This window comes from Leuciscus leuciscus, assembly GCF_965113295.1.
Source record: "Leuciscus leuciscus genome assembly, chromosome: 3".
Lineage (NCBI taxonomy): Eukaryota > Metazoa > Chordata > Actinopteri > Cypriniformes > Leuciscidae > Leuciscus > Leuciscus leuciscus.
Genome location: NC_138727.1, coordinates 3,375,457 through 3,663,814, shown reverse-complemented (window position 1 = coordinate 3,663,814; position 288,358 = coordinate 3,375,457). Strand labels below are relative to the sequence as shown.

At 37.8% G+C, this 288,358-nt stretch overlaps 5 protein-coding genes and 3 long non-coding RNA genes across 12 annotated transcripts; 6 read left to right on the top strand and 2 right to left on the bottom strand.

Annotated features, from left to right (window-relative positions):
* The first annotated feature begins 130,600 nt into the window (after window positions 1–130,600).
* Window positions 130,601–135,580, top strand: LOC309494530 (gamma-glutamylaminecyclotransferase C-like). Its single transcript, XM_082163968.1, has 2 exons — window positions 130,601–130,836; window positions 134,205–135,580. The coding sequence occupies exons 1-2, from the start codon at window positions 130,813–130,815 to the stop codon at window positions 134,685–134,687; spliced, it is 507 nt and encodes a 168-aa protein (XP_082020094.1). The 5' UTR covers window positions 130,601–130,812; the 3' UTR covers window positions 134,688–135,580.
* Window positions 135,581–137,636: 2,056 nt separating this feature from the next.
* On the top strand, window positions 137,637–142,030 carry LOC309494532 (gamma-glutamylaminecyclotransferase C-like). The gene is made up of 2 exons (XM_082163971.1): window positions 137,637–137,755; window positions 141,492–142,030. The coding sequence occupies exon 2, from the start codon at window positions 141,522–141,524 to the stop codon at window positions 142,011–142,013; it is 492 nt and encodes a 163-aa protein (XP_082020097.1). The 5' UTR covers window positions 137,637–137,755; window positions 141,492–141,521; the 3' UTR covers window positions 142,014–142,030.
* Window positions 142,031–143,797: 1,767 nt separating this feature from the next.
* Window positions 143,798–155,445, top strand: LOC309494528 (gamma-glutamylaminecyclotransferase C-like). Its single transcript, XM_082163962.1, has 2 exons — window positions 143,798–143,941; window positions 152,179–155,445. Exons 1-2 carry the CDS (start codon window positions 143,918–143,920, stop codon window positions 152,683–152,685), a joined length of 531 nt encoding a protein of 176 aa, XP_082020088.1. The 5' UTR covers window positions 143,798–143,917; the 3' UTR covers window positions 152,686–155,445.
* Window positions 155,446–156,873: 1,428 nt separating this feature from the next.
* farp1 (FERM, RhoGEF (ARHGEF) and pleckstrin domain protein 1 (chondrocyte-derived)) lies at window positions 156,874–245,619 on the bottom strand. Of its 4 annotated transcripts, none has more exons than XM_082163767.1 (27): window positions 245,412–245,619; window positions 232,025–232,202; window positions 194,172–194,276; window positions 194,004–194,046; window positions 193,835–193,913; window positions 190,756–190,853; window positions 188,942–189,056; window positions 188,346–188,493; window positions 188,073–188,168; window positions 186,395–186,561; window positions 186,062–186,130; window positions 185,278–185,353; window positions 184,109–184,331; window positions 179,524–179,711; window positions 177,552–177,641; window positions 175,382–175,515; window positions 172,802–172,883; window positions 171,613–171,850; window positions 170,058–170,188; window positions 169,694–169,762; window positions 168,623–168,712; window positions 166,292–166,374; window positions 165,978–166,090; window positions 163,339–163,502; window positions 158,449–158,556; window positions 158,217–158,368; window positions 156,874–157,139 (listed from the first exon to the last, which is right to left on the bottom strand). In XM_082163767.1, exons 2-27 carry the CDS (start codon window positions 232,196–232,198, stop codon window positions 157,058–157,060), a joined length of 3,117 nt encoding a protein of 1,038 aa, XP_082019893.1. In that variant the 5' UTR covers window positions 232,199–232,202; window positions 245,412–245,619; the 3' UTR covers window positions 156,874–157,057. The 4 variants fall into 4 exon arrangements, with proteins under 4 accessions (XP_082019893.1, XP_082019895.1, XP_082019896.1 ...); XM_082163769.1 differs by having other exon boundaries at window positions 179,536–179,711; XM_082163770.1 differs by having other exon boundaries at window positions 184,133–184,331.
* LOC309494567 lies at window positions 195,211–244,696 on the top strand. Its single transcript, XR_014204369.1, has 2 exons — window positions 195,211–195,842; window positions 243,057–244,696. It is a non-coding gene; the product is annotated as an uncharacterized lncRNA (long non-coding RNA).
* Window positions 199,207–207,154, top strand: LOC309495183. Of its 2 annotated transcripts, none has more exons than XR_014204581.1 (2): window positions 199,207–203,343; window positions 204,402–207,154. It is a non-coding gene; the product is annotated as an uncharacterized lncRNA (long non-coding RNA). The 2 variants fall into 2 exon arrangements; XR_014204582.1 differs by lacking the exon at window positions 199,207–203,343 and adding an exon at window positions 203,356–204,152.
* A 955-nt stretch (window positions 245,620–246,574) lies between the features above and the next one.
* Window positions 246,575–248,329, top strand: LOC309494597. The gene is made up of 2 exons (XR_014204397.1): window positions 246,575–247,397; window positions 247,441–248,329. It is a non-coding gene; the product is annotated as an uncharacterized lncRNA (long non-coding RNA).
* Window positions 247,987–275,108, bottom strand: kpnb3 (karyopherin (importin) beta 3). Its single transcript, XM_082163765.1, has 26 exons — window positions 274,951–275,108; window positions 272,912–272,992; window positions 270,231–270,423; window positions 269,265–269,367; window positions 269,059–269,155; window positions 268,233–268,337; window positions 266,907–267,029; window positions 266,514–266,634; window positions 265,278–265,365; window positions 264,962–265,068; window positions 264,757–264,881; window positions 264,572–264,661; window positions 262,398–262,571; window positions 261,756–261,974; window positions 260,649–260,732; window positions 260,425–260,557; window positions 260,199–260,320; window positions 257,760–257,856; window positions 256,987–257,159; window positions 256,751–256,862; window positions 255,740–255,795; window positions 255,308–255,430; window positions 251,590–251,809; window positions 249,987–250,215; window positions 249,766–249,907; window positions 247,987–248,966 (listed from the first exon to the last, which is right to left on the bottom strand). Exons 1-26 carry the CDS (start codon window positions 275,026–275,028, stop codon window positions 248,880–248,882), a joined length of 3,282 nt encoding a protein of 1,093 aa, XP_082019891.1. The 5' UTR covers window positions 275,029–275,108; the 3' UTR covers window positions 247,987–248,879.
* Between the last annotated feature and the right edge of the window lie 13,250 nt (window positions 275,109–288,358).

Below are 288,358 nucleotides of genomic sequence, written 5' to 3'. Positions count from 1 at the left end.
GGGCCTGATCCTCCTAATGCTGTTTAAGGCAGATCTGCAAGACTGGCCCGTTACAGCAATATGGTCTGTGAAGTTAAACTGATCATCAATCACAACTCCATGGTTTCTGGCTGTCCTTGATGGAGTTATGGTTGATGAACCTAGCTGAATGGAGAAGTTGTGATGAAGTGTTGGATTGGCTGAGACCAAAAGCAGTTCTGTCTTCGCAAGGTTGAGTTGAAGGAACAGCAATAAAAGTTTGTCAGGCAGGCTGAGATGTGAGCAGCTGCCTTCGGATCATCTGGCTGGAATGAGAGGTAGAGTTGTGTGTCATCAGCATAACAGTGAGAGGAAAAAACATGTTTCTGAATGACCGATCCTAGTGATGACATAGAGATAAAGAAGAGAAGTGGTCCCAGTACTGAGCCCTGAGGCACCCCAGTAGCTAGATGTTGCAACTTAGACACCTTACCCCTCCATGACACCCTGAGAGGTAAAACTTGAACTATTGGTGTGAGGTTCCTAAGATACCCGTAGCCATGAGGTTTGACAGGAGGATCAGATCAGTCAAAAGCAGCAGAGAGATCCAGCAAAATGAGTACTGAGGATCTGGAAGCTGCTCTTGCCAGACTCAGAGCTTCAATAACAGTCTCAGTTGAGTGGCCGCTTTTGAAACCAGACTGGTTGTTGTCCAGGTGGTTGTTTTGTGCAAGACAGGTAGAGACTTGGTTGAACATGACTCATTCAAGTGTTTTAGCAATGAATGGAAGAAGGACTACTGGTCTGTAATTTTCTAAAAGTGCTGGATATAGAGTGTGTTCCACAATGATGAGTGGGGATAGGATCAAGCGGATAGCTAGTAGGGTGATTGGAAAGGATGAGTTTGTAGACTTGTGCCTCTGAGAGCGGGGAGAAGGAGGGGGGAATGTGTGTGTCAGCGGCTAAGATGTGAGTGTCAATTTGTGGTGTGGAAAATTGTGCGCTGATGATTGTTGTTTCATTTATGAAGAATCTGCCAAAGTCGTAAGCTGTTAGGATTGATGAAGGAGGGAGAGGAGGAGGATTAAGAAGAGAGGAGAAGGTTTTGAAAAGCATGTGAGAGTCAGAAGAATTGTTCATTTTGTCGTGGTATATGTCATTTTAGCAGAAGAGACATTAGCAGAGAAGGAAGAGAGGAGTGATTGATACAAACCAAGGTCAGTGGGATCTTTTGATTTGCGCCACTTCCTCTCTGCAACCCTGAGTTTATAGCAGTGCTCGTGGAGAACATCAGATAGCCAGAAGGCAGATATTAATATATTGTTTCACACTATATCAGGTTCTTAATTGTTGGTGCTTCTTATTTCAACTAAATTCCCCCTAACTAGTGGGGTTTTTTTTTTCAAACTCAGAAAGTTCTTAAGTCCCCACGGCCCACATCAAAAACTCAAATCAAAAATGTAAAATGGATTGCACGATTCTCTGAGGATTCTCTTCTGAAAGTTAACCACTTTTTAGTCTCGTCTGTATGTAATTAGTTGCTAAATTCAAAGGCAGAGGGGCTCCTCTTATGTTTAAATTCACTGCTGGACACAGGGATAAAGACTGATTAACTCTGAAGTCAGATTTATATAAACATGCAATTAGAGTTAATTAAACCTGTGTCTCTCTGTGATGTATGAAGATATAACCTCCTCTTACTCTTGTTAAGGACCCAGTCTATCAGTTTTAGTGAAATAGTTAACTACTATTTTATTGTTATTTTTTTATATATATATTTTTTTTGTCACAGTTCGAATTTGCAGGCAATAATGAGACCCTGATACCTAAGAGTGTAGTTTCATAATATATTGTGATGTGCTCGGTTAAAAAATATGATAAAATCTGATAAACAGGGGAAATCAAATGATTAATTTGCAGTGCATTAGTGGATTTGCAAATCAGTTTTTATCACTAATCATCATCACTAATTTCCATGCATGGCCATTTTTTTCACTAATAAACTTGTTAAGAGCTTAAAAAAGTATTACAAGCCAGACAGTTGGCACATGATGTACTTTATTCTGCAGAAAGGTAGAAGCTTATTATGTTGCAGCATTCTGAAGACAATGGCAAAGAAATTGGCAGAAAGTGAAATTATCTTTTGAACTTTCCCTTTATACAGATGGAATAAACATCTAAGACAGAAGAGTTTTGCAAAAAACACAAATGATTGTTAAAGTACAATGCCACGAATCGCGCAAACTGTGGCAAATTAGCAGCCGTTTGTTTTTGTCAGCGGCACTGCTAACTTCTAAACAACTCTTAAAAACACTCAGCGAACCAATGACATAAAAGTGTCATCTGTGTACAGTGTGTTTTTAACAGCTAACTGATAACGAGCTCAGACGTGTCTGAGGCTGACATGTTTTAGTAGTCGCTCCAATAATACTGAAAGATAAACTAGAAGTCATTTTTATGTAGGCGTGCCTGTGATGTTCCCTATAGACTACAATGGCAGCTCACTTGAACAAAGCCATAGAGTAGAATGAATCATTGTGTGTGAAAATACAGAGACTTTTTTTTTCTTTTTTTTCTTTTCTTTTTTCAGTATGGGTATTGTGTATGTTTGAGCATGTTCTCTATATCCACAATAACAATGATTGTCATTATTAGCAGCGGTTTGGGACCAGGGGCAAAAGGTCGGCATGAGAATAAAGCCAATATGAAATTTAATCAAGGTAGAAAAATGAAATTCAACGAAAGGTTAAAGGGGGTACACAAATGCCATCAAAATGCCATTTAAACAAGCCTTGCCCTTTCATGGGTTTCATCACATGACACTCTGGAGAACATTGGTGATGTTTGTGTAAAAGGTCTTACTAAACAAAGCCTTTCATTTGAATGAGGCCGACAGTCATTGGCACTTGATTGTTGGGTAATACTTAGATATTCTATTGACTATACACTGTAAAAAATTTCTAACCTCTCCAAGTCAAAATTTTCTAGTTACTGATCACATCTAAATTTTTAAATTGGCCCAAGTGTAATTCTTGTTGCAATAGTCTGTTAACATTGGCTCAATGAGAAATAATCATCACACTAATTGAAAAATGTAGATGTGACCAGTCACTAGAAATTTTTGACTTGGGGATGTCATTTTTTTTTTACAGTGTAAGTAACGTTGTTGCACCTACATGTCACTCTCATTAGAGTGTTAGTAGTCCGTCTGATTACTGTAATATCTGCAACTTTATTTTGATGCTCCCCAACAGACATGCTACTGACTATAAGTAACTTTGCAGGTACAACTTATTCGCCTTAACCCTTCATTTCTACTAACCCTACCCCTAACAGTCCAGTAATACACAACTAAAGGCTGATTTATACTTCTGCGTCGGACCTACGCCGGAGCCTCTACGCTGTAGGCAACGCGTTGGTTTTCATTTATACTTCTGCGTCGTTGTCCGCGTTCACGCGCGCAGAGGGAGCATGTGAAACCCGAGGGAGCGGTCCTAGCAGACCAATCACAGAGCTTGCGTCCGCGTAGAGTTGACGCGTTGTTACATTTTTGGAGAGGTGGACTTCAGGGTACGCCGAAGGGTACGCGCGCTACACACAGCCTACGACGTAGCTACGGCATAAGTTCGACGCAGAAGTATAAATTGGGCTTAATACTCTAATGAGAGTAGGTGTAGGTTCATGTGGCTGCAACATTACTTATAGTCCAAAGAATGTCTAAAGGGGACCAAAATAAAGTGAAAACGATTGTTGTGATGAACGAAGTGAAGAAGACTCGTAATGCACATGTAAAGGCCTGTTCACACCAAGAACAAAACAAAAACGTATTGCATGCTATTGTACAACACACCTTGTAGTCTTAAGGTCACATCTAACTTTTACAACCCTTTTTTTTTTTTGTCCACTGGAAGATTTTCATCAGCTGAACGATTGACACAAGTTACATTAACTCTAAATCCTAACCCCAACTGTACATCTGTCCCACACAGCCAAGTCTTGTTTGAGGGAATATTCAACGCTATCTCACGACCAATTCGTACGAATTCGTACGAATGATAAAAAGTTGGCTAATTCGTACTAATTCGTACGACTTGTCTAAACCCACGTGATGGGTAGGTTTAGGGGCGGGGTCAGGGGTAGGTCATTCGTATGAATTCATACGAATTGGCCAATTCGTCAAATATGTACGATTTTGCAAAAATCGTACTAATTCGTACGAGTCAGGTCGTATGATTTCGTACGAATAAGCCACTTTGTAGAATTTGTACGTTTTCCCGTGAGATCGGGCTGGAATATTTGTTCTTGGTGTCAGCTTGAATATGCAGAAAGCTTCTAAAATTGAATGAACCAAATGTACGGGATTTAGATTTAGAAGTGCTTATAAAATACCTCAGACTGAGAGAATTTTTACATATAATGCAGATTTTTCTTTAAAAGTCAATTCTATCTCCTTAAATCGTTTCTCACTAAAGTTCAATGATAAACGCTTGGTTGGAAATGTAATTATCATCACGTTTTGAGAGGTGAAACAGGTTATACATCACCCACTTCTTTCACATTCCTTTCCATTCCAATATTTCTTCCAGCACAGTGATTAAGTATACGTGTGTAACATGCATATTTCTCATCTTTGGCTATGACACTGTCTCAACTCACCTTATTGAAATTACATTGAAATGGATATTCTGCTGTCAAACAGAACGTCGTCTGAAAAGACATTTCCAGTTCCAGTTTTATGAACTTTTCAACCTAGACTATACTGCACATCTTTGTGTATGCAACACATGTTACTCGAACTGTCATCAGCACTTCTTTGGCAGTCTATAAGTGCGGAGAAAGGTAGAAAAACTGGTTTTTATTATAATTTCCTGTTAGAATCTGTCAAGGTTTCATGTCATTAATACTACTAATAATAGACTGCCAAAAAAGGTTGAAAATGTTATTTACAAATATCAGAATTTCAGTTACTAATAATGGAATAATGCCTTCTATTTTATAAAAAATATATATAGTATGTGGAAAACCTTTCAACCGTAGTTAAGGCTTTTTGACAATTTTTTTTGTTTGTTTGATTGATTTTATTTTTTTTTTACAAGATTAGAGGAACCTAGAACAAATCTTGTGCATCAATGTCTGTAGTGTGTGTTTTAGGTGCAAAGTGTGTTGCATTGTGGGATACAGTATGCTTTTGTATAAATAGTAAGAGTAGTAAGGTAGTATGCTGTTCTGAATATAGCAAGTCAATTGTTTCAGGCCTAAATGAATCAGTCTGTTTAAACAAATCGGTTGAATGAATGATTCAATGAATCGCGCATAAAGACTGTGACTGAATTCGGAACTATGTAGAACATACTTTTTTAGCGGTTGCGAAGTAATTACTTGTTCAAAATAAGTCTCTACTCAAGAGAGTTGCCGATTTCGGAAGTGTGACTTCTTTCCGCTGTTGAAACACTGATTTGAGCGATTACATGAAATGTGATATATTTCAATAAATTGTATTGCGTCTTCCAACATACAGTACCTTCTGGTGTTCATTCATGTTTGTTTCATGCTTTAATCTATTGTAAAGATGAAGAGATTATCAGTCCACGTGCGCTCTGTGCCGTTTGAACTGAGACGGCTACAGAGAGCGAGCTGTCACTCAAAAAAGAGCGCTAAATATTAAAGAGTGCCAAAAATGCTGTATAAATTAAATGTCATTTTTAAAAGGTGATACATTAAGAAAGAGAAAGGTCGACATAGAATATAATGTCACAACTTCACACATTTACCTGTTGGTGTACCTACAAGTAAACTTTATAACAACAAACTTGGACAGGTATATGTTGGGTGTTATGATGCATTATTTATTGCACACACAAAAATAATCAGAGTACGCGTTTGATGATGCACCCTCATAGGCATCTGCTCTTATTTGTTATGTCTAGCTGGGTGCATCTCAGAGTTAGTAGAGTAGTTCTTGACTGACAGGCCGTGTTTGTCATGTGGGACTTCACACAGAGACTGGAATGATGGGAAGGCCAGCGAGGGTCCGCAGACTCCCAGGCCTGAATCCTGCTGCACTGATAAGCTGAACCTCGGTGAGCCGAGCCGAGCGCTCAGGTGCCATGATCAGCAGGACTCAAACAGCATCCATGGGAGAGATGCTGGCTGCATTTCACTGTTCATTATCAGCGACACACAGAAAGTGAAACCCATCAAAGACTAATATACAGGAACATGCAGAAGCAGTGAGAGAGTTTCTGACCTTAGTTAAAATTCTCAAATGCAGACATTTGCATGTTCTTGCTGTTTGGTTTAAAGGATAGCAAAGGCAAGTAGATTTCCGACTTCCGACGTGTTTTAATCAGTTAAACTTAGACCATTACCCTCGCCAGCTTGTTTGAGGTCTTTGTAACTTGATGGAGTTTTTCGGTTCCTTGCCACTGTTGCCTTTGGCTTGCTCAGTTGGGGATATTTTGGGGATATTTAATTTAATTTTATCAATCAATAAATTCCTCTTGAAAAAAAACTTTGTTGTATTATTTTAATTTAATACTGTGAAGCTGCTTTGATACAATCTGTATTGTGAAAAGCGCTATACAAATAAACTTGACTTGACTTGACTTGACTTGACTTGACTTGACTTGTTTCAATGCATGGAATATCCACTTATAGCTTTTGTTTTTGTGGTCAGACTCATTTCTTTGCCTTATATATTCAGAGCACATTGAGTCTTGATCTGATCTTATATGTTGTTTGACACACTCCAGTTGCGTATCTATATTCATTGAGTCTGACCTTGCATCTTGGGCAAAGTTATGAAGTCTCTTTTGGATGGTTGATTCATGCAATTTGACATTAACTGAGGCAAGACTTGCTTATAAATCCCTTTTTATATTATCCTGGGGTTCTTTAAGACCTTGATCATGTTCGGAATGGAACACTGCCTCCTATTCAGAACGGATTGCTGCCTGTTATGTTTAAAAAAATAGTGAAACGGTGTGTAAAATGCTGCATGTGTAATTCAGTGAGTGGCGTCCAGCTGTCATTTCAGTTATTTTGCATTTATCAAAATGCAATGTGTAAATATCTTAGCACTGGTCAAGTTGAGTGCATTGCATTGTGGGATAAAGTACCAAATACATGCACGGGTTCCGTCAATAAATTAAGATTCGGTGGACGAACTCTTGCCTTGTTTGGATGCATTTATTAAATAGCTGTGATGCCTTTCTGTTTATGGATGTCACCATTTTTGCTCTGCATGCTGTTGTATGAACAGAATGACTGAAGATTCTTGAATAGTTGGAGTAGTGTAGTAATATGCCATTGTGTGCACAGTCCTCCTGCTGCTATTTTTCCTCTCTCTGGCTGAAATGGTGGGACGGCTTGTCTAAATTGCTAATGGTTGAAAATCTGGAGTTGAGTGGACTAACTACAAAATGACTTGGAAACAAAACCCTTCCCAGACTCATGGGCAATCTTTTTGTAAGGGCCTCTAAGAGCTCTTTTAATCTCAGCATGATGTACCACACTGAGTCCAAACCAGACCGCCTGATGTTCAACTCGCAAATTATGTTAGAATCCTTTTAATCCTTAATAGATGTAACATCTGCAATGATTTTGCTGGAGATATGAAATTATGATGATATTGCAGGATGTTTTTTTTTTTTTTTTTTTTTGCCTTCAAGTTTGATGAAGACCGAAATCAGTTTTGCAATCTTAAAATTGTATCTAAACGGATGCAAAAAATGCAGCTAAAATTGGTAACTGATACATTTATGCAACCCGGTCACACTAAATGCGCCTCTATAGCACGCATTGTGTTTATCGTGCAATTTATACGCGAAAATGAGTTTTTACGTGCATATGATACGCATGTAGGTTTAGGGTAGGTTTAGTAGTTGTGTGGGGTACGTGTGTATTATACGATTGGTTAGGATTAGTGTTGTGGGGGTGCGTGTGTATTACACGCAATAAAGTGCGTATCTTATGCACGCGAAAACTCATTTTCGCGTTTAAATTGCACGATAAACACAAAGCGTGCTATAGAGACGCATTTTCATGAGATCAGGCTGATTTATGGGAATCAAATGAAACTGTCCAGTCAATTCAAAACACAGATGTCAAAGTCTTGCAAGTATGGAAATATTTATGCAAAAGTATATGGGTAAATAGCATTAGCACGTCACTCAAGATCTGCCTCTATACTCTGTGATGTGATGTTTGTGGGTCAATTTGACCCACATATTTTATTGTTAAAAACAGCTACACAGACTTTATATCAGTTTCTCAATATCCTCTGAGGGTATTTACATTTATGCATTTGGCAGACACTTTTATCCGAAGAAACTTATAATGCATTGAAGGTGTACATTTTCATCAGGTTTTATGCATTGTTTTGCATTACTGTACACAATCGTAACAAACACGCCTCCCATTTTTAGGCTGCAACCCACCAGTTAAAACTCTGAACTATTCAACTTTTCCTGGTGTTTTTTGCTCTGCATCCTTCACAAAGGCGATCACCACAAGTGCATTGCAATATGGCGCCTCAGATAATTTAAATCAATATAGTTGTTGCACTCCACAAAACGGCATAAACATCATTAATACAAATTAGGACAAAAGGTGAGCGTGTCCTTTCCATTTCCATTGACGACGCAATTAGGGGCGTTAAAATATTAATCTGTGTTTGTATGGAGGCCTCAATGGATCGCATGACCTGTTTGTCATAATCCTGCGTTCCGAGACTCCGGAGAGAAAGTCAGGCGTGCGCTGATAAAGGAAAGAACCACCGCTAATTAAAATGAAGGAGAGGAGAACAGATGGCTTCTTCACAGCTGGAAACTTCACTGTGTCTGGGACAACACAGCCTGGAATACCACAGGGATAAATATGCTGCCCCTTTTGTTTTGCTTTCTGGATGCAGTCACTTTGAGCTAATGCCCTTTGAATTTCCCTACAAACCACGACCAACTCGGAATACTTGATCAGGCGTTTAAACGTGTCTGCGGTGCAAATGAATGAGGTGATTATGTTTTAAAAATCAGCATTCCCAAAGAAACGGCGCAAGACTGCACCGGCTACTGCTAATGAACGCCAACCATTCGTTTTCCATTCCGCATCACTTTTCCTGGGAAATTATTAGAGCGATATCTTCCTTACTGACTAATGCATGCACACATTATGCACTTGAGAGAATGGCAATAAACACTTTCAGAAAAGAAACGTGATTTCCGTTCGCCTTGCGTGGTTGTTTTGGCTGTAGGCGTTTTTTCACTCCTCTCAAAAGGCCTTTCCAACTTCATTCAACGTGACACTTTTCTTGATAAGGCACCAAAAAGTGAATTTTTCGTCGAGTTGCCCTTCTCTGCTGTTGTTTTTAGCTTGTGATGATTTCATTTGAATCAAAATTCAGGTCTAGTGTGTTAGAGTGTTTTCTTTCTGTAACTTCCAACAGTTTTGCAGGTGAGTAATGCTGTGCTGGTCTCATAGCCATGGTTTTATTACATGCTGGTCTAAAGGTCTGTTCACACCAAGCATGAATATTTGTAATTTTAATATTAATAGAAAAAAAAAAAAGGTTTCCTATGGGCCTGTTCACACAGATGCAAAAAAAAAAAAAAAAGGAGGGAATTGCTGAAAAAATGGGAATTATCCAAAGTTTAATCCATTAATTATTGTCCAAAAAGGTATCTGTATCTGTGCATATGATTAAAATCACACAAAAAAATTAAAATAAAACAATCAAAATAATTAAACACTAACCCCAAAAAATACATAATATTGTATTTATTTACAAGCATGTGTTGACCATTAACCAACGTTGAACATGAGAATGTGTCGTTACATTTATTGAAATATTAACTTAAAATCTCCGGGTTCGACTGACAAAAATGCTTGGGAAGCATTAATTTAACATTTTTGCACAAACTTAACTACTGTAGTACCATCCGATTGAAACAATCAGTCCTTTGAAGGCGCGTTTACAGATGTGCAGTTTATTAACATAAGCAAAATACACAATAAACAAAGATATGAACCATGCTTGGTTACACAAACATAGTTAGACAAGAGACAAGTAACATGAGGGCTATATATACACAAATACAGTATATCGTCGCTGTCCGATGAAAACCGCGTATGTCCATTTTGCCGATTTTGAGATTTTTCGACGGATAGAATGTCCGGGTTCATTTCCGGATACAGTATGCTTCACATATCTAAATGACCGATGAAAAGTTGTGAAATCATGTCATCTGATTTTCATGTATATCCATTTGGTGTCAAAGCTGTCAATCACGCCGCGTATCTCCCACCATGTGGAGGCATCTCGCCGGTCTCGTGAAGTTTCATCTTAAGCGTCTCTGGAAGCTCAGCATTGGATAGCCAAAAAACACTGTGAGGTAAAGTATCAGCAAACGTTTGTCTTTGACAACTGTTCTCAACAGTTCTCAACGGTAGGACTGTGCAAACAAAGTATCTGTCTAGCATTGCCATGTATTGATTCATTGTCCCTTCATAGTTTGCCAGAGACATTTAATAAACTGAGACGTAGGCTATTTAATAAACTGAGCGTAGCCTATTCATCTGTCAATATGAAACGCGACTTGGCCATTCTAATTAATGATCGGAAGAATGCGTATCGACCACCGTTACTGTAAAATATGCACGTATGTCCATTTAAACTCGATTTTGGTCAAATGTGGATTATATCATTACACTGGCAAGAATATGGTTACATTTAAAGATGCCGTACCAAGTATGACTTAAGTTCAACTGCTTTTAAATTACGGTGTTTTTTTCACTTCCTGAAAAGTAACCGTTTTGGACATACGTGAGTTTCATCGGGCAGCGACGATATGCACAAACACTAATAAACCAATAAGAGCGGAACACATGAACCAAGGGAACCAATCAGGGCACATGAGCATATGTCACATGACTAAGCACGACCATGACAATGGGAAAACTTTATAATTAAATTACATAAATCTGTATTGTAAATGAGATTTTTGATCTTTTTTTATGGGTGTGAATTTGGTGTTCAATCCTCACTCAAATGCAGCAACAGATCCCATCAGATAAACAGTTGTTTATTATTGGATAGCACTTGCTCATTAGCGTTTTTGCCAGACAGCTACACAAACAAAATAAATGAGCTATATCATTTCAGAACAATCCTCTTCTCCTCAGCCCGCTGGTTTTAATAGCTTCATATACAGTATATGAAGATGTCCCTGAGGGACCTTCCAGAACCATCTGCTCTCGCTCCGCTCTTCGCTAAGAGAAGGTCAGACGCTGACAGTGAGGAAGCCGCTTGCCAACAGAGGCCAAGTGAGAACAGCATCTGACAACACTTGAAAGCCCTTATTGTCTTGGGTTTTCCCTTCAGTCCGGGCTTCAGGAATAGCCCTGCTTTTTCTCAGGTTGCGTCAGATTCAGATTTCAACAGCTAGCTATGGAGAAAAATGTGGAATTCTTTCTTTATGTTTTTTAGGTCACACATGATGATATAAAAGCGTGCTTTAAAGTGTTCACACAAAGAGCTAGAGGCTAAATCATATAATTTAATCAGTGAAGCTGGGTGGATTATTTGAACATCGCCGCCTGATGTAATTACGTATTTACCAGTCTCCTAATGACTTCATATAGAACATATGCCTGTCATAGTTGACATTATCTGCCATTTTTGACAATTAGTGTGAGCTGTGTGAATTAGTTTTCTTTTTCATTGTAATTTTATTTGAGTTTTAGTAGTGCAACTAGCTGAAATAAAAGTTTAAATGTTTATATATATATATATATATATACAGTATATATTTATAGTATTTAGTAATATTCAAAATAGTTTTCATTTTCTGTTTAATTGTAATTTTAGTTAATTTAATATTTTTGTTGTGTGTGTTTATTGTTTTTATTTAGTTGTTAATTTTTATTTCATTTTTATTTTTGTAATTTTAGTACTTCAAATTAAACTAAACGAACTGTTGCATTGGCAAATGGCTGAAATACAATATTTTTTATATTATATTTATATATATTTATAATACTTTTTTTTATGTGTTATTTTATTCCAGTTAAAATTTTCATTGTAATTTTAGTTCAAGTTTTAGTAATTTTGTTCTCACTTTTATAATGTTTTTAATATGTCTATTTAGATTGTATTAATTTTATTTCTTTTTTAGTAATGCAACTACACTGTAAAAAATATATATATTATTGGTTTAACTTAAAAAAGTAAGTTACCTCTTTGCCTTAAAATATTGAGTTCTTTGAAATTAAAATGAGTTAATGCAATGAAGGAGATTGATTTAATCAACAGAAACTCAAAATATAATGTTATCTGAACTACATTAATTATCTAAGTTGATTTGACAAAAGAAAAAAAAATTGTGATAACAAATCATGAAAATATTTTTTTACAGTGTGGCTGAAATAAAGGTTTAAGGGTTTTTATATATTTTAATTAATGATTAATTTCAATTAATGTTAGTTACCTTTCTAAGTGATCTGAAATATGATTTTCACATGATAACACAGGCAAATCCCACAGACTTGCATTGAAAGTGGGACATGATGAGCCATATATCTAGAGACCAGAATATTACAAAGACTTGATGGTGGGATTTTTTACTTTTTGAACAGCCACCCAACATGTTTCTTCAGAACATGCAAAAACTGAGTCTGATTACAGAAAACATCAACGTTTTAGCACCAGCCTATTGTTCAAACTGTATTCATGCCGTTCACATGTAATCACACTTCTCAAAAGATTTCCTGCTGAAGAAAAGGAACGGTTATTATTAGCTTTTCCTGGAAACGCTTCGCTGGCCAGAGATGCTCTTTCATAGGACAGATCCATTCTGATCAAGCATCTTCTTATCTTCAACAGCATGTGTTCTGCCGTGGGCATCTCTTTAATACTGGAAAATGAATCGCATTTCCTAAGTGCGGCAAAGGTGTGATTTATAACAGCGTTTCCCCTTCCTTCTAGGTTAACCGTGTTTCATTGTTGGGTTACGAGGTTAACATTATAATAAGTTGTTTGATTCTTATCAAAGCCGCAGCTAATGAGCTGGTTTCATCGTCACACTGGCAAGTGATATCAAACGCCTTCTTTGAAGTCCACTGACTTCATTACGAATAAAAATCGAGAGGGGAACGCTTCGGCCAGAACTGCTGAATGCTAAGCAGAAACTGTAGGTGTTTTCCTACTGGGAAATAAGGAACGAGTCTGTGAACATTTCCCGTGGACGTGTTTCCTCGGCTATATAGGCCTTGGGTTGATCATGTTGGTGTTGAATGGGCAACATTGTAAGAAATTGAGATTTAACTTTGCTCTATTAAAACTATTTGTATACTTAATCCAGAGTTCTAATGGTCATGAAAACCCTGAGAATTTCACACAAAAAAAAAGAAAAAAAAAAAGATGTATCTAGTATACATATCAATATACACTACTGTGCAAAAGTTTGGAGACCGTAAGATAATTTTGAAAGAAGTCTCTTCTGCTCACCAAGGCTGCATTTATTTGATTAAAAATACAGTAAAAACAATAATATTGTAAATTATTGCTACAATTTAAAATAACTGTTTTCTAGGCGAATATATAGTAAAATATAATTTATTCCTCTGATCAAAGCTGAATTTTCAGCATCATTACTCCAGTCTTCAGTGTCACATGATCCTTCAGATATCATTCTAATATGATGATTTGCTGCTCAAGAAATTTTTAATGCATTCTTTTTTGGATAAAAGTATGAATTATTTTCAAATCATCTTACTGTCTTCAGACTTATGATCAGCGGTGTATATTTACTAGAATATAGTTTTTTTCTGGTTATAATTCATTGGCTAGATTTTGCTATTGAGGAGTTTGTGTTTAGAAAAACCTGTTCACAATTCATAGTGATGTCTGATTTGTGAATCCATGGTTGCTCTTTATTTTACAGTAAGTGTACTTACAGTGTACTTACCTAGGAAAAGACTGGGTAATATAAGGTAACTATACATGGGTTAAGGTTAGGTTTAGTGGTAGGATCAAGGTTAGTGAGTTATTACCAGTTATTGTTATTACTATAAGAACATAATATGTGACCCTGGACCACAAAACCAGTCACATGGGTAAATTCTTTGAAATTGAGATTTATACATCATCTGAAAGTTGAATAAATAAGCTTTCCATTGACGTATGGTTTGTTAGGATAGGACAATATTTGGCCGAGATACAACTATTCTGGAATCTGAGGGTGCAAAAAAATCTAAACATTGAAAAAATCATCTTTAAAGTTGTTCATTTATGTTCGTGATTGTGCTGCATTCACTCACAAAAATAAATGTTTTATATATTTACGGTAGGAAATATTCTAAATATCTTCATGGAACATGATCTTTACTTAATACCCTAATGATTTTTGCCATAAAAGACATATCGATAATTTTGACCCATACAATGTATTTGTTGGCTATCACCATAAATATACTCGTGCGACTTATGACTGGTTTTGTGATCCAGGGTCATATATTGATATGCGTTACAGGACTGTAAAAAAAAGTGCTACCGAATCCATTATTTTAAATGAATCAGAATGATTCGATCAGTCTGAATTAAACTGCTTTTTCAAACTCTTTCACTGTTTTTGGTGCACCTTGACTAACATTTACTTGACTTGACTGTCTTCTTTAAAGTTAAGTTAGATGGTGAGCGGGAGGTACGTGAAGGATACAGCGAAAGGTCAGGCGCTGGAGGAGAGTCTGTGCCCAAAGCAAGGTCAGTCCAGAGGTGGGAAGTCAGACTGCTGTTGGGAAAGAGGTGGTCAGGCAATGTTTCTCCATGCATCACCTCATGCATGTCCCTAAAGTAGAGGTCAGCAGCCTTTTTCACCTGACGTGCCCTTTTTTATCTCCTGGCTCAATATTAAAGACCATGTATGCTGGCTTAATATTATTATCTGTGAGATGCAACATCATGATATTATTCTGAGAAAAATAAAAAAAACAGACCAAACTTGATCTTTCTTGCTTTTGTGCAATCGAATCCTCTTACTGTCTTGCCGACCCGTGTCCTAAAGGAAAGATTTATGAAAACATTGACTGAGTGCAACGAAGAACAGAAGTGCGTTTCATTTCTCTTTATATATTGAAATGACATGAATCCGTATATCATAAAAAAAAATAAAAAAATTGGGACACTGAAGACCTGGGATTTGATTATGAGGTCAACATTAGATTTCTATATTTCTAGACCAGATTTGGTGCTTTTCCTCCATTTCTGAAGACAAGATGCTATTTTAGGTTGAGTGAATATAAGCAGCCGATATTTATTCTAGAATGATGCTTTAAGTTAATGCTTTACTTTTTGCAATTAATTATGTCAATGTTATATTTAACAGTTAACGTAGCTATGGCAAGCCGTTTTAGCTTAAATTCTACCCAGCGTTACTCGTCGTAATTGCATTTTTAGTAAGAATTACAGTTAGAGAGCTCTACAATTCAATTATTACTAGTAGGAATTACAATTAGAGAGCTCTACAATTCAATTCTTACTAGTAGGAATTACAATTAGAGAGCTCTACAATTCAATTCTTACTAGTAGGAATTACAATTAGAGAGCTCTACAATTCAATTCTTACTAGTAGGAATTACAATTAGAGAGCTCTACAATTCAATTCTTACTAGTAGGAATTACAATTAGAGAGCTCTACAATTCAATTATTACTAGTAGGAATTACAATTAGAGAGCTCTACAATTCAATTCTTACTAGTAGGAATTACAATTAGAGAGCTCTACAATTCAATTCTTACTAGTAGGAATTACAATTAGAGAGCTCTACAATTCAATTCTTACTAGTAGGAATTACAATTAGAGAGCTCTACAATTCAATTATTACTAGTAGGAATTACAATTAGAGAGCTCTACAATTCAATTATTACTAGTAGGAATTACAATTAGAGAGCTCTACAATTCAATTATTACTAGTAGGAATGCAATTACAGAGCTCTACAATTAAATTATTATTAGTAGCAATTACAATTAGAGAGCTCTACAATTCAATTATTACTAGTAGGAATGCAATTAAAGAGCTCTACAATTAAATTATTATTAGTAGCAATTACAATTAGAGAGCTCTACAATTCAATTCTTACTAGTAGCAATTACAAATAGAGAGCTCTACAATTCAATTCTTACTAGTTGCAATTACAATTAGAGAGCTCTACAATTAAATTATTATTAGTAGCAATTACAATTAGAGAGCTCTACAATTCAATTCTTACTAGTAGCAATTACAATTACAGAGCTCTACAATTAAATTATTATTAGTAGCAATTACAATTAGAGAGCTCTACAATTCAATTCTTACTAGTTGCAATTACAATTAGAGAGCTCTACAATTAAATTATTATTAGTAGCAATTACAATTAGAGAGCTCTACAATTCAATTCTTACTAGTAGCAATTACAATTACAGAGCTCTACAATTAAATTATTATTAGTAGCAATTACAATTAGAGAGCTCTACAATTCAATTATTATTAGTAGCAATTACAATTAAAGAGCTCTACAATTAAATTATTATTAGTAGCAATTACAATTAGAGAGCTCTACAATTCAATTATTATTAGTAGCAATTACAATTACAGAGCTCTACAATTAAATTATTATTAGTAGCAATTACAATTAGAGAGCTCTACAATTCAATTATTACTAGTAGGAATGCAATTAAAGAGCTCTACAATTAAATTATTATTAGTAGCAATTACAATTAGAGAGCTCTACAATTCAATTCTTACTAGTAGCAATTACAAATAGAGAGCTCTACAATTCAATTCTTACTAGTTGCAATTACAATTAGAGAGCTCTACAATTAAATTATTATTAGTAGCAATTACAATTAGAGAGCTCTACAATTCAATTCTTACTAGTAGCAATTACAATTACAGAGCTCTACAATTAAATTATTATTAGTAGCAATTACAATTAGAGAGCTCTACAATTCAATTCTTACTAGTTGCAATTACAATTAGAGAGCTCTACAATTAAATTATTATTAGTAGCAATTACAATTAGAGAGCTCTACAATTCAATTCTTACTAGTAGCAATTACAATTACAGAGCTCTACAATTCAATTATTATTAGTAGCAATTACAATTAGAGAGCTCTACAATTAAATTATTATTAGTAGCAATTACAATTAGAGAGCTCTACAATTCAATTCTTACTAGTTGCAATTACAATTAGAGAGCTCTACAATTAAATTATTATTAGTAGCAATTACAATTAGAGAGCTCTACAATTCAATTATTATTAGTAGCAATTACAATTAAAGAGCTCTACAATTCAATTATTATTAGTAGCAATTACAATTAGAGAGCTCTACAATTCAATTCTTACTAGTACCAATTACAATTAGAGAGCTCTACAATTAAATTATTATTAGTAGCAATTACAATTAGAGAGCTCTACAATTCAATTCTTACTAGTTGCAATTACAATTAGAGAGCTCTACAATTAAATTATTATTAGTAGCAATTACAATTAAAGAGCTCTACAATTCAATTATTATTAGTAGCAATTACAATTTGAGAGCTCTACAATTCAATTATTATTAGTAGCAATTACAATTAGAGAGCTCTACAATTCAATTATTACTAGTAGCAATTACAATTAAAGAGCTCTCTAATTCAATTATTATTAGTAGCAATTACAATTAGAGAGCTCTACAATTCAGTTATTACTAGTAGGAATGCAATTACAGAGCTCTCTAATTGAATTTTTACTAGTAAAAAAAAAAACGAATTAAAGATATGTATAATTGTAGAGCTCTGTAATTGAATTCTTAGTAACAATTGAAATAGAGAGCTCTCTAAGTGGAATTCTTACTAGTAACAATTCAATTGTAGAGCTCCGTAATTAAAAATGAATGGAAGTCAATGGAGACATATGAGTAGTAAAAATGTATTTGTAGAGCTCTCTAATTGGAATTGTTACTAGTAAGAATGCAATTACGACGAGTAACGCTGGGTACAATTTAAGCTAAAACGGCTTGCCATACGTGGCTGACTTTACTGTGACTGACTTTACTGTGACTGACTTTAGGTAGAAATAGTCATGACTGATGATTTATTTGACAGCTGCATTATAAAATAATACAAACAAAGATTTTTTTTAATGATCATGAATGAGAAGCTATCCACGTCGTGATATTCCGTGAACAAATCACTCCGTCGAGTAAAGTCGAGCCCACGGGGCGCTATCTAACAGGACCGTTCCTCATTTATGACAGCGCGGCATGGCTTCATTTCATCCTGCTCTTTTAATGTGCCGAAAGACGCATCGCTCCCCTCAGCATCACATCAGTGCGGAGACGTCGCCGTTGTGTAAGTGACACTCAGATGAAACATTAGAGAGATCAGCATGCAGCTTTCAGCTTCTCTTCTGTCGTAGAGTGATGATTTAACGATGCATATCAACAGGACGTCTTCGATACTTGTTAGTAAACCATCGAGTCGTTGACTAAATGATGTGTTCTTTGTAGTTACTGTTACATGCCTCACCTGGAACCACTCAAAGCATGCTTTCCTGTCAGTGCAACCCGTCGAGATCTCCTTAATATCTCAATCCTTTCTCCTAGACTGCAATGATGGAGTGCAAAACTTCTCAGATGTTAGACTTTCTGTGCTTAGATTTACCAAAATCTGCAATGACAAGTCAGAAGTCTCATTATGAACTCATCAACTTTTCTCATCAAACTTTTTTAAATGATCTGAGCGGCTTTAAAAATAAAGGTTCACAGCGATGCCATAGAAGGACCATTTTTTGGTTCCCCAAAGAACCTTTCAGTGATCAGTTCTTAAAGTGCCCCTATTATGCTATTTTAAAAGTTCCTCTTTTCTTTATTTTTTTTATTTTTTGAGGGCTCTTACAACAGGTTTACATGCATCCAAGGTTAAAAAACTATTTTCTCATAATATACATTGCAGCATCACCTCGTTTCTCAAAGAGACTAAAAACGGATTGTTCGAATATTCAGTCTCTAAACCCCTCCTTTCCGTGAGCTGCTCTGCTCTGATTGGTCAGATGGCTCAGTCTGTTGTGATTGGTCGACCGCTTAGAGCACGTGTCAGAAACATAACATCTATTACCATATATGAATTTCAGCTCTGGATCTTCCTCAGCTCTTGATACACAGTGATACGAACAATATAAATGATGGCATCAGTTTTTTCCATATCAATTCCAGCATGAGTCCTCATCCTTTGGGAAGTGCATCAAAGTAAATTTGCGGAGCTAGACAAGCATCTTCTGGAACACAAACCAAACTCTTCCAGTCTCAGCTACAAAACTGTATTTGAGGGCGGGGCAAAGAAGACGTTGTTCACGGGCAGCCAATGAAGACTGTGGGCGGGCATTATGCAAATTTGTTACATATAACAGGAATTGTTGACGACTGTCTCTGCAGTTCATTATCTATTCTTTCTTTTAAGAGACCATAACCTTATGTGTCATGCACTATAAATCTTTGCAGACCTTTTACATTCACAAACAGCTGTATTACACACTACATGGAAGATAATATATGAAAAAGCATAATAGCTGCACTTTAAAAGAACCATTTATATATACAGTATACAAGCTCTTAGACCTTCATTTCATGCAACCACACACATTTGAGTGTCTCACAAGTTTCCTTTTTATTTTTCCTCTACTATTCTCATCCACCATGTAGACTGACACAAACATATTAATGCATGACGGGGATTGGGGGAATTAGGAAGATAACAGCAACAACTTTTGGAGCCTTTCATGTAAAAACTTTATAAACAGCGTCTTGTCACTTTCTTATAAATTATGCAGTCTATACTGCTGCGTGCTTGTCAAAGTAATCGTCACAGTGCAGTTGGTGTTAAAGACGTGTTTTTTTAACCTTTCATCTAGAATATTACACAACTACAACTTTCCCAAAGTAAACTAATTACCATCCAATACCGAAATTAAAACAATATTCCCCACCAAACTCTTGTAAAATTGCATGCTGCCCCCTGCTTGTCCAGCGGACAACCTTGTGAATTATTTCTAACCTTATCAAGATTGAAAGCAGGATCTAGTGACGGATGAAGACAAGCACGGGTTAAAAGCTGTCTGTCAGACTGACTGTAAGCCGAGCTACATGGAGTCATATCTGAATGAGATGTCGTAAGACAAAACTGCACAACACCCACAACAACAGCGACTGAAGACTGTTTGTTCTGGGTTTGTTTTTTAGTTTTGTTTTTTTCCTGCCTGGAATGTGCAACATCTCAATACCGTTGCATTCTATTCATATGCCAGTGGCCTTCTGTTTTTTTATATAAATAATAACTGACAGATCACTTTAAACTAAATATTTCTCCAATGTCTTCATTTCTACATGCACATTGTTCCAATTACTAGACCCAGGGCCGATTCTAGGCATAGGCAAACTAGGTATTTGCACTAATAAGTCAAGTCAAGTCAAGTCAAGTATATTTGTATAGCGCTTTTCACAATACAGATTGTATCAAAGCAGCTTCACAGTATTAAATTAAAATAATACAACAAGGTTTGTTTCAAGTGGAATTTATTGATTGATAAAATTAAAATAAATATCCCCAAAATATCCCCAACTGAGCAAGCCAAAGGCAACATGGCAAGGAACCGAAAAACTCCATCAAGTGACCTAATGGTGTCCTAAAACTCCATCAGGTGACCTAATGGAGAAAAAAAAACCTTGGGAGAACCCAGGCTCAGTCGGGGGCCAGTTCTCCTCTGGCATTTATGAGCTAGAGGCCGGATTGTAGTTTGAACTGTAGGATTATATGAATGCCTGGCTGAAGAGATGCGACTTTAATCTAGTTTTAAACTGGGAGAGCGAGTCTGAGCAACGAACAGTATCAGGAAGACTATTCCAGAGTTTTGGAGCCAAATGTGAAAATGCTCTCCCTCCTTTGGTGGTTCTGGATATCCTAGGTATGACCAAAAGCCTTGAATTTAGTGATCTTAAAGAGCGCGATGGATTATAGGGCGATAGAAGATCCGTTAAATAGACTGGAGCTAAGCCGTTTAGGGCTTTATAAGTCAGTAGCAATACCTTGTAATTAATACGGAGCTTTATAGGTAACCAATGCAGTGATGATAAAATCGGTGTTATATGATCATATTTTCTTGATCTCGTAAGAACTCTAGCGGCGGCATTTTGGACTAACTGTAGCTTGTTTATTGAGGATGCAGGACAACCAGCTAATAAAGCATTACAGTAATCTAGTCTCGAGGTCATGAATGCAATAAGTGTCTGTCTTTTTGACAAAAAGACGCCCGCCACTAAATATCTACAGTGGCCTATGTCGTAGGGCGTGAGGTGCTTGAAAGTAGCTTTTGACACCATTCGACCCGAGTTCGAATCAGCCTTTTGAAGAACTTGCTCTTCTCTCTTCTCCCAACACATGAGATGTAAAACTTAGAGCCTAACATAAAGGTCTCTAGCGTTATATTTTGCCAACGAGCTAAAATAGAAACCATGATATGGCTTTGCCTTTGTGCCTTTATTAAACAGCACAAGACTTTAATCAAGTAGCCTATATACACTGATAAAAATGATTTTGTGGTAAAGTAAATACTACAGAAAAAAACAATGTAATTTACATGTAAAAGTTAGTTCAGGCAAGAGTTAAAAAAAAAAATTAAGTAAATTCTATATTAGTATTCAATTCAAGCGTCTAGAAATGAAAGCGTAAATATCAACGTTATAAAATTAAGTAAAATTACTCAACTTTTCTTATACTGGTGTTCCCATCATGCACTGGGCCTTGAATAATTAATGAGGTTGATTTTTCACTGTTTTCAAACTGTATTTACACTGTTTCATCATTGCTTTTGTTGTTAGGATTAGTAACCTGCCATTTTGTGCCATTTAGAGTTCATTTTCTACTCAAAATGACACATTCAAACACAAAAAACGATCCATCAAATGTTACTGTCATTGTGTATTGTCTACCAAGTATTGAGCTCTCTGCGTTCACATTAGTGATGGGATTGATGGCTCTTTAAAGGGGATCCGGATCTTGGCGATCCGTTCCTTTCAAAGAGCCGTTCAAAAGAACGGCTCTTTTGGCTCTTTTTAAATATTTAGTCAGTTTTAAGAAGCCAGCTTGGGGGCATCTCAGTTTATCCTGGAAATAATCACTGGGAGGAATGATGAGGTGATATTTGTAGTCAAATAATTAAAACTCAGATATCACACACCAATATCTGAGTTTGAATTATTCTGAAATATTGATTATTACCTCATTTGTCATGTGTGGACTATATTCCATTAGCCTGACTACGTCAGACTTCCTACTTCCGCACAATTTCATTTCGCTCCTGTAGTCAGTCTGAGATATCAGCGTATCTTTCAGTTTTCCACCGGCCTGAAAACAGCCGGGCCAATCAACAAACAGAGGGCGGGCTGAGAGCCGTGACGTAGACGCTGATTGTACCGTGGATGCGTAGATTTTTACTTCACATAATCTGCAAAAGTCGTTCACAGCCATGTTCACTCCGGTATTTCGCTCGATGGTTTTGTTTTCGCATCATACATGTGTTTACAGTGGAAGTTAGATGCTGCTGAGCATGCGCATAACACACGCCATAACCAAACGTTATGTGATTGGCTTACGGGTAACCAATGATTTTAAACTTCAGACAAGCGCCCCCCGCGAGAGAGAAAACACTTCTCTATTATGCCATTCCAGACTCTGTCTACGAAGCAAAGTGAAGTAGCAGAGTCTGGTATTACCAGGCTAATATTCCATAGGGTTGCACAACATCCCTCTGCTTAGACAGTGACATCACTATTTTGGATTTACCTTTAGTACAAAGTGTGTGTATGTGTAAAGCTACGTTGACTTATGTTATTCATACAATACTCACAAATAAACATCAAAAACAAAGCCGGCTGCAATGAATTTCTGTGCAAAACAGCTTTTACTACAAACACTTCCACACAAGAACATTGTTATCACACAAGAACATTTTGATAGAAAACAAAAAATATTTAAAGTTTTAAATATATACTGTAGATAAAATTAGAATAAATAAAATGGAAATGTCTACATCGCTGGGTGCACCCCTCCCCCTATAACTGTTCTGTCTCGCGGAGGAGCTAATTTGTGTGCATCTGTGTGAAACACGCATAGGAAAAAAAGAACGACAGAAAGAATGGCTCCCCTCCAGCCGCGACTCGGCTCCCATCGTTCATGTTTATGAGCCGTTCAAAAGAATCGGTTCGTTCGCGAACGTCACAACTCTAGTTCACATGTCGTTTAACAACTGATATATAAATATGCTGTCTTACACAATATCTATTGTATTAATCACTTAAGTATTTTTTAAGTAAAGCTTATACTTAATTCAATATTATATTGTTTGAGTGAAATGTATTGCAAAGGAAACTTTAACTAAATAAATATTACTCAACCTTTTACTAGCCAAGTTAAAATGACTTATTTTCTTGTTACTTTCACTTAACTTAGTTAAGTAGAGTTTACTTAATTCCATTTGTGAAATTTACATTAAAAATATGCGTGTGAAATTTACTTTAAAAATATTCGTGCAAAAACTTGCCAAAGAAAATTTGAGTAAATTTTACTTATTGTTTTTTTCAGTGTAGGCATTCTGATTGTGCTTCGTGATTTAAAGAGAAGTGCGCACTTTGCTCACGCGATCAGCATGGTGATCTGGTGTTTTCTCCCAAATAAAACCTCAATGGTTTATTTCTTGCAAGTGAAGAAATTAGGACAAAAGTATTGTAATTTACCTATACTTTGAAATATTCATTTTCATATATACAGTACATTTAGCCTATATGAATTTTACGTCATGAATACTTGTATAAATAAATCATAAACACCAGTGATAATGTAATGTAGACTGAGATTCAATATCATAACTAAAAAGATGTCTTTTTTAATGTCCAGGTACAAGTCAATGCATTTTCTTTGTTCAGTGTGCACAGTTCATGGGTTGAAACTCTTAATTTTAAGCTCAATAGGAATCTTGCCCAGGGTGCCAAAAAGGCTAGAAACAGCCCTGACTAGACCTACAACATTTACCAAATGTACAGTATTTAACAGAACAAAACTGTATCCCAGAATGCACCAGGATATCAGAATATTATTTACATTATTCATTATTATTTATTTTTGCTAACACTTTACTAAAAGGTTCATTCTTTTTAACATTATTATGCATTATGTCTCTGTTGGCCCAGTGTCTGGTTTACACAAATTATACGTAAGTATGCTAGTTATTCCATTGCAAACAGCAACATGACGGCTAGTGAGTTCTAGTATTCCCAGTGTCCAACATATGGCATCCCGTATCCCAGAATAACCTGAGCAACTCCTGCATTTCATCCTGAGCTCCTTTACACGCACCACTAGGCAACACTGCCAGTCCTGATCTCCAGTTTATCTGACCTTTGTTTGCGTGTGTGTTTACAGACCATTGCCTTTATGGGTGGTGTTAATTTTAGCTCACCGTTCTGAGAAGCCTTCAGGTAGCCAAGGACAAACCTGAGCACTCAAAGCGATCTGCACATAATGTTCCCCGACGTCAAGACGTGAGTAAATTATATATAGCATGTCAACACGCAGACTTGGATGCCCTTTTTCTTCATCACTGGACTCACGACGTCATTTACAGGGTCATTATCGTAAACTAAAATTAAAACTAATATTAAAAACATTTAGTAGAAGTTGGCATTAAACTGAAGTCTTTTATGCGCTATTGTGATGTATATTTGAGTGAAACGGCTTCTGGAACAAGAACAAATGTGGGCGGGGCTTAATTTGGTCTGTGGGGAATTGATTGAATGGTTGTGGTTTGCTATTGGTGGATCTCAGGTGAGTGACAGGTTGCCACTGGTAACACTGGTCACATATGAGATCTCCTTAAAGGGATATTTCGCCGCTGGAAAGATGAATGTGTATTTAAATTGGGTCATTTATGTAGTAGAAATGTGAAATTATTTTAGAAGTTGGTGCCTTCTAGACTGAGAAAAGCCAGAAAATGTTTTTTTTTTTGGCTCATGTGGATGAAAGACAACAACTCCCAGAATGCACTTGCTTCGCTGCTCTAGGAGGACACTCCCAAGCCACGCCTACCGGTTACAGAGGACAGCTACTAGTAGCTACGAAACTGAAAAGACGCTGTTTTATCGTGACGAGTTTTCCCGGGATTTCGAGATCGCCCAAAATGTCCGAGATTCGGCTTTTGCGTTCTACAGTCGCCATTCATCATGTTTACTGTGGCGAGCAGGACGAGGCTGAGGGGCGCGGGAGAACGGCGCGAGGCCGGTGGCGTCATCACTGATGAGCGCACCGGTCTCGTATCTCTCACGGAGGAGCGGGAATTTTCTTAGCAATGCTTTAACGCACATCAACCGATCACTTGTTTAGCGTTCATGTAAACACTACATTCAGATTCACCAATCGGAATGAATTCAGTTAGATTGAAACAAAAGGTGTGCATGTAAACAATGAACGGCGACTGTAGAAAGCAAAAGCCGAATCCCGGACATTTTGGATGATCTCGACGACCGAACATGTCCGGGAAAAAGGGATGGTAACCCCTAATACTCAGCTTTCTCCACAGAACAAGAGCCTGTTGGCTTACCTTCCAAAAAAAGATGGCTGACACTATGTGTACATTCTGTGAGTGAGATCCCACCCTCTATGGGCGGGTTGAACACATGCGGAACGAGCTCCTCCTACTGGCTGTAGTTTCTAGCCTCTGGCCAAAAAAATCCTCCGATGACGCAAAAATCGCCATTTTGTCCAGACAAAAAATACCTAAATCTCTCTTCTCAGGGGGATATGAGGGAGGAAAGCACGGTAATTCGAAAATACTACAGGTTTTCTACTGATACAAACCTTAATGCTAAATCCTGAAGTATCCCTTTAACTAATGTTAACAAATTTTAACTTATTGTAACATGCAAAAATAATATAGTGAAAGAATAGGCTATAAAATTAAAAAATATCATGATATAAAATAAGAAAATTCTAGTGGTTCAACAATCTCTGGCAATGGAAAGCAGAGCTGCTTGACTTTTTGTAGTTACAGATACACGTTTCTCTGAAGTTCATAAAGTCCTAGTGAGCTGCATATATTAGGGCAGTTCAAAAGACAAGATGTGATGAGCTCAATGAAAAAAAAAAAATTTAATCAAGAGCAATACAAAATGATTATTTAATACTGAAAAATATCATTAAATCAAACTAAAAATGGGCTCATAAAAGCGCTGCAGTGCTTAAATCCAATGCAAATCACATTTTTAGATTGCAACATGTTAAACTCAAACTAACTCTACTGGAAAATGAGCTTATACAGTAACGTACAGTGCAAATACGGATTGTCAAGGAAGCGAGTGATAAGACCGGTGTTGACGTGCTGTTGTAGTTCATATCAGACACTGCCAGGGAAAACGTGACAACATGTGAAACAGCACAATTCTGTTTTGGAGAACAAATACTTATTTGTCTGATCCTTTCTGTTCTCTTTCACAGGTTTTTGAACACTTAATGTAGCATTCTGGGTTTAAACAAGACGTGACCATAAATAAAGAGGATGAAACGTTTAATTCTCACAGACACGGCTGTGAAAGTTCACACTTGGAAGAACTGGAGAATGAAACAGCTGTCTTATAACACACTATAATACACAACAGCTGTTATAACATTGTTTCTGCAGATAAAGCACAAATTTATGATGTGAATATCTCACCTTGAATGAGGCGTGCGAATTGATTGAAAAAGCTTTATCAGTACAATGAGTACAACAACGAATAGTTTCACCTTATCATGATCAAGACAGATGAAAATATATTTTAAATGTTCGTATATTGTTCAGATGTTTCCATAGCTCATAGTTATTAGGAGAAATATAAATAAATATCCATAGAATAACTTGGGAAAATCTACTCTTGGGAGAATTTGATGAAAAATGACTTTGGTATTTTGGAAAATCCGAGCACATTGTTGAGATCTCGTATGAAACTGAAACATATGAGATCACTGGGGTCTTTTTCTCAGATTTCAGAGAACATCTGCATTTTCTCTCCTTGCTGTGTAGAAGACACAACTGAGACATTAATGCAGTCGGTATCATGAACTAACAATAAAAAATACTAGGTAACATTTTCATTTCTATACAAATTCTTCCATTTCAAGGTGTGTAAATTAACACTAGTTGCTGTATTATAAAAAGGTTTTTTGGGGTTTTTTTTATCACATTTTCTGGACTCATTTTAATCAGTCCACCAAAACATTTTAACACACATTGAATAAAATTGCAAAACAGCCAAATGAATGATAGCTTCCATTTTTCCCATTTTGATTTCTAAACACCACTCCATGCTGAATTAAAATGCTTCTTGCATTGAGCTTGCAAGGACAGAGTTTATGAACTTCAGAGAAACATGTGTCTATAATTGCATGAGTCATTGAAATATATGAGCAAAGGTCAGTGAAGGATATTCATTATGGTGCATGCAAACCAAGTATGGATATTCATGTATATATATATATATATATGAAGAGTTCAGATGCAAAAGCCTCTAAGTGCCATCTGAAATTTTCTTCTAGAATGATCATTTTTATAAAGCTTGTATTAAGTTCAGTAATTTCACTTAAATGACAATTAATAGGTAATTTTCATTGCCATTTAAGTGAAATTATTGAACCTAAATATACAAGCTTTATAAAAATGATCATTCTAGAAGAAAATTTCAGATGGCACTAAGAGGCTTTTGCATCTGAACTCTTCATATATATATAAATTATTATTATTTTTATTTATTGAGTTATTATTATTATTATTATTATTATATATTATTATTTGTTATGACACTGCAACATTGCTCACATGCTCTTTTGACCCTGCAGGAAAAATGTTTTGTTGAACTGTTTCGTCTAGCTGGTCTCCCAGCCTGACCATTTGACAAGTACCTAAAACCATCAAAACCCATTAAGCTGACCAGTTTAACCACTGTGAGCCAGTTTAAGCTGTGTATGTTCCCCGTCAGGATGAACGAGCTCTGCTGTTTATGACCGTCACGTCATTATCATTTGTCTTGTCAGCATGTCGATCTGTTGAAGACTGATTGTTCTGGGTTTGTTTTTTAGTTTGCCTTGACATTCTGCAACATCTCAATATTGGATCAGGAGCTGCATGAAGAGATCATCGCTGGTTATTTCTTCTAAAGGTGGAACGGCTCACGTCAACACGCTTTGAAGAATCAGCCTCGGCTAGTTGGCATCATCATCATCATGTTCTCTCGCCTTCGGTGATTTGGTTCAAGTGTTTTGTCCTTTTAATTGGCAGTGTGTTTAAGCATTATCAGAAATATAGACAGAGATGCTGAAGTCCTCGTACGCTGTTAGTTTTCTTCTCTCTGAGGAGCGTAGTGTTGTTCCGACGTGTTTATCGTTCCTCTGAGAGGATTCGCTTCTAGAGACTTTTCTCTTTTAATTGGATTGGATTCTGCATTGGCCTCATTATTTCGGCTAATTAAGATTTAGCTCTGTGGCATCTTTTGTCACCATGGTGTAAGTGATCCACATTGATTTTATTCGCTCATCTCTATTCAGATTGTTTTTTGCAGAGGAACAAAATCCCAAACCGGCTTCTAAAATTCTGATAGATTAAAATTAATGAGATTTTCTTTGAGAAAATGTAAATCATGTAAATATATGCATTGTATTCACACCCACTGTCACATAAGCATCACAAAAATATGATAACACAATATCATACATATTTTATGAGCAGTCACACAGCATTAGCATGTTCAACTTTACCTCAGTATAGAAAGTCTCAACTTAGTGTCACATTTTATGAACTGAACTTTGTCTGGGTCAAACTAAACTGAATAAACAATGAAGCCGCAATCTTAGCCTGAGTTAATCTGATTCACCTTTGACTAATGAATAGAACAGTAAAGTTATCTATCATCTATCTATCTATCTATCTATCTATCATCTTTCCATCTATCCGTCTATCCATCCATCCATCCATCCATCCATCCATACATCTATCTGTCTATCTGTCTATCTGTCTATCTATTTATCTATCTATCTGTCTATCAATCTATCTATTTATTTATCTATCTGTCTATCTATCTATCTATCTGTCTATCTATCTATCTATCTATTTATCTATATATCTGTCTATCTATCTATCTATCTGTCTATCTGTCTATCTGTTTATCTATCTGTCTATCTATTTATCTATCTGTCTATCTATCTGTCTATCTATCTATCTATCTATCTATCTATCTATCTATTTATCTATCTGTCTATCTATCTGTCTATCTATCTATCTATCTATCTATCTATTTATCTATCTGTCTATCTATCTATCTATCTATATATCTGTCTATATATCTGTCTATCTATCTATTTATCTGTATCTATCTATCTATCTATCTGTCGTTTTATCTATCTGTCTATCTATCTATCTATCTATCTATATATCTGTCTATCTATCTATCTATCTATCTATCTATTTATCTGTATCTATCTATCTATCTATCTATCTGTCGTTTTATCTATCTATCATCTTTCCATCTATCTGTCTATCTATCTATCTATCTATTTATCTATCTGTCTATCTATCTATCTATCTATCTATCTATCTATCTATCTATATATCTGTCTATCTATCTATTTATCTATCTATCTATTTATCTGTCTCTATCTATCTATCTATCTATCTATTTATCAATCTATCTATCTATCTATCTATCTATCTATCTATTTATCTGTATCTATCTATCTATCTATCTGTCGTTTTATCTATCTATCATCTTTCCATCTATCTATCTATCTATCTATCTATCTATCTATCTATCTATCTATCTATTTATCTGTATCTATCTATCTATCTGTCGTTTTATCTATCTATCATCTTTCCATCTATCTATCTATCTATCTATCTATCTATCTATCTATCTATCTATCTATCTATCATCTATCTATCTATCTATCTATCTATCTATCTATCTATCTGTCTATCTGTCTATCTATCTGTCTATCTGTCTATCAATCTGTCTATCTATCTGTCTATCAATCTATCTATCTATCTATCTATCTATCTATCTATCTATCATCTTTCCATCTATCTGTCTATCTATCTATCTATCTATCTATCTATCTATCTATCTATCTATCTATCTATCTATCTGTTGTTTTGTTGTTCTTTCCATCCATCCATCCATCCATCTCTATCATCTATCTGTCTGTCCGTCATTTTGACGTTCTAACCATCCATCTATTTACCTGTCTGTCTATCAATCAATCTATCTATCTGATGTTCTATCATTCTGTCTGTTTATTAGTTTGTTTGTTTTTTAGTTGTAGAAGACCTATTCATTTGTAAAAAAAAAAAAAAGAAAAAAAAAAAAAAGAAAAAAGATTTTTTTTTTTTGATTTTTGACTTTAAAATTGTTCAGTATCCTGTGAATAATATCCGTGGTTAGTCGTGCAGTACACAAACATCTCCGTTCCCTCATAATATCCTCTTCTGTCTTCCAGCTGTTGATTTGAGTCCAGCTGATTGCATAACTTCCCACCGGACAGCCAAAGCGTGGTGAAGACATCACTGCACATTGACTGCAGTTGCATCATGCCGGTGTGTGCCGTTGCAGAGAAGCCTCTACATGCGCTTGAGTGTCTAGCTGGAAGAGTGCCATTCAGTGATTCATACGCTTGTTCAAATGGATGGAAAATAGGGCCTGCTTGACCCAACATGTTATTTCTCCCTTAACACGTCGGCATGTTGTCAGGAATGTATTGTTAGTCTATTATTGCATACAATATGAATCAATCTAGTGACAACACACTTATTTCCCCACCCTGAATAGGAAAACGGTGTAGTCGCAATACGAGCGGCGTCATTCTTCATTTGCGCACAAGAACGACAGGTCGTATATCTGCGATAGTGGGACGCATCTCCGCGGATCTGCTTCCAAGGGCGTCTTCATTCAATTCCTGTGCTTTTATATTCTCCCCCTCCTCTCCCAGCACGGAGTCATTGATGATCGCTGTGACAGAGGTTGACAGGTGAGCGTTGCAGCCTGACAGACGTCGCGAAGGGGGATGATTGAGTTTTGACGCTCTCTGGAAATCATGCTAGTGTTGCAAACACGCTGCTAACTGTGGCATGCGTAATCTCCCCTGGCAGGCGGCGAGACGCTTGAGAGCGCTTATCTTCAGGAGTGTGTGGCCTGACTCGTGCCGTCTCCACATGAGAAATGGACAAAGCTCTGAAAAAGTCGTCCGAGGATGCGGAGTTGGTTTGTGGGTCATGGAAAAGCTTGGCTCTGAAGCACGACACGGGCCAGCGAGTTTGGCTTTTTCCGCTACTGTTTCTCTTCCTTTTATCCTGTCCAGATGAGCATCAGGTTCTCTCGGAAAGGAGGCTCGCGCTGGCAGAATTCCCAGGGATAGTCAACAAAGGTAGTTGATGCTGTTTTGTGCAGCAACAAAGCCTCAAACAAACACAACTTGACGTTTGTTGTGCCTGTTCTGGGGCAGCCTGTCCCAGATATCCAATCCTGTCCTGTGGAGAAACTCTTTCTTTTTGACTATGTTGTCTTGTCCTATAATCTTTTATTTTCTGGGAAGCTCGTGTGCTTTTTGCATCCCTCGGGCATGTTGATGTTTCAAACCTTCCGGAGGACTGGCAAACGTGTCTGCTACCTTTTCACAGAGGAAGATGTGCAGAGATAAACATGCCTTGCAAATGCATTTAGGACAAGATATTTGAAACGAAATCATCCACATTGGGAATAGTTTATAGTGGAAATCACACAAATAAATCCAACTGCTACCAGGACCAATAGTTAGTGCAAGTACGTGACTTTGAATATTTCCAAGCAATGCAAGAACATTTGCATAAATTTGAACTCAGAGCATCGCCATCCATTTCTCATTTTCACCTTCAAAGTCTTGATGTTGTTTTTAGGCTCTACTAGAACAGGTGTTCCTGCTTGAATGTTGATTATTTCCCCCTTATTCTCCAATGTTGCAGCTCCTCTTTTCCCAGTCTGTCATTAACGCTCTGGGATGTGTTTCCCGAAAGCATCATTAGCCAACTATGTTCGCAAGTTCCGTCGTTATCAGCAACGAGTTCGAGTCGGTGTTTCCCGAAACCGTAGTTCCAACGAACATTCGCAAACAGCATCACAAAGTTGTGTGTTTGGAGTAAAAGCTCTCGACCTGTGGTTAGAAGCAGAGTTTCTTGTTTGCATAACATGTGGACTTAATAAAGGGGTGGTTAATTATGATTTCACTTTTCTAACTTTAGTTAGTGTGTAATGTTGCTGTTTGAGCATAAACAACATCTGCAAAGTTACAACGCTCAAAATTCAAAGCAAAGGAAGAGATTTGCTTTTATAGAAATTGCTTTTTAAGAACTACAACAAACGGCTGGTAGAGACTACACCACATTCCTCCCGGGTTAGTGACATCACAAACCCTAGAATTTACATAAACCCCGCCCCCTGAACACGATTTTTAGATTATCAAGACAGAATATGCTAATCAATGACTAGAAGATAACTACACATCAGCTACATAAAACTAACCATTCAGAAACGTCCTGTTGCTTCTACATGTTGTCACTTCTTCTTGAGTCTCTCCATCATTGTCTGACTCCGGTTTGAACATAAAAGGCTAAAAGTGTTTGAAATTTTCAGTGCATGTGTGTGTGAGGTAAAAGGACACGAGCTCGTGAAGCTCCGCCCCCTGTGCCGGGAGCAGCAGCTCATTTGCATTTAAAGGAACACACACACAACAGTGTGTTTTTACTTAACCTCAAAAAGTGACAACTTTAACATGCTATATAAAAATATCTGTGGGGTATTTTGAGCTAAAACTTCACATACACACTCTGGAGACATCAGAGCCAAAATTTTACATCTTGTGAAAAGGGCATTATACCACCCCTTTCATAAATCATTTCTTGAGCAAAATAAGCAAGCTGACATTCAGTACAAACCAATATTGAATATATACACATTTTATTTACGTCTTTTAGTTTGTCAAGAGATTTCAAGCACCACTGAAAAGTGAACATGTGCGTAAGAACGAGCCTATGATTGAATCTGGAAATAAAGCAAAATAACTGAGAAAAAATAAGAATTAGTCCTCAGATTACATGTCCGTAATTTATAGCAAAAATATGGCTTTAATACAATCTCAAATGAATTAAATAAAAAAAAAAGTTATTACTCCACCACCTGCATGACATCATTAACCAATGAGGTTAAACAACAAATTTGTGACAATACGGTTTCGGGAAACAGGCGTGACTAGCTAGTTGATTTCTTCAACGCCGCCATTGTACGGGAAACACAACTCTGTTTAATTCCTGTCTCTATGAAGCCCCTCCTTCTGAAAAGCACACTGTGCTCTGATTGGTCGGCTGGATCAGTGTGTTGTGATTGGTCGAGCGCTTCAAGTGTGTTTGGGAAATGTCCCGCCCCTTACCATAACCACCAGTTTCAACACACTACTAACTAACTCAACCAGGCCCCGCCCCTTTATTCTGCGTATTAATTATTTAAATGAGGAATATTGTGACGTGTTCGTTCCGGGAAGAAAACTCAAGACTACAATGGAGGCGTTTCAGAGCGTTTCAACACTGATATAGAGAATAACTTTGTAACTGCAGAGCTTTTTCATGCTCAAACAGCAACATTACACACTAAAGAACATTGAACATGGAAAAAAGCATATTGGAACACCTTTAAAGTGCTTTATAGCTGCACATTTCTGTCATTGTAAACTTTAGGTCGTGATGCATGTGAAAACAAAGTCCCACGTGAAACTTTACAAGACATTTCACTAATAATTTAACTAATACATGTAATGAGCATTGATTCTTCAATGTCGGGTTGTGTGGCTTGTGACCTTTCCTCTTAAATTAAAAGTCATCCATCAAAATCACTCCTGTGCCGCTTGCTCCATCCGATTCTCTGCTGTATGCTTGATGAGAAACACATTATCAATAGATATTAAAGAACTATCATTTGTATTTTTATGCTATTTTGATAGTTAAAGATTTGTTGCTCCGAATTTCGTTCAATTGTGATTTATTTATTTTAATGATCACCTTTGTCTTAAGTTTCTTATGAGAAATAATAATACAAATAAAGTAAACTATTGACCATGAGCTATAAAATGCTAAAACCATATAAGTCATTTGATCTTGGAAGAATTTAATTGTTTTGAATTTGTTGATGCTATTTTGCAGGTAACAAAGATTTATTGCTCAAAATGTAGTTAATAAGCAGAAGTGTATTTAGAAAAGTCTCAATTTGCTCTGTTTAATCTCATTGCTGTATAGGAGAAACAATTCAGAATCTCATTTTTAAATGATAAAATCATATAAAACCATTTGATCTTGGACCAGTTTGAGCTTAAATTGAAATGTCATGTTTTAATGCACATAGTCTTATGTCTTAAAGGAGTGTTAGTGTAAATATACTGTATAAGCAGAAGACTTAAGTCTCGATTTGATCTTTTTAAGCTCATTGCTGTCTAAAAGAAACCATTAAGAATCTAATTTATGATTTTTCATATGCAACCATTATTCCAAAAGTGACTAGATAACCAGCAGATTCGTCCAGCAGACGGTGAAGTGTTGCTTGAGGCTGAGCGCTTGCACACAACCTGCGTTTACGACCATAGAAGATGGAGACTTTCATTGAAAGTGACAAGGGAAGGTCCAGACGGATAGCTTTGCTTGAGATATGTGACGCTGTGGGGTTTGACTCAGATGGGGAATAGCTTGAACTATTTATGTGAGAGATGCTCACAACAGGAGTCGGACCATACATGAAATGTTCGGCAATGTCAACAAAGCCGAATGTAGGGCAGCCGAGAATCCCCAGTGACAGCGAAAGTAAGTCTACGTGTGCTTTTGACAACACAAAGATGTTGAGGTTTGTGCTGTTTGTTTGCCCCACAAAACTTGCTGTCTCACTGCAAAATGCCATGTTAGAAAATTCAATAGTACAGCAATGCAATTGGAAATACAGATGTCCAGATGGATTATAACTGAGCTTCATTAGAAATTGCAACAGTTGGTTAATATTGGGGATACCAAAATCAACATGCACAATCGAAATGAACTTAAAGGATTAGTTCACGTTCAAAAAAATGTTTGCTGATAATTTACTCACCCCGATGTCATCCAAGATATCCATGAATTTCTTTCTTCAGTCGAAAAGAAATTAAGGTTTTTGAGGAAAACATTCCAGGATTTTTCTACACACAATGGACTTCAATGGCAACCAACTATTCCAATGTTCAAAGAAGGTTCAAATGTCCGTCTCAATGCAGCTTCAATGTCTCGACACGATCCCAGTCGAGAAACAACGGTCTTATCTCGCGAAACGATCGTTCATTTTCAAAAAAAATTTTTTTTTAAATATATACTTTTTAACCACAAATGCTCATCTTGTACCATCTCTGAGATGCGGCACGTATTACGTCATCATGTTGGAAAGGTAAAAAAAAAAAAAAGGTATTATAAAAATTAATTAAAACAAAGATGTCGGATGATTTTGAAGTTGGAGGAGAAAATGAGATTAAATTTTTCGCCCTCCCCAACCTTTTTGAACTGGAGTACACAGACATATAATTTAGATAGATGACGTGACGCGTGACCTTTCCAATGTGATGACGCAAGGCGTGGCACATCTCAGAGATGGTACAAGATGAGCATTTGTGGTTAAAAAGTATATATTTTTTTATTATTTTTTTGAAAATGACCAATCGTTTCGCTAGATAAGACCCTTATTTCTCGACTGGGATCGTGTCGAGACTTTGAAGCTGCATTGAGACGGACATTTGAACCTTCTTTGAACATTGGTATAGTTGGTTGCCATTGAAGTCCATTCTGTGTAGAAAAATCCTGGAATGTTTTCCTCAAAAACCTTAATTTCTTTTCGACTGAAGAAAGAAAGACATGGATATCTTGGATGACATCGGGGTGAGTAAATTATCAGCAAAACAATTTTTTGGAAGGTGAACTAATCCTTTAATGTATGTAAACGATTCATTGATGCACATTATTGCAAAGAAACAGAATTTCCTTCATAATCTCCCAACTCTTATTTTTTTAACCTCATGTCACTTTTCACCACCCAATTAATTCCCAATGGGAACAACATTTACCTTTTTCACCCTACTTTCTGCTGATTTCAGTGTGACAACTGAGAAAGTGAACGTTCTGAAGCTCGGCTTGGCTTGTGTGAATTCACAAACTCAAAATGCTTACACGAGATGTGTGAACGTCAGGGCTTGAAATCGGCATGTTCACGGACTCTTTATTCGGGTCACTTATGTTTTGAGCAACAAATTAAACAAAACATGAGCTATTGTTGATGCAGCTCGCTTTGCACAAGTGAAATTGATGTTTTTGCCATTTTCAAGGTAATAAGGCTCTAAATATTGTTTAAGCGATATACTTACAGTATGTGACATTTACAAATTACCGTTTTAAATGCATGATTACTGAGGAATCATTTTATTTATCATTACTGGTGTTTACTAATTCAGGTATAACTTATATGATTTGAGCAATCCCCTATAGCATCAAGTATTAAACTTCAGAGCGTAAATCGCACTCAATTATTTGGCCTTCTAATGCGAGATGTTTTCTTTTCTCAGACTTATGATTTTCTCTTGGTAGATAAGCTGCTTTATGATTAATTTTACTCATCTACCATGTGTCTCTGATGAAGGCCACATGCATTCACGATTAAAAGCTTTAAGACTGCACTAGATGAACTGTATAAAAATGAATGATGTATAATTAACACACCTCCACAGTCACAGAGCATATAGAATGACTTTGACTGAAGTAAATTAACTCTGTGCAATAGTGTTCAACCAATTAACATCACGTTAACCCTCAATGTGTCGTTTCATTTGCACTAAATTTAACTACTGTTTGACATTTGATTTGATTGCCGACCAATAAGGACATGCAGGGAACGTTCTCAGAACTTCAGCTAAAGATATGAATAAACATTCTTCCAGTAACATTAACAGAATATTCATTTAAAGTTATCTGGAGGCATGTTACAGAAAGTGTCTATTTAGTAACAGTGGAAAATTTAATTAGGACCTCATTTAGGACAAAAGCTATTACAGAATAACATTTCTTATGTGCATTATCTAATCTTAACTACAGATAGGAAAGGGGTATTACAGAAGCATCCCAACTCAAGAGAGAGAAAATAAAATCCTAAAAACTTGGTGTCTTGTGTCCTAACTTCAAAATTATCTAAAAGCCAGCCGTAAAAATCACATTACAATATCCCTGTCTGAGAACGGCACCACATTTATCAATGATACAAGATGCGACAAGACGACAGCGATGTTTGATGGCAGGAAGACTTTTTGAACACCCTAATGATGTGCTGCACAAAACACTGATCATTAGAGACTCCCACAAAACAGTGATAGTCTTTGCCTCGTCTACCAAGCTTGTCAAAACTTCTCTACAGCACTTCATTAAAAGCACACCTAGAGTTTACTTCACAGCAGCTGCATGCTTGCTTAGACCGAAGAGTTGATTACCGAACGCTGATTAAGTTGATTACCAAACAACAGATAAGGATAAGGTTTTGTAAGATAGGATAATAATCCTAAATCAAGTTAAGATTTGCTTCTGTAATACGAATTCGTGAAAAATCCTACATTAACTTGTCAGATCTTAACTTAAAGGGTAACTAAACCCCTGGTCAGAGCCTGACTCCACCCACAATAGCGCACGCTCTCTATAGGTTAATTTTGCAACCAGCAACACTACACCTACGTACCCTCCTGACCACTGTACTAAATACTAGGGGTGTTCGGTTCCGGTTTTTTTGGAGTCGACTCCGACTCCCGACTCCTAATTTTGGAGTCGGTGGAATCGACTCCTCGACTCCATTTACTTTGAATTAAAATAGGGTCAGGATTCAGAAGGTGCGTCTCAATATGCTTCCTCGTTTCTCGCTCGTATGTCCTACGACCCTGAAACCGATCGAGCTCCGCTCTCATGTAGGACATCTAAATTCTTTAATTCCACCGGGAGGAGGGCGAGGAACGAGGAGGCTTCCTGAGGAGTCAAGAGCGAGGATACAAATGTTTCCTATACTAAAATGTTTAATCAACTAAACCTTATAAATCCCCCTCCTTTTCACATCGCAGCTTCTTCAAATCATATTTAAGTGTGCAATATGTTGTATTAATCATTAAACTTGTAAAAGCAGACTTGTTTTAGACAGTGTATTTATCTATTTATTTTGTACATTATTTTATATAATTTTAATGTAGTGAAGCTATGAACTTTAACTTAAGCATGTTTAACTTTATTTTTTTACTTTTTTTGTTTAACATTGAAAAATATTAGTTATATTATTACCAGTGGAGGAAGTACTGAATCTCAGTACTTAAGTAAAAGTACAAATAACCAGAGACATATTTACTTTAGTAGAAGTAGAAGTACCACAATGAAAACCCTACTTAAGTAAAAAGTAAAAAGTACCTGATTTTAAATGTACTTTAAGTATTAAAAGTAAAAGTACTTGCATAACAATTTATTCTCTTAATGTCTATATTCTAATAATTAGGGCTGTAACAATATGCAATGTGAATCCGAAATCGCTACACTCAGATCTACGAACCTGTGTCGCGGTGTGAGAAGGGAGAAGGCAGAATCGCGACACACACCATTTTTGAAGTTAACATTATACAATACGTAGACCTACACCACAAAACTAGTTGAGAGTAAATTATTTAATATTGGGCAATTCCATCGTTGTAAACGGGACATTTGCAGTAAAAACTTGAAATATAAATTCTCAGAAAATGCATTTAATACATATTGAAAAATATCAGTATGCGTTTTATATTTAATGGGAAATAGCCTAGGCTACACATGCGTTACGGGACACAAAAAATATTTCACTTTTAGGTAGCAAAATATTTTTTTGTACCTAATTCTGTGAATTACACTGCGCAAACCAAAAGTAATACCCACTGGATGAAGAAGGGTCTCCACAGAACATAAAATATTGATTTTATTTTATTTTTCGTGTTCCCATTTATGAGGAAAAAACAAAAGACGTGATAGTTCTCTGTTACGGACATGACCGCTCTGAAAGCGACTTTAAAACTTTCACTGAGACCTCAAACAGAAAGCACAAAGCCTTTTTTTTAAGTGAATTTCGTTTTGTATTAACTGTATCTTAATTTTAATCAATGTTTCATCCAGGATTTAATAAATAAGTAAATATAGTAGAAAATAGATAATCACGACACGTAGGCGCCGGCGAGTGAACTGAAGCGCGTCTCATAAATGAACCACTCAGCGTATAAGGTATCCTACTTGCCTCACACAGACCTGATAAATATATCTTGAGAGAGCTTTAAATGTGTACTTCTAAACAGAACAATTCAGAACGAAAGAAAACCGACTGCTCTCTGCTTATAATCCGTATGAAATGCGCATTTCTCTCTGGCGCGTTCACTACTGCGAAGATCGCGTATCATTATCGTCAACCTCATCTTTGCAGCCGACACAGAAAACACTTGTTTATTAATAAACAATTAAAATGTCTCCTTGCTATATTTGACATATTCATTGCTTTTGCCGGTTCTTTGTGACAGCTTTTAGGTGCTTTATTGGCAGCGCCACCAACTCGTCAGCACCGAAAACATGGAGATTTTTTTCAATCCCTGTTTTGGCAGGGGGGAAAACTGATCCGAAAATGTAACGAAACGTTGTAGAAATGTAGTAGAGTAGAAAGTATAATAATTGCTGCAAAAAGTAACGAAGTAAAAGTCAAAAGTATGCACTATTGATTCTACTTAAGTAAAGTAGCCTACAGACGTGAAAAATGTACTTAAGTAAAGTAACGAAGTTTGTACTTCGTTACATTCCACCACTTATTACCAATAATAACTGTTGTTTAATAATAGTTTTTAATGCACTTGTCATTTAATAATAGAAAATGAACTTCATATAGAGTGAGTACATGCCATTTCACTAATGTTAATGTTCCATCCTCGCATCCTAAGGGGATGGAGGTAAGAGGAAAGGAAACAAGGATGCATATATAAGAATTGACAAGCACACAAAGCATTACATAGTTTTTGTTATACACTTAATTTACTCCCTTCAGTTTTCAGAAGTACAACACTAAACACTATACTCTTATTTACACAGCACTTGTCTTTTAATGTCTTATTTAGGGATAACCTACATGATTAGGCTACATACATTACCTGGAAATTATAGATATCAAAGCTCTTCTGTAGAAAACGTCAAATTTTTCTAAAAAACAGTCATCACTCAACAGTATCACTCAATCAACCACCACTTACCAATTATGGGCATGTCCCACTCTCACCCTGAGGACTGGTACATGATTGGTTCGTAAAACCTACTTCAGTGTGTTGTGCCAATCACAACCAATTGACTGTATTGAACCACATCATGATTGATTGAGCCGCAAAACAGACCCAACAGAAAAAAACTATCTATACATTATTGTTCTTTGTTTTCCTGGTACTTATTTTTTCCTCTCATTTCTTTATCTTTTTGTTTTAATTTCCGTATCTTTACATTCATTATAATCTTTTCGTTATAATGAACTGTTGCTGTGTTGAACTTGAAAAAAACACTCGACACTGGGAGTCGATTCCTGACCTGGAGTCGATTCCGACACTAGGGCTAGTGAGAGTCGAGGAATCGACTCTTTTGGAGTCGACTCCCCATCTCTACTAAATACAGATAGATCTACGCTAGCTCATGGTGAGCTGGAACCTGCTTACGTCATGTAGTACCGCAAACATCCAATAGGAAAATTCAACTGCAGTAGCCACCATTCAACCTGAAGAGGGCAGCACGCAGACGTTTTTACACCATATATTGTAGAATTAAAACACTTTATACCCAAATGTCAAAAAATATGCCCCATGGTCTTTAATGAAGTTCTCAAAACACGTTTTAATTGTTACAACTTGCTTTAGAATGTTCACAGAACATTCAAAAGTAACGCTCGCATAATGTTTGAAAAACGATAAAATGGAATGCTCCACATTCGCATATCCCAAAAAATTAATATTAATATAAAATAAAAAAAGGGGAACATAGATTAAGATTTACGTGGCTGTATGTATGTCGAGCAAACAAAGTCAGTGATTTTGTTTTCTGTTTTTAATATATTGCTCTTTTTAGGTCCATGCCATCTGCCGCAGCCGTAAAGAGAAGACACGGGCGAGCGAGACGGTGCGTGACAGACGGTTTTATTTGACTTGGAGGGGCTAATTTGGATTAGGGAGGATTTGTGTCCCTGCTGTGAGCCCGGGCCTGTTTGCGAAGCGACTTGCGGAAAGTAGATCTGATGCAGTAGGTCCGCTGTTTGCCTCTCCATGAGATAAAACTGTAAGCCAGGGGGAAAATCAGGGGGAAAATCACATTTAAGCCAGTCCATTGAACTGTGGAGGTAAACAATGAGGATTTACACCCAGACAGAGAAAAGATGAAACACCTCAAAGAAATATTTGCAGATTATCGGTATCGCCAACACATATTGCACAAACGTTTTCCAAGCAGAACATTTTTGCTGCCAGATGTTTGTCTAATTTACTGAACATAGAGGGTTTTTTGGATATAGTATGATATCTTTAGTGAAGGGAGACTTTTATATAAATTTTATTAGACTGTGTGTTTTTGAACTTTTTCAGCATAGCCTAGCATAGACATATTAAAGTCCCCCTGCAGACAATAATTTGATCCCTTAAAACTCATAATGTAACTCTACACCCTTGCCTCGTTTAGTAAACCTGGATTAATGAATATTCAAATGAGCCCCGCCTCCACTCACTCACTCACACCAGCTCAAAGATCCACTCACACTCGGTCAACTAACCTTACTGTAGTAAACACTGCACAATGGCAAGTGGAAATACTGGTTTAATTTATTAATATATTGTTTAATTAGTGAATCAAACAGGCAGGCTCGGTTCTACGAGGGTGACAAGTATGTAAAAAATAATAATATTTTGAATATGCACAAAAAGGGGATACATATATATATTTTAATATCAGTGAAAACCATATTTAATATGCTTTTATTTGTATTATTACTATTATTATTATTATTATGATTGCATTAACTAACATTAACTAACAAAGAGAAATACATTTGTTGCAGTATTTGTAACAAATCTTTGTTAATGTTAGTTAATAAAACTAAAACTATTCATTATTATTTAAGTCCATTAAATAATATTAACAGATATAGCTTTTTTTTTTTTTTATAAAATATTAGTACATTTTTATAATGTAACTAGTATTATTTATAACTATACATTATACTATACATTTTTAGTTCATGGTAAGTAATGCAGTTAACTGTATGTTAACAAATGAATCCTTAATGAAAAGTGTTACCATTATTATTATTATTATTATTATTATTATTTTCACAGAAATAATCACAATTAATATATTTAATAAAAACGAATTTAATAATATTTAAATATTGTTAAAATATGCCTCCACTTTTATATATATTTTATAAATGATCATGGTAGAGTTTTTCTTTTTTATCAAGACAGTAATTCCTACCTTTAATCTTTCCTGGACTGAGACTTGACTGTCATCAGCATCAGTCATGGACAGTGTAAAAAAAAAAAGATCTGTCTTTCTTGTTAATCCTCGTTCTTTGGGATACGGTCCTGTCTCATCTTACACGTGTGTGTCAGCCGGGTCCCCGCCAGTCAGCCTCAAAGGGATTTTGAGCCAAACATGGGCGAGAAGTCAGGTGACATCCTCACTGATGTCTTCTGCTAGTAATAGCTTCCTGTCATGGCTTTTTCCCGACAAACGTTTGCTCTGAGTATTGGAAAGCTTTATCATCAAAGCATAAAGTTTCATTCTTCATCCAGGGCGAGATCCAATGTCTTAGTGATGGTCGGGCCTTTACAAGAGCAGGGACCGGCAAAAACTAAATCAAACCAAACTGGCAAACACTTGTTTTTCACAAATCCCAAATAACAAATGGAGGACTGGAGTGATAATTACTCTGCTGTGAGGAAGGGAAGCTGCTCGGAAAATAACCAAATCTAAAGTCTTGGGTGTTTTGTTAATCCAGTGCCTTCTTGATGTAGGACAGTTTTCCGATTCACTAAAATACACTTTTACCAGGATGAGATAAGTTTTATGATGCCCAATCATTTAAGGAGTCATGACCTGTAATTTTCACTTTTCCACGAGAATCAATGTATGTTATGATTGCCTAACGATTATACACTGGCCGGGAAGCCGATATTTAAAAGTGAAGCGTTTGTTTACCCCTGGGTTCGTAAACCAGCCCACGTGCACGCGCACTCAAATACGAGATTTTAATTTCTGCCCCGACTTGACGTCATGACGGGGCAGGATATACCATATATGGACACCGCAGACCTATGCTGCTGGAAGCCCGCCCGAGCCCGCCCTGCCCCTCTCCCCCTCATATTCAGTCGCGAAAGATGCAGAAGCGTAGTGCACACGTGAGTTGCTCTGTTGTTGACTGCCAGAATCAACATGTAACTTAAATGTGTTTTCTCTCCCAAGAACGGACCAAGCTGTCAGGGACCAGTGGATTAAATTCATTTTTAATGACGCGGTTCCTACAACCCTTCCCACTGGCTTAACGTTAGGTGTCTGTGCTAATCATTTTACGCCGGAATTGTTCACAAATTTGAATGTCTAAAAAACCACAACGTGAAACAAGGTAAAAACAACACATGATAGCAAACGTTGATCTCAATAACCACTGTAAGCGGATAAAAAAAAGTAGACTACATCTCCGTTAATGTAATCTACATAAAATAAAAGGTATAATGTATGTCTCAGTCAAAATGATTGTCTTTACCATTCAGAGACATCTTGATGTAGACGTCCTTCCATCGACTCTACATCTTCCCTTTCCAGCTCAGGTTCAGAGTCTGGCTCGTGCATACAGGCTGCGTACAGACAGGAGGTGGAGCAGCTGGCTCTTTGGTGCAGTTATAACAACCTGGAGCTGAACACGCTCAAAACAGTGGAGATGATCGTGGACTTCAGGAGAAACCCCCCTGCACTCCCTTCACTCACCATCATGGACAGCACTGTGACTGCAGTAGAGTCATTCAGGTTCCTGGGCACCACCATCTCTCAGGATCTGAAGTGGGACACTCACATAGACTCTATTGTGAAGAAAGCCCAACAGAGACTGTACTCCCTGCGTCAGCTGAGGAAATTCAACCTGCCACAGGAGCTGCTCGTACAGTTCTACTCAGCTGTCATCCAGTCCATCCTCTGCACTTCCATCACCGTCTGGTTCGGCTCTGCTACCAAAACCGACCTCCGTAGACTACAGCGGATAGTTCGGACTGCTGAGCGAATCACTGGCACTACCCTTCCCACACTCAAAGTACTGCACTCATCCAGAGTGAGTAAAAGGGCTCGCAAAATCACTCTGGACCCGTCACACCCAGCACACTTTCTGTTTGAACTGTTACCGTCTGGTCGACGCTACAGAGCACCGAGCACAAAAACAACCAGACACAGGAAAAGTTTCTTTCCCCAGGCCATCTACCTCATGAACACTTAAATGTTCCCCTACTGTGGAACAAACATGTGCAATACTTCCCTCAGACATTTCATTATAGCACCTTATAACTTTATATATATTTATAATTTATAATCTTTTTATTTTTATTTTATTTTTATTTTTTTCTATTTTTTTATTTATACCTATGTTACTTGTCACTTGTCTTGTCACTTTTTATTGTATGTGTACTGGAAGCTACTGTCACCAAGACAAATTCCTCGTATGCGCAAGCATACTTGGCAATAAAGCTCTTTCTGATTCTGATTCTGATTCTGATCAATTTATGAAGTCAGCTTATGCGATGTTCTCTCAAATTTTTCAGTTGTATTAAAATTTCAACATTCAAGATGACTTTGGGAAATGAGTGAATGCAAACAGAGAAAAATAACTGCAGAAGTGGAGGAAATGACTGAATTCCCCGCCTCAAAAACCACACTCAAACCAATCAATTAATCTTAACTTGGGTTTTCTTAGTAAACAAAGCATAGTATGTGAATAGTACAGATTACTAGATGTTTACAATTAAGTTAAGACATTAAGTAAAGTTAACTAAAAAGTGTTAGTTAGAATCACTGTTGGATTTTACAGTGCACGACTGGTATCCGATATCTGTGTTTGCATTCATTCCCGCCCAAAGCGATTGTCGGTGATCTTTTTATATGCACGTACAGTATATGTCCCTCTGGTTTTGAATGGCCGTGCTAATAAAATGATTTATATAATTCATGTCGTGTGGCCATGATTATTTGCCAGTATGGACAGGATAACAGCTGTCATGGAGGTTTTGCAGCGCAAAATCTGACCGAATGGATATAGACCGGAAAATAACGGTAATTTTTGTTTTTTATTTTGAGAATCAAAGGCGAATCGGTCAGATAATCGTGTTTAGACGTAGGTCGGATGTCCAGATATCGAATATGTATCTGATTTAAAACAAGTGGCTCAGATCGGATGCAAAAAAAACGTATCTCGTGCGGGTTATTGTGTTTACACGTGCAACAAATTCAGATGTGTGTCAGATATGAGTAAAAAATCAGATTTTTGGTGCCAGTGTAAGCACCAAACGTCTGACATGTTTGTGTTTTACGTGGCGTGAGAAAGTACATAAACCATGCAAAATCCGATTAGAGCAATGAGACCGATTTCATGTGAAATTATTATTATTATTTTTTTTGTATTTTTTTTTTACACTTACTAAATATGATCGGATTCCAATAGGATATGCAGAGAAATCAGATTTTTAACTTTTTTAAGATGAGGACGCTGGAATTGATACGATAAAACGAATGCCATTCGTTACTGTTCTGTAAGTGGTCGGCCAATCACAACAGACTGGGCCGTCTGACCAATCAGAGTAGAGCAGGCTTTTGTAAAGGCGGGGTTTAGAGAGACTGAATCCTTTATCAAACCATTTTAAACAGAAAAGAGCGGATGCTGCAGCGTATATTATAAGGAAATAAAGTGTTTTTTGACCTTGGATGCATGTAAAACTATTGAAGGAGACTCCAAAACAAAATTAGGAACCTTTAAAATAACATTACAGGGGCACTTTAATAATTGTGAAGGAAAACGTCAGGAGATGCAAACGCTGCTGTCACCCATTGGTTTATAGTGACAGGACATTTGCATGCATTCAAACTCATTTAGCAGCAAAGATGTGAACGGACGATTGAACACAAATAGACTGATGATTGTGCATTCGCCACACTTATCCTAAAACACTGAATCCAATTACTGTGAGACAGACTTGTCCGTGACTTTACAGACTGTGCAAATTATTACGTTTCCTGCATATTTTCGTACTATTCTTAATATAATTTATTTAAGATTGGCATGTTAAGTACATAGAGTAGTTGAGAGCACTAGCAGTATTTTTAATTTGTTCTGAAAAGCAATAAGGTGACAAAAAAACCAAAACTGTTAAAAAAAATTGTCAATTAAAAGCTGAAATAAAATTATATATATATTACATGAAAAACTTTTATGTTTCTTTGGGAGCTAATTGAAATAAACTGAAGTTGAGACATTAAAAAAAGTGGAAATAAAAACTAAAACTACTTTTAATAGTGATATTTAAAGAAATTAATAATAAAAAAATCACAATACAACAAACACAACACAATTACAAAAAAAATATGGAAATATAGAAATATAAGCTAATTCAACATAATAATAAAAAACTATAATGTTACATAAATAATACTAAATTAGCCTGATTGTCATATTCATTTACCATGTTTATTAAAACTATGTCATTTTTATCTGTATTTATTTATTTTACTTGGTGGATTAAAATGATTTGTTTTGGTGCTTTAGATTACATAATTTCTTTAGGAGATGAAGTAACCAAACATGATATACTCCATATAAAACAATATTTTCCATTATCATTTGTAGTCTCATGGTATCCTGGGACCTTTAGTTTTTACTCTGGTAAAGATGCTGCATAATATATGTCAGAACGTGAGCAGCGAGTTTGTTATCAGATTGCATAATCAATATTAAACAGCATTGATGTAAATACAATCCCAAATGATCTGAGATGGTGTTTTAGTCTCTACAGTATGTGCTATTATAAAGATTGCTGATCCAGGATCAGATTTCCTCAGCCGATATTGTGAATTGTGTGTGTATGAAGCGACTGCTTGGCGGACCCAAGGTCAGGCCTCGGCTCTGACCTCCAGCGAGCTCCTGATGGAAATCTAACCAAGCATCACGAGCAATCTGAGTCCTCAGAGTAAACAAACAGAAGTGCTCTTCAAAAGCCGAGGTCCAGAGCGAGTGTGTCAGATCCACGGCTGGTCCACTCAGGCGACGGAGACCTCACACTGCTCAACTGTGGAGCACCACAAAGGCTTTTAGATTACGTCTTGCTAATGCATGTTATTTTTACATTCTCTCGGACTAATATTGGATAGTCTTGCATTGGCAGACTTTTGACTGGCACAAAACTATTCTGGTCAATAAATGCCCACTTAGACTGGAAGAATCCATCTGACCGACATTGCCTTTTTAAACCACCACTTATAGTTTATATTGAAGGATTACAGCCTAAAAATATGTGATATGATATGTGAAATATATCTTGATATTAAATGAATGCCTTTTACTTCTATGCAACACAGAAGCACTTCACAATAAGATCCTATTAGTTTATATTATAATGCATTTACTATCAAACGAGCAGTGCATTTGTTACTGTATTTCTTCATCTTTGTCAACTGTTCATTGTTACTTCATGTTAGTTTAGATGTATTAAATAATATCAACTGATACAAGTTTTGATTTTGATAATGTATAAGTAAATGCTGAAATTAATGTTAGCTGAGATTAATAAATTGCATACACTTATTTTATTTAGTTAAACTAATAACTAATGTTAAATGCAACCTTGTTACCGGAAACACAAAACCACTTTACAACAAGGTTCCTTTAGTTAACGTTGGTTAATGCATTAACTAACAATGAGAAATGCATGTTATAATTAATAAAAATACAACAGTTCATTGTTAGTTCATGTTAGCTCCATTAAATAATACGAACAGATGCAACTAGTCATTAGTAAATGTTGAAACTAACACTAGGATTACTAAGATTAATAAATGCTTTAGAAGTATTTCATGTTAACAAATGGAACCTTATTGCAAAGTGTTAGTTAGCGTAAACTAGTTTAAATGTTTTCCAAAAGCGTTCAGTAAATAGCCATGAATTTGATGCAGATGTTCTCAGATTCTCTAATAAAAAGAAAAAAGCGGAGACTTAAGCAAATTTAATCTAATTGCCACTTATGAGTAACAGTTGAGATATTAAGAGATTTAATTTTCTTTCTTAGAGGAAGTCATTATGTAAGTGCTTAAAAGTAAGTAAAAACTCATGACAAAGACATCAAATATTTATGTGTTGTTGTTGTTGTTTCCTTTTGAAATGCACAACAACAAAAAAACTACAGAAAATTATTACCAATTTAGAAAAAAATGTTTTTACTTGAACAAAGAAAAGAACAGATGTACATCGAAATGTCATGCCGCGGTCTCTAACGCAACGTAATGCGTTCACAGCCAACTGTCTTTCTGTCTCTCTGTGTGGTTAAACTGTTGTACTGAGCCGTCCTGCTGTTTTATTTCATTTTGAGTGGATATGACAAAGTGTCCTGTGTTGGAAGCTGAATGTAGTCGCTGTGTGTCACCGCTGATTGTCATCTCACAAAGCGAAACGGGCGGCCGGCGCTCTTGTTTGCCTTTGTTATCCGTCCGGCCCTCAATCGCACACTGCGTTCTCATTGTTTAGAAAGTACCTCCGCGAAAAAACTCACTGAGACTCCTTTTTCTTGGCCATCAGTGATTAAATCAGACACGTTCTTTTTTCCCTGTAATCGCTGCAGTTAAAAAAAAAAAACGTTCATTTTAAGAGTGGTGTTGCTATACGTAAGCTTTACTATTACTGTTGCTCATAGTTATGGGAAGTGGTTTTATAGAAGCACATTTACACCACATGAGAAAAAAAGGCTTTGTTGAATCATATTGAAGTCGGAATTATGATATACTAAGTTGAAACTATGACATACTGTACAGTAAGTCATAATTATGACTATTAATTATAACTATGATTAAGTTGGCATTGCCAAAAAGACATAATCATTTAAATAAAATTATATCATAGTTATGGCTCTGTATTATCTCATACATATGATTTTGAATGTCATAATTTCAACTTTTTATCTCATAATTGTGACTTTGTATAAAAAATTTGACATTTTATCTACCTGATAATTCAATTTTGGGTTCTCATACAATAATTGATGTTTGACCTCATAATTGTGACTTTATCTCATAATTGACTTAGCATCTCAATTGCAACATTGTATCTCATAATTTATGATTTTGTATGTCATAATTTCAACTTTTTATCTCATAATTGTGACTTTGTATAAAAAAATTGACATTTTATCTACCTGATAATTCAATTTTGAGTTCTCACAATAATTATGATTTTGTATGCCATAATTTTGTTTGTCTCATACAATAATTGATGTTTGACCTCATAATTGTGACTTTTATCTCATAATTGACTTAGCATCTCAATTGCAACATTGTATCTCATAATTTATGATTTTGTATGTCATAATTTCAACTTTTCATCTCATAATTGACTTTGTATCTACATTTTGACATTTTATCTACCTGATAATTCAATTTTGAGTTCTCACAATAATTATGATTTTGTATGCCATAATTTTGTTTGTCTCATACAATAATTGATGTTTGACCTCATAATTGTGACTTTATCTCATAATTGACTTAGCATCTCAATTGCAACATTGTATCTCATAATTTATGATTTTGTATGTCATAATTTCAACTTTTCATCTCATAATTGTGACTTTGTATCTACATTTTGACATTTTATCTACCTGATAATTCAATTTTGAGTTATCATAATTATGATTATGCTTATAACGTAATATGCTTATAACGTAAAGTCATAATTTTAACTTATAACGATTATCTCAATTATGATGTTCTCAATTTTGACATTTTATCTCATAATTTACTTCGCATTTCAATTTCAACAGTTCATCTCATAATTTCATCTCATTTCATACAGTAATCATAACTGTCAACATTTTTTGTTTATCTCATCTTTTTATCTAATAATTCTCTTTTTATCTCATAATTACGACTGAATATGTCATAATTTCGAGTTTTTACTTTTTGTTATAATTATGATTTACCAAAGCAAGATTTTTTTTTTTTTTTTTTTTTTTGGTAGAAATAGGCATCCATACTCTCCTCTCACCTAGCAACCACTCAGAACACCATGGCAACTGCATAGCAACACCCTGACAACCTCCCTCAACACCCTAGCAGGATGGCAGCAGGCACGTAACACTCACAGTTCTTGAGAAAATGTAAAATCTAGTTTCCTCTATTAAGTGTGCCAGACTGATTGATGATGTGAACCGATCAACATGGCATCCCGTCCTCAAAATGCGTCCTGCGACTTTCCATTTTAGCAGAGCGGAAGACCAGAATTCAATTTGTCCGGTGCAAAAAAAAAAAAAAAAGAGTCTAAAACCCCTAAAAATGTGTCTCTCAGATTCAAGCAACGGGCCTGAAATTGTAGTCTCATGTCATCTTCTGAAAAACATCCCTGATGAACATTACATTTCCTCCAGCACAATCTACAGCTTCACCCTTGGATAGAAAAATGGCTTTTATATGAACACAAATTAATAAGTGATTGCTTAAAATGAAAATATGAAACTTGTGAAGCATCTGTCTTGGTATTGATTTGTGTCAGCGGATTCTGGCTAACGTGGCCCATGAGAAGCCGCTGCCTCTGAAACGTATTACCTGCCGTAAAGTTCAACCCCTTGACAACTGCACAATCCACCATCACTTACGCCGGCAGGGAAAACAAGACTGGTTAGAAACATGATTGTTTTGTACAACTGTCAGATATTACTTTATTACAATCATGTCACATGCAACAATTTTTACTTGCTGTTATAATTCACTACTGTATGACATTTTGATCACAGTTCAGTGAAGGCATGTACACTAGATGACTGAAGCTTGTCGCCATTTAAGTGTGTTAACAAAAGACTTGTTTATATATGCATGCTATTGTGTTGTGATTGGCTGGATTTGATCATCATGCTCCACCTAAACTCTTTGTACTCTATTTGACTAAACATTTAAAAAAACACCTATTATGCTTTTCTGAACTCCCTGAAACTCCTCCATTGTAGTCTTGAGTTTTCCTCCGGGAACAAACACGTCACAATATTCCTCATATAAATAATTAATATGCAGAATAAAGGGGCGGGGCCTGGTTGAGTTAGAAGTGTGTTAAACTGGTGGTTATGGTAAGGGGCGGGACATTTCCCAAACACACTGGAAGCACTTGACCAATCATAACACACTGATCCAGCTGACCAATCAGAGCACAGTGTGCTTTTCAGAAGGAGGGGCTTCATAGAGACAGGAAGTAAACAGAGCGTTACTGACAGACTGGGAAGAGAGGAGCCGCAACAATGGAGAATATGGGGAAAATAATCAACATTCAAGCAGGAAAATGTTACGTCAACGGGTGGATGAAGAAGACGAAGGTAGGCGAAGATACAAAACACTCTAAATTTATTTCCATAGGCAGAATCCAAACTCGAAACAGTGTGCGTGCACAAAGTGCTAACTACACAAACAATAACCGGCAGTGAACAGAGAAACAAGGGGAGCTTAAATACACAGAGATAATGACAAGACAACAGGTGAAGGAGATGATGAGTGAACAATGTGCAGGTGAAGATGATGATGATGGAGGATTCTGGGAAGTGTAGGGCAGACACAGACGAAGACAGATGGTGAATGTGACAGAAAACATGTTCTAGTAGAGGCTAAAAACAAATCAAAGCATAATATGGCTTCTTTAATAATCCATTATAATCTATTGCATATAGTATTATCACCACAAATGTTCTTTATAATCTGTTAAACATTATAAACAAGATTTTTTTAAAACTTATTTTCTGTAATGATATGTTCAAAACCATGGTAATATTTTTACACTCATCCCAAGTCAAACTAGCAACCTTTTCATCCCAAATCCCATATAACGTTTGGCACTTTAATTGTTAACAAAGTCTTCAAGCCTAGACGTAATTGGATTTTTTCTGGGGGTTTTAATGTACTGCCATTTGCAGAGCTTCATTTGAGTAATTGCACATGACCTCACTGTCCTCTTTCCAGTAATCCTGCATTGAGCCGCGGGATCAGACGTCAGTGGGTAATGTAGACATCCTTGGCTCCGGATTCACCCCTCCATGATGCCGAGGCTTAGACTGTAAGCAGCTCGAGTACAGCGGGTTTAACCATCAACACTCATTAGCATAGATAATGTAGCCGCATAAACCGGTATATTTTACGCTGTGCACTAAAGACCAATAATTGAATGGACTAAAACTCCATGGTGCCTTATGTACAGTCAGTGTGTGTGTGTGTTGAATTAGCTATATATATATATATATATATATATATATATATATCTTTACATTTTCATGTTAATTTTTTGTATTATTTTGTTATATGTTTTTGTCATTTTATTTCATTTTTTATATTGCTAATTTGCTATTTAGTTTTAATTTATTTTTATTTCAGTTTCAGCTTTAGTGCTGCATCTTAAACTTATTACAGTTTATTGCCAAGGAAACATTTCAAATTTTTTCACAATTAATATATATATATATATATATATATATATATATATATATATATTTTTTTTTTTTTTTTTTAGCTGTATTTCAATTAACAGAAATGTTTTTAATAGTTTTAGTTAGCAATTTTCTACATAAATGTGTGCATCGATTTTTTTATATATTTGGACAATATATACTGTGTGCATCATATTATTGCACATTTCAATATTTTGTTTAAAATATTTAAATGTCTAAATGTATTATTTTCTCTTTCTCTTTCTCTTGTCAGTTCAGATAAGACCTTGACATGTTTTCATGCAGTTCACCCAGTAACTAGTTGTCAGACATCTGAAGACAAAGAGGACCAATTATACCCTTCTTCAAAGTCTTGATGTTGTTTTTGGCTCTACTATTATGTTTTCATGCTTGAATGTTCAACAAAAACACATTATTTTCCTCATATTCTCCATTGTTGCGGCTCCTCTCTTCCCAGTCTGTCAGTAACGCTCTGTTTACTTCCTGTCTCTATGAAGCCCCTCCTTCTGAAAAGCACACTGTGCTCTGATTGGTCGGCTGGATCAGTGTGTTGTGATTGGTCAAGCGTTTCGAGCGTGTTTGGGAAATGTCCCGCCCCTTACCATAACCACCAGTTTCAACACACTACTAACTAACTCAACCAGGCCCCGCCCCTTTAATAGGTCCTTTTTAATATGACCGAATTAAACCTGATTAGGTTTCAGCAATGAAAGTAAAGGTCAGGTCAAGTTGAATCAAGAGTTATGTTACAGGTGACAACTGCACATGTTGAAGATTTACAGTGCTTGCAGGCATCAAGTTTAACTACTCGTGTCTTTACTATCATTGTATAAAAAGCATGAGGAATGAGCTAGTGTGATTTTAGCACCAAATGGAGGAGAGACAGTGTTTCACACATCAAATCATTATGAAACACCAACTGTATTAAAGGTGCAGTGTGTGATTTTTAGCGGCATCTAGTGGTGAGGTTGTGAATTGCAACCAACAGAAGTTACGGTGGCCATCAGGAAATTATTTCTTTACAAAGATAAAGTAAGAAATGATGTTTCCCTTTTTATTCAGTAAAACGATGTTAATGCGAATATTATTGTTACTTCTTGTGTCAGTGTTTTATTCACTAGCTTCTTTAAATGAAGAACAACATAGTGACGAAACGCGTTTGTCCGTTTAGGGCCACTGTAGAAAAATGACGGCGCAAAATGGCGACTTAACATGTAAGCGGACCCGCGGTGTGTGTAGAGAGAAATGGCTAATTCGAAGCTAATAAAAACATAACGGTTCATTATAATGTCTTTATACATCACTGAAAACATAGTAATGTATATGATATTGCATTTCTGTCAACAGATCCTCCCAAATATTACACAGTGCACCTTTAAGTGATGTTTACTATTGTAGTTGGTTGGTTGCAATGATACTTAACTAGAGTTTTCAGTAGCATGACATTACCTTGCCAATAGAAATAGTGTTAATGCCACCCTGCCATTTTTCTTCCCGTTACTTTTTGCTTGCACCTTGTCATGCAACTAACACCGGAGTGAATTAACCGGAGATTAACTACATTTTGAGTTAGCTGTAGTTCAGAATAGCTTCGCCAGCATTGCTCCCCGTGTTTTTACACTAAAAATCCTGCTTTCTATTAGCTGCAGGGATGAGGAAAGGAATTAAATCGAGGCCTTTTCATGCCATTAAATATAAAACTCTCTGTATCTTTGGACCAGCTCACTGTCTTGCAAACCTGAATGAATATCATTTCATTACAAATCCAATAGTGTTATATTTCAGCGAATGTACTTTTAATTCCCGTCTCGTTTGCATGGATAAAATAGATGTTGACTAAGGGAGTTGAATTCTAAAATAAGCCTGCGCTAATCTTTTTTTTTCAGAGAGGTGATGGAGGAAGAGGATTAGATATCCCAGCAGAGTCATTCATCAAATGTAAAAGTGCATATTGCTTTCCTCTCTAATGCATACATAGTGCGAGCGCCCCTACAATACCTTCAATTTTTCTCCTCTTTCTCATCTCTCCTTTCAGCGGGAGCTCGGATGCTGGGGAATGAAAGATGCTCCGGGTAACTCCTAACCTCTGTCATTTGTCTCGGCCGTCCGAACCCTGATCTCCTGTCTTGTGTTTTTGCGGTTTCTCCCTGACAGTGCCATTAGATACAGGGCCGAGAGTTGGGGAAGTCCTGTGATGAGACATACGTTTTCATCAGCGTTACTTCCAGATCCGAGCCTCCGTTCGTCACGGTCCTCCTGTTCCTGTCACCGTTTTCACCAGGAGTCGAGATGCATCTAATTGCACATCGCTTTGTCCGTATGTTATGAATGTTAAAATCTCATATGTTAGTGCTGTTTCAGATCTCCTGATCTGTCTAATAACGTTCCGCCGTGTCTCTCCGCATATGTTTGCACAGACATGTTTGATTGTTGAAAAACCAACAGTTCCTGGAAGTTCATTTTTAGATGTTGACTGAGCTGCTGTGTCTGTTCTTAGCTTGTCGGATTAATTATCTGACGAGGCATTTTGTACCATCACAGATGGGCTTTTGAACTAAAGAAATGACGAACTCTTGGAAAATCTCATTCAGCTCGGAAGGAAAAGGTAATGCATGGATGTTCAGCAGCATCTCTGAGACATATACTGCCATGTGCCGTCTGGGACGAAGCTTACTCACTGTTGTTAATTATTAGTTATATATACTATTGAGCAGTGGGTCTTAACTGGTGTGTCACTCACGACCCAAAACTGTAGAAGACAGTTTCAGACAACTTCACAAGAAGTTTCATTTGTTCGCATTAACTAAAACTTTACAATAGTTTACAAATTTATTAAAGGTGTTCTAAGCGATGCTGGGTGACGTCACTTCTTGTTGACGTTCGAAGTATTGTCAAACAAAACGGAGGCTAGCTCGATCCTCCCTCCTCCTCCTCCTCATCCCGTCCCCTCCCCCTCCCTTCCGTGCTTCCTGAAACAGTCATGAACCATTTAGAAAAAACAAACTGGATTTACCCTTCTGTTCAGCAAAAACACCTGAATGTGGGATTGGAAGCCCTTCTGCCGGCGGAGTTCTCGCCACCTTTTGAACGCTTTTCCGATGTAAATTTGGGATTTCGCGTTTCTTTACCTTTTCCCTATTCTTTGTTATATGTTCATCAGAACGTCGTCTCTTTGGTCGTGTGTTGGCCATATCAAAAATCTCAAGAATATATCATTTTAACGTTAGTCGTTGTTAGGACATCTCTCCTCTAACCTCCCACAGCCCCTTCATGTGCACGTGCACTAACCCCCCTCCCCCAAATCATTATTGTTGGTTATTGGCTGGAACACTGTTTGTTATGTTTCGTGGTCCAGGCTGGGCCAGTTTGTTTTTGTTGCTGTTTGTGGAGCCTGGGCTGTCTACAGAGACCGGGTTTTTCTACAGTGTGTTCAGGGGACAGGTAGCTAGCGGATAGTGAGGAGATGTTTGCTGGATGTGACAAAAAATGTTTTGGCCTAAAAAACGCATCACATCGCTTAGAGCACCTTTAATCTCAACGATTTCAACATTTACCAATAAAATTGTTAAACATTAGTTAATGCACTATAAAATAACAAATGAATAATGGATCATAAAAAATAAAAATAAAAAAGTTGCAATTATGGCATCCTAAATGGAAATTATAACATAAAAAGTCATAATTATGAGTCATAATTACGACTTTTTATTTCATAACTTAGTCATAATTTATGATATGACTGCTTTCTATCACATAATTATGACCTAATTTCAAATTTTTACTCATTGAATTTTTTCCCAAATGAATGTCATAATTTCAAATGTTATGATTAACAAAAGCATGATTTTTTATGTTTTTTTTTTTTACATTAGCGTAACATTATTAAACAAATTATATTGATCATAATGTTAGCTAATGTTTCTGTTGGAAGAATCATGTTATGAATATCTTATAGTTGACTGCAATTTAAGCTGGATATAGCGGAGAAAAACATTTTAACATTGGACAAAATTATGCACTTCGCAAGAAACACCTTTTCTTCTGTGTTTGGTCAAATGTAAATATGGGTCCTGAAGCAAAACCAGTCGAGAACCACTGAAGTAGATAATAATGAACTTCACAAAAGCCTCTCAATACTTACTAATGAGAAACTCAGCCCTGATTATTGATGTCTTAAAAACAATGTTTCAAAAACCAGGGATCTTAACTTTTTTTTTTTTTTTTTTTTTTTACTTTTTTTTTTAGGCAGTCTTCGATCCCATCATGACCAAACTCTTTTAAGTATTTCATTATTTTTTATAGTCTGGCATAAAATCACTCTTGACTTTTACCAAAGCTCATATTGTACAACTACAGTATGAAAGCCAACAATCACTAAAGTCAGAAACTAAATCAATGCATTCAGTTTATCCACCCAATATTAGTCTTTTATTATGAGATTTGAGTGCTTTGGACCAGTGGCCTGGATGATTATTTCACTTTTCAGCAATTTTCAGAGTTAAAATTGCTAACAAAAAAAAAAAAAGGCCCTTTCAAGTCCTCTTTCATTTTGTACCAATTTGTGAACCTGCATACTTTATGAAATTGTAAAAAAAAAAAAGTAAAAAAAAAGGTCTGCGGCCATAATTGTCTTGCAATTTCATGGGGTCGGACCGTACGTTCTGATAACACTTTATTAAACGAATTATTCGGATAGTCACCTTATTAAAAATTATCCTCAGTTCTTCCACTTTCTCCATTATCATATTCTTCTTTGTGCGTCGCATCTCGGCCCTAATTCACTTGTGTAGGGGGAATTAAATGTGCTTCTGGCTGATTACTTTTCGGTGGCGAAATTCCCTCAAGCTCTGTGCAAAGGCGGCACCTTGAGGAATCCGATCCGTAACGACACCGTCGACATATTCCTTTAGATAAAGCACTGGGGACTGAATTGTCATTCTTTCATGGCACCTATTCAGATTAATTTAATTGAGATTTGCTTCGGCTGAATAGGACAACAGCCGGCGCTCTGTTGGAGAACTTTCTATAATAAAATACCTTCATGCTGTGCATGTGTGACAGTGATTGAAGTGTTGTGAAATGCAGGTATAGAACGATTCATTATCTTGTCTCTTTAAATACTTTCAGGTTTACCAGAGCTATATTTGTAGATTGGTTTGGACTGGAGTGGAGGGTTCCACTGAATCTCTGGCGAACGCTTCAACGGTCTCTCCTGATGGACAACGGGCCATTAAAAGCGTACTTGTTGATTTGTGTTTGGCATGCATACACACAGCTGCAGCGACTCAAGTGCTTTTGAAATAATAATATGTTTTGCCAATCAGTGGCGGATTTAGCAAATCGGGGGCCCAAGGCGAAGGTAGGCTATGGGCCCCTCCACATCCAATCTTTAAAAGAGAATGAAAAAATATGTAGGCCTACCGACTGAATGGTGGATAGGCAGGTAAAGCTAATCTACGGGGAAGTAAAGGTTAGAGAGGAGAAAAAAAACATCCCCTTTAAACCCTGCATAGGCTACACTTCTTTACTCCTAAACAGAAACATGTTACAATGTTTACATGGTACAATTTCTGGTAAGCTATGTTTTCTTTTCTTTTTTTTTCTTTCTTTTTTTTTTTTTGCTTGACAAATTTCACCATTTCGATTCAATTCTTGTGATTTGATTCAATATTGACTCATTTGGATAAATATTAGGTAAAGTTTCACAAGATATGCATTACTTTTTCTCAAGAAAAATAGCCCTATCAGATGGTATAATTTAAGGTTAAAATAAGTAATATAGTAGCCTACACATATTTAGCCAAATACTCTCTATAGCTCTTTTTTTTTCTAGCCAATTAAATGGCTTTCCTGAGGTAAATGTTATGTGACGATTGTTCTCCAGCTGTTTTACCTCTTTCCGCGGTTAAAAAACACTTATTGATCGATATTATGAATGAGGAATATACATTTCGGTAAGTTATACTGTATCTTTACTGTATCGCTATAGGAATGTCACATTAAAACGACAAAACGGTATTTATTGTTTGAATTTCGTAATAGAATTGACAGAATCTGAGAGAGCTGAGATTTTTTTCAATATCATGATTCATAAGTAACTGCTCAGTTTTGTCTGTCGATCTCCGTGTCCTCAGCACGATTTTTCTGTGCGTTGGACGCGGGGTTGGACGTTGTTGTTCCTGATCTGTATCTAACAGAAGCCGTAAAAAAGTTTGTCATCTTTGGCAGCGTTCCCAAATACTTATCAGCGTCTTTTCACTTATTTCTTTTATTTGAGCCGCTTGGGTAACTTCGAAACTTTACATTTTCGCGTTTAGACTCGTCTTGCTCTGTTTGTGTATTTCCCAGTCCTCCTGTTACTGCGTGTTGTTTATCTTTTGCGCCGCGCACCTTTACAGACTTTTTGCTTTCCTCTCGATTCCTCCTTTTTTCAGCACCGCTTGGGTAGCTAGCTTCGCATCATTTTTACTCTGTCACTCACTTCTTTTTCTCCGTCAGTTTTTTGGCACAGCCTTGTCACTTTCGCAGATGCGCAGAGATAATGGAATAGTCCAATGTAGTGAGCCGGGGGGCCCCCTCCTGCGACACTAATGATTTGATAACATTTTTCGCAAATGGTGTTTTAGAAATATATAATTTTTTTTTTTTTTTTTTTAATTAAGCATTTAATAGGGCATTTTGGGGGCCCCAAGGTAGCTCGGGGCCCAAGGCAATTGCCGACCTTTGCCTAATGGTAAAGTCCGCCCCTGCCAATCCTCAAAAGCCAAAGATGGATCTGAAGGAATTTCACTTTGTAAAAATGTCATGTCCTTCAGATCTGATGTGCTTGATTTATTTCCAGTTTTGCATTTTGTTGTCTAGAAGTCGTCCTGACAATAACAAGGTGGTGTTTTGTAGGGGTTGAAGTTCAGATCTCGAAGGTTGCTAGTTGAAACATTGCAAGAAATGATCCGATATAGCATCTTTCACATCATGCACATTAGGTTTTTGAATCAGATCAGTTTTGATCAATCCTTCCACACTGTGATTTTGTAAGTGAAATTAGGACCGTTTATTCAGACAGTATGTAGTTGATATCATAAATGCATCATTTGTTAAAGGGGTGATATGATGCCCTTTTCACAAGATGTAAAATAAGTCTCTGATGTCCCCAGAGTGTGTGTGTGTGTGAAGTTTTAGCTCAAAATACCCCACAGATATTTGTATATAGCATGTTAAAGGTGTCACTTTTTGAGGGTGAGCAAAAACACACCGTTCTGTGTCTGTTCCTTTAAATGCAAATGAGCTGCTGCTCCCGGCACAGGGGGCGGAGCTTCAACAGCTGCACTCACACACACATACACTGAAAATTTCTACAACTTTTAGCTTTTTATGTTCAAACCACATTCACACAAAGATGGAGAGACTCAAGAAGAAGTGACAACATGTAGAAGCAACAGGACATTTCTGAATGAATAGTTGATGAATTTATGTAGCTGATGTGTAGTTATCTTCTAGTCATTGATTAGCATATTCTGTCTTGATAATCTATAAATTGTGTTCAGGGGGCGGGGTTTATGTAAATTCTAGGGTTGGTGATGTCACTAACCCAGGAGGAATGTGGTGTAGTCTCTACCAGCCGTTTGTTTTAGTCCTTAAAAAGCAATTTCTTTAAAAGCAAATATCTCCCTTTGCTTTGAACTTTGAGCGTTGTAACTTTGCAGATGTCGTTTATGCTCAAACCGCAACATTACACACTAACTAAAGTTAGTAAAGTGAAATCATAATCAACCACCCCTTTAAAGTAATAATGTCAGCATGATGCCAAGAGACTTTCTCACTTGCATCTGCTCATTACCATAAATGACATTAATTTCACATATTCATGCATATACTGTGACTCACATAGTTTGTTGTATGAGGAAAGAATGAGTGAAAATGTATTCCGGCACTGTTGTACACTTTGTAAGATGATACTTATGTATTGCGTCCCAAAACTAATTTGAATCTTCAGACTTGAAAATGTAATTTCATCAGGTTTCAAATCAAACACGGATCTGGTTTGGATCAAGTTTTTTAAAACGTGTGTGCGTGTGCGTGTGTGTGTGTGTGTCTGTGTCTGTGTGTGTGTGTGTGTGTCTGTGTGTGTAAATTCTATGTTAATTTAGTGGGAAAAACGATGTAATATAAAGTGACAGCTCACGAGGGTTGTGCTGCTGTTAATTCAAAAGTGATGAAAAGTGAGAAAACTGATGATTTAGTGTTGGTACAGTAAGTGTTCCTTATAGATTTACACATTCATAACTCATTAAAGCATTTATTTTTGGGTAACCGTTGACAACACTTTGAAGAATAAAACTTTATCAAACTACGTTTCATCTTTGTTAAATCATTTATCCAGAAAGATCCAGAACTCAAGTCAACAGTTTATGGTGTGATTCAGATCGACTGAACTACTAAAGCAAGAAATTGCAGTTCACTGCTGTTAAAAAGCAGCATAAAGCCACTGTTATATAGCAACAGTTTTCAGCCTCGGGGGGAAAGTGAACTCGACTGGATGAGATTAGGCGTCTCACCTGCAGTGTCCCGCCGGCAGCAGGAACGCTTAAGACTCAGTTATTGCGACTGATCCCGGTGAGATCTTTGATTCTCTCGGTGTGTCGCTCTATATGCTCACCTGCCGATGGGGAATAAACGGCTCAGACCGCCACTGAGCAGATAAATGACTCAACTAGCAGACAAACTTGAGAGGAGATTATGAAATGCAATGAGCTTCCTGGGCACCATTACATACAGAAGAAGGCATGCTTGAGGACATTGCTGTATCGGTGTGTCTGTGTAAGAGAGAGGGAATAATGAATGGCTTAACTAGTGCATGCATGGGAGCAATAACAGGGAAAGACTGGCACTGATGCATAGATATGATTAATAATTCTGCAGATATGATAGTAGTGTCATGGGGAAGGAAGCGGTCGCTGCAACCTTTTATGCAGAGGGTGTAGATTTATATATAATGTTATAATCAACACTCTTCATGATTAGTTAATCTCAGCAGATGTAAAAGTTTTCAAAAGAGTTTCACATGCATGCAATGACGTTACCCAATCACAGCAGTGAAGTCTGAAAGAGACACGCCCCTTTAAACGTGGTGTTTTTAATCAGAGGGTAGAAAATGGCCTTTTAATTCTTAATTATGTTTATGATGTACAAATCATACTGAAGTTATAACTGCACCTCAGGAAACATTATGAAATATTATGAAAAAAATAAATGCAATTCACGACTCGTTTAAATTGCATCCAAATGCACCGATTCCTTCAGCTAAACGACACCAGGTTTTACAAGGTTCAGCAAAGTTCCTTTAATTAGGTGTTTACGGCTGTTTTCACACATAAAGATACATTTAACAGTCTTTAATTACTTTCCCCTTATTTTTTAATTGTGAGCTTGTCTCACCTGGACTTTAACCTTCCCTTTAATAATGTTGATTTAAAAAAAGCATTCATATCATTTTAACCAAATTAGTATTTTTAATGTGTATTTTTTTAATAAAAGTATTTCTATCCACAAATATTACTGTCAGAGAACAACTGAGTTCAATATGTTCACTTGGTTCAAAAGAAAATTAAATTCCATTACCATCAAACACAATCAAAAGTGTCCTGATGACCATTATCAGATCTTTATTGCAGGATATAAGCATTAAACATTATATTATTATTTTTATTAGCCTATTAAAATGATACTACATTAATATTAGACATCATATTGTTGTTATTTAAATATAAATATTACTTTTGGTACTAGTTGTTATGCTTTTTTTTTATATATATATATAAAATATTACATTTGCATTAAAGCAACACCAAATATTCTTTTGTACCTTAAAATTATGTTTCCAAAATCGTTTCAGTGGTTCATCAACTCGTAACAGGGTGAACGGCACTTCTGCATTCGCTTTGCGACCCTCCATCGGCTATGACCGCACTATGCAAGTTTGCCAGATCGGGTAGCGGATCTGTAGTTCGAATGAGACATAAGAAACTACAAATTTGACTTGCTTTACGGGACGCGTTACAATAGTCGATAAGTGGAGCCTATATAAAAAATAGCCGTTTCTGATGTCGCAATATGTCCCAAATCTGGATAAACAAATAGCGTGCATGCGACGGTAGGCTAAATTATTTACGACAGCAGTAATGAACAATTCCACTTCCAACCTGTAGGGGGACCGAAGAGGAAAAGTGCTTTGGTGTTGCTTTAAATATTAGTTTTTGGACATGCAACATGGTATTCTCAGAGAATGTCTAATAAGGGGAGAACTTCCACTCTCAGTAAACTTCCGGCTTCTGAACTGGTTGCAGTTCCACTCTGGTTCCACATGAGGGCGCTCACAGGACGAGTGCAGAATGAATGGAGGACTATGGCGCTATACCCCTCAAAATCCACTTTTCTCAGGATATAATTTTTTGCCTAGTAATTTGAATGTTGTATTCGAAAGGAAATGCAAAGAAATTACACATTGCTGGGTGTTAGATTTTTTAGAGTCACTTATTTGCTTTAAAAAGTCACAACACAGCTGACACAGGTAAACACACGTGCTAGAAGAGTTTTTGTTTTGTTGTTTTAAAAGACCATCAAGCGGTATCTCTGGTCGTAATCAGTCCTTCACTGACCAATCAGCGTTCATTAGTAGAATGCTAGCGTGTTATGGGCAACAACAACTCAACCTGTAAGAAATCGAAAGGAAATAAATACTCGTTCATTCAACTTTCGACCTATAACCCATGTTGAACTTGCAAAACCTACAATAAAATCTGAGATTTCTCAACGGCAATCGGGTGAAAGAGACAAATTTAGCCGTCTAGCCCCATAGACTCCCATTCATTTTGCACTCATGGGCGATCGCCCCCAGTGGAACTCTGGTGGAACTACAACCAAAATTTGGTACAATAGGACTTAATAGGGAGTGGGCGGGCTCTCCATAGACGGGCTCTGATAACACTTAATTTTGCAAAGGTCTTTGATTATGAAATGAATAGTTTCAACTCTGAATCCACTCTAAAAAGACTAACTTGGCTCAATTTAGTTAAACAATCATTCATTTCAGTTCAGTAACAGTGTGAATGTTGCAAAGTTCAATAGTTATGAAGCAAACTCAACTATAAAGAAGCTTTTCTACAGAAGATGGTGTCATTTTTCAACTTTAGTCAGTTCAAAAACAGTTGACGTTGCAAAGTTGATCAATTATGATGAATTGGATTCGGCTATAAAGCAGTTGTTTTCCAGAGAGTCTTGCTAATGTAAACCAATACATTTCCTTATTTTATTAATTTGAATAAAATGATGCGTTAAATTCATCTGAATTTATTACTTTTAATAAAATGATGCATGAAAAATGCAGTTGCATGGCTAGTAAAATTCTGTGACGGTTCATGCTTACGTTTTTGGCAAAAAAGTCAATTTTGTAGGGCTGTTTTATTCTGATTCCGGTTGCACTTAATTTTTAAAGAGTACCTAAATATATAATTGCGCTGTAACACGGAATAATAATAAACTACATGTACTTATTATAGTGTTAGGATTAAGATAAGGGTGTTTTAGGGTTAGTTTCATGTAATTATGCACATTTTATAGTAATACTATAGTTAACTACGTGTAACCCAGATTCCTTGTTCCGGACTCGATTCTTTCCTTTTGTTTTTGATTCTTTTTATTAACGAAAGATTCAAGGAACAAATAGTCCGAGTGGCGCTCAAGTTACCGTTAAATACAAGCCATTTTCACCATGTAACGCTAAATCATGGTTTATATGATTTTTTTTTTTTTTTTATGTAGAACGGGACTCTCCGTAGACGGGCTCTGGTATTCTTAAAAGTAACTTGTATTATGCAAATACCATGGTACATGAATATGGTAATTATTCAATACCACGGTATAAATGTACCGAGAGCATCTGCCATCATCACTGTACCTCCATCACTGTACTTTTGTTGTATGTTGCTGTGAAAACAAAGCATCTGCCTTGCAATTACATTTGAATGTAAACATTGCTTTATATATATCTTGTCTTTAGATGTCCCTGATAAGGAAGAGAAAAAGCACTCTAATTACCGAACGATTATGAAGATCTAATTGAGTGCTTTCTGAAGCCGAGGTTCTCGACAGGTGGAGACGCACAGAGATCAGTGCTGTGGAATCATCTGGACTGACTGTGCTCTCAATGAAGCTAATTACATCTAATTACGCACAACTGCTCGTTTCTATTTCAGTCTTCAACTCTCAGCTCTCAAAGTAAGAGATTTTTTAAGAACTTCTGTGCACTGTGTGAGAGCGATACGTTTCTCGACTTTCTCTTTCCCCCGTTCTTTACTTATTGATTGACTCGAGCTTCAGAAAGGCACCATCGCTGTTAGAGGCTTTCAATCATTTAGCGTGATTAAAGTCTCTACCGCTCTTTCCTCGCACTAAACACACAGTGTGGATTTCTTACAGTGCTGCGTGAATAAAGCAGATGATATTTGCAGTGTGCATTAGGACTTTGCTTTCATGTCTTCTGTAGGTTTTTTTTGTTGCTTTCTGTAATCCAGAGCGAATGGTGAAATAGGGCTTAATTCTGGCCATGACCGTTGAGTGCAGTAACATTTGCTCTGATAAGTGACTTGGGTTTAGTCGGCGTTATCTGAAAGCTGTTTGCAATTACTCAAACTAATGAATGATGAAGAATTCAGTGACATGCTGTTTCCGATTCAGTGTTGTGCTTCAAATGATGTGGCACTAATTATTTCTTGTCGGCTACTAATTATCATGAACACGTTTTCAACGGTGCTTTTCACTCTCAGGTAAATCTCTTTATTTCAGCCCTAAAATGCTTGCTTTGGTTTTTTTTTTTTTTTTTTTTTTACATTTGCATTTTAAATGTCACATTAACACATACTCTGAAGTGCAACCTTTAGATAGCACACTTCATTTTAACACATTTTGTATGAAAAAATGTGGATGATAAAAATGTCTGCACACTTCATATTTGCCTATATTAATGAGAAGCTTATAATCATTAAGGCAAAACCTAGCATTATTGAGATATTTATATAATTTAATATTATTTATAATTATATATAAATAATGAAAATCAAGTATGACCAAAATTGTCACATCCATATATACTGTATGTGTGTGTGTGTGTGTGTGTGTGTGTGTGTGTATGTATGTATGTATTTATGTATCTATATATATGTGTGTGCGTGCGTGCGTGCGTGCGTGCGTGCGTGCGTGCGTGCGTGTGTGTGTGTGTATATATATATATATATATATAGCATGTTGGTCATACTTACAGTAACTTTAACTTTATGGTAATTTCTCAGCCAAATTTGAAATCCAATTAATTTGCAATTAGTTAAAGGACAATTCCGGTATTTAACACTTTGAGTCTATTTTGTGGTTTGTTTTGGATGAACAGGAGTGGTGGACAAAGACATTTTGACAATGGTTCCTGTCTCAACTTTTTGACTATTTTAGAATTGCCCATGACCGCTTTAGAATGGGAGTCTATGGCCATGCACAAACATGCCCTTAAAACAACCCTTAACGTTCGTTTTCAAAACTGTGCAACTCACCGAGTGGTTAGTGGTGTTCCTTGATGTTCCAAAACAAGTAGCGTAGCGAAATACAGTTTCTGTCGTGTTTTATTTGGCATTTTGTAAAATCCCATTGATTTCCGTTGGAGGACTCATTGCTCGTTGATATTACTGCGCTACCGGAAAGGTCTTCTTCGTCTAGCGTTGGTCCACTGAGCGTCGGTACAGCCAGGGCCGGCTCTGTAAATCTGGGGGCCCTAAGCAGGATAATTTTGGGGCCCTGCCTTGCAGTGAATAATGGAGTATTGCCACCGCAAACCAGCAACTGTATACAATCTAACCCTTACACATTTCATCTGTACCTCTTTTAACATGATTGCCCACAATTATTTTACTGCTTATTAAAGTACACTCACTGAAACAGTAAAAGTAAAGATTACAGATTTGCCAAATTTCTACATCTACTTTATTACTGTCTGAATGCTTTGTAAATTTTAAAACAGCACTAACTGTTTTTTGTCCACTAGACAGCTTAAAACCTTTAGTATTAAAAATCTTCAATAAAGTTGTTGCATAGGCCTACTACAGGTGATGCTGGAGTCTCTATCTTTGAACTTCTTTTCCCTGTTCCATACTTTAAAAAGAGGGAGAAGTTGGACCAGTAATTTCTTTGCTTCCTTCTAAAGTGATTTAAACATATTCTTCTATATTGATCTATCAAAGAGTTTAGTTTGAGTTGGTATTTATTTTTTATATATTCCAACTACAAAAACACTACTTCAGCGAACAATCATTAGCCAAATGTGTATATAAAATGTTTAGTAATAAAATATATACATAAATCTAATAAAAGCTCTAGGTAACACTTTTGACATTTTACAGTCATTGTTGCACGTTACATGTAGTTCATACAAAAATAATTCTACAGTAAAAACTGCTTAAAATGTGGATTTCGTTTGAGTAGGCTACCTCTACTTTAATGGGATAATGTCCACTTTAACGCACCCTCTGGTTGCCAAGAAACAGCGCCGCGAATTGTACAGAAAACGCAATAGGCCGCTCTTTGTGCATTGTGTAATGTGCCAAGTTCAAAAATTAATACAAAAAGAATTCTACAGTAAAAACTGCTTAAAATTTGGATTTCGTTAGAGTAGTAGCTCTACTATAATGTGATTTTTTTTCTCCTTTTTTCTGCACCCGTTGGATAGACTCGTTTAATTTTTGCGGTCAAATTTCCAAGTCCAGGGAAGACAATGATTTTACACGGTTGGTTGACTGTTAAAATGCGGCGACACCGGCGAGTACCATCCCTAAGCAGCCGCTTAGTTCGCTTATAGGGAGAGCCGGCTCTGGGTACAGCTGCCCTTTTCAGATAGAGTTTCTTCTGAGACTTTTTTCGAGAACCTGTAGATTTAACATAGTCCTCCTCGTCCCGAAAGTGAAATGCACAAACACGATGGTCAGCTTTTCGAAGAACATCTAAAGGGGTGTTTATGTCAAACCCGAGGAATGAAAGCCACAACTTTAGTCGTTCAGGGTTGTGGAAAGGAATCCGATGACAACTCCTATTTTTAGGGATTTTACCGCAGTTTCTGACCGCACAAATTTTTACCATATTGGATGGCTCAGTGACCAGTGCAATGTTGAGGCCTTGGGTATGAAGTTGAACTCGACTGTGACTGTCCCGCGAGACCTTTTTTTACTCTATGCGCTAGACACGTTATCGCCATCAAGTGGTCGGGAGTGTGCCAACGCTTCAGACTCAAATATCGAGCGGAAGTTTATACGCGGTTGTGAGGTATCTGAAAAAATAGTTCCACTTTAGAAAAATAAACGGATTGAAATCATACATTGCGCCAATATATTTGTTTTTAATCATCAACGAACACCACTAACCACTCGGTGAGTTGCACAGTTTTGAAAACGAACGTTAAGGGTTGTTTTAAGGGCATGTTTGTGCATGGCCATAGACTCCCATTCTAAAGCGGTCATGGGCAATTCTAAAATAGTCAAAAAGTCGAGACAGGAACCATTGTCAAAACTTGTTCATCCAAAACAAACTACAAAATAGACTCAAAGTGTTAAATACCGGAATTGTCCTTTAATCTAATTATTAAAGATAATTTAAAGTCATTATTGTGTTAAATGAGAAAAGCATCAAATAGACAAAAAGTAGCTTTAGAAAGAAATATTTAGTTTGATTCAACAGAATTTATTACACAAATTTTAATGTTTTTTTTTATTAATATGGAAATATTTTTGTCATTTAATTTTTTTTATTAAATGATACTCTAAATAAGAAACTAAAACTGCCAGTTGGCGGCGATAAATGTCTAAATTAGTAAGTCATTGAGTCATTCATTAATTTGATTCGTTCAATCGGCCGATTCCTTCAGGAATGTAGAAGTAAATGACTCTCTCGTTGAATGAGCCATTGAAGCATTGATTCACCTGATTTGTTCAAAACACAGATTCGTTCAGAAACGAAACACCGCTGTGTTGCTCAGAGACACACAACAGTTCTGCTCTGGCTTATAGGTAATATTTTTTTGATGGCAAACTTGAGCAAAAACAGACAATATACAGTCTTAAATATAATACAATATTAACTTATGTATTGAACTGTTGTATAAAATCAATATAACATTTGCACTCCTGCTGTCCAGGACAAAAACAGCACTTGTGTGATACTCGTTACTCGTGTGAAATTGTTTAACTATGTCATATGATAAAAATATGAGAAATTTGCCCCAATATCTTGAATTTTAGAGGCATTAAAAACTGCATTCTATAGGCTATAGCAGTGAGTGTTTGTGTAAGAATATATATACAGGGTTGGGGAGTAACGGAATACATGTAACGGCGTTATGTAATCAGAATACAAAAATCCAGTAACTGTAATCCGTTACAGTTACGTCAAAAAACATAGTAATCAGATTATAGTTACATTTTGAAAAAAGGGGGAATACTTTCAGGATTACAATGGTTTCATTTACTAAATAAATAAGTATTTTGGCATAATAACACAATATTAAGCGCTGCTTGATTGTACAGTAGTTCCTGGTTCTGTTGCCAGTAATGACTCACGTGTGCCACGCGCTGGTGCATGTGCAAATAACAGCTTTCTACAATCTCCTCAGACGCAGATTGAATCACTGCTGCTAGTAGAAACGATGCTGCCTGCGGGTAAAATCGCTTTTAATTCATGGAAATTCCGCTGCTATTTTGTAGAAATTAGGAGAGTAGCTTTTTTAGTACCCAAAATGTCCTTTCTTAATCTTTTCTCACGTAACGGGATGTTCGCTGTCTAGGTAACGTAGGGGAACTCCCACTGCCAACGCCCCACGTCCAGTCAGGCAAATTAAGAAAGATCACGGCTTTAGTCAACATGTAGGCCTATTTTAAAATAAACGAATATGTAGATTGTGTAAAAAATTTAAATGTTGTGTTTTTATTTTTTAGTTAAAAATTAGTTAAAAATAAAACAAAATAATCTGTAATACCATACATTAGCCACTAGATGTCTGTATAGCCCTTTACATAAATATATATTCAGGCATATATATTTTGCAAATATTGTACACTGGACCAAATTCTTAAAAAAAAATATATATATATATATATATTTCTTCTTGCTTGACTTTATTTATATATGTGACCTTACATTACTTTCATATTACAGTACTTGGATTACGTTACTGAATACTTTTTTTATGAAGTAATTTGTAACTGTAACGGAATACATTTTTAAAGTAACCCTCCCAAGCCTGTATATATATATATATATATATATATATATATATATATACAGTGAGGAAAATAAGTATTTGAACACCCTGCTATTTTGCAAGTTCTCCCACTTGGAAATCATGGAGGGGTCTGAAATTGTCATCGTAGGTGCATGTCCACTGTGAGAGACATAATCTAAAAAAAAAAAAAATCCAGAAATCACAATATATGATTTTTTAACTATTTATTTGTATGATACAGCTGCAAATAAGTATTTGAACACCTGTCTATCAGCCAGAATTCTGACCCTCAAAGACCTGTTAGTCTGCCTTTAAAATGTCCACCTCCACTCCATTTATTATCCTAAATTAGATGCACCTGTTTGAGGTCGTTAGCTGCATAAAGACACCTGTCCACCCCATACAATCAGTAAGAATCCAACTACTAACATGGCCAAGACCAAAGAGCTGTCCAAAGACACTAGAGACAAAATTGTACACCTCCACAAGGCTGGAAAGGGCTACGGGGAAATTGCCAAGCAGCTTGGTGAAAAAAGGTCCACTGTTGGAGCAATCATTAGAAAATGGAAGAAGCTAAACATGACTGTCAATCTCCCTCGGACTGGGGCTCCATGCAAGATCTCACCTCGTGGGGTCTCAATGATTCTAAGAAAGGTGAGAAATCAGCCCAGAACTACACGGGAGGAGCTGGTCAATGAACTGAAAAGAGCTGGGACCACCGTTTCCAAGGTTACTGTTGGTAATACACTAAGACGTCATGGTTTGAAATCATGCATGACACGGAAGGTTCCCCTGCTTAAACCAGCACATGTCAAGGCCCGTCTTAAGTTTGCCAATGACCATTTGGATGATCCAGAGGAGTCATGGGAGAAAGTCATGTGGTCAGATGAGACCAAAATAGAACTTTTTGGTCATAATTCCACTAAACGTGTTTGGAGGAAGAAGAATGATGAGTACCATCCCAAGAACACCATCCCTACTGTGAAGCATGGGGGTGGTAGCATCATGCTTTGGTGGTGTTTTTCTGCACATGGGACAGGGCGACTGCACTGTATTAAGGAGAGGATGACCGGGGCCATGTATTGCGAGATTTGGGGGAACAACCTCCTTCCCTCAGTTAGAGCATTGAAGATGGGTCGAGGCTGGGTCTTCCAACATGACAATGACCCGAAGCACACAGCCAGGATAACCAAGGAGTGGCTCTGTAAGAAGCATATCAAGGTTCTGGCGTGGCCTAGCCAGTCTCCAGACCTAAACCCAATAGAGAATCTTTGGAGGGAGCTCAAACTCCGTGTTTCTCAGCGACAGCCCAGAAACCTGACTGATCTAGAGAAGATCTGTGTGGAGGAGTGGGCCAAAATCCCTCCTGCAGTGTGTGCAAACCTGGTGAAAAACTACAGGAAACGTTTGACCTCTGTAATTGCAAACAAAGGCTACTGTACCAAATATTAACATTGATTTTCTCAGGTGTTCAAATACTTATTTGCAGCTGTATCATACAAATAAATAGTTTAAAAATCATACATTGTGATTATGTCTCTCACAGTGGACATGCACCTACGATGACAATTTCAGACCCCTCCATGATTTCTAAGTGAGAACTTGCAAAATAGCAGGGGGTTCAAATACTTATTTTCCTCACTGTATATATATATATATAAAATATGTCAACCTATGATGGTGTTTGGGCTGTACGGTTCCTGACCTTGGCAAGATGATAACGCAATCCTGAGGGCAGGAATCTGTCCAAAACCATCCATCAGTTGTCATATAAAATCTTAAAGAAGCTCCATCTTCATAGTTTGACCTATTGTCAGGCGTCTGTAAAGTAGTTGATCCTTCTAGAACAGAGTTCAGTGCAAATACACACATTCTTTAGCTGGCAATGTGAAGGAATGTTTATTAGCAACAAATTATAAACAAAAATGAGCTTTAATTATGATTGCCAGTAGATTAAAATAAAACAACATTTATTTGGTGATAACTGCCTTTTAAATATTTAGAAATGTCCAAAATATACTAATATAATATTAATAGCACTCAAATTGTACTGTATTTAGCTATTTTAATATCCTGCATGGCTGCTCTTTTAATTATAATAAAAGTGAATAGAAGTATCACTCAAATATCATAAAAACATACACATGTCCATATAGGCTACATTAGATTTGTCATTATTGATAATACTGAATCATGAGAGTTGATGAGAGAAGTATGATTCTGATTCATGAACAAACACATGATTCTTTTAAATGAGATCTTTTGAACAAATCCGACTGATTTGGTTTTGCAGTTCAACTCACTGACTCAGTGATTCAGTCTAAAAGATTCGTTCACAAATCCGACTGATCCGGTTCCCTTTCGTAAAGGGAACTCCCGCTGCATCGATACTCGATACTTTGGGGAATGCCCTCGGCATGACACGTCTGAAGTCTGTAATGGAACTATTCCAATCTTGATTGGTGCTCGTCACTCGTGACGTTGCATGTGACGGTGATCCGGAAGCTATAAAAGGGCAACGGAACATAGCCGTATCAGCTTTCTGTCTTCAGCAAGCGTTCTGTGTGACTGTATTGTCTTATTTGGTGTTGTTTGTCTATCTCAATATATATATGGCGAATATAGAGAAACGACTCAGGCGGTGTGCGTCCCCTTGCTCGCGCTATTTGAGCGAGGGTGACACGCACTCGTTTTGTGTTGTTTGTCTGGGAGTGGAGCATGCACGGGCAGTGCTCGAGGGCGCTGTCTGTGCAAACTGTTTTCAGCTATCTATGAGAGAGCTCCGCTCCCGTTTGAGCTTGTTCGATCAATCAGATCAGGCTCGCGTTTCCAGTGCATCAGGCCCCGCGTCTGTTGAGGCAGCACGCCGCTTGTATGCATGGGATTCGCACGTGGAGCTGGCAGATAACACTGAGACGGTTGCGACCCTTTCTCAGTGTTTATTAACCAGCTCCACTGGTCTCGCGCACGGTTCGGAAGCCCGCGCTGCGGCTTCTTCCGACCGTGTTAAAGACACAGCGTTTGATTTATCTGGCTCCGAGGGGTTAGATATTATCAACACTGAATCACATAAATATGGGGATTCGCCACCCCATATTCCCGTTATTGAGGAATTGCTGGAGGTTGTGACCAGGGCAGTGGTTAAATTAAACGTTGAATGGCCATATAATAAGCAGGAAGCGACTAAGAAAAATAAAATGGATGAGCGCTTCCTGCAGACCCAGTCACAATCTTTGTGTCAGAGCCTTCCCTTTTTCACTGATCTTCATACTGAGGTATCGAGATCGTGGGAAAATCCATGTTCATCTCAATTATTTTCCCCCCATGTATATATTTACTCATCTATTAGGGAATCTAATGAGAATGGTTATGGGGTGATGCCTCGGGTTGAGGAATATTTTGCGAAATATTTTCTCCCTGACGTTGCGTCATCCCTGATAGCTCAGACACTTCCCTCCAAATCTCGTACAACGAATTTATGGCGGTGGCGGTGGGTCGAGCCGGTGCATGCCTACACACGATGGGGTTATTACAGGCATACCAGGCTGACCTCCTCAAAGAGGTGGATGATAACTGGGAGGTCTCACTCAACGGTATTACTGAATTTCGTAGAGTAGCTGACTTATCTCTCCGTATTATTAAGGAGACGGCTCGTGCTATTGGCCGTTCTATGGCAGCAATAGTCGTCACAGAGAGACATTTATGGCTTAATCGCTTGGGGATCGAGGAGAAAGACAGGGCTTTCCTTCTCGATGCCCCCCTTTCACCTTCTGGCCTCTTTGGCGACGCGGTGAGAACCGTTGTCGAAGGGTTTCAGGAGGCAGAGCGACAATCAGCTATCCCCAGTTGTCAATCTAGGTCTCATGGGGTTGCTGCCAGGGGGCAGCCTCAGGGGACAGCCGCCAGTTCAACATATTTTGAGAAGGTTTCCTCTCGTGCCCCCCCGTATAAGGCTTGGGGCCAGAAGAGACATTCTCGTATGAAGCCCTCTATATCGAGGACAGGTCTGAGGACTGTCTCTCGGGCTAAGATGGCTTCAACTAAGAGGTCTTGTCGTAACACGCAGACCCTTATGGCCGTTCCCCCAGGAGAGCGAGTACAGGAGTCTCGCCCCCTTATACAGCCCTTAGGAAATCGATGTTTACTTCCGGCCGCCGATGGCGCTTCGGGACACATCGGCTTCCAGCGAACACAAATCGCAGTATCTGCCCGGAAACTTTGCGGCCCTGTCGAGTTCGCCGCCTCTCAGGAGGTCTGTAGAGAGCATATTTCGGTTAGTTCCTGCCAGTTAGCTGCTTCAGGTCACCGAAACCATTTGAACATTTTTAGCCAAGGCCAGTCTCGAGGGACTGGTCCCCATAATAGCATATTTAGACACCCCGAGGGGTCTTCAAAATATAGCCTGGAGGGTCCTGCTTACAGCGGAGCTAATATAAAAATATTATCTACTAAGGGTGGTTCACATGTCTGCCAGCCCCGAGCAGGGTTGGTTCTTGGAACAGGAAGTCAGGTCTCTCTTAACAAAGGAAACCTCAAGGTGAGCTCTTCCTCGGTTTCGGGAGCCCGGGTTCTACAGCCGGTACTTCATAGTTCCTGTGAGGGAAGGGGAGTAAGGCCTTGTTTCGGATCTCAGGGTAATGGATCAACCTCCGAGGGGGTTCAGATTCAAGATTCCGACTGTCAGTCAGACCAGCTCCGAGGACTGGTCTGTCGTGATAGATCCACAAGGCCCTTAACTCCTCATTCCCTTCTAACCCCATCACGGGAAGTTTCCGAGATCTGCTTTTGGGGGAAAAGCACATCAGTTCCGGATTCTTCCATTCGGCCTAGTATTGTATCCCCGCACCTCCTCGGAATGCATGGTCACTGTCCTAGCTCCATGGAGTCTTCAGGGCATCCTCATTCCTGTCCATTGACTACTAGAGCAGACGGTTCAACACCGAGGTGTTGTTTCGAGTCTCGTGAGGTGCTAGGGAATATGGCTCAGAGTCTAGGAAAAATCACCAGTGCCTCTTCAGAGAAACCGATTCCTGGGGGCGGTGTAGGTTATAGTCATGATGCAGGCACAATTGTCTCCAGCTCAGACACTCATCTTCCTTACCATAGTCATGAATATCAAGCTAGGCCAGGCCACCACTACGTGACCTTATTAAAGAGTGGGCTCGCTGGCAGCAGTGTTCAACATACTATTCTTTGGCCTGCTGTACATGGGGGCCCTGTAGTAGTGGCTCAGGACCAATGGGTTTTCCCCGAGAGGGAACCCACTCCGCATGACCAGAGTTACGCGCACATGCCCTCGTTTTCTGATCATGGGGAGGAAGTTATGGTTCCTGCTCCTAGTACCTGTGTTGGAAACACAGGGTCTGAGGAAACTTCAGAGAGACCATTAGGTTCTATTTTTGACAGACACTATGTCGATGGTCTCTCTGATCAAAGAGGGGGCAGTCATCCTGTCGAGGCAGGGGCTGCAGCCCGGGGATTTCGAACTCCACCCCAAGTTGGCTTTAGCCGGGATGGAGGTCGGTTTGTCAGAGGTGCTCCTGTTTCCCCTTTATGTGGACGGCCACCTTCTGCGCCACCTCTCCCATGCTCTTCCAGCTCTGCTGGGTTTGGATATCATGATACAGACATGGTTGAGGCCATGTCTGTGTATACTTTCCCCGATTGTTCTGCCCCCGGGGGTTCTAGAGTACAAGAGGGTTCAGCAGTACGGGATCAGCTTACTCTTAGTGGCCCTGTACTGACAGGCCCAAATATGGCTTCCAAACATCTGGGCCCTTCTGGCAGGCCTTCCGCGGTGAATCAGGATCAGGATGGTCCTCCCTCTTCAGCCCAAGGTCATGATATTTCACCCTTGGCGGTAGCCCAGGAAGCTACTGGATTGGCCCCTGAGGGGGACCAATTCATAAATTCTGGTCTCTCAACCGAGGTTGTTGAGACCATTGTAAACTCTAGAGCCCCCTCCACGAGGAAACTTTATGCATTTAAATGGAAATTTTTTATTTTATGGTGCAGAGAACATCAGTTGGACCCAGTTAACTGCCCAGTGGCTTCAGTACTGGAGTTCCTCCAGAATCGTTTCTCTGACGGGCTCTCCCCGTCCACGCTTAAGGTCTATGTGGCGGCTATATCAGCCTTCCACACGCCTTTAGGGGTGGGCACGCTGGGGACACACCCACTCATAATTCGTTTCCTTCGTGGAGCCAGGAGGATGAGGCCTGCTATCCAGCCTAGGGTCCCCACGTGGGACCTGGCAGTGGTCCTCGAAGGTTTATCCCTGGCACCCTTCGAACCCCTGGATAAGGTGTCTGAAAATTTTTTATCCTTTAAGGTAGCCTTCCTGCTCGCTATTACTTCCCTGAAACGAGTTGGCGACCTGCAGGCGCTATCTGTGGCTCCCTCTTGCCTCGAGTTCTCTCCTGGCAGAGTGAGAGCCATTCTCCACCCTAGACCTGGCTACGTGCCTAAGGTGCCCACAAATGTGGCACGGTCTATAATCCTTCCGGCCTTTCATCCTCCACCGCATGTGTCGGCTGATCAAGCTAAGTTACACTTGTTATGCCCGGTCCGAGCTCTTGTGGCCTATGTACATAGGACCTCGGGCTGGAGGAAGTCGGACCAGCTGTTTGTGTGTTTTGGGTTATCCAAGAAGGGCTCCCCGGTCTCCAAGCAGACTATTAGCAAGTGGATAGTAGAGGCTATTTCTTCAGCTTACGAGGTGCGCAATCTGCCTTCACCTCTCCTGATAAAAGCTCACTCAACCAGAGGAGTGGCATCCTCTAGAGCCTTGCTAGCAGGGGTTTCTCTTCAAGAGGTCTGTGATGCCGCTGGCTGGGCCTCCCCACACACCTTCATCAAACATTACAGTCTGGATCTGTCCTCTACACCAGGTTCACAAGTTCTCATGTCTTGAGTGTGCCAGATTGCTTCACACCAGGGCAGGGTCTCTCAGTGTGGCGGCGTGGGTATTCGTTCCCCAAAGTATCGAGTATCGATGCAGCGGGAGTTCCCTTTACGAAAGGGAACGTCTCGGGTTACGTATGTAACCCTCGTTCCCTGAGTAGGGAACGAGACGCTGCATCTCTCGGCCACACTTTTCGTGCTCCTGAGAACGACTTGCTTCGACCCTTTAAAAGCTGATACGGCTATGTTCCGTTGCCCTTTTATAGCTTCCGGATCACCGTCACATGCAACGTCACGAGTGACGAGCACCAATCAAGATTGGAATAGTTCCATTACAGACTTCAGACGCGTCATGCCGAGGGCATTCCCCAAAGTATCGAGTATCGATGCAGCGTCTGGTTCCCTACTCAGGGAACGAGGGTTACATACGTAACCCGAGACGTTTTGCAGTTCAACTCACTGACTCAGTGATTCAGTCTAAAAGATTGGTTCACGGTTCACAAATCCGACTGATCCGGTTTTGCAGTTCAACTCACTGACTCAGTGTTTCAGTCTAAAAGATTCGTTCCCAAATCCGACTGATCCGGTTTTGCAGTTCAACTCACTGACTCAGTGATTCAGTCTAAAAGATTTGTTCACAAATCCGACTGATCCGGTTTTGCAGTTCAACTCACTGACTCAGTGATTCAGTCTAAAAGATTCGGTCACAAATCCGACTGATCCGGTTTTGCAGTTCAACTCACTGACTCAGTGATTCAGTCTAAAAGATTAATTTTCAAATCCGACTGATCCGGTTTTGCAGTTCAACTCACTGACTCAGTGATTCAGTCTAAAAGATTCATTTACAAATCCGACTGATCCGGTTTTGCAGTTCAACTCACTGACTCAGTGATTCAGTCTAAAAGATTCGTTCACAAATCCGACTGATCCGGTTCAACAGTTGACTGGATTATATGATTTCAGAAGAGCGCTCGAGTCAGACGGACTATTGTTATGATGCTTTTGCATCCTTTTTTGAAGCTTTCATTCTGGGGTGAACTTTTCCTTTAAACATATTTTATCAGTTCATTTGATGTAAAATGACTTTTTGAGGTGGAAAATAATTGCATATCGCACCTTCACTTTCGGCAGGGCCTTCAATGTCCCTGGTTTATTTGGGCTCTTAATGCTCCTAATGTTCAGTCTCAATAATATGATTTCCACGCGCTTTGATCTCTGGCCTCCCTCTCAATGATAAGATGTGATTTTAATGTCTGTTCAGGAAAGCTGAATATTCTGGGTGGCGAGCGGTGAAGGGGAATGTGACTCGCCTGCTCGAGTGCCTATTTATCTCGGAGCGATGATATTAGCATCAGACCAACATTTGCGCAGCTTAGACTAAAGATGAATACCAATTGATTATCATCTATGGCCTCATTGTCTGGATGAAACATTTGCACAATGGAGCATAAATTATAAAGTCTCTCATTTAGCTCTCAGTGTAGACATCACATCATTGAGTATCACCGCTACAGGCTAAAGATGAAAAAGCCAAACTGAAAGCGTTAAATGAATCATGAACTGTGGTCAGGACAAAGAAAATAAGCTCAGCTCTGAAAAAAAAAAAAAAGAGGATTTTTGTATTTTAAAATGCATTTCCTGACACTTTCCACAAATTGGGTGCAAACTTTTGCCCGTTGCTTTTTTAAAATAAATTGGTCGTCAATCATCAGTAAAATTAACACACAAAAAAAGGTTCGGTTACACTTTATTTTAAGGTGTAATTATATATTTAAGTACTGAGTAATATTAATTAACTACATGTACTTACTATAGGGTTAGGGTAGTATTAGGGTTTGGTTGAGGGTTAGTTGCATGTAATTATGCATACTTTACTGTTATTACAATGGTAAGTACATGTAACATATGTAACGAGGACAAAATGTTATCGCTGTGGTCATTTTAACCTCTGACTCTTCACATCCTCATCATTTAGAAGTGTTTACAAAGAGAATATGCTTTTGCAGAGCAGAAAACAGTGTTTTCTCAACATGTACACAACACAAACCAGCTTCAGTGTTTGAGGGCGGGGCCAAGACAACGTTGTTCGCGGGCAGCCAATGAATACCATAGGCGGGAATTATGCAAATTTGTTACATTGTTACATATAAATGTTACAGAAGTAAGACTGGAATTACTGACGATAGTTCAGGTTTTCCACAATTGTGTGCACTTTGACATTTACACTCACAAACAGGCTATATATTACGGCATAATAGGGGCACTTTAATACATTTTATAGAATTAAATACATATTCAAATGCATGTATATATTTTTTATCTTAAATTAGATTGAAAATAACAACACAAATCATGGTTTCAAACTGTATTTAGGCATTGTTACATTTTGATCACAGGGCTGCAAATCTTCCATTGTAATCTCTCAGCAAAACTCTGCTTTGAGGATTGGGGAAAGTGTTGGCCTCCTGAGACCTTTTTTTGAGAAACTTTCAGAAGCGATTGCTCACTCGCTGTTATCAGTACAGTGGCGTATCTCAACAAATGGTGTTTGATGATAACCTTCCACAGAAACAGCTCTGAGCTCTTCTCCCTGCTAATATATGTTATCTAGGTTGTCATCCAGCACAAATACTGCAGGAAGCAAAACTGTCTGAATGGAAGGATGACTTCAACTCCGCCAAAGGCTTCTTTAGGTGTCTTGGCACAAATAGAGGTAATGTTTCACCGAGCAGGGCTGCTTTGTGATGAGACCATCAGTAATGCTGTAGATGTGTCAGCAAACGGCCAAAGACCATATTACATCAGCACAAACACACACTCACAGGACAACAGCCTCGCTTGTACACTCACCTAAAGGATTATTAGGAACACCATACTAATACTGTGTTTGACCCCCTTTCGCCTTCAGAACTGCCTTAATTCTACGTGGCATTGATTCAACAAGGTGCTGAAAGCATTCTTTAGAAATGTTGGCCCATATTGATAGGATAGCATCTTGCAATTGATGGAGATTTGTGGGATGCACATCCAGGGCACGAAGCTCCCGTTCCACCACATCCCAAAGATGCTCTATTGGGTTGAGATCTGGTGACTGTGGGGGCCATTTTAGTACAGTGAACTCATTGTCATGTTCAAGAAACCAATTTGAAATGATTCGAGCTTTGTGACATGGTGCATTATCCTGCTGGAAGTAGCCATCAGAGGATGGGTACATGGTGGTCATAAAGGGATGGACATGGTCAGAAACAATGCTCAGGTAGGCCGTGGCATTTAAACGATGCCCAATTGGCACTAAGGGGCCTAAAGTGTGCCAAGAAAACATCCCCCACACCATTACACCACCACCACCAGCCTGCACAGTGGTAACAAGGCATGATGGATCCATGTTCTCATTCTGTTTACGCCAAATTCTGACTCTACCATCTGAATGTCTCAACAGAAATCGAGACTCATCAGACCAGGCAACATTTTTCCAGTCTTCAACTGTCCAATTTTGGTGAGCTTGTGCAAATTGTAGCCTCTTTTTCCTATTTGTAGTGGAGATGAGTGGTACCCGGTGGGGTCTTCTGCTGTTGTAGCCCATCCGCCTCAAGGTTGTGCGTGTTGTGGCTTCACAAATGCTTTGCTGCATACCTCGGTTGTAACAAGTGGTTATTTCAGTCAAAGTTGCTCTTCTATCAGCTTGAATCAGTCGGCCCATTCTCCTCTGACCTCTAGCATCAACAAGGCATTTTCGCCCACAGGACTGCCGCATACTGGATGTTTTTCCCTTTTCACACCATTCTTTGTAAACCCTAGAAATGGTTGTGTGTGAAAATCCCAGTAACTGAGCAGATTGTCAAATACTCAGACCGGCCTGTCTGGCACCAACAACCATGCCACGCTCAAAATTGCTTAAATCACCTTTCTTTCCCATTCTGACATTCAGTTTGGAGTTCAGGAGATTGTCTTGACTAGGACCACACCCCTAAATGCATTGAAGCAACTGCCATGTGATTGGTTGATTAGATAATTGCATTAATGAGAAATTTAACAGGTGTTCCTAATAATCCTTTAGGTGAGTGTATATATGTATGTATATGTACACTTTGGGGCAATTGAATGCTTTAATCTGATTGGTTGACGAAAGCTCTAAGGTGTGCAATTATTTTCAGAGAAAATTTCCTTTTCATTTCCTTCTCTCTGAGCCTCGAGTCTTTTCACGTAGTGTTTAAGCGTAGCGCGTCTGTGCACGTCACCACGCATCACACACATGACCAGTGTCGGCCAATAGTGAGCCTACGTGGTGACGTGCAACACAGAAGCGCTGCGCTTAAACACTACGTGAAAAAACTCGAGGATCAGAGAAAAGGAAATGAAAAGTGGAATAAAGTCGTTATTTTTGTTTGTTTTTGCGCACAAAAAGTATTCTCGCCGCTTTATAAACTTAAGATTGAGCCACTGGAGTCACTTGTACTATATTAACGATGTCTTTAATGTATTTTCTGGGCCAGCAAGTTATAATGCCTTAGAAGCCTATGGAGGAGTGATCCAGCTCTCAGATTTAATCAAAAATATCTTAATTTGTGTTCCGAAGATGAACGAAGGTCTTACGGGGTTGGAACAACATGAGGGAGAGTAATTACTGACAGAATTTTCATTTTTGGGTGAACTAACCCTTTAACAGCTACATGACATTTCTCACTAGTGAGGTAATAACGGCGCTGTTCTTGAAGCAGATAAACTTACAGTTTCGCTATTTGTAGAGACGCTGCTGCCGAACACTGTTGAGAGACACACAGACTCAGGTATTTCATACACACTTGATAACGCTAATATCTGTTAACATGAATATTTGCCAGCCTCCAAGCACAGACATCACACTTTGTCCATCTTTTTCTACGACAACTCACTACTCGTACCTGCTCGCTCAGCGCTCACGGCGCCCCCGCCCCCTCCCCCTCCCCCTCCCCCTCCCCTATGGATATTATGATATGATATTGCAAGCAGGTACGAGTAGTGAGTTGTCGTCGAAAAAGATGGATAAAGTGTGACGTCTGTGCTTGGAGGCTTCTATGTCAAAATTCTATGATGGAATCTTATGAGGGCGCCTATACTCTAGCCTGTTAGTCCTCTAAAATGTTATATAACATTGAGGAAATGCAGAAATGATTTAGAAACGCACAACAGCAGCTTTATAGAAAATAGCAAAAAAATTATGTAACTTTTTTTTTTACCATCGCTTTGGACCATGGTGCTCCGCCCCTATGCACTGCATATAGCACATACCAACTTTTTGCGCCTCTGCTCTCTCTGCATTAATAACTACATTAGTCTGCAATCAGTGGTACGACAGTAGCTCTAAAATGACGTTTTGGAATTAGCGGCGTGGGATGAGCTTTTTCTTCAGGAGATTTATGATGCTGTTGGCCAAACATCGTTATTGAATTACATAATCCATATGAAGGTCGATGTAGTGTGTCAAAGTGCTTGTCACATGATTCATAACATGTCCTTTAGACTCTTCTCAGACTCTCCTTCCCCTTCAGGCTTTTTGGCACATTATAATTCAGAGAAAGTGGAGAGGTACGGGGAGAACCATAATTAGGATGAAATGTTTAATATTCACATTATATTTTCAATGATTGGATGGTGAAATAAAATCAAGTGACATTCGGTATATGTTTCCATCCACCTATTTTTATGCGCATTTTGGGATATGGCATAAAAATAAACTGCTGGATGGAAATGCCAGTGTGCAATGAAATGTGCATAAAAACTTCTGCGCGCAATTGATGAGGATACGTGTGTTTTAGCTGATAAGGAGACATGAGCGTAAAATATGATGGAAACACATTTACTGAATAAATCCCTTGATGCGCAACAAAAACTGTGATTGGATAACTGGAATAACCAACGGACCAATCGAATCACAGCATCTCAACTGTTGGTTTGGTGTTTCTTAAACCCTCAAACTCTGTCATCAGAATGATTTGGTTTAATTTGGTTAAATATGAATGATTTAATGATTTGTTTGCTGTTAATTTTCCTATTGAGTGCTTGTTACACAATCTTTCTTTTTTGAGATTTTAACTACAATAGCAAAAGTGGCGCTAGACTTTGTGATTTTGATTCCGTTTCAGTGAATCAGTTCAGAGAATCATCTCAAAACTTTGAGTTAACATTTCATTTGCATTGCATGCTCATTAAAGCCTTTGTGTAAGTATTTTTTGTATTAAAATGTTTTAGTTAAAATATATGCATATAGATATTGCAGAATATAAATATGTGCATATTATCAGTGTTATGCATATTATTAGATGATCAGATCATTAATGCAGTGAACATTTATGCATTTAGCAGATGCTTTTATTCAAAAAAGAATTTGTCAAAGAGCCAACAATAATCGTTCTATACACTGTCAGGTTTATTAACTCGTGTCAAAACTAAACATGCATTTAATTTTAATCTGCATGTTTACTGTATTTTGATCATTTGTCATTAATTGGCATTGTTTTACAGTATGAAACTAGATGTCTTGACATTCAAATTGTCTCAAAATCTGCATTAAACTGTACAAACGTACTGTACAAACGAAAAAGTATTACAATTTAATACATCTTGTATCCCAATTGAGAGTTGTTACATGGAAAAAGTAGCTTGCTGCATTTAAGCAACTTCATTAATATGAAATATGAAATTTTAAATAGCAGCTTCAAGGCCTGCCAAGCACGTTAACTGTAAAATGATGCACTTAGCCTAAACAAGTGAAAACAACAGAAGCAGACGAAACCTTCAGTCACAGAGAGACGCTCGTCTCACTCCCGGAAGGACATTTTAATGAAGTTAGAGAAGTAGTAAGTCTTTACTTTAGGATAAGAAAAAGCACATCAGTCTGTTTATACTGGCATTAAGAGAGCTTCGGAAAAACGTGAATGTTTTACTGTATATACTATGAAGAAGATCTGTGTGGTGCTTTGGCTGCGATGTTGTGAGGTGTTGTGTGTGCACTTATTAGATTGCTTACTTTTAATGAGTCAAACTTCCAACCTCAAACTCCAAGACCATGAAATAAATACACCAGTTCTGGCCCTAATCAATTCAATTCAGACACTATTTTTAGCCAGTTACCTTATTTATTTTTTAAATATATGAAGTGCAAGTGTGACAAATGTCACTGTAGAGCAACTGAAAAATGTTAGTGATTATTTAAACGTTCAGATATAGGCTATGTTACGAGATGTTTTAAATTACACATTTCAAAAGCTGACGATGATCAACAGCCAATTAGGCCTCGTTTACACTGTCAGTGAAATGTGACCCAATTCCGATTTTTTGCTTATATGTGACACAGATCGGATGTCTTCTATGACAGTGTAAACAGGAAAAAAAAACGCATGCATTCGGATATGTCGAGATCGATTTCAGGCCTCATTCATATGTGGAAATAAATCGGATATGTGCCAATGCGACTGTCATGTAAACAGGCAGATCGGATTTCGGATCGGATCTGAGGCATTAGGCAAAGTCTCCGTGGTTTAATGATGAGAGAAACCCCGACGTGCTTCTGCAAAGGGACGGATGGCCTGGCGAAACGTTGTGTCGTCGTAGGAGAGGAATGTGGACAAACGTTGACACAACATATTGTTGTACACAACAAAATTTCGAACCGACCGCTCCTCGTTAAAGCCAATATTTAAACAGAATATGCTCCCACCAGTCCTGAGATCTCTTTCACACACAATAACTTAAACATATGCGCACGCTGGAATGATGGCACTTTTCGTCCTCCTTTGCCTCGTAATCATGGTGATGTTTGGTGAACTTCGCATACATCGCAGAGCTAGCATCAAGCATATTTCGCGTTCGTCCATCTGTGCAAGAGAAGTTAACCCTTTAAGCATGCGCAACTTTTCAGATAGTATGGCAAGTGTAAACACATGAACCGGATATGGGTCACAGTTGAAAGAACGTGTAAACGGACGGAAAAAAATCGGATAAAAGGTAACAAATCAGGATTGGGCATCAAGACCTGCAGTGTAAACGAGGCCTTAGAGGCTGGATGTTTCATGTTCAAATGTTTTAAAGGAATACAATAGTTAACGCAGAAATGAAAATAATTTATTCACCCTCATGTTGTTGTTTTTTTTTCCCCCCAAAGGAACACAAAACAGGAAAAAACATTTCAAAGAGGAACAGACAGACATTTAAGTCTGCACTCACTGAAAACTGGCTTCAGTGGCTTTAAAAGACTTTAAATATAGCCTATAGCCTATAGCTAACAAACTTTATGGACCATTTTGGTCAAGATTACACATATATAGAACATAACACATAATAATACATAAATAATACACATACAGAACATAACACATAACTTGCAGTGAAATGTAAACCTGGTCAGCTACTTAGACTGTGCATTAAATATAAATAAATTGTATGAAAAATTGTAAAATATAAGATGAGCATAAGAAAGACACACACACACACACAAACACACACACACAAACACACATACATATACATTATAGTCAGTATGATCTGGAATGACAAAAGGACAATGGCACTAAATGACAGATTTTTCAATTTAGTGAATTTTTGTGCAAAAAAAAATACATACAAAAATGTTTTCAAGAAATATAATGTAACTAAAATAACACTTTACTTTGAACTTATCACTAAATGAACTGAAAAGGCAAATCTGCCAGAGATAAATAAATAGATAAATGTTTAATTTAGTTTTCCAGTGAAGCGAAACGTGTCATTTTAGCTGTCAAACACACACCGAAGCGAAACTGCCAGTCTTTAACATCACAGCTGAGAGGACATATGGAGGCTGTTAATTCCTGTGATTCCCAGACCAATTATCCAGAGTCGCTCCCTTCGGATTGGAGATGTTCTAATCAGCATCGATTCCTTTCTGAATCCATGAGCGTGATCAACTCTACTGGGAGTAAATGACCCTAAAATACCATGTTCGTTCTGCAAGGACGAATGAGTCCTCAAGAGCTGTTCGTTTAGGAGCGGTGTTTGTTTAAAGTCAGCATGAAATGGAAGTTGCAATAATCTTTTCTTCTCTATAGTGACGTATATCTGAGTGAAACGCTTCTGGAACAACAACAAATGTGGGCGGGGCTTGATTGGATGGTTGTGGTTTGCTATTGGTGGATCTCATGTGAGTGACAGGTATGAAGTTTGTTCCACTGTTCTAAAACTATTAGAAACATTTTTTTTTATTTAAATAAATCTATACTAAACGAAAATGAGAAATGTTTCCTTGGCAATTAACTGCAATAATTTTAAATTGAAGCACTAAAATTACGAACTGGAAATAAATTAAAACTACAACTACAATTGAAATAGAAAATTAAATTAAACATAAACAGTAAAAAAAAATTAATTTTTAAAAATTTACAAAAAATTACAAAAAATTACAAAAAATTACAAAAAATTACAAAAAATTACAAAAAATTACAAAAAAATTCCAAATATTTACAAAAAATTACAATTAAATTAATATTTTAAATAATAGTAAATATTAAAATAATAGTACATAAATAAATAATACTAGACCATTTGATTGACATGTAAAGTGACCAATCACAGTTTTGTTGTAGCAGCCAGACAGATTTGAACTGCTGATTTCAAGCGATATATTTTAAGTCTATTGCAAAATATGCATTCACTCTAAAATCAGAAAAAAAAAATGTCAAACCCAACAGTTGGGTTTGTCCATATTTGACCCAAACATGGGTTGAAACAACCCTGCTTTTTTTAGAGAGTGTATATATTCAAATATGCAAGTATTGGTGGCTCTTTGGAGTGGGCGGAGCTAGCAAGATCTTTTGCCACGTTTTGCTTGTTTCGCTTCTCTGATTGGTGTAATGTTCTGTAGCATCATGGGTAATGTAGTTTCAGGGTTCTCAAGTCACTCATTGGCCGTGAGACACACGCAATTCAACCAGTTCACACGCTCACACGCCACACCGTGTATTTCTCACGCTGAAAAGGCAATGCCAACCAAGTTGTCCTGCAAGCTTTATATATAACGTTGTATACGAGGCGCAGGCACACAAAGTGAAGTTTCCTGCCGCCAGCACGTATCTCGGCCAGATTGCGTTCGCTACTAGGCAGCATAGATGCGCGAACACACGGAAGTTGACGGAACATTCTCGGCCACCGTACGTTCGTTACTAGGTAACCAACAACATCGCGCGAACACACGTCGTGATGGAGAAGGTAAGTTGGAAGAAAGCTTGTCTAACATTTTTAGGCTAGAACATATAATATATAGCCCATCGTATACATTATTATTGATGCAGTCAAAAACTCTACAACTACTCTGCAACCAGGCCAGAATCATCAAAATGTGCAACAAACACTTACAACACAAAACACATTTCATTAGCTGGAGTGTGTACTCTTGTGTACACACACACACACACACACACACACCTTAATACTCTAATATGTCATTTGTTCACAATGTCCCACCACGCGATAAATCATTATACCATTTCGACTAGACACATTCAAAATGCAAAAAGATTTGTTTTTCCAAAATGTTTGGAGCAATTTGTTATATTTTTTTGGTATATTTGTAATTTTGAAATATAACATTAAAGAGTATATTTTATGTGATGAATTGCTCTGTCATTTATCAGATTTACCAATTGTTATAATTTCAATTTGTGCTGGTTAATTATGAACAATGGGTAAAATTGGGGGGCGGGGACGGGCAGGGGCGGGGCTCCATTAGGGCTCCTCCCCTAAGCGCATGTGATCTCACTCCAAGCTAAAACTTGAGAACTCTGTTGTTTTTCATCACGAATTCCACAGTTAAACACTATTGTTTTATAACTAAGTGGGCTGACGGCTTCAACAGAAGCAAATACTATCAGTTAACAGCCTTGTAGCTCACAGTATGGCTGTCTTTAAAGTTATTGTTTAAAATCCATTTGCCAATGGAGTTTTTACTTCTACAGTTGCGCTCCACATACATGAGACGGTCAGCGGACGGAGACTATAGTGAACTTATACTGTAACACACTGGAGAATTATACAGCTGCTGTAAAAAATAACAGAGGTGGTCGTAACATTTTAAGCGGCACACTCATTAATGGAAATGTGAATTAGAAATATCACAGGAGGAGGGCTGGCGTTTATGTACAACACGAGTTATAAAATTATGAAAATCTGTATTGGGCTTTGATGCACTAGAAACAACCTGGTCTAATTGATTTGGATATTCTAATTACATTTCTCCAGTCTCATGTCTCATTAGCAAACGTAAAAATAGAGGCTGACATTAATTCAAGCAATCTGCCCATGGGATTCACGAATAAAACACACACACACACACACACACACACACACACACACACACGCACAATGGAAGAGCTCATTACATGCGCACAATCACACTTAAAGCCTGACTCAGCGTTCCTCTGTTTACATCAGTTCGAGACCTTGCACGTCTCCTCGGTCAGCACAGGGGATTGTGGGTCACCGTGATGGCCCGTCATAGACACACACACAGACACACACAATAAAGACACACACAGTAGAGACACACACAGTAGAGACACACACAGAGAGACGCACACAGTAGAGACACACACAGTAGAGACACACACAGAGAGACGCACACAGTTAGAGACACACACAGACAGTAGAGAGACACACACAGACTCACACAGACACACACAGACAGACAGTAGAGACACACACAGTAGAGACACACACAGAGAGACACACACAGTTAGAGACACACACAGACAGTAGAGAGACACACACAGTAGAGACACACACAGAGAGACGCACACAGTTAGAGACACACACAGACAGTAGAGAGACACACACAGACTCACACAGACACACACAGACAGACAGTAGAGACACACACAGTAGAGACACACACAGTAGAGACACACACAGAGAGACGCACACAGTTAGAGACACACACAGACAGTAGAGAGACACACACAGACTCACACAGACACACACAGACAGACAGTAGAGACACACACAGTAGAGACACACACAGTAGAGACACACACAGACACAGACACACACAGTAGAGACACACACAGAGAGACGCACACAGTAGAGACACACACAGTAGAGACACACACAGAGAGACGCACACAGTTAGAGACACACACAGACAGTAGAGAGACACACACAGACTCACACAGACACACACAGACAGACAGTAGAGACACACACAGTTAGAGACACACACAGACACACACAGTAGAGACACACACAGAGAGACACACACAGTTAGAGACACACACAGACACAGACACAGACACACACACAGTAGAGACACACACAGAGAGACACACACAGACACACACAGACACACACACACACACACACAGAGAAGACACACACAGACACACACAATAAAGACACACACAGAGAGACGCACACAGTTAGAGACACACACAGACAGTAGAGAGACACACACAGACTCACACAGACACACACAGTTAGAGACACACACAGACACACACAGAGAGACACACACAGACACACACAGACACACAGACACACACACACACAGAGAAGACACACACAGACACACACAGTAGAAACACACACAGACACACACATAAGAGACACACACAGACACACACAGAGAGACACACACAGACACACACAGAGAGACACACACAGACACACACAGAGAGACACACACAGACACAGAGAGACACACACAGTAAAGACACACACAGACTCACACAGAGAGACACACACAGTAGAAACACACACAGACACACACATAAGAGACACACACAGACACACACAGAGAGACACACACAGACACAGACAGTAGAGACACACACAGAGAGACACACACAGTAGAGACACACACAGACACACACAGTAGAGACACACACAGACACACACAGTAGAAACACACACAGACACACACATAAGAGACACACACAGACACACACAGAGAGACACACACAGACACACACAGAGAGACACACACAGACACACACAGAGAGACACACACAGACACAGAGAGACACACACAGACACAGAGAGACACACACAGTAAAGACACACACAGACTCACACAGAGAGACACACACAGTAGAAACACACACAGACACACACATAAGAGACACACACAGACACACACAGAGAGACACACACAGACACAGACAGTAGAGACACACACAGAGAGACACACACAGTAGAGACACACACAGACACACACAGTAGAGACACACACAGAGAGACGCACACAGTTAGAGACACACACAGACAGTAGAGAGACACACACAGTAGAGACACACAGACTCACACAGACACACACAGACAGACAGTAGAGACACACACAGAGAGACACACACAGTAGAGACACACACAGACTCACACGGTTAGAAACACACACAGACACACACAGACACACACAGTAGAGACACACACAGAGAGACACACAGAGACACACACAGTAGAGACACACAGTAGAGACACACACAGACACACACACAGACACACACGGTTAGAAACACACACAGACACACACAGACACACACAGTAGAGACACACACAGAGAGACACACAGAGACACACACAGTAGAGACACACACAGAGAGACACACACAGACACACACAGAGAGACACACACAGTAAAGACACACACAGACTCAAACAGACACACACAGACTCACACAGACACACACAGACACAGACAGTAGAGACACACACAGACACACACAGTAGAGACACACACAGACACAGACAGTAGAGACACACACAGACACACACAGTAGAGACACACACAGACACACACAGACACACACAGACACACACAGACACAGACAGTAGAGACACACACAGACACACACAGACACAGACAGTAGAGACACACACAGACACACACAGTAGAGACACACACAGACACACACAGACACAGACAGTAGAGACACACACAGACACACACAGACACAGACAGTAGTGACACACACAGACACAGACAGTAGAGACACACACAGACACAGACAGTAGAGACACACACAGACACACACAGTAGAGACACACACAGACACACACAGACACAGACAGTAGAGACACACACAGACACAGACAGTAGAGACACACACAGACACACACAGTAGAGACACACAGTAGAGACACACACAGACACAGACAGTAGAGACACACACAGACAGTAGAGAGACACACAGACACACACAGTAGAGAGACACACAGACACACACAGTAGAGAGACACACAGACTCACACAGTAGAGACACACACAGACACACACAGTAGAGACACACACAGACACTCCCTGCTTCGCGCAGCCTCAGGTGTTAAAGGGGTCATATAATGGTACATGCACTTTTATAAGTTGATTGTACTGAAATGTGTGTTGGCAGTGCCTGTACACAACCATCATATAATGATAAAAATCCATCCAGTGTTTTTTTTTTTTATCTCCTTATATGTTTTCCACCGTCTCAAATCGAGCCGTCTGACCGTGTGACGTCACACGGTCAGACGCCCCTCCCACGATTGTTCATTGACAGCAGCGTTTCAACACAGACCCGCCCTGAGCGAGCTGTCATCATAGTCCGCCATTGTTGATACGCTGGAGCACTGTCTATGAGTAGAATGGCGTCTAAGCGAGTGTGGTGTTCTGTTCTTGGGTGTAATAAGGAACACAGCAGTCATTGTTGATGTTCCTAAATCCGAACCGCTGAAGACGCAGTGGCTGATTTTGTTTTCGAAGGGAATATTCCCCACGATCAACATCAATGCTTTCATGTTTGAGCGAATCATTTCTCACCAGACTGCTTTACAAACGAGGGTCAGTATAAAGCTAAAGTAAAAAGGTTTTCATGACCATTAGCTGTAACATCAATCTCTCAATGAACTAACCATAGACTGTAAAAAAATATGGACGTAGTGTCCGTGACATCACCCGTAGGTTTCTGAAGAGCATTTTTGAAGCCTAAAGTGGGCGGAGTTGGCCGTCGCCATCTTGGCCTCGCGTCACTCTCGGATAACAGAAAATGGGCAAAGAGGCGGGGCGTGGGTGAAGCTGGAGGAGCCTGGCTATCTGAAACCACGCTCGCGGCTCACCGCTCGACGTGATCGAGTTAGCTCAGGCTTGGGAGGTAATGCTATATGCTACTGAAAGTACCCTATGGAAAGTACTAAGTCTGCGACTGCACAGGGCCTCGCGCTAAAGTGACAGTTGATGATGTAAAGCCAATGAAAAGTTCCTGTTTTTGCCCTTCGAAATATTATTAAAAGACATGGCTACAAGTGAGACTGTGTATCGTGATTCTGTACTATTCTGCTAGTTGAAAATGTATTATGCAGTAACTTAACTATTATTCTGAGAGAGTGTGTGTGACACTGATTTATGTGCATAACAGTTACATGTCAGTCATTCTTTTTTTATAGTCTATGGTCCGTCAGCGCGGCATCGCTCGTCAAGTTCGTAGAGAGCTTATTCAGTCCATTTAAAATTCTGATTTTGGCCGCCTCTCAAATGGGTTAAACCATAGATATATTACCTATGAAGTTAATGCGCTAGTTAATGCAAGTAAATGCGCTAGAAAATCCGCGCTCATTCAAGGATGTGCATTTATAGCACGGATGGAGAAAACGCAGACACCTGCAGGATTTCATCTGACGGTACATAAGCATATTATAATCTATCTGTTCCGTGAGAGCAGAACAAACAAGCCTTTATCTATAGACGTTTTTAAATCTGAAAACTCCAAAAACCAACGAAATTGTCATACATCCATTAGTGCATGTTCACAGAGGAAAACAACTGAAATACAGCGCTGGTTGTTCTCTCGAACGATACTCGACGACAACAACGGAATCCTAAGCCATGGGCGAAGTAATGAGTGTATTAAATTGTATGAAATAATCCCGAAAAAAGCACAAACACTGCAGAGATGGCAAGTTCAGCAGCTAACATATGCTGAGGTGAAGTGACGGCTAGTAACAGCAGACAAACGGCTAGCATTGACATCAGCGGCAATCCACCTGTCACTCAAAAGTAGGGATGTCCCGATCCGATCACGTGATCGGAAATCGGGCCCGATCACGTGTTTTCAGACTCGATCGGAATCAGATGTTACCTCCCGATCAGGACTCGGATATATATGTATATATATTCTCATAATTTTTTAACACATCTATAGTGATGCGGTGCCACAGAGTTACGCCGGTTTCACACTGCACGCGAGCAGAGCGTAAGCAGCGCAGGAGCAGTGCGTATGGTGAGCAGGAGCAGGACACGAGCGTTTTGCTTTCACACTGTCACGCGCGGCTGAACCGCGGGTTGTGTACAGACAGAGTACTCTATAATGGATAAGTTGGCATTGCTTTATTTCGTTTTCAAATACATTTAAGAGAAAAGACTTGTCAAGAAGCTTATTTTATTAATAATTTCATTCATATAACTTTTGGTTCATCTTTGTTTTTATTGTTCTGGCAACAAGTTTGTTTTTGGACATTTGTTTTCTTTTTAAATTGCTGTTGGTCATTTGATTGACTGTTTAAAACACAATAGATATCATCAATGCACTTTTTGGATAAAACTGCGGTGTATTTTGGCCATGATCAATGCATTGTCACTTTAATTCAGCGTAAGCGGCGCAGCAAAAAATAGACTCGGCGCCGAAACGATCGCGGCACTGCTGCTCTGCTCTGCTACGCACTGCCGCGCCACCTCTGCGTGCGGTGTGAATGCTCTAATCTGTTAACATGGGCGGCGAAAAAAAATATGCGCTGCACGCTCTGCTAACACGAACACTGTGGCACTTTTATTTTTTATTTGTTTACATGCCTGCCGGGTATTTTAAGTTGAGGTGCTATTTGTTTATATATTATATAGCCTATTTACTGTTGCACTAAAGTCCAAAAGTGAAGAATTTATGTTATTTATTACTTGATTGTTCAAGCTACCTCACAGAAGTGCTCTGTTTGTTAACAGAGTTGTTGAATGTTAAAATAAAGTGAATTAAATAAAAAAATAAGGAAACTCCTGGATCTGTTTTTTCGCTCTTCTTTATTCTTTTTTTATGTATTATAGAAGTACCGGATCGGGACTCGGTATCGGTAGATACTCAAAATCAAATGACTCGGACTCGGACTCGAGGGCAAAAAAACCTGATCGGGACATCCCTACTCAAAAGTGGACACACCCTTAATTATGCAGAACTTTAAATATCAATCAACTAAACGGATGAGTTATAAAAAAATTCACCCCCCTCACAGTTGTTTTGAAGGGCAAAATTAGCTGTATAGACCAAAGCCACATAGAGAACCAGGCTGTAAACATGTTTTCTTCTGTTGTAAAGTTGGTAATTTTAACATGGGGGAGATACAGATTGGACTCACTTCTGCAGCCAGCCTCAAGCTGTCAGGAGTCAGGCACGGATATCGAGGTAAGTGAATTTCAAACACAACTTTATTTACAGGTGACAAAGTGCAAGGTGAGTATAATGTGAATTCAGGTGCAGATTCTGTGAAGATCTCTCGGCGCGGGGATAACAGCAGGTAAGCCAGATAACTTCAGGTATGTTGAAACAACACAGTCTCAGTTCGTAATCCTATCTTCTTTCTATCAGATGTGATCGGAGTCAATCGGTTTCGACAAGGATTTGGAAACTCAGGAGGACGCTGAATCACAGACATCAGAGATCAGATCTGAAGACAGCAGAACAGTCACAAAGGTTAGTGTTTCTCAAGAGGCTATACATTACATCTAGGAAGCAATGATTCAGGATACGACGGATTAAGATCAGTTCCTGTTGGAGGCTTGACATAGACTGGAGCTATCGTGAGTGTTTTAAGTGTTGGTTAATGAGGTTAGTGATAGTGATCAGGTGTGGGTGATTAGTACTCTGGAGAGAGCGATCTCTATGTGGTGGATGGAACCGAGCTTGATTGGTCCCTGACATTACCCCCCCCCCCTCCAGAGTCCGCGTCAGCGGATCTTGGACCTCGACGTCATGGGGGTCTGCCTCGACGTCGTGGTGCGGGTTTCTCAGGATGTTGACCATGAAATTCAGTGAGCAAATTGGGATCAAGGATGTCATTGCGAGGTACCCAACACCTTTCTTCTGGTCCGTAACTCTCCCAATCCACCAAATATTCGAGTCGACCCCTTCGACGTTGGGAGTCCAAAATCTCCTTTACAGTGTAGATGGGATCGGCTTCAATGGGTGGTATTGAAGGGTTGTCGCCTGGGATAGGACCTGTAGAAGGGACAGATACGGGTGGGTGATGGGGTTTCAGGAGAGATACGTGAAATGTGGGATGGATGCGGTACTGAGCAGGAAGACGGAGTTTGTAGGTAACTGGACTGACTTGTCTTTCGATGGGAAATGGACCGATGTACTTTGGACTGAGTTTGCGACAAGGTAGTCTTAAACGGATGTCTCGAGTGGAAAGCCAAACTAGTTGTCCTGGCTGGTATTCAGGAGCGTCGCGGCGGTGAGTATCTGCAAAGTGTTTTTGTCGATTCAGAGCTTGCTGAAGATGATGGTGTGCTTGGTTCCATACTTCTTCGCTGTCTTGGAACCATGTGTTGACCGCGGGTACTTCTGACGGCTCACCAGACCAGGGGAACAATGGAGGTTGGTAACCAAGTACACATTGAAATGGTGTTAGGCTTGTGGATGCCTGCCGGAGGGAGTTTTGGACATACTCTGCCCACACTAGGTATCGACTCCAGATGTTCTGATTTGAATGACAAAAGGTACGAAGGAACCGGCTGACATCTTGGATTTTTCGTTCTGCTTGACCGTTCGATTGTGGATGATAGCCCAAGGTTAAACTCACGGTTACATTCATTAAGGCGAAGAATGCCCGCCACACCTTGGAAATGAACTGGGGTCCTCTGTCAGACACAATATCCTCTGGTATGTCAAAGTTACGAAAGACATGTTCCATCAATAGTTCTGCGGTGACAAAGGCTGTAGGCATGTTTTTTAGAGGGATTAGCTTACAGGCCTTAGAAAAGCGATCAATGGCCACAAGGATACCAGTATGTTCATCAGAGGGTGGTAGGTCTGTTACGAAATCGACTCCAATATGGGACCAAGGTCGATGAGGAATGGGTAGAGGCATGAGTTTTCCAGCAGGTAAGTGACGTGGATTCTTAGTCATGGCACATAGGATGCATCCCTGGATAAAGGTTTTGATGTCGTGCTGCATGTTTGGCCACCAGTAACGGGTTTGGAGGACTGAACACGTCTTGCTTATTCCAGGGTGACCTGTTCTCACGGATGAGTGGGCGGAGGAGATTAAAGAAGTTCGGAAATTTTCAGGTACATAGATTTTTCCATCTGGACATTCTGGCAGACTAGGTTGGTGTTGTGAAATTTCAAGGAGTTGTTCATTGATGTCCCACTGGATGGAATTGACAAACAACTTGTCTGGCAGAATTGTGTCAGGTTCTTCTAGGATTGTTTCGGGGGCATGGAGACGTGACAGGGCATCTGCCTGGATGTTCTTTGAACCAGGACGATAGGATATTTGGAAGTGAAAACGAGTAAAGAAAAGGGCCCATCTGGCTTGACGTCTTTTAGCTTCCTTCAGATACTGGAGATTTTTGTGATCAGTAAGGACAAGGAATGGGTGTTTAGCTCCTTCCAACCAATGCCTCCATTCTTCTAGGGCAAGCTTGACGGCCAGAAGTTCTCGGTTGCCGATATCGTAGTTACTCTCAGCGGTGGATAATTTGCGGGAGAAGAATGCACAAGGCAGAGGTTTTGAAGATGAGTCGTGGTACTGTGATAAGACTGCTCCTACCCCAGTGGTAGAAGCATCTACCTCAACAATGAATACCTTTTCAGGATTTGGATGACGAAGCAAAGGAGCTGTAGTGAATGCTGTCTTGAGAGACTGAAAAGCATGTTCAGCATGAGAGTTCCAGAGGAGGGACTTTGGTTTTCCTTTCAGGAGAGAAGTTAGTGGAGCAGTTAACATGCTATATTGGTCGATGAATCTTCGATAAAAGTTTGCAAACCCCAGGAACCGTTGCAACTCTTTTACGGATTGTGGAGTGGGCCAGGAGGTGATGGCTTTGGTCTTACGGTCATCCATCTCAACTCCTCGTTCGCTTAGATTGTATCCCAGAAATTCAACGGAAGCTTGATGGAATGTAAATTTTTCTGCCTTCAGAAACAGAGAAAACTCTCGGAGACGCTGGAGTACAAGAGAGACGTGTCGTTGGTGTTCAACTTGATCCTTTGAAAAGATTAAGATGTCGTCAATATAGATTATCACAAAATGATTCAGATAGTCTCGGAATATTTCGTCCATGAAACTCTGGAAGACTGATGGGGCGTTTAAAAGTCCAAATGGCATCACCAGATACTCATAGTGCCCTGCGGGAGTAATGAACACTGTCTTCCACTCATCCCCTTCTCGTATTCTAACGAGATTATATGCACTCCTCAGATCAAGTTTAGTGAATATTTTGGCTTCTTGGAGTTGTTCAAGAGCGGATGGAACCAACGGGAGTGGGTAGCTGAACTTTACCGTGATCCTATTAAGCGCTCTGTAATCTATACATGGATGTAACCCTCCATCCTTCTTAGGAACGAAGAAAAAGCTAGCAGCAGCAGGTGAAGTGGATGGTCGGATATACCCCTGTTGTAGAGCCTCTTCGACGTATTTTTGCATGGCCGTTTGTTTGGGGATGGACAAAGAATAAATCCGGCCCTTGGGAATGGACTCCCCAGGAATCAAGTCAATGGCACAATCCCAAGGTCGGTGTGGAGGTAACTTGGATGCTGCAACAGGATTGAACACATCGGAGTACGAGGAGTAACATGAAGGGATTGACACTGACAGATTTTCAGTGGGACTCTCGATGGACGTTGAACTCACTGGAATTGATTCTGGTAGGTCGGCTATGGACGAGCTTGGTAATTCAGTACTAGTCAAAGAGCATTTGCAACCCCATATCAGGATCTTGCCCGATTTCCAATCTAAGGAAGGTTGGTGTCGTATAAGCCATGGACGACCGAGTATGATATCAGTTAGACTGTTTTCTAGCACAAATGGGTTAAATAATTCATGGTGTGTGTCTTCAACACATAATATGATGGGTGTTATCTGGGATGTTACGTACCCCTTATTGATGGTTTCACCCGTTACTGCATGGATTGAGTATGGCTTGGAGGTGTTGGATTTCTGGAGCTGGAGCTTCTTACAGAGGTTTCCGGAAATGAAGTCCCCTGCTGAGCCGGAGTCCACGATGGCTGTGACAGAAATATGGAAATTCGTAGATTTTAAAATCACCGGTATCATTAATGGAGCTGATACTGAGAGAGACGTGAGAACCGAACTCACAAGTAGTCGAGGAGGTTGCGTAGGACAGGAACGTAGAAAATGTCCCTCAACTCCACAGTACAGGCATAATTTGAATTCCCGGCGTCGAGCACGCTCAGCCTGAGACAATCGATGAGTGTCCACTTGCATCTTCTCCACTGTCGATTCTGGGTATAGTTCAGAGGAATTTAGTAGTGGTGTAAAAGCTGATTGTTGGATCGTGTCCTGAGATCTTTGATGTACGCGGAGAGCTTGTTGTATAAATTTCTCTAGTCCCAGGGTATCATCATAGATTGCTAGCTGGAGGCGAAGTGCAGGGTTAAGACCACGTCGATAGACAGAGAGCCTTTTCATTCCAACCGCTTGCAGAGGCTAGAGTACGGAATTCCACTGAATACTCAGAAACAGATTTTTTACCTTGGCGTAACTGTAACAGTTTATCGCTCACAGAGGAATCTTCTACAGGACGTCCGAAAACTTCTTTGAAATTATTTACGAAATTCTGTACTGAGGATGTAACTGTAGTTTCCTGCATCCACAACGTTTCAGCCCATCTTAATGCCGGTCCAGATAACTGTTGAATAATGAAAGAAATCTTCGATTTCTCTGTTGGATATAACTGGATTTGTTGTTCAAGAGCAAGTGAGCATTGCAGCAGAAATCCGTTGCAATCCTCCGCCCGACCGGAGAATGGCGCTGGTCGGGAGGCGGCGTTGGCGAAGCAAACCAGTGAGGAAACGGGGTTTGCGGAAGTGCTGGCTGCGGGTTGCATAGGATTCGCAGCGGCGGCTGTAGGTTGCATAGGATTCGCAGCGGCGGCTGTAGGTTGCATAGGATTCGCAGCGGCTGCTGTAGGTTGCATAGGATTCGCAGCGGCGGCTGTAGGTTGCATAGGATTCGCGGCGGGGATTGCAGATTGCGTAGGGTCCATAGCAGCGTTCTTTCTTTTCTTTTTGTTGGTCAAGCCTTCTGTCAGGAGTCAGGCACGGAGATCGAGGTAAGTGAATTTCAAACACAACTTTATTTACAGGTGACAAAGTGCAAGGTGAGTATAACGTGAATTCAGGTGCAGATTCTGTGAAGATCTCTCGGCGCGGGGATAACAGCAGGTAAGCCAGATAACTTCAGGTATGTTGAAACAACACAGTCTCAGTTCGTTAATCCTATCTTCTTTCTATCAGATGTGATCGGAGTCAATCGGTTTCGACAAGGATTTGGAAACTCAGGAGGACGTTGAATCACAGACATCAGAGATCAGATCTGAAGACAGCAGAACAGTCACAAAGGTTAGTGTTTCTCAAGAGGCTATACATTACATCTAGGAAGCAATGATTCAGGATACGACGGATTAAGATCAGTTCCTGTTGGAGGCTTGACATAGACTGGAGCTATCGTGAGTGTTTTAAGTGTTGGTTAATGAGGTTAGTGATAGTGATCAGGTGTGGGTGATTAGTACTCTGGAGAGAGCGATCTCTGTGTGGTGGATGGAACCGAGCTTGATTGGTGCCTGACACAAGCGGCCAGTCAATGAATTGCAGTTTAACTCACTTCCGTATAGGGATGGGCGTATCGATCCTGTGGTATCGATAGATCGATATACTCGCGCTACTCATTTGGCATCAATTTCCTTAAAAAAATATCGATATAAAACTAAAAAAATTATAATTGGGGTGTATGTATCACTTTCAACTGTTTTAGATTACTTCCTTAAATTACTATGTGCCGGGACACCCCTGGTTGTACCTGGCGGCGTATTGAGCTGGCCCATGTCACGTGACAGGAGACGAGCGAATGAGCGACATTGCGCGACACAGCCGACAACGACACACAGTCACACACACACAGCCAACCAAGGCCACCAACCCAGCACGAAAGCGAGAGCCGGAGGGAAAGAAGCGTATAATATGGCAGACAAAAAACGAAGCGTGGTGTGGTGTTATTTTTCACCAGTTGATAAACTCACGGCAAGGTGCCAAGTGTGTGATAAAAAAGTTTCCCACAGCAGCAACACAAGTAATTTATTCAAACATCTAAAGACGACGCACCCCGCAGTGAGCTTGAAAAAAGACAGGCTGCTGTGAAAGTCCAGTCTCCTGCACCACCCGCAGTCCGGCAGAAGACCCTGCACGAGAGTCTGCAAAATAGCCAAGTGTATCCAGGGACAGACTTGACAGTGGAGTGATAAAGTCTATAAATATTACGATCACAATCTAACGTTAATTTTAACAGACACTTCAGGTGTAGGGGATAATTATATCCAGTAACGTTACTGTCCAGTTGTTGATTAGCCTACTTAAAACAGGCCTTGGTTTTTAGTAATGTTTACTGAATATTTTGTTTAAGTAATTATCCGAAATTCAAATAATTTCCACACCTTAAAGGGGAATTTATTGAAGTTGAAAATTGCTGGCTCAGAGTATTAAAACAAGATAAGAAAAATATGAGATACAATTTTGGGGATTTTTCATCATTGCATGACAGTTTTATTTTTTCCATTGAAAAGAAAATATTAAAAACTATGATGTTGGGATATTGGTTTTAATCTGTAGCATGATTTCTTACATTTGGAAAACATAATTTCATATTTCATTAATTATATCACAAACTTCTGCAGCTTCTTTTGATTTACATATGACAGTTAATTGGAAAGTGACGTGAAAACTTTATCCTTTTCAGGTGAGTCTCAAAGAGCACGTGATATCACAATGGGCCTGGCCAAAATGATTGTGAAGGACTTGCAACCCATTTCAATGGTAGAGGATCAAGGTTTCCGGCATTTTATGAAGGTGGTGGATCCCAAATACCAGATCCCTTGTCGGAAATCCATGATGACAGGTGAAATTCCCAAACTGTACGAGCAAGCACAAAAAACAGTAAAGGACTCCATACAATCAGCAAGCAGTCTGGTTTTAACAACCGACATGTGGACTGCAAGAACCACCGAAGCTTATTTGACTCTGTCAGGACATTTTATTGACAAGAACTGGCAGATGCAGTCTTGCAATCTTACAACAATCCATGTAGCTGTGCAGCACACAGCAGACAATATATCTGAACTCCTCACAAAAATAACTGATGAATGGGGCATCACCAGTAAGGTTCATGCAGTTGTTACAGACAATGGAGCCAATATGGTCTCTGCTGTGCGTAAAACTAGTTGGAAACATATTCCTTGTTTCTCTCACACACTCAACCTCATTGTGAAGGACTCCATTAAGGCTGACACAAGTCTTGAGTCCAGCTTGGAGAAATGCAGTGCTATTGTTCGTTTCTTCCACCACAGCACCAGAGCGACTGACAAACTAACAGAAGTACAAAATCAGTTGAACTTGCCACAGCATAAACTAATCCAAGCAGTGGATACAAGATGGAACTCGGTGTTGTACATGATTGACAGACTGTATGAACAACATCAAGCCATCACAACTGCACTTTGTCTTCTTGGGAGAAACAACATGTGCCTAAGTGATGGAGAATGATCCCACATCAGTCAGGCCATTGACGTCCTCAGGCCTTTTGAAGAGGCCACTAAGGAGATTTCCGCAGAGCAGTATGTGACAATTTCCAAAGTCATACCTCTGGTCTCTCTTCTCCAGCAAGCAACCGCATCTGCTGGGCAGAGTAACAGTCTGGCTTCACAACTTGAACGCAACCACATTCTTGCAGTCAGCACCTTTTTGGACATTCGCTTCAGAAACATTGTGTTCTGTGATTCTGCAAATGTGGAAATGATTAAATCACGGATCATCACAGAGATGCAAGCCCTGGCTTGCGCTGAAACACAGTCAACCAGACATGAAGCCGCTGCGACTGCATCAACTGTGACACAAGTGACACAAGGGTCACCTGCTGAGTGTTCATCATCCAAGGGATTATGGCGGGAGTTTGACAGTCGGGTTGTGGCTTTTCAGAGCAAACGCACAGTAAACACGGATGCATATATTGAAATGAGAAGATGCATGGAGGAAAAGGTGATCCCAAGGAGTGAGGACCCTTTGATTTGGTGGAAAAAAAATGAAACCACATTTCCACTGCTGAACAAAGTTGCGAAAAAATACCTCGGAACTGTTGCAACGTCTGTTCCAGCAGAGAGACTCTTCTCTAAGGCCGGAGAAATAATCAGCCAGAGGCGTAATCGTCTTAAAGCAAAAAATGTGAATATGCTACTTTTTCTGAACAGCAATCTGAAACTTCAGTAAAGTGTGACGACATATCTCGAGTGCACTAAAGGCGTGATGGTGTCAGACAGTTTTCTAGTTCATTTTTCCAAGTTCATTTTCTCAGGGAACAACTGTCTTTGTTACGCAGGTTTATAGGATAAGTAAATCCTAGTTTATTATGATCTTTATGACGTCTTGTTTTTGCTTCAGTGAAGTGTTACATGTTTACTTCTACAAAGAGGCTCGAAACATAACATTGTTATGATGTATTCGTTTTTTTTTGTTTGTTTAGTTTTTTTTTTTCCTTTGAGCTTTTTCTACCAAGATTAGTCTTTTTTCCTTTTTTTTGAGAAATAAGAAAAGTGAAAATGTGTATGTTTTTGTTCATATTTAATTTATTTCATTCATATTTATGTTATTTATTTTAATTTTAATTTTATTATGTATTGACCATAATACATTTTGTATAAATGGTCTGTATTTGTCTTGTGATTTGTCTTAAATGTAATAATATTTTTACTGACAAAAATTGCCAATAAGAAATGAACGGTATCGGTATCGATATCGATGAAAATGCAAGAAAAAGTATCGGTATCGTATCGAATTCTAAAAGTGTGGTATCGCCCATCCCTACTTCCGTGTTGGTTTCAAGGGAGAGACGGGGAGGTTGCCGCTTGGAACTAACGTATACATCAGTAAACACATAGTGTTCGTATCTCACTGCTCTACCCTGCCAGTACACACAAAGATAGATCAAAGTGACATTACGTTAACCAACCATTCAGAAACGTCCTGTTCGAGCCTTAATTGTCGAACTTCTTTGGGGCCGTCATCTTGTTCCGGGTCCGACTCAAGTTCAAATTGATACGGTTGCACAGATGTATCCAGACTCCTGCTGCCATTCTTTCTCCAAAATATACCCTTAACTGTTGTCAAGGCAACACTCCACATGTGTTGTGTCAAAACGCCCCACAGAACAGAGGGGCGGAGTGAGCAAAGCTCATTATCATTTAAAGACACATGCACTTAAACGGCGTGCTGAAAACAGAGCTGTTTTTGACCAGGTAAAATGAGTGTTTTCTTACAATACTAATGAGAATTTTTAATTAAAGTATATTACAAACTTTTCATTTAGACCCTAAAGAATCATATTAACTTGTACAAAAATGGCATTATATGACCCCTTTAACGTAAACAACTCAGCCAGTGATAGTTTTTATTTGTCATCTAGAGGCCGCTCTCCAGGGCCGGCCCGAGGCATAAGCGAACTAAGCGGCTGCTTGGGGCCCCCTCGCCACCAGGGGGCCCCCAATCGAGTTTTTTTTTTTTTTTTTTTTTTTACATATTTATTAACTTAAACAAGTGACATAAATGAATGAAAGGATTAATAATTCAAGACAAGAAAATTCTGATTTCATGATCAATATACCTGCCTACAACTGCTGTTGTGTCTGCCAGTGTTTGAGTCATGCGCATAACCTCGCGTGCATAGACAATTTGTGCGCAAAGTCACGATAATGTTAAGCCATGTCACAAAAATTTGATTTGATCAATGATTTATCCTTTAAATGTAATGATATTCAGAACAGAACAAGAATAAAAAAATCTATAAACTATAGAAATAACTATAAACAAGCCAAAACGAAATAATTTAGAGCGAAAGCGAAAGTAAGCGGCGTTGGGCTCACGTATCTCTCTCATTAGAATCAAAATGTTTCAACATTCGCGATGGATTTGGATGGTAAACTATTCTTTATCATAGGCTTTGTACTTCACTCACGATCCAATATCGACGGAAAAAATCATCCTCTTCACACGCGCAAAAATGTGCTTGGAAACATCACAGTGGAAGATTACAAAGCTGGAATATGTTGTGTGTGTGAGTCGCGGGCGCGGGCGCGATCGAACAGTGGAAACATAAAAACATACTCCGTCATGTTCATACAAGACATCATTCAAACTGCAAAGTGTTGCAAAACGTTGGAGGATATTTTGCAAATAATTGTTTTAATATGTTTTGTGACAGTTTGTTTTCAGAAGTTTCCAAGAGTTAGTAAAAGAGTAAAGAAAAAGTTAAAACTTTTTTAAGTAGCTATTTTTTATTAAGTATTTATTTTGTATTAATACATAACCTCATTGTATTGATTGATTGATTGAAAACTTTATTGAACAACAACAATCAACACGAAGTGTTGAAAAGGATAAAAACACAAAAAAGCCCAAAGGTTTGTTTCCATTGTGGTCCTTAAGATGGAAGATGAGTAACAGTACATGGACTAACAACATTGAGGACAATGAAGAAAGGGGGCATACAAAAAAATACAAATAAAATAAAACAGATAAAAACACAAATAAAAAGAACGAAACAAGGACTAAATTCCCAGATAGACAAGGTATTAATTTATGATGTAACACTATAGCGTGACATTGTGTCAATAATCGTCAAGCACAGGTGACTCTGCGTGGTGGGAGGGGGCCCCCAAATCAAATTCTGCTTAGGGCCCCCAAAAGGCTCGGGCCGGCACTGCCGCTCTCGCTCTGTGAGCAGTTGACGTAATGCCCGCTCTGTGCTGGCGTAATGCCAGCAGTCTCTTCTCAGCGCTCTCATACTGTGTAATGACTGCGCACACTTCTCAGCCGATCCAGAAACGGACACAACCCGGAAAAACTATCGGTGTGCATTTTTGCCGATAACGATATTTCAACCAATCAACTATCGGTACCGATATATCGGCAAAACTGATGAATCGGTCAACCTCTAATTAATACACACACACACACACACACTCACACACTCACTCACTCACACACTCACTCACACACACACACACACACACACACACACTCACACACTGAACACACACACATGATGAGCTGAAGGCATTAACATAGAACTGAACACACACACATGATGAGCTGAAGGCATTAACATAGAACTGAACACACACACACATGATGAGCTGAAGACATTAATATAGAACTGAACACACACACATGATGAGCTGAAGGCATTAACATAGAACTCAACACACACACATGATGAGCTGAAGGCATTAACATAGAACTGAACACACACACACATGATGAGCTGAAGGCATTAACATAGAACTGAACACACACACACATGATGAGCTGAAGACATTAACATAGAACTGAACACACACACATGATGAGCTGAAGGCATTAACATAGAACTGAACACACACACACATGATGAGCTGAGGCATTAACATAGAACTGAACACACACACACATGATGAGCTGAAGGCATTAACATAGAACTGAACACACACACACATGATGAGCTGAAGGCATTAACATAGAACTGAACACACACACACATGATGAGCTGAAGGCATTAACATAGAATTCAACACACACACATGATGAGCTGAAGGCATTAACATAGAACTGAACACACACACATGATGAGCTGAAGGCATTAATATAGGACTGAACACACACACACATGATGAGCTGAAGGCATTAACATAGAACTGAACACACACACATGATGAGCTGAAGGCATTAATATAGAACTGAACACACACACATGATGAGCTGAAGGCATTAATATAGAACTGAACACACACACATGATGAGCTGAAGGCATTAATATAGGACTGAACACACACACATGATGAGCTGAAGGCATTAATATAGAACTGAACACACACACACATGATGAGCTGAAGGCATTAATATAGAACTGAACACACACACATGATGAGCTGAAGGCATTAATATAGAACTGAACACACACACATGATGAGCTGAAGGCATTAATATAGAACTGAACACACACACACATGATGAGCTGAAGGCATTAACATAGAACTGAACACACACACACATGATGAGCTGAAGGCATTAACATAGAACTGAACACACACACATGATGAGCTGAAGGCATTAACATAGAACTGAACACACACACACACACACATGATGAGCTGAAGGCATTAACATAGAACTGAACACACACACATGATGAGCTGAAGGCATTAACATAGAACTCAACACACACACATGATGAGCTGAAGGCATTAACATAGAACTGAACACACACACATGATGAGCTGAAGGCATTAATATAGAACTGAACACACACACATGATGAGCTGAAGGCATTAACATAGAACGCAACACACACACATGATGAGCTGAAGGCATTAATATAGAACTCAACACACACACATGATGAGCTGAAGGCATTAATATAGAACTGAACACACACACACATGATGAGCTGAAGGCATTAACATAGAACTGAACACACACACACATGATGAGCTGAAGGCATTAATATAGAACTGAACACACACACATGATGAGCTGAAGGCATTAACATAGAACGCAACACACACACATGATGAGCTGAAGGCATTAATATAGAACTCAACACACACACATGATGAGCTGAAGGCATTAATATAGAACTGAACACACACACACATGATGAGCTGAAGGCATTAACATAGAACTGAACACACACACACATGATGAGCTGAAGGCATTAATATAGAACTGAACACACACACACATGATGAGCTGAAGGCATTAACATAGAACTGAACACACACACACATGATGAGCTGAAGGCATTAACATAGAACTGAACACACACACACACATGATGAGCTGAAGGCATTAACATAGAACTGAACACACACACACATGATGAGCTGAAGGCATTAACATAGAACTGAACACACACACACATGATGAGCTGAAGGCATTAATATAGAACTGAACACACACACACATGATGAGCTGAAGGCATTAACATAGAACTGAACACACACACACATGATGAGCTGAAGGCATTAACATAGAACTGAACACACACACACATGATGAGCTGAAGGCATTAATATAGAACTGAACACACACACATGATGAGCTGAAGGCATTAACATAGAACTGAACACACACACACATGATGAGCTGAAGGCATTAACATAGAACTGAACACACACACACATGATGAGCTGAAGGCATTAACATAGAACTGAACACACACACACATGATGAGCTGAAGGCATTAATATAGAACTGAACACACACACACATGATGAGCTGAAGGCATTAATATAGAACTGAACACACACACACATGATGAGCTGAAGGCATTAATATAGAACTGAACACACACACACATGATGAGCTGAAGGCATTAATATAGAACTGAACACACACACACATGATGAGCTGAAGGCATTAATATAGAACTGAACACACACACACATGATGAGCTGAAGGCATTAACATAGAACTGAACACACACACACATGATGAGCTGAAGGCATTAACATAGAACTGAACACACACACACATGATGAGCTGAAGGCATTAATATAGAACTGAACACACACACATGATGAGCTGAAGGCATTAACATAGAACTGAACACACACACACATGATGAGCTGAAGGCATTAACATAGAACTGAACACACACACACATGATGAGCTGAAGGCATTAACATAGAACTGAACACACACACACATGATGAGCTGAAGGCATTAATATAGAACTGAACACACACACACATGATGAGCTGAAGGCATTAATATAGAACTGAACACACACACACATGATGAGCTGAAGGCATTAATATAGAACTGAACACACACACACATGATGAGCTGAAGGCATTAATATAGAACTGAACACACACACATGATGAGCTGAAGGCATTAACATAGAACTGAACACACACACACACATGATGAGCTGAAGGCATTAACATATAACTCAACACACACACATGATGAGCTGAAGGCATTAACATATAACTCAACACACACACACATGATGAGCTGAAGGCATTAACATAGAACTGAACACACACACACATGATGAGCTGAAGGCATTAACATAGAACTGAACACACACACATGATGAGCTGAAGGCATTAACATAGAACTGAACACACACACATGATGAGCTGAAGGCATTAACATAGAACTGAACACACACACATGATGAGCTGAAGGCATTAACATAGAACTGAACACACACACACACATGATGAGCTGAAGGCATTAATATAGAACTGAACACACACACACATGATGAGCTGAAGGCATTAATATAGAACTGAACACACACACACACACATGATGAGCTGAAGGCATTAATATAGAACTGAACACACACACATGATGAGCTGAAGGCATTAACATAGAACTGAACACACACACACATGATGAGCTGAAGGCATTAACATAGAACTGAACACACACACACACATGATGAGCTGAAGGCATTAACATAGAACTGAACACACACACACATGATGAGCTGAAGGCATTAACATAGAACTGAACACACACACACACATGATGAGCTGAAGGCATTAACATAGAACTGAACACACACACATGATGAGCTGAAGGCATATAGAACTGAACACACACACACACATGATGAGCTGAAGGCATTAACATAGAACTGAACACACACACATGATGAGCTGAAGGCATATAGAACTGAACACACACACACACATGATGAGCTGAAGGCATTAACATAGAACTGAACACACACACACATGATGAGCTGAAGGCATTAATATAGAACTGAACACACACACACATGATGAGCTGAAGGCATTAATATAGAACTGAACACACACACACATGATGAGCTGAAGGCATTAACATAGAACTGAACACACACACACACATGATGAGCTGAAGGCATTAATATAGGACTGAACACACACACACATGATGAGCTGAAGACATTAACATAGAACTGAACACACACACATGATGAGCTGAAGGCATTAACATAGAACTGAACACACACACACATGATGAGCTGAAGGCATTAACATAGAACTGAACACACACACATGATGAGCTGAAGACATTAACATAGAACTGAACACACACACACATGATGAGCTGAAGGCATTAACATAGAACTGAACACACACACACATGATGAGCTGAAGGCATTAACATAGAACTGAACACACACACATGATGAGCTGAAGGCATTAACATAGAACTGAACACACACACATGATGAGCTGAAGGCATTAATATAGAACTGAACACACACACACATGATGAGCTGAAGGCATTGACTGAACACACACACACATGATGAGCTGAAGGCATTAACATAGAACTGAACACACACACACATGATGAGCTGAAGGCATTAATATAGGACTGAACACACACACACACACATGATGAGCTGAAGGCATTAATATAGGACTGAACACACACACACATGATGAGCTGAAGGCATTAATATAGGACTGAACACACACACACATGATGAGCTGAAGGCATTAATATAGGACTGAACACACACACACATGATGAGCTGAAGGCATTAATATAGGACTGAACACACACACACATGATGAGCTGAAGGCATTAATATAGGACTGAACACACACACACACACATGATGAGCTGAAGGCATTAATATAGGACTGAACACACACACACACATGATGAGCTGAAGGCATTAATATAGGACTGAACACACACACACATGATGAGCTGAAGGCATTAATATAGGACTGAACACACACACACATGATGAGCTGAAGGCATTAATATAGGACTGAACACACACACACATGATGAGCTGAAGGCATTAATATAGGACTGAACACACACACACATGATGAGCTGAAGGCATTAACATAGAACTGAACACACACACACACACATGATGAGCTGAAGGCATTAACATAGAACTGAACACACACACATGATGAGCTGAAGGCATTAATATAGAACTGAACACACACACACATGATGAGCTGAAGGCATTAACATAGAACTGAACACACACACACATGATGAGCTGAAGGCATTAACATAGGACTGAACACACACACACATGATGAGCTGAAGGCATTAACATAGGACTGAACACACACACACATGATGAGCTGAATGCATTAATATAGAACTGAACACACACACATGATGAGCTGAAGGCATTAATATAGAACTGAACACACACACACATGATGAGCTGAAGGCATTAACATAGGACTGAACACACACACACATGATGAGCTGAATGCATTAATATAGAACTGAACACACACACACATGATGAGCTGAATGCATTAATATAGAACTGAACACACACACATGATGAGCTGAAGGCATTAATATAGAACTGAACACACACACACATGATGAGCTGAAGGCATTAATATAGAACTGAACACACACACACATGATGAGCTGAATGCATTAATATAGGACTGAACACACACACACATGATGAGCTGAAGGCATTAATATAGGACTGAACACACACACACACATGATGAGCTGAAGGCATTAATATAGGACTGAACACACACACACACATGATGAGCTGAAGGCATTAATATAGAACTGAACACACACACATGATGAGCTGAAGGCATTAATATAGAACTGAACACACACACATGATGAGCTGAATGCATTAATATAGGACTGAACACACACACACATGATGAGCTGAAGGCATTAATATAGGACTGAACACACACACACACATGATGAGCTGAAGGCATTAATATAGGACTGAACACACACACACATGATGAGCTGAAGGCATTAATATAGAACTGAACACACACACACACACATGATGAGCTGAAGGCATTAATATAGAACTGAACACACACACACATGATGAGCTGAATGCATTAATATAGGACTGAACACACACACATGATGAGCTGAAGGCATTAATATAGGACTGAACACACACACACATGATGAGCTGAAGGCATTAATATAGGACTGAACACACACACACATGATGAGCTGAATGCATTAATATAGGACTGAACACACACACATGATGAGCTGAAGGCATTAATATAGGACTGAACACACACACACATGATGAGCTGAAGGCATTAATATAGGACTGAACACACACACACATGATGAGCTGAATGCATTAATATAGGACTGAACACACACACATGATGAGCTGAAGGCATTAATATAGGACTGAACACACACACACATGATGAGCTGAAGGCATTAATATAGGACTGAACACACACACACATGATGAGCTGAATGCATTAATATAGAACTGAACACACACACACATGATGAGCTGAAGGCATTAATATAGAACTGAACACACACACACATGATGAGCTGAAGGCATTAATATAGGACTGAACACACACACACACATGATGAGCTGAAGGCATTAATATAGGACTGAACACACACACACACACATGATGAGCTGAAGGCATTAATATAGGACTGAACACACACACACACATGATGAGCTGAAGGCATTAATATAGGACTGAACACACACACACACATGATGAGCTGAAGGCATTAATATAGGACTGAACACACACACATGATGAGCTGAAGGCATTAACATAGAACTGAACACACACACATGATGAGCTGAAGGCATTAACATAGAACTGAACACACACACACATGATGAGCTGAAGGCATATAGAACTGAACACACACACATGATGAGCTGAAGGCATTAATATAGAACTGAACACACACACACATGATGAGCTGAAGGCATTAATATAGAACTGAACACACACACACATGATGAGCTGAAGGCATATAGAACTGAACACACACACACACATGATGAGCTGAAGGCATTAATATAGAACTGAACACACACACACATGATGAGCTGAAGGCATTAATATAGAACTGAACACACACACACATGATGAGCTGAATGCATTAATATAGAACTGAACACACACACACATGATGAGCTGAAGGCATTAATATAGGACTGAACACACACACACACATGATGAGCTGAAGGCATTAATATAGGACTGAACACACACACACACACATGATGAGCTGAAGGCATTAATATAGGACTGAACACACACACACACATGATGAGCTGAAGGCATTAATATAGGACTGAACACACACACACATGATGAGCTGAAGGCATTAATATAGGACTGAACACACACACACATGATGAGCTGAAGGCATTAATATAAGACTGAACACACACACACATGATGAGCTGAAGGCATTAATATAGGACTGAACACACACACACACATGATGAGCTGAAGGCATTAATATAGAACTGAACACACACACATGATGAGCTGAAGGCATTAATATAGAACTGAACACACACACACATGATGAGCTGAATGCATTAATATAGGACTGAACACACACACACACATGATGAGCTGAAGGCATTAATATAGGACTGAACACACACACACATGATGAGCTGAAGGCATTAATATAGGACTGAACACACACACACATGATGAGCTGAAGGCATTAATATAGGACTGAACACACACACACATGATGAGCTGAAGGCATTAATATAGGACTGAACACACACACATGATGAGCTGAAGGCATTAATATAGAACTGAACACACACACATGATGAGCTGAAGGCATTAATATAGGACTGAACACACACACACATGATGAGCTGAAGGCATTAATATAGGACTGAACACACACACACATGATGAGCTGAAGGCATTAATATAGGACTGAACACACACACACATGATGAGCTGAAGGCATTAATATAGGACTGAACACACACACACATGATGAGCTGAAGGCATTAATATAGGACTGAACACACACACATGATGAGCTGAAGGCATTAATATAGGACTGAACACACACACACATGATGAGCTGAAGGCATTAATATAGAACTGAACACACACACATGATGAGCTGAAGGCATTAATATAGGACTGAACACACACACACATGATGAGCTGAAGGCATTAATATAGGACTGAACACACACACACATGATGAGCTGAAGGCATTAATATAGAACTGAACACACACACATGATGAGCTGAAGGCATTAACATAGAACTGAACACACACACATGATGAGCTGAAGGCATTAACATAGAACTGAACACACACATGATGAGCTGAAGGCATTAACATAGAACTGAACACACACACATGATGAGCTGAAGGCATTAACATAGAACTGAACACACACACACATGATGAGCTGAAGGCATATAGAACTGAACACACACACATGATGAGCTGAAGGCATTAATATAGAACTGAACACACACACACATGATGAGCTGAAGGCATTAATATAGAACTGAACACACACACACATGATGAGCTGAAGGCATATAGAACTGAACACACACACACACATGATGAGCTGAAGGCATTAATATAGAACTGAACACACACACACATGATGAGCTGAAGGCATTAATATAGAACTGAACACACACACACATGATGAGCTGAAGGCATTAATATAGAACTGAACACACACACACATGATGAGCTGAAGGCATTAATATAGAACTGAACACACACACACATGATGAGCTGAAGGCATTAATATAGAACTGAACACACACACACATGATGAGCTGAAGGCATATAGAACTGAACACACACACACACATGATGAGCTGAAGGCATTAATATAGAACTGAACACACACACACATGATGAGCTGAAGGCATTAATATAGAACTGAACACACACACACATGATGAGCTGAAGGCATTAATAAAGGACTGAACTGCAGGTCTGTTTGTGTCAGCTATTTTCCAGCAGCTTTGATTGTGGCTCATCCAATCAGACTGTAGAGAACTTTAACTATCCTATCGGTTTTATAATAGACTTGAATCTATCATGTGGTCATTTAGTGCTTGTGTTAGCAGCTGCACTGAAATGAAAAGTGGCCTTAGATAAAAAACACACAATGATCAAGAGCCGACCCTTCATATCAAGCACATATTTGCTCAATCGGTATTGATTACTGCAGTTTTCATGTATTAATGATGACCTCTCCTGCAGTTCGGCCCTGTTCACAGCAGCTAATATTAAAACCCTGCTGCTGTCTGACCCTCATGCCCAATCTAAATTCAATTTGTGCTACTGTACAAATGTCTTTGTTGTTGGTAATGATGTTATCAGCACAGTTGCAGAAGCCCCAAATCCTCATCACAATAGCTGAGGCTGATCGCTGTAGCTGTATTTGTTTGTGCATGTCCCGAGGGAAGGCTTAGGCTTTAATTAATAATTTGATCAGATTTCGAGAGAGGCATACCTTCTTTAGTTCTCCATCATTGTCTGACACCAACATATTAACAAGGATTTCTAGCTCCATCTAGTGCTTGAACCGGCAAGGACAGTATCAAGTTAATATATGCAATGTTTGTGCTTGTGCTGTTTAGATATTCATAGAAATTCACAACAAGGCGGAGCAACAACTCAAAGCATAAGAAAACAAATTGCATTTACACTGCCTGTGATGTGTGCTTTCCACCGCTCACACACACTGCGGCACATGATGCAAAATGATGTAGTTGAAAATGTCTTGCTTCTTCGATTCAGAGTGCAATTAATTTCTTTGCTGTTTTTAAACATCAATGCGCTTGAGTCAACCTTTCATGTATATTTACTGTTTTTTACTTCAATTTAAACATCAAAACATTTTTTTTTAATATGCCAAATATGCATGTTATCATAAGTATAGTAAATAGAAAATGCACAACATGTGCATTTTTCATTGCATATTACGTTTCATATATTCCTCTAATAAAAAGGTCAATTTTCTAGAGTATTTGTCTTAAAATTAAGCAGCATATATTTAGGTATTTATATAATACCAGTTCTTAAAGATAATTTTGTGCATCTGCAGTTTTTAATGCAGTTGTTGTTCAAATGTAAACTAAAAAAAACACTTTTGGTAAATAAAATAAAATATACAATATAAATATTAGATTAAAACAAACGAAAAAAAAAGAAAAAAACTAAAACTGAAATTTAAAAAATACATTAAGCTGAAATATAAAATAAAAACCAAACAAAAAGCACATAAAAAATGACTCAAATGTAAACTATAATTAAAACAAGGTACACTATGTAACTTTTGGCCCTCTAGTGGTTAAAAAACAAAACCGCATGCATTTTACGAAAGATCATTGTTGTGGTTGTGCTTGATCAATGAACCCTGTTAACTCTTTCCCCGCCACTGACGGAATTTTCCGGCTTTGCATGTTTTCACTGTTATCTCCTGATCCAAAACACAGGCGAAAAAGCAGCAGACTCAAGTGATAGCGAACAAGCAAACGTGATTATCAACATTAAACAGCATGTAAATCAAAACTTCCTAATGTTACCGAATGAAATGTCGACCCAGGACGAGCTTTATGAGTGTTGATGGACTCGATCGACTCCATCTGTCTTTTGATAATCATTCTGAATCCGAGCTGGATGTGGTCTTTCACAAAAACGTGAATCAGCTTTTTGTTCAACATGTTGCTTTTTTTTATGAAATCACATTCAAGTGTTGATAAAAAAAAAATAAAAAAAAATAAATGCATTAAGCTAGAATGAAACAGTCTTTTTAATTTCCGGGTCTGTTCTTTCTTTTGAAAATTGATAATAATAATTCAATATTAATATTGCATGTTCAGATATTCCTACATCAAAATATTCTGGGGGCCATGAACGTTTTGTGAAAATTACCAGAAATTACCAAAAATGCTGCCGAAAATTACCAAAAATGATCAACTTTAAAAATAAAAATAATAATAATAAAAAAACACTGGCGGGGAAAGAGTTAAAGAGCTACATATGGCAGTTTACTCAATAACTTACTCACCTGTGGATTAATAAAAACACCATGTCCGCGACGCTTTTGCAACATTTGAAATCCTTCAGTTCTCGCCATCTCCCAAAAGCCAAGCCAATGTTGATTCTTGTTTTATTTCGAGCTCTGTCGTGTTCTCTTTTCTCCAGCAGACTCTCTGCTGCTCAGTGTTTGTTTAAAACTGTGATTCTTCTGAGGTTTTAGCAGCTCCATGTCAACCTTTCTCACTCGTTGTGACAACTAACCATCATGCACGTCAAAGCAACTGGAGCTTTTATCTATGATATGACGACACTAAAATATAAACACTTATGATTGGCTTACCATAGTGAATCAGGGTGAGACCAAAACACATTTTGGAAGAAGGATTGGTGATTTATTCATTGTGAACCGAAAAAAAGTGTGCCTTTAATACATACTAATACTAAAATAACACTGTTGGACTACGCTTGAGGCCAGTGATGATACTTCAAGAAGACAACATCTTGCCAGGCCATCGTTGTAAGTAATAATCTAGATTTTTTCCTTCTTAAATAAAGGTTAAAAGGCGTTTGCTGTACATCAAGCTTGGACTTCAACACATTATTTGCATATGACAGAGTATTGATGTGACCGCAGACCTCATCGAATCTCAGATCAGATCATCTCTGCTCTGTACGGCTCAAGTGCAGATGAGAATTTTCAATCTGTTTGTCTTCTGGAGTGTGGCGCACTTCATTAATAAAATCAATTAGCGTGCCCTCATAACTGCGTATTGATTTACATCACACCATTCATTACTCTAGTCTCTATGGAAACGTCACATATAGCGTTCTGACATCCTGTCAGCTTATACCACAACTAGTCCATAGAAAGCTCATTAACTAGTTTAACCGCCAGGCATCTACACTCAAACACATTCCCAATCTCAATAAATTCTGGATCCTGCCACTTCTCATAAGAGATCAATCTATTTTTCAGAGTCAAGCATGCAGTAGCCTAACACTTTTGCCTCCAAATCAGAAGTTTGTGTGTTCAAATCCCCTATATACAAAGTTCTGTCATTAAACTCTAGAATAGATGGTGCAGACTGATGTGCGCTTAACTCAAACTGCTTACAATTACATTATTCTCTATAAGACACAGCTGATTGGTTCCTGCTGTTACAGCAGCCAATGAGCTCACTGCTCAACCTTCAAATATTTGGTTAGTGGTGCACCACGCTTTCAGAAACCCTCCACCTTCCCCAGCTCCACCTGTATAGATCTGCTACGGCTAATTCAGCCGCAGCAATAGTAGATGCAACATCTGCAATAACAGCAGTAACAGCCGCAATAACAGCAGCAATAACAGTAGTAGCAACAGCAGCGACAGCCACAAAAACAGCAATAACAGCAGCAACAACTGCAATAACAGCAGCAACAACAGCAATAACAGCAGCAATAACAGCAGCCATAAGAGAAGCAGCAACAATAACCAGCAATAACATCAGCATTAACAGTAGTAGCAACAGCAGCGACAGCCACAAAAACAGCAATAACAGCAGCAACAACAGCAATAACAGCAGCAATAACAGCAGCAGCAATATCATCAGCAGCAAAATTAACAGCAGCAAAAATAACCAGCAATAGCAGCAGCAACAGCAGCAATAACAGCAGCAGTGATATCAACAGCAGCAATAACAGCAGCAGCGATATCAACAGCAGCAATAACAGAAGCAGCAATAGTAGATGCAACATCAGCAATAACAGCAGTAACAGCCGCAATAACAGCAGCAATAACAGCAATAACAGCAGTAACAGCTGCAATAACAGCAGATATAACAGAAGCAGTAACAATAACCAGCAATAGCAGCAGCATTTACAGTAGTAGCAACAGCAGCGACAGCCACAATAACAGCAATAACAGCAGCAACAGCAGCAAAAACAGCAATAACAGCAGCAGCAATAACAGCAGCAACAGCAGCAATAACAACAATAACCAGCAGCAGTAATAGCCACAATAACAGCCGCAATAACCAGCAATAACAGCAACAGCAGTAACAACAGCCACAATATCAGCAACAACAACAATAACAGCAATAACAGCAATAACAGCAGCAGCAATAACAGCAGCAACAGCAGCAATAACAGCAATAACCAGCAGCAGTAATAGCCACAATAACCAGCAACAGCAGCAATAACCAGCAGCAGTAATAGCCACAATAACAGTAATAACAGCAGCAACAGCAGCAATAACCAGCAATAGCAGCAGCAACAGCAGCAATAACAGCAACAGCAATATCAACAGCAGCAATAACAGAAGCAGCAAAAATAACCAGCAATAACAGCAGCAATAGTAGATGCAACATCAGCAATAACAGCAGTAACAGCTGCAATAACAGCAGCATCAGCAGCAATAACAGCAGCAGCAGCAATAACAGCAATAACAGCAGCAGCAGCAGCAGCAACAGCAGCCATAATAACAGCAGCAAAAGCAGCAATAACAGCAGCAATAACAGCAGCAGCAATATCATCAGCAGCAAAATTAACAGCAGCAAAAATAACCAGCAATAGCAGCAGCAACAGCAGCAATAACAGCTGCAGCAATATCAACAGCAGCAATAACAGAAGCAGCAACAATAACCAGCAATAACATCAGCATTAACAGTAGTAGCAACAGCAGCAACAGCCACAATAACAGCAATAACAGCAGCAACAACAGCAATAACAGCAATAACAGCAGCAATAACAGCAGCATCAGCAGCAATAACAGCAATAACAGCAGCAGCAGCAGCAACAGCCACAATATCAGCAACAACAACAATAACAGCAATAACAGCAGCAGCAATAACAGCAGCAACAGCAGCAATAACCAGCAGCAGTAATAGCCACAATAACCAGCAACAGCAGCAATAACCAGCAGCAGTAATAGCAGCAGCAATAACAGCAGCAGCAGCAACAACAGCCATAATAACATCAGCAACAGCAGCAATAACAGCAATAACAGCAGCAGCAATATCAACAGCAGCAATAACAAAAGCAGCAACAATAACCAGCAATAACATCAGCATTAACAGTAGTAGCAACAGCAGCGACAGTCACAATAACAGCAGCAACAACAGCAATAACAGCAATAACAGCAGCAGCAATATCATCAGCAGCAAAATTAACAGCAGCAAAAATAACCAGCAATAGCAGCAGCAACAGCAGCAATAACAGCAGCAATAACAGCAGCAGCAATATCAACAGCAGCAATAACAGAAGCAGCAAAAATAACCAGCAATAACAGTAGCAATAGTAGATGGAACATCAGCAATAACAGCAGTAACAGCCGCAATAACAGCAGCAATAACAGCAATAACAGCAACAGCAATATCATCAGCAGCAAAATTAATGGCAGCAAAAATAACCAGCAATAGCAGCAGCAACAGCAGCAATAACAGCAGCAGCAATATCAACAGCAGCAATAACAGCAGCAGCGATATCAACAGCAGCAATAACAGAAGCAGCAAAAATAACCAGCAATTACAGCAGCAGTAGATGCAACATCAGCAATAACAGCAGTAACAGCCGCAATAACAGCAGATATAACAGAAGCAGTAACAATAACCAGCAATAACATCAGCATTACGGCCCATTCACACCGGCCGCCGAAGCGACGCCGAAGCGGCGCGGAACGGAGGCCGCTTCCTTTCGGCGCCCATGTTAACCTATGGTGTCGTTCACACCAGACGCGGAGCGCCGCGGCATGCCGCGGCCGGCCCGCGCCGTGGAGCGCCAGTTTCGGCGTCTGGTCTATTTTTTGCGCGAGCCGCGAGTGATTCGCGTCCATTCCGGCAGGAAGTCACACCAAGAAACACGAGACATCCGGTCAATTGTCAAAATAAAAGCAATTTTCAAATTAAAATACCGCGAGTGACAAATGCGATCATATTTGTGTATCTAAATAGACTAGAAAGATGAAAACAAACAAAGAAAAAAAAACTATCTACCATATTCTCTCTCTGGCTGTGTGTGTGTCTCGACAACGGATTAATAAAAGAAGTGTACAAACTTCTTGGTTACAGAAACATGGTGTATTCATTTTATGAGGTTATTTACTTACCCATGATGTAAAAATAGCTCTGAATAAACAACAACTGAGCAGAAGCACTTGTCGACCGCCGCGGAGAATACGCGTCTAGTGTGAACAGGCAGGCGCCGGACCGCGCGTGATTTTCCGTTCCGCGACGCTTCCGCATCCGGTGTGAACCAGGGGTTAACAGTAGTAGCAACAGTAGCGACAGCCACAATAACAGCAATAACAGCAGCAACAGCAGCAATAACAGCAATAACAGCAGCAATAACAGCAGCAACAGCAGCAATAACAGCAGCAATAACAGCAGCAACAGCAGCAATAACAGCAATAACAGCAGCAATAACAGCAGCAACAGCAGCAATAACAACAATAACCAGCAGCAGTAATAGCCACAATAACAGCCGCAATAACCAGCAATAACAGCAACAGCAGCAGCAACAGCAGCAATAACAGCAGCAACATCAGCAACAGCCACAATATCAGCAACAACAGCAGCAGCAATAACATCAGCAACAGCCACAATATCAGCAACAACAACAATAACAGCAATAACAGCAGCAACATCAGCAACAGCCACAATATCAGCAACAACAACAATAACAGCAATAACAGCAGCAACATCAGCAACAGCCACAATATCAGCAACAACAGCAATAACAGCAATAACAGCAGCAGCAATAACAGCAGCAATAACAGCAATAACCAGCAGCAGTAATAGCCACAATAACAGCAATAATAGCCACAATAACAGTAATAACAGCAGCAATAGCCACAATAACAGTAATAACAGCAGCAATAGCCACAATAACAGCCGCAATAACCAGCAATAACAGCAATAGCAGCAGCATTAACAGTAGTAGCAACAACACCGACAGCCACAATAACAGCAATAACATCAGCAACAGCAGCAATAACAGCAGCAGCAATAACAGCAGCAACAGCAGCAATAACAACAATAACCAGCAGCAGTAATAGCCACAATAACAGCCGCAATAACCAGCAATAACAGCAACAGCAGCAATAACAGCAGCAACATCAGCAACAGCCACAATATCAGCAATAACAGCAATAACAGCAGCAGCAATAACAGCAATAACCAGCAGCAGTAATAGCCACAATAACAGCCGCAATAACCAGCAACAGCAGCAATAACCAGCAGCAGTAATAGCCACAATAACAGTAATAACAGCAGCAATAACCAGCAATAACAGCAGCAATAACAGCAATAACCAGCAGCAGTAATAGCCACAATAACAGCCGCAATAACCAGCAACAGCAGCAATAACCAGCAGCAGTAATAGCCACAATAACAGTAATAACAGCAATAACCAGCAGCAGTAATAGCCACAATAACAGCAATAATAGCCACAATAACAGTAATAACAGCAGCAATAGCCACAATAACAGCCGCAATAACCAGCAATAACAGCAATAGCAGCAGCATTAACAGTAGTAGCAACAACACCGACAGCCACAATAACAGCAATAACAGAAGCAACAGCAGCAATAACAGCAGCAGCAATAACAGCAGCAACAGCAGCAATAACAACAATAACCAGCAGCAGTAATAGCCACAATAACAGCCGCAATAACCAGCAATAACAGCAACAGCAGCAATAACAGCAGCAACATCAGCAACAGCCACAATATCAGCAACAACAGCAATAACAGCAATAACAGCAGCAGCAATAACAGCAGCAGTAATAGCCACAATAACAGCCACAATAACAGCAGCAGCAATAACAGCAGCAGCAATAACAGCAGCAGTAATAGCCACAATAACAGCCGCCATAACCAGCAACAGCAGCAATAACCAGCAGCAGTAATAGCCACAATAACAGCCGCAATAACATATAATCCTACAGTTCAAACTACAATCCGGCCTCTAGCTCATAAATGCCAGAGGAGAACTGGCCCCCGACTGAGCCTGGGTTCTCCCAAGGTTTTTTTTCTCCATTAGGTCACCTGATGGAGTTTTAGGACACCATTAGGTCACCTGATGGAGTTTTAGGACACCATTAGGTCACTTGATGGAGTTTTTCGGTTCCTTGCCACTGTTGCCTTTGGCTTGCTCAGTTGGGGATATTTTGGGGATATTTAATTTAATTTTATCAATCAATAAATTCCTCTTGAAACAAACTTTGTTGTATTATTTAAATGTAATACTGTGAAGCTGCTTTGATACAATCTGTATTGTGAAAAGCGCTATACAAATAAACTTGACTTGACTTGACTTGACTTGACTTAATAACAGCAGCAATAACCAGCAACAGCAGCAATAACCAGCAGCAGTAACAGCCGCAATAACAGCAGCAATAACAGCAATAACAGCAGCATCAGCAGCAATAACCAGCAGCAATAACAGCCACAATAACAGTAATAACAGCAGCAACAGCAGCAATAACCAGCAATAGCAGCAGCAATAACAATATCAGCAGCAACTGCAGAAAAAACAGCAGCGTATCAGATCTATTCTGCCAAGACCAAATATATCAACATTGTTATACCCATTACCATGCCAAACGCTTTGATAGTTGTCATGACAGAATTGTTTTTCCTCTATATGCACGAACAATAAAGCAGGCAAACGAAGCTCTTGGTCCCTTGTGATCTGAATTCTAGCAGAAAAAGACTAATTGCTATTATAGACGAAACTGCCCTGTAAATGAGCCGGAATTTCCCATCGTTTAAAGCCAAGCAGGAAAACTAGATTCAGAAAGAGCTCTCTCTGAATCTATTATTCTGTCTTTCCTCAGAGAATTGAATGAAATGATGTGCAATTCAACATGCATTAAACATCTTTAGGGCTTGATTGAAGCGTTTTGAGTGTTCGGAGGTGGAGAAGACGAGAACAACGCTTTTGCTCTTTTAGTAAACAGAATAAAACAAACCCGTGGCTTTTCAAAATCAGAGAGACTCAAATGTTGCAATTATTCTTTTTATAAATTTTTTTTGCATTTATTACAATGCAACATGGAAATACATTTTCATAAATTTGAACCGTATGAGAAATTATGCCGCATAAATGTGCAATCCAGTGTTAAAAGGCATCCTGCAGGATGGCAATGATCTTATTAGAGAAGAGCTGGTGAATAAATGAGCGATTATGTGACGCTCGATGTACGGCCGTGTCCTTGTTGGTTTGACTCTCAAACATCTGGCTGTGTTTGTAATAATGAGTTTAACATCACCATCTCACCTCTGATAACCTCTGAATGACGCAGCAGCAGATGGTACAACATGATCTGGTTTTATTGTTATTACTCTAATTTTACTCTGTTTTGTATTTCTCCTCACAGTGTGGCATTTGAGTTAATGTTGGAGATCATGAGCTCCTATAATCATCAAGCACACGGGATCAAAACACAAGTAATTGGGTTTTATTTTCTTCATGCTTCATTATTGGAGATGAAACATATTTTCATGGAGCAATTTCAGTTTGCAATGTTACACAAATTCTACTTATTTCAAACTAATAGAAAATAAACTGCTATAATAATATGTAGTTCTGACCCAGTGTTATTTTAGTTTCATTAATTTAGTATCCCGTGTTGGGCAATAGAAGTAATTCATTCCTGATTTCCCTTGAAAAAGTAAAGGGATTATTCTTCATTTTCCTGTAATTTAATTACAGTTACTTCTGTTGTAATTGCATTAAAATACTGTTAAAGACTATAAAACAATTATCTATAAAATAGAGGATTTAGCATTAAAACTTTACGTTTAATGTTAAAATAAATGTTAATGCATGTAATCTCTCTTTAAATACTGGTCAGTTCGAGAATAATTTGTGCAATTTTATATATATTTGAAAGAATTAAGAGCATTTTAATGTCTATTCTTGTATTGCTCAGTGTCACTTACCCAACACTGTTAGATATCATATTATTGATTAATATTTATTAGTTTTTATCTTGACAAATTTTTTTTTTATTTGATAAACATTATAGATTATTTATTATATTATTTTATATTATTTTATAATATATATAATAAAGTTGTGTTTTATTAATTTTTTTTTTTTTTTTTTTTTTTTTTTTTTTTTTACTTAAAGGTTTGCAATTGCTGTGTAGACGGGGACACACACACACACACACACACACACAAAAAAAAAAATGGTCCTGAAAATCAGTCACTCGCAGTCTTGTGGTTTTAGAGTGAAACATGTCTTGGAAAATAGAATTTTTGTGCATTTTTCATAACAATAGAATTTTACGTTTATAACTTTAAGCCCTCTTTTTTAAACTTTCTTCACTTCAATAATAATCTTAGAGCAATAATCTAAGTGTCGTCTGTAAAAAGAGACCAAACTGAATTCTTCGACGCATTCAAGATTTATGACAGTTTAAAGAACGTTTTGTTTGAAACCGGTTTGAGCCTGTCTTCATCTGAACTAACCGGGACAGGAGCGTGGCGGTCAAAATTGTTTTTATTTCAGTGAAATGAACGTATATATATTTAGTTTGATAATGTTTTATTTTATTTAATTTATTTTTTATTTTTTAGGGGATTTTATTTTATGGTACTAAATTAATATATGCAGTAGTTAAAATCCATTTATTCACTTTTAAAACACAGACCTGAAAATAAATTTTCCAACTCAGAGCCGATCAGCCCTATACGCACACTACGCAAGGTGCGTAGGGCCCCGCAAATTACTCAAGGCCCAGCCTCCCCCTCGTGTCAAAGCGCGTCAATCAATGTTTACTATATCGATGAGAAAATGAAGCGGAACTATCCTTCTGGTCACGAAAAGAGAGAGAAAAAAACACCATAAGAGTTCATTGCAGGAACAGTTATCAGGTAGACTTGTGTGCTCTCCTCTCAAATTTCGATGTCAGCAAAGAACAGTAGGCTAAAGTTAAGTTGATGTGAGTTGAATTATTATGTTTAATAAACGACAAAGGACAACGGTGTTTGTTTATAAACTGCAGCTCGGAAAAGATAACCGCGCGTTAACATGCGATCATATCATATGCACGTGCATGAAATGAAACGCACACTTTCCAGCAGAAACATCTGTTGTGAGTTGGGACCAGTACAATATGGGCGTGATGGCACTCCTCATTATAGTTTTAAAACAAGACGATGATTATCTAGTCGCTCAGTCAAGGTTTAGTTACAACTCTGCCCAAATGCAATATGGAAAGCAATGTATTGACATTGACTATTGATAGGCTCCATTGAATTTAAAATGTTGATTGGCTGGAGATTCTGGTCAATATGGATGCACATCCCTCAGTAAATAATAACCATCAAGAATCAAGAGTATCAAGAATTACTTTTATCATTTAAAACACAGTGACATGCTATGGCGCCATTTTAGCTTTTATTCATTCACAGGATAATTATGCATTTTTGATATCAATAATTAAATTTGTACTATTTAAAATGTGAATTCTTGATATTAAGAATGAACTTTTTACTTGTAACAATGTCTTCTGATATCAGGAATTACATTTTCACTATAGTTAAAGGAGGGATTGTAGTGGGAACACTGGGGTGTCAGGTGTGACTGTGTGGCAATGGCAAATGGTTCATGGCTCACGGGTCAGGTATGAGGGCCCCTAAACAGAATTTTGCTTAGGGCCCCAGGGAGGTCAGGATCGGCTCTGCTCCAACTTAATAAGACAAACTCGTGTAACTCAAAGACGAGAACGCAACGTAACAGAGCGTCTACACAAACTTTACCAGAAAACAACTGAATGAAAGGAGGAACTTACTGTAAATACACAGTGGTGATGAGACCATGACAGACAGCTGTGAGGATTAATGAGTGTCCATGACAACTAACGACAAGCGGGAACCTGTGACTGATGAATGCAAAATAAAAGTCCATGAAAACGAAACTAAACACACAGATCGTGACAGCACAAGAGGGTTAAATATCTCCATTTACTTTATTTCAGTTTCAGTTTTACTACATTTTTCATTTCCAATTAAACTAAATGAAAATTAGAAATGATGCATTCTAACTGTAAAACATACGATTTTTTATCATTTATTTTGTTTTGGTTAAAGTTTATTTTATAACGTAAATGTTTTTGTACTATTTGTAACTTTAGTTGACGAACATAACACTGTGATTTCTGGAGTTTATCCCTCTTTTCACTGTTCATTTGAAGAAAAACTTGATGTAAGAGTTGATGTCAGGCCCTGTGAAGTAAACAGTCGTAGTTGATTATATTGCTTGTTAAACGAGTGTTGTGTCTGATGTCAGGACACAGAATGTGATCGAGGGACAATAATGCCTCTGTCTGTTCTGATTATCAGTGAAGCTCCACTTCTGCTCTTATTGCTTCTCCAACTCGCCACACACATTCCCACAACGCACTGACACTGGTCGTGTCCAACAAACCGCAAACTCAGAGAGAGAGAGAGAGAGAGAGAGAGAGAGAGAGAGAGAGACATAGAGAGAGACTGAGAGAGAGAGAGAGAGAGAGAGAGAGAGAGAGAGAGAGAGAGAGAGAACACAAAGGGTTAAATCTGCTGCAGTCTCTCTTTTTTTTTTCTTTTTTTTTCTTGATGTCAATTTTCAAGGACAAAGGAATTTTTTCACCAAAAAACGTATGATTCCTAATTTAGTTTTTCATGACTATATTGAAGTGTAAATGTGGACGTGTATTGATGTGTGTGTGTGTGTGTGTGTGTGTGTGTGTGTGCGTGCGTGCGTGCGTGCGTGTGTGCGTGTGTGTGTGTGTGTGTGTGTGTCAGACATCTGTTTCATGTTTCTATATAACATCAAACAAACTCTTCATCTGCACGGCACAGTAGTTCACTAGAGGCTACATTAATCTGATCAAAAATACAGTACAAATAGTGAAATATTATTACAATTTAAAATAACTGTTTTATATGTGGATGTATTATAAAATGTAATCTGCAAAGCTGAATTTTCATGATCATTACTCCAGTCTTCAGTGTCACATGATCCTTCAGAAATCATTTTTGATGCTCAAGAAACATTTATCATTATTATCAATGTTAAAAACAGTTGTGCTGCTGCTTCATATTTTTGTCGAAACTATTATATATTTTATTTTCAGGATTCTTTGATGAATAGAAAGTTTAGAAGAACAGCATTTATTTGAAATAGAAGTCTTCTGTGACAGTATCTATATGCAAATAGTTCAGCTGTCGAAATCCGTTCCCCCACTCCAATTATGAGAGGTGTTGATGTAATGGCTTAAAAAATGTTGATTTTATTTTTGTGTGTGGATGGAGCTTAACTTGCATTAGGTTAAAGAATATATTTTTTTGCCTTTTATTATGATAGGACAGTATAGTATCAAGAAAGTTTGACGAACCGGGACTTGAACTTGGGTCGCCCAAAGCTAAAAAAATATATATATATATATAGTCAGGGCACTGACCACTAGGCTATTGAGGCTAGTAATTTGCTGCAATTTGATCAATCTTAGAACCTCATTGTATAAGAAACATAGGGGGAACAGAATCCGACGGCAAAAAAAGAAACAGCTGTCGGAATCCCTTCCCCCACTCCCATTATGAGAGGTGTTGATGTAATGGCTTTAAAAATGCTGATTTTATTTTTGTGTGGATGGAGCTTAACTTGCATCAGTTTAAAGAATATATTGTTTTGCCTTTTATTATGATAGGACAGTATAGTATCAAGAAAGTTTGACGAACTGGGACTTGAACTCGGGTCGTAATAAGCTGAAAAACAATGAATGCTAGTGCAGAGTGCACTGACCACTAGGCTATTGGGTTCAGCAATTAACTGCAATGTGATAAATATTAGAACCTCATTGTGTAAGAAACATAGGGGGAACAGAATCCGACGGCAAATAGTTCAGCTGTCGAAATCCGTTCCCCCACCCCAATGATGAGAGATGTTGATGTATCGGCTTAAAATATGCTTATTCTATTCTGTGTGTGGATGGAGCTTAACATGTGATTAGTCCTAATTGCTTGAATGACTACTAGTCTAGAAAAATCTTTAGCATAATTAGTTAATGAGCTAATAAAAAATAAAAAAAAGTTTAAATTAAGATACTAACCATATATTTCTATATAGCATTGCTTATTCCACCACACAATGGACTGTTTATAAGGTGACAATCTGTTATACACGTGGAGACTGTAGGCTGTGTCTTGAAGATTTTTGTATTGTATTGAAGATCTTCTGTTATAAAGACGAAGATTGACATTTCGTTAATTAAACAAAATAAGAGCACAATGTTGTTAAAAATAAACAACTTAGGCTATGTTCTGTTAGATGTGTTTTGACTACTTTTTGTTTAATTATATGAAGATATAGCCTATTAACAAAAATAAACCTTATATATAATATATTATATAAAAAAAACGTATAGGCCTATATAATTTTTTTTTTTTTTTTTTTTTTTTTTTTTTTTTAAGGGCCTAATTTATTAATTTTGCCTGATTGGGGGCTGCTACTATTTGCTTAAGCTTTTTGAACGTAGAAGTGTGATAAAGGCGTCATAGGTTATCAATTTTATGTGGATAAAGGCATATTTTGTACATGACTACACATGTCCTTATAAGGCCAAGAAAATATGTCGTTTTAACGACATAAGATCTCAATATTACGACATAATTGAGGGGAAAAAATTATATGTATGTGGCAGCAATGCTATATATATATATATATATATATATATATATATATATATATTAAAATAAATATTGTATAAAGAAATGAATGCTTTTATTGATGTATCTTTAAAATATTACAAACATAGAAGCAAGTTATCTAAAAACCTTTCTGAACTTGTTTGTAGTGGAGATGATTTACTAATTTATCTGTAACTAAATACATTCAGTCATTTAAAAATATGCATTATCATGCATTACATACAATTTAAAACAAACTATTTTTTTATTATTATATTTTTTTATATTAATTTTTTTTTTTTTTTTTTGCTTCATGCTGATCTGTTATTATGAGTCCTAAATGTGAACTAGAAATAGTGCAGAATCTGAAATATTTCTCTTTTTTATGTTTTAATTATTTTATTTTTTTAAATAGGTCAAAAAGTTAGGCTATTTCCAGGTTTGAATGTGTGAAACCCCCAGATGTCCACTGTGGTCTCAGTCTTTTGGACCTCAAACAGTGTGTTTATGAGGTGACCGTATCTTCAGCATTATGCAGCATACTGTATATACATGAATAAATCAGTGCATATACAGTAAACGGCTCATTGAACTCCTGTGATGTTTTGCACCGTCAGCCGTTTCGTCATGTAATGTAATGTGCTCTATCCATCTTTTTCAAGCTCTGTGACTTTTATTAAAATGAGCAAATCTCCAGTGTGCCCGTGACTGTCCTGCGGAGTCTACAACATTATGAGAGTCAAATCATTCAACAGAAATATTAATCTGGGTTTCTGAAGGGCTTGTTTGACCTCTTATAAATAAAAATATGTTACTCTTCACAGTTCATGGATCATTTTATCTTAAAGCGCAAGAAAAGAAAAGAAAAACACGTTCATTCATATTCACACGTGTCAAAAATGTCATCGGTCTGATTTTTAACCACTCCGAAGGAGAAATGTTTTCATAAAATTAAATTAAGTACACAAACATTTTTTGGATTTTTTAGTTAGAGCAGCACAAAACATGTATATATTGAAAAATAAGATGTATTTATTGTAAATGTATTTATTTATTATTAATTTAAAGCTTGAATAATCTCTTTCTCTCAGTACTCCAGCAGTGTGGTGATACACAGACCGACCACAAGATGGCGCTATTTCTCTACTATACTAGTTAACGACACAATGTTATTGAAATAACATTAATAATACTATTAGTAATAATATGACATTTTAAACACGAACAGTGCTAAAGATTCAATGTCATTTATTACTGTGTGTAGTTTGACAAATCAGACAACTATAAACTACTATATCTTGTTGCCTGTCTGTATAGTAAACCTTTGCAAATAAAGTTGTAAATGTGAAACATTTTATAATTTTAAATTAATAACTAGCAGTATTAGTAAATACATGTTCCTACAAAACACAATATTTGTATTGAATAATTACATATTATTATAATAATAATAATTCAGTGTTAATTGAAGTGTATTACAAATATATTTAAATATTAGTAAGTTGTAATACTTTTGGTTTTAATATTGTTTAGTGTACTACGTTTTAATATTTCGAAAATATTAATACTGTAACATTTTAATATTTTAGTAGTAGTAGTAGGCTAATAACAAATAATGTTGCTCGGTTTCTTTGATCTTAATGTTGATCTGATTTGTCATAGACATATGAATATGGCGGACTCGTTGACATATCGCAGCAATGAGGCGTCTATGAGTTTATGTCTATGTAATTTCTACTGTTTGAAATAGAAATAGAAAGTAGCTTTAAAACAAACCCTGCCCATCGCCACGTTACATAATTCGATCATTTTCAGGAAGTTCAAGGTTTTGCCAACCGCCATTAAACACTAGTAGAAGAAGAAGAAGAAGAAGTTCAAGGTTTCAAGTTTCATCATTTGGAAAGCGGAAGTAGCGATCAGCCTGTTTCTCCGAAGTTTGACCTTTAAAAATGAAAGGATCTGGATTATTGGTGGTAAGAAAGACATTTTCTTCTCGTTTAGATGTGTATTGGATGGAGAAGAAAGTGAAGTGTTTACATGAGAGACATTTTGAAAACATCGAGCAACGAATGCATCATCATATCAGAACGGTTGTTTTTCAGTTTTCTACGGAGCCCTTAAAGGGACGTGGTGGTGAAAAAAAAATGTAGAATGGGAGATTTTTTTTTTTTTTTTAATCTTTTGCGTTCCCTCGCAAAACTTTTGCGTTCCCCCGAGAAACTTTGCGTTCCCACGCAAAACTTTTGCGTTCCCTCGCAAAGTTATTTGCGTTCCCTCGCAAAGATATTTGCGTTCCCACGCAAAACCTGTTTTGAGCTCGGACAGATGGTGCGTTCAAGTCCTCCTGGGAAGTTCGTACGTACGAGGTGGGAAGTCGTGCTTATATAACGGCATGTGCGTTCAAGTCACTTTCGTCGGAGCAAAATGGCGGAGTACTTTCTCTTAATTAATTACACAAAAATAGGCTACAGTAAAGTTCTTAAACTCTTGTTCTAGAAAATGAAGAACAAAGAAATGTGCATCAGGTGTACTTTGTATTTTTATGTTTAAATTAATTTATGAAGCCACTGCCAACACATCGTTACATGTTGCATTGTTATATTATGTTAATAGCTGTTAAACTGTAGTGCCACCCAATTCAGTTTACACATCAATGGTGACCCACTGGTCATACACTGCTTTTGCACATTTTATATTATGCAAAATATTCAATAACTTCACTGTAACACACCAAATTTAGTTCACACATCACTGCTCTAATGTTGGTTATAGGCCTACAACACTTAGTTTGGGAAGTAATTGCACATCAAAAAATAAGGCCTATTCTTTACACAATAGGCCTATTGGTAGGCTACTGTACGCAGCTTTTGCATTATATTTGCTTACTGAATTTGATGGCATTACACTGTATAACAGCGTGACGTTATTTAATATTTTTTTTCTAAAAAGGGTGAAGTTATTGATTTTATTTAATAATAAATAAGAATAAAAATTATGAATTTTTATCAAACTAAGTAATGTAGTATAACCAGCAAGAGAGCAGAGATGTGTGAACTGAATTTGGTGACAGTACAGTGCGTCAAAGTGAAGCTATTGAATATGTTTAATAATATAAAATGTGCAGAAGGGTTTTGGGATTTGCACTTTACAGACGGACCCTTATTTGGACTTGTCTCTCATTCGTCTGGTTAGAGACAAATTAATATTATAAAGCTCGTTTTGATGAGAATTGGGTTGTAGCTCGTTGTCTAGGTTACTGTGATTGTAAATACACGTCGTTTGTGTTTTAACAACGTTTAGCTCAAGATTAGGGAAGTTCGAATAGCCTATGTGAATATTGCCAACTTCACTGAACTCCTTGAGTTAAGCACTGACCGCATTTCTTTATATTTGAGTCCAAGTTCAAACACTATGAAACGCTCCATTAACGTACGGAGCTCTGAAACACTGCCAGCGGGACATTAAACAGGAAGTGTCTGTCCGAGCTCAAAACAGGTTTTGCGTGGGAACGCAAATATCTTTGCGAGGGAACGCAAAAGTTTTGCGTGGGAACGCAAAGTTTCTCGAGGGAACGCAAAAGATTTGAAAAAAAAAATAAAAATTCTCCCATCCTACAATGTTTTCCACCACCACATCCCTTTAGGGGCTCCGTAGTTTTCATCTAAACTGCAGTAATGTCTGATCATCTTCAGTTTTAAATGGAGATTATGACAACTTGGTTTCCCTACTACAAGATAAAAGTCCCTTTCCTTTCAAATTTTTGTGACTGTCTGTTGCAATACAAATGTATTATATTTGTAAGGAATATATCTGCATTTTTGCATGATTTTATAATGCACTATATCAATGAGAAAAAATATATATATGTGTGGTGTTTTTCCTGCTTCAAATTGGACACTATAACAATATCAATAAATATTTTAATTAATTTTAAAATTATTAAATTTTTAAACGTTCGTTGCCTCAAGTCAACATATTGTACCACAACGTACAAATTGAAACATATTTTACATTTTCAGGTAGAAAAAAAGAAATATATTTATTGAAAACGTCAATTTATTTAACCAGACACTTGAACAAACACATTTATCCAGTTTTTAATGTATTACATATTTCATATCTAATAAAAAGTAACATTTCATATCCAGCTGTTGCTCTCAGGCAACATTGTACAATAGTGGAACACAAGTATTGCCAAACCATCATATCAAGTTATCATATTCATATTAACCCTGCAGGATTCACTATGTCACTATGACCTCATCTTCCTCATCCTCACCCTCATCAACTGGCAGTTGTTTTATACCTTTTTTAGGTATCATAATATGTGCAGATATAGTATTTAAGTAACTATTCTTATAAGTGCATTACAAAATCATGCAAAAATGCAATTATATTTAGATAATTCTAACTCTTTTCCTTACAAATATAATATATTTGTGTCCAACCTATAGGACTATGCCTGGCATGGCCTTAAGCGATTCCATTGTGGTACAATGTAACACACAGTTTTTTTATGTCCTCTTGATGATATATAATGTAAAGTTCTTGAAAATACTTTTTTACTTACCAGTAAAGGTGACTCATATTTTTTGTGAGTGATTAACTGGATGCAAATTAGTGAAAAATGCACTTTTCATTGGGGAAAATATGGAGCCATGTGACCTGTGCTGAAACAAGACACAAAATGGACCCATGTGGGTCATGTGACCACTTTATTGCACTTTCATTGATTAGTATTTGATTTCTTCTCCCCTGAGAAGGGTTAGGTTAAGGGTTAAGAGATAGGTTTGACCAATAAATGGGTGTCTCATTTTATTAAAAAATAAACTAAAATAGACTGTTGCCGGGAGGAAACACCGGACCATAGAGGGTTAAAACGCATGCAGATAATAAACTTTCATGATGATGAAGAACTGCAATATCACGTGAGCCCGATAGAAATCAAAAACAAAAAGATGTTTTGTTGTGACACAAACTTGTAAAGGCTCCGCCCTCTTCTGAAAGGGGGCGGAGCAGAAGCACATTTGCATTTAAAGATACACACATGAAAAGAGCTTGTTTTTGCTTCCACTCAAAAACGAGCTTTTACATAATGGTATAATAATTTATCTGTGAACTGAAACTTCACAGACATATGCTGGGGACACCGGGGATGTGTTATTACATCTGGTAAAAATGGGCATAATAGGTCCACTTTAATTGCTAGGAATAAAATGTCATTCTAGTTTAATTTATTTGTCTTCTCCACAGATCAGTGAGTAACCAGTCCGAAAACCAGCCAAAATCATTTAAAATATATGGATTTTGAATCATATTGAAGTGTCTCTTTCACCCACAGATCATTTTTATTGTCTTTCCCGCGGTGCACACGACTGATGTCTTCGTGTACGGGACGCTAAAGAAAGACCAGCCCAACCACTTCATAATGAAGAATGATACCAATGGTCATGCCGAGTTCGTGGCTCACGCTCGCACCGTGGAGCTATACCCACTCGTGATCGCAACCAAAAACAACATCCCCTTCCTCCTGAACGTCTCCGGGATGGGTCAGCGCGTTCACGGAGAGATCTACAGCGTGGACGAGAAGATGCTGGAGTTCCTGGACAAGTTTGAAGAGTGTCCAGAGATGTACCAGCGCTCACTCATCCAGCTGGAGGTGCAGGACGGGCCCGGTGGAGGAGAACACACACCGAAGAATGGAAGTATCGTCGAGGCCTTTGTGTACAGCACAAAAACATATGAACCCGAGTGGCTCCAAAAACCAACATATGAGAGTTATAATTCTTACGGTGATCACGGGCTGCTCTATCATGAAGACTGATGACCTGAGGAACTGCTGGAGTAACATTTACCAGGGTTTTACCACACCTGCCAGTGTCATGTGAATTTAATTGACCATTCAAGCATTTTACAACAAAGAGAGCGTGTAGAGCATTGTTTATGTAAATATATTTTTTGTTCCGTTATGACAGTGAGATTATTTAGCTGTTTTAGCAAAAAATATATTTTTTAAATTTTTAAAATGTATTATGAAATATATTAGTTTTTGAGTGGTTTTGGTCCTCATATATTCACATTTCTCAGGGAATCTTCCAGTCATAAGAGAGTTTCACATGGTGAAGTTGCAATTTTGCTTCCAGATATTTTGGCAAATTGAGGAATTACTGCACACATATTTGGAGAGAGAAAACAAAATCCTGAAATCTATATCAACTTATTACAGTAGGCTACTGTATATTATTATCCGTTATGTAACATTTTATTAGAAGATGTGATGATTTCTGTAGACATTGTCATTTAAATCTGTGTGCTTTACGTTTACACTTAAAACCATCACTGGCAGTATCTGATAATTAAGTTAATTTTGCACTGAAAGTTGCACCCAAATTTTAGGCACTTGGCAAGTGTTCATTTTGGCCCCTGGGTGTTAATGTGGTATCAGATCATGGCAGTATTACTTAAATGCTGTGGAATATAAATATTTGAACAGCACTGTGGTTTATATGGTACTTTATTACTATGTTTACAGGGTAAATTTAAATATTCAAAGGATGATTTAACTGTAAAAAGAAACGAGAACAATCTTAGAAATATATATCAAAGTATGGAATCTTGAATAAATACATAGTGCACAACATATAATATAAAATCTGTACATATGCTGTAGATGAGTTTCTAAATTGCACTCTAAAAATAAAATGAATAAATTCAAAATGTTTTCTTTTTTTTTTTTTTTTTAAATCAATGTTAATGACAAAAAATGCAGCACATGCCATATATATATGGATTTGTTTATTCTGAACATATTCACGCACTGTCAACCATACATATCTGCCAACATAATCCATGTTGGGATTACATAATCCATATTGATTATAATATATAATCCATATTATATGCATTAAGAAAGAATTAAAATTCTTAAAAAAAGACGAAAGGCAGCTGCTTCCTTCAGAGAAAGACTTTTCTTTTCTTGCACCATGACAGAATAATGGCTAACGATGAGGGATTGTGTGGCGTTCCCTCATAAACGAGTGTGGAGTGGTTCACAGTTAGTATCAAAACTTGTATAAAAACGTCCTACAAAAGAGAGTTTGAAAGGCAGCGTGTGCCGTAGTCTCAGGCCAGCAGAGATGATGAGGACATTATAAATCCAGCTTGTGCATAGACCGGGTCACTTCACCCAGAAACTCAAGTCACATTTTAATTTGCATCTAATCAATTAGATATTTTTAAGATTTTTCATGACATTTCTAATGTAATATAGCATGATTATTGCACAGGTGTGCCTTAGGCTGGCCACTACAAAAGGCCACTCTAAAATGTGGGGTGGGGGGGTTCGAAAACCAGTCAGTATCTGGTGTGACCACTATTTGCCTCACGCAGTGCAACACATCTCCTTCGCATAGAGTTGATCAGTCTACTTGGGAAAACAATTTCAGAGTCAGTCAGAATATAATCAAATGTTTACAATTTATTATGCCAGGTAAATGTATCATGCCAATTTCATAATCAGTTCAATGATAATAAATACAAAACATCAAATGCTCTGGAATAAAGGGAGAAGATGCGAACCTGACATTATAAAATACACGATAATGAGTGTTTCGCATACACTCCACATCACAGGCTAATTTGAGCTACAAATCGCCCTGATACTCTTGTTGCATATAGATAGAAACTTCTTTCACATGGAAACATTTGCTAACAATGAGAGTTTGCATTCAGAGTTTACATCTTTTGGGAGCAGAATGCCATTTGCACGGAAGACACGCCCTCCTCTGTGTGTGAGTTATCTCTAAACTCTTTAAAACTTTATTACCTTTTGGTTTACTTCTGTGGGAATGAGACATTTGTACCAGTCGCACTGAGACATTTCAAATTATACCAAACATGTATAATACTGAATGATAATTATTCACATTAAACCATATAGATTTTTGGGTGAATATCTGGTGATCTCAGCATGAGAGAGAGAAGGAATGGGGAGAGGGAAAGAGAAATTAGGATGATTCTGAGGTGAGACTTGCGTCTTGAATGGAGATGAGAGTTTAAATGTTAATTTCCTTTGTTTTGCTGATTCTGAACAATAAAGAGCAATGAGCCAACGAGAAAACAGAGAGAAGACGCTTCACATTCAACCAGGGTCCAAAATCTACAAGTCAAGTCACCTTTATTTCTATAGCGCTTTATACAATACAGATTGTTTCAAAGCAGCTTTACAGGGATAACAGGAAAATAATAATTCAATGATGTAAACAGGGTTAAATTCTTCTGTAAAGCAGCTCTAAAAAAGAAAATAATGTCATTGTTCATTGCTCGGGAAACCAGTGACTGATGAATGCAAACGAAAACGAAACTAAACACACAGATCGTGACAGAGGGTTAAATATGTCTATTTAGTTTATTTCATTATTATTATTTAGCTTTAGTTTCAGTACATTTTTATTTCAAATTAAACTAAATGAAAATTAGAAATGTTGCATTCTAACTGTAAAAAAAAAAAATCACTTTTTTTATTTATTTATTTTGGTTTGGTTAAAGTTTCTTTTATTTAAATCAACTTCAATGTTTTTGTAATATTTTTTAGCTAACAAACATAACACTTTGATTTCTGGAGTTTATGCCTCTTTTCACTGATTATTTGAAGAAAAACTTGATTTGATGTAATTTACTGTTTGAAAAACAAATAGAAAGTATCTTTAAACCAAACCCCGCCCATCGCCATGTCGTATCCTATTTTTTACAGTCTATGATCATATCCTCATTTTCATAATTTGGAAGGCGGAAGAAGCGAATACACTGTGGCTATCAGCAGATCAGTTCAGTTGATAAACCTGTTTCTCCAAAGTTTGATCTGTATTATTGAAAGGATTCGGTTTATTGTCGGTAAGAAAGACATGTTTCTTCTCGTTTAGTTGTTTATTGGATGCAGAAGGTGGTGAAGTGTTTTATATAAGATAGCCTGCATTTTTTTTATTAATGCATCATCATATCATAAGGATTGTTGTTCAGTTTTCATCCAAACTGCAGTAATGTCTGAACATCTTCAGTTTTAAATGGAGATTATGACAACTTAGTTTCCGTGCAGGATAAAAGTCCCTTTCCTTACAAGTTTTAGTGAGTTCATGGTGCGCGTGCACATGAAGAGGGGTGTGTGTGGAGTGGAGGAGAGAGAAGCATGAAGAGGGAAGTTAGAGGAGAGATGTCCTCCTAGACAACGACTAACGTTGGAATTATATTCTCTTGAATTTTGATATGGCCGACACACGACCAAAGAGACGACGTTCCGATGAACAAATAGCAAAGAAGAGGGAAAAGGAGAAGGAACGAACGGAAGGGAGGGGAGGGAGATTCGAGCTAGCCTCCGGTTTGTTTGACAATAGTCTTGTTGAGATGCGCTTAGCCTCGCCTGGAGGCTGCAGTGAGAGGAGGAGTGGAAAAAGCGCAGGCAAGACGGACAGTTCTCTCTTCTCGCAGTGGATCTCATCTTACACCTGGGAGATCAAAGATGGATATCGCGGGATTCACGCTCGTGCACAGTGTTGCTAATAAACTGGATGTAATTTAAGTTCTGTTGCTTTTATATGAAAACAATTATAATGAACAAGACACCCATTTAATTACATACCAAAGACGTATTTATCAATCATTTTTACTTAAATTACAGATATGTTTTTTATATATATATTTTATAAATATGACAACAATCAAATAACCCATAGATCACACTGTCAGAGTTTGGGAATACTAACACATAATTTATACACTTAAAAACATGAGATCCGAGTTTTAAAATCAAACAGTTTAAAAGAGAACAATACATCACGGTTGTTTAAACCAATGAGCGTTAAGCTATGACGTCAGCAAGTCGTTTCCCATCATGCTTTTGATCAGCGCAGTCGGTGGAGAGCAACTGCGCTCGACTGCAGAATTCGACCATAGACTGTAAAAAAAGATGGACGATGCCCCTTCGCTCTCTTCCATTGGTGAGAACCATGTCATTGGAATGCTAACAGCAGGTGATGGTCTGCGGCAGACCCCGGGGAGCTTCAGTTTCTGGCTGATAGATTACCCCCTTGGTGAGAACTGAAGGCACCAGTGTCCCAATATGGCGCTGACATCTTGGGACTTGAGTCTGCGCAGTAGCGATCTCGGGACCAGACCTGCGCAGTAGTGAGCAGGAAGTAAAGCCGCGAAATCAAGGCCCCGCCCTCTCGCAGAATGCACTCTCCCTGCACTTTTTTAAGTGGCCTATTATCTGCTCCAATTGTGATGTCTGTTGATTGCAGTACGACAAGAGGCTTGTTCAGATAAAGTAAATACAATCTCCTCAGTCCTCCAAAGATCCCGAAAAAAAGTCCGTTGGTGCTTCAGTGACTACTTCGCTCAGAGAACCTGTCAATCACAGCTGTCAATCATGACGTTACACCACCATTTTTATAGCATCAAATAACTAACTAAAAACCAACTTATTTTAAAAACAAACACTTGAACTTGAGGAAACAAGTTTTATGTGAAACTTGAGTTTAAGTCAGGTAGGACCACAATAATAGGCTTGTTTGAGATGAACAAAATCTGCACAGAACCGATCACCGGTGATCACCGCGAGATGCATGTGTAGCGGAGGTTACACATGCCGGTTACACATTATAGGGTGTAACGGCAGTTACACATGCCGGTTAGTAATGTGTCCTACTGCTGTCCGCCTGGCTCTGATGTCATGCTGACGTATGTCAAAAAACTCTCGCGAGTGCAAGGCGGACATGTCGGATTCTGCAGTTGAGCGCAGTTACTCTCCACCGACTGCGCTGATCAAAAGCATGATGGGAAACGACTTACTGACGACAAAGCTTAATGCTCATTGGTTTAAATAACCGTGATGTATCGTTCTCTTTTAAAATGTTTGATTCTAGAACTCTGATATCATGTTTTTATGTGTATAAATTATGAGCGAATATTCCCAAACTTTCTGACAGTGTGATCTCTATATGGGCTATGTGATGTCATTTTATAAAAAAAAATAATAAAAAAAAAAATATATATATATATATATAAACATGTCTGTATTAAAGTAAAAATGATTGATAAACATGTATTTGGAATGGAATTAAATAACAAGTACTTTGGGTGTCTTGTTCATTATATTTATTTTCATATAAAAGCAACAGAACTTAAATTACATACATACTCTCGACTACATTTCAGGCGAGACGAGACGCATCTCAAACAAGCCTAATGTCATAGTATGACGTTGTTGGTGATGTTAACAAATGATTGACATTTACAAAAATGTAGCATTGGTGCATGTTGATTCAGAGTTTTCGTCGTCTGAAGTCTTCACAGGAGTTGGCGCCGTCTCTTCATTGGAGAAGAGAATGACCAATAGCATTAATTTGATAAAACCATGACGAAATCTAGAGATACAAGGTTTCAGCCCGACAGCGCAATGATATAATCTTATTTGTAGCATTGATTTTTACTTATGTTTTGGAATTTTATAATTTTCCACGGCAAAGTGGTTGGGAAACACTGGTCTATGCAGTGTGACGTCAGATTACACAGGCCCCGCCCATGACTGCTGACGGACTCCGCCCTGTTATCTTAGCTCCTCCCCCTAGTGAGCAGTGCACAGTCTGCCATGTTTATCTCTTCGCCAGAGCATTTAACTATGGAAGCTTGTTTCCGCCACTGAATAATAAATAAATAATAATAATTGCGACTTTTTATCTCACAATTCTGACTTTATATCTCCCAATTCTGACTTTATAACACATAATTGCGAGTTTATATCTCGCAATTCTGACTTTGTATCTCGCAATTCTGACTTTATAACACGCAATTGCGACTTTATTTCACGCAATTCTGACTTTATTTCTCAGAATTGCCAGATATAAACTCAGAATTGTGAGAAATAAAGTCAGAATTGCGAGATGTAAACTCGCAATTGTGAGATAAAAAGTCGCAATTATCTTTTAAAATGTTTTATTCTGTGGCGGAAACAAGCTTCCATATTTAACAGCAGCGTTCAAGTAAGAAATGTATTATTTTTAAAGCTATTCAGTCAAGAGCAGTGAAGGATTTTATGTTTTTCTTTTGTTGTGCGATTTCTTTCACTGCTGTTTACATTGTTTACATGATGAAGAACTGCAATGTAACGTCAGTGTGACCACTATAGAGATGATAATCAAAACCAAACAGATGTTTTAGTTTTTGGCAGAGTATCCTATGTAGGAGCTGTAAAGGCTCCGCCCTCTTTTGGAAAGGGGGCGGGGAGTAGAAGCTCATTTGCATTTAAGTAAGCTAATTTGCATTTAAAGATACACACATGAAAACAGCATGTGTTTGCTTCCATTCAAAAGGAGGCATTTACAGCGTGGTATAATGAATGATCTGTGTGGTAATTTGAGCTGAAACTTCACAGACATATGGAGCTACATGAGATATATTACATCTTGTAAAAAGCAGCATAATAGGTCCCCTTTAATTGCTAGGAATTTAAGTTCAGTTCATTTGTCTTCTCCACAGATCACTGGGTAACCAATCTGAAAAACTAACCAAAATCGTTTATAATACATTTATATATGGATTTTGAATCATAATGAAGTGTCTCTTTCACCCACAGATCATTTTTATTGTCTTTCCCGCGGTGCACATGGCTGAAGTCTTTGTGTACGGGACGCTAAAGAAAGACCAGCCCAACCACTTCAGAATGAAGAATGATACCAACGGTCAGGCCGAGTTCGTGGCTCACGCTCGCACCGTGGACCGATACCCACTCGTGATCGCAACCAAAAACAACATCCCCTTCCTCCTGAACGTCTCCGGGACGGGTCAGCGCGTTTACGGAGAGATCTACAGAGTGGACGAGAAGATGCTGAAGTTCCTGGACGAGTTTAAAGAGTGTCCACAGATGTACCAGCGCTCACTCATCCAGCTGGAGGTGCAGGACGGGCCCGGTGGAGGAGAACACACACCGAAGAATGGAAGTATCGTCGAGGCCTTTGTGTACAGCACAAAAACATATGAACCCGAGTGGCTCCAAAAACCAACATATGAGAGTTATGATGCTTACGGTGATCACGGGCTGCTCTATGTGTGTCGTGAAGACAGATGCCCTGAGGAACTGCTGCTGGAGCTGGAGTAACATTTACCAGGGTTTTACCACACCTGCCAGTGTCACGTGCATTTCATTTACTTAATGCACAACACCATTTTGTTGTAAAATGCCTGAATGGTAAATTAAATTGTTTTTAAAAAAAATTTTTTTTTCTGTCCTGTCATGACAGTGAGATTATTTAGCTGTTTTATTTCCTTGCATATGTCCAGTGACAAATGTATTGAATCTCTGAATGGGCCATTTTATTTCATTTTTTATTTTGAAGAGCTGAGTTTCACAGCTTTATTTCTGCTGTTTGCAACACACACACACACACACACAAAACAAAAAAAAAAGAGAGAGAAAAAAATTATTTTTCAAATGTTCTGTTTTATTGTTTTAAGGGGATTTTTTTTTTTTTTTGGAAATATACGTTTTTGAGTGGTTTTGGTCCTCATATATTCACATTTCTCAGGGAATCTGACAGTCATAACAGAATTTCACATGGTGACGTTGCAATCTTGTTTCCAGATATTTTAGCAAATTATTGAAAAATTAACACACAGATTTGGAGGGAGGAAAAAAATCCTGAAATCTATATCGACTTCTGACGGTACTGTATAATATCCGCTATGTAAAATGTTATTAGAAGATGTGATCATTTCTTTACATTTTATTTAGTACTGAAAGCTAGTGAAAATACAAATCTGGTGATAAAAGCTAAATCTTACTTGCTATGGTGTAAAACAGTATTGTGGTGGGGTTTCTGTCTTCATATATGAGTTGGTGGTTACCCTACTAAAAATGTGCCTTTGCTTGAGGATGTATTTGGTATTAAGTTATCTACTTATCCGAGTGCTCGCCTGTAAGCGTGCCATTCTACCTACCTTTGATTAAATATGCTAATGCTTACCAAATTAAACCTGTATAAAGAGTGTGAGATTTTGTGCATTGCTGTTTACTTGTGTATTGCTGTTTGTTGTGTGTGGTTTTAAAGGTTTTTCACCCTACTGAAATTCTGCAATAAATTGAGAAAAGGCAACTTAAGTCTCATTCTTGTGAGTGTGAGTGGAATCCAGTGTTCAGTTCAGAAGTAAGGACCCGTGCAGCTTACAACACCTGACACACATTTGTAATTTTTGGCACTTGGCAAGTGTTCATTTTGGCCTAATTTAATGCTGTGGAATAAAAATATGATGGTACTTCAACACTTTAAAATATTACCATGTTTACAGAGCAAATTTAAATATTCAAAGGATAATTAAATTGTAAAAAGAAATTGGAACAATCTTAGAAATATAGGCTATATAAAATTATGGAATCTTGAACAAATACATATATTATATAAAAACACTCCTTGTATATCTAGATATCAGGTGTATCTGTACATATGCTGTAGATTCGTTTTTTTTAAATTGCATTTTAAAAATAAAATCAATAAATTACAAATATTTTCATTTTTGTTGTTTTAGAAAATCAATGTAAATGACAACAAATGCAGCACATGCCATATATATATATATATATATATATATATATATATATATATATATATATATATATATATATATATATATATATATATAGTATATACACACTCATCTATTTTTTTGTTTTATCCATTTTATTTTTTGCAGCACTTTTCTGTAAATAATATATTTTTTGTACAGTGTTTCTGTAATAGAGTATTTTATTATAATAAGTATTTATTATGTCTATGAGCACCACCCCCTATGGCACCACCACACTGCGCGTTCTTCTCTGCTTTTAACGGTGGAACAGCCCACACAAACACAGTGCGCCACCGCCCCCTACCGGACAAACCCAATACCGCCCTTAACATACGATTTGGGAGGCGGAAGTAGCGAACACACGTCACTGTCGGCGATCAGCAGTTCAGTTGATAAATCTGTTCCTCCAACGTTCAATCAAAATCACAGTTTGATCTGTAAATGAAAGGATTTGGATTATTGTCGGTAAGAAAGACATTTTTTCATCTCGTTTAGATGTTTATTGGATGGAGAAGAAGGTGAAGTGTTTACATGAGAGACATTTTGAAAAATCGAATGCATATCATAAGGATTGTTGTTCAGTTTTCATCTAAACTGCGGTAATGTCTGATTATCTTCAGTTTTAAATGGAGATTATGACAACTTGGTTTCCCTACTACCGGATAAAAGTCCCTTTCCTTCCAAGTTTTTGTGACTGTCTGTTGGAATACAAATATATTATATTTGTAAGGAAAAGATTTAGGATTATCTAAATATATCTGCATTTTTGCATGATTTTATAATGCACTTTATCAATGAGAAAAAAAAAATGTTTGTGGTGTTTTTTCTGCTTAAAATTGGACACTATAACAATATCAATAAACATTTTAATTCATTTTGAAATTATTTAATTTTTAAAAGTTTGTTGCCTCAAATCAACATATTGTACCATAATGGACAAATTGAAACATTTGACATTTTCACGTAGAAAAAAAGAAATGTATTTATTGAAAACATCCATTTATTTAACCAGACACATTTATCCAGTTTTTAATGTATTAAATATTTAATATCTAATAAAAAGTAACATTTCATGGCTAATAATGCATGGCCTACTACAGAAAAGCAGATTAGCACAGAATATAACGAAAGAAAGCATATTTTTGTTCAGTGCAAATAAACCTGCTGTCTGTGTTTTATTAATAATGTATAACGAATTGTGTGGTTTATATATATATATATATATATATATATATATATATATATATATATATATATATATATTTATAACTGTTGGTCCATTAAGCCTCATTAAGCGTTTTCTTGGTTTTCTATGGGAGGAAAATGCTTAACGTACAATTAATATTCTGTGCTCATCTGCTTTTCTGTAGTATGCATTATTAGTATGGTGTTGTTTACTGAGTTTGATAATATCATTTATTTATTTTAATATCAGTCTTCACGCATTAAGCCATGTTAGCGTTTCAGGTGTCGTGACATCATCGCGTACAATAGAAGTCCCATTTCATTGGCTAGGCGCCAACCAATAAAACGGCTCCTTTGAACGGATTTACAAACGGTTTGGGTTCTTACAAACGTTATTAACGTGGCTATAATTCTGGATGCTTGAACATGTTTAAATATATAATATTATATTTATTGATAAGTATGCAGTGTCATAACTACATCTCTGACGTTTATAACAAACCAAACCGTTTGAAAATCGGTAGAAAATTGAGCAAGTTATGGTTATTTAAAAAGTACATGCACCATTAAAACACAATGGGTCTCATTCATGAAACATTCGTAAATATACGATATGTGAGTGATTTGCGCGTAAAGAGACATTCCCGAAAATTCTTCTCCTGATTCACAAATACTTCGTAAACGTCAGATTTGATAGTGAAATGTGTGTGTGTGTTAATGAATTCCAATCAGTCGTAAATGGGACGCGCGTGCACGTTCATAGAGTGCCGAAGTAATGACGTCACTTTGTAGGCCAACCCGGAAGTTAGCGGCGCATGGGTTCCCTCGATCAAAAAGCAATGCATTTTCCCCATAGACTTTTGGAAAATCGCAAAAAATAAGATCTGTGTTCAACAAAGAGTTGTGACCCTTACACGTTTTGTCTATCAAGATAATCTTTACAAGTTAATCCAAAATGTATACATTTTGAAGCCTAAATAAAGCCGTCGGATATAAAATGCTAACGGTAGGCTATCAACGGACTACAGCACACCATGGTCGCGGATCAACGTCATCATCAAGCTTCCTCAAACTCACTCACTCGCTCGCTCATTATGATCTGCACTGTGTATGAACCTATGTTTTACAGTCTATGGTATGAACCTATTTTTACAGTCTATGGTATGAACACTTATCCACTTTTTCATGAGAAATACTGCCCCTTCTGTTTTTCAAAAAATGTTAGAAACTAATTTTGTTTATGCGTGCCTCTCTGAGATTTTTTAAATCTTTTGTTAATGTTTTATTTATTCGTTTATTATTTTGTTAGTTTATATAAACCTTAATATTATTTTCTTTGTGATTAAGATTATTATGCCTGATCATTGTGCCCCAAATAAACTTTAAAGATTATCTTTCACTGTATTATGTTTGATTGTATGTTTGCATACCATTTGCTAATTCGCCAGGAAAAAAAACGCGCTTTAACCATCTCAGAAGCACTAACGTTAGCTATGGCCGTATCAATTTCCATGTCCTTTTTCTTAGACGATAGAAAAACCATAGATCGAAGAGAGAACAACTATAAATCTGGACATGAACAGTGCAGCTTAGATGCTGGTTTACTTGCCGGTATTGTAAGGGCCAGCATGAGGTACAAGGTTAATCGAGTAAGTAAAACTAGGGAGAGATAGAGGAGTTATAATATGTATTTAAGATAACTATACAAATAATCTCTGAACAAGCATAACGCAGTTCAATTCCAAACATTTAATATAATAGTTGTATATAATTATATATGTTGAATTTAAAGAGAATTGTCAATAGCAAATGCTTATTATAATATATTATAATTAAACCATATATGTTCCCTAAATAAACCTCATTTTGTTAACATTTTCTATTTTTACCTGGTAATCCACAAGCCCCAATGTGATAGCCTGTGTAGTAAATTTTATCTCACATTCACATTACTGTGAGCTGACTGGAGTGTAGTTACAATAGTATACAAGTAGTATGCAATAGTTTAACATTTAATTTGTGTATTTGTCAGACAGTCAACTTACAGTGCATTAAGGCTATACATATCAGCGTGTTCTCTGGGAATTGTCCACGTTTATATAGCACATTAAATATAGTTAACATTTACTACTAAAATAACAAAGATTAATATCATTGCCTGCTTTAACTACCGGCAATGCTGTTTACAAATACAATCATATTATTATAGGTGGGTAAAAGCCAAGTTCACAAGGTGCAGGACCCACCCTATCTATAATTATATCCAAACAAGTTACAATAAAAGTCAATAAACCAGGTATTATTTTGAATATTTTAATTAAACACATTTCTCAACGTAACGTTAGCCTTTAATAAAACTGCAGCGGATCTAATCTATTAAACAGTGGCAAAGTAAACAAGCTTTTAGATATTTTAAGAGAAAGACAAAAGGTATTTTAGCTGTTGATTTGGTTATGAAAAACGTTTATTCTTGCTACTGCTAGCCTTTTTTACTCCATCTGGCACGAACCCAGAGTCTCCGCTGGATAACATCGGACGGAAAACAAACGAGATTTCATTCGATGACTTGTGGTTGCATCTCGGGACAAAACAAAAATAACGTTATGTAGGCTATATTAACTGAAAGGTAAACTTCTAAGAACGTGAAGCTGAAACGCGGGCTAGTGAGAGATTTCATGTTTGTCATGATGACGTCTAAAGTCTCCGCCAAAGGATGTAGTCCCTTTTAGCAACTTGTTAGCAACCACCGTTTTTAAGACACAAAGTTTTAAAAAATCACAAGCAGGTTATAACTGGTGTGTTTTATGTCATAGATCAAAACGTGAAAATATTTAGAGGCTTTGTTAACCACAGACCTTATTTCAGGCGATTTAGCAAAAACCCATTCAAAAAACCCATAGACTTTAGGGCGAGGGAACCCGTAGTGCTAAAATGCTAACTCACTTCCGCGTTTTGGCCTACAAAGTGACGTCATAACTTCGGCACTCTATTCTCTCAATTACCATAAATCCCGCCCATTAAAACCGACTGACAACTATATATGGGCATCATATTATGACACGAAACGAAGAATTTCATATGTCTTCTCAAAAGCGAATGAAGAAGATAAATTTATCAGATGCAGAAATTGAAGTTTTATTATCAGAAGTTCATTCAAAACGCCACATTTTATTTTCAAGCGTACATAGTGGCGTATCAGGTCCTAAAAAAAAAGGATTTTTTAGGTAATAATGCTTTTACCTAAATGCTTTAGGTAAAAATGCTTGGCAGATGCAGTTAATGGAGTTTCATCCCAGAAGTGAAAAGAAAATGGTTCGACATGAAGCTTGACTGCAACACTTGTGACTTGCGGACTTAAAAATGAATAAACAGCTTGAATATAAAAAAATAAAATAAGACTTGCGGACTTGTGTTCCGTTTGCAGATGCCATTACTGGCTCTCGTAATAAAAGTAAAAATTAAACCCGTATGTTATTACAATATATAATATTTTTTCAAAATGCTGTGTAAATATGTAGGTACCCGATTAAGGTGAATTAAAATGCAGCCTTATTAATGAGCAAAACGTTCGGATGTTAAACGCACTATTTACGCGTGGCTGGGAGCAGGTGTAGATTTCTTTCGTACCAACTAACATTTGGAAAATACGAACATTTTAATGAATCCGAAAATTTACGCCAGAACCACTTTACACACGATTTACACAAAAATTCGTTCTGCTCGTGTTTCATGAATGAGACCCAATGTTACGAGTGAACGAGCTGCCTGTGGCAAGATGGCCACCGTGTGCGGACGTCGACCTCCATTGGCCAGCAGCGAGACATCTAGCCTTTATTATATGATATCTATGCTGATATGAGTTTCAAGTGCACGAGTTAGTTTTGCATCTATAATCGCGAAAAGAGTAGCAAAAGTCAAGGCGCGAAATTTGAAACTGCAGTGACAGACTTGAGAAGTTGCAAGTGCCTAATTGAGGTTGTACTGTCAATGTGAATGTAAGATTGAATGCAAATATATATTACAAGTTTGTGTCTGTCATTGTATTTCTGTGAATGGCATTTTACACATTTGTGACTACTTGTCTGCAGCTTCAAATTCAGAATACAGAATAATATCAAAACAGAATCGAATACAGAATAATAATAAAATTATGACTATTGTCTGCGAGTGCAAATGTCAACATTCAACTTCAGATTTTTATTTTACAGATTTTCACATTGGAGCTGTAAGTGTAAATGTTCATGAATATTTACTGTACAAGTTCTCAAATTCACATCTACGCAGAGGTGGACAGTAACAAAGTGCATTTACTTGAGTACTGTACTTAAGTACACTTTTATGAGTATCTGTACTTTACTTGAGTATTATTTTTTCTTGAATCTTTTTACTTTAACTTCATTTGAAAGACAAATATCATACTTTTTACTCCACTACATTTCTACGGTCCTTGAGTAGAAAGTAGTAACATCAGTCAGGGGATGAGTTTGGTTGCAGGGGTTGCATTTTGGTTGGAAATGAAAGTCGGGTTGACGTCAACGTGAAAATGAAAATCAGGTTGTATGTCAGAATCCAACATCATCAACCTGATTTTCATTTTCAGCGTTGGGTTTGGTCTCCTAAATGTGAGTTTTGTCATTGTTTTGGAGCACACTAGCTTATAGATAACAGTAAGGCTGACATATTCATACTAAAAGCCAAAAAACTTTATATAGGGCATTATTTGAGGGAACATCCATTTGGGTGTCCGAAACCATTGTGGACGTTATTGAGTGATTTATTCAATCTCACATTCAATCCCACTACTGGAACTGTGTTCTAGAAATACATGTGATAATGATATGAGGGTAGGCATAGATTCAGAGGCATAAGGTACTGTAAGTATTACATACAACAATAATAAAACAATGCATTGATTGACATTTACTTTTTACTTTTGATACTTAAGTACTTTTAAAAACGAGTACTTCTGTACTTTTACTTAAACGTACAGTATGGAATTTTTCGCCACTAGGGGTCGCTAACCTATTTACAATAACAAAGGCGTAGTTTGATGACGCAACATTTGCTAAGAATTATGGATCTTGTCGTCAACGTCAAGCCGACCGATCTAATCTATGGATCTAATAATGTTTATGGATGACTGAATTAGGGGTGTGCGATATGACGATTTTTTATCGTGGACGATTAAAATGTCTCCACGATCTGCTTTTGAAGAAATATCGTAGTATCGCGCATTCTCAGTTGCTGTTCTGGCGCCTCTGTCCCAACATACTGAACAACGCGACGTATATTCAGATCAAATGTTAACGCAGCGGAACGGGACACTACAGTTCACAAAAGTTCATAATTTGCATGTGCTTTAATGCCTTGTCGGTTAAACATTTAATTCGTGTGCTGATGCGCTGTTCTAACGTGTGCGTTTCTCAGCGCGTACATGTGAAGCTCACATGCACTAAAAGCCTGGCTACCAGCGCCTGGATACTGGTCTAAGTTATCTTTCGAGTCTTATTGTGCTAATACTGTCAAATACACACAAGGTTTACATAAAAAAGTCGGTGATGTCTAAAGTGAAAGCAAACTTGAGAAAATTGAGAGAAAATCTGCTTGTCAAATGCGTGTATAAAAGACGCGTCGAGTGCAGCTCTTAAAGAGACAGTAGTAATAGTAAACACGCTGCCGTTTGTCCTTAAAGGGATAGTTCACCCAAAAATAAAAATGATCTCATTATTTACGCACTATAATGTTGTTCCAAGCCTGTATTAATTTCCTTCTAATATTTTCTAATATTTTTCTAATATTAATATTTTGAAGAATGTGGCTATACAAACAGTAGCTGGTCCCCATTGACTTCCATAGGAGAAAAATATACTATGGAAGTCACATTCTTCCAAATAACTTTTATTTTCAACCGAAGAAAGAAACTTATTCGAGTTTAAAACAACTTGAGAGAGTAAATTATGACAATTTGACTTTTTAGGAGAACTATCCCTTTATTGTTAATAAAACAACAACATGCAAAGAGAAAATCACTCACTGCTCTTGACTGATAACTTTAATAGTAGCTTTAATAAGTATCAATTTATAATTTATACAGTGAAGTCTATGTTTTGTTTTATTTTTATATTTGTTCATTTAATTACTTTCTTCAATGCTACTGTTATATACACCTGTAGCTGAAAACAAAGCACTGTTTATTTAATTTGTATATTAAGTTGTGTGTGTAATGTGTATCTTTGATCTTAATATTTAATAACAAGGAAAATAATGACAAATATTTTTTATCTTCGCCCCGTCTGCCATTCTTTTTTATTTTATATTTTGTTACCTAAGGCTTTGTTTTTAAAATATGGACATTAGTTTGGCTGTAATGCTCAGTCACAAAATAGTAAAACCAACATAAAAAAGAATCGTGATAAAATCGTTAATCGTGATTTTCCTGAAAAAAATCGTGATATGATATTTTTACCATATCGCCCACCCCTAGACTGAATACATCGATGCTTTTATCATGACTGTGATATGAAGCAGTTCGGGATTGCTAAGAGACAGCTATCAGCTCCACACGCATATGGACATTTCATTCTACCGAACTAACGTTACACGCGAGTGCAGAATTACTACTCACAGTCACAGGTCAGTTTATTAGACAAATTAAACTTGTGAGGTAACGCAGCGCTGTTTCACTTGGTCTAACATTACAGTATCACACTAAACTGCATGTGAATGTGTTGAAATGTATGTGTTAACATTAGTTTGTCTGTATGAGACTAGCAGTAAGCTAGATCAACATTAGAATAACATACAGATCATATTCTAACATTTCATCATGTTGAGCTATATAACATTGATTAGTTTTATGTAAATGTGCTCACCTGTTTAATAAAGTACATGTAGGAGCGGTCGAAGTCTCGGACGTGGAGCTCTCGTTTATATACTGTCTATGGGAGCTCTAGGCATCTCGAAAACACCGCACTGATATTGATTCTCGTTTTAGTTCTCCTTTTGTATCCAAAGTCTGCTTGCCATGGTCCATAATGTTTGAACGAAACAACAACAGCGTGCAAATAGACATTGCGAACTACCGTCAGTCGCTTTGGTTACTATCAGAGGGCTCTGGTTCATAGCTCTGGTTGCCATGGCAGTACGAGCGGAAACCAGGGACAACGCGGATATGACGCCATTGACGGCGACAAAACGGAAATAAAGAAACGGGACGTTTCTCGAATTAAATTACAAATTTCTCCTGGTTTGAAAGTTGTTGGAAACAGTCGGGTTTCCTAACTAAAAAAAAATATATAACATAGATATAGTGATTTTTGCTATTTTTAAAGCAAAAAAGTTACATATTGTGGCTTTAATTGCTAGGAATATAAAATATAATTCAAGCTCAATTTATTTGTCTTCTCCACAGATCACTGAGTAACCAATCCGAAAAACCAGCCAAAATCATTTATAATACATTTATAGATGGCTTTATCAGATTTTGAATCATAATGAAGTGTCTCTTTCACCCACAGGTCATTGATAGTGTCTTTCCCGCGGTGCACATGGCTAACTTTAAAGTCTTCGTGTACGGGACGCTAAAGAAAGACCAGCCTAACCACTTCATAATGAAGGATCATGCCGAGTTCGTGGCTCACGCTCGCACCGTGGACCGATACCCACTCGTGATCGCAACCAAAAACAACATCCCCTTCCTCCTGAACGTCTCCGGGACGGGTCAGCGCGTTCACGGAGAGATCTACAGCGTGGACGAGAAGATGCTGGAGTTCCTGGACAAGTTTGAAAGTTGGCCACAGGTGTACCAGCGCTCACTCATCCAGCTGGAGGTGCAGGACGGGCCCGGTGGAGGAGAACACACACCGAAGGCTGGAAGTATCGTCGAGGCCTTTGTGTACAGCAAAGACAAATATAAACCCAAGTGGCTCCAAAAACCAACATATGAGAGTTATAATGCTAAAGGTGATCACGGGCTGCTCTATGTGAGTCGTGAATACAGATGCCCTGAGGAACTGCTGGAGTAACATTTACCAGGGTTTTACCACACCTGCCAGTGTCACGTGCATTTAATTCACCATTCAAGCATTTTACAACAAAGAGAGCGTGTAGAGCATTGTTTATATAAGGGCTAATGTAGAGCGAGGCGGTTGTTAGCAGCTATACGCTGATTTCACGCAGCCGTTATTTTTAAATCGAAAGCGAGGCTCCGGTGGGAAGAAAACCGGAAGTGTCATCTTTAATCACAGGAGAGTCGTGAATGCGATGGCGTATTGTTGTGTTTAATGATGTTGTGTCAATTCTAAAAATGTACATACATTTCTTTCATACTTTAGACTATATACAGTGAAATTAATTTATAAATAAAATATTTTTTTTATATATAATTCAGAATGTAAAAAAAGAAGCAGGAATGAACTATATACATATCCTATATTGGATATTTACATCCAATAGTGTAAATCGCGGCAGCAGCTTCAGGTTGGTAATCCAAGGCATTGTTGTTTATCTTTACTTCCGGGGTTCTTCCCACCGGAGCCTCACTTTCGATTTCAAAATGGCGGCTGCGACAGGCTGATCGCGGAGGGGTCTTGAATCAGCCTGAAGGCTGAAGATGTTGTATTCTCTGTATCAACCGCCTCGCTCTACATTATCGCGCTTATGACATGACTACCCACCAAATAAATCAATAATTTGACACTAAATATTGATTTAAAAAGGAGTTTATTGATTTAAAAACGATTGTATTACTTCCGCTAAAGAAAATAGTCCGTTACGTCTCTACGGTTAGAATCCTGCGTCCATAGCAACGCTCTGTTTTTCATGGCAACGGTGGTTATACTTCGCATTCTACATTGGAATTCAACCAAGCCATGTAATAATTTAAATTTATACTACAGGGCCGTTGAATGCTTGAATCTGATTGGTTGACGAACGTTCTAAGGTGTGCATTATTTTCAGGGAAACGCACGGCTAAAGTAGTTCCAGGCAGGTCTTGACCGCATTACAATTCCATATCACTTCGCGTAGTCAACTGTAATAACGGAAAATCGGATACAAATCATAACAAGAAAAAGCATTTCGCCCCATGCGCTTGATCTGCAATTTTCAATGTCTAGCTTCACAATCAATAGAAACATGCAGTTTAATTTGAATAAATAAACTATAAAGTCCTATCTATAATCAATAGAAAATTAAACTGAATATAGGCTAAATAAATGGATAGTCCTGCAGCACGGATTTTTATTGCAGATAATTTAACAAATAAATAATTATTGATAGGCCTACTTGTTAAAAGGGCTTTGGGTTTCATTTATTTGGCTAGTCTACTGTCATCTGTCAATAATAGAAAGAAAAACGAATTCATTAAAACGAATTGAATTAATTAATAAATAATAATATTGACGCACATGCTTTTCTGTCTCATTATTGCAACATCTCTCTCTAATAACTGCATTAATAACTGCATAAAGCCGGGAACACACTTTAAGGCCGGTTATGAATGTAATTTGATACTTATATGACTGATCATGCCCAAACGCGTGTTCAGCGCGTTCAGTCTGTGTTCAAAGTCGGTGTTTAAAATCTGCTGCAGTCGATGAAAACAGTCAGAGAATGTGTCAGCGAGTCGTGTGTCCCCAGCATTAGTGGCTCAAACCTCCGTTACTAACTCTGAAATGACGTTTTGGAATTAGCAACGGAGGCATGGGATTAGATGCGTAAGAAATTAGTCCTACATACAAGAGCGTTTTAATGACAAAAACTTTACAAACGTCTTGAAATACATAATCTGAACAATGTTTCGAGGTGTGGTAACTGTAGTATAAGCGGAATAATTGACTTCAGGCCGTTGAATTATTAGAAAAATAATGCACACCCGAGGTGTAACGGCCACTCCGCTTCGCGTCGTGACCGCATTACCACCTCGGGTGTGCATTATTTTTCTAATAATTCAACGGCCTGTCGTCAATTATTCCTTACATATTTTTTGTTCCGTTATGACAGTGAGATTATTCAGCTGTTTTAGCAACAAAAAAAATTTTGTTAAATGTATTATGAAATATATATTAGTTTTTGCGTGGTTTTGATTCTCATATATTCACATTTCTCAGGGGATCTTTCAGTCATAACAGAGTTTCACATGGTGACGTTGCAATCTTGTTTCTTGATATTTTAGCAAATTAATGAGGAATTACCGCATATAGATTTGGAGAGAGAAGACAAAATCCTGAAATCTATATCAACTTATTACAGTAGCCTATATTATCCGCTATGTAAAATGTTATTAGAAGATGTGATGATTTCTGTAGACATTGATATTTAAATCTGTGTGCTTTACGTTTACACTTAAAACCATCACTGGCAGTTTCTGATAATTAAGTTTATTTAGCACTGAAAGTACGATTCATTTTAGGCACTTGGCAAGTGTTCATTTTGGCCCCTGGGTGTTAATGTGGTATCAGATCATGGCATTATTAATTAAATAATGTAGATATAATATGAATATGATAGTTGAACAGCACTGTGGTTTATATGGTACTTCAACACTAAAATATTACCATGTTTACTGGGCAAATTTAAATATTCAAAGGATGATTTAAATGTAAAAAGAAATGAGAACAATCTTAGAAATATATATAAAATTATGGAATCTTGAATAAATACATAGTGCACTACATATAATATAAAAACACTCTTTGTATATCTAGATATCAGGTGTATCTGTACATATGCTGTAGATGAGTTTTCTAAATTGCACTTTAAAAATAAAATAAATAAATTCAAAATGTTTTCATTTTTGTTTTGTTTTAGAAAATCAGTGTAAATGACAACACATGCAGCACATGCCATATATATATGGATTTGTTTATTCTGAACATATTCACGCACTGTCAACCATACATATCTGCCAACATAATCCATATTGGGTTTTTTAATATATATATATTTATATGCATTAAGAAAGAATTAAAATGCTTAAAAAAAGATTAAAAGAAGAATTTTGGCACTCAAGCATTTAGACGAAAGGCAGCTGCTTCCTTCAGAGAAAGACTTTTCTTTTCTTGCACCATGACAGAATAATGGCTAACGATGAGGGATTGTGTGGCGTTCCCTCATAAACGAGTGTGGAGTGGTTCACAGTTAGTATCAAAACTTGTATAAAAACGTCCTACAAAAGAGAGTTTGAAAGGCAGCGTGTGCCGTAGTCTCAGGCCAGCAGAGATGATGAGAACATTACAAATCCAGCTTGTGCATAGACCGGGTCACTTCACCCAGAAACTCAAGTCACATTTTAATTTGCATCAAATCAAGCATATTTTTAGGAGCAAAAAGATTTTTCATGACACGTTTTTCCCAAAATTCCTAATGTAATAGGAAAAATTCTAATTTTATTTGAATAAAAATCAGTATAAATTCAACAACAAATGTATCTAACTAAACTAGCTATTGTACTAATATATAATAATAATAATGCAAATTTCAGGGCAAATTGTCATGAAAATGCAATAAAAAATAAACTTAATGGTCCTAAAAATAGGCTTTATTTTCTTCATGCAAACAAAAAGGAAATTTCTTTCCTTTGGATTTCGGGGTGAAAAATGACCTGAACATCTTTTGCCAGTTTTTGTGTGTGTGTCTTTTTCACTGAAATGTAGACAGAAGGCGTCAATAAACATCATTATTAAAAGCTGTGGTGTTCCTACAGTTAAAAAACTGTCCCTAGATTAAAAATTTCATTGAAAATTTCACTTTTACAGGCGTTTAGTTCACGAAACACGAGCAGAAGAATTTCATGTGTAAATTGTTCGTAAAACACTTCTCAGAGTAAACCATCGCATTCAATTCAATAAACCCGGTCTCACGTACACAATAGCACCCGATAAACCATTTCTAAAAGCACTTGCAGATAACGGTCACGTACAAATCAATAAAACATTCGCAAAAACATCCTTCAGAATAAAGCATCACATATTCCCATTGCATTCAATAAAAAAATGGAAAAAAAACATTCTTGAAAGCATTCTTGTGAATTTTACGAACAATTTCCACTCATTAGTTGCGTTTCATGATTTCATGACTGTTGTTTCCTAACGAGGATATGGTGTCTTTCTGCACATGTAAAACTGGAAGTGTTTGACTGTTTCCTGCTGATCTCTCCACCGTCTGATGTTGATGATGATGATAGTATTTCCTGGACTTTTCTTTTCCACTGACCTCGATATTCTCACGACTCACGAAACTTCACATCTGAACCCATTCAAAGGCTGAATCTTCTATAAAGTGAAACGACGATAGAGCACACCAAACAATTCCCACTCAAACCCGCTCATAAGAAATATGTTAGTGTGTGTTGGGAGAACCTGATTGAGAATTGTGTGTGTGTGTGTGTGTCTTTGGTCAGTAGGGATGTGGATCTTTGCGGCTGAAGGAGCGGATGTGATTGGACGAGCACGTTGCACTGCGGATCACCTCCATCCACCTACAGATCACATGACAGGAACATGAGTTAGGACTGCAGTAATAATGCACAATAATGTATCGAAAAATGCAATGAAGTTGACTTGACATTCAATACCCAGTGTTCAGATGGACCATCTATCTGTCTGTATAATATATATATATTATTTTGTTTATTAATATTATTATTTTTTCAATTTTATTATGTATGATTCATGCACTTTTTGTTTTAATTTGACATATTTTGTATTGTTTTACTCATCTATTTTGTTTTATCCATTTTATTTTTTGTAGCACTTTTCTGTAAATAATTTTTTTGGTAGCATGTTTCTGTAATAAGAATTATGAATTATGGAAACATGCTACCAAAAAAAAAGTATAACATTTTGTTACAGAAACATAATAAAAAAAAATAAAAATAAAAAATATTATAATAATTAAAAAAAATTATAATAATAAAAAAAAAAAAAAAAAATATATATATATATATAAAAAAAAAAAAAAAAATATATATATATATATATATATATTCATGCACTGTTTGCTTTTAATTTGAGATATTTTACATAGTTTTACTCATCTATTTTAATTTTTGTAGAACTATTCTGTAAATAATATTAGGGATGCACAGATCTGAAAACGATAACCGATAATTCCTAATATTTGAAAGCCGATATATTGGCTGATAAATCTAAATCTGAATTGTTGAGAGCTTGATTACAAACACAAAAGTGGTAAAAGCACTTCAACATCGCTCCTGTTGTGGATGCACAACGTATTATTTCAGTAGTGTTCTCATTATAATGTTATATAGTCTATATGACAGATTTGCACTTTCCTTTTCGAAGTGATTCCAATCATATTTCAAGCAATTCAAAACCCTCATGTTGAACTGAATGAAATAATCCATTATTTATCGGCTTAAAGATATTGGCCAAATTTTCTTACTAATAACATTTAAAAACCAACATATATCGGCTGATATGGCGGCCAATATATCATGCATCCCCTAAATAATATAATTGTGTAATATATGTCTTTGCAAAAAAGTATTCTTATTCCAGGATCACACTCTAGTGTTTTGGTTCACCGTACGCACCTCTCAAACGTGTACTCGCTCTCGGATCTGAAATAGTAGACGTGTGACTTGAAATGCAGCTTGAAGACGTAGTCTTTGTGGATGTTCTCGGACTCTGAGGGAATGGTGATGGAGTATCCCAGCAGAGGAAGACTGGCCAGAGGAAACTCATCCTGCAAACACACACTTCCACATCAAACACGGCACAAATACTCCATTAGAAGGCATGAGGAAATGTGCGCACGTCTCTCACCTGGTGTGTTTTGTAGAAGAACAGGCTGAAGTTGGTGAAGACCACCCATAACTTCTGCCAACCGTTGCTGTTCTTGAACTTCCTCAGAAGATTCCCAGACAACTGATTCTGGACAATACAGAGCAATGAGCCAATGAGAAAACAGAGAGAAGACGCTTCACACTCAACCAGGGTCCAAAATCTACAAGTCAAGTCTCCTTTATTTCTATAGCGCTTTATACAATACAGACTGTTTCAAAGCAGCTTTAAAGCGGCTCTAAAAAAGAAAACAGTGTCATTGTTCAGATGAAGTCCGTTCAGTGTTGATTCAGTTTCGTTCAATCACTGTGTAAAGATCATCAAATATGAAACGAGTTCAGTTCATCTAATGAAGCAGCTCTGCAGAAAAGCCTAGTTCAGTTCTTCACTAACTTATTAATACGACTTATATTATTAAATGTATTTATTTAATAATATATCAAGTTTTTCAAAGTACATATAACATTTAGTTTAGTAATCAAATATATTTGATTTACTTGAATCTCTTATAACGTAATGCATGATTTAAATCACAATATACAGTACGAGAGATACAATTGTGATGTAATAGGCGTAATAGGATAGTTAATTATGATCTGTCAAACAGTTGCCATTCTTCAAAATATCATCTTTTGTGTTCAGCAGAAGAAAGAAACTCATACAGGTTTGGAACTACCCTGGTAATCCAGAGTTCTTGCGAGAGCACAAGTTGAATTTGCTCAGCGAGTTACTCTGGTGTCCAGTAATGATGCTCATTAAATATGCCCCTCGATCTGAGCTGCACCAATCACATCGGGTTATCTGATATAGGCGGGCCAGAGGCGGAGCTAAACAGAAGACGACAGCGCTGTGACGTCAAAGTCATTAGTAAACATTGTAAGATGGCTATGGATGAACACCAGTTGTTTGAAATGGCTTTGGCCGCTACAATGAACGAGTTAGACTTGGCTTCTTATCTAAAAGAGGAACAGAAGACGGCGCTCGAATCGCTCCTTTGCATGAAGTGCGTTTTTGCTGTTTTGATGACCGGATACGGCAAGAGTCTAATCTACCAGTTAGCTCCGCTGGTAGCTAAGCGTATGGGGTTTATTGTTGTGATTGGTTGTAGTGTTATCCAATTGCGTGCAGTGAGATTTTCAAATGCGTGCTTGGTGCCGCCTCTCGAGCTGGCCGATTTTCATTAGTCGATGCCAGACCATTAATCTTTCAGATTTAGGTCTGGATTTCCAGGCTAGTTTGGAACAACATGAGGGTGTAAAAAAAAATAAAATAAAAAATAATAATAATTAGGTGAACTGTCCCTTTAAATCACGCATAATGTTAAAATTAGGAATTTTAACGTAATGCATGATTTAAATATCTTATATCGTGATTTCAATCATGCATAATGTAAAAAAATCCTGATTTTAACATTATGCATGGTTTAAAATCACAATATATAGACAATTTCAAAAATTGCAGGTTACCAAAGGCAATTTTTACTCACTTGACTTGACTATAATATTTTGTATATTTTGGACTCTGGGCACAACAAAGGCACGAGACCGACAGCACAAAGTGTCAACATGTTAATGTCAAGGACATTCTTCCTCTAAATAGAGCTGAATCTTGAATATTCAACATCTGAATAGAGGAAGTGTCCATTCATACAGGATTCAGTTCAGTTTTATTTGTCATTTTTGGACGTGTCAGACTGACAGCTTTGTATGTCTAGTAGTTTATTCAGCATATCTTGACACGAACGCTGCATTTTTAAGATGCCATGTCAAGTTAATTTTATTTGACCATTCTAGCTTCTTTTGATTGTCATCATTGCAAGATCGAGTCCTGTATGAATGTCCGTCTGAAACATGTCGTTTGTGCTGTTAGTGAAAGACCAGAAGAAGAATCAAACACATTCAACACGAGAGAAACACACTGAACAAACACCATCACAACCCCAAGTACAGTCAGTGTTCAGAGGGACGACTAAGAGTTTATCATTAACTATATTTATATCAGTTATTATACTGTATGTGTGAAGTAGAAAGTCCAGCTCAGGCTGTTCAAGCAGTGGCGGGGATGATATTAACGTGAAACACAGATATCACTGATTGTGTGACACTGCGGGAATTACAAATCCACTATTAGACAAAACAGACTCATTCAAGTATTTAAAAATCCTATTATAGTATTATTACTTTAAAATTGGCTTTTTTTATATTTTCAGTTTTCCGTTTTTTTTTTTTTTTTTTTTACGTTTTCATTTATTTTTGGTTTAGTTTGAGTAACTTATGTACTTCAACTTATTTTATTTCAGTTAGTTGCCAATGTATAATTATTTATTTATTTATTTTTCTGGGAAAATATTAGTGCAGTCTATCTATTCTTTCACTTACATTTTTACAGAAACAAATAAAACAATACAAAATATGTCAAATTAAAACAAAAAGTGCATGAATCATAAATAATATAATTGAAAAAATTATAAAATAATAAAAATATATATTATATATATAGACACACTATATATAATTTATTATATGTATAAAAATCATTATACAATAAAATAGTTACTGTAGTAAAATAAGTTTTTGTAGAATGTTTTAAAGATACTACTAGGCCTACACAAAATGTATTATATTATAAATGTTGTAAAATGTATTTGCCATGTTTTAAAAATATTTTAATTTGCTTATAATTTATAATTATATTTGAAAAAAATCGTATAACTTTATTTTCTTATATAACTTAAGTTTTAGTAATTTAAGTACATTCTAATTTTCATTTAAGTTTCAGTTTTTGATTGAATATTTGTATTTTATTTTATTTCAGATTTATTTCGATTACCGAAAATTATTTTTAATAGTTTTAGTTAACAATAACAACACTAGTTTGAAGACGGCCAGAGCTCTTGTCCTTTGTTAAGAAACTTAAACGCGACTTCGGTTAAAAATGCCATTAAACAGGCCGTTTATCTTCACAAACAACCGACCCGTCGCTCTGCCGCATCTTTAACTCTTCTGAATGCGCGAGTGAAGCGGTCCATTACACGGGTCCATGTTTTACCTCTCTACTCCTGCAGGATTCGCTAAAGGAGAGGCTTTGGACACGATACCAACACACCAGAGCGAGAGACACGGGCCCCTGGGCTCTGAGCGGGGCCACAGCGGGAGCCTCTGAGAGACTGACTGGACTAGAGCCGTCTAACACAGCGGAGGACAGAGACAGAAAAGGAGAAGAGAAACACACACAGTCAGAGACATGACACACACACACACACACTGGGGTTGAACAGGGACACGGAGAGAGAGAGAGAGAAGACCAGCACTCGTCTGATGAAGAACACGTCACACTAAAACACTGAAACAAGAGTTTAGAAGGAATCTTTCCAGTGGAAACCATTAAAACAAGATCCACTGACTTGAGAGGCAACACTCCATGAGATCAGCTTTTATTGATTATGAATATACCACGAGTGTATTGTGTGTTTTACTGCAATGACAACATCAAAGTCTGTACACAAACTAGAGCTTAGATCGGGCCCAAAATGTCAAGCCCAACCCTACCCTAGCCCGTGCACGTTGTGTAATTATGAGCCTGAACCCAATTTAAACCCGACCATTTTTTAATACATGGGCCGTTATAACCAGGGGCGGAGCCAGATAATTTTTTAACGCAGGTGCTGAGGTGATGCTACTAAATACTACTACAAAAATTGGCCACTTAATATTTAATCATTTTAATTGTCACATTTAAAGTATTAATTTGATTAAATTGAACAAGCGCAACATTCAGCATTCAGATTTATTATTATTAATAATGTTATTTCAACAGAATATCTCGTTATTTCGACATAATATGTGTGCGTGCAACAAGCAAGATGTGCATTTGTAAATCCGGTGACGCGTGCATTGATTTTGATGCACTAAACTAGATTTTAAACTAGTGTTTTCTGTGTCAGTGTCGGCTGCAAAGATGAAGTTGACGATCGCCATATTCATAGTGAACGCGCCTATATGGAGAAATGCACATCATGGATTACATAATCAATAAAACAAGTACAAGAATGAACTATGGATGGCCTAGGAGGAGAAGGCCTACTACTCTAATATAATTCAACAAGGTTTTAGAATATAGAATATTTATTAAAGAAAATAAAGTTCGGGCTCGGGCAGAGAATCTAAGCTCTTACACAAACCTAGCCTGAAAAGTTTGAAGTACTTGTAAAATCCTGAATTTACATAGAAACAAATACTTTAACAAATACTTAAGTCTTAATATCTTATGCAGCGCTGCTTCTCAAGCAAACTGATCTTGCATTGATCATTTAAACTGGATAATTAGACAAGAATACTCGTTAGGAACAGGATTTCCTGCAGTGAATGAAAAGTTATTATATCTTGACCCTCATGTGTTTGTGCACACTTGCTTATTTTTACATTCAAATTTAGTGAATCTGATAATACTTTCAACTACCAATAAAACTCTCTACTTCAATTATGACGATTAATTCAAGATATGAACTTGTGGAAATGGAAACGGTGCACAAACTCCATGAGGGACCAATTACAAGAGTCGCCCTGAAAACAGAGAGAGAGAGAGAGAGAGAGAGAGAGAGAGAGATGGAGGGAGGGAGAGAGAGAGAGAGAGAGAGAGAGAGAGAGAGAGAGAGAGAGAGAGGGGGGGGGGGGGGAGAGAGGGGGAGAGAGGGGGGGGAGAGAGAGAGAGAGCGAGAGAGAGAGCGAGAGAGAGCGAGAGAGAGAGAGAGAGAGAGAGAGAGAGAGAGAGAGAGAGAGAGAGAGGTTAAACACAAACACAGAGACACAACGGAGGAAAAGCACAGGACACAGAGACTGGAAGCTCAGGATCACGACGGCTTCGCTCCGGTACCTCTAACGCTACGCTAAAATCCACCATGGACACGCTGGTGCTGCGGTGCCAGCACACATGAACCGTGGTATTACCGCGGTGAGGCGTCTGCCGCTCGAGAGACGTCCGAGACGCGCTCAAGTCATCTTCTGATTCCTGGTCACCGCTAGATTCCTCAGGGGATTCTGGGAAATGTGGGAAGAACAGCCATTTACACAGCCATTGCAAAAAACAAACAAAAAACAATAAAAGGTGTTTTTATGTACCATATGTAAAAAATGTATGGTATAATAATACATAAAATAATTATAAAAAAACATTATTATATCTCATAAATAAACTACATAAAATAAATGAATAACAATTAAATAAATAATAAAAACAAAATTTCTTAAATGCATAAAAAATATAAATAATAAATAAATGAATAAAACCATGCATTTTTTATTTGTTGTTGTTACTTTGTATGTACCGTGTTTCTTTTGGAAGTACCATAGTACTATCAAAGTAGTACTTACAAATTTTGTTTTACTTTTATTAGACCATTATACATTTTTGTAAGCTTATTTATAGTTTTTATTTAAAATAATAATAATAATAATAATAATTATTATTATTATTATTATTATTATATCTAATAAATAAACAATGATATACACTCACCTAAAGGATTATTAGGAACACCATACTAATACTGTGTTTGACCCCCTTTCGCCTTCAGAACTGCCTTAATTCTACGTGGCCTTGATTCAACAAGGTGCTGAAAGCATTCTTTAGAAATGTTGGCCCATATTGATAGGATAGCATCTTGCAGTTGATGGAGATTTGTGGGATGCACATCCAGGGCACGAAGCTCCCGTTCCACCACATCCCAAAGATGCTCTATTGGGTTGAGATCTGTGACTGTGGGGGCCATTTTAGTACAGTAAACTCATTGTCATGTTCAAGAAACCAATTTGAAATGATTCGAGCTTTGTGACATGGTGCATTATCCTGCTGGAAGTAGCCATCAGAGGATGGGTACATGGTGGTCATAAAGGGATGGACATGGTCAGAAACAATGCCCAGGTAGGCTGTGGCATTTAAACGATGCCCAATTGGCACTAAGGGGCCTAAAGTGTGCCAAGAAAACATCCCCCACACCATTGCACCACCACCACCAGCCTGCACAGTGGTAACAAGGCATGATGGATCCATGTTCTCATTCTGTTTACGCCAAATTCTGACTCTACCATCTGAATGTCTCAACAGAAATCGAGACTCATCAGACCAGGCAACATTTTTCCAGTCTTCAACTGTCCAACTTTTTCCTATTTGTAGTGGAGATGAGTGGACCCCGGTGGGGTTTTCTGCTGTTGTAGCCCATCCGCCTCAAGGTTGTGTGTGTTGTGGCTTCACAAATGCTTTGCTGCATACCTCGGTTGTAACGAGTGGTTATTTCAGTCAAAGTTGCTCTTCTATCAGCTTGAATCAGTCGGCCCATTCTCCTCTGACCTCTAGCATCAACAAGGCATTTTCGCCCACAGGACTGCCGCATACTGGATGTTTTTCCCTTTTCACACCATTCTTTGTAAACCCTAGAAATGATTGTGCGTGAAAATCCCAGTAACTGAGCAGATTGTGAAATACTCAGACCGGCCTGTCTGGCACCAACAACCATGCCACGCTCAAAATTGCTTAAATCACCTTTCTTTCCCATTCTGACATTCAGTTTGGAGTTCAGGAGATTGTCTTGACCAGGACCACACCCCTAAATTCATTGAAGCAACTGCCATGGGATTGGTTGATTAGATAATTGCATTAATGAGAAATTGAACAGGTGTTCCTAATAATCCTTTAGGTGAGTGTATGATATATACATAAATAATAACTAAACTACATTAAATAAATATATAACAAATTAAAATTAATTAATTAATTAATTAATTAAAACCATGCATAAAAAAAAAAAAAAAAAATTACTTTGTATGTACCATGTTTCTTTTGGAAGTACCGTGGTACTATCAAAGTAGTCCAAGCAAATTACCAAACATTTTTGTAAGCTTATTTACAGTTTTTATTTATAATAATAATAATAATAATAATAATAGTTGTTATTATTATTATTAATATAATAATTATTATAACTAAAGAATGAATGAATAAAATAATTTTACAGACAATTACAACACTCAACACTGTCCTTTGAAGTCAGAAAGGTTTTCACGAGGTTTTCACAATGACAGTGAACAAAAACTCTGATAGGAGAGAACCGTGAGCAAACACACACTTCACAATGACATCAGACCCAACGTCCAGATGACAGGAACAATGCCATCAAAGAGAAGCAGAAGAGATTTAGTTGAATAAAGCAGAAGAAAAAGAGCGTGTGTGTGTGTGTGTGTGTGTGCGTCAGATTGGCATGAAGGACTGGAAACCTGTGAAACATGATCCCGTGCAAAAACTGCTCTGTTAATTCAGTGTACAGTGAGCACAAACTGTGTTTAACACACTCATACACACATGCATCGTTCAACATCACAGCAAGAGTCGGTCAAACACACTATTCATCTGAAACATGTCAGGAACTCTTTTGCAAGCATTAGACTCTAAGAGGCCGGTGTCAGATCAGTAAACTCAGGACTAACAGTGGATGACATGCAGAAGTGTGTGTGACTTACTGCCGTCAGTGAAACCACTGGACAGGATCTCGGCCGAGGCTCCGTTGCATTTATCCGACAGTTCGATGGCCATCTTGATGTCCTCCACCCACTTGTCCATCTCAGACTCTGAGCTGAGGAAGAAAAGCAGATCTGTCAATCACAGAGTGAAGACACTGGCGGATCACTGACACACACAGAGTGAAGACACTGGCGGATCACTCTTTCATTTGCACATTGAACATGAATTTGACATTTTAGGACATGGATACTGACATGTATGAAGTCGGCTGTGTAATAATACTGTACCAGTTAAACTCAATCTCAATCATTACCTGGCGGCCACGACCACAGACTGCCGCTGTCCGAACAGAGTGAATGAATGCGGGACGCCCCACTCGTCCTCACTTTCACGGATCTACACAAACACATCAAGAAGAAAGAGAGAAACAGTGGTTAGTCACATGCTGACCTTATGGACGACTCTTAATGGGTTAGTTCACCCAAACATGAAAACTCTGTCAGTAATTACTCTCCCTCATGTTGTTCCAACCCCGTAAGACTTTCGTTCATCTTCAGAACACAAATTAAGATATTTTTGATGAGATCTGAGAGTTGTCTCACTCCTCCATAGGCTTCTCTGTAATCGAGATCTGCCAGCCCAGAAAAGTTAGTAAAGACATCGTTAAAATAGTCCAAGTGTCTACAGTGGCTCAACCTTAAGTTGATAAAGCGACGAGAATACTTTTTGTAACAAAAATAACGACTTTATTCAACTATTCATTTTCTTCTGTGTTTCTCTGAGTGAGTTGACGTAGTGTAGAGCTGTAATCGGGCCTTAAAAGTTCGGCCCGAAAAGGCCCGAGCCCGACAGAGTTTGGCCCGAGCCCGACAAGTACATTTTGATTGACAGCTTTTTAAAAGCCCGAACCCGTTTACAGCCCGACTGTCCAAAAGGCCGTCTATCAGCAGAGATAAGAGTGTCGGAGAATAGCGCGGACACGCGCTTCACACCGCGAGCCGGCACACGCACCACTCGGCGGAAAAGGGAGAGAAAGAAAGAAAGAGACGCACGCACACAGCACCTTTGTCTTTCATAAAAAAAAGGAGTAATTTATAAAAATTTGAACATCATTTATTCATGACTAACGGAGGCTAGAGGCCACTTGGAAGTTGGAACAAAGAAATAAAATAAGTCCTCCAGAGACCAGCCTCCATTTCACCTCCTCAATATCCATTTTCACGCTAATCTAAACACATCACCTGACCGCTCATTTACCACGCAACCCGAAGCGCGAGCCCGAGCCCGGCCCGAGCCCGTGTAAAATAATAGAAATTAAGTCCGAACCCGACCAAACCCGTCGGGTCCCGTCGGGTTCGGGCAAAGATCTTCAGCTCTAACGTAGTGTAACAGCGCAGCGCTTCTGGGTTGTACGTCAGAACGGAGGCTCACTATTGGCCAACGCTGGTCATGTGTGTGATGCTGGCCAATAGTGAGCCTACGTTCTGACGTACAACTAAGGCCAACACAGAAGAAAATGAAGAGTTGAAAAAAGTAGTTATTTTTGTTTGTTTTTGCGCACAAAAGTATTCCCATCGCTTGATAAACTTAAGGTTGAGCCACTGTAGTCACTTGGACTATTTAAAAGATGTCTTGACTTAACTTTTCTGGGATGGCAGATATCGATAACAGAGAAGCCTATGGAGGAGTGAGACAGCTCTCAGATTTCATCAAAAATATCTTAATTTGTGTTCTGAAGATGAACGAAAGTCTTACGGGGTTGAACAACATGAGGGAGAGTAATTACTGACAGAGTTTTCATCTTTGGGTGAACTAACCCTTTAAGTCAGAAGAACATGAAGGGATCTTGTCATTGAGGTTATTTTGGGCCCTGATTCTCCAGTACCGAGGTCTGGAAGACAAGTGTTCATTATTCTTCAATTAAAAATTCATCAAGACATCTAAATGCTGTGTGTTTCTGGATAATTGTCCCTTCGCAGGGAGTTTGATTGACAGGCGATCTGACCAATCATAATCCGCCATCCGCCGAATCCGCCATTTTTGTCCGACAAAGCAGTGAGGAGAGTTAGTAGATTAACGTTGGAGGATTTGAACTTGAAAAGCGGTGTGTACTGACGTCTTTCCGCGGTTAAAACAACACTCCTTCTTATGTTCATTCATGATTATTTGATGCTATAAAATAACTAGAAGGAAGAGATGATCGGTTCACGAGCAGCTTTAACTGAGGCGATCGCTCAGACACATTAAAGAGCCACAAAACGGTATTTATTGTTTAAATTTCTGGTCTGTCCTGTCTGTCAGTGTGTTGTCAGTGTCCTCTCTCCTCCACGATGTGTTTTTCACTGCGTGAGAACATGGTGTGGCGTGAGAGGGGCGTGGCTTGTCGGACATAGCAACAGTAACTAAAGGGGGCGGGTCTTTGCGAACGGTCAATTACATTTACATACAATACGCAATTGACTGAGACGCGCTGGAGCTGCAGAACAATAGATCTCCTGTCTGTGTGAATGTAGAGACGGAGGCAGCGGGAACACGTCCAACACAACAGAGGGAATATTGTGCTGTTCACTCATTACTGCTTTCAGTTGAGTACTGAACGTTAAAGTCACACTATATGGACCAAAATGAATAAAAAAATACCCACCGTCATGCCATACAGAGGAAGCTGGCCGTGAACTTTGAACTGATTAGATGCCGTCATCCCGCGACTCGTGTACATCAGAACATCATTGAACTGCAAACAATTTCAAGATGTGAAAGGAAAACATTAGGATTCGTTATTTTATCTCTCGTAAAGCCATCAAGAAAGATTATTCACTCCAGCTGGAGTCTAAGGCACTTGAATATCATTAAATATTGAAGAATATCATGGTATTACTATAGTAGAGGTCCAAAAGACATGGTAATATCATGGATAAATAAAATCAACACTTATAAAATATACCAATAAATAACAAATAAATATAGAATAATAATTTATAATAAATAATATTGTAAGTATAATACATACTATTATAACAACAAATTATTAATATTAAATATATGACAATATATAATTAAATAATACTTAAAACAACAACAACAATATTATTATTAGTGTTACTATTATCCTTAAATATATAATATACAAATAAATAATAATATTCTCGTTATAATATAAATAATAATATTATTGTTGTTTTTGTTATTATTATTATAGAATTTTATAATAATATTAATAATAGTGTAATTATTATTATTATTATTAATACAATACAAATATTTAAAACAAAAAATACAAATATAAAAGAATCCAAAAATAAATGATTAAAAATAAAACAAATAATGAAACAAAACAAATTACACAAATTATAGAATAAAAAAACAACAACAAATGATTAAATAAAACAAACAACATTTAAAAAATAAAACATGAATACAAAAATAACAGTTAAAAAAATTAATAAATGATCAAATAAAGAATTCATAAAATAATACAAATCAAAATGAAGTAAAAATAAAATATCAAAACAAAAAATAAAATAAAACGGTAACATTCAAGTACCTTTGTACTATTCACTGTACGTATATAGTCAATATATATTCAGAATAAAATACCAGCACAGTACTTTTATTAAGAGATGCCACAAAGTCTGAATAGGTTATAATAACTAACTAACTAACTAATAGACGTCTAGTAATATATGACTAGTGTGTGAGAGTGAGCGACTCTTACCAGGAAGAACATCCTCTGCTGAAGACCTTTTCCAGAGAGTTTGCTGAGACATCCAAGCCTGATAAACTCCTGCCAGAACAGACACAAGCAGGTCAACGAGAGAGAGACTAAAACATGTTCACATTCAGCAACACGTTCAATGATTTCACACCGCCGTATATCAGATCAGAACAGTCCTTAACTACTTATAAATCATCTCCTAAAACCTATTTCTTTCCTATTTCACTGTGAGCTTCTGCCATAAATGTGTGTTTTGCCCTGTGTTTCTTCATTTTCTATGTTGTTCAGCACTTTGGTCAGCTGTGCTTGCTGTTTTTAAACATGCTATATAAATAAAACTTGAAACTTGATTTCATGAACTGACCCGTCCAGGAACGGCAAGACTGTCGACGCCAACGAGGTCCTTCTTGAGCTCCAGAAGTTTCTGGAAGTTCTCCATCTTTATGAGGGTGCCGTGAAGCTGCACAACCATCTCAGAAATATCAGCAAGCGCAGCTGGAACAGACAAAAGTCACGATTAGCAGGAGGTCTCGGACACCTGACGGCAGGGCTCGACATTAACGCTTGTCCGTTGTCCGGGACAAGTGAATTTTTTTTGAAGGGACAACGAATTTTTGAGTCAAAGATTCAATGACCCATTCATAAACAAATGCCTCATTCTTGAATGAATGAGTCATTTGATTGAATCATTTGAATGAATGATTCAATGACTCGCTCATTAAGACGGTCCCCTGCCGCCACCTACTGGTGGTTTAGTGTTATGCTTAAAAGTATCATTCTTTCCAACATTTCGTATTTGTATATTCAAAAATATTTAAAATAATCTCATACCATTATTTAATGCAGTTGTAATTTTTTCAGTGTGTCTTTTATTCTAATTAAATTTATTGATCAAATTTAGGAATTTGAAATGAAAGATGAAGCATACATTTAATAAGATTAGGGGGGGAAGGTGCAGATATAACAATATGCAGATTTTGTATATATATATATATATATATATATATATATATATATATATATACAGTACAGGCCAAACGTTTGGACACATTACTATTTTTTATGTTTTTGAAAGAAGTTTCTTCTGCTCATCAAGCCTGCATTTATTTGATCAAAAAATACAGAAAAAAATGTAATATTGTGATATATTATTACAATTTAAAATAATTGGTTTTCAATTTATTATACTTTAAATTATCATTTATTTCTGTGATGCAAAGCTGAATTTTCAGGATCATTACTCCAGTCTATCACATGATCCTTTAGAAATCATTCTAATATTCTGATTTATTATGAGTGTTGGACACAGTTCTGCTGCCTAATATATTTGATGAATAAAAGGTTAAAAAGAACTGCATTTATTCAAAATAAAAAAATATTTTCTAATAATATAAATCTTCTTTACTATCACTTTTTATCAATTTCACACATCCTTGCTGAATAAAAGTATTGATTTATTAATTGATTATTGATAATGAATCATCATATTAGAATGATTTCTAAAGGATCATGTGATAGACTGGAGTAATGATCCTGAAAATTCAGCTTTGCATCACAGAAATAAATGATAATTTAAAGTATAATAAATTGAAAACCAATTATTTTAAATTGTAATAATATATCACAATTGAAAAAAAAAAATTCTGTATTTTTGATCAAATAAATGCAGGCTTGATGAGCAGAAGAAACTTCTTTCAAAAACATAAAAAAATAGTAATGTGTCCAAACTTTTGGCCTGTACTGTATATATAAGCTAATTGAACACTGATGAGAATATTGAGTATATATTGAGACAATAGGTTTTTTTTTCTGGACAAGCAACTTTTTTACTCGGACGAGTGAATAACAAATGTACTTCTTAAAAAGAAAAGTCTTAATGTGGAGCCCTGCTGATGGCGTGAAAGCATCGGGTCGCGCACCTCGCGAGTCTCTGAAGTCGTCGTGTGTCGGTGGATAGTGTTTGCAGAGGCGCTCCAGGATCTGCTTGTAGTGCATGAGACGGTGAAGAGGGCGAAGGAAGAAGATGTTGAGCGGCAGGTAACAGACTTTCTGAAGCTCAAAGTCTCGACACAAACCCTCCAGCTTTCGGGACGAGTGGCTCATTCTCTCCAGCTCCAGCAACGCCTCTGAATGCTTCTGAAGATGAGCCGTCAGCAGCTGAGGAACACAGAGACAACCAGCTCAAACACCTGTGATGATGCTCAGAACACTACGCTACGATATTAACTAACACTATACAAAACAAGTCAATCATTTTATCCCTTAAAACTCATGTTTGATCACCAAAATGACATATTTAAAAGTTTTTTCCTTGAAAAAAAAAAGGAAATAGCTTGAATGTAACTCGACACCCTTGCCTCATTAAGTATACGCGGTTCTATGAATATGCAAATGAGCCCCGCCTCCACTCAGCTCAGAGATCCACTCGCTGACGATCACACTTTGATCTGATTGGTTACAAGGTATTAACTAAAACTATTCAAAACATTTCTGGTAACTATAATAAACCTGATATTTAATCAAATCTAAATGTTAGTTGAAAATTTTAAATGTTGACTTGGCAATAAACTGTTGAAGTTTAAGCACTAAAATTATTAACTGGAAATAAAAAAAATAAAAAAAATATTAATAAAAACAAATAATAATAATAATAATAATAATAATAATAATTATACCTAAATAGCAATATTTAAAAAAATTAAATAATATCAAATGACATAAGCGAACTAAATGACGAAATTACAACAAAAAAAATTTAATTAAGCTGAAATATAAAAATAAAAGCTAATTATAATATTATAGTATTCTTTGTAAATACCATGGTATCTGAACATTAATCATACAGTATGGAGTTTAGTATAGTACAGTATATTGCAACGTATCTGATATATTGTGCTTATGTGGTTATATATACTGTATGTATATATTATATGTACATATACACAAACTATGTGACTTTTTCAAACATTTGTATGTCACACAATGAAAGCACTGAGGCACATGAACACATTTCATAGAGAAATTCAAGAGGGAAAAGCAAGATGCCCATAACGAATATCTCACTGATATGAAAGAAAGACAGTCCCAGAGAGATGTAGATGTTCTGACCTTCAAACCCTGGATGTTCTTCAGCATAACGTCCCCGACGCGCTGGTAATCTCCTTTAATGTGAGCGTTCGATCTGCCTTCCCTGAGAACAATCAACACAAGAGTTTCATGACTGAAGCAAACGTTGTGCAGCAACAAACATGCTAAAATGCTACGGATATTCTAATGCTAATTAGCCATATTTTATGCTCAGTAACACTGGTAATAATACCAAAACTTGGGATCAGTCACCACTGTCATTAAATCAGACAGAAATGAAGTTCAGTGCAGGTCTGAATGAGATTTAAAAGCTTTGTTGGAGTGAATAATGACTAAGATCTGCTCCTCACTTCAGAAAACTTTGAATATAGTCTTATTGACGTATTGATTATGATATTAAGGATTTTTGCTCGTGTTTGTGCTTGAACAGCCCCAGTCTCTACTTACTTTCACTGAATAAGCATCTTGCACATTCTGCTAAACATCGACATTTGTGTTTGACAGAAGAGAGTAAGTCGCACTGGTTTGAACAAAATAAGGCTGAGTTTTAATTTTGGGTGAAGTAGTCCTTTAAAGTCCCCCTGTAGTCAATCATTTTATCACTCATCTTTGATCACCAAAACTACGTATTCAAATGTTTTTTACTTCATGCCTTAAAATATCTTGACTGTAACTGGCCTCATTTAGTATGCGCGGTTCTATGAATATGCAAATGAGCCCCGCCTCCACTCACTCACTCAGCTCAGAGATCCACTCATTGACGATCACACGTTGATCTGATTGGTTACAAGGTAGTTTGTGACGTCAGAAACACCAGCGATTTCAAAGCGTGTTTTTGAGACTGTCTTTGGTTCACTGCAGTTTTAAGGAGAAAATACTCAGCAATGGTGTCGACTTATGAATTTACACATGGATTGTCTTAACGCATATTAAAAACACCACATAGACATATAAACCACATTAAACGCTGTATTTTCACCACAGGGGGACTTTAAGTCTTGAAGCGAAGTGCTCATGTCCTCCAGTAGATGTCTCTGTTGCACATGGTTCCTCACTGAACTCTACTCTTCCTGAACATCAGTGGACTCGCGTCATCTATCACACTGTTGAGCCGTTCCCCTAAACCCTCACTGGGAGCCACCCAACACAAAAACCACGATTCATCATCCTGTCTTTGAACACCGGTCCGAACCGGCTCCCCACGGACCATGTTAAACGTTACAGGCGAGAGAAGAGTCGACTCGAGCTCCATCAGTGTCTGTCAGGACACATTATGCTGTCGGGTCAGAGATCACACACACACACACACACTACAGGGTTTGATCTGAACGGCCTGATGATCTTAGAGCATTTCTAGGGACTCGCGCTCTAAAGAGATGAGATGAAGTGTGTCTAATGACACGACATTGATTTGGCTGATATAGAAACGGATATTAATATAATATAGAAATATAACATATAGAAATACACAATATAAAATACATACAGATATACATACATACATACATACATATACACACACACACATCATTCTAATATGCTGATGTATTATCAGTGTTTGATACAGTTGTGCTCGTGCTGCTTAATTTATTTTTTTATAACCTGTGATACTTTTTCCAGGATTCTTTGATGGGAAAAAAAGTTACAAAAGAATAGCATTTATATAAAATATAAATCTTCTGTAACAATATAAAAGTTTGGGGTCAGTATTTTTTTTTTTTTAAGAAATTAATACTTTTATTCTGCAAGGATGTGTTAAATTGATAAAATTGTAAAAAGTAAATAGATAAATAAATAAATAATAAATAAATTCTATTTTGAATAAATGCTGTTCTTTTGAACTTTTTATTTATCAGTGAATCCTGAAAAAAAGCATCACAGGTTCATCATAATTATATCATATAAATAAAATAAATATGCAACGTATGAATATATGAAAATATGCATTTTTTTATTATTTTTTTATAATTAAAATATATATAAATATAATTTATTTATTTATATATATATTTTTTTTTTTTAATTATAAAAAAATATTAAAAAAAATGCACAATAGTAATTTGACTAATATAAACAATAAAAAAAATAAAAAACCATATAAATATTTATTTCCCAAATAATATTGATTTCTCTTTTCCAAGCTGGTCCAGGCTGATAAAAGCTGGTGACAAGTTAATCTAGTTATGAAGCCTGGAGAGGGTCACCAGACCACCAGCATCAAACTATACAATATTATGACTGAAGGGTGTTGTTAGAAAACAAAAATGCAGCAGAAAATGTCTTTAAGTTATCATTAAAATAATGTCACAACACAACGGGCTTCACTTTCTGTATGCAAAATACAATTGCCCATTTCATTCTTTAAATTTTGAAATTACATACGTATGAAAAGTGTGTCCTCGACAGGTGCATTGTAAAGTAAAGACAGGTATTTCTAGATTTAATAGAGCGTTTGACTCGCAGATGAAAAGGCATGTAATAGTGTATTAAACTAATGTGACAGATTGAGGTGTGTGTGTCTGTTATGATTGGCGCAGATTGTACACATTCCTGACACCAATACAACACACACAAACACACACCTTTATCTGAAATACGCACCACTGGGCAAGTCGCTGCTCCACTTCTTTCAGGAAGGTCTCGTGGAATTTGTAAACCGGTTCGAAATTGGCAAATATGAGATTTCTCAAGGAATCCGGCATGGCTTCATCCTTCCCAATGGACTTCTGAAAGGACTGAAATCACATGAAAAAGGAAGAGAAACATAAGAACAGCAAATATCAGCGATGCTTTCTTGCACCAAAAACCGTTATAAAATCATTTTCCCTTTTCTCCGTTTCTGCCACGGAACCTTTTAAGACTTTTATATAAAGCTCTTATATAAATACATATATAGCTTTTATATATTTTACATAAGCTCTGCTAATGTTCATCAGGTCAAGTCACTAAATAGCAGAGCTGCACGATTCTGGATCAATTGTGAATAATTTCACGAAATCACGATTCTCCTGCGATTCTGAACAGACAACTAAACAAATTAACGTAATTTACTAAAAGTTCTGACAAAATTAATTCCTGCAGTCTATTTAGAAAAATTAATTACTATCATTAATTAATGATCAAATAAATTTAATTTTTTTTTCAAATCAGTTTGACTGAATGATTCAATAGTCACGTTTCCATTACAGATTTGCGTAAAACTTGAAACCATTGAAACTCTTGAATCAATGATTCAATTACAAACACATTTTTAACAGTCACTTGTCGCCACCTACTGGTGTAATGAAGTAACTGAAAAAATCTTTATTGAAGCTTCAAGTTACTTTCAAAAGGTCAACTTGCCATTTAGGAATCAGAATGTGTGGGTATCGCCATCTTTAAACAATTAATCATTAAAATGACTACTAAATGGCTGCTGAATAGGTGTTGACATGTAAATGTGGGCGGTCATATGTTAATGAGCCTCTTTTTCCACAAAATAATGTTCTGGATGAGCGTCTAGATCATCAAACTCTTCATTCAAATGACCCTTCACAGTAATAGGAGGTCCACATCAATCCTTTGAAGCCTTTGTAGACAATCTTCCATCATCATATAAAACATGAAATCACACACTATAAAACCATTTGACTACTTCATACAGATCCAAACATGAACAGATGAGCAGCCGTGGGCATTTCCCCAGACAGAGTGTGATGACTATCTCAAGCAGACTCTGACGTGATGACTGAAGAATCCCTGAATAAAAGGTCTTTGTCTCCTCGATCTACTGTTCTGGTCTGGATACAGCAAGACGTCCATCAGGACTCCAGCACTAAATGTACTGTGATTCTATAGCATTTTGAGTAACAGGCAACCACCAAATCAACATGCTGAACCCCCTCCCCATCCGAGAAGGTGTTCAAACTGTTGAACAGATGCAGCTGTAATAACGTCAGCTTGTGGAAGTGTGGGATCCAAAGCCTCAGATCCACAAGCCAAGAGGACATATTTATGAGACGTGTATACGCGTCGCCCTGCTGCTTCTTTCCGCTACCTTGCAAGACATCAAAGAGACGCGTTACACCCCCGACGTACAGACGGAGGAGGAAAACAGCAGAAGAACAATGACTAATTCCTTATCTTCAATTCTCCAGTCAACCCTTTCATTTGTAAATGGATAAAGATACAAAGTACGCTTAAACATCCTGATTTAATTTATTTAGCTTTGTGTAAAAGGCCTCTAAAGGGACCTTTACAAAAAAAAACACACAAAAAAAACTTTTGCATATGCACGAGAATTTAAAAAAAACTTTTTTAATAGTTTCTCAAGCAAAAAGTTCCTCGTGAGCATGCAATAGTTTCTTAGTGAGTATGAAACTAGTTTGTACGCATGAGAAACTCTTGCGTGCTCAAGAATTTTTTTTAAACTTTTTACTTTTTCTCACTCTCTAGAAAAACCCTGTAAACCACTGAAATCTCCCTAGCAACACCCTACCCGACACCTCAAACACCTTTGCAACTACCTAACAATCTAACAACTATCAGAAAACAAAGTTTAACAAATACTGGGAATGTTAGCAGCTTATATATTTTTTCAGAAAATGCACAAGTTTCCTCTGCACATGAAACTGGGCTAAGAGAAAGTGATTTAAAACTAATGCAAAACGTACATAACAGCGTAAGTCACAGAAGCAACGTCCCAGACACATCCATTAGACTTTAAGGCATTTAATGACCACAAACATCCTGAAAACACACAGAGCACGTGAGAGTGTGTTTACAGTCTTACCACAGTGATGACCTCCAGATCCTTCAGATACGTTCTCTCTGTGGTCAGGAGCTCTTTGGCGATGAAGTACGCTTTATCAGTCGGGAACCTCTGTGAGCAGGAGAGAGGGATAGAAAGAGAAATTAAATTAAAACAAATATTATAGGAGATATTTCCATTAGTGCTGTTAATAGTACTAATAGTAGTCTGTAATTAATCACCATTAATTGCACCTAGTAATACATTTTAATATATTTTTATGTTCACTGAATCTCCAAAATAATATACAATATACGGTTACACTTTATTTTAAGGTGTCATTGTTACAGTGTAATTATATATTTAAGTACTGAGTAATATTAAGCAACTACATGTACTTACTATAGGGTTAGGATTAGGATTAGGGTTTGGTTGAGGGTTAGTTGCAAGTAATTATGCATAATTTACTGTTATTACTATGGTAAGTACATGTAACATGTAACAAGGACACTGTAAAATAAAGTGTTACTCAATATACTGTAGGGCAGTCAGAAAAAACTGGATGCTGCGTAAATTGCGTTAAATATTAACACGTAAAAAAAAAATGCATCGCAAAATTATTAATATTAATTTTGATATTTCTACATAAAGATGCCATGAAATCAAAATGATAGTTTGGTGGCTTTTATGATAATGTCCATTAGCTTCAAGGCCATATGCTAGTGTACTAAAATTAAAATGTAACTTTCAGCAAATATAAGCATTTACATTTTTTTTTTTTTTATATATTTAAATATAAGCATCGTTTTCTTCTGATAAAAACAGAGCAGAAATGGAGACGGTCCAATAAAATGTTCTACAGAACGAGAAACCATGTGCCGTCAATGTGCGATAGCAAGTAGCAAATCACTCGACAACATTTTATCCTCACTCAATTGCGTGAACACACACACACACACACACACACACACACGTCTCAAAGTAAAACTCTCACTGTTCACTGAGCCGCTCACTCCGCCGCTACATAATCTGCCCTAAATAGACTGGAATTTAGGTTGAGTTTATCTAGGTCTCCTATTCTGAGACGTCCACAGAGACACTGGACCAAAACGCAGTGACACTTCTGATGAGAAAACACTTTTAAAGCAGTCTTTCCACTTCTCATCGTAACCTTAATTTGTCTAGAGCACCTTCAAATCAAGCACAGCGAAATATAAAGTGGAAATTAGCCGAGGGTCCTAGAAATCGACTGCGGAGGAGATGATTGACTGCTGTGTTTGTTCATGACCTACAATTAAGGAGGTTAAAAGGGCTCACAAAAACAATGACTGGGTCCAAATGTAACGTTTTGCCATAGAAGAGAGAAACTAACTGGGCTTAAGTATATATTTGCAAGAAAACATGTGAAAACTAGTGGCAATATATTGGTCAGGCACATTTATCTGCCAATATTTGATTATTATGAGTGAATTTTGAGTAAAATAAAGCTCTCCTTTTAATTTGATAATTGTTTTACACAGCCACATACCCTATTATAAAGGCTATGCACACTTATGTAGTTAGTTATTCCAATGTTTTCTTTCTTTTTCTCTGAAATGTGTTTTCAGAGCCATTGCGTAGGCTATAATTTTTATATTAGATGTGCAAAAGATCTTGACATGATTTATCTTGGTTTAATTTTTTGCATCACAAAAAACAGCTGTTTTAACAGGGGTGTAGTCTTATATATAGCAGGGCCGGTTCAGGTGTGTTTAACAGGGGTTGAAGCTAAACTCTGCAGGACAGTGGCCCTCCAGGATCAGGATTGGACACCTCTGGGATATAATCCATCACTATATTCCTGAAAACCCATCATTGGCGAGGACCAGAATATCCTTCTCACAACTGTCAACAATTCGGCTTAAACCACATAATGTATAATTATACAGTAATCGTCCAAAGTGACCCACCAGAGCCAGTTTTTACTAGCACATGGTGCTAATCTCAAACACTATTCCCTCCCCAAAAGACAAACCTTCCTCCGAACCTCGTCCTCGTCGTCTGTGCGAACGAAGCCGGCGTCGGTCAGTAAGGGGCTGGTGAGAGGAGAAGGCTGACGTCCATCTGGACTCTGGCCGAGACTGAGACTCTGTTTCTGGCCGTTTACCATCACGCCGCCTGCAGACGGAGACTCGTTGTGCTGAGGGCTCTTGGAAACTGGACCTACAGGAGAACAGGCAGGTCATGCTAAAGCCTCGAAGCAACACAGACTTGGTCATCAAATAGCAATGGATTAGTAAGACTTAGTAAATGCAATCGGTACAACATGTAAACGCAGTGAAACTACCCTGCTGAAAAAGAAGCCAAGAGACCACTAGAATTCTTCACTAGCAAGACTTCTTGGTCAAGGCTTGGCTTAGAGCGAATTTATCTTAATTTTACCAGTAAACTGCATGGCTATGATGGTCCAACCTAGCGTGCAAATTCATGCCAGTGTCAGCTGGTCTTTTCTGCAGGGTAGTTTTGACATTTTAATCCTTAACACTACTAGTGAAGACTCTGGATTTATCAAGATCATTGCCAAGGGGTGAAGCTGCACAAGACATTGTGTTTAGAAATGGACTATGGCTGACAGCGCCACATCGGGAACCAGACATGAGTGAGTCACACTATCCCAGTCTGGGATTTCCGCCTGAGGACACTGCCGAGATACATAACACACTCCCTGGGTGATGGGGAGGGGAACATGTTTTATCTTCAAGACCACTACATTCACTACACAAGTACATTCACATACTTGCCCAACAACGTTTCGTGTCCCATGCCTTGGCACGAATGGGATGCGACATGCGAACCGGGACATTTCAAATGCACCGAGTGTCCACAGCGCAGCCATTATTGAGGAAATCTGCAAACTTGGTGACAAAGGCCTCATGGTGGCACGCACACATGCGTCGTCAGACATGCAAAACACACAACTAGAACGACTACGGCTACTCTACCACAAGACAAGACACACGAGGGGGGCGCTAACATCTAAGGGGGGCATCGAAATGTAAACATCTGGAGTCCCGCTTCACAAGTACCAAGTTTTATTGCTACCAATACACATTCATTTACAATGTTAAAGTGTTCCAGAAATGAATAAGACAAGGGAAGAGTAATGAAAGGGGTTTGGAGTAGTAAAAAAAAACAAAAAAAAAACAGACATCAATCATACAGAACCTGTGAAGAGGCATCGAGAAAATGAACAACCTTGCAACTTTAGAAAGTCCATTTATATAAGTGCTACAGGATTGCAACAAAGAGGAATAGTTAAAAGGCTAACAGGTGTGAACTTTCCATTGCTTACCTGGTTATTAATTATTGTACAGTCTACGTCAAGACGGTTTGTAAACACATACACTTATGGTTAATTGTTTTGCATATGTGCCACAGAGATAGCACTGTTAATTATGATTATACAGTTACAATATCACACAAATATATCTGGAACTTTTCGTATACCTCAGCAACGTACATTGCACACTGAAAAAATCAGGAGGAATAACAGGTTGAAAAAGAGTCAATCATTCAATACTCCTACGGTACTCTAATTAAACCTAAAAGAAAGTTAAATCACACTTTAGTGTAACTTGCACAAAGCCAGAAATGCTACTTTGGTCACTGACAATGATAAATTACAGATCATTGGAAACTCTGGGAGAGTGAAGACTATATACATTCATACCGTATGTTCAACAGTGGCGTAAACTAACGCTTTCATAATAAATATCGTCAATGCTTTCTTTTCATGTAACGGGCCCAAAAAAATGCAGTGGTCCTGCAAATGGCTTCACAAACACTTTCGAAAACTTTTCACTGACATAAGATTGCCATGCAAAAGTAAAGAATACTTCTCAAACAAAAAAGTTTGCAATTGGAAAATAAGAAAAGATTATATTTAAAAAAAATCAATATATGATTCATCGACAAGATTGTGAAACTTATACTATGCAATGTATGTGAGAGCAAATGTTTTCCCAAATGCATCAGAAGGCAATAAGCAAAAAAGTGCAAAAATGTCCGGATAAAAGGTCCTATTGAACATTAAGTTGAAGGACATTTTGGATAGCTCTTGGAAACCTTCCTAATCTTTTCAGACTTCACATGCTGAGCCTCAAAACAAGTTTCTCTGTCCAAATCTCACCTACATCCATCTCCACTTCAAAAGACCACTGCATTTTAAGGGTCCCCGTGTCAATGCCAAGTCTTTTACAACAGGACAGAGCGGTAAAATGCTGGAGACAAGGAAAGGTTGACATGCTTCCAGGAGAGGGAAAAAAGACAAGGTGAGGCATTCCAGAGATACATGCTGGTAGAACAGTGCTGACATTGGGCAGGAGAAGTCTTAAAAGCAATGCAACCTGAGCACAGGTTAATATACTCAGAAACCGAGTGAACATCAAGCATTGCAAACACACCGCAGACAGATGACATTGATGAGGCGCGCCAGAGATACAGCAGTTTGTTTAGGCAAAAAGAAATTAAGCAGCAAAGCAAAACAAAATAATATGAGATCTTTACAATGTCGTTTTTTCTTTTAAGGAGTGATGCATGCTGGGAAATAGGCAAGCAAACATGACAATGCCACCAGATCGGCACCCCAAGTACAAAGGTAAAGAACTTGGAGCTTCTACTAGTTCTAAAAAAATAAAACAATAACAAAGCTAGCATGACGACGTAACCGTTTACGTCTCGTCTACACAATCTCTTAGTTTATCTAATATACCATACACCACCCAAGCAGTGTGATCTATTTATATGACTATACAAGCTTAGTTCAAGTTTTTACACAAGTTATCCATCGGAATATCGAAGTTGCAGCTGTAAACCAGCTAGCCTAGCTGTGACAGTCAAAGCTACACAATAGTGATATTACATATTGATATTGCATAACATTAGCTTCTATAAGCTATTGCTATGGCCAACAGAGAAGTATTTACAGATTAAGTAAAGGTATGGCATCTTTCAGTATTTCGTAATTCTTTCATTCTACAAGACTGACAAAGTAGAAATATTTCACAATATTAAACTTTTGGCAATACTCAATGACTAATCAACTGGTTATCAGTAATATGGGTAACTTTTTTAGCAGTTCTAATAAGCTTTCATTTTCTACATTTACAAACATGGCACTTTGCAGTAGGACCTTCAATTCATCTTCAATCTGAAGTTAATCTTCAAAGAGTAATAGTTACGAATTGTGCATATTTGAAATATTAAAGTATTTCCTTTAGGCAGAACACAGTCTTCTTCCTAAACCCTCCAAATCTTGAGAAAATACCATCATCACTAATCTTGTTGATCTTGAAATGTGTATTACTTGCTCAACTAGTGCCACTAAATGTAATTACCAAACACTGCCTGTATCTGCCCAACAGATAGCCATGCCCCAATTGGTTAATGCTATTTCAGGCCATACTATGCCCACTAGCGGCACAGAAACTACACAATGTCCCTGTAGTGGCAAAATGGGTGTATAGTCAACCCTCAACCAGGCACACTTCATCTTCTCTAGCAGTTAAAGCATTGCGCCCCATCCTCATCATTGATGGGATAACCGTAGCCATCTTCTCCCTCTTGGCCCTCGTCCTCAAGTTGGAGACTGCCCAAGGAGAACTTGCTTCGGGGCATAGGGGAGGAATTGGCTGCCCCAGGGTTTCCGTAGACTAGGGGCTGACTGTATGAGTTGCTGCCTGCATCTGACTCTGAATCACTAGACTCCGTTCCACTACTAGTGGAACCATCGATCATATGAACTGGGCCACTGTGGTCATTAGCACTCAGCCGGCTTCCATAGAGTCGCTGGACATTGCTGGACCGAGCTTGGCTAGGTGCTCCAAACCCATTAGCAGCAACACGCCGCTCTAGGGCGGCCATACGTTCAGCCCTCGAGACCACTGATCGCGGTTCATTGGCCGGAGTTGAGCTTAACTGGCTCAGAATCATGGGGTCAGTGTCGGAACGGTTGCGCATGCCGTTGTGGAGTTTCTGCAAGTGTGGGGATCGATTGACAATTGGGGAGTAGCTCCCGTAATGTTGAGCCTCGCTCCCAGGTCGGCCATTGGTAAGGTAATGGCTACTGTCATCCCAACGGCGATGACCACTATAGCCGATCTGCTCTGAATGGTTCAGGGAGTTGGTTTTGTGAAAACTGCTCATCATCGGGCTACAGTTTGCACTTCGGGAACCAACTAAGCGACCGGAAGGTGAGACCAGACCACGTCTATCCATACCTTGAAACAACTCATCCACCAAAGTACTGCTCAGGGGTAGAGCACATGGTGATCCGTTACCACAAAACGACCCATTAGACAATTGACTACCACTGAAGGTGTCTGAAATCTTCCCCAACCGATGGGTGGTCAAAGGAGACTCCCGAAATCTAGACTTGCTTGCCCCTAGTCCATTGTGCTGACCGTTTCCATAACCATTACTCTTGCTCGTTCTACAGCCAGTTGGCTCAACCTCATCATTGTCATATGTGTGGGAGTGAGACCTGGTGACTAGGCCTTTGACCACATCATATTCGCTATCTATGTCACTGCAGTCGATGTAAGGTATCGAGGAGCTGCTACCCTTGGCAGCATGCGATGCTAGACCTGTGCTCAGATGCTCAGCCTGCTCCTTGGATGGGGATGGCTTTAATCGAGCATCTGCCTCATCATGGGTCCCGTTTCGGCATCCGTTGGTCTGTGAGGTTAGGCTTCCAGTGTAGCGCTGGAGAGACGGGTTTTCAACAGTCACTTGGGTGCGCCCAAGAGGTGAGTCCGCCTGGTGTCCTGAAGTACTGGCATTCCTCTGCAATATGTACAATGCAACGATTTGAGAAGGAACAGGAGGTGAGGCATAAACTGACAACAAGTCAACAAGAAAATGCAAGACATTTAATTGAGACATTCTATACCAGAATGGAACAGACCAAGTTACAACAGGCAGACAATTTGGTTGAAAATTTATTAAGACATATACTTTGGAAAAACATGCAATGATGAATAAGAACATTAATGTGTATCAACTCTTTCCCCGCCAGTGGCGGAATATTCCGTCATTTATGAGACAACGCTTCCCCGCCATTGATGTAATTTTCCGGCTTTCCATGTTTTCCCTGTTATGCGACAGGGAGCGCTATTAGGCAAATTCTGAAAGATTACTGAATCTCCAGATCAAAAGACATGTGAAGAAGAAGCAGAAACAAGCGATTGCATATGTAAGCATATGCATACGTAAAATAACGTGATCATCAACATTAAACCGCATATAAATCAAAACTTCCTAATGTTACCGAATGAAATGTCGACCCAGGATGAGCTTTAGGGGTGTTGATGGACTCGATCTACTCCATCTGTGTTTTAATCTTTGTTCTGAATCCGATCCAGACGTAGTCTTTGACAAAAACTTGATTTTCTCAGCTTTTTGCTCAAAATGTTGCTTTTTTATGAAACTTACCCAAATTCAAGTTGAGTAAAAAAAATAATGCATGAAGCTAGAATAAAACAGGGTTTTTTGTTTAAAAGCAGAGGGTCTGTTATTTCTTTTGATATATTGCATGTTCAGCTTTTCATACAGCCAAATATTCTGGGGGCCATACAACTTTTTTTGTGTGAAAATGATAAAAAATAAATTAAAAAAACGCTGGCGGGGAAAGAGTTAAGAAAGTAATTGGGTTTGATTTTGATGCTGACTTTAAGTTTGCATAATATGGGTTACTTTAATACATTCATATACTAAGCTAGATTACACTCACCTCTACTTGACCCTCAGCACACAGCCTTGGTGGGAATGGAGAATGATCACTGTTGAACTGGACTTTACTATGTTTTCTGAGGATGGAAGATTGGAAACAATCAGCAAGGAGTTTTTCCAAGGGGATCTCCTCAGAAGGGTCAAAACAGTGGCCCTATATCCTCTCAGCTACTTCATGGATGTTGGCTGATTGCATTACTGTACGATAATGAAAAGACCTTGACTACTGCGCATTGACTACAATGATACTGCTAGGCAACAATTACTAGATTTTTCATCTAGTGCTAAAAAACCTTGATGCTGCATGATGTAGGTGGTTGCTAAGGCATTGCTAAGTGGGTTCTAGGGTGTTGCCAGGTGGTTTCTAGGATGCTGTGGATGATTTTTAGGGTGTGTGTAGATGGCTACTAGAGCATTGCTAGGTCGTTTTTAGGGTATTTTGCAAGGTCGTTCTGGGTGGCTTAATGGTTACTAGTCAAAAGAAGCATTCCTCAAGTCTCTATGAATAGCCTGTCTGATAGTACACCTGGTGAAAATGCTAATTGGAGACATATTTATGTGGCTCGAATTGAATTTGGATGAATCATATTGAAAAAATGTACGTGTAAATGAGGCGTGTTGTTTATGAATGCATAATTTGATTTATCTCAATAAAGGTTCTTGGGAAATAGATAACTGCACTCATACTTTGTCTTTCTCATTGGCGTGTTGACTTTTGGAGAAAAAAATGAAATGCAGCAGAAAGGTAGTGACATTTAGACAAAAGGTCAACAGAGAAATCTCACCTTTCAAATGGAACCTTTTTGAATTCTGAGTCCTTTACATAATCAATCACCTGCCTTTGTGTGCGGCCACTGATGAGACAAAACATGACAAATGACAGACAGGTTCAAAAACAAAGCAATGTCAAAACATTAACCATCTGGCAAGAACTGAGACCTTCTTGGACTCTATTATTTAGCCAATAAACCCATGCAGAATATACGCTGAACCAGGGAAAGTAGTTACTGAGGTAAAATATGTCTCTGAAATGTACCTTAACGGTACAGTTAATTTCTGATGATGTGCTGAACTGCATGAGACACCATTTGAGTAAATGTATCTGCACTATTTGTTACCTGAACCTGAAGGAGGAACCCCTGGTGAACAAAACCGGTTTGGGCTTGGGTTTGGGTTCTTCGTACAGGCGGAAAAAGGCATGGTACTCCACACAAATCTTCCAAAACACCTTGCAGCAGTCCCTGCTTCCCATCATGAACTCCAGAGTATCCTGACAGTTACTCTGCTTTAGAGAACAGAGACGGAACATTCTGTCTTATTTGTCCTAGTAAAACTATATATGTGACCCTGGATCACAAAACCAGTCATAAGTCGCACGGGTATATTTGTGGCAATAGCCAACAATACATTGTATGGGTCAAAATTATCGATTTTTCTTTTATGCCAAAAATCATTAGGATATTAAAGGATTAGTTCACTTTCAAAAAAAATTTACTGATAATTTACTCACCCTGATGTCATCCAAGATATCCATGTCTTTCTTTCTTCAGTCGAAAAGATATTAAGGTTTTTGAGGAAAACATTCCAGGATTTTTCTACACAGAATGGACTTCAATGGCAACCAACTATACCAATGTTCAAAGAAGGTTCAAATGTCCGTCTCAGTGCAGCTTCAAAGTCTCGGCACGATCCCAGTCGAGAAATAACGGTATTATCTAGCGAAACGATCGGTCATTTTCAAAAAAAAAAAAAACAACAACATTTTAACCACAAATGCCCGTCTTGTACCATCTCTGAGATGCGCCATGTATTACATCATCACGTTGGAAAGGTCACAAATTTTTTTAAAATAATAATAGATTAAAACAAAGATGTCGGACGATTTTGAAGTTGGAGGAGAAAATGAGATGATATTTTTCACCCTTCCCTACCTTTCTGAACTGGAGTACACAGACAAATAACTTAGATAGATGACGTGACGCGTGACCTTTCCAACGTGATGACGCAAGGCGTGGCATCTCAGAGATGGTACAAGACGAGCATTTGTGGTTAAAAAGTTATTATATATATTTATTTTTTTTGAAAATGACAGATCGTTTCGCTAGATAAGACCGTTATTTCTCGACTGGGATCGTGTCGAGACATTGAAGCTGCATTGAGACGGACATTTGAACCTTCTTTGAACATTGGTATATTTGGTTGCCATTGAAGTCCATTCTGTGTAGAAAAATCCTGGAATGTTTTCCTCAAAAACCTTAATTTCTTTTCGACTGAAGAAACAAAAGACATGGAAATCTTGGATGACATCGGGGTGAGTGAAGTGAACTAATCCTTTAAGTAAAGATCATGTTCCATGAAGATATTTTGTACATTTCCTACTGTAAATATATAAAACATTTATTTTTGTGAGTGAATGCTGCACAATCGTGAACATAAATGGACAACTTTCAAGGAGATTTTCTCAATGTTTAGATTTTTTTGTACTCTCAGATTCCAGATTTTTTAAATAATTGTATCTCGGCCAAATATTGCCATATCCTAACAAACCATACATCAATAGAAAACGTATGCATTCGGTTTCATGTGATGCATGAATCTCATTTTTTTTTAAATGACCCATGTGTCTGGTTTTGTGGTCCAGGGTCACATATTAGATGGTAAATGGAAAGAAAATTATTTATGCAAGTACTAAAAGTTATTTATGAATCTATGGCTCAGGTAAAGACATAGCTTTGAGTTGAGACATTCGGATGCTGCTATAAAATAATAAAAATAAAATAAAAAAAGAGCACTTACATTTAAGTCAGGTCGCAGTTTTATGAGAAAGCGCTTCCTCTTGAAGCTCAGCTTGCGGACTTTAGACCAGTTGAAAGCATTTATTTTGGTGTGTCCCTTTAGAAGTCATATAAAAAAGGATATAAAAGTGCATTCAGTGAGAGTTTAAGACAACAAGAAAGCTTCAATAAAAGCAAAAATGAGTTAGGATAATAAAATAAAAACCAGGATAATCCTCAGTGCTCATCTCGTAAAGCTACAATGGGTGAAACTTTAAATTGCATGTTAACTTACTTGAAAAACCAGCACACCAGAATGAGCCACGGCGAGGCTGAGCTTCGTTCCCTCTCGATCTTTCGCGGGGTGAAGACGCACTCCGTACATCTCAAGTCTTCGTGCAATCTCCAGAAGCTGGTAGTCCGATTCAGCTGGTGTCTGGCCGCTGCGAAATGGTTAAATCGTACAAAATTAAGTCTCTTTTTTTTTTTGTGCAAAAAGATAAATAAGCTTAATTACGACCTCAACACTCTGTACATCATTTAAGAATCAGTGTCCAGGAACAGAACGTTTATAATTTCTTATAATTGCTGATGAAACCTGCTCACTGATAAATATCACAGTATGCTCCACTTCCTAAATTGAAGGTGGGATGAACTTTAAATGTCAAAGCAATCCACAAATTGTACACAATTACCAACTCCCTGAATGTCTGTTTAATCAGCAAAGACATAAAAAGAGGGAATTTTGTTCCTTCATAAGTGGCAATAAACAGCACACTGATCATTTAATGCTGATGTTATCTTTGCGTACAGATGGACCATATTGCATTAAACATCCTTTAAACCAAATAACTGGTTTGACTTCACTTTGAGTCGTGACTTCACACTCACACGTGTTTCCGATGGTATTCACCGATCTTGTCCATCAGTGTGTCCTGCTCTGGAATGTACTTGTTGTTGAGTAGATGTTGTTTACATTGTACCTCGTCAAAGTCTCCAATCTCAGCTGTAACCATAGTAACAGAGACGATTTTAATATGCATCTTTTTATATATGTCACACAAATGCATACATACTGTACATACACATAAATATGTGTGTGTACAGTGTAAGAAATATACACACACATATGCATGTATGTACTGTATGTATGTATGTATGTATGTACTGTATGTATGCCTGTATATATGTATGCATGTAAGTATGTCTGTACTGTATGTATGTATGTACGTATGCATGTGTTTATGCATGTATGTATGTATGTATGTATGCATGTCTGTACTGTATGTATGCATGTATATATGTATGTATGTATGCATTGTGTGTATGCATGTATGTATGCATGCATGTATGCATGTATGCATGCATGTATGCATGTATGCATGTATGTATGCATGTATGCATGCATGCATGCATGCAGCATACATACATGCATTCACACACACACACACACACACACACACACACACACACACACACACACACACACACACACACACACACACACACACACACACACACACACACACACACACACACACACACACACACACACACACACACACACACACACACACACACACACACACACACACACACACACACACACACACACACACACACACACGCATGCATGCATGCAGCATACATACATATACACATACAGTACAGACATACTTACATGCATACATATATACATACATATACATATACATATACACATACACATACAACAATGTTATATACAATATATATAATGTTAATGCCGGTCTATATGTAACAGAGTTTTAATATAGTTTAAAAAAAAGGTTAATTTAAAACGAAATATTTTAATATATGAAATTATTTCATATATTATATATATTTATATATCAGATATATCTTTATTATTACATACATAAAGATATATCAGATATATCTTTACATTTATTTATGCTTTTTATTTTATTTTTTATTTTTGATAAATAATTGGTTTAAATGTGTGGGTTTTTGGTCTGCCTCTTGATGCGACTCTAGTCCATATTTATGCTCAACAGTGGTTTCCATAGCAACTAACCGGTCTGTGATTATGTGATGTGGAAGAGAAGCTTGTTTGACATGATCGGAACACGGTTTTGCATGAGCGACTACACAAAAAAATCTGATCCGTCCACCCGATGACAGCGCTGTCATTTACATAAACTATCAGAAATTCTGCTGGAGGATCAGCTTGGCAGTGCAAAGTCTAAGACAAGATTAATGCACTTAAAAAAAAAAAACATACAGCTCTGTGGTAGAGATGTAATAACACTATATGATCATTATTATAATAATACCTAATGTATTGTGCATTGTCCAAACACTATTTTTTACCTATTTTCAGCTCCCTGTGTGAATGATCGCGTTTGACTGTATGGATCGTGCTAAAATCATCAAATTGAATCCGATGAAAGTGCAAGATGACCATATCGACCTAATAATGAAACTCCAATGCATCTATTACTATAATATAATTACTATAATAGTATGCAATGAAGTATGCATTTCTTTCTTTTTCAAAATACAATTACTGACCTACTTTTAGTCAACTATCGACCAAATCTAGCTTTCTAATTACTTTTAGATGCACAAATTAAACCATGCATTGTATTCCATAAAGCATCATAATCAGATTGAATCTTTGTCAGAGTAAATCTTTACACCCTTAGTGCTGTAAAAGGTCTTACACTGCACTATATGAGCCACCAGCAGGGCGGCGCTGCTTTCATTACAGGTCAGACGTCCACAAGCCAGGTCATGCTTGATCTGCAAGGCGAAAAGATACCTGTCGACAGAGAGAAGGACATCATTACAGCTCTGAAGCAGAATGACAGACAGTCAATCAATGGAAAGGTTTCAGGACAGCGACAGACACTTATTGACTGAATTACAGGCAATTTAATGCGTGCAACAATTACATACTTGAGTTGGAAGTTATCAAGGTAACAAGGTATTTTGGGTAAAATCATTCATAAAAATCAATATTTTCAGTTTTTTCATGAAACAGCAAAGAGAAGTCCTTGTGTTTGAAGGTTAGCCTCACTTCAGTCACGCTTTAATAGCATCTTCTCATGACGCTAAGTGCAGCCGTGAACTATAAAGAGACGTTCTAATTGAGTTTGGCAGTGTTTCTCTCTCAGTATGTCCATCTGTTATTGTGCGTCTGCCAAACACATTTACTGAAACACAACACAATCATTATTCAGGACAGGACTCGGCTCAACAGTGAGGATATGTTCTGCAGGTCCAGTCGGACCATTGTCTATATTTTTGTACTTGCCTTGACAATATTTTACTTAAAATAACTATCAACTATTTTTATGTGTCAGAAAGACACACATTAATTATGTTATGTTTAGTGCTGTCAAATCGATTAATCGTGAGTAATCGCATCTAACATAAAAGTTTGTAAATATGTGTGTGTGTGTGTGTGTGTGTGTGTGTGTGTGTGTGTGTGTGTGTGTGTGTGTGTGTGTGTGTGTGTGTGTGTGTGTGTGTGTGTGCATGCATGTATTCATACTGTATTTATACACAAACACATAGTATATATTTACAAACAATATTAGATAAGATTAATAGATCTGACAGCATGTATGTATAATATCAGTATCTGCTATAAAAATAATATCAACGTAATATAATATTTTACTTAAAATAACTATCAACTATTTCTTTGTGTCAGAAAGAAATTATATGTTTTTATTTTAATTATGTTATATTTAGTGCTTTCAAATCGATTAATCGTGAGTAATCGCATCTAACATAAAAGTTTGTAAATATGTTTGTAAGTGTGTGTGTGTGTGTGTGTGTGTGTGTGTGTGTGTGTGTGTGTGTGTGTGAGAGTGTGAGTATGTATGTATTCATACTGTATATATACACACACACACACATATATTATATATTTACAAACGATATTAGATAAGATTAATATCGATTAATCGATTTGACGGCATGCATGTATAATATCAGTATCTATAATAATAATAATAATATTAACGTGCTATATTAATTTCTTTAGCTATAATAGAAATTAAGCTGAAATAATATACTTATTAAATAAAATAAAAAAATAGAAATGTTGCTTTGGCAATTTACCTGAAATAAGTTGAAGTTAAAGTGCTAAAAATACAAAAACTATATACAGATTTTTTTTAAAATATTAAAAAATATATAAAAATATAAAAAAGACAGAGGAACATACAATTACTAAAACATTAAAATAAAAAAATATTAAAATAAAAGCCATTTCAAAATATTAATAAATAGTATAATATCCAAATACACATAATCTTCAGTTTTCAAATGAACCACTAGTTCTTCAAACTGATTTCCCATATATAGTGGTATGATATCAGCTGTGTTTACGTAATCCATCAAAGCGATTTTTACAGCTTGAAGTGTTTTGCAAAGGCATAAATGTCCTTGGACGAAGGTTTCAGGTTTGGCGGTAATATAATACGCAGCCATCTCAGGAAAATAAGAAACTCTTTGTGTGTTGCCAACAGCTCCCGAGTGTCCGTCCAGAACAGCGTGTCGATCCACAGAGACTCCAGGAATCCCGGGAGACCCGAACACAGCGCTCATTCTGCCCCAGACTCTCTCTCTCACGGCACCAATTGTTCTCTTGACTGATGCCTGACTTTCTATAGCCGGCGGGGAAATGTGCCACAAGTCATTCTGTCTGTGAAGTGTTGTAAAATCCATTACGCTTGTCAGGCAAGAGCGTGTCGACACAATCAGCCGCAGAATATTAACATGCAGTTTGGCCATCAGTAAGTCATCAGTTATGGACGTTACAGGCAGTGCCTGGTTTAACAGACTTTCACTTTTCTACATCAGATGCATTATATTTATATTACTGAGCGATTGAGGCCACATTACAACCAAACTCAGTCAATCTCTCCAACATTCATGTACTGAACATTTGTTTATCGAAATGCAAACTGAGAATGGCCTGCAATATTTATCATTTTTTATTAGACGATATGGACAACTCACGGGATGATACATTGTATCTTTAAAAAACAACAACAATGATTAATGACCCGAATTCATGAAATTTATAAAAATAAGTCTCACATTGTATCATATTACCCAACACAGGAAAACTAACAAAGGTCTTGACATAAAATTCTGATTGGATAAGTCATGTTTGAATTATATTCTTTAAAAGCACACACACACACACACACACACACACACACACACACACACATATATATAATAATAAAAAAAGTAAAAGATAAACGTTCTATATATTAAAATATTGTGTGTATATAGTTTCAAAGAATATAATTTTATAGATATGTACTTATATATAATATTTTTTACATTTAAAATGAATGAATGAATGAATGAATGAAAATAAAAAAGTAAAAGATAAACATTATATATATATATATATATATAAAAATATATAGTTTCAAAGAATATAATTTTATAGATATGTACTTATATATAATATTTTTTACATTTAAAATAAATAAATAAATAGATAAATATATATATATATATATATATATATATAGATAGATAGATAGATAGATAGATAGATAGATAGAAATAAAAAAAGTAAGAGATAAACAATATATATATATATTAAAATATATATAGTTTCAAAGAATATAATTTTATAGATATGTACTTATATATAATATTTATTTTAAAGAATATTATGTTGAATATTCAATTATCCAAGTATGATAACTGGTTACAATCATTGAATTGGTTATCTCAAGCGCTTTAAATGAACAACACAGATCATACCTGGTCAGCTCTTCTAAAAGCTGCGTGTGATCCGGAGGGAAGAACTTCACCACGAATCTCAGGATGATGTTCTTGGGTCCTGCAGACAGAGAAACATGATGCATGTAGACGTGCGGTCAGATCGTGTCGTCTGGTAGTCACGTTCAATATTCATATCAGAAATACATACGTCTGATTTGCTTCAGAATCGGCTTCAGCAGATCCAGCCACACCTGATGCATGAATCAAACCACACAAAACATCTCAAATGAGACCGTTTGTTAGGCATTCAGTTTTATGCATTTACATTTACAATAATCTTTCACACATTGAAATCAGAGTTAGAAATGTTTCTCACGGTCATTTTACGCTGGTCCAGGAACTCCAAGCCAAAGTAATCGCCCTCGACGAGATTCATATGAGCACAAACCATGTCAAACAGCGCCTTCCCTGGAGCTCGTTGCTGTTGAGACAGAGAAGAAAATCACTTATGAAGCGTGTTAGACATGAACCAGATGAACATGCACCTGTGTAAACGCACAAAAACATCTATTTTAACGTGGAATCGTGTTTAAAGTCCAAATGAATATCTCGTTTCACTGGTAAAATAGCTTGCGAAAGCACTTTCATTCCCGGCTTCGACGTCATCCTCCTCGGTTTCTATATTTACGCAGCGGCGGGAATGAAAGACTTATAATTACAGTAAACGGTGTCGGCAAACACTAAAGACAACACCAACAAGAGATCGTCATTCAAGCAAGCATTGGCAAACAAACACTCCTAACTGGCCATTGGCGATTTCACAACAGTTTTAACAAGACGCTTGATGCACGTGACCCCTGACCTCACTGTTAAAACTAGGCCAGACGACACAAACACACACACATGTGTGGCCCAGCTGACATTACAGTCCCGTCAGGCATGAAAACACACACACATTCAGTGTGGAAATCTCTCCCCCGATCACTCTGTTGTGTTAATACTGTTTCTGACTCACTTAAACTCACTTATTTTCTGAATGTCACTATTGTTAAGTTGTATTTACATGTCGTTGTGTGCATAATGCGCCTTTACTGTACTTTTACTCTCATCTACCTACTGTTGTTTTGTTTGTTATCATTGTCCATTGCCATTATTGTTGCTTGTTCATTGTAAAGCGTCCTTGAGCCCTGGAAAGGCGCTATATAAGTAAATCGTATTATTATTATTATTATTACTCCACACACTGACCGCCATCACCATTACCAGTCAAGAACAATAATAAAGAACCGACCACAGCATGAAATTTGTGACCCTGGACCACAAAACCAGTCACATGGGTCAATTTTTTGAAATTGCGATTTATACATAATCTGAAAGCTGAATAAATAAGCTTTCCATTGATGTGTGGTTTGTTAATCTGGAATCTGAGGGTGCAAAAAAATCTAAACATTGAGAAAATCTCCTTTAAAGTTGTTCATTTATGTTCGATTGTGCAGCATTCTACAGAAGAGGATTAGGGCCAAGCAATAATAAAAAAATAAAACCATCTCGAGATTAAAGTCATTATAATGCGAAATTAAACTCTTTAAATTTCGACAAAAAAAGTCGAAATACAATCTTGAGAAAAAACTCGTTAAATTTCGAGAATAAAGTCGTTGTGTTTCGAGAAAAAACTCGTTAAATTTCGAGAATAAAGTCGTTGTGTTTCGAGAAAAAACTCGTTAAAATTCGAGAAAAAAGTCGAAATACAATCTTGAGAATAAACTCATTAAATTGAGCATAAAGTCGTTGTGTTTCGAGAAAAAAAGTCGAAATGAAACGTAGAGAATAATAATTCTTTGTTACTGAAAGAAAGTCTAAAATATAGCTTGACTAAGTGATCCAGCTCTGCCATGTCCTCTATCAGTAGGCTATGCAATGAACACTGATCCGCGTTATTCTCTACATTTCATTTCGACTTTTTTTCTCGAAACACAACGACTTTATTCTCGAAATTTAATGAGTTTATTCTCACGATTATTTCAACTTTTTTCTCGAATTTTAACGAGTTTTTTTCTCGAAACACAACGACTATTCTCGAAATTTAATGAGTTTAATTTTGCATTATAATGACTTTAATCTCGAGATTTTTTTATTATTGCTTCGCCCTAATCCTCTTCTGTAGCATTCACTCACAAAAATAAATGTTTTATATATTTACGGTAGGAAATTTACAAAATATCCTCATGGAACATGATCTTTACTTAATATCCTAATGATTTTTGGCATGAAAGACATATCGATCATTTTAACCCATACAATGTATTGTTGGCTATTGCCACAAATATACCCGTGCGACTTATGACTGGTTATGTGATCCAGGGTCACATTTCTGCTTTCATTTGCAACCTAAAGGATCCTAATGGGAATTTCCATACAGGATTCACAGTGGGAAAACTAGGGATGTGTTTAGATTCATTATAAACAAAAAAAAAATTACTGAATCACTAGAATGAACAAAAAAGCATCACAAATTGAACCTTTTTGTATTTAAAACTCAACAGCTCAGACATTTCCTTCATTTCAAGGCATCCGTGAAGCACTTCAGATGTGCAGAACTGCTGTAGGTCTGATTCTTCAACAGTGACCGTGATAAACCTCACCGAACCTGAGCAAACACACACACACTGCTTCCCTCACACACACCGCGCTTTAAAACTTCTCTGGACTTCATCACCTCATCTTCATCCAGCCAAGCAAAACGTCCAGAAACACACGGAGGACGAGCTGAGGTTAGCATTCGTTCAGTTAATATATGGAGCATTTCCATTACGGAGGACAAATGAGCCGATATATCTGCGCTCCTCGCTGTATGCGTGTTTACAGAAACGCCAGGCAAACCACTCCCCGTGAATAATAGTCTCTCAGGACGACATGAAAGCGTGTTTGGATGGGATATTTAGTGCATGCTATGCTGCAGTTTCCATGTGTGATAACAGATGATCATAGAGGTCAGAAATAGAGCAAATCATGTCAAAATGATCATATTAACAAGATTAGTGTTTAAAGTGTGCACGTTTCCCATCATTCCCAGTCCCAGCACTTGAATTCAAGTCCATGATAAAATATATTCAACACTTTGCATCTGCTGCTTTTCACTTCTGTTGCACGTTTGCAAGACATTACATTTCTTAAAATCACGAAACATCCAAACTCACAAGGAACTAATATCCCGCAGGACATGAAGGCGGCATTAATACAGTAAGTTTCCATGGACATTTGATGTCTAGGAACGTTTTGACAGCTGAACTGAATCTGTTTCATGGCAGGAACCACATAAAATAAGGCAAAATAGCAGTTTAAAAAGGAACATAAAATAAAAATAGATTTAAATGTGACGATTGTAAAAAGTTGCAACACAACCAAATATAATTTCATGCGAAACATCTGAGAGGTTCACTGAGGATATCTTCTCCAAAATAAAACACTAAAAACATTTGTATTTATTTTGTTAAGTTTGGCATCACAACATGAAACTCTAATGTTTGACAAATGGAATAAAATGGAGATTTTTAAAGATTTGTTAAAGACAGAACCACGTATACTAAATGAGGCGAGGGTGTAGAGTTACATTCAAGCTATTTTAAGGCATGAAGAATTTTTTTTCAATTGAAGAAACGCTTAAGTATGTAATTTTGGTGATCAGATATGAGATCAAATTACTGACTACAGGGGGACTTAAAGAAATGAACACTTGTATTAAGCAAGGATGCATTAAATTGAGCAAATGACTTATACATTGATACAAAAATTCTATTTCATTTCTATTCATAAAGAAGATTTAAGTGAGGAAGGTTGCAAATTTGCGAGCAAATATGAAACGTTGAAACATCTCAGAGATATTTCACAAGAGCGTCTTCCTCCTCAGTCTACATCCCACCGGGCGCCAGCTGTTTCCACACGGTCCGAGCAGAAGAGCCCTCGAGCTGAAGGGGGGCCGGGAGACATGCCAAACCAACACACCGAGCCACCGCCGGCACGGACCAGGTCACACAGGGGTCGCTGGGAATCTGACCCCCAGCGTAAACAGCTGATGTCATGCGAGCCGAGAGATCTCAGCCCGGCATGATGTGTTTGCTCTGAAACACAAGCTCAGATAAGGACTTGGGCGGATCAAGAGCCGAAACATCCATCGACTTTCAACACAAACACCTTTGTGCCAAACACACAGGACGCATTCAGTGCTTTCAGTCGATAGGAAACAAAACGACCTTTTAATTAATCGCTGACGTGTCATTTTTAGGTGATGAATCCTAATTTAGACCCAGACAGCTGTTCCAGTCCGGACGCGTCCTAATCCCACTCTATTGTAAAATGTGGGAAATAGCAGCCAGCCATAAATAAATCCAGACATGCCTGCAACGTGAGCCATTTGTCTGTGGTTGCAGAAGTATGCGTCAAGACGGTAAAGCTAACAACAAAATCACGAAAGCTTGGTGCAGATCACTAACACTAAAGCAATACTTAAAGTGATACAAACACTCTCGCTGTTTGTTTGGGAAACGACACACAAAAATTGAAAAACGTATCATCTTTTCGGAGCGTGACTGGACGGGCCCCAGTGGATGCGGTACAGTAGCTCGCCCTTTCTGGGCTTCCACGTGTTGCTTTCATTGGATCCAGATGTTTCTATCCCACAGTTCAGAGCCACGCTGTTCTTCTGCTGCAATGCAATTAAAACTGAAGACGTTATCAGACTAACCGACTCTCGGACGCTTGGAAATTCCCTGCGTTTCAACAGCTGGTCAATACGGTATTTATAGTACAACACAACTGGATGCTATTGTTTTGAAGACGCACAAATATTTTTGATGAAATCTGAGAGCTGGCTCACTCCTCCATAGGCTTCTATTGGATCAAAAGTTGCTGGCCCAGAAAGTTAGTAAAGACAATGTTTATGGCCTCTGAGTGAGTTGACGTAGTGTAACAGCGCAGCGCTTCTGGGTTGTACGTCACAACGGAGGCTCACTATTGGCCGGCGCTGGTCATGTGTGTGATGCGTGTGATGCTGCGTAAGATATCAATTACAGAGAAGCCTATGAAGAGGTGAGACAGCTCTCAGATTTCATCACAAATATCTTATTTTGTGTTCTGAAGATGAACGAAAGTCTTACGAGGTTGGAACAACATGAGGGAGAGTAATTACTGACAGAATTTTCATTTTTGGGTGAACTAAACCCTTTAAGTTAGCCTGACGTCGTCATACTCAGATTCTAGTCAGAATGTGAGTCTGATACTGCTCCACTGGGCTGTGATTATGGGGCGTTTCAGCCGAACCAGGAGAGAAAATGCCTCTGAACTCAATTGGATAGACCTACAACCAATCAGAGCAACAGAGAAACCACAATGGTTTTCATTGCGCCCCATCCTCTTAGCGACCATCTGGGCCAGCTGATAAACTAAACTTCTGCCGAATCCCGTAGGAAGGACGGCAAAAACATCTTTCCGATCGACAAATGCCTCGATCGCGGTTCTCCGGTCCTCTTTTAAAATGAATGCGTTGTCGATATCTTCTATAACAGAAGCGATGGCGGCATCTTTGTTGTAAACGAATTCAACCCAAGTGCTCGTTGGTGACGTGGATGAGTACGCTACTGTTGATCATCTGTCAATCATCGTATAAGCCCGCCCTGACAATTTGATTGGTCCGAACAGCTCTGGCTCAAGCATAGTTGCTCCACAACGGATCAAGTCCAGACCGAACTTAAGTTCGGCTGGCATCCAGGCTACCTTTAAGTCATAAGTCATCGTTTAAAATGATTGTGGACTATTTCAGATAAAGTCTCCAAATAAACAGAAGTAAATGTGTGCCGGCAGTCCAACAAAGAAAAAAGCATAATGGAAACTCGCGGAAAATGTAAATGACGTCTTCCTCAAGAAACAAAATAAGGCTCCAAATGAACATAAAATGTAATCCAGCCATTAATCTTGGCAGCACAGGATTGCAGTCAGCGGGAGTCAGACACGCTCTCATTGACATTCCAGTCAGCTTGAGATCCCACTACAGCAACAGCCTGACAATGGATCAGGATTCACGATGGGAACTTGCAGAAAGGGCACGCAGATTCATTCACTCGGGGAAATATTCACCGAAGGATTGATCGCATTTAATTCCGGATTGTGTTCATCATTTCAAAGACAGTCAAAACAATGAAGGAGCTTCATAGTTCACTGTGTTTGAAGTCCATCAGATGTTCAGAGGTCATGAGCAACAGACCACATGCCAAATCTTACTGAATATTATTCAATAAATAAGTCGTATTCACTACACTTAAAATAACCAATGAATGAACACGCATGTGGCTGGATTCGCATTAAAAGCTTAAAGATCAAAGCATGGAGTATCGCATACAGAATTTAAGTTCTTGATGCTAAGTCTTTTACAGTCTTCAAGTGGTTTAAAAGGTGAATATATTGTGGACTAATTCATTTACAGTCTAAGAATAAAAACAAAAAACACACGTAAATGTGTGCCGGCACTCGAACAATGAAAAAGGCACATTGGAAACATGAAGATTTACAATATAAGAAGAAGAAGAAAAAAAAAAAGAAGAAAAAAATCACATTTATTTTAAATGTAACATTACATGAGTGTAAGATGACAGCAGCAAAGGAAATCTGGATGTAAATACGGGAAATGAGCATGCAAATGAACTCTTTTCCCGCCAGCAATAAAAAAAAAAAGAAGAAGAAGAAGAAGAAGTAGTTGCCAGCCACCTCTAGCATTTTTTATCATTTTTGCAAAACTGTAATGGCCCACAGAATATTTTGTTGCATGAATATCTGAACATAGCCTGACTACTTCAGACTTCGTACTTCCGCTCAAGTTCGCTTCTGTACTCAGTCTGAGATAGTGACCCATCTCACAGTTTTCCTCCGGCCTGAAAACAGCCGGCCAATCAACGAACAGAGGGCGGGCTGAGAGCCGTGACGTAGACGCTGATTGTACCGTGGATGCGTAGATTTACTTCACATAATCTGCAAAAGCCGCTCACAGCCATGTTCACTCCGGTATTTCGCGCAATGGTTTTGTTTTCGCATCATACATGTGTTAACAGTGGAAGTTAGATGCAGCTGAGCCTGCGCATAACACACGCCATAACCAAACTTTATGTGATTGGCTTACGGGCAGGGCCGGTTCTAGACATTAGGAGGCCCTAGGCAAAATTCATGTTGGAGGCCCCCCACCTCCAATAAAAAACACTTGAAACAAATATGATTCCTAACCTTTTTATTTATACATTTAATTTTAAATTTAGTTTATTTTTACTTACACAGTACATAAGTTTGGACTCATTACTATTTTTAATGTTTTTGAAAGAATTCTCTTATGCTCATCAAGCCTGGATTTATTTGATCAAAAATACAGAAAAATAATATGATAAGTGATAAAATAATAATAAATAAATAATAAGTGAAATATTATTAATTTAAAATAACGGTTTTCTATTTTACTATACTTTAAAATATATTTCTGTGATGCAAAGTTGAATTTAGTGTCACGTGATCCTTCAGAAAACTATAATATTCTGATTTATTATCAAATATTAGAAATGGTGCTTAATATATATTTTATAACCTGTGATACTTTTTTTCAGGATTTTTTGATTATTAAACAGTTGTTTTAAAAAAGTCTTCACTATCATTTTTTATATTTAACACATCCTCGCTGAATATTCCTGTTTTTTTCTGTATTTTTGATCAAATAAATGCAGGCTTGTAGAGCATAATAAAAAACTTCTTTCAAAAACGTTAAAAATAGTCAGCTCCCGACGCGATGTTATTCATTGTACGCGCAAATTCAAAGCGTCGCGTCTGGACACGTTAATGACGCTCGCGCTCTTTTAAACTCGTAATAAAGCGGTGAATGATTTTTCCAGAAATTACGCTGATCTACAGTACAGGTTCATATTTAGAATACATTGCAATCACTCCAAAATAGATGACGACAACTCACACACCTGCATTACGAGCTGTGCTTCTTTGCGTGCCTATTTAGGCTTTTGCTTCGCAGCACCTGATGCGTTCGTTACACAAACTTTCAGAAGCCGGCACCCGCTTTGAAACGGAAACATTAATTGGTTTAACTGCAGATGAGTGACAATACAACAATATCCAATGAACAATGAGGCTGGTATTTCTGGCCGTCTTCACTGGTGGACTATATAAGGATGTTACGGTTATGGAGGCCCCTCCTCAAAGCCCGAGGCCCTAGGCAATCGCCTGCTCTGCCTATAGCTAGCGCTGGCCCTGCTTACGGGTAACCAATGATTTTAAACTTCAGACAAGCGCCCACCCGCGAGAAAGAAAACGCTTTTCAATTATGCCCTTCCAGACTCTGTCTACGACGCAAAGCGAACTAGCAGAGTTTGGTATTACCAGGCTAATCTGAACATGCAATATATCGAAAGAAAGAACAGAGCCTCTACTTTTAAACAAACAAACAAAAAAAGTTTTATTATAGCTTCATGCATTCTTTTTTTATCAACACTTGAATGTGGGTAAGTAAAAAAAAATATATAAAAAAAAGCAGCATTTTGAACATAAGTCAAATAATTTTTATTAAAGACTACAACATGCATAAGCAATGCTTTTTATCACTTGTTTCTGCTCATTTTTGGCACGTGTTTTGATCCGGAGCTTCTCTACTCTTTCAGAAGATGTGCAATAGCGCCCCCTACCATATAACAGGGAAAACACGGAAAGCTGGAAAATTCCATCAATGGCAGGGAAAGAGTTAAATATCTAATAACTGAAAATGAAATCGGCCAATCAGTCTTTACTACTCAGCAAAGCAATTCCACGTTTTGCAGAGAAATATGCAAAGCAAAAAACTTGTGCACAGATGATAAAGACTGGAAAACTATCTGAATGAAAAAGTATCGATGTAAAACGAAAAGGACCATCATGAGTCTCTGACTGAGCTGCATTCATCAGCTTTCAGATATCACCCAAATATCTGCCACCTCTTCAAGTGTGTCCCTGTGGAGGAAGGACAAGCTGTCCCTCACTGAAGCTCTTTCTGCAGATCCGACCAGCAGGAACATACGGACCCGGCTGAGCTCGCAGCGACGACACAACAATGATCCATTCATCCGCCGCTGAAAGAGCTTTTCTCCCGCGGGGCTCTTTTATTTCACCATTCCTCACATCTAACGGGATGCACAAGATTTGACAACTGCTGCTCGCTCACAAGAGGAGAAAAACACTCAATCTTGTGATCGGTGATGCAAGAAATGAGGAAACTACTGAAAGTTTCGTGAAAAACAAGCCTGACATTGCAACAATGTCATAATACATTGGAATACATATAAAATAACTCGATTTTCAGAAGAACTGGAAGTTTGGCCATGATGTCCTACGATGTTCTGAGTGGCTGTTAGCCTGTTGCTACGTAGTTGCTAGGAGGTTCTGGACAGTTGCTTAAGTGTCCAGAGCAGTTGTTAATCAGCTACGTGGTTTCTAGGATGTTGTTTGGATGCCAGGTGTTGCTATGCAGCTGATAAAGTGTTCTAGGGGTTGCTAAGGTGTTGTTATGTGGTTGCTGAGGTGTTCTGAATAGTTGTTAGTCTGTTGCTATGTGGTTGCTAGGATGTTGTTTGGATGCCAGGACTCGCTATGCAGTTGATAAAGTGTTCTGTGGGTTGCTAAGGTGTTGCTATGTGGTTGCTGAGATGTTCAGAACGGTTGTTAGAATGTTGTTTGGATGCCAGGTGTCGCTATGCAGTTGCTAAAGTGTTCTAGGGGTTGCTAAGGTGTTGCTATGTGGTTGCTGAGGTGTTCTGAATAGTTGTTAGTCTGTTGCTATGTGGTTGCTAGGATGTTTTTTGGATGCCAGGACTCGCTATGCAGTTGATAAAGTGTTCTGGGGGTTGCTAAGGTGTTGCTATGTGGTTGCTGAGATGTTCAGAACGGTTGTTAGAATGTTGTTTGGATGCCAGGTGTCGCTATGCAGTTGCTAAAGTGTTCTAGGGGTTGCTAAGGTGTTGCTATGTGGTTGCTGAGGTGTTCTGAATAGTTGTTAGTCTGTTGCTATGTGGTTGCTAGGATGTTGTTTGGATGCCAGGACTCGCTATGCAGTTGATAAAGTGTTCTAGGGGTTGCTAAGGTGTTGCTATGTGGTTGCTGAGGTGTTCTGAATAGTTGTTAGTCTGTTGCTATGTGGTTGCTAGGATGTTGTTTGGATGCCAGGACTCGCTATGCAGTTGATGAAGTGTTCTGGGGGTTGCTAAGGTGTTGCTATGTGGTTGCTGAGATGTTCAGAACGGTTGTTAGAATGTTGTTTGGATGCCAGGTGTCGCTATGCAGTTGCTAAAGTGTTCTAGGGGTTGCTAAGGTGTTGCTATGTGGTTGCTGAGGTGTTCTGAATAGTTGTTAGTCTGTTGCTATGTGGTTGCTAGGATGTTGTTTGGATGCCAGGACTTGCTATGCAGTTGATAAAGTGTTCTAGGGGTTGCGAAGGTGTTGCTATGTGGTTGCTGAGGTGTTTTGAATGATTGTTAGTCTGTAGCTGTGTGGTTGCTAGGATGTTGTTTGGATGCCAGGTGTTGCTATGCAGTTGATAAAGTGTTCTGGGGGTTGCTAAGGTGTTGCTATGCATGTTGCTGAGGTGTTTGGAATGGTTGTTAATCTGTTGCAATGTGGTTGCTAGATAACCAGGGTGTTACTATGTGACTTCTAATGCAATCTGAGTGGTGAGTGTTTGTTAGTCCATTGCCATTGTGGTTGGTGTGCTTGAGTGGTTGCTAGGGAGTAGGGAGTGTGGGTGGTTGCAAGAATATTGAAATACAGTTGCAAAATGGTTGTTAGCCAGCTTGCTATGAGGTTGCCAAGGTGTTCTGAATAGTTGCAACATTTTTGATATGTGGCTGCTATGGTGTTCTGAATGACTATTAGCTGTGTTAATGTGGTTGCTAAGATGTTCTGAGTGGTTGCTAAGGTGTTGCTATGCGGCTGCTAAGGTGTTTGGAATGGTTGTTAGTCTGTTGCTGTGTGGTTGCTATGTGTTCTGAGTAGTTGCTAGGGATTGTGGGTGGTTGCAAGGATGTTAAAATGCAGCTGGCAAGGTGTTCTGAATGGTTGTTACCCAGGCAGGTTGCTAAGATATTATGTGTGGTTGCTAAGGGGTTGCTAAGGGGTTGCTATGCAGCTGTTGAAGTGCTCGGAATGGTTGTTTGTCTATTGCTATATTGTTGCTAGGAAATTATGTTGCATATATTAGTCTGTGTGGAATCACCAAGAAAATGCACATGAAACTGTTTATCCGGACATTCATATTAGTGTCGAGCAAATGACCAGACAAACACTATTACTGAAATCCAACATAAACATCTGAGCTTTACTCCACGTCAGCGAAGAAAATTATACCGGTCAATATTTCCCCCACTTTGACTGAGTGAACTGTGGTAAATGAGGCAGAATGAAAATGTCAAACTATAGGAAAGCAAGTATAATGACACAAAACACCTGTGATAAAGCCAAATTCACAACTCGCAGAAGGACGAAAATATCAAGATATACTTTCTCAGCTCGAGCACAATTAGTCTACTATTAATCCAACTGTGAAACACAGTTTTGGTTCCAGGATAACGAGGAATCCCCTAATACGATCTGACAAACCCGTCACAGTCTGCCACAGTGTGTATATGGATGAGCGGTGTGTGATTCGATTTTAAGCCCAGCCGTTATTAAAAGCCACGGTCAGGTCATTTAAATGCAGCTCACGTCACAGAGTCTCCGAGGTTATGTTAATCATGTCGGGTACTAATGAAAACTAATGAAAAACACTGCAAGTCACGCTCTCAACTAAAGTGGAGATAGTGGATTAGACACGCAAAAGCCCCATGAGAAATACCACATTATGGCCTCAACATTATCAAATAAGGAAGGAGGAACCATCGACGCAGCGCAAAATATGTCTTTCAATGGCATTTCTAGTCTCGTTTCAGTTAAACTGATAGTTGGAAGATTCTGTCATTGTTTATGTCGTTCAAAACTCTATGAATTTAAGAAGATAAAAATATATTTTGGCGGTAAATGGGGTCCAAAAATGTTGATATCATCACTGCTTTTTAATGATTAAATATTACATTTAATATGGGTAAAAGCCCCCAAAACAACTTAAACTGAAAGAATAAATCATATTTCCTTGCATTATTGTCTAAGTATCGATTAATACCATTTTTGGTTTTGTTGTTTGTTAATAACGTAAGCATGATATAGTGTATTACTTTTAGCCATTCAGAAACTTACTGGTTTTAGATTCTGGTCACATTGTTGTCAACTTTTTACATTAATTTACACCAAGATGGCAACAACACACACGTTGTGTATAGAATTGAATCTAGAAAGGAAGAATAAGGCCCAGTGGCATTATTGTGAACTAAAACTATTTAAAAAAAAATAAAAATAAAATAAATTGGTGATTAAAATAAAGCTGAATTTAAATATATAAATATTATGTATATTATAATATAATATTATATAGATATAATATGATATAGAAAGGAAGAATAAGGCCCAGTGTCATTATTGTCAACTAAAACTATTTTTTTTAAAAGTTGTTTGGTGATTAAAATAAATCTGAATTTAAATATATAAATATTTTGTAATATCAATATGTAATATTAATATGATATAAATATATACAAAATAAATGGAAAACCTAAACTTAATTTTTTTTAAATGTTTTCATGGCATAAATTGAAGTAAAATTATTAAATTAATTATTAAATTAATTATTATTAATTTTAGTATTGTACTAAAATTATTCAAATTAAAATAGGTTAATATAAATGACTAAATGCACACAATAAAATGACTAAAACTTAAACTAAATCTAAAAAGAAAACAACTGCACTGGAAATATCAGATCTTCCATTATGCGAACATGTTCTACATTCATTCCACAGTAATAATTGTTCATATTTCACGCAGCTGCAGGGACACATCTGTTCTCCGGGGTGAGCTGCAGGTCATGACCGACCCAAGGAAAGGTTTTAGAGTCCATTTCAAAACCAGCATGAAGGTTTAATGAGAAGAAACCAATCAAAGGTCAGTTTTGGTATGTTGATGATGTTTGTGATTTACTTACAACTGACTGCAAATCAAGACTGTAAATCAGCCTTCTGGTCCAGCACATTCCCTAAATGTGGAGAAACGTGGAGAAACGTGACCTCTGCTAACAGCAAAGACCGACAGGGATTAGGTTTAACTTCTTAACCTGCAGCTCCACAAATCCAGTTACTATCCCAACCATTTCTGATGGGAAAACTACAAGGAACTTGGGCTCATTATAAAATATCCAAGCGCATATGAGACTGCAAAACCGTGTTAGTGCATCTGTGTGGAGCCTGACATTAGACCTGGAGCTGGAAAAGAGGAACTCAACAGCAGATTCCAAGAGTAATTGGATATTCAACAGCAGACGGCATCTGAGGAGAAGGAAATTAAAGCTCATTTTATGGCCATATATCTCACTGACTGATCTTCAATAAATTCAGAGGAGATATTAAAATCATAATTCAACCCCCTAATCACTGGGCAAATATGCACCATTATGCTTTTTTTTTTCTTTTTTTTTGCCATTATTAAAAAAAATTTCCTCAAATATGTATTGCTATAATCTCACATAAACACCTGCACACTTTCATTTCCTGAAAATCTCATTAAAACTTTTTTTTTTTTTTTTTTTTTTTTTTTTTAAAGTGGCAAAAACAAGTTGCTATCTAATAAAGGTTTGCAAGCTGTTCTCCAGCTCCAATGTTCTGCAATGATACATATCAATAAAATATTAACTATAGGCTTAATTTTCTTTATGCAAAACATTTTCTTTATGTATATTTTTTAAACTAGTGAAATGTACTCTCACTACTATATTTACAGATGCATTTATTTATGTATTAAAGAAGCCTCTCTGTATAGGATTAACACTACAAAAGGCAGAAAACAAAGATTTTTAATGAAATAAATTCTTAAAAGAGTGATTTTACATTGATTTTAGGAAGCTATAAACAAATAGCTCACTATAGAAGCCTGACATGAGCTTTAAATGATCGAGTTTCACCGGCTCTTGATATAAACATAAAAAAAAATTAAAAAAACATGTTCACATGCAATGCATTTAAATAACATTACATGTTGAATGCTCTTAACATAATTGGCATATGATGCATGTAAACATGCTCAAATGTGAAATATGTCAACGCAATATTCCGAGGAAGTGTTTCCTCTGTGGTGCCATGATCTCGCGTCACCTGTCGTAGTCCGGGTCATTACACCACTGAACACAGCAGATTAAGGCTAACCACAACAGGTCCTTCTAGCTCCTCAATCCCTGTTCAGAACTCAAACAGAGGCGGTTACACACGCTTGTGTTCGACACACAACTTAATCTGCTTAGCCGAGGGCGTATGTCACTGGAGTGTGTGTCACACACATCTCTGCTAGCAGCGCTTCCTTCAATCTAATACAGTTCCTTTGAAATCAGGAATATAATACATGACTGGAGTAATCTGAATAACACTAAGATGGTGAATACATGACATTGTGCTGAATAATTGCCATATTCAATGATATTTATAAAGTACCATGTCCAAAACAGAATATATACACTTTTTTTTTTTTTTTTTTTACATATTTAAAACATAAAGGTGTGTGTGTGTTATATGTTTTTATAGAATATATTTACCTATCTATTTTTTCATGCACAAATAAAATCAATATTTTTTACAAAAAGTTTACATTTCTATTACATTATTACATTTGAATATATACAATTAAAATAAAATGAAATATTAACTATATAATTTATAAATTATATAATATAAAATATATGTATTTATAGAATATATTTATTTATATAATTAGTTTTTGCACACAAAATAAATCTATATTTTTTGCATTTCTAATTAATATTTTATAAATATTTATTACAATTTGAACATATACAATTAAAATAATTATTATTATTTTACCATTTATGAATTACACAATAAAAAAAAGAAGTCATTTTACATTGTTAATTTTCATTAAATAAATTGTTATGCCTGTTTCTAAATCTGCTAATATTTCTTTAAAGTGTAACTTTGTTGATTTTCAACCTGCTTTGTATTGTTACAATGTTGGAAGTATATATATATATGAATAAACAATGTTTACTCATTCTCCATGTTACCTAGACAGAAATTCAAGTCGACGCCATTATGACTAAAAGTTTGCTAAGGAGTATTTCCTACTAAAGCAAGGCGGTTGGTGAGTTTATCCATAGCAGACTGGTGGGAGTGGCCTTGGACGGCAACATGCCCAGTGCATTGTGGGTGTTGTAGTTTTCATACCAATTCGCCAAAAGGGAAGAAATCAAACTTTTTGTTTTCACTTGTCAGGTACCACCAGTTTCTATCTACTGTATAGGCAGCAAATGTTTTATTGAAAGTACCCCTTTAACTTCATTTACTGCACTATTCATCTATCATTTCTGCTAACGAGGTCAAAAAAGACAGTGTTTACACAATAAAAGCCCGGTAAACAGAGCAGAACAGTGATCCTTTAATCAGTCAGGAAGACTCTGAAGGCTGTGTGTGGGTCTATGAGCTCAGCACTCGATAAACACAGATAAAGTTTGACTGGTGTCTGCTGAAAGACCAGGAAAACATCACTGTCATTCCCATTTATCTGAATCCTATATGAAACCAGGAACGGAAAGATACAGGACAGCAGACGTTCAGCTTTGTGTTGGTCATGTGGTTCGTCCTGCTCTGAATCTGTGCCAAACACTACACGGAAGAAACACGACTCATTTCCCAATCTGGCCTTGATATCCGTGTATATTACAGTGAATCCGGGTTGAAATACTTGGGTAAGTCAAAAGCAGACTTCCAGGAGACTCGAATTAGGAACAATAACTGAGGATCAAACAGAAAAAGGAACTGTAAGTTGGTGTTAAATGTGGCAGAAGCAGAAGCTTGTCAGATTCATGAGGAACTCCAGCGCCTGAAGGCCAGATATGATATCAGGAGCTTCATGTTGTTTGAGTAGCTGATGTCATATCTGGCCTTCAGGAAATACACTTTATACTCAAACAACAGAAGGAAATACACTTTATACTCAAACAACAGAAGGAAATACACTTTATACTCAAACAACAGCAGGAAATACACTTTATACTCAAACAACAGCAGGAAATACACTTTAGATAAAGACGAGCAGATCAGAGCCAAACGTCAGCATATATATATATTAAAGACTCATGAATCAAATCAACCAACTCTATAAACTATACACATTTGCAACTTTGATTTGGATACAAAAAGTGCAAGACTGTTTAGTTAACGTATTTTAATGGACAACTCATCCCACAATGCATTACAAATGTCTATATTAAACAGAAGCGCATGGACTCAGAAACGATGATAGTACTGATAAGTATAAAAACCTGCAAAATAATATATATATTAATATTTAGTATTTACATACTATTATAGGTTTATAGCTTTTATTTATATAGCTTATATTTATAGCTTTTATATTTTGAGTAGTTTTCATTTTAATTGTAGTTTATAATTATGTGTAATTTTGGCGTGTGCTTTTGTCAAAAATATATGTATATGTTTTATTTCAGTTTTAGTTTTATTTCAGGTAGTAATTTATGTAGTACTTAAATTTTTTATCTAATATTTACATTTTTTTTAAGCTTCAGCCATTTCATATTAATTAACTAAATGTTTTTTTTAATACTTTGTTTTAACTTTTAGTTGATTAAATAAATCCCTATTAGAAATGAATGGGAATAAAACTTCCAGAAGCAATGCCACTGAAAAAGTTGTACTCTATTAAGTGTTATAGAAAAACACACACACACACACACACAAGCAGCTTTTGATAAAGGCTAGCTTTCACTTAGACTCGAAGTGAATTTCTGCCTTGTTAAGAAAAGGCGCAGGGGAGTCTCTTGCATAAGGAATGAAGTGGGGTTCACATGCCAGCCGAGCCGAGAGATCTGTTAAGTGTCCGTGTGAAGGGTCTGTTGTCCATTACCAGGACAAGCACTTCCCAAGCTAAACATGTGAGCGTGAAAGCCGAGCTGAGAGCTGCACAAACGCCCCATTCACAAACAAGAGGATCTGGTGGCCAAACGTCTCACACACACCTCAGTGTGAACTCGCACGGGACGCAGAGCGCTTCTATTGTTATTCTAGACGGTCCATGAATTATTAAAGCTAAATATTGAAAGTATTGAAGGAAAACATAAAACATGAATGCGGATATGCCTAAGCTAGGGCGAATGAATTGCATACTACTCTTATTATGTTTGCAGCATGCATGCTGTGCATAGTATGGGAATTTTCAGTATGCATTAGCCAATCAGAATGGACGACTGCTGTGATGCTGTGTATACTAATTAGTACGCATTGTGCAATGAAGAACATTCAATCTGTATACTATATTGTTGTCAAATGACCTCAGTTATCTGATGAAATGTAGAGAACAAATGTCTTAGCTTTTATAATGAGATGCTAAAATGTGCAATTATCACTTCTGCTTCATTAGTCACACAGGAAATGGAAGGTCAAGCTGAGTGCATTGCATTATGGGACACAGTTTTCCATCTGGAGATTTCATGCATGCAGAAATGTGCATATGGCACACATTATTCTGAGCATACGCAACCAAATAATGAAATCCACTCAACTTGAACTCAATCTATTATGATGAATGAATCGGAAATATCAGTCACAAACAATTTGATCAGAATTTTTACATGAATATCTAAATTATAGGATAATGGACAGCACTTGCTGCATGAATACAAAATGCACATCTTTTATTTTTTACATATACTGCATATGGTTTAAAATTATATTCTTTATAAAATAATACAGTGCTGCATACAGTATATACTGAGCAATATGCAGTATAACAACTATGGGCCCTATTTTAACGATCTGAAACGCAAGTATCAAACGCGAAGCGCAAGTAACTTTGTAGGCGGATCTCGGGCGCTGTTGCTATTATACCGGCGGGATAAATGACTCTTGCGCCCGACGCAAATCTAAAATGGGTTGGTCTGAAGTAGCTTCATTATTCATAGGTGTGGTTTGGGTGTAACGTGAAATAAACCAATCAGAGCGACATCTCACATTCCCTTTAAGAGCAGGCGCGCTTGTTCCATGGCGGATTGCTATTATAACGGCGGATTTGCCAGACGCACGCCAGGAGCGGTTCACAGCCGAGGAGACCGACGTTCTCGTCAGGACCGTAAAACACAGAGAAGTGACATTGTATGGGGATGGAGAAACTCACCCAAATTAGCTTCGGTTAAACAGGCGTATAATAATTTGGGTAAATGTGTAAGATAGATTTATGCCTATTTTTTCACATCTTCATGGACACCACAATGATTTCCCTCATGTGGTAATATTTTTCCTTGTAATTATGTATGGTTTGCAAAAATGTGAACTGCTGCGTGTAGAGTAGAGAAGCAAAGTGTATGCGCGTTGTTCACGCGACATTATGGGCAAGCATGCGCCCTTAAAATAGCATATGAATAACGCGTTTTCTGAAACTGCAAAAAAGCACCAGGGAACGTTTGCGCCGGAACACGCCTCCTCTTTTCACTGAACCGCCCCCGGGAGCGCAAGTTCATTCCCTAATTTACCGACGTGCGTCTGTGGAGGGAAAAGTCCGCTGTGCGTCGGGTGCAAAATAGGAATGAAACATGCGTCGGTGTACAAAGTCAATTGTGCTGGGTTCAAGATAGGGCCCTATATGTCTTTATAGTATGTGAGTGATTCTGACGAAATCTTGGTTTCAAAGATTTCAAACATATTTTTTTTTTTAAGATTTGCATCAACAAACTTTATTTATAGGCATTAAGAGCAAAGTCTAAAGTGTTTGTGAGCAATTCATTTTAAAAGTTTTACTGACAATAACACCTTTTTGAACATATTTTCCAAAACGAGCCCTTAAAAATCATTACCGCAACAATCCGCAAATCATTACCGCAAAAAGTCAATTCCAGAAAGCGAATACATTTTTCAAAAATTAATAAACAGTCATGCACAGTTACTTGAAATTCTGAGATATTATATATTTTTAAATCGAGATTTTATTTGATTTTGACTGATTTCTCTCATTACCGCAACACCTTCCACAATTCACAACTAGTGTTGTTTTTGGCGGCCTGTTTTAATTTTAGTTTTAGTCTAGTCTTTGTGTCAAGCTGTCATTTTAGTTATTAGTTTTAGTCACGTTCATACTCTTTTTAGTCTAGTCAAGTTTCAGTCGACTAAAAGTCTGAGCATTTTAGTCTTATTTTAGTCAGAATTATCCACGACTATTTTCGTCTAGTTTTAGTCGACAAAAACTGATGACATTTAGTCTAGTTTTAGTCAATGAAAATTGTATTTTAGTCTCTTTTTAGTAATGCAATTCTCTTTAACCCAATCAATATAGTGAACCACTATGGAAAAATAGCAAAAATAGCGAACAAAAAAGTAACACTCGTCTCATTCGTGGAGGTGGAAAAACAAGTTCTGGCGTCGCCTGCGTCTGCGCAGTGTGACCTGATGCTGCCCCTGAAGTGAGACACGGGAAACAGAAATACTGCAAAATAATAATAACGCGACTAAACGAGACAAAATAACGTCATAACATTTCGTCTCGTCTCGTTTTGGTCAACGAAAATGAAGAGACATTTTAGCATAGTTTTTATTTTGTAAACCACATTTAGTCTCGTTTTTATTCGTCAACAATATTGCATTATGCATTTAATTTAGTTATCGTCACATGACCAGCATTTACGTTGTGTCTCGTCTTGTTTTCGTCACGTGATAAAGGTTCGTTGACGACGATATTTTCGTTGACGAAAGCAACACTATTCACAACCTAATATTTTTTATTAAAAATGATGTGGCAAACCTGAAAGAGCATAATTTATAGATTCTGCTCATGCAATTAAAAGCAAACTACAAATTTTTAAATGTATTAAATAAACATTAAATAAACACGAGTTGCAGTAATGATACATCGGTTATGGAAATGAGGTTGATGATTTCGGTAATGATAATCGGTATACCAAGAATGAGAATATAAAAATTGAATGTTAAAAATAATTCTGTCTGGCCCATTTTTAAAGCAGAAAGAAAATAGCAGTATTACATAATATAAATGACTGATTGTATGAAGCCAGTGAAGAATCTCACTTGGCGTCTCACTCCAGCCGTCCTGCCAAATCCTTTGCATTTTTTCTCAATGAATGTCCCAGAGATGGAAGCTTGTGTTTGGGTGAAGGGAACGGGTCTTCCGCTCCCCTACATGGACACACATCAGGCCCGCAGGGAGAACTGAGAGACGCTGACATATCTTGCTTTTTATATATAAATGCCAATGTAAACAGGTTAAGCTAATAATAAGCTAAAAAGGTGCAGACAGCTAGATGGTCGGTAGTAACGTGACAGAGATGATCATGGCAGAAACTCCAGTGGATGAAATGTCCTCTATTCCAGATTCATCATTGACCTCAGATGGATATTCATAATTCATGGAGGTTCAGGGATCTGGAGGAGGTTAATATAGTGTAATATACCACACTATTTGTTGAAAGTTTTCCCTCCATCATAAATGAGTTGCGTCTCAGAGCGTCAGACGAAACACAAACGCTGTCATGTTCTCTTGCGTTCGAATGCTGGTGTGTGGGAACACACTCGTGTGAGACGCTTCTAGAGGGAATTAAACCAAATCATTCTGATGATCCACCAAACCAACATTTGAGATGCTGTGATGCCATTGGTCCACTGGTTAGTCCAGTTATCCAATCACAGCCTCTGCTGAGGTAAAGTCACGTGAGTTTATATTGCGCATCGAGGGATTTATTCAGTAAATGTGTTTTCATCATAGTTTATGCTCATGTAAAAAAAAGATATATCCGCCCTAATTGAGTGCAGAAGTTTGTTATGCAAATTTTGGGGGGAATTTATTCGCATTTTGGTGCTTCATCCAAATTTGGTGCTTTTTTTCTACTTCATGCAATGTCCCAAAATGCGCATAAAAATAGGTTGATGGAACAAGCTATTTTTTATCAATTAAACTATTGAGAGTTATAAATTAAGAGCTAATTTATACCTAAAAGAGATATAAATTAAGAGCTATTGTTCAGTGTTCACCGAAAAATAACTTCTCAGAAATAAAATACGTTTTTCATTGAATACTAAACAGCATTAAATCGAATAATGTGTATTATAATTTATATATACACATACAATATACATAATAATAAAAAATAATAAAAAAAGTTAGATAAATATTTATTTTTAAAAAACTATTTATGCATATTATGATAATTATAAAATGTTAATAAATATTACTAAATATTAGCATAAAACAATAAAACATTAAAATAAAACAAAAATATTAACAAAAATTATAAAAACAAAATATTATTAAGAAATCTATAAAAAAAAAAAAAATTGTAAGAGAAAACAGTGGCTGATTCATTACAGTTAGCAAAGCTTGATTCCTCAAGTGTCAGTATAAGTGTTGAAGAGCGCGGTACACCAGAACACTGCTGAACACCAGCTTTACGGCATCTCTCGCCGTCTGACATATGGCGATGGCTTTTATGGCTCATTAGCGTACCTGATTTCAAAGCCACGAACACCTGAGAGAACGAGAGCCCTCCGGGAAACAGCGCTCACTAAAACCACCCAGACGCCGTCTCCCAGACATGTGCCCTACACGTGAATATTAATAACCCTCCCTGCTGGGCCATACGCACAGGTAGTCGAGCACACCGCATAAATCTGAGCCTCCTCCAATAATAACTCGCTCAGAGGACAGGAAAAATCTCTTCAGTTTCCATAGGAACTGTGTGTGCAGATGGTGAGCAGAGCTGAACCACTGCACTGATACAGTGAGACTCGCAAAATGTGAATATCTTTTGCTTTAATAACATGAAATTAATATGCAACATGCTTCTGTCAGTTCATTCATGAAACGATTACTTTCTCAATGCATGTTCCCGTCCAAAAAAAAGGTTTGTGTGATCTTCCATCACAATACGGAAGCTATTTATATTATATTATCTTAATATATTATTTAAATAAGAAAATATTTTACAATATACATATATTATAAATACATATACAAACTGTAGTGTGTCTCGACCCAGACTCCACTCGAAAATATATTTTAGAATGAGCTCATCCCCAAAATGGCTTAATTATCATAGAGATGAAAGAAAGTCAAGTTATATTGTTTCTTCACCATTTGGGTTGATCACATCCTGAACAAATGGTCAATTGTAGAATGGGAATGGGTGTGGGACACCGAGAACCTTCTCAGACAATGGGGTGTCACAGCTTCATTAACATACAGACCACAGCTGTTGCAACAAGAGCAACTTCATTTACATTAAGAGTGGCAAACTAACAGGATAAAAGGTTTAGGATTTGGATGTTCAGGGTTTATTCTGACGCCGGTGAACCCAAGGTGCTTTGTGTACCTTACCTTGTAGATCGCCAAGTCTGCCATACTTACATTTACATTTATGCATTTGGCAGACGCTTTTATCCAAAGCGACTTACATTGCATTTCAAGGCACACATTTACATTCTTATCAGTTCTTGCTTTCCCTGGGAATCGAACCCATGACCTTGGTGTTGCAAGCGCTAACGCTCTACTGTTTGAGCAACAGGAATACTTAGTGAAAAGCGCCTTTGTTGGCTCGGCCACGTCAGGAGAATGGGCCCAGGCCGCGTTCCCAAGGACCTACTGTACGGCGAGCTGGCAGAGCGACTGACTGGACGTCCACAAATATATCTGCAAGAAAGACATGAAGCTGTCTGACGTCAATGTTGGCACGTGGGAGAGCCGGGCAGGAGACCGCTCCGCCTGGCAGCTTATAGTCAGACAGGGCGTACAGAAAGAGTCATTGCCATTGTTGAGACACTTTGCTCGTTATGATACGTAATATCCGCGAAAGTGTTACTAGTATCTCATGTCACACATATTTTGTTTTTGTGTTGATTCTATATTAAAATGTCGATACAATGTAACGTATTTTCTCTGGCTCTTGTTTTAAATGATTTTGTTCCGTTATTATGCTTGTTGACGTCATCTGTTGACGTTGTACAAGCAGAATGTGGCGGTTGGTCGGTGTGGCATTAGTCCCGCCCCTCCTCCACTGTGATTGGACGGTTGGGTAGAAAGTGACAGTGATGAGCGCTGCGTTTTACCCAAAGTTGAACATTCTTCAACTCTCGGCGACCTGTAAAAAACGCTGTGAAAAAGACGTTCTACGCCTCGTTACGCTCATGGCGTTTTAAAAACGCGGCGCTCCCATTGAAAACAATTGAAAAAACACGCCAGCCGCGTGAAAAAATGCTTTGGTGGACACATGGCCTTAGGTCTTTTCAACCAACTTGATTCACATTTCACTGAAGGCCTCTGTGATTATGGATGTTTATGTGTCTCCTGTGACTCCTCATAACACACTGCCGGTGGAGTTTTACAGTCACTCGGTGTCCGTACACCATCTTTACAGACTCACAGGAATGAGCTGCAGTGAATCTACCGCTGCATGTACAACACACAAATGCTCTACGTAAACATTTTAACTCAATGAAGTGTGACTACAGCACACGGCAAAAAAAGAGAGCATGTGGTTCACTTCAGAAACACAATGCCAAAAGCCTGAAGATATAAAAACATATCACATATTAAAGAGAACTGTTCTGGCAGAAGCATATGCAAAAATAAATCCAGGAAATCGGATATTCAGTTTCAAATTGAGGCATTTAAAAGTTCATTAAAAGTACAAATACTTTGGGGAAACTGAAGTTTTGTGGCATTTTGAGCTCATCTAAAAGCGATCATACTACTAAAAGATGCAGATGTACACGAAGAACAGTAACATGTTTCAACAAAGGAAAAGGAAAAACATTTCAAAGGCAGCTATACCATGTTTCATTAAAATAATACGTGTATCCGAAAGCTTCAGTTCTCTTCTCTAAGAGGAAAGAATGACAAAGACATGAAGTCAAAGCAGCACTCGAACACATTCATGCATACTAATGACGCCGATAACACAAATCCAGCAGGGAAGCAATTTCCTGCTCACAAATAAGAGCAGTAAACATGACTTCAACGAGGGACTGAATGAGCCAGTGTATTCAGAGGCATGAGATGACCAGCCCTGACCAGTTAAAGACACGTTTCATTGGGTGGGAACACATTTTTGTGGCCAGAAATTTTCCTTGAGGTCACATTTTCCAAAATGAAATAACATGAACTTCCTCTCCTATATGAAGGACACTTTCGGGCCTACATCCAGAGAAATTGGATTATCCCACAGACTTACATTGAAGGATGGACTCGAGCTATATATATATATAGAGACCAGGGGCCGGAAACATTATTCACTGGATTCACCGATTATGCTTCATCTTTCTTTAGTGTGTTAATGTTGCTGAAAAAGTCCCTCCAGCGGGAGTTATTCTCTATATCAGTGTCAGTGTTTCTGAACTCCCTGAAACGCCTCCATTGTAGTCTTGAGTTTTATCCGGGAACGAACACGTCACAATATTCCTCATTTAAATAATTAATATGCAGAATAAAGGGGCGGGGCCTGGTTGAGTTAGTTAGTAGTGTGTTGAATCTGGCGAATATGGTAAGGGGCGGGACATTTCCCAAACACACTCGAAGCGCTCGACCAATCACAACACACTGATCCAGCCGACCAATCAGAGCACAGTGTGCTTTTCAGAAGGAGGGGCTTCATAGAGACAGGAACTAAACAGAGTGTTACTGACAGACTGGGAAGAGAGGAGCTGCAACAATGGAGAATATGGGGAAAATAATCAAGCATGAAAACCTGTTCTAGTAGAGGCTAAAAACAAATCAAGACTGAAAAAGGGAAAAGCCTCTTTCTTAAGATGAATTTCATTAAGCCAGCTCCAGAAACCTCCTATTCAAAGCACATGTTCAGAAATAAAGGGGTACAGGAGCTGGGCCGGTCTGGTATCCGTGTTTAATAGGTCGGTTGATGTTTCCTGTGCCGTTAAATCAAAGATGAAAGGAGTGTAGAGGAGTGTGAGCGAGTGCCAGCCGCTGCGGTCAGTGTGTGATGATCACTGCAGGAAAACACCAATTACCAGCATATACAGTTCAACAGCATGATGTCAGAATCACCACAGGCCCACAAACACTGCTGTTTACAATACAAGAACGAAACATTCAGGACACATCGACATGCCATGAGTGAGGCTGCGAGATGAGAGCTAATGTTGTGTAAACAAAAAGAAATTGTTAAAAAGGCCCACATAAACACTGGCTTCAAATCCCAGCATTGTTCTACTCTAAACCTGATGTTTTGCACACATGATCATTTGCTTCTGCCATATGCCTTGTAATACAAATAACTATGCTTACTATATGTGTTAGGACGATTTACTAAGGTAACCATAATCCAAAATTGGATGGATGGATGGATGGATGGATGGATGGACGGATGGACGGACGGACGGACGGACGGACGGACGGACGGACGGACGGACGGACGGACGGATGGACGGATGGATGGATGGATGGATGGATGGATGGATGGGCACGGCGGCGCGCTGTTCGTGTTAAAGAGCCGGTAATCTTTTAACAATGTTCTCTCTTAAAATGTAAGCGAGTGTAAATGTCAGCGTTATCATATATGTCTAAAGAATTTAAGTCTGTCAGGTAAAAGAAGAGCTTATTGATGCAGTTCAGTCTGTCTGATATTTATTCCAACCTTCACTCCTGATCGGAGGCGGCCGTAAATATTTTGTTTAAACGTAGAGTTATGCTTCAACTAAGTTTAATGGCATTCTCAGAGAATGTCTAATAAGGGGAGAACTTCCACTCTCAGTAAACTTCCGGCTTCTGAACTGGTTGCAGTTCCACTCTGGCTCCATATGAGGGCGCTCACAGGACGAGTGCAGAATGAATGGAGGTCTATGGCGCTATACCCCTCAAAATCCACTTTTCTCAGGATATAATTTTTTGTCGAGTAATTTGAATGTTGTATTCGAAAGGAGTACAGCCTAAGTTGTAACTTACGCTAGTAACTTACGCTACGCCTGGTGCAACCGGCCCCAGGTTCAGAAAGTATAAGTCCTCCTCAGTATTTTGTTCAAATCACCTGGATTTGCTAATTAGCACAGTTTTTGGCCCAGGAGATAATCAGAACTAATTAGTGAATCAGCTGGACGAGTTCATGTGTGGAATAAACATATGGCAGGACTTTTACTTTCTGACCCCTGGACTTTACACCTCTGGAAATTTGTCAAAAACACAATTGCTGACACAACACAAGTGCTTCGCATTCCCAGTATCGCTTTAAGCTTTAAATTGGTTGTTGACGTTTATAACGAGCTAACTGAACAAAACACACCAAATCCACTGTGCTTACTCAAAACACTGAAACAATCCCGACCCTTCATGAGTTTTACATGTAATCATAAAAACATGAGCAGGATTTAAGCACATTCCATCCAGTGTCAACACTGGCCCTTTCCGCCATGATCCCGTTAGCTGGAATACTGGCGGATTGGAGGGGCAGGAAGCAGACGGGATTGTGGGATTGTTGAGAGGATTATCCCGTGGCGGCTGAGGCCTCGGGCTTCCCTTCTCTTCCAGAGATGATTAGTGCATTCATGAGACCGCGCTGCTGCTGCATTATTCATCAAAGATTCACCCCAAAACAAGCTTTTCCATCATTAGCCACATGCATTATGCTAGCTTTAGCGTAATGAGGTAGCAGGGTTTGGCATTGCAGTGGGATATTACAGTTAAGCTGGGAATGTGTGCTATAATAGCGGTACCTGGCTATTACAATGATCCATGAGCGGCAAAAACTACTTCAACAAAAACATTTCATATTTTCATATAACTAACAGATGTGGCCTAGCGGTTCACCATTCATTACTCGTTAATCCTCTAGATAAAAGATTAGCATAATACTTTTTTTCATAATACTATTTTCAGTATTATATAGGTTACAAAGCACAATATGAACAATACTACATTTGCCACAATTTCACACAATGTAACTCACTAAATCATGCATTTCCAGTGTGACAAATGAGCCAGAAGTAATATCAACTTCTTGACTCAAATATTTGACCTATATTTAAAGTAGTGTTCACATCCAAAATTAGGCAAGTGCAAAGTCAATATTTTTGACCCTACAGAAAGAGGCAAAAAATGGATTTAAAAAGAAATTCTAATTAGATAACTGGATGCCTCTTGCTAAATCAAAAATACATATGACTTAATGAGATAAAGTGATCTTTAAAGCATTACCATTGCATATTGCATAATATCACATACTATCTTTACAAAATAGATGTCAGTATACCGAGAATAAAGTGTGCAGAATGTAGTGCACTACACAGGGCCGAACAAATGTATGTGCAAAACATTGAAAAAGCAAATTGTTGCATTGATTTGTAAAGCTATTCTTTACGAAAATTGTAGTAAATTACAAAAAAAATAAAAATAAAATCAGCAACACTTTGCAATAATGTTCAATTAGTTCATGCTTTGGGTATCAATAATTAACAATGAACAGCATTTATTCATGTGTCTTTATTTCTACATATACCAATGTTTAACATTTGATTTTTTTTTTTATGTACACTATAGCCTACTGTTTAAAAGTCAGTATTTTTTTTATTTTTTTTGGTTTTTGAAAGAAACTAATACTTTTAATCAGCAATGACGCATTAAATTGATCAAAAGCGACAGAAAAAAAGGCACTTATAATGTTACAAAAGATTATACTTAAAATTTTAAATTTCTACTCAGAGAATCCTGTTTCGAAATTTCCACAAAAATATTGATAATATTGATCATCAACATTGATAATGTTAAATTGTAATAATTTCACAATACTGTTGTTTTTACTGTATTTTTGATCAAATAAATGCAGCCTAAGAAGAGATTTCAAAGACATTAAAACACTTTTGAACGGCAGTGTATTATAAATTAACAATTAACAATACTATATTTACCCTACATTAATAAATGCTTTGTTAATTAAAAGATCATGATACTTAATGCATTAACTAACTAAACACTGTCTTTTGACAACTATTCTGTCAATTGTCACATTGATTGAACAAAAAAAATATATATAAATGTAAGAATCTTTGGTAACACTTTATCTTTAGTATCCTTGTAACACGTTACATGTAGTTACTGTAGTAATAACTATAACCCTAAACCAAACCCCATAGTAAGTACCTGTAGTTAATTAATATATCTCAGAACTCAAGTGCATAATTACACTGTCAAATTAAGTGTAACCGAATGTTTTCAATGACAAATTTCCGCCAAAATGTTCTACTTGTGTTTTATAACGAGTCCCTTCATTATATAATACAAGACAAGTAATTTAATACAAGTTTTGACACTTTTTTTTTTTTGCTAGATACATCCTTCAAAACACCAGCTGAGGTCAGGAGTGAAGGATGAACTGTGACAGACAGATGAGAGATTCTCCATCTGCCGAGAGCCGTCTTTATCTCGTCACGACTAGCCGGCTTAACGCACACTAGCGACACACAGCTGAGGATCTATTCCCAGATCTCTTCAGGAGAGGATTCAGCAGGAGGAGACAGTGACCCTGGCGCACACACACACACACACACACACACGCTCACTCCTGAGGGGGTCGATTCATTCAGAGAGGGAAACGGGAACTCCAAAAAATTATATACTTGTAGTTAGATTATACAGGATCATGTGACACTGAAGATGCTGAAAAATTCAGCTTTGATCACAGGATATAAATTACATTTCACTATATATTCACATAGAAAACTGTCATTTTAAATTGGAATAATATTTCACTATTTTTACTGTATTTTTGATGACATGAATGCAGTCTTGCCGACCACAAACTTTTGCACAGTGGTGTAAATCTGACTCGGTTACAATGCAACAAAAGATTTGCATTAGCTAGAACACTAATCAAATGTAACGCATCTTTAGATTCTCTGTTGCTATGGAATCACAGATATTTTGAGCTTGTTGTGAGTGTGTGGCGACACTCGAAGCCTCTGCGATTCGGTGTATCCAGTAAATGTCGCTGTCCTACAGGATGAGGCCGTGTAACATCAGATGTACCTTTGCCCATGTGAATTATTCAGACTGCGAGATACTGCGAATACACTGGTTTTCTGTCTCCAGTGACTTGCCGTCTACATAACCACTTACACACACACACACACACACACACACACACACACACGCACGCACGCACACAGATGACTAACAGACGCCATTACACAATCGATTTAAAGGGATAGTTCACCCAAAAATGAAAATTAGCCCATGATTTACTCACCCTGAAGCCATCCTAGGTGTATATCACATTCTTCTTCTTTTAGACGAATACAATCTGTGTTATATTAAAAAAAATTCCTGGCTCTTCCAAACTTTATAATGGCAGTGAATGGCTGTTTCTGTTTTGAAGTCCATAAGTGCATCCGTCCATCATAAAAGTGCTCCACACTGCTCCGGGAGGTTAATAAAGGCCTTCTGAAGAGAAGCCATGTGTTCGTGTAAGAAAAATATCCATATTTAAAGGGGTGGTTGATTATAATTTCACTTTTCTAACTTTAGTTAGTGTGTAATGTTGCGGTTTGAGCATAAACAACATCTGCAAAGTTACGACGCTCAAAGTTCAAAGCAAAGGGAGATATTTGCTTTTAAAGAAATAGTTTTTTAAGGACTACAACAAACGGCTGGTAGAGACTACACCACATTCCTCCCGGGTTAGTGACATCACCAACCCTAGAATTTACATAAACCCCGCCCCCTGAACACGATTTATAGATTATCAAGACAGAATATGCTAATCAATGACTAGAAGATAACTACACATCAGCTTCATAAACTCATCAACTAACCATTCAGAAATGTCCTGTTGCTTCTACATGTTGTCACTTCTTCTTGAGTCTCTCCATCACTGTCTGAATCCGGTTTGAACATAAAATGCTAAAAGTTTTTGACATTTTCAGTGCATGTGTGTGGGAGTGCAGCTGTTGAAGCTCCGCCCCCTGCGCCGGGAGCAGCAGCTCATTTGCATTTAAAGGAAAAGACACAAAACTGAGCGTTTTCGCTCACCCTCAAATAGTGACGACTTTAACATGCTATATAAAAATATCTGTGGGGTATTTTGAGCTAAAACTTCACATACACACTCTGGAGACATCAGAGACTTATTTTACATCTTGTGAAAAGGGCATTATACCACCCCTTTTAAAACTTTACAAAGTAAAATAACAAGCTTCCGGCCAAACAAACATACGGATTCCACTTAAGTCTAAGTGAAACTTATGCGAGTAATGCGACGTTCTGCTGATATTTACGCTACTTCCCACGTCATAAGTTGCGTAGGCAGACTGCATATGTTCGTTTGGCCGGAAGCTAGAATTTTACTTTGTAACGTGTTAAATATGAATATTCACGCATGGCTTCGCTTCAGAAGGCCTTTATTAACCTCCCGGAGCAGTGTGGAGCACTTTTATGGTGGATAGATGCACTTTTATGGTGGATAGATGCACTTTATGGACTTCAAAACAGAAATGGCCATTCACTGCCATTATAAAGCTTGGAAGAGCCAGGACATTTTTTTATATAACTCAAGATTGTATTCGTCTGAAAGAAGAATGTCATGTACACCTAGGATGACTTGAGGATGAATAAATCATGGGCTAATTTTGTTATTTTTGGCTGAACTAACCCTTTAATGCTGCTGGGGCATTTTTTACATATATATATACACCCCAAAAATATGTCCATTTAAGGGAATGAAATAAGAGAGATCAGACCATGAAATTCTCTCAGCTGTACTGAGAACAACACATTCTTGAATAAGAACTAAACCTTGAAATAAGTGAAGCTTCAGAGCTTCTGAATGGACGTTCGCTCCAAAAATTCAAATTGAAAGTCAGTGAAGTAAAACATCAGCTACGCTCGGTGGACGTAAATAATGTCTGCTCTAAAACACGCTCAGATAGCGCCACAATCTGGATATGCAAATAGGGAAGAACTCATTTGGGTCACACAATGTGAGCCCGTGTCCGTGTGTGTGTGTGTGTGTGTGTGTGTGTGTGTGTGTGTGTGGCGGCTGGGTTTCCTCTAAGGGCCGTGGCTCTTCCTGTTGGACAGTCACAATCTGGGAGAACAGAGAGGAAGTTTCCACTATGAATCTTCACACAACTGCTGCTTATATAGGAGCAGAAATCCTTCTGTACTTTGTTGGAATACTCGGAATGTTGATTCTAGATTGTTATACTCAACATGGAAGAATCTCTCTATGAAATTGAGCTATTTGTTGTCCCTACATAAAAATATAAAACGTTATTTTAAAAATACATAGGAAAATCTCTCAAAAAAATTTAGTTATTTGTCGTCCCTAAATTTAATATATATTTCGAGGTGAAACTCGAAAAATTTGAATATCATGCAAAAGTTTGTGTATTTCAGTAATTCAAATTAATAGGTGAAACTAATATATTTAGTATATATAACTATATACATATGCATGATTATACTTTTCAGAGGGCTGACATTTCTGTATTTAAAATCTTTTTTTATTGATTTCATGTAATATTCAAATTTTCTGAGATTTTGAATTTGGGGGTTTCATAAGCTGCAAGCCATAATCATCAAATGATAACTTTTGCACGATATTCTAATTTTTCGAGTTTCACCATATGGGAGAATCTCTCAATGAAATGTAGTTATTTGTCGTCCCTAAATAAAAACAATATATATAAAACATTATTTTAAAAATATATAGGAAAATCTCACTACGAAATTTAGTTATTTGTTGTTCCTAAATTAAAAATTAAAAAAAATCTTTAAAAAAGATATATGGGAAGAATCTCTCTACAGTGTTTTTTCATTAAAATCATAAAATTAAAAGCATAAATCAAACAAATATATACTAAATACTACCAAAATCAATTTGCACATTTCCAGATAATAATGAGGAATATAATAATGAGAATTTAGGGATCCTCAAGAAAATCACAATGTAAAAATGTGCAAAAAAGGCTTTGCTTTCAAAAATAAAAATGTCTTATTTTTGATTATATATTGTGGGGTTAAATATGACATGAACATGTTCGTGAGATTCGTCCACTTACGTAAAAATATCTGAGGCCGATGTGTTTGTCCTAAAATGTTGCTTTAAAATTCAGTCTGTTTACCATTCCTCTTTTTTCTCAATCCTTAAATGACAGTCTTGCATGAAGAAGGAAACCACAGACTCCAAGCATCCAATAACACACGACACACCCTCCATTATAGGAATACTTGGCATTTTCTCTCTTCTTCAACAAACCAGAGCATTAGAAAGCATAACTACACACAAACTGAACCCGTGGCGTGTGTGTAACTGGTAAAAGGCAGCTGTATGAACACTAACCAAGACAAAAGTCTAGCATTGTTAACTTTAAACCCACTCATAACTAGCTGTGCGAGCAGACTGAACGCTTCTATCTCTGAATCAACAGTTGCTGGAAAAACTGCAGTTTCCTCAAACACCCTCATTAAGCCAATTTAGACAATGAGCCGTTGCCGTGCTGTGGGCTTGTAATTGCAGACTAACACAAAAATAGAGAGTAATTCCATAACCGTGTGGCTTAAAATATTATGCACGCAGAATTATTATGCAGATGAAAATAGCACTTTTTAACACTGCATTTTATACACCATGTTCAAACCTCAGAGATACTGAATCAAAAAACAGGGTTTACTAATGCAATACAAAAATAGCAGCATATCCAAAAAAATACCCAAAAACGACAAAAATTCTATTGATTCATGAAAAGGTTTGATAAATATCTAATATCAAAAGCATTTGACAACATGTGAATTCTGTGATCTGATGTGAACTCGGAAACAGGAACTGTGTCAAGAGTCAAGACCATTGGGATTTCCTTTACTGAGATCCCATCAAACAGGATATCCTGAACGCTGCAACAGGGCAATATGATGATGACAAGCGTTCGCTCGACGGCCACACGCTACATTAGACTCTAGACTCAAATATCAGACTTTTATTCAGCCAGCATGATCAAATTAAAGTGATCAAAAGTTACAGTAAAGACATAATGTTACAAAAGATTATATTTCAAATGAATGCTTTTATATTACTCAAAGAATTCTTGAGTATTTCATCATATTAGAATGATTTCTGAAGGATCATGTGACACTGAAGACTGGAGTAATGATGCTGAAAATTCAGCTTTGATCACTGGATATAAATTACATTTTACTGTATAAACACATAGAAAACAGCCGTTTTAAATTGCAATAATATTTCACATTTTTACTGTATTTTTGATCAAATAAATGCAGTCTATTACATTTACATTATTGACATGTATGCATTCGGCAGACGCTTTTATCCAAATCGACTTGCATTGCATTTCAAGGTACACATTTACATTCTTATCAGTTCTTGCTTTCCCCTGGGAATCGAACCCATGACCTTGGCGTTGCAAGCGCTAACGCTCTACTGTTTGAGCTACTTTTATACTATACTATTATAATATTAATGGTTGTTATTATATTATTATTGAAATAGTCTGCCTGAGACTTTTTCAAAAACATTTTAAAAAGCCTCCCAACCTCAAACTTTGTATATTTATATTATGTAGATCGCAAATATGTAACTTTGGTGAAACTTTATAAAGCATAAGTGTTCCTCTAAACCAGTCAGCGCTAGCACTGGCTAATCCAGTCGAGACCAGTATGAAATCAGACATGCATTCTCAGACCAAACCCTCAGAGAAGCGCTGGGTCCCACAGGAAATCAAACCCTTTTCAATCCCAGCATGCACCAGTCCTGCCAACTACAATCTTCCAACACAGATCAAACTCAGCACATCAGGCCGCCTCATCTTCATGATTGCGGGAGCTTCCTTTGCTCCTCATCTGAGCTGTTCACTCCAGCATCACATCAGCTGTGTGTGATCTTACTCCTCAGAGAACAAGTGTGTTCTCATGTGTTCTGCACTCCAGAGGGCTCTGCTATCAGACTGAATCCGCATCCGCAGCGTCTGGACCGGATCGGCACGGAGCGCTTAAAGGAACACTCCACCGTTTTTTGAAATAGGGCTTATTCACCTTCTTTCCCACATTTAGATAGGTGGGCAAATGCATTTTTGTCTCAGTGCATGCATTGTTTTAGTTTGACAGGGTCGGCGCTAGCTTAGCTTAGCATAATGAATGGAATCCTTTGTTGCCAGCTAGCATGTCCTGAATAAAAGTGATATAAAAAAATAAAAAAACCCACCTAATAACTTCTTGTGGCCTGCGTATTCACAACAAGTACAAATAGCGATGCAGATTAACACTAGGCGATTTCCAAGGCAGATATTGACTTATATATTAAGGACTATATTAGGGGGAAGCACAGGCGAAGCACTGCTACTTGGGCGTGATATCTCTGCGCCCAAGTAGCAGTGCTTCGCCTGTGCTTCCCCCTAATATAGTCCCAAGTCAAAATCTGCATAGGAAATCGTCTAGTGTTAATCTGCATCGCTATTTGTACTCGTTGTGAATACGCAGGCCACAAGAAGTAATTAGGTGTTTTTTGTTTTTTTTATCACTTTTACTCAGGACATGCTAGCTGGCAACAAAGGATTCCATTCATTATGCTAAGCTAAGCTAGCGCCAACCCTGTCAAACTAAAACAATGCATGCACTGAGACAAAAATGCATTTGCCCACCTATCTAAATGTGGGAAAGAAGGTGAATAAGCCCTATTTCAAAAAACGGTGGAGTGTTTTTTTAAGTTAAGAGGTTTGGCCCGATGCTGGAAAAGCGGCTTAAGGGTCAAAGAGCAATTTACACCCAAAAAACTAAAACTAAAAAAATCATGGCATTGTTTCTTTTTGGTTTTATTTAAATAATCATATTTTCAACAAGATATGCATAAAATCAGCATAAATCTGTTACATCTAAGCAGTGTGAACATGGTTTAAATATGGCTGATTGGAACAAGCAAGATTCGATTAGTTAAAAATGTATGATTGAAACAAATAGGATTTATTGATGATAAATATACTGTATAAACCGGGTTATTGTGCATCTAAAAAAAACATTGTTTATTAGTTATATTAAAGAAATCTCATTCTTACTTGACTTCCTTTATTTATGACTGACAAATATGCATCAAAATTGTATTAGTTTGTTAAAAATGTGTAATGCGTGAGTGAGTAAGAGTGAGTGAGTGAGTGAGTAAGTGTGAGTGAGTGAGTGAGTGAGTGAGTGAGTGAGTGAGTGAGTGAGTGAGTGAGTGAGTGACTGTGAGTGACTGTGAGTGAGTGAGTAACTGTGAGTGAGTGAGTGAGTGAGTGAGTGAGTGAGTGAGTGAGTGAGAGTGAGTGAGTGTGAGTAAGTGTGAGTGAGTGAGTGAGTGAGTGAGTGAGTGAGTGAGTGAGTGAGAGTGAGTGAGTGTGAGTAAGTGTGAGTAAGTGTGAGTGAGTGAGTGAGTGAGTGAGTGAGTGAGTGAGTGAGTGAGTGAGTGAGTGAGTGAGTGAGTGAGTGAGTGAGTGAGTGAGTGACTGTGAGTGACTGTGAGTGACTGTGAGTGAGTGAGTAACTGTGAGTGAGTGAGTGAGTGAGTGAGTGAGTGAGTGAGAGTGAGTGAGTGTGAGTAAGTGTGAGTGAGTGAGTGAGTGAGTGAGTGAGTGAGTGAGTGAGAGTGAGTGAGTGTGAGTAAGTGTGAGTAAGTGTGAGTGAGTGAGTGAGTGAGTGAGTGAGTGAGTGAGTGAGTGAGTGAGTGAGTGAGTGAGTGAGTGATTTATTGATAAATATACTGTAAAAAACAGGTTATTGTGCATCTAAAAAAAACATTCTGTTTATTAGTTATATTACAGAAATATCATTCTTACTTGACTTCTTTTATTTATGTATGACTGACAAAATATGCATCACATTAATTTTAATCGTTTTTGTTAAAACTGTGTAATGCAAATATTATACGCAATTAAAATACATAAATCTGAAATGTTTTTGGTTTTAGCCTATTGTTGTAGGAGATGCAGCCTTATATAAATATAAAATGATATCTATACAGTGTGTGTGTGTGTGTGTGTGTGTGTGTGTGTGTGTGTGTGTGTGTGTGTGTCCTCTTTAAAAGTGGATGCTGGTCAATGCCTGATGGGTAAAAAAATAAGTAATACTCAGTTATTATCTGGATTCACTCACAAATGTGTGACACTACAAAAATATGATGGGTTGTTTCGTTAAATTTATTCTCCATAAAAAGCGACCTCAACGTGTATGAAATACAAAACCCTCCATCACACACACACACACACACACACACACACACACACACACACACACACACACACACACACACACACACACAGAGTCTGTTTCCACAAAGTCACAAGCGTATGATACATATTTATGATGTTATACCTCTGGCCTTTGGGGAACAGATAAAGTCTTTCATCCATTTTTTATCCATTTCATTATTAATTCTTGCCCCAAAGAGGGTGTGTGGTGTAGCAGGTGTGTGTGTGTGTGTGTGTGTGTGTGAGGTGACTGTCAGATTCACTTTAGGAGATGTGGAGAAGTGCAGTGGCTTTACTACGACTCGGTCTGAAAGCAGAGACACATTCTCCTCAGTGAATGCATGACAGTGACCCAATCAAACGGGTTTTCAATGGCCATTATAATAATACGCACACGCTGAACTATATTGATTTGACGCTAGAGCGTTCTTGATGTCTTTCCTAGATGTTCGGGGAGGTTTAAGAGACCGCAACGGACAACATTTGTTGGTTATAACACCAAAATGGTTAGGTGCGGATGCAGGTCTCAAAATCACAAATGCAGCTTTCAAATATAATATAATCATGAATTAGAGATAATAATCTGCAATTAATGGAAATAAACAGATTAAGCGTTTGATTAACTCGAACACCGAGCTGAAGCATTACGCCAGGTAAAGCACACTAAACCACCAAAAGCTGCAGGTGATCTTGTGTCACATCTGATCTAGATCGTCTTCACTGAAGCATTTCTCAACACACACACACACACACACACAAAGCAGAGCACGCACTTATATTGGCCTTATCTCACGATTAAAATTGCCGTCAACAACAGTGGCCCTCAGGGCATCAGCGGAGCACAGGGTGTGTATCCAACGGCCCCTATACACACACACACATCACAAACCTGAGGAAGAAAAGAGTCAGGGAACTGTCCGTTTGTTCGCTGCTCAAGGTAATATTTTCCTGTCGAGATCTCAGTCAGGAATTCTGACGAATTTCTTCTCTTTTCCTCTACCCAACATGCCTGAGGAGCTTATGGCTCCCTTGGTAGCGATCAATGAGGGCATTTTCTCATTAGTGAACAAGACTGAGCTTTTCAACATCATTACCATTCCCAGGGGAGCTTAAGTGACGAAACGGGAGGGCAAGTGAACACAAAAGAGTCTAAACTTGAGGGGGAGAGCAGCAGACGCTTTAGTGTGCACTTGCTGACCCGCTGGGATACTCAACACATCAAAATACTTGTGAAATGCAAGGGGTTTTTCCATGCAATTAAACCTGGGCTGTGTTTCAAAAATGGAAAATTAGCTTACTGCCTACCATTTCTTTTAAATAATATGAATTAGTAGGCATTACGCAATAAGCAATTCAAACAATAGCATGCTACACTGTTGTCACATGACCGCATTACATTCATTGTCCACTGCGGTCCAGTTATTGTCTTGGAATCAAAAAAATTTTTTTTTTATAAAATGCAATGCAAAAAAAAATTAAACAAATAATACAAAATTATAATAATAAATAAATAATAATAAAATAAAATAAATAAATAAATACAAAATAAATTAACTGAAATACAAAATTAAATAAATGCAACAATGTAAATATCAGTCAGTGCAGTAAAAGAAAATAAAGTGCAATAAAATGCAATAAAAGAAAATAAAGCAAAATGCAATGTAAACACAAAGCAAATTGATATGCAATAAAATAAAGTAAAATAATAAAAAATGCTTTAATGTAAAATAAATAAGTGCAATAAAACACAATACAATAACATGAAACAAAATACAATGCAATGCAACAGAACGAAGCAAAAATGCAATAAAGTAGAAAGCAAACCGTGTCTTACCGAGACCTCAAAGACTTCCTGAGTGTCGTCCAGCATCTGCACCCGGATGGAGATCTGTCTGCCCGGAGGCATGGTGGGGGGGCGCTGGCCGGGCTCCAGTGTGCTGATGCCCAGGGTCTCAGGGGCCCCGAGCCTCTGCCCCGCCCCCGAGGGCCGCTCCTCTGGCTCCACCATACTGCTGCAAACACACAACATTTCAGCATTTAAACGAGGGCCAAAACCTTCCATGTGGGATAAACAGAATCTGCACTAGGTTTGGTGATCACACACACATAGGACGCTGACATAGTTTTCCGTTTTTTTTACAGCTGAAATTCCAACCTCGCGCTGCCCTGGAAAATGCCAAGGATGATTTATGATTCCTGAAATGTATATTTCTGCAGTAAACTACTTCTCACACAAGTCTTGATGTTAACTCTCTCGTTCTGCCTTGGCTGCTAGTTATCTGCATAAACACAGCTGTTAGTTATAACTCATAACCAGCTCAACTACAACAGCCACCACTGGTGAAGAACTGAACCATACACATGAACCTGACGGCAACAGGTCGGGCATATTTGTAAATGCAAAGGTAAATGCAATGCAAAATGCAATAAAATGCAATGCAACAAAATAAAAATAAAATAAAAAATGCATAAAAAAAAAACAATTTGTTTCACAGACCTACTTTGTGTTTTTAATCCCATCTGAATTTTGTTCAACTTTGGTAAAAAATAAATAAAAAGTAAAATAAAATGAAGCACATTTCACTTTTTAAAGGGATACTCCACTTTTTGGGGGAAAATAGGCTCATTTTACAGCTCACCCAGAGTTAAAGAGTTGAGTCTTACCGTTTTCGAATCCATTCAGCCGATCTCCGGGTCTGGCGGTACCACTTTTAGCATAGCTTAGCATAGATAGATCATTGAATCGGACAGGACCATTAGCATCTCTCTCAAAACAATGACCGAAGAGTTTCGATATTTTTCCTATTTAAAACTTGACTCTTCTGTAGTTACATCGTGTACTAAGACCGACGGAAAATGTAAAGTTGCGATTTTCTAGGCTGATATGGCTAGGAACTATACTCTCATTCCTGCGTAATAATCAAGAAACTTTGCTGCCGTACCATGAGTCCAGCAGGCGTAATGATATGACGCAGCGCCTGAAAATAGGTCTAATAGGTTAGACAAACTTAGTCCCGGTCATGTTGGAAGTTACTGAGCTGGGGACTATTTTCAGGCGCTGCGTCATATCATTACGCCTGCTGGACCCATGGTACGGCAGCAACGTTTCTTGATTATTACGCAGGAATGAGAGTATAGTTCCTAGCCATATCAGCCTAGAAAATCGCAACTTTACATTTTCCGTCGGTCTTAGTACACGATGTAACTACAGAAGAGTCAAGTTTTAAATAGGAAAAATATCGAAACTCTTTGGTCATTTTTTTGAGAGAGATGCTAATGGTCCTGTCCGATTCAATGATCTATCTATGCTAAGCTATGCTAAAAGTGGTACCGCCAGACCCAGAGATCGGCTGAATGGATTCGAAAACGGTAAAACTCAACTGTTTAACTCTGGGGGAGTTGTAAAATGAGGCTATTTCCCAAAAAAAGTGGAGTATCCCTTTAAACAAATTCCATCTGGATATCAATGTTTGTGATCGCACTATATTATACTTTCTCACAAAAAAAAAAACACACACAAAAAAAAAAACACGCTTCTTATATGTTCACTACATATGAAGAATGCTATAATGAAGAATTTAGACTGAATGTGGAATATTTTACATTATGGACATATAAATACAATGAAAAGGACACCGATTCCAGTGGGAACATCCCATAGGAAACACGTGGATTCATTCAAACCTGTCAAATCCTTATTACTGTTGTGACGGCTTAAATTCAAACAATAGGCCCACCGTCTCTCAACCATTGAAAAACACTGAGTTTATGGGTTTAGGAAATCATTAGGAAGGGTTTAGAGGCATTAAATCCAGGGATTTCTAAACCTAAAGAACCAGATCGCGCACTGCGCCTCCAACATGACGGATTATAAGCTTGTGCGCTTCGATAGAACACCACTTTAACCAACGAAATGGGCAGATATGTAATTGAAGCACGTTATAAAGCAGAAATTGTCATAAAAAAATGGGAAATTCTTTCAACCAAGGTACTCAAAACTGCTTTTTACTAGCTCTGTCCTCATGCTAACCCATCTTTCTAAGGAACTGAGAACTTAATGAAATGCAAATTCATCCACTTACATCTAAACCCCTCTTACGGACATCCTCTGAAATATTCAAAGCCTTTTTAGAGGAATTCAGTGAAGGAGAAATGCTGTGAATGACTACGTTTGAAGGGTCTAAATTATACAGAACTCAGCAGAATTAAAGTAAACGCCACAAAATAACTCCCACTTCTACGTCCAGTAATCAGAGCGCTGCCTCCTCCATCAGGAGCCGGTCCAGAGCCTCGTTTACCTTCGTTAAAACACTTATTCAATAGAGCATTTCTGTGGAGAGCAATAATAAACTGGAGATTTATAATCTTTCCTTCTCTGCAATTTGGCAAATGTTTTGACACTGATGTTGTTGAGGTGATTTCTGAATACAAAAATTACTATAAACTATGATAAATAAATGAGAAGATAACATTGGGATGTATGTATGTATGTATGTATACACTACCGTTCAAAAGTTTGGGGTCAGTACGATTTTTTTTATGTTTTTTAAAAGAAGTCTCTTCTGCTCACCAAGGCTGCATTTATTTGATAAAAAAAAATAAAAATAAAAAAAAAGTAATATTGTGAAATATTATGACAATTTAAAATGACTGTTTTCTATTTTAATATATTTTAAACTGTAATTTATTCCTGTGATCAAAGCTGAATTTTCAGCATCATTACTCCAGTCTTCAGTGTCACATGATCCTTCAGAAATCATTCTAATATGATGATTTGATGCTCAAGAAACATTCATTATTATTATCAATGTTAAAAACTGTTTTTTTCAAAATTCTTTGATGAATAGAAAGTTCAAAAGAACAGCATTTATTTAAAACAGAATATTTTCTAACATTATAAATGTCTTTACTGTAACTTTTGATCAGTTTAACTCATCCTTGATGAATAAAAGTATTGATTTATTTTATTTATTTCCCCCCAAAATAAAATTAAAATTCTTACTGACCCCAAACTTTTGAACGGTAGAGTTTAATGTTACAAAAGCTTTAGATTTCAGATAAACGCTGTTCCTTTGAACTTTCTATTCATCAAAGCATTATGAAATAAAAATGTAAATAACTGTTTTGATAATAATCATAAATGTTTCTTGAGCAGCAAATCATCATATTAGAATGATTTCTGAAGGATCATGTGACACTGAAGACTGGAGTAATGATGCTGAAAATTCAGCTTTGATCACAGGAATAAATTACAATTTACTAGATACTCACATAGAAAACAGCTGATTTAAATTGGAATAATATTTCACAATATTACTGTTTTTGTTTGTATTTTTAATCAAATAAATGCAGCCTTGGTGAGCAGAAGATACTTCTTTTAAAAAACATTAAAAATCTTACTGACCCCAAACTTTTGAACAAGTATATATATATATATATATATATATATATATATTAACCAAAATTGATCAGCCATCAGGAGTCTGTGTTCACTCCTTTTACCTTCTATTTTCATTGGCAAAGCATGCAAACAGCTGGCCATATTGTGACTACAATGTCAGTTACATAATATTAACATCTTGTTTATTGTATAAAGTAATATCACTGTGTATTCAGTGCAACAACCCTCGAGCGCGTGATAGGCGCCTCCCAGTCAGCTCTCAGAGATCCACCGATGGAAAACACTATCAGACACAAGAGAATGAGTTCCTCCAGGAATCACAGATGGAAAATGGGCACTTAAACACTTCTCACGGGATAATCAAACGTAAAAACTGTGTGTGTGTGTGTGTGTGTGTGTGTGTGTGTGTGTGTGTGTGTGTGTGTGTGTGTGTGTGTGTGTGTGTGTGTGTGTGTGTCAAAGAGAGATGAGAGAACAATTATCCGCTCGTGGCACTAAACAGCTTCTCCTATGACAATGTAAAGTGTTTTTCACAGATGTGACACTTTCAATTATTCTTCACAGACGTCAGAAGTACAGCACAAACGCACACGTACGGTAGCGTATTCCTGTGTTCACTCAACACAGGGGATTTACATCTGGGAAGCAAACATGACAAGTGAAGAACGGCTCTGTTACATGACAAAGCAAAGGATCGTGATTCAAAGAGCATGCAAATGACACACACATTAGCTCAGCTAAAGGATCACGATCCGGATTCAAACACCCACACCATCTCATTCCTAAATGACAACGATAAACCTTTGACAAATACGATCACAGCGAACATTAAATATCTAAAAGTTTACAGTAAAAGTTTATTAAACATATAAAGTTTGGATATAAACACTGATATCTATGGTGGTGATCAAAATGAAGTACATCACCATTTAAAAGTAACTTGACGCTTCAAATAAACATTGTATTAATTACATTGTTACGCCAGTAGGTGGCGACAAGTGACGGTTAAAAATGTATTTGTCATTGAATCATTCATTCAAGAGATTCGTAAAAAAAAAAAAACGCTGATTCATCCAGTAATGAAACAAGTGAAGTCTATATTCGGTGAGTCATTGAATCATTCAAGAGATTCGTGCCAAACGCTGATTCATCCAGCAATGAAACAAGTCTTTATTAATGAGTCATTGAATCATTTATTCAAGAGATTCGTTCAAAAACGCTGATTCATCCAGTAATGAAACAAGTCTTTATTAATGAGTCATTGAATCATTTATTCAAAAGATTCGTTCAAAAAACGCTGATTCATCCAGCAATGAAACAAGTCTTTATTAATCAGTCATTGAATCATTTATTCAAGAGATTCGTTCAAAAAACGCTGATTCATCCAGCAATGAAACAAGTCTTTATTAATGAGTAATTGAATCATTTATTCAAGAGATTCATTCAAAAACGCTGATTCATCCAGTAATGAAACAAGTGAAGACAATGAATTTTAAAAAGAAAAAATGATCCAAATTAATTAAATATATTTTAAATAGACTGCAGCAATTAATATTTTGTCAGAATCTCTAGTAAATGACATTATTTTGTCTATTCAGAATCGCGTGATCTCTATTTTAAACCAAAAAAATTGTGATTCTCAGTTTATCCAGAATTGTGCAGCTGGAAAAAAGGTGGAAACAATTCTCACTTATAAATTGCAAGTAACTTTCACAAATAATTACAAATAAATACATTGAATTCATTCAAGTTTTTTGTTCACTAACACTAACCAGGAACACATTCCAGCACTGATTGAATCTCAGATCCAGACGCTGAACTCTGGAATCTGATTCTGCCCTCAGATGTGGGCTAGAGACGAGTCACGACAGGTTAACAAGCATGAGAGGGTTTCAGCATTCACACACACACACACACACACACACACACACACAGTCAGAAAACCTCCTCAACACACACATCTCTGAGTCTTATCCTGCGCTATCATGACCCTGACGACAGGACATTCAGTGGATGTGATGATCATGAGGATAGAGATGAGCACAAGGCTTTATTCATCAAGGGAACGAGGGAGTGTGAGATGTTCACGGTAACAAACTCGTCCTGTGATGGAAGATGATGATGAAAATGCCATTTTAATATTGATTTCCATCTGCAGTTTGACATTTTGTTTGACAGAAAGGAGAGAGTGATACAGATGATGAAAGGAGATTACTTCTCTAACATTTTGAAATATTTTTTAGGGTTAATATTATAACATTACATAACTAACATAAAATTGTATAAAATAAATAGCTTTACACAATTTACGTAAAACAAAAGTAACAAAAATATTTTACTCAATTTACTTAAAACTAATAAGTAGAAATGTATTTATTAATCTAAATAATAAGTAAATACATCATTATAAATATAATAAAAAAATAAAAACATGTTAATTTATTTATTTATTTATTATTTAGAATAATAAATCTAAATAAAATAAAAATAATTAATTTATAAACTTATTTTACAAAATTTACTTCTGTAAAAATAACTTAATAATAATAAATACAACTTATTTTACACAACCTACTTTCACAACTTTCTGAACACAGACTTGATTTGAAAAAAAAGTTGCACGATATTGAAGAAAACTGCGATATGCGATAAGTCATTAAATAATGCGATATGCGATACGATAATGCTTAAAGTGTGTGAAATAAACCTAAATTATCTTTAAAATAAATTTAAAATGATATAACCTACATGTGTTTCACATTCTTTTTGTGACAAGAAAGCATCCGTACAACTTCAGAAAGTGAACATCAGTGTTTTACTGTAACATAAGAAGTGTTATTTTACCATCACAGTTAGTTTAGGGGTTCAGGTTATCCTACATTAGGGTTAACCTGTAATAAATAACCATAAATAAAACACTGCTGTGTTAATTCAATAAATACTGATTAAAGCTACAAAAGTTATTCAGCCAAGAGCAGTGAGTGATTTTCTCTATGTCTTTTGATCATGACCCCAGTTATTGCAAGCTGTTGCGATATGCATATCGCGATATATACATTTGCGATATTTTGATAATTTTGATATATTGTGCAGCCCTAGAAGTTAGCAATCAATAATCTAAAAAATTGCTTTATTTACCACTAACACCGACCAACTGGGCGCGGTTATCAACCAACAATACGAATGGCGGACAAAAGCACAAGAAAGTTATAAAGAAATGGAGCAAGAATAATAGACACTAGAAGCATGGAGAAGAGGATGATCGGGAGAGAGACCAACAGGCTCCCAGGGGCCGTCCACAATCACAAACACTGCAATAAAGGAGCCATTCTTTCCTGTCCCGGGCCGAAGTTACTGGTTACACGCATTTAAACTCAATGAGTAATTGAGAAGCGGCTCCTCCGGGACCTTTAATCCCCCTCGGCTAGCAGTTTCATTACCCTCCGAAACCCTAATTCATGCCTTAACCACTGAACGTCTGCAGCTCTGTTAGTGTTAGCGTTAGCAAACCCTCGCTAGAACAACGCAAACACTGGCAAACTCGTGTAAACAACTGGATTTCCATTCCAACAAAAGCTATTAAAACCCACTTACAGAAACATGATGACAAATGCATGGCCATTATATTTAATCGTCCTTGTGCTATCTTTAGTTCACCCATTTTTAACAGCTCATCTTGGAAAGTGCAGGAATTATAAAGGGGAAAAGGCTTTGTTGTCGTTGTTGGGTAAAGCTTGTGTTTTAAGCATGCACTGATCTGGTTTTATGGTTTTGAAACGCACATGACATGAACTGCACTGTTACTGGTTCAACAGGTTGACCTTCTTTTGCAGGAAGAATCAACGTGACTTTCTCACAGTTCGTTTTATGTTTTCCCGTGTCTCAGAAACACATCATATTTCCCAAAGGAGATCGTACAAACACAGAGACAAGGGATCACGTTCCCATAACTGTGTTCAGATCAGATCAGCCGCACTAAGAGCTGTACAAATCAGTGAAACACAATCTATTCTAGAGGATCAAGAAACAATACCACAAATTACAGTGAGATTTTCAGATGTTTGCTAGGAGGTTGCAAAGGCATCTGAGTTTTGCATTAAGGATTGTTGCTAGGCAGTTTGGACGCCTGCCAGGACATTTTGGTGGTCGTCGGGGCGTTGCTATGCAGCTGCTATGGTGTTCTAAGTGGTTGCTAAGTTTTTGTGCCACTAAGCATATTGCTATGTAGTTGTTAGGGTGTTGCTATGTGGTCACAAAGGCATTCTGAGTGGTTTAAACATGTTGCTATGTAGTTGCTAGGGTGTTGCTATGTGGTCACAAAGGCATTCTGAGTGGTTTAAACATGTTGCTATGTAGTTTCTAGAGTATTCTGAGATATTGATATGATGTTGCCGAGGTATTTAGAATGGTTTAAGCATATTGCTATGTTGTTGCCAGTGTGTTCTGGAATGTTATGTGGTTGCTAAGGCATTCTGAGTGGTTTAAGCACATTGCTTTGTAGTTGATGTGTTATGGATTGTTGCTAGGGTGTTGCCAGGATTTTATGGGATGTTATGTGGTCGTTAAGGCATTCTGAGTGGTTTAAGCTCATTGCTATGTAGTTGCTAGGGTGTTCTGGGATGTTGCTAGGGTGTTGCCAGTGTGTTCTGGAATGTTTTGTGGTTGCTAAGGCATTCTGAGTGGTTTAAGCACATTGCTTTGTAGTTGATGTGTTATGGATTGTTGCTAGGGTGTTGCCAGGATTTTATGGGATGTTATGTGGTCGTTAAGGCATTCTGAGTGGTTTAAGCTCATTGCTATGTAGTTGCTAGGGTGTTCTGGGATGTTGCTAGGGTGTTGCCAGTGTGTTCTGGAATGTTATGTGGTTGCTAAGGCATTCTGAGTGGTTTAAGCACATTGCTTTGTAGTTGATGTGTTATGGATTGTTGCTAGGGTGTTGCCAGGATTTTATGGGATGTTATGTGGTCGTTAAGGCATTCTGAGTGGTTTAAGCTCATTGCTATGTAGTTGCTAGGGTGTTCTGGGATGTTGCTAGGGTGTTGCCAGTGTGTTCTGGAATGTTTTGTGGTTGCTAAGGCATTCTGAGTGGTTTTAGCCCATTGCTATGTAGTAGCTAGGGTGTTCTGTGATGTTGTTAGAGTGTTGCCACGGTTTTCTGGGATGTTATGTGGTCGCTAAGGCATTCTGAGTGGTTTAAGCCCATTGCTATGTAGTTGCTATGGGGTTCTGGGATGTTGCTAGGGTGTTGCCAGTGTGTTCTGGAATGTTTTGTGGTTGCTAAGGCATTCTGAGTGGTTTAAGTCCATTGCTATGCAGTTGCTAGGGTGTTGCTATGGCATTCTGAGTGGGTTTTAAGCATGTTTTAAACCCTGTCCTGATGCAGTGCTATGATTTGTGACAGCTTGTTTTTCTATAATTGACCATTAGCAGTTTCTCAAGCAAAACTCTCACACTGAACGCTGATAAACAACAGGTGAAAGGGAAACCTCTGCAAAAAGGCCACAGACTGGAAACTTTTACTCTAAAGGAAGCACAAAGTAGGAAGCAAGCAAAGCAGAGAAGGATCGTCACACATGCAGAGATAAACACGAAGAAACAGGAAGTACTCCTGAATCTGGAGCAAATTAGGTCTCATTAAAACCAAAGTGCAAACCAACACATTGCATTGCATGACTACAAACTCAACGATTAAGGAGAGGCCCACTTCAAACGACATGCCTGCTAAAAAAGAAATACAAAAAAAACAGTTACCTTATTTAAACACTTCTTTTTCCATCCTATACAAACACACACACACCCTTCATAGAGAACAGAGACAGAAAAGTGAACTAGGAACAATCCGTGCAGCGAGGGCTCGTTCCCAGACTCACGCTCGCTGAACTAGTTAACCTGCCTTTCAACTTGTTTGCCTGAAAGTTCCCAGAGATGTGTTCAGCGAGGCGGACACGTGAAACAGAGGGTTCACTGAGACAGACTCAACATACACACATCTGAAGGCACGGATCCACACCGCTGGCCCAGACTTCACTAAACAATCAGTATGGCACTCACTCATCATATCGGCTAAGTACAAACAACACCGAGAATTAGTATTGTTAAAACTAAGGGAGTGTCTCAATCAGCGCCCTAGTTCAGTAGTCAGGACACTGATCAGTAGGGCTGGGTATTGTTTGAATTTTAGATATTTCGATTCCAATTCTGCTTTTCGTTTCTGATTCTTATCGATTCCCAGTTTCGATTCCAATGTGGTTAAAAATAAAAAAATAAAAAAAGTCAAACGTTTAGATATCAAACATATTTATTATTATATCTGATTATATTATATCAGATATTATATCTGCTGAATACCATGAAAACTCTGAATACCTATTTACAAACAAAACAAAAAATCAGCAGCCTAGAGAACATCCAAGTAATAAACTTACGGAAGAGGATTAGGGCCAAGCAATAATAAAAAATAATAAAACCATCTCGAGATTAAAGTCATTATAATGCGAAATTAAACTCGTTAAATTTCTCGAGAAAAAAGTCGAAATACAATCTTGAGAATAATCTCATTAAATATCGAGAATAAAGTCGTTGTGTTTCGAGAAAAAAGTCGCAAAATTTCGAGAAAAAGTCGAAATAATCGTGAGAATAAACTCACTAAATTTCGAGAATCAAGTCGTTGAGTTTTGAGAAAAAACATAAAATTTCGAGAAAAAAAATTCGAAATACAATCTTTAGAATAAACTCATTAAATTCGAGAATAAAGTCGTTGTGTTTCGAGAAAAAACATCGTTACATTTCGAGAAAAAAGTCGAAATAATCGTGAGACTAAACTCGTTAAATTTCGAGAATAAAGTCGATGTGTTTCGAGAAAAAAAGTCGAAATGAAATGTAGAGAATAAGGCATTCGATCAGTGTTCATTGCATAGCCTACTGATAGAGGACATGGCAGAGTTGGGTCACTTATTAGTCAAGCTATATTTTAGACTTTCTTTCAGTAACAAAGAAATACTATCAACTTTAGCTAATTATGACAGAATAATAATTAGCATACGAACTTTAAAGAGAATTTTACAAGCGGCTAGGTCTTTCTAGAAGAAAAAAATCAGTCCAATTTGCGCGATGTACTCGCTTTTGTCCAACATGAAATGACAACCAGTGGACAAATGCAAGGTTATCGCTGGCTTCACCTACGCGCGATTCATCGAGGTTTCGTGGTTTCCCAGGATACCATAAGACGCATTATTAAACTTGTTGATCCTCAAGGTGTGGAATTTCTTATTCTCACGATTATTTAGATATTTTCTCAAAATGTAACAAGTTTTTTCTCGAAACACAACGACTTTATTCTCTAAATGTAATGAGTTTATTCTCAAGATTGTATTTCGACTTTTTTCTCAAAATTTAGCGACTTTATTCTCTAAATGTAATGAGTTTATTCTCAAGATTGTATTTCGACTTTTTTCTCAAAATTTAGCGACTTTTTTCTCGAAACACAACGACTTTATTCTCTAAATGTAATGAGTTTATTCTCAAGATTGTATTTCGACTTTTTCTCGAAATTTTACGAGTTTTTTCTCGAAACACGACTTTATTCTCGAAATATGAGTTTATTCTCAAGATTGTATTTCGACTTTTTTCTCGAAACACAACGACTTTATTCTCGATATTTAATGAGTTTATTCTCAAGATTGTATTTCGACTTTTTTCTCGAAATTTAACGAGTTTTTTCTCGAAACACAACGACTTTATTCTCGAATTGTAATGAGTTTATTCTCAAGATTGTATTTCGACTTTTTTCTCGAAATTTAACGAGTTTTCTCGAAACACAACGACTTTATTCTCGATATTTAATGAGTTGATTCTCAAGATTGTATTTCGACTTTTTTTTCTCGAAATTTAACGAGTTTAATCTCGCATTATAATGACTTTAATCTCGAGATGGTTTTATTTTTTTATTATTGCTTGGCCCTAATCCTCTTCCGTATAAACTAGACTAACTAATCAAACATTATTAATGACAAGTATACAGTCAGTAATACAATAGGAACAAATAAGCAAATTAGCAATCGCACAACTAAACAATGTTCAGAAATTGAAGTCAAAATGTAAAATAATACTGCATAGTTCTTTTTTTTTCTTTTTTTTTTACAAATAAAATAGATTAATCCTTATTAAAGTTACAAAAGTTATTCAGTCTAGATCAGTGAGTGCTTTTCTTTTTCTCTGGATCAACATTAATGACACGGACAGCAGGAATATTAGGCTCCTGTCCCTTTAAAAGCTAATGCATGGATCCAATACACTGTTACACACGAGTTTTCTTTCTAAACTGTTTACGTTCACTTTAGACCCGCTCAGTTTACAAGGATATTTTGGCATAATTTTGTGTGCATTTGTCCGTTCAAACCCGAGACGACGTGAAAGAGAACTCAACTCAGTATCCGAGCACTAAATTGTCACGACGCTCTGGATGTTCCCGGCACAGAAGATGTACAGTGAAGATGTTGTCATGTCACCATCAGTGTCTCAATGTGTAGCTAGCAAGGGTCCTTAACAGTGACCACAGCATACTGACTCAGGGAGCTGATTGAGACGCACCCTAAGTACTTAATGCACACTACATTGTGTGTGTGTTGAAAGATTCCTCGAATGAGAAGAGGTGTGTTATTTCTCAACTAAGTGGTTTTGTTTACTAACCATCTATTAACCCTGGCAAACATGGTAAAAACCACTCAGAACATCTAAACTACCACAATGTGCTAGTCAATGTGTTTACTTATCAAGATCACTGAAGATAACTAGAGTTTCCGCCAGCATATCTACCACCATATTTACATTTATTGTTACTATCTGGTACATGTCAACACTCAAACATTAAATAATATTAAATACATGAATATAATAATTAACATGGTCAATTTGCTAAAAGGATTTCAAAATCTGTGCTGAGTTGTGTGCTTGCAGTCGGCGGATGTAGGTTAGTCGAGTAATCCTTGAGGTTCAGATGTTAGTAGGTTAAGCTGCATTGACTGTGTGTGTGTGTGTGTGTGTGTGTGTATGTGTATGTGTATGTGTGTGTGTGTGTGTGTGTGTGTGTGTGTGTGTGTGTGTGTGTGTGTTAGCCACATCAAGAATTCATGTGACAGGGAAATCCCATAATGTCCAAATGACTACCTGCACAACCACTTAAAACACATCACTGCAGCGCTTATGAATATATAGTGAAAAAATAATGCAAATTATTGTTACAAAACTGTAAATACTGATGTTTCACCTGGTTCTGGGATATATTAATGATAATTCCATTAATAACCCCATGCTGTGTTGCATTAGTGTAAAAAAAAAAAAAAAAAAAGGCTGAAGGGAAATATGTGACCCTTACAAAACTGTATTGTGGTAATACCATAGTGATGCTATCGAATAATACCAAGGTATTTGAGATAATACAAGTCCATGCCACAATTACAAAAGGTGTTTTGGACATGGACCAATGCATTCTTGTAAATGCCATTTAAATAATCTAGAGTGGTGATATTATCATTATACCATGGTACCGCCACAGCACTTTTTGAAAGATCCAACAAAACATGGTATTACCATAGTATGTTTGTAGTACAGTAGAGCACTATGGTAAAGCACTACAGTAAATCTTTGATGTGGAAGCGTACGATACGACGCGTGGCAGCGACGGAGGCTCGTGAGATTTAATCGTGTAACCATGGAAACCGCTACAATCTATCAGCGTGTCCAGCGATCGGAAGATTAATAGTAACACTTACTCGCTCGCTGCCGGTGTATTGCGAGCCAATAAAATAACACAGAATCTTACCTTTCCTGCTGAATTAATACTCCTCGTGACTGGATACACGCGTGACTATGTTGTCAAACGATATTCCGCGAAGATAACGCGCAGAGCAGCGGCTGGAGTCGCGAAGAATCAGTTTATCGGCGGTTATTCGCGGGAAGCGCTGAAATCCACCGTCTTCCCGGACGCCATGACTAAACGACTGATCCCGAACTGAACTGATACAATAAAACACCGCCTCCAGCCTCCAGCCTCCGCACTACAGCCTCACACAAGCAGCGCTGATGGGAACAGCGACACCTGGCGGACGATTCAAACTCACCCTGGTTACAATGTTGCCAAGTCCGCGGTTTTCCCGCGAAATTAGGCGTCTTTTACACTGTTGCCGCGGGTTTTATATACAGTAGTCAACATTTGAAGTGGATCAAAACCTTTCATCAAAGTTATATGCATTTTGAACAATTCCGGTTTTTGTCTTCTTAGGAAGACAAAATTAACTTCTTGAAATGAAAAAGAAAGTCGTCTTTGATGAACTTTTTTTGATCCACTTCAAATGTTGACTATAGGTTACTGTATAGTATTATCATCTGATACCATCACTGTACTGCCATAGTATGTTTAGTAAGGTATGGTTAATGATGGCTATGTAAGCAAAATGGTACCAAACCATCTAACAGGGATCATTCTCAGAACGTTCTGGTAGCGTTCTCTTAAAGCAAAGAACAAACGTTCTTCCAGAAACAGTAATATAATGTTTGTTCAAAAGTTATCCGGTCTTTAGTAACGTGCTCAAAACGTTCACAGAATTTTTTTTTTCTGAAGGATTTAGTTGAACGTTCTTCAGACGTTCTTTTTTTTTTAAATGTTACTTGTTTCAGAACGTTCAGAGAACATCCAAAAGTGACGTTCACATGTTTTTAGAACATTTTTAAAAAGTGTAAGACATCAAAAGGAATTCAAATAAATCGTTCAGGAACATAAAATCCTATTTACACAGTTTAATAAAGTACTGTGATGAGAAACAGCGCCACCAACCTGTGGAAGCAACACCGTCTAAAAATGTATTACTTTTGATATTTTAGGCAACACTTTATTTTAGTGTCATTGTTACATGTCGTTACTATAGTAACTATAAATGATACTAAATTACATGCAACTAACCCTAAACCAAACCTAATCATGTAGTTACTTAGTATTTCTCAGTACTGAAATGTATAATTACACTGTAACAAACACATTAAAATAAAGTGTAACCAGCTTTTATGTAATACACTGGGATTTTGAAATAAGGGATTAGGATTTATAAAAAAAATTAAAAAGGACCCAACATTTTATTTCCCTATAAAAGCATAAATTCCCAACACTTCTCCCAGAGGACCGATACACTTTCAATCGCTGTCAAATACTAGTCATTGGTACTGTAATTATGAAATAATAGTTTAGAGCCAGCTGTGAACTACTACTATTGGGCTACGATAAACATGACAACAGAAGATAGATCTGAGGATTTTAAACACTGGTACTTGTCAAAAGTAGTGTTGGAATAATCTAACAGATTAATCCTTTTTTGATCTCATTAATATTCATTAGAATCCTGTGCACATTATAGGACTTTTACTTTATCAGATTCATCCAATACAGGGGCCGGTTTCACAAAGATAGACTTTGACTGTGGCTTAGATATAGTAGATAGTCAGACTTCAGATAGACATCTAAATCAGACCGTTGCACAAAGCACTTAAGACTCTCACTAGCTTAAGTAGGACTACACAGCAATGCATTCTGGGTAAAATAAGACACTTTTCAAAACAAAAAACATGGCGGATCGAGTAAGTGCATTCAGCCGCTCAGTGCAGTTTACCCTAGTGGAAGATGTGTGTGTTGGAGGAGTATAACAGTTACAAGGACAATTTACTTGGGAAATTTAGTGGAGAATGTAGTAACAAGAAGAAATGTTTAAATTATGAGCCATTTTCCCTTTTCTTTCGGCTGTTTGTAATGTAACTGATTGTTACTGCTGGTTGCCAAGGTAACAGTCTTAGACCTAAGTTAGCCTGGGGGTAAGTTAGCCTGGGGTTAAGGTGTCTAATGTCTTTGGTCTAAATTAAGTCAGTCTTTATTTTTGTGAAACAGTCTAACTTACTAATTTTAGACTTGTCTAACACTATAGACCGCTCTAAAATAGCTTTGTGAAACCGGCCCCTGGGTTTGACTAAAACTCAAATGTCATTTAAAGTTTAAAGTAAATGTCATTGAGTTTATTTGGTCAAAATCCAGTATTTTAGGCAGTACAAGTTTTATATTGTGTTTATATACACTTTTGAAAAACTACATACACGCCGATTTACGACAATATAACTTATCTTTTCCTATTCACTCGTAATCTACTCTAGTTACCGCTATAAAACCATAAAAGATCAATGTGAACCACTTCTAGTTTCGGTTTTATGTAAACTCATGTTAAAAACAAGCATTCAAGTGAGAAAACCTGAAGCAAACATCAACAGTAGATTAATGTAACGTTTAAATTCACATTTTAATTGAATTGAATGTAAATAAATCACTGGATTCCTTGAGCAAATGAAACACTGACGCAGAGTTCATCATGTCTTGCAGCTTTAATACTGAAAGTGTTGTAAAATGATGAACCAGGATAGATTGAATATCATAGAAATGCTCCATGGACATGTGACCACCAATAAGCCAATCGGCTTCAGACTTGTGCATTTCCTTCATATCAGAAGCCCTGAACCCAGAGTCCCGGTTTTCCCGTGTTGTTTATTTCATTGCATGGATTAAGAGAGCCAATGACGCACACACACACACTGTTAGCCATGTGACACAGACATCATCAGCGAAGGAGGAGCAAACCGATGCCCATCTCTCCCCCCAAACATCACCACTGGCCCCTCGGGACCGGCGTCGAAGAGAAGAGAACAAAACAAATAAAGAAAACAACAAATAAGTCGACGACATGACCGCTAAATCGTCGCTCTATTGCGTTCGAGCTCAACCAACACGAGTCCACTTCAGACGGATCCGTCTCAGAGTCGGAGGAAACGGCTTCGGCTAGGATCGACAGACACACGAGTTGTGACAAAACAACTATAACTGATCTCGTAAGGGAGAAAAGCACAATTTCTACATCAGAAATTCTTAAAGAACTACGATGGATGACGGTTAGTTTCATTTCATACCCCTAATCCCCCCCGCATCCGCTCCAGATGAGGGTTTGTGAAGCCGCCGGCCCTTTTTGAGGTGACGCACACACACACGCTCGCTTGTTGTTGTTGTTGTTGAAGACTTTGAGATATTAGGTCCAGACGGCTCAAGAGGCCCAACACAGACTCAAGTCACATGACCATTCATTGTCCGAAAAAGGGAAAAGGGCCAAAAATCTAGATGTGGAATTCCAGGTGCAAAGTTTTTTTTGTTTTTTTTATCCTCATTAGATGGGCTGTTTTACAGGGTTAAGGCTTCGCTCTCGCTCACTCAGGCCGAGTTCAGGAGGTCCTGGATGGCCTTCTGCTGCGTCTCGTTGAGTGCCGATACACACTGCGTCCAGAGGCCTCCAGAAACCTGAAAACAATCGAGCACACAGTCACGCATTTGACTCTTGAAATGACATGCAAATTCTGCTGGGGACAAACTAGAGCTAAAAACAGTAAAGTTTGACTAGGATATGCATGTGTTTGCGCTCAAATGGTCTGAAAAGGGTGACTTTGAACATCATTACACACTGAAAAATGGATAAATATATATTTTCACAATATTTGCGTCTAACTTTGAACGTTAACTCGTATTATAATACTGATTGATAGATTTGAAAGAACAAAGATAATGTTATTTAAATGCATCAATACAGCAAATTAACATGTATCTACATGACAAGGGTGACTACAATCAGATATTACATGTACTGAAAACATAAAAGCATAAATTATATGAAACATTTTACAATATATACATTTCAATATAAAGTGACTGACTAAAATACATAATTTTTGTATTTTACAACATTTAATTTTTTTGAATTATATGCATCAATAACAAATAGCAATATTTAGCTACATTAAATTAATGTTTGAAAACTAAGACTACATGATAAAGTAAATAAATCAGCCATTTGATGATCAATTTATCTTGATAAATGCACATTTTAAAAGAGTGGCTTTCCGATTACAGAAACCATCAGTTTGAACAATCATTGCTTCTAATCATTAAATATTTAATGCATGAAAACAGTAAAAATCCTGTTTGAAACAAGCATTTTTTCTATAATTAAAAATGATTTTGCCACTCTGGATCAATCTGAGATTTTGTGCTAGTCTGTCTCTAATAAAGCATTTTATTCATAATTAAATAACATGAAACTCACTTGTACTTGACGAATAACATTGGCCAATCGTTTGCTGCAGTCGACATCACCTTTAATCGATTCATTGGCAACGCCGTCAGCGATTATGGTGAATATCTTGGGAAGGTTCGTATTATCGGGTCCGAGAACGATGGGATTGTTACTGTGGGAGGAAACCGACATTAAACTCAAACCGGCACATCCAAATCTCCCAGAGTTCACGTCAGGCAACAGACACTCACCTTTCAATGAGGTCACACAGATAGTTAAGTGTGTGGACCGCCTCCTCTTTATCCTCGTTGAGTGGCAGCCAGGACAGCCAATGAGGGAGGACTTCAGTGACGTTGACGCACTCGGGGCGATACTTCATGACTTTGGCCACAGCGGAGATGCAGTTCTCTGTGGCGTTGACGTTCTCTTTAACTCTGGAGTCTGCGGACTGGATCACACCCACGAGCAGCGGGACGGCCTCTGAAACAACAATGACAACATGTTTCAATATGTGACCCTGGACCACAAAACCAGTCATGAGTCGCACGGGTATATTTGTGGCAATAGCCAACAATACATTGTACGGGTCAAAATTATTGATTTTTTTTTGTGCCAAAAATCATTTGGATATTAAAGATCATGTTCCATGAGGATATTCTGTAAATTTCCTACCGTAAATATATAAAACATTTATTTTTGTGAGTGAATGCAGCACAATTGAACAAATGAACAACTTTAAAGGAGATTTTCTCAATGTTTTGATTTTTTTACACCCTCAGATTCCAGATTAAATTGTATCTCGGACAAATATTGTCCTGTCCTAACAAACCATACGTCAATGGAAAGCTTATTTATTCAACTTTCATGTGATGTATACATCTCAATTTAAAAAAAAATTGACCCATGTGACTGGCTTTGTGGTCCAGGGTCACATATAAACACTGACGTGAGGCACTATGAGGTCCACGACGCAGAAAACACGGACAGAATCCGGTCACAACTGGAACTTATTGCAAAGAGCTGTTCAAATTAAAGTGCAAAAGTCTACCATTAAATCTGGAGTCTGCCTTTTCTGTGTGTGAATGACTACATACACACACACAAGCACGTGGTGTTTTCAGTGTATCAGATGCACACAGAAACCCAAAGATCTTCACTATAAACCCACCAAAACTGACAGATATATTACTATTGTACAGTAGAATATACTTCAATACTCATAAATTAAAACTTAAAGAATCTCAGAACTTTCCTCCATGTTTTAATTTGGACTAAATCTGCATCACTTTATTTGCCCAAACTTAACGAGTCCTTTATTTCTTCATTCAATTACATTTTCAAAGATTAAAATCATTAATGTTTTATGCCTTTGTTTGATTACTACCGTTTGATAATTTTATTAAAATCATAAATCCAGTTCAAGACACAGAATTGTGTCTTAGATAATAGGGCCCTATTACTGAAAAATTTATGAAATTAAATTGATTGGACTAATCTGATTAAACCATTAAGATTGAATCGAGAAAAATTCAAACAGAATGAGAAGACTTAATATAATTTGTTAAACTTGTAATAACGAAACATACAATTTGCTTAAACTTGTTAGTTTCTACTACAATAACATTTTAGCCATTAAAATGGAATCCAGAAAAAAAATTCAGGAGGGAAAAACTACTTCATAAAGCACTAAAAGCATAATTTGTTCAATTTAAATTGTTATTGTATAAGTCACATTTTTTCAATTAAATAGATATGCTTCTTGACTAACTAAAAAGTTAATTTAACTTAAAAAGGACACATTTAGAGCCCCTATAAAGTGAGTTTTGTGTGTTAAGCGTGCAGAGGTCACCCCACCTGTGAACGCAGGCCTGTAGTTCTCTCCTCCAAACTGAGCCATGACCCCGACACCGTACGCCGCCGCCTGCCTGACCTCCGGGCTCGTGTCACACAGCGACTGCATCATGGGCCGCAGGAAGCACTCGGCGTATTTAAAGGAAGACGGGCTGCAGTGTTCGACGATGTCATCGAATATGCACAGACCCCACTGTCTGTCGGCCCAGGGTCTGTGTGGACACTGTCAGGAACACAACATGAGGAGAACGTTAATAAGCTGAGGAAGTGCGTTTCCCAAAAGCAGCGTTAGCCAACTATGGTCACAAGTTCAACGAGTCGGTGTTTCCCGAAACCATCGATCCAACGAATATTCGCAAACAGTGTGAGATCTCGACCTGTGGTTAACAGTTTCTTGTTTGCATGACATGTGGACTCAATAAATCCTTATCTCGAGCCAAATAAGCAAGCTGACATTCAGGGGTCGTACACCTTTTCCAAGGTCAAATTCAAGCACTTTCAAGGTCCATTTTAAAGCTTTTTCCAGCACCTTACACCACCGTAAATTACATGCCAAAACAGTCAAAAATTATTCGTGTTTTTATCACATTAAAAGAGATACTGCTATAAACAGCCAAAATTGTGTTTGGTAATAGCAGAAGGATCAGATATTTAAGCAAATCAGAAATTAAAATTTTCAAAATGTATCACTAAGTAGATAATGCCTATGAATAATACTATATTATGTTAATATCCAAATATTGCTTCCCAGATAATGTGATTTACAGGCTGTAAAACTGAAGTAATTTCAAGGGCTGAAAATATGAAGACTAGGGATGGGCATTCGATTAAATTTTCTTAGTCGATCGTCGGGAGAATTAACGATCGACTATCGATTAATCATTAATATTTTTATATTGAAATTCATTATTTCTTTAACTTTTTATAAATTAAAAATGCAATGAAAATACAAAAATACAGTTTGTTTGTCCTCGATGAGATCTTTATTACAAGAAGATCAACTTGTGGCAGTGAAACTGGACGTTCGGTAGACTTGAAGATTCCTGCGGTGCTCTAAACCAGCGGAACCTGCAGCTGCGAGCCGACGTTCTTAAACAGAGACCCATGGCCACTTCATCCGTTTTCTGTGATCGGATAGCTATCCGCTCGTGAAAAGACCAAATCTAAATGCCCTCCGAAACGCATTCGAGACGGATTTAAATCCGATCGTTCAAACCACTTTATACTTTATATCTGAGACGCATTCCAGACGAAACTGGACAAGAGTAAATGCATCTGGTTGTTGAAACTGCATATGTAAATTTGACTTATCCCAAAAATGATAAGAAATAAACGTGTGAGAGCGTGTTATAGGCTATATGTCATGTTATATCCATGACGACGCTACTTCAACACGCATCACCACAGATGAGCATCTATTCATCAAGCCAACGTGCAAACTATCGCAAATCAAAGTGAAAGTCATTCATCAACACACAATCATCTTCATTAAAAGTAAAGAACCGAAATGATCTTACCAGGGCTGTTGCCGCAATATCTTGTTGCGGTCTTTGATTTAGACATTTTCGCAGATGATCAATAAAATGCAGCTCATATCAGTTGCTTTCGATGACGTGCAACAATTTAAATATGCATATAGCGCGGGAATTCAAGATCGGATTTATATCCGTTTTGCAAAAACACATTTATGTGACCAGGTGTAAATGGAATCGTTTTGATAAATCAGATAGCTATCCGATCTGAGAAAACGCATGAAGTTCCCATAGAACTTCTGCACCAGTCTACTGATTTCTGTTGAGAAAGATAAGCATGTTGACATGATCTGGGATCAGACGCGACCGCAACCTGGTGACAGCCAGTCCAGCCAGCCGCCGAAAACACCCGCTCTGAGGGGACTGACGTTGCCGGGATGCACAGGTACCTCCGCGCTAAAATTAATTCCATTGCTTCAAGACTCACACTACGCAACGCAACCTGCATTAGTTTAATCGATAACAAATAAACGTGATCGACGAAATTCTTAACGATCAATTATCGATCGTCGATTAATCATGCCCATCCCTAATGAAGACATAGGATTTGAACAGATATTTTACAGGCCTTGGTTTTGGGACACATTCTTGATAGACAAGGTTTGAACAAAATCTGAGACAGTGCAACAACAACCTGTAATTACATTTTAACCCAGAAGACTTACAGTGCACAGGAACCTGCCTGATAAATAGCCTATATTAATTGAACATTTGTATTTATTTCATTGCCAAGACATACACATTTATCAACTGGAAGAGAGCACAGGGTTCCCACACTTTGGTTATCTTCAAATTCAAGGACCTTTCAAGGACTTTCCAGGTCCAATACCCTCAAATTCAAGGACACATTTCAAGTGAGAGCAAGGTTACATCATGTTACACTTGTAAGATACATTGTTACAGTTTTGCACGCGTGAACATGACAACGTACAACACAAAGTACCTCACGCAACGTAACGCGTAAATGCGCGTAACTAACGTAAATCAAGCAAGCTGGCGTGCACAGGCCACGAAGTGTTGGCTAAATAACAATAGCGGACCGGAGGGAATAATATATAATTTAAAGAAAACTTCTTGCACAAAATAAACTCGAGCACTTTCAAGGACCTGCGTGTTTATTTTCAAAAACTTCCAGTGTCTTGACATTTTTTTTTTCAGATTCACAAACTTTCAAGGATTTCAAGGACCCGTGGGAACCCTGAGAGCTGTGTAAATATTGCATAAGGCCATCCTCAAGCTTACAGTAGACTACTTGTATGGCACTCCATCTGACATGATTTCTGTTCAGCAATCAACGGTTGTCATGCACTGGGCTGACATCTGCAGGTTTTAATTTGCGGGTAGTTAACGTTAGTTACTGTGCTGTAACTTTGGCTATGCTCACATATTCCACAACGGACATGCAATACTAACATTACATTATCACCGCTGTGCTATGACACCCATTTATTTCAATTGCTTGCGCCGCGCGAAGACGTTTTGTTGCTGTGTCGACCAAAGCGGAGTGAAGCAATGGCGAGCATGATCACACGCACAGTGACGATTACCCACGCGGCCAATAAAAACAAGGAATCCAAACAAGCGAGGAAACAAATGAAAACTCCACCTACTTTTGCTCTGGCCAGCGTAGAGCAAATCGCTCTGTATCTGAAGGGCCACATTTTATTTCTCCATTTAATAAACTATTCAGTCAGATAGGTAATTTCAAGCATTTTATCCAAAATTTATGCACTTATCAAACCTTGAAAACACATCAAAATTCAAGCATTTTCAAGGATTTCAAGCACCCGTACAAACCCTGTATATCTTTCATTTAGAATGCATACGAATGTCATTTACATCTGAGTTGGTCAAGAGATGCAAAGCACCGTTTCTGAAGTGCGCGCATGTGCGAACGGGCTCGACTATGTAAGAATTGAATCTGGAAATAACTGAGAAAAATTTGAATTAGTCCTCAGATGTCATATCTGTAATTTACAGCAAAAACTAGCATTAATTTGATCTCAAACAGATTCATTAAAAGTAGTTATCACTCCACCACGTGCGTGACATCATAAACCAACGTGGTTGATCGACCAATTCGCGACAATACGGTTTCGGGAAACAGTCGTGGACTAGCTAGTTGATTTCTTCAAGGATCGTACTATAGTTACACCGTTGTACACTCAAGACTGAACGAGTTCACTTACGATCAGATTGACTATGAGCTGCAGCAGCTGCTCGAACCACGGGAGAACCTTCTCTCTGTAACTGCTGAAGATCGAGTGCAGGATGTCCGACACCTTGGTCAAGATGTAAACGTCATTCTCATCCTGAAACACATGAGAAACATGGATCAAGAGGAGCTTTAAAACACGGGCAAGCAAACATTCAGAACCTGTTACGCCTGGTTCAGAATACACCATTTGTTTTGTGTGTTACGATAGTCACCGTGTCAGATTACACGATTTTGACTCATAAAATCTTGTCATGGACCAGAAACATGTCAGACTACACGTTGCTTTCCGACCAGTCATCGTGTGCAGTCTCACACACACACACAATACGAGATGAAACTATAGAATCTTGCGTCCCGAAGCCCATTGTCATTTACGAATCCCCACATTAGACGAGCAGCTCACCTCATCTTGTAACGTCTCCTCAACCTGCTCGTCATAGTCTTCATCTTGTCGTTTGGCTGCAGAGAAAAGATACAAGCAGTGTAAATGAGTTTCGGGCTGTTTTTAGAAATATGACTTGCTTTTTAAGGATGTGCGAGACTAGTTGCCTAAACAATACAGCGGCTTATGGTCGACTTTGAAGACTAGTCGGTCGCAAAGTTTCCGTTTAAACGTTAATGAAAGTCTGTGAAAGCACTAGGGATGTGCGCAACGACTAATTAAAACTCACAAATTTGAGCAATAAAAATTGCAATAGGCTAATAAAAATTAGAGATGCACGATATATCGGCCACCATATCAGTATCGGCCCATATATGCTCATTTTTTATGTTATCGGCCTGATAAGAAAATTTGTCCGATTTATTAAAGCCGATAATGCATTTCCTTCAGCTGAGACTCTTCAGATGTGCACTGTTCAACATGATGGCTTTAAATTGCTTGAAATATGATTGGAATCGCTTCAAATAAGGAAAATACAGTTTTGTGCTGTGATATCGGCTTCATAAAATTGTATGTTTGGGACATGGCTTTTAATGGTGAAACTTTTGTTTTTGTAATCAGGCTCTCAAAAAGTAATTACAAATTTGGATTTCGATTTATCGGCCAATATATCGGTTATCAAATATAACGAATTATCGGTATCGGCCAAAATGTTCATATCGGTGCATCCCTAATTTTTTTTTTTTTTTTTTTTTTTAAGTGTTTGATACTGCCTTTAAAAGGAGGATAAACCTTTTGTTTTAGGAAAATGTGAAGAATATGAATCAAATGAGCAAAATTGCTATAGGAGTTCAGTTGTTAAATAGCCTGTCAATTTTTTTTATAAAGCTGCCATTTTTAATTGAATAAACTACATTTTACAAAATATTCACTTAGAAAACGGTTGTTTATATTGTGATATTTTGCGATTTTTACTGTATTTATCAAATAATCAGCCCTGGTGAGTATAAGAGTAATTCCTGTGCAGCTCACCTTGTCTGACCTCCTGGTTTTTAAAATGCTCCTCTAGTTTGCCTTTCAAAATGCCTCCCAGCTCCTCAAAGTGTTCGTTGTTCAGGCACCCGTCTCCCATCAGCTCGACACACTAAGAGTGATGACATTAATTAGAATAACGCACAGAAACACCGAACAATTCGCATTTTCTGTTTTTACAGTCGAGAAGCCCACTGAACCGTTCTGGAGGACTCCAGCAGAAAGATCTAGATCACCTTAGCAAACGAGTGCATGATTTCTGACAGCACGTCCGAGTCGGGTTCGGTGCCGATGGCTTTGATGAGGGCGTCACACATGAAGTGCCACATCTGAGTGAGGTATTCTGGGCCTCTGACACGAGCGCACTCCAGCAGAAGAGGCATGGACTCGGCGGCCGCCACTCGCACACGTCAAGACTGAGTTAAGGAACGCTAACAGAGTCTCAATATACTTCTGAAATAGTACAAGCAACAACAGATCCAAAAACAAGCAAACGAGATCTGCGTAAACCAGGAGCATCACGTAAGACTAGCGTGATAAAACATTAAATGGCTTATCAATCAAAATTGCCTATTGAAGAGAAAACGACTGAAGCTTTGGGGGTGTTGATGGACTCAACCTATGTTTTGATCATCGTTCTAAATCAAATCGGGATCAAGTCTTTGACAAAAACACTATTTATTCAAAGTTGTGAATGACAGTATGCGCTGGCAACTTTTAGCGCTGGTGGGGAAAGTTAAAGTTATAAATTTACTGCAATTAAAACCAATTAATCAGGCGATATTTGCGATTATCAGTTGTGAAACTTCAATTAATTTTTAATTAACATCTCCAGTTTAAAGATTTTTGGAAGTGAATCAGGTGTAAAATTGTGCATTTCTTATTTGTGAATGCTAAACTGCATATTATACCATCTAAAAGCATTGTAAAAATCTAGATATCAGCATTGGATGACCATTAAACTGCTAAATGTACTGAAGACGAGTCATTTTAGTCTCAGGAAGGATATCATCATGAAAGTAGAACTTGAGCAGAGGGACCATCAGCTTGACGACTTGCTCCGTATATTCGACGAAACCTTCCTTCAGCTCTTTAGCATAACACACCTGAGGGAGAACAGACAGGAGAAATTCAATCTTTCAAGTAATTCAAAGGAACATTTTCACTATAACATGCCAGTAATCTGGTTATTGTGCAAAATTGTAGGGCTGGGAATCGATTCCAAAAAGAATCAATTCCTCGATTCTGAGGCTTTGGGAATCGATTCCAAAAAGAATCAACTCCTCGATTCTGAGGCTTTGGGAATCGATTCCAAAAAGAATCAACTCCTCGATTCTGAGGCTTTGGGAATCGATTCCAAAAAGAATCAACTCCTCGATTCTGAGGCTTTGGGAATCGATTCCAAAAAGAATCAACTCCTCGATTCTGAGGCTTTGGGAATTCAAGAGTCGATTCTAAAGATTCAAACCAGGGGGAATCGACTCCTCTGTAAGAGCCTTATCAATTTCAGAGCTAATCATTCATTCTCTCCCTCGCTATTAGTGACTGGAAGCCCGATTCATTTCCACTAACAGTGTAGTTAGTTTACTCCATTGTGTAATGCTTCACTTAGAATGACGTCTGTGTTATGTCACGCTGAAACATTAGATTAATAACACATGGGAACACAAAAAGCTAATTATTACCTTTCAATGGTGTTTGTTGTCACCGTTTCATTCTGTGGTCCTGCATGTCGAACTTGTCCAAAAATGTAAACTACTGACAAATACTGAGTAGCCTATAGTGGACAAGTTTCCTACATTAAAGGTTTGCACTCAAAGCACACAATACAAGCATTGATGCACAGATGCGGACGTGTTCTACATGTCTAAAGCATCAAAAAAAATAAAAAATTAATTATAAACCATGATTTAGCGTTACATGGTGAAAATGGCTTGAACATAATGGAAACTTGAGCGCCGCTCAGACTACGTGTTCCTTGAATCTTTCTTAATAAAAAGAATCGAGTCCGGAACAAGAAATCAGGGTTACACTATATTACAGTGTCCTGTTACACGCAGTTAACTATAGTATTACTATAAAATGTGCATAATTACATGAAACTAACCCTAAAACAGCCTAATCTTAATCCTAACACTATAATAAGTACATGTAGTTTATTATTACTATTATGTAACTTAAATTAAGTGCAACCGGAATCAGAATAAAACAGCCCTTCTTTGCCAAGAACGCAAGCATGAACCGAGAACATTTACAGAATTTTACTAGCCATGCATTTTTCATGCATCATTTTATTAAAAGTAATAAATTCAGATGAATTGAATGTATCATTTTAATTCAAATTAATAAAATAAGGAAATGTATTGGTTTACATTAGCAAGACTCTCTGGAAAACAACTGCTTTATAGCCGAATCAAATTCATCATAATTGATCAACTTTGCAACGTCAACTGTTTTTGAACTGACTAAAGTTGAATAAATGACACCATCTTCTGTAGAAAAGCTTCTTTATAGTTGAGTTTACTTCATAACTATTGAACTTTGCAACATTCACACTGTTACTGAACTGAAATGAATGATTGTTTAACTAAATTGAGCCAAGTTAGTCTTTTTAGAGTGGATTCAGAGTTGAAACTTTTCATTTCATAATTAAAGACCTTTGCAAAATTAAGTGTTATCAGAGCCCGTCTACGGAGAGCCTGGACACTCCCTATTAAGTCCTATTGTACCAAATTTTGGTTGTAGTTCCACCAGAGTTCCACTGGGGGCGATCGCCCATGAGTGCAAAATGAATGGGAGTCTATGGGGCTAGACGGCTAAATTTGTCTCTTTCACCCGATTGCCGTTGAGAAATCTCAGATTTGATTGTAGGTTTTGCAAGTTCAACATGGGTTATAGGTCGAAAGTTGAATGAACGAGTACTTATGTCTTTTTGATTTCTTACAGGTTGAGTTGTTGTTGCCCATAACACGCTAGCATTCTGCTAATGAATGTCATAGATTTTTTTTTTTAAAGTCTTTTAAAATGTCAAACACCAGCAATGTGTAATTTCTCCTTTCGAATACAACATTCAAATTACTAGACAAAATTATATCCTGAGAAAAGTGGATTTTGAGGGGTATAGACCTCCATTCGTCCTGCACTCGTCCTGTGAGCGCCCTCATGTGGAACCAGAGTGGAACTGCAACCAGTTCAGAAGCCGGAAGTTTACTGAGAGTGGAAGTTCTCCCCTTATTAGACATTCTCTGGTGTTATTTTCTTTATTACTGTGAAGCTGCTTTGAAACAATCTGTATTGTATAAACCGCTATAAAAAAATAAAAGTGACTTGCCAAAAATATTAACCACCATGGTTTTTGTTTCTCAAACGCCTAAGCCACTCAAAGTATCTAGTTATAATAGTTGTTTTTGTTGGTTAAACTGCATGTCTGAGTGGTTCTCCATCTCACCAGCATCTGGCACGCCGTGGCCTTCTCCTCCAGTCCTGCGGTCTTGATGCCAAAACTCTGCTGGTCTCCAAGATTCACAAACTCCCACCCATCATCTTCAGACATGTTCTCCATGTCCTGAGCTGAGAGAGCCAGAGGAAAAGGGGAGTTACTAACACACAGTTCAATCCATTACAATAATAACACAAGTGCGAGTGTGAATATGCACTAGGAACAGAACTCTTACTATCGAGGAGAGCCACTTCAGGTTTGATGGAGGCCGTCTTCATGAGCGGACCCATCACCACAGGCAGGTACTGCTGGAACTCCTTCCCCAGGATCTTACACATGCGAGCCCATGCCGAGATCATGTAGGAGATCTGGAAGCGCAAGAAGAGCTCAATAACACAATAAGAGGAACTCTAGTTTTGGAATCAGGATGCATGATTTGCTTGGTTGGTTTTTGCTGACCTGTGGGTCATCATCCTCTAGGTCATTGAAGTCAGTTTGTGTCTTCAGGAGGAGCTGCATCACCGCTGAAGCATCCGGCATGAACTACAGGAGCGAGCAAACAGAAGGGTTGCATGGACACATCAAACGTACTGTTCAGAAGCAAACACTGGCACATTTCATCCATTCAAAAGTAGTTGCTGGCATAAGCGACGGGGATTAAATGTATTCACTTGTCAAAGTAACATTAAAATAAGTGCATTCATTTATATTTATTTTGCACACAAAAAAATTAAGATACTAAAATTATCACCAAAAGTATAAAATTAAAATATTTTCGTTTTTTTAATTAAACAAATTTTATTTATTTTAAGTTTATATTTTAATTGTGACTTCTATTTGTTTCATTTTAAAATAGGTAGAATTTTTTACATTAAATATTTATCAAATAGATAAACTAAAATAAATACTGATAAATGGAGATCACCACATACAATAAAAAGAAAATAAATTAAGATGAAATGAGTAAATCAAAGAAAATAAAATTAAATAAAATTAATTAAAATCAAATACTAATGAATAAAACATGATCAAGTAAAAAAATTATTAAAAATAAACTTAAAGTTGAACAAACTTAAATATTCAAACATCCAAAAACATTAAAAATCATAATACACAAAATAAAATAAGTCAAATAAAAATGTTTTAATTGTTTATAGTTTAACGCCAGGCCAGCTATATTCATAAATTGTTAAAATAAATGTATGTTTCTTTCCTTTAATACCATGCCAGCTTCTTTGGCTTCGCTCATAGCCAGAGTCCGGTTTATTCATTCAAAAATAAAAATGTAATCCTAAACCTCTTTAGTTTTTTCTAAAAAACCTTAACTAAATTTGGATTTACTTGGTTAAAAAACCTTTTCAAAAGCATGAACATAAGACCAGTTCCTCAAAGTGGTAGAAGTAAAAAATAATAAATCAAAATAAAAGAAATATAAGTAGTGATAATTTTAAATCACTCATATTTAGTTGATTTACTTGAATTTAAATAACCTGAACTTCCTAATGGTTCATTTTGTTTTATTAACTTTAAAAATGATTAGTTTTTCCTGATCTGTGCCACACACACCTTGTCTTTGCCCACAGCCAGGCCGATCAGGCTGATGCACTCGATGGTCTTCCCCCGGAGCAGCCGGAGCTCCTTCTGAACGGCGTTCTCCACGATGTGTTTGAGCGAGGGCATGAACAGGTCGTAGTAGGGCACGAACTTCTCCTCTGCGGTATCAGCCACTGACGCGATGGACGTCACAACCTGCTCCAGAACCAGTTTAGTGCCTTTCTGGATCAGCTGGAAGAATAAAAACCAACCATTACGGAACGAAGTCACCAACATATCCCTGATTCAGTGTGAAACCGCATCAAACTGCATGCAGGAGAAGATCATCTCACACACGGTCAAACCATTTGTGATCACACAACTCAACACCTCCTAACATCTGAAGTGAGGTTCAGCTGAATTTCAATTCAAGAAACTTAAAACTGAAATGAAACTTCATTCATTTTTGAATTGAAGTTGAACTGAACCCAATCCAGATCAAACTAAAATCTCACCGCGTTAGCTTTGTGCACCTAACAGAAGGGAAAACACATGTGACCGTGAAGCTGCAGTTTCCACAAGACAATAGGAGAGTTAAACTCATTAAAGGAGCAGCTTGGGATTCAAACTCCCTTTAACCAATCCAATAACTGAAACTGAAAGGGATAAGAGCACCTCCTGGAGTTTGGCGACCATGATGACGTGCAGGTGTTGGACGAGGCTGTCCAGATAGGGGATGAGGAGTGTTTTGGGACAGTCCTCTGTGAAGTTGATGAGGGCAGCAGCTGCATGGGCCTGGACCCGAGGGTTCGACTGATCCTCCATGGTCTGCAGGAGCGCTGAGATCACCTGCACCAGGGACAAATGAGACCGCAATGAGAAACAAAAATCCTTTAAATTGGATGCAAAATTCACTTTTATATGGCGTTTGCATATATGTGTCTTTGCAGTGTGTGGACAACCAGTTGAGCAGTAGCTCATTATCATTTAAAGAGACATGCACCCAAACGGGTCGCTGTGAACAGCTGTTTTTGAGGTAAAAAAGGGTGTTTTACACAACTGAGGAATTTTAAACAAAGTGTGTTACAAACTTTACATGAAGACCCTAAAGAATCACAGCAACTTGTGGAAAATGGGCATCCGATGACCCCTTTAAAGGGATAGTTCTCTCAAACAGGGCTGTCGTCAATTAATTCAGTATAGTTACTGAAAGGAACAAGTTCAGAACTTCCTTTCAAAAAAATTAATAAATGTTATAAATATTTAATAAATCAATAATCTCAATAACAGTCAGAAGTTGCAATAAAAAGCTATAATACTATATTTTATAACCAATAATAAAAGACTACTATTGTGTTTATAGTAGTTTAAGGTTTTTAAAATTCCAACATGTTTTATTCATTTAAATAAAACAATATTTTAACAATAACACTAATAAAACATGATTAGGGCCTAAAATTAACATTCACAAAGCCAAATGAGTGTGAAAACCTGTGTTTTCCTTCCATCCATCCATCCATCCATCCATCCATCCATCCATCCATCCATCCATCCATCCATCCATCCATCACCTGAATTGTGCATCGTCACGAAAGTTTACACCTTGCAAATTTAACAGTCACTTTATATGACCAGATTTAATTTAGGCTTTTATTCACAAACATTGATCAGCGAACAAACAGAAGCTCAACCGAACCTGTTCGACACGCAAGACCAAACCTCTTGCAGAAGCTCAAACGTGCTGCGTAACACAAGAATGAACCTCATTGGTTCTCACAACTCAAGCAAACATGCTTGAGCTTCTGTTTACCACAACTGATGTGTGAGTTGATGGTTTATGTTAATAAAAGCCTAAATTAAATCTTTTCATCATAAAGCAATCAAGTCTCCTCAGAAAATGTAAACTAAACCAAGTCATGTGGATTAGTTTTACCTAATAAAAAAAAAAAAAACTCTTCATTTGTGTTCTGAAGATGAACGAAAGTCTTACAGGTTTGGAACAACATGAGGGTGAGTAATTAGACTAAATTTAAATATGTGGGTGAACCATCCCTTTAAAACCATCAAACTGCTTTGAAAGAGTTAGAACAGTGCAAGATTGACTTTTCCTTCCTTTTTTCCTTTCCCAATTCATTATATGGAAAAGAACATGACCATTGTTAAAGGGGTGGTATAATGCCCTTTTCACAAGATGTTATATATGTCTCTGATGTCTCCAGAGTGTGTATGTGAAGTTTTAGCTCAAAATACTCCACAGATATTTGTATATAACATGTTAAAATAGTCACTTTTTGAGGGTGAGCAAAAACACACCGCTTTGTGTCTGTTCCTTTAAATGCAAATGAGCTGCTGCTCCCGGCACAGGGGGCGGAGCGTCAACAGCTCCTGTGTCCTTTTACCTCACACACACTGAAAATTTAAAAAACTTTTAGCCTTGTATGTTCAAACTGGAGTCAGATGATGTCAACGGAGTCAATGATGGAGAGACTCAAGAAGTGACAACATGAAGCAGCAACAGGACATTTCTGATTGGTTAGTTGATGAATTTATGTAGCGTAAGTGTAGTTATCTTCTAGTCATTGATTAGCATATTCTGTCATATTCTATAAATTGCGTTCCCAGGGGCGGGGTTTATGACTTCTTTAAAAGCAAATATCTCCCTTTGCTTTGAACTTTGAGCGTTGTAACTTTGCAGATGTTGTTTGTGCTCAAACAGCAACATTACACACTAACTAAAGTTAGAAAAGTCAAATCATAATCAACCACGCCTTTAAAGAAATGCCTTGTTCACGGTGAAGAAAAAAAAACAATTAAAATCCAAAAAAAAAAAAAAAAAAAAAAAACAATACCTTATCGTGGAATTTCTTCTGGAAGGTGGGGGCGAAGTCTGTGGCCATCTGTCCAATAGCGTTGCAGGCAGCGTAGCGAACCCTGGGGTGCTGAGAGGTTTGGAATGAGGCTACGTTTAGCGTCTGTACTCGCTTGTTCATACGCAAATCAAGTGGTGATTTATGGGCCATAAAAGAGTTCTTACAGGATCCTGACAGAAGAGCAAAACGAAGCTGACGATCTCACTCAGAATGGCCTCCATCTGTTGGTGACATCCCTCGCCGATAGCAGACAGCGCCATCAGACCAGCGTGCCTGTACTTCCAATCCGCTGCGAGACAACAAGACCGTTTACATGAGTGCATTTATAGAAATATTACCATTTCCGTTCAATCAAATGCATCTACTCACGGTTCTGCAACATCTGCATGATGTGCTGTTTGATCATGGGAAGGACGATCTTTCCTCCGAGTCCACAGGCAATCCTGTCCAGAGCGCTCTCACCCGCCACGGCGTTACTGGACACCAGAAAAGTACATTTATAAAGACATAGAATCACTAACAAATAAGCTTTGACAGGCATTTCAAAAGCAATAACGCCACTCTCAGAGATCAAATCATAACGAGCTTCACAAGTAATGGGAAATTACTGGTATGCACATTTTTCCTCCAGTGGTGTACAGTGTTAAATACACCGTTTCTTTTATGATGCAAACATTATTCTCACCTGTCAAAATCATCATCTTCTAGTTCATCTGCCATGGCCCAGTCCTCATCCTCCTCCAGATCCACCATCATACTCAACATCTGAGGAACTGAAACATTCACAAGACTGTTGAACTTCACAGCAGACGACATGCTAGCAGTCATGCTAGCGGCACTCAACATGCTAGCGGCACTCAATGCAGATGTCATGCTAGCGGCTCTCAATGTCGAGAATTATACGACTGCAAGCAATTAGCAGTGCTTGGTCGTCACTAATTTGCATTGCTAACAACGAGCCTGAAGTCAATTCAGTCTGAAGTCACAACTGTTTTTTTTCTACTATATTTTAAGCATTAATAATAATAATACAGTAATCATTCGTAATTAAGTTGTAATAATTTAAATTGGTATTTTCTACTATAGTCAATGTGAATTTAAATTGATATTTTTACAACTATCATTAAATTAATTTTTTTTATTATTATTATTATTATTATTATTATATCATTATTATTATTATTATTACTACACATGTGTAAATCAAATCAATATATTTATACAATTAATAATAATAATATTATTATTATTCTACATGTGTAAATCAAATCAATATATTTATACAATAATAATAATAATAATAATAATAATAATAATAATAATATCTAAATATATATTTTTACTACAATCGAAAAATACTATAGTTGCAAATAAAAAAACATTATATAACCATTAATAGTAACAAAAATACTATATGTAATTGTTGTAATTAAAATTACTACTATAATCATTGAAAAACTATTAATACTACAGTAGTTCTCAATATCAAGTTGATACAATATCAAATCAATATATTTATACATTGATTAACCATTACTAATAACTAACATTTTATTTACTATAACTATTAACTAATTTAAATAAATAAATAAATAAATAATTGACTCCCCCTTATGAGAGTAATTGATTACATTTTTGCGTAACAAACCCTTTATTAAAGCACTGAAACATGCAAAACTACTACATATGCAACACACGAGTTTAGCCAGACTTGCGAAAAACGCTTTAATTCATTGTTAAAACTAATCAAGCTACTAACATAAGTTAGCAAAACAAGTACTTGTGTGTTCAGTGTGAGGAAGTGAAAATGCTACAGGTTCATTTGCATGGAACGGCTCACAGATTGTAGCTTGACGAGTTTCAGTAGCTTCGATGAGGCATTTAGCACTGTAACATAGGAAGTGTTAAACGTCTCTCTTACCGCTCTGAGCGACGATGTTGGTGTGTTTTCTCAGCATGGCAGCAGCGGTTTCAGAGAGTGTGACAATGACTTCCAGAGCCAGCTGACGCTGCATGTTTGTGAGGTTGGTGTCCGCACACAGCTGTTAAGAAGAGAAGAAAAATCAACATTCTGCATTTCTAAAAGGCATTGAGGCCGTTTTAGAGTGAACATTTGCTGATGAAAACTTGTTTCTGCAACCGGGCTATGGAAGGTGCATGAAGCTGGCAACTTCCAAGCATTAAATCGCAGAGATAAATGTGTGCCTGTCAAATAAAACCTCAAGAATCGGCACAGACGAGCCGTCTCAAGGAACCACCAGGCACAATCTACACACATTCATAATAAAAGAAATATTTAAACATAACCGTTTACCTTTAGGCTCAGTTGGAGAGTGGCTTCCAGGTTTGGTCTCAAGTATTTGGGGGCCGTGTCTGCAATTTCCACCAATGACTTCAGCACGGAGTCGTCACCAGCATAACACGACTCATTCACCGCCTGATTACGGAAAGAAAGATTCTTTTAGTGCACTTTATGAACACTAGGGATTTTCTCTAATGGTTTAGATAACTGTCAAAAACTTGCCATATTTATTTTAACATGCATTAAATATTGAAGAACATTAAAAATTAGAATGAATATGTAATATGGTGCATATATTTAGCAGAATGCTTCTCTCTAGAGTAAAATTCTGGCTGACTAACGTGTTTGTTCACTGGATATGGTTTTTCTGAGGTAAATGTGACGTTACATGACATTGTTCAAAAGCTGTTTTACTGACATCTTTCCACGGTTGAAACACAGTGATTCCACGTCACATGATACGGATTTCGATAAGTTGTACTCTTAACACTTTCAGAAGCTCATTCATGTTTATTTCGCGCTGTAACTGGTGTTATTAAGGCGGAAGAGAAGATCATGTGCTTCTCTAGAGCTGAGCCAGAGAGATCTCACGCCACAGCGACAAAACGCTATTTATGTTTTTGAATTTCGTAAGAAAATGGACGTAACTTGAAATCTGAGACTTTGTTTCATATCAATAGTAACAAAGCACAAAGATTATTGTGATTTATTGGATGGGATGCGCTACAATGTTACATTCATTCGTCAACTGAGAACAGGATGACTAATCGATTCTTGGGATTTAAGATCCGATATCGGTTCGTAAAAATGAGAATCGATTAAAATAGAGAAAACGATATTTTTTTACCCAGCCCTACATTGCAGTCTGACAATTGTCAGATGATGATTATACGGAAAAACTCAATTCAGGCGTTTTAAATTCATGTCTTGCGCTCAAATGGGTAAAAATATTAAATAATCACTTGGCTGTTTAAACTGGCAAGTCTTAACCATGTGAAATTTATAAACTCAAAATCTAATGACTAAAATTTGACTATCATTTGACTAAAATCAAATGTCCTGAGCATCTTTTCACACATCAGGCAGTCCTTATTGTTTTTTGCTCTGATTTAAATGGAAAGCATCAACGCAAACAATGAAAAATTAATAAAAGGGTGCATTAAATTAAGCAATGGTGACTAGACAAGTGTTCATATGTACATATTTGGCCCTCAAAATGACGCATTCAAAAGCAGGAACTAACAAGCAACCTTCAGAGCAATAAAACATTGAATGTGACAAAGCCCATATCCTGCAGTGTTTGAGGTGCAGAAGTGCGAGTGGTTAAGAGCTCGTCACCTGTAGTATGCCGGGAAGAAGGTCTGAAAAGTGTTTCAGCAAAGCTGTGTTTCCCTCGTTGGACAGGATGAAGGACGCAGCGGCACGGGCAGCCAGGGTCCGAATCTGAAAGAACAGAGAGTTTAAGATTACAGGGCTTTTAAAAATCTAATTTAAGACTCAAGACCTTTAAGGCCTGTGCAAAATTAATACCATATTTAGAACAAAACCAAAAAACTCATTTTGCACATATTAAACTGCAAATTAGGGAACCTGCAAGTTTAACCATGTTTTACTCAATATATACATACTGAAAGTTACACATGTATATTATTGGAATGATTGTACTCGTAAAATCCCAGAGAAGCCACAAGAGTTTCATGAATTTATCAGGTAACAAAAAAACAAACATTTGATGTATAATGCGGGTCTTTAATTATAAACAAGCCTAAAACACAGGGACTCTTATTTTGAAATGTCTATGCTTTACTATTGCTGGCTGCATATTCAAAAAGATGAGGGAGATAATAATATCCACCCTTACAGTCCTCTAAAACATTACAATATAAACACTATAAAGTAAAAGATTGTTTATCTACAGTAGATCATAAGCAAATCGCAAGCCTGTAGAACGTGCAATGGTTTCGACTTTGAATGTGCAGCGCTCAATGTTCAATTCAACCATCAGCTTTTGAAGTTTAATGATCACAGACTTGTTCAAAAATGTAAGACTTTGACCTTAAATTTGATCAAACTGAATGTAAGCGCCAGTGGGAATCCTGAATTAGTCACTTATCGAGAACAAACGTGTAAAAAAAGGCAGATACTAAAAGCACAAGACACTGACCTGTGGGTTTTCCTGATCCTGCATACACTGAACCAACATGCGCTTGATCACTTCCATGTAATGCTGCTGCTGATTGCCAAAGATACCTGGGAAGTTCCTGTACGAGGAGGAAACAAATGATTCAGGAAGAGAAATGCAACTGCATAGTTTGACTCAGATCAGTTGCTATAATAGGCTATAGTTGATTAGCGTAAAAATTCACGAACCAGAAAATATGCAGCGCTGCTTCTCTGAGGCCGACGTCCTGAGAGTTGACCGAGTCGAACAGGAACTTCAGGATCTCTGGCCACTGATTGTTGCCGTCATCATCTTGGGATAAAAACAGGTATTAGATCGCCTCTACACTAGAGAGTAACACCCGAGTGGTTTTTAAACTCTCCCATCCCACTCAAAAAAAATGAATAAATCCCTTCCCATCCCAATCCCACAAAAAAACTGGGGGAAAATCCCATCCCAATCCCAGAAGAATGCCTCCCATCCTGTATTTTTGGCCGAAACCTGTCAGTTACAGTAAAAAATAAAAATAAAAATAAAAAAATAAAAAAATAAAAAAAAAACAGTACAGACCATAGCTTGCCCACCTTAGTTGAATAAAAATCCAAAATGTAGTTTGTTATTTTATTGCACTGAAAGCCAGCTTAAACAATGCACACATTAAACTTCATGTAAATCATCCATGCAAATACAGACACGCAAACATCACGCTGTTTAACTTTGGTGACTTCATTTTCCGACAGTAGTTGTTGCAGTGTGGCTTTCACGGCGGACTCCATTTTGATTTTCGCGGCTACAAAGTGCATTGGGAAGCCTTCCCTTATATTATTGGTGGTTGGCATTGGCAATTTGGCCACCGACTGTTACGGGTGGAGCACGTCATTTACTCAACCAACCACACCAAAGCAAACAGGAGAGCATAAAGAGACAGCGCAACTAGAATAGAGTTCAAAATTTAAATGTATAAGTGGTATATTTGTGTATAAAGTTGGGTATCATAGTATCATTACGATTCCCAGTCCTGCTGACATTTTTTCCTGTCCCATCCCAATCACGTGATTAATAGTGATTTTGTTTCCCATCCTGAAGAATCCCTGAAACCAAAAAAAAGTCAGCCTCTACTCTACACCACTCGGTGTGGCCAAACCAAGCTACGGGTCAACCAAAAGCAAACTGACCGATGAGATTTCGGGAGAGCTCCGCAGCGATGTCGCAGACCTTCTTGCGGATGTTGGAGCAACCGTCGGACTGGATCCCAGTGAGCAGCTCAGTCTTGATGGCCGTCTGCATGTCGATGGTCAGACTGGGATAGACCTCCTCGAAAGACGAGGACAGCAGACGTCGCAGCAGAACAGCTGCCATCTGTTTAACCTGTGGAGAAGCATTCAAGAGCTTTACACACCGCTTCTGTAACTGATCGACCTGCGCTGGGAGGGACACGCTGGGCAAATAAAGCCAGTTTCCCCCATCCAGGTGGAGATTCAGTTTACATGAAGCCTCTAAAGAGCATTTTGATGTAAAAAAAACCCTATGCAATAAAGGTGCATGACACTGTGCTATCTGAAGCATTATGGGAACACGATTGGCCAATTAGCATTCAGGATCAGAACGGTTTTACAAAGTGGCCATGGTGGTCTTCACATTAAACGCTTAAAGATAGTTTACTTCAAAATTAAAATGGTCATTTACTCATCTTCAAGTTGTTTCAAAAACGTATGAATTTCTACTGAACACAAAAGATGTTTTGAAGAATGTCAGTAAACAGCCATTAAATGGACTTCATTGACTTCCTTACACCGTGTCCTAACGACGCGCGATAAAAGGTTATTTTCCATGTTAATGAGAGTGTTTGTCCTAACCGGCCGCGACGGCGACACGCGACAATTCTGTTTCTATTTTTCTGTGACGTCGCGCTGGAACAACGAACGCAAAGTGTGGCGATGATAATCTCAGGTGCTGTTTATGTGCTTTATTTAATGTTAAAAGCGTGTCATGTGACTGAATATCATTTAGTGCTCCAGCTTTGTAGCTGTAAAAGCAACAATGGATAATTCACCTCAGATCTTGAAATTAAATGGAAACAAGAACGTTCAAACTGTGAACAGACAAGTGTATTTGACAAAGATTGTTTTAGTAACTCAGTGGCCTATGTATTTTTAATAATGTTTAAATGGTGTAATGTTTGTGAATTTGATTATGTAGCCTTATCCATTTTCTTGCGATTGCCATCAAGATTACTCTCTGGTGCCACGAGACTCCACCCACAAGCTGTTCTGATTGGCTGACTCCACCCACACGATGTTCTGATTGGCTGACTCCGCCCACAAGCTGTTCTGATTGACAGACTAATTATTTGTCGCTGGAATCTTATCGCATCGCGTCTGGTTAGGACACGGTGTTAGTAGGAAAAATAAATACTATGGAAGTCAATGGGGTCCATCAACTGTTTGGTTACCGACATTCTTCAAAATATCTTGTGTTGAGCAGAAGAAAGAAGTTCATACAGGGTGAGTAAATGACAGTTTTCATCTTGAAGTAAACTATTCCTTTAATTACCTACTTGGATCACGAAAAGACTGAGAACACAAGGACTTTTCCAAGTAGAACGATGCACTCTAGTTTCACAGATCTATAAATACCGGAGGTCAGGAGAGCAAATGAGACAGTAGGTGAAGAGGACATAAAGACTAAAGAGGACAATTAAAACACATTAGATGAGAAATGGGGAAGAATCTTTTGAGAAAGAGCATGAGATTGTCATCTTGACATTTGGGTGGTTAAATATAGTTAAAGATGTTTCTCAATATTGCTTTAACTTTAAGTGTTGTCCATCCTGTTCAGTGTCTCACTGTTTGTGCTTACTTGGTTAAACATTCACATAATATTTGTAATTTATTGTCTATAATTGATCATTTAGGGGAAATGGTTGCAATTTTTGGTGGTTACAAAAAAGAAAACTATCAAAATTAGATGAAAAACAAACTAAACTGGTACAATTAACTGAAGTAAGTTTAAGCTGAAGTTGCACTAAACTGGAAATACTAAAATAAATAAAAGCAAGCCTAAATAGTCATTTTAAAAAGCACAAAATTACTAATATTAAAATAAAAACAGAAAACAAAACATCAATAAAACCTACAATAGTTTATAAAAAAAACCCACTAGTGATCAATTGCAATTTAAAAAACTCCAGGTTTGCTTTGCTTGTTCGTAGGGTTGCACAATACGTGATTATACATCAATAAAATTAATAAAACTGATTGATTACCAAATAGAAAAACAAAAATATTATTATTGTAATGAAAAAAATAAAGCATTTAACAATCAATTTAATAAAGTTGCAATACTAATATTTATGCCAGTCTTAATATCTTTAGTGATGCATTTCACTCTGAAACATCGTTAACTTAAATGATTAATCATGCATGACCATGATTGTGTAAAAATGCTGAGTTTAAAAGCTGTTTCTCCAGGGTTAGGTGTGCTGAGAAAGCCTGTCTGCTCTTGTAAAGTCCTCAACTATAACGCAAGCTTCGGACCGGTGCAGGTTAGTCTCACCTTGAGCAATCAGTTGTTCCAGGAATTGAATTCTACACTGGTGTAAACAAGCTCTAGTCTGAACACCACCAGAGGCTCCACTTAACCTCACCCACGCACGGTCAGCACATGCTGTTACTAAACTACTTAAACATCTCGATGACTACAAGGCAACGGCGCACCGTCTGACCCTTAGAGAACAGGTATGAGGAATAATGGGTGTGTAAACAAAGCACTTTCTGCCTCTTTAAAGACGCTGCATAGTCTAATCGGATGCCTGGAAAACACATCACAGGACCGATGACAGTAAACACACACGTACCTCCTCAGCAGCGGATGCATCACGGATGGCCTGCAGTAAAAATGTGATCTTCGTCTGACCGGGGATGGTGTCGTACGCTTCCTACAAGAGCAAAGAGGAACGGTTACTAGAGGGCTGAGCGCCAACACATTATATAAACGACTTCATTTACAGGGTCACAGCTTTAAAAACACAAGTATGTTTCAGGAGGAAATAAAACACTTAAGTAACTTGGTTCTGGTGTAACTTGTGGTCATTTTGCATGAGTCAAACAGAATCTTGGAGTCAGTTTACAAGTGACAAATGGACTTGTTATGCGCAGCATGTCTGGAATGAACAGTGCAATGGGAATTTGCACACAGATACAATCAAAAGGAACACACACACACCTTTATACCTGCTGCTTACACTAGAGATTGTACATTGTGGAAATGTTTGCATTTAACAATCTCATGGCAGACACACAAGAGTGGCATCACAGCTGATTTCCAGGGGCCAGTCAGAGTCTGAGTCAGTTTCCGCTCAGCATTAGAGGCATGCTGCTCATGTATTGTCTGTGCTAAAGGAAAGTGCTGACCGATGGCAGAGATGAGAGATAAGACCCAATGACCTGTCCTGATCCACATGAGCTCGGTGTGAACTCCACACGCGGCGGCTTTAGCACAGATAAAGAAGCTCCTAACAAAAGACCAGAGGAACACGCGCCAACGAGGCCAGAGTTTTGGTGGGAAAATTCGAATTTGAAGAGAAATTTGGAACGCTGGTGATCATCCATGTGACTAAAAGTCGTTAGAATTCCGTTTTAAAACATAATAAAATACGTTAAATCTAAACTGTTAAATACTCATCCCTGACCCAAATCCAAGGTGTTTCCATGACATGACAGTATGAATGTGCATCTTTTGTGAGAAGCTCACCTCATTGCGTGAAGATGGGTGTAAAGTTACCGTTTAATGAGTGAAATACAAGACTCGCCACAATAGCGACGATTAACAGTTTTTAAAATATTCATTATTTTACTGGGAAATGCTGTTTGCTTATCGGGTAACGTTAGGGGTAAACGAGTAGAATTTATGCAAATTACAAGATAGACTGATGAGGTTTTGTTTCGGTGGTCACTTAGTGTTCGCCACTCTTGTAGATTTCGTAATTTAGACGCAAATGTGACTCGTTTAGCTCTAAAACCCCTCACGGAACTGACACACTGATTTACCGACCCGTTCGAGCAACTCACGCCGATCTGAGCGACACCTGCGCCCGGTTAGCAGAGCCACAACAGCCGCTCGAATAATAACACAAAAAGCAGTAAAGCGGACGTTTAAAGATTAAGAATGAGGGGGGATTCGACAATAAGGCGTTTTAAAACACAGACGGGACACACAATCGTATGAATCAATGTTTGTAATGTTTGAATGCTAGTTAGGCCACGTTGATACGCAACACACTACAGTGCTGTCCCGATTCACAGACGATGAATCGTCCATTTGAACAGATTCATTTGAATGATTCGATCGAACCGATTCGCCAAAGGTTTGGCTGATTTCGGAATAACATACTTCTTGCATTACGTCTGCAATATATATATATATATATAGATGACAGAAATAGTGCGATTAATATATTGTACGCTATTCCTTATTCAGCCTTTGTTCTTTTCAATATGATTAAAAATAATTGGGTGATTTTAAATTTTCCAGTCTCACATGAAATAAAAATTACACAATTATTTGATCCCAAGCACACATACTGTGATTAAATAAAACTAAATTAATTTAAAAATAAGAAAACAAGATTTCAGTCGATCGAAATGTTCATATTTTAAAGAGCTACACTTCGATTTGCTTCTAAATTGATTTGCTTCTAAAGTCGGCTCGTTGAAGCGAATCGACTCTCTGAAAAGATTCGGAGCCGCATAGCAGCAGCAGCGCGCGCTTCACACATGTGCTGGGCCAGAGCGAGGCTGAGGGGCCCGCGCTAAAACGGCGAACCGAGCTCGAGACGCATACGTTACGTTTCCCTTCACACATCCACACAAAGCGGTCCCGAAACGACTCTCATACCTCTGATTGCTTCCTGACGGTGTTGTCAGGGCTCATCAGGTTGCTCAGTAAGAGGTAGAACTGCTGCTGCTCCGCCATCGCTGCTGGATTCAGAAAGAGAGACGAGCGAATGTAAGCCGGCAGGGGAAGCGACCTCTGACACCGGACGGTATGAATGGAGGGACGCGATTGGCTCGTAATGCAGCGTCTCCTCGCCGCTGATTGGCTCACGCTGTTGAATGAGATTAAATGATTGGCGTGATTGGTGCGTTGGGATGTCAGTCATCGTGACGCACATATAATTCAGCTGCGGATCATCCCGTTGGCTGAGGAACGCGGGTAAAATAAAAGTGGGTGGAGTCTAGATGAACGCAATGATGTCATTGCAAAATAAGTGTGAGTGACCGTAAACGCGGGAATTTATCAGTCGATATTCAAATGTTCGGTATTTTTTATAATGTATAATTTTTTTCTTTGTTTTTTATTGTTTTTGTCTGTTTCCTTTGATGCTATTATGAATGTAATAGATGATAGTTGAATACATTGTGATCCTCTGTATGTGTATGTTGCACGGATGGGACGATTACCGGTTTCACTAAACCACGATAAAATGTACTGCCGGTTAGTATTATCGTTTAAAATGTAATTATCATTAAAACCGTATTTGATTATCGCGATTTTAATAACTCACTGTAAATCCTGTCCATATACAGTCAGGCGCAGCGCGCAATGTTGTTGTTGTTTTTTATTCGAGAAGGAATGGCGGAAGGCAGTGACCGTGCTCGGGAGATTTTCCAGCCTTTTAAGCGGACCAAATCTGAGGTGTGGTCATATTTTGGCTTTTACAAAAGTCCTGAGTGAAACTTAAAGGGATACTTCACCTCTGGAAAGATGAATGTGTATTTAAAATAGGTCATTTATGTAGAAGAAATGTGAAGAAATTTTTGAATTTGGAGCTTTCTAGACTGAGAAAAGCCAGAAAATGTATTTTTGGCTTATGTGGATGAAAGACAACAACTCCCAGAATGCACTTGCTTCGCTGCCTAGGAGGCCACTCCCAAGCCACGCCTACCGGTTAGAGAGCGCAGTTGAAAACAACAAGGTTAGGCTACTAGTGAGACTCTGACGAGTTTTCCCGGGATTTCGAGATCGCCCAAAATGTCCGGGATTCGGCTTTTGCGTTCTACAGTCGCCATTCATTATGTTTACTGTGGCGAGCAGGACGAGGCTGAGGGGCGCGGGAGAACGGCGCGAGGCCGGTGGCGTCATCACTGAGACGCGCCGGTCTCGTATCTCTCACGGAGGAGCGGGAATTTTCTTAGCAATGTTAAAACGCACATCAACCGATCACTTGTTTAGCGTTCATGTAAACACTACATTCAGATTCACCAATCGGAATGAATTCAGTTAGATTGAAACAAAAGGTGTGCATGTAAACAATGAATGGCGACTGCAGAAAGCAAAAGCCAAAACGCGGACATTTTGGACGATCTCGACGGCCGGACAAGTCCGGGAAAAAGAGGATGGTAACCCCTAATACTCAGCTTTCTCCTACTACTCAGCTTTCTCCACAGAATAACAGCCTGCTAGCTTAGCTTCCAAAGAAAGATGTCTGACACTGTGTGTACATTCTGTGAGTGAGATCCCACCCTCTATGGGCCGGTTGAACACATGCGGGACAGCTCCTCCTACTGGCTGTAGTCTTTAGCCTCTGGACAGAAAATTCTCCGATGACGCAAAATGACAATTTTTGCGTCATCGGAGGATTTTTTCCAGACAAAAAATACATAAATCTCTCGTCTCAGGGGGATATGAGGGTGGAAAGCACGGTAATTCGAAAATACTACAGGTTTTCTACTAATACAAAGCTTAATGCTAAATCCTGAAGTATCCCTTTAATCGAGGATGGTCACCTATACTGGAAGGAAAAACTTCAAATCTGCCGAGTCTTGTGTGACCATCACCCACAAGTTAATTTTGACCTCAATACCAAAACTACGCCTGGGAAATAATTGGGCACAAAATGTTGTTTTGAGTCGAAATATTTTATCTCACTCACTTGAAATAAACGTGAAGCTTCCGCGAAGAAAAGTTCGCAGCAAGTGGCTTTGAGCCAAATACAAATTTGCGATCAAGTTCAAACAAGACTATTAAGAGTGACATTTAAGGGATAAGTATATCATTGTACACTTATTACACTGCTTTTTTTTTACCACATAATTACGGGGACATATTGAATTGAGATTAATGTTTTAAATCTTACCAGTTTATAAATGTATAAATACATTTTGTACAGCGTACAAAACAATCGTCCAAAAACGGAGACGCCAAGGCAGCAAGTTGTATTTGAATGAAACGATACAGCGTCCGTTGCGATACATCATGGATGTGCGCTGTGTTATAATGCGTTGCTAATGACGACGGTCATTACAGCAATATTTATAATATTTAATATTATAATATCATATATTATTAAGTCTAGTATTTTCAGGAAGGAAATGCCACAGAATATAATCTTGCTTTAAAAAAAAGTGCATAGAGCTGCTTATTTTATTTGTTTGTTGATTTTCAAATATTAAACTGTTTTCAGTGTGAGCATCAGTTCTTTTTGAACAATTTCATCTCGTTTTAACAAAACCGTGATAATATTGATAATCACGATAATTTTGGTCAATATAATCGTGATATGAAATTTTCATACCGTCTCATCCCTAGTATGTTGTTATTGTTCTGTTATGCAGTAGTTAAAATAATATAGTAAGTAATAACAAAATATTTTGGTTTGTTTAACTTAACGTTGAATTATGCAAATGTACAGAACATATATATATATATATATAAATTAGTGAGTTGAAGAGTTGAATTTATCATAAATAATAGTAATTTATTATAATTTAGTTATAGTCTGTTTTCTATAGCCAAATGTTTGTTTTAATTGATTGATTGATTTATTTTATTTTTTTGTCTGCTGCTAAAATAATTTTGGACACTAAATGATGCAGGATAGTTTATATATGGCCATTTCATAAACGTTAAATCTACAACGTTTACAAATGTGAAATGTCAATGCATGATTGTTGAAATCTATTAATTTAAAAGGTAAGTAGAATATGTGTCATTCTGCATAATAAGAATATCAGGCATATTGGGTCAATGTTATGGATCTTTTACGTTGTGCTTTAGAGGTCAACGGGAGACAAATATTGGTAAGATCATAAAATTTAATAAATGCATGTTTTATAGCTTCACCAGCTATACTAACATTTGCATTTTAATAAAAGTAAAGGTAAGCATCTTGTGCTGAACATGTGAAATTATGGGCAGAATGAGGTTGCATGCATGTGCTTTGGCCTGTGATATTTTATCATACCTTTTAACTAATAAACATACGTCTCATGCATCCTTGTGCAATGCGACTGCAGAACAGAAATGTGTATTTTGAAGCTGAGAATGACACTCAGCTGAAGAAATAAAAACGTTACCTTTAGTTGGCCACAAGAGGGCGCGAGAGAAACTCTTTGACAATCTCCAAACTCATGCAGTGACTTCAAAAAATATCTGTTCACTTCAGACACGTTTAAACATATCTGAATGCATTACATTAGAGAAAAGCCAAAGCAAGTATCATCTGTTCTCAAACGCTGTGCTTTATATGACAATATGGCTGCTTGTCTTAGCATTTCAAACCTCTTTTTGTCATACGTTTGGCTCAAAAAAGTTACACATTTTGATATTTAAACATATTCAGGGTTCATCACGCACAAGGACATCAGGCTCAGAAATTAATTTGACGTCAAAATGTTTGTTTACTCTTGAGCACAAGTAAATTAGACATACACCATAAATGTTTATGTTCAATTATTGTTTATCCGTACTTTTATGGCTTCATTATGTTGTCGACAGCCTTTATTTTCAAGCTCACAGAATGTGACGGGATGCACTGGACTGACTTCTGGAAAGTGTCCAGTGTCTGTGTGTGTCCATAACGGTCACTTTGACCCTTTACACACACTAGAACACAGGGCATAAAGCTAACTTTCTGCCACACCTTTCAGGTACAGAAATGTAAAGCAATCATATGTAAAATAACACTGCATAGTCTCCATGGTATAAATTAAACATAGAGTAATCCTTATTAAAGTTAATAAAGTGATTTTTTTCTCTGTCTTTTGTTGTTTGATTACGTTAATGACACAGACAGCAGCAGGGATATTAGTCTGCTGTCACTTTAAGAGCTTATTCACGGATCTAATATACTCACGCACATGCGTTTTCTATCTCAACTTCACTAACTGACTATGTTTAGGAGGATATGGATGTAAAAGAAAGTTCAATTCCGGATTTTTGGGCGTGCAATTCGGATGTTTAAACTACAAGAGCGCGAGTAACGAATTGAGTTCACTTTTGCGTCTTCTTGCTCTTGAATATTTAAATTGGTAAGGCTTAAACTTCACTGTCCCGAGTGTCGTTCATGTTTGTTCACGTTCATGTTCTTGAAGAATTCATAACACTTTACCAGCCAACTGGCGATTGACACCATTTCATATACTCGCCAACTCACCGGTTTTTACTTGCATTTGGCACTTGGCTAGTGTTAATTAATTAACTAGATTTAATTTTCTGAAGTGAGTATAAGTAATGCTTTGATAACTCGCCATCACATATTTCCATGCTGGGTAGTCACAAGCATGTTCCATGTGATTGATTGGCAGTTGCTAGGGTGTTCCAAAGTGGTTGCTAAGGTGTTGTTAGGCAAGATGTTAGGTGTTTGCTACATGCAAGAGTGTTGTGGGTTACATTTGAAAACATATGATTGGTTAAAATCATAGTGCATTCCATATTTATTCTCATAAAAAAATAATTAATTTTGAATCAAATTCGCAGATCATTTGCCATGGATATGTGTGTGATTGGTATAAAATAGAGACACTCTCTGGAGGCAGCAGTTAAATGTGTGTAGTGGCGAGTGAGATGTTTGTGAGCCAGGCCACATCAACTGACAGACTGGGGGAAAGCGGGGTCTCCCACGACCCTTTGCGGTGTGGGATGGAGATGTGGAAATAGCACTCAGCGTTTTGGCAGCATTAGAGTCTCTCTAGGGGAAGTTTGGAGAGCGACCAAAGCGGAGTGGAAATAGAAGCGCTGGAAAAGAAAAAGACATGCGTTTTTTAAAGTAAAACCACCCATCATGAATCTGCAGTTGAATATAGGTTGGTAAAAAAAAAATCACTGTATGTACAGTTGACTTTAATTTGTGTTTGTAACGTAGCTTAAAAAATTGTGCTAACATGCTAGGAACCATGCACAACTACTCAAGCCACATGCTAAATGTGCTAAAAAACACTCAAAACACATTTTGCAACCACTAAGAAGAATGTAGGACTTCAGAGTATTTTGGCAACCACATAGCAACACTCTGGCAACTTTCCAAAAAAGCCGAGTAACTGCATAGCAACACCCTGGCAACCACATAGAAACACCCTGGAAACAACTCAAAACATAGAAATGCAATATAAACTACTCAGTGCATTTTAGCAACCCCCTAACAAACAAAGATAACACCCTGACAACAACCCAGAACACCCTAGTTATCGTATAGCAACCCCCTGGCAAGCAACACCACAAAACATACTTCCTGGCAACCATCCAAAACATCTTAGTAACTGCATAGCAACACCCTGACAACCATCAAAAACAGCTGAGTAACTGCATAGCAACACCCTGACAGCCACATAGAACACCAAAGCAACTGCATAGTGACACCATGGCAACTATCCAAAGTATCCTAGCAACATCATAGCAACACCATGGCAACAATCCAACACAGCCTAATACAGTAAGTGCATATACACCCTGGAAATAACTCAAAACATCCTAGAAATGTAATATGAACTACAGGTGCTCGTATATTTTAGCAAACCCCTATAGCAAACAAAGATAACACCCTGGCAACAACCTAGAACATCCTAGTTACCATGTAGCAACACCCTTGCAAGCAACAAACCAAAACATCCCACCAACCTCATAGCAGCTTCCTGGCAACCATCCAAACATCCTAGTAACTGCATAGCAACATCCTGACAACCATCTAAAATATCCTAGTAATTGCATACAGTAGCAACATCCTGGTAACCACCTAAAACATCTTGGTAACTGCAAAGCAACACCCTGGCAACAACTAAGCCACCGCATAGCAACACTTTGACAACTTTCCAAAACAGCTGAGTAACTGCATAGCAACACCCTGGCAACCACACAGAAACATGCTTAGAACAACTTAGAACACCTAAGCAACTGCAACACCATTGCAACCATCCAAACTATCCTAATAAATGAATAGAAGCACCCTAGAAACAACTCACAACATCCTAGAAATGCAATATGAACCACTCATTACATGTTAGCAAACCCCTAACAAACAAAGATAACACCCTGGCAACAACCCACAGCATCCTACTTATCGTATTGCAACACCCTGGCAACCACCTTAAACATCCTAGTTACTGCAAAGCAACACCCTGACAACCACCCAAACTATCCTAGCAACCACATGCTAACAGCTACTCAGACCACCTAAGCAACCGCATAGCAACACTCTGGCAACCATCCAAAACATCCTACAACATAGAAATACAATATGAACCAAGATAACACACTCGCAACCATCCAAAACATCCTAACAACTGCATAGCAACACCCTAGTAACTGCACAGAAATGCACTAAGAAATGCACTCATATTTTTAACACCCAACAACCAATAACACCCTAGCAAGTTTTGCATGAACACCACTGACATTTTGTTCATAAACTGTCAAAATCTAGTTAATAATTTCCTTATTTGTGATGTGTTCTGATGTCTAATGGTATGTGTGTCCTTCAGAGACGTCTTCAGCACTCGTCCTCCACAGCTGCCCAGAACAGAGGGGCTCGTGGGTATTATGTAAAGTGTGTGTAACGTACGTGGGTGCATTTGGGAGAACAGGACTAACAGGAGGGGAAGTATTTATGGATGTATCCAGGGGTTATAATAAAAATATTTTGTTGCATCATGTTCAGAGTTAGTGTGTTCTGCGTATTTATTGTTACTCTCTTATACTGATAATTTCAGGTGTTTTCTGACTATTGTACAAGTAGACATTATAGTAAACTTCACGAAATCGCATACGCTCTTGAGTTGTCACTTATTTTGAACGAGTAATTACTTCACGGCCACTAAAAAAGTATGTTCTATATAGTATGAGTGTGTGTAGTATGAATACTATTATGGTAGTATAATATTCCAAATATAGGGAATAATAAATATATATAATTTAAAACAAAGAAATGGGTCAACATCAATGATCTGATATGCATGAGGACTTTGAGGTTTGAGGAAACACAAGGCGCACGGAAAAATCTCATGTAGATTGTGTCTCCAGATGGTGCACACACTATGGATGCTTGTTAGATGTGACAGATCAAAGAGTGTGTGTGATGGAAGCGACGATCCAGAGGAGAATGAGGTGTGTAAACATCACTAGTCTTGAAGTGGAGTTCATCGAGGGTGGTTGTGGCATTTTATTTATCCACTTATAATGTTAGTCAAGGTTTCTGGCACCAAATATAGGTGTAATTTAGTTTTTAACAACCATTTTTCATCTCCTTTTCCAAAACATCCTTGCAAAAGCAGAAAAATGCAAAAGGCAAACATAACACCCTGTCTACCACCCAAAACATCCTGGTAACTGCATAGCAACACCCTAGCAACAACCCAGAACACCAGCAACACTCTGGCAACAATCCAAAACATCTTAGTAACTGCCGAAACACCCTGGCAACAGCTCAGAACATCTAGCAATCACATTAAAACACCCTGTCTACCACCCAAAACATCTTGGTAACTGCATAGCAACACCCTAGCAACAACCCAGAACACTAGCAACACTCTGGCAACAATCCAAAACATCTTAGTAACTGCAGAAACACCCTGGCAACAGCTCAGAATATCTAGCAATCACATTAAAACACCCTGTCTACCACCCAAAACATCTTGGTAACTGCATAGCAACACCCTAGCAACAACCCAGAACACCAGCAACACTCTGGCAACAATCCAAAACATCTTAGTAACTGCAGAAACACCCTGGCAACAGCTCAGAACATTTAGCAATCACATAACAACACCCTGTCCACCACCCAAAACATCCTGGTAACCGCATAGCAACACCCAGACAACAACCCAGAACACCCACAGCAACCCTCTGGCAACCAAAACATCCTAGTAACTGCATAGAAACACCCTGGCAACAGCTCAGAACATCTAGCGATCGCATAACAACACCCAGTCCACCACCCAAAACATCCTGGTAACTGCATAAAAAAAAACCTGGCAACCATCCAAGACTTTTGTTGCACCTTTAAAATAAATAAATAACCTGTTATGATTTACTAACCTCTGTTTACTGGCACAGTTTAAATGTTCTGAATAGATGTTGATATATAAATATGGGCAGTCATATGATAATGAGCTCATATCTGCAACTTTATACCAACCAATAATTTTGCAGGTGTTCGACTCTCAACAAAGAAGGGCTTTTTTGAGCCAATGACAATGATACCATTACTGCAACAGAAAGTTTATTTCACCCTGAACTGTCCATGCAGAGTTTATTTGGTCAGAATACACAACTACTTTTGATGTAGTTACAATAGAGTGCATTAGTGCAAAACTTCTGCGCCGGTTCCAGAAGTTTTTTTGTTTTCATAATTTTTTCCCATAGGGATTTTAAAATAGTCTTCATTAAAGAGTTAAATCATGAAGCCAATCAGCTACGAGGTGAATCACAACACTACAAACTTTGATTTGAAACAAAAAAAAGTTTTAGAAAATCGGACAAAAAGACAAGACTGTGTACTGTGGCTTTAGTGGTGGAAAAAACTACAATTCCATGAAGCATTGCGAATAGCATAATGCCATTAAAACGGTGGAGAAATATAATAAAACTGCTCATTTACAAATGTTGATTATATGTAAACAATATATTTTAAGTTTATTGCAAAATATGCATATTTACAAACATTTAACTATTTTGATAGTGTAGAGAGATCGACTCGATTACACCATTTGCAGCGCTTCATGGAAGTACAGCATTATGGGTAATGTAGTTTTTTTTACCAGGGATTCCGCTGTTAAACACGATTATTATTAAAATAAGTTAAAATAATGCGGGGCTGACAGATTCAACAAAAGCAAATACCATCGATAGCAACCTCATAGCTCACAGTACGTCTATCTTTAAAGGTTTATTGTTCAAAATCAATTTCCTTATATGGAGAAAATGTATTTTCACTTCGGGAACCAAACTGTTGCACTTTATATCTTCCAGCAGGAGACCTACTCGTCTTAATCCATATTTGCTCTTTTCCAAAGAACTCCCTTTCCTATCAAACACAGCTGAACCAGTTCTCCAATGTCTTTGAGTTCAACTTAAAAATCATAGACAGGTGTGTTTGAGCAGAACTGGAGATAATCTCTCCAGGAGGACGATTGAAAAGCTCTCATCCAAGAGCTTCCCGACAGTGTGACTCTCAGCATGGAGAGCCTTTGAAAGCCTTGACTTCACAGCTTTCTTCATCTCACACACACCATCAGACGGCTTTCCCAAATTATGATCCTTAGATCAGCTTTCCCCAAATACTAAATCTCAACATTTGTACTTCATGAGAATTTGCTGTTTACACTCTTTCACAGACATGATTGAATTATCAGTTTGACATATTGAACTTTGCCTCATTAAATTCCTCATAATGAGGTATTTTCCTCAGGAGAAACATGATCTGAGATGTCCATTTGCCTGACATAAACAATTGAGATGCAATTTCTAATCTTTATTTTTATGTTTAAGGCCCTTCACTGTAATTTTCTGCATTGCACAAATCATTCACATTGTCTTCGGAAACGGTTCAAATCTGGGTATTTTTTGGGTATTTGTTTACTTGCAGTTGCACATAAAAAAAAGTAACACCTCATTTGTGATGTTTGCATGAACAATGTTCTTTTCATAGTAGCAGTTACAGGGCTTTTAAAATACACCGATGGAAACTTTAAACTCCTCCAGCGTGTTCTGGAGGTAATGGCCATAATTAGCTTGACAACGTCCCAATAACACTCAGCCTCTAATGAAGCTTTAGAAAGTGATGCATATCTTCCCTCAGCAGAATCAGCGGGATATTTTCGCCCTCGTTAGTGCAAATAACGTCTTTTAAAGAGAATTCACTAGGGCTGAAATGATGAATCATGGGAAGGTGTTTCCAGATGTGGCCAGCTGCTTGTTTCTGAAAAAACACATGATTCTGAATCTTACGCCACTTGTTATGGAAACTTCTGAAGAGCTTCTCAAATAATCACTTGAGTTCAGCTGCGTTTCCTTACGAATCTAGAGTAAAACATCTGTAGTTGTTGCTGTCATGTTTTTGAAAAACATATAGGCCAACAAAATGTCAAGTGGTTTAACCATCAATTAAAAAGTAATATAGCTTAATATATATTTTTTCTCGGAACATAAACTCTATTTGTCATATTCATGACATATTTGTTTTTTATGTGTTTTTAAATAAGTATAAAAACACCCCTAAACCAAATAAGACATTATGAAATTCATATAATCTGCAAGCCTCAGAATAACACGGTGTAGGATTGAAAATAATCCAAGATATTTGAAATGGACAAAGATATTTGCTTTACTGTTTTCCACCGCCTCTTTCCCCCAATGACCATTAGGAGTCGAGGGGCTGATAGTGATCAGGGCCTGTAGGACGAGATGTGTGAACTTCGGGGGTCGATGAATTGTCACACCTTTCGTACAATGGGGGAAGTTGTAATTATCTGATTGGTCAGTTTGAACGTCTCACATTTGGGTTAAAGTCACATGGTCAGGGAAAGGATAAAAGAAGATTGTAACTATTGCTCTGTCTCTTTTATTCTCTGGGTCCCTTTCTTGGGGCTCTCTCTCTGGTACTGTACGGTGATCCGGACCACACCTGACCACACCTGACCACACGTGACCACAACCGCTCTTGGTTGGTCGTAACCCCAGTGACGGGTAGGTTTAGGGGCGGGGTTGGGGTAGGTCATCACATGTGGTCCGGATAACCGTATAGTACCCTCTCTCTCTCTCTCTCTCTCTCTCTTTATCTCCTCTTTTCTTCGTCTCTCTCTCTCTCTCTCTCTCTCTCTCTATCTCTCTACTATCTCTCTCTCTCTCTCTCTCTCTCTCTCTCTCTCTCTCTCTCTCTCTCTCTCTCTCTCTCTCTCTCTACTATCTCCCTCTCTCTCTCTCTCTCTCTCTCTCTCTCTCCTGCAGGGGCTCTCTATCTCTTAGGTAACAATTAATGGTATAAGTTATCATCATCTCACGCATCTATTTTGTAACTATTTTAAGTGTAACCATAACCATATTTTGTCATTAAACCCTTTCAATTACACAGGATGTGCAAACTAGTTTTGATTTGGTATTGATTTTGAATTGCTATTGCAATACAATATTGTCACTCTCTATAGCATCGCTCTCCCACATATTCAGCTATTGTAACTGCGCTTATTTCCGTGGTATAAGTGGCAGTGGGTGGAAATAGACAAGAAATGTACAGTTTTCTACCATCTTGCTGACAACATTACTTTAGTCATACTTTAGTCAGCCTGAACCCCTGCAGGAAATCCACCCTTACAACGGTGTCACAGTCATTTAAAAACAGAATTGTCGAGATGCTGGGGAAAAACCCTGCAAGATCTAGAGATGCATTTTTAAAAGCTAAACTTGTAACTTGAGTGCCATGTTTTTATAATAGCCAGTGTTTAACACATTACAAGTAACTTGAGTTACCTAATCAGTTATCTGACGAATAAAGTAATGCATTACTTTTAAATTTACAACAAAATATCTGAGTTACTTTTTTTAAATAAGAAACGCATGCCACTTTGTTTTCCCATTTATTTCCCTCTACTCTATACAGCCGTGAATTTGCATTTCATTTAGCCTGAGGCTTATTCATTTCACTTTTGGTGTGAAATGGCCTTTAGATTGAGTAAAAATATACGGGCCCAGCCCAGGAGAGAAAAAGTAACGCAAAAGTACAGTAACACATTACTTTCTTACGGCTTAGCTCCAGTCTATTTAACGGATCTTCTATCGCCCTATAATCCATCGCGATCTTTAAGATCACTAAATTCAAGGCTTTTGGTCATACCTAGGATATCCAGAACCACTAAAGGAGGAAGAGCATTTTCACATTTGGCTCCAAAACTCTGGAATAGTCTTCCTGATACTGTTCGTTGCTCAGACTCGCTCTCCCAGTTTAAAACTAGATTAAAGTCGCATCTCTTCAGCCAGGCATTCATATAATCCTACAGTTCAAACTACAATCCGGCCTCTAGCTCATAAATGCCAGAGGAGAACTGGCCCCCGACTGAGCCTGGGTTCTCCCAAGGTTTTTTTTTCTCCATTAGGTCACCTGATGGAGTTTTAGGACACCATTAGGTCACTTGATGGAGTTTTAGGACACCATTAGGTCACTTGATGGAGTTTTAGGACACCATTAGGTCACTTGATGGAGTTTTTCGGTTCCTTGCCACTGTTGCCTTTGGCTTGCTCAGTTGGGGATATTTTGGGGATATTTAATTTAATTTTATCAATCAATAAATTCTACTAGAAACAAACCTTGTTGTATTATTTTAATTTAATACTGTGAAGCTGATTTGATACAATCTGTATTGTGAAAAGCGCTATACAAATATACTTGACTTGACTTGACTTTCTATAAAAAGTAACTAATGCAACAGCAAGCACAAACTATGCAAAGGCGACAGCTCTCCCGGCGCCAAATTCACTCACTCGTTTTCATTCACTCCTTCATGTGAACTACATTAGTGGAGTAATGTAGGGGATAGTGCATGAGGGAATAGGGGGCAAGATATGCATGTTTCGCATTTGTTAGTGCAGACAATTGCAAAGTCACTCATCAGTCTTCTATGATTTGTAAGTCGCATGGATAAAAGCGTCTGCTAAATGAATAAATGTAAATGTATATGTAAATGTATGAAAATAAACTTTATTCTGAGATTCTGAACCGAGGAATACGGCAGATTGTTTTGCGAATGAAAATGAGTCTGCGAGGGATGGGTCTCTATTTTAATTTTTTCACAACACATTAAAGGTCTTTTTTATGACCAGAACAAAGAGTTCATATTGCCAGTCTCTGACTCACATCTTTGTCAAGTGTGAGCAGATTCTTCTGAAACCCAGAGACTCCATTTAAAGGGGTGGTTGATTGATTTCACTTTTCTTACTTTAGTTAGTGTGTAATGTTGCTGTTTGAACATAGACAACATCTGCAAAGTTACAACGCTCAAAGTTCAAAGCAAAGGGAGATATTTGCTTTTATAGAAATTGC

Excerpts from the sequence above, each read along its gene's own strand:
- LOC309494530 (XM_082163968.1), top strand. The coding sequence starts at position 130,813 with ATGAAAGGATCTGGATTATTGGTG. Across the intron at positions 130,837-134,204 it reads AAGGATCTGGATTATTGGTG|ATCATTTTTATTGTCTTTCC; the intron begins GTAAGAAAGACA and ends TTTCACCCACAG.
- LOC309494532 (XM_082163971.1), top strand. The coding sequence starts at position 141,522 with ATGGCTGAAGTCTTTGTGTACGGGACGCTAAAGAAAGACCAGCCCAAC.
- LOC309494528 (XM_082163962.1), top strand. The coding sequence starts at position 143,918 with ATGAAAGGATTTGGATTATTGTCG. Across the intron at positions 143,942-152,178 it reads AAGGATTTGGATTATTGTCG|GTCATTGATAGTGTCTTTCC; the intron begins GTAAGAAAGACA and ends TTTCACCCACAG.
- farp1 (XM_082163767.1), bottom strand. The coding sequence starts at position 232,198 with ATGGTGGAGCCAGAGGAGCGGCCCTCGGGGGCGGGGCAGAGGCTCGGG. Across the intron at positions 186,562-188,072 it reads AACTGCGACCTGACTTAAAT|CAGAGTAACTGTCAGGATAC; the intron begins GTAAGTGCTCTT and ends TGTTCTCTAAAG. Across the intron at positions 157,140-158,216 it reads AGCGAGTACACGTTTGAGAG|GTGGATGGAGGTGATCCGCA; the intron begins GTGCGTACGGTG and ends TGTGATCTGTAG.
- kpnb3 (XM_082163765.1), bottom strand. The coding sequence starts at position 275,028 with ATGGCGGAGCAGCAGCAGTTCTACCTCTTACTGAGCAACCTGATGAGC. Across the intron at positions 267,030-268,232 it reads TTCTTCCCGGCATACTACAG|GCGGTGAATGAGTCGTGTTA; the intron begins GTGACGAGCTCT and ends TTCCGTAATCAG. Across the intron at positions 249,908-249,986 it reads CTGTGTGACCTCATTGAAAG|TAACAATCCCATCGTTCTCG; the intron begins GTGAGTGTCTGT and ends TTCCTCCCACAG.